The sequence below is a fragment of the Cyprinodon tularosa genome, unplaced genomic scaffold, assembly GCF_016077235.1.
Source record: "Cyprinodon tularosa strain WSP-4 unplaced genomic scaffold, ASM1607723v1 ctg197, whole genome shotgun sequence".
Classification (NCBI taxonomy): domain Eukaryota; kingdom Metazoa; phylum Chordata; class Actinopteri; order Cyprinodontiformes; family Cyprinodontidae; genus Cyprinodon; species Cyprinodon tularosa.
Window position 1 is genome coordinate 785197 of NW_024038720.1, and position 288358 is coordinate 1073554.

At 37.6% G+C, this 288358-nt stretch overlaps 9 protein-coding genes across 13 annotated transcripts in view; 5 read left to right on the forward strand and 4 right to left on the reverse strand.

Annotated features, from left to right (window-relative positions):
• Positions 1-2273, reverse strand: part of ext2 (exostosin glycosyltransferase 2) — a 19241-nt gene extending 16968 nt beyond the window's left edge. The window contains exons 1-5 of the mRNA XM_038283824.1: positions 2147-2273; positions 1451-1793; positions 1147-1370; positions 419-508; positions 30-146 (exon numbers count right to left, since the gene is read on the reverse strand). Coding sequence (XP_038139752.1) covers positions 30-146; positions 419-508; positions 1147-1370; positions 1451-1765 — 746 coding nt within the window. The 5' untranslated portion in view covers positions 1766-1793; positions 2147-2273. The remainder of the gene's footprint in view (positions 1-29; positions 147-418; positions 509-1146; positions 1371-1450; positions 1794-2146) is intronic.
• A 4060-nt stretch (positions 2274-6333) lies between these two features.
• On the reverse strand, positions 6334-50143 carry dagla (diacylglycerol lipase, alpha). Of its 3 annotated transcripts, none has more exons than XM_038283755.1 (21): positions 49380-50141; positions 26662-26763; positions 26314-26525; positions 26091-26192; positions 25852-25990; positions 25668-25755; positions 24747-24881; positions 24592-24669; positions 24277-24401; positions 23786-23933; positions 19428-19511; positions 18767-18844; positions 18182-18262; positions 17823-17965; positions 16006-16074; positions 15855-15927; positions 15148-15356; positions 14368-14494; positions 10556-10719; positions 10373-10390; positions 6334-9725 (listed from the first exon to the last, which is right to left on the reverse strand). In XM_038283755.1, exons 2-21 carry the CDS (start codon positions 26754-26756, stop codon positions 8642-8644), a joined length of 3252 nt encoding a protein of 1083 aa, XP_038139683.1. In that variant the 5' UTR covers positions 26757-26763; positions 49380-50141; the 3' UTR covers positions 6334-8641. The 3 variants fall into 3 exon arrangements, with proteins under 3 accessions (XP_038139683.1, XP_038139682.1, XP_038139684.1); XM_038283754.1 differs by having other exon boundaries at positions 8642-9725; positions 23786-23936; positions 49380-50143; XM_038283756.1 differs by lacking the exon at positions 10373-10390 and having other exon boundaries at positions 8642-9725; positions 23786-23936; positions 49380-50143.
• On the forward strand, positions 47125-54278 carry LOC119782748. The gene is made up of 4 exons (XM_038283863.1): positions 47125-47400; positions 50051-50188; positions 51284-51463; positions 52159-54278. Exons 1-4 carry the CDS (start codon positions 47125-47127, stop codon positions 52426-52428), a joined length of 864 nt encoding a protein of 287 aa, XP_038139791.1. The 3' UTR covers positions 52429-54278.
• An 803-nt stretch (positions 54279-55081) lies between these two features.
• Positions 55082-56982, forward strand: polr2l (RNA polymerase II, I and III subunit L). Its single transcript, XM_038283791.1, has 3 exons — positions 55082-55233; positions 56513-56617; positions 56778-56982. Exons 2-3 carry the CDS (start codon positions 56523-56525, stop codon positions 56884-56886), a joined length of 204 nt encoding a protein of 67 aa, XP_038139719.1. The 5' UTR covers positions 55082-55233; positions 56513-56522; the 3' UTR covers positions 56887-56982.
• Positions 56983-57170: 188 nt separating this feature from the next.
• On the reverse strand, positions 57171-64519 carry LOC119782704 (cleavage and polyadenylation specificity factor subunit 7-like). The gene is made up of 9 exons (XM_038283789.1): positions 64005-64519; positions 63284-63484; positions 62513-62616; positions 62240-62385; positions 61806-62151; positions 61534-61637; positions 60561-60705; positions 60209-60471; positions 57171-57472 (listed from the first exon to the last, which is right to left on the reverse strand). Exons 1-8 carry the CDS (start codon positions 64089-64091, stop codon positions 60213-60215), a joined length of 1392 nt encoding a protein of 463 aa, XP_038139717.1. The 5' UTR covers positions 64092-64519; the 3' UTR covers positions 57171-57472; positions 60209-60212.
• Positions 64520-64719: 200 nt separating this feature from the next.
• sdhaf2 (succinate dehydrogenase complex assembly factor 2) lies at positions 64720-69599 on the forward strand. Its single transcript, XM_038283790.1, has 4 exons — positions 64720-64878; positions 66075-66298; positions 66765-66874; positions 69046-69599. Exons 1-4 carry the CDS (start codon positions 64852-64854, stop codon positions 69174-69176), a joined length of 492 nt encoding a protein of 163 aa, XP_038139718.1. The 5' UTR covers positions 64720-64851; the 3' UTR covers positions 69177-69599.
• Positions 69600-80804: 11205 nt separating this feature from the next.
• Positions 80805-240536, reverse strand: syt7b (synaptotagmin VIIb). Of its 3 annotated transcripts, XM_038283871.1 has the most exons (13): positions 239979-240536; positions 165592-165695; positions 147628-147707; positions 144671-144805; positions 138772-138972; positions 131256-131603; positions 120020-120142; positions 97194-97329; positions 88997-89264; positions 88742-88911; positions 88307-88421; positions 87918-88117; positions 80805-83572 (listed from the first exon to the last, which is right to left on the reverse strand). In XM_038283871.1, exons 1-13 carry the CDS (start codon positions 240025-240027, stop codon positions 83468-83470), a joined length of 2034 nt encoding a protein of 677 aa, XP_038139799.1. In that variant the 5' UTR covers positions 240028-240536; the 3' UTR covers positions 80805-83467. The 3 variants fall into 3 exon arrangements, with proteins under 3 accessions (XP_038139799.1, XP_038139800.1, XP_038139801.1); XM_038283872.1 differs by lacking the exon at positions 120020-120142 and having other exon boundaries at positions 239979-240527; XM_038283873.1 differs by lacking the exon at positions 138772-138972 and having other exon boundaries at positions 239979-240525.
• An 11237-nt stretch (positions 240537-251773) lies between these two features.
• On the forward strand, positions 251774-252576 carry saa (serum amyloid A). The gene is made up of 2 exons (XM_038283753.1): positions 251774-251908; positions 252393-252576. Exons 1-2 carry the CDS (start codon positions 251781-251783, stop codon positions 252529-252531), a joined length of 267 nt encoding a protein of 88 aa, XP_038139681.1. The 5' UTR covers positions 251774-251780; the 3' UTR covers positions 252532-252576.
• A 27489-nt stretch (positions 252577-280065) lies between these two features.
• On the forward strand, positions 280066-283470 carry LOC119782687 (amyloid protein A-like). Its single transcript, XM_038283752.1, has 5 exons — positions 280066-280116; positions 281089-281678; positions 282459-282558; positions 282668-282806; positions 283299-283470. The coding sequence occupies exons 3-5, from the start codon at positions 282471-282473 to the stop codon at positions 283372-283374; spliced, it is 303 nt and encodes a 100-aa protein (XP_038139680.1). The 5' UTR covers positions 280066-280116; positions 281089-281678; positions 282459-282470; the 3' UTR covers positions 283375-283470.
• The last annotated feature ends 4888 nt before the right edge of the window (positions 283471-288358 follow it).

A 288358-nucleotide genomic window follows, 5' to 3' on the forward strand; every position in this document is an offset into this window, starting at 1 on the left:
TGTGAAATATGTGTTTGACATTGGCTCACCCAGGCTGTCGTTCAGGCAGCACAACATCTGTTGAAAGAGGACTATAGACTGGGATGCTGACATCATAACCTTGTCTGTATGTCCAAGTGGAGAAACCGCCTCCTGCCAAAAGGGCTCTAAAACAATAAATTGACACGAGCGTTAAAGAAAAATAGCTCAATGTGAAAAATTTTCTAAAGGGAAAAAATATTTTGAAATTAAAGTGGGACCTTATTTGAGGTTACTGACTTCACATGAAATGAAAAAGCCATTTTATGTTCAAGCAAATTCGAAAGTTATTTTTAACCTGAAGGGTAAATGCTAGCAGGTTTTAATGTAAACATTGACTAGAAATAAAACATTATATTAGGAGCATCCGTAAAGGTATTCGAAAAGGTACTTCAGCTACCTGTCTCTAGGCACATCCAGAGCAGTGTTGTAGTCTGGGGGACCTCCAGGTAACATGTTGAAAAGCAAATGGTTCATTCCTTTGTCCCATCTATCAAAAATAAAGAATACAATTAGTTAAGGAAGAAACAAGGTAGGTAAATCCAAATGTCAGTATAGATATGGTTGAAAACAAAAAAAAACACTGTCAAATATAGAATTAAAGTTTTGTGTCAGCAGCTATCAATGATTATATTCTCCTTTGGGATTTTCTTAATTACCTTCCCTAATCACATATTTAAAAAGATTATTCCTTATTGTATTTTTTTTAATAACATGCAGGAAATTGTTTTTCCTATTTCTTTAGCCACTGCATTTAATATATGCACAACCCTTCTTGTGCTTGAGCACACTGAAAACACCAATAAATCAGTCTCAGCTGGTAGCCCATTTAATTGCAATCATGTACAAAATTTTTTTTTGCTTTATCAGGCACCAATGTGGCAGTTGGGTCTACAACGTAGCTCGCTACCATCAGACTGTGAATGTGTGAACAACTGAACACTTATATTTTGATATAACATTGGTGAAACAAAAATCAATAAAAACACACTACAAAAACATGTCTATAGTTTCTTAAAAGCAGTTTTTGAAATAAAATGTTGACTTTCCAAATAAATTTTTTTAACCACAACACAATGCTGCTGCCGATCCTCTCAAAAACAACATTTTAACATCTATTTTATTTACCTGGGTAGCATTGCCAGGGCCTGGGCTGTATCTCTGACACGAAGCGAGTTCTGATTGAGCACATCAATAGATGGGACAAATAGACAGGCTCTGGTAACATCATCAGTGTAAAAGTCACTGTCTGAGATTGCACTTAGAAGGTCATTGTATTCTCGTGACAGTCCAGTACTGCTGATGGGGACTCCAAATTCATCCACAAACCTCTGAAGAGGATAAATATAGACCTACAAAAAATAAATAAATTCTATATCAAAACTAAAACAAAAAAATACTGAAACCAAATCATCTGGCGGTTTTTAGATACCTTGATTTTGTTCTTGGGATTGTAGCCACATCTATACACATCAAAACAGGTGTGCATTCGACAGCTTAGGTCCCCCCTCTCTGGTATGGGGCTGGATACAGGTAGTCGGATGAGAGGAGCGTCGTGTACGCTCCCTTTTTCGAGTGTCCATTCAGCTGAGGATTCAATGGAGTGTGGCCAAAACTGGAACATCCCAGTGGCGATTAGTCCCAGCAACACAAGGGAGAACAGGGCGATGTAGTAGATGCGATGTTTGGTTTTCATTCGAGGGATTAAAGCAGGGCCCCGGGAGCCATACTTCCCTGAGGCATACATGATTGATGCCCCTCAGTCAGACCAACCGCTGTAGAAAAGAAAGAAAAGCACCCCGTTCAGAAGCTTTATAAATCGAGAGTATGATTAACAACCTGCTGTGGTTGATGTGTTCTAACTAGATGCTAACACAGTATTAAACGTTTTAATAAACATGCAAATACTTTGAGTGCCCTTTAAAATATACAAAAAGATTTAATAACCAGCCAGAGATTGGCAAACGAATAAATTAATATCACAAACATATTTTGATAATGATGTTTAGCTCAAATCTTTATGCTAACAGCAGCTAGCGAAACATGGCTAGCGGCTAAAATAACAAATATGGAAAAAAATAAAGCAGAGAGACAACTGTCTCATATTTCTAAATGACTTAATACATACCGAGACGGTCAACTAAATCTCAAATTCAGTCCTCATCCATCTAGGCTGTGACAAAACTAGGGAAATAACAAATGTGCAAATGTAGCTTCGAGCTAGCGCGAACCATTCCAGGACTTCCGGGGAGTTCTTCTTTACCTGTGAAATATCCTATAGCTAAGCACAGCACCACCTACTGGTTGAACAGTAGAAGGTCAAACTAACCTCATTTTAATTCAATAAAATACAGGCGCATATTTAACAGTTTTGTATTTTTCTGTGTCTGTAGTCGTTCAAAAAAGTGATCCCCATCTTTACAGATTAATAAGGGTACTTTTCTGTTGGCAAGTAAAACTTTTTTTTGAAAAAGGTATAATAGAAACCAAATGGAAGAGATAACTATTAAACAGATGAAGTTTGGATTAAATTGTCTTTTTTTTTTTAGCTTAAAACAGCAGAGCCCTCTGCTACACTATTTAAATATGACAATTTAAATTTAAAATGTCCATAATGACAATGCTTCTAGGTTGAAGAGCAAACGCCTCGCAACAACCAGCCAGCGAACAAAGTTCAAATTTTACAATACGGGAAAGATACCCTAAAACTTGAACCCATTCTCATTTTAGTATTTTACCTAATAAAACAGCCCTGAAAATGTTTGTGCTTATCTTATTAATCTAAAGGTTTTTAAAAAAAATATTTTTTCCATCCTTACAGAATCCATGTTACAGAATGCTTAGATTGTTTTACGGTGCACGCCTTCATTAATGCATTTTAGTGGTGAGGGACAGCTCCGCTTTGACAGGGAGGATACATTTCACAGAGGCTTTTAATCAGTAATGTGGCAGATAAAAATATGATGGTTAAAAAAATAAAGATTAGGCTGTTAATGTCATTAGTGGCCAACACTGGGATACACAATCTATAGCTGGCTTTATCTAACTGAAAACATTGCATCCTAAGTTGATCTAAAGTGTTTTGCAGTACATTTCAGCTTGTACTTAAAAAGCTCAAACAACCCATTCTGTCATTTAAAATAACTCTGGATTCAGTAGCTTGAAAACCACATTGTTTACAGGTGCTGGTCATAAAATTAGAATATCATGAAAAAGTAGATTGATTTCAGTAATTCCATTTAAAAAGTGAAACTTGTATATTATATTCATACATTACATACAAACTCATATATTTCAGATGTTTATTTTGTTTAATTTTGATGATTACAAATGACAACAAATGAAAATCTCAAATTCATCATATCAGAAAATTAGAATATTGTGAAAAGGTTCAAAATTGATGGCCCCTGGTGCCACACTCTAATCAGCTAATTAACTCAAACCACCTGCAAAAGCCTTTAAATGGTCTTTCAGTCTAGTTCTATAGGCTACACAATCATGGGGAAGACTGCTGACTTGACAGTTGTCCAAAAGACGACCATCGACACCTTGCACAAGGAGGGCAAGACACAAAAGGTCATCGCTAAAGAGGCTGGCTGTTCACAGAGCTCAGTGTCCAAGCATATTAATAGAGAGGCGAAGGGAAGGAAAAGATGTGGTCGAAAAAAGTGTACAAGCAAGAGAGATAACCGCACCCTGGAGAGGATTGTGAAACAAAACCCATTCAAAAATGTGGGGGAGATTCACAAAGAGTGGACTGCAGCTGGAGTGAGTGCTTCAAGAACCACCACACACAGACGTATGAAAGACATGGGTTTCTGCTGTCGCATTCCTTGTGTCAAGCCACTCTTGAACCACAGACAGCGTCAGAAGCGTCTTGCCTGGGCTAAAGAGAAACAGGACTGGACTGCTGGTGAGTGGTCCAAAGTCATGTTCTCTGATGAAAGTAAATTTTGCATTTCCTTTGGAAATCAAGGTCCCAGAGTCTGGAGGAAAAGAAGAGAGGCACTTCATCCACGTTGCTTGAAGTCCAGTGTAAAGTTTCCACAGTCAGTGATGGTTTGGGGTGCCATGTCATCTGCTGGTGTTGGTCCATTGTGTTTTCTGAGGTCCAGGGTCAACGCAGCCACATACCAGGAAGTTTTAGAGCACTTCATGCTTCCTGCAGCTGACCAACTTTTTGGAGATGCAGATTTCATTTTCCAACAGGACTTGGCACCTGCACACAGTGCCAAAGCTACCAGTACCTGGTTGAAGGACCATGGTATCCCTGTTCTTAATTGGCCAGCAAACTCTCCTGACCTTAACCCCATAGAAAATCTATGGGGTATTGTGAAGAAGAAGATGCAATACACCAGACCCAACAATTCAGAAGAGCTAAAAGCCACTATTAGAGCAACCTGGGCTATCATAACACCTGAGCAGTGCCACAGACTGATCGACTCCATGCCACGCCGCATTGCTGCAGTAATACAGGCCAAAGGAGGCCCAACTAAATACTGAGTGCTGTACATGCTCATACTTTTCATGTTCATACTTTTCAGTTGGCCAACATTTCTATAAATCCTTTGTTTTTATTGGTCTTCAGTAATATTCTAATTTTCTGATATGATGAATTTGAGATTTTCATTTGTTGTCATTTGTAATCATCAAAATTAAACAAAATAAACATCTGAAATATATGAGTTTGTATGTAATGTATGAATATAATATACAAGTTTCACTTTTTAAATGGAATTACTGAAATCAATCTACTTTTTCATGATATTCTAATTTTATGACCAGCACCTGTATATCAACTAAAGCACACATTATCTAAGGACCAAACCATCTCCTCTCACCCAAGAAAACCCAGCTGTGCATCAAAACTCATCAGGGCTACATGTGCCACCTGATTTTATCACATTCTTATTTCAGGCATTTGTACCTCTCGAATAAAAGAAAAAAAAAATCTAGTCTAAACATCCCAACAGTCTTGGGGATGCAAGTTGCAGTTTTTTATTTTTAAAACAGCAAGTAACGCAGTGACCATTATTCATAAGGAACATGTACAAGTGCAGCAAAAAATAAAAAAAATCATCTAGAAGAGTTAATTTATTCCAGAAATCTAGCTAATAAGTTTCAAATGCAGACCCTTCTACACTCCGATTAATTTTTTTCATTTCCAAATTCAAAGATACATTGTTTTTTAAGAATATGAATAATAATACATTTGACTTGACTTGGTGAAAACTGCCAACTTGACAATTGTACTGCAAAACGTCAAGTGGTATAACCTTTAATTGCTCATAAGGCCGACAGAGTCTTCTATCCAAATATATTAGTAGAAAATTGAGTGGAGGGAAAAGGGAGCACATGCCACAAGGAGAGCCATGAGAAGAGTGCGGTTTGAATCTTCCTCAAGAATTTTAGGGAGATTTGGAAAATATGGACTTCCACTGCAGCCAGAGCTTTAGAACTCATCACACAGAGGCACATCTTGGATATGTACTAACACATTACAAATGTTTAGCTGCTCCTGGACCAGAGACATCAGATGCATCTGATCACAGCTACGTAAAACAAATACTTAAATGTCACCTGGTTGTTCAGAATCCTCTTTTAAAATATTTGTTTTGCATTTTAACTGGAAAACCATGACATTAACTCTGCAGGAGAGCAAGCTTCTTTTATTTAGAAAGCACTTAAAACACAGCAAGAACTGATCAAAGTGATCAGACTATTAAAAGCATAAAATTCATGTTAAAGTCTGGAGGAAATGTGGACGTACACAGAAATTATTCCTTATCTCACAGCCGGTGAGAATTTAAAGAGTCACGTCATCCACTGCTGTTCCCGTGTTTTGTTAAGTAAATAACTAAGAACATAGTGGGCATTGTGAAGCTGCCACAACAGCAGAAATTCTTAGAGCGCTTCATGCTTTTCTCTCCCTTTGTGAAGATTCCTAACATCCCAGCAGGTCTTTGCTAAAGTCTATGCAGTCAAAAGAACCAATACCTGGTTTGATGACCATGGTATCCCATTTTGGCCAGCAACTATGCCTTTAAGAATGTACATGTATTATTAACAGGAACATGACATATATCGAACCAAAAAATCCTGCATTAATACAATAATTCATTCCTAAGGAGTCCCATCGTTATATAATCCATATACAGTGCTGTACATGGAGGTTCTTTTCACTAAGTCATTATTTCTGTTTGACATTTATTTTTTATTTTTACATAACAATACCAAATATCTGATGACTCAGATTATTTGAAAAGCTGGAATTAATAAAAAAGCAACTGTAAAAAAAGTTATGACAGAAGCATGTTGTTTTCTCCAATAGTTTGTAGTTTATTTCATTACAGGCAGGGCAGTGGGGGAAAGGGGTTAAATACATTCTCAATGTGGGGCAGGAAAGGAAGGGATGCAAACCAGGTAAACATGGACAAGACATAGTTGAATCATTTCTTTTTTGATATAGATGAATTTGCAAATCTGCCAATACCTTAAATAAATAGCTTGATTTTTCTTCTACATGTCAGTACTGATCTTTTTAAGAAGTCTTATTGTTATATAGTTGTTCTCTACACGACTCTATGGGAATTCATCTTACAGATATCTGCACAAATAAGTACACGTAAAAGACAGTGCTGTACACATCACAATGGAGAAAAAAAATTGTACTTTCTATTGGTAGAGTTTAGTCTTTGATCAACTTCAGGCAAAGCTACTGCAAGTAGAAACAGTCCGACATTAATGTGCCTACCAGGACTGGTAATAGGGTCTAATTAATGTCTCATTTAAACCAGTTTGCTGTAACTATAGTAGATCTATTTCCCATTACAGAAGCTGTGCAAATGGTTAGTGAGGCCTTGAGAGTGGCATCAAATGTTGTTTTGCAGCAGGTCTAATCACTTTGAGGAATTGGTGAAGATTACTAAAAGACAAACAAAACAAATGTAAAAACATAAGCATGCCATGGCAGAATGTTACACATTACTCGTAGAAAAGGGGAAAGACGGCTCCTTATAGAGAACTTGCATCTGGGATGAGTTTCCCCCATACTGTCCTAAAAACATAGGAGAACGACGACACCAAAGCCATTCTTTTGCAGGACTAATAAAACCCATCAAATATAGTGTTAAAAGTGACAACATTTACTGTATTAAAAATTGCAAAACATGAGCAACTTGTCAAACTCAAAGTGCTATGGATGACTGAATGCCATTCGAGAAGTCAGTCCAACGTTAAATAGGATAAGCCGGATTAAAGGGAAGTAAAACAGTTGACCTTCAAACATGAAAGCACCGTCAGTAGGAATACAAAAACACCTCCTGATACACTTTGACTGCGGATTAACCACTAGTCTAAACTTGGGTTACGTAATAATGATCGAGATACGGTGACTATTTTCTTCCTTTCTGGACAAGTTCAGAGCATCTTTACTGCGACTTGATGACAAGACTTGTTATATACAAGCCATGCTACATTGAAATGAATTAGGCATGCAAACTTTCTGAACAAGATATTTTAAGACAATTAGCAAGTTTGATATTGGTTTAACCCCAGCGTGCTCAGGTTTTTGTTGTTTTTTTTTACATGACAGGTATGGCAGCATTTTAATGTCTGGATGACATTGTCTCTGTGGTGTAACAGTCTGGATGGGAACTGACAGAATAACTAGAAAGGAAATACTGAACTAAGCCTGTGCTTAAATAAGGTAATATACATATATATTTAAAAAATTACATCTCATAAATACATTTGGCAAGACAAGGTGTTGTTTTTTTCTTTTTTGGCAAAAGTGGTAAACTGAACAATGTGTGTAAAGAGTAACAAAAACGTCAATCTAGGTGGCTTAGTGACAGGTTCCCCTTTGAATAACTTAATAAAAAAATTGCCATGCAATATAAAGTGTAACCAAAAGACTTCAAAAACATCCATAGGCATCTGATATAACTTCGTCACAATCACTTAATGTTTAAGACACGGGTATTCTCACCAACATCACGCACTCTCTTTCTCCAAGTCAGTTCTTTGTAGACCTGAGGAACGTTTCTTATTGTTTTGTATTTTTTTTTAACTTCTTTTTATAAACAAATATCCCATCTTCACATTCTGGATTTCTAAAAAAATAAACAAAAAAAGAAAACAACCAAAACATGATGAAATAAAACTGAAGCTGGTCAAGTTCTCAGAACAGCTGAAGAAGCAGGAAGAGGTCCAGTACACCGACCAAGATGTTGTGCCTCTGCTAACCGTTCCGACAGCATCAGTTTCTGATTACCTGCTCAGTTAATGGTTCTCCCTTTGCTTTTGCTAAATCAGGGAACTAGACGAAATGTAAAAATGTCCCCATGTGGGTTAGACATTGTTCTGGATTGGCATTGTGAAGCTACAGTTGCGAAGCAGCACAGCACCCTGGCATACAGAGAGAGGCATCTTCTTTTTTTGTTGTCATTGCAATACTGTGAAAATGTTGAAAAGAGACACCTGAAGAATGAATGTAGTGTGTGCGTTGGTCCATTAGGTCTGCTCACTGGATCTCGGAGTGTCAGGATTCCATTCTGTGGATGTGTCGGGATATGTTTAAATCACCTGACCTCTCCGTTTGGAGCAAAGCCTCCAGAACACCCTAAACTACTGATGAGAGCGTGTTCTCTTCAGGACAGTGGCAGGGGCTGGATGTTCGTAGGGAGTTTATTACTGGCAGGACGCCCTCGCTTGGTGAAAGGTCATTGAGCTCCTCTGATGAGGAGAGAGGAAATGATGGGGACAATGATATGCCTGAAGAAGGATCGGCAGAGCCAGCAAAAGTGCGTGGAGGTTTGGGAACAAGGTTAGGCTCCATTGTCGCTCTGGCCAGCAGTTGCGCATCATCCAGCTGCTGTCCATCTCCGAGACACTCACTCTGTCCAAAGGAGCCCCTCCCAGACTCCGACTCCCCATCAGACAGGTCCAGGGGCGGCGAGCTGCTACCATCCAATCTAAAGAGAGAGTCTAAGTACTGGGCAAACTCTAGCACAGCCTGACTGGGGTTCCCATTAGTAAGCGGAGGTGGAGCAGTAAAAGCTGCCAGACTGGGTTCTTCACTCAATGGTTTCTCTGTCGTCTCAAACCCTAAATCCTCTCTTTTAAGATCCGTTAATCTAGAACCAATCTGTGGGCTTAGGGGAGCGTTTGGAGTGCTCCCTGGGCTGTAGACACCCGGCATCTGATCTGCATCATTAACCATTGCTGATGCTGCGTTAGGCTCGTGTTTGATAGGCAGATTTAAAAGAGCTGGGGAGTGGGGTCCGCTGTAGCGTGGCGTGGCAGGAGAAAGCTTCATGGGGTAATCTGGAGTGGATCTGCATTCATGTGGGGTAAAGAACGGCCCAACTTCACCGAGGTGCTCTGGTGAGGCCTGGCAGAGGCAATCTGCAGCCAACAGTTCAGTCCGGGAACTGAGAGATGGGTTCTCCTCTGGTATTGGGGCATCCAAAGGGAACGGTAAACTACCCAGCATTGGCGACCCTCTGAAGGCCGCTGAGGAGCGCCGGGAATCCAGGCTGTAGAGGGACTCTGCGTCTGAGAGGCTTTCCATGACGGCCAGTGGAGCTTTACGGTCCCTAAGCTCCACCGTTAGCCGCTCCCGTGCTCCACGCAGCACTACAGGAACTGGGGGAGGAGGGCACTCAGAGAAACCATCCAGAGATATCTCAGACTGGGCACACGAACTGGAGGATAGGAAAAAAGCGGGTTTGAGAGGAATGGCAAGGATAGGAAGGGAGTGGGGGACCCAGAACAAAGGACAGACAATAAAAGTGGATCAAAACAACTTTTGGTGGGTTAAAGAGGAGGAAAAACAGGTAGATGTTAGTAAAGACATTATCTAGACAGCTTAATCTACGTGCCCACGTCAACATAGGTTAATGCAAGAAAAAGATGCATGAGTAAAGGATCATGGGTGCAGGTCATTTTGCTCATGGTTCCTTGTTTCCCAACACCTTGAGTGTCCAATACATTTTTTTTTAAGATAAACTAAAAGAAAGGATGTTAAATGCCCTTTCTTCTTTTAATACCATGAGTAAAGGGCACCAGGACAAATGTTTGCATAATGAGAGGCACCCATGAAGGTTGTGCTAGAAGTGCATGTAGGCCCTGGATTAACATCAAATACAAAAAGGGTACATTAGAATTCAAATGCTTCTACTACTACTACTACTACTAGAACTTCACACTGACTTTGGAGGAGTGAACCAGAGGGGGTCAGTTGGAAATCAAGATCTGCCATACGTTACAATTGCTCTGTGGTTACAGCGTGCAGGCGTGCAAGAAAGGGGGATCATATTGTGCAAAATTAGTACCAGCATGCCATTCTTACCGTAACAAAGGTTTTTCTCTTTTTTTTTTTTTTTTAACAGACAAACAATTTGAGAAAACAATAAAGTAGCAGTTAGTTGCAGTACTAAGTCTGCCAGCACTACACAGTTAAATATGTCTATGGTTTAGTTTCACATGTTCTTTGAGGATCAGTCACATCCACAGCAGAGCCTGGCTTACTAACCGAACGCTGCTATTCCTGCGGTGGTGGGCCGCCATGGGCGTCGGCTCCTGAGAAGCCGCATCCTCAAAAATGGTCTCTGGGTTCAGGTCTACTTCGGTGGGGCTCACCATGATCTTGGCTGCTGACAAGAGAGCCGTTTTTCCTTTATTGTAGTTCTCCAGCACCTGTTAACAGCGCAGAGGCACGTACACAAACACACAGACACGACTTCAGAGACAAATGTTGACTCAGTTCAGACTGTACACTCAGGAAAGGGAATAATTGACCGGTTAATCGAGGAGGAAATATAATGGTTGATCACCTGAAATGAGAAGCAACTTTATTAAAACTGAACCATAAAAAAACTGACCCACAAACCCAATTACCTACTCTATTCATTAGTTTTTATTAAAAAAGGAACATCTCTCTCTCTCTGTCTCTTACAGAAATCCTAGAATAAATCATCACAAAATGGAAACAATGCTTTAGATAAGTCTTTGGATGACCATCAGGAAATAAGAGAAGCCTAAACAGTAAAATTACAACCATATTTTCACCTTTAAAAAACAGTGATGATATAATAGATGGAAGTGAAATCTGAAAGTGAATTTACAGCCTACTGAGGCTGACATTAACCATCCACAGCTACCATGATGCCTCAGAGAGAACGCCCATAGAGCCCTCTCTCTAGAAAATAAGTAGTAACAGAGCAAACGCCACAACTACAAATGTTTAGTGATCTTTAATGAGTTAATGAACACAGTAACAAAAACATAAATATGGTGGTAGAATGAAATAAAAATTACATGGAGTGGGACAGAGATAAAATACAATGAATAAAGGTTTAGTCATTTAAAATGTGTTAAGGACCTTTCCATGTAGATGATAAGGGAGAGTTATAATAACATATCTGGCAAAGTGTAAGCAGTAAAAAAAAAGACAGGAAATCTAGGACTAAAAACATTGTTTGCTTAACTTAACGAAAAATGAAACAATTGATGGCAGAAAATAAACGTGATCGCATTATAATCCTACAGCTAAATATATAGGTGGTTCATCTTGTGTAATGACATCAACATTGTAAAGACTTATTTCACCTTTCAGGATTTAAATATGCAAGCATCAATCCTCAGCTTTACCTGGTAATATTTCCTTTTTAAAGAAATGTGTAAACTTAGAAAAATTAGGGAAATGAGCAGAAGCTTTAACATCCTCCTTCCTCGGAATGAAACCCAACCAACCGATAATGAATGCGTATTTTTCAAGTCTATATGAGAGAATAGTGAGGCAGAAAGAAGACAGAAAAACACAGCTGAGGGTAGTGGGAAATAAAGAGCGCTTAATGAGTTAGAAATTACATTACCATGGAAACTCTGAATACATGAAAACTTGTGAGGTGGTGGAACAAATGTGACAAATTTTCCATCGAGGCACTTGACTGAATGTACAGGCGCAGAAAGAAAGGGCTGAAAAAAAGAAGTCAAGTTATAAATGGAAAAAAAGAAAAAATAATGGCTAGAGGAGAGAGGATAGAACCTGTTTAAAGAGTTTTTGGTTAAATTAGAAGCATTACGAACTACTCTTGCAATGTGTGACGTAATGCTGAAGTCATTGCTCAGTAAAACTCAACATATTTGTTACCCAAAACATTTGAGTAAAAACACTTTTTTATGTTTTTGCTAAAACACTCAAGTTAAATAAAGCGGTCTCGGTTTGATGCATTTAATTAGTGTTTTATGTGGAAAATAAAACTAAGCAAGGGGCCGAAAGCAGAAGGTTTTACCAGTGAGTCCTTTCTACATATTTACAATAAAAGTAGCCAAACTCATAGTTCTTTAGTTGATTTTTTTTAAAGTGGAAGAAATTAGAACGTCTCTCCTCCTGCTCCTGGACTGCTTTAAAAGATGTAAATATATGTATCCAAAGAGGCCTTAAAGGCCAACATCAAAACCGTCACAGAGCCGTTTGGCCTTTCTTCAACATAACGGACAAGCGAAAATTAAACTAAGTGCTTTAATAGTTAATTGCAGCAAGTTTAATACTGGATATTGTAAAGTTTAGACTAAGGAATCAATAAGCTGCCCCGACACTTGTAAACTGCAGACCTCGTCATTGTGCAAAGAGCCTTGTGATGGTACCATCTTGAGCGGAGAACTTTCAGTGTGAGAAGAGTTAGACTCAACACACAGGACTTCAGAGAGAGGGGTAGTTATCATATCTTCGTTGGAGTGATGAATGCATGGCACTGACATGGTTTTTGCTGGTACGCATGAATCATTTTGAGCTGGGAGCTCTCCAGTGTGAGGGGTAGGGGATATGTTAGAAGGCGAAGCGACAGACGGCAAGCACGGCTGGGAGGCAGAGGTGCAGCCTGACAAAGGAGAGGGTGGAGGAACAGGTTCTGCATCTGGAAAAGATGGAGAGGGGAAGGCAGTTGGAAGGCAGGAGATGGCTTCAGTTTCAGAGTGGGATTCAGTGCCAGGTGGGTGTTTGTGGGGAGTGGAAGAAGTATCAGACCGAGGAGGACTGGAGTTTAGCTCTCTTTTTGGGGTTATAACATTAGTGCTGTTGCAGGCGTCCTGAATGAATTCCAGTTCCTCCATTTCCAAATTTTCCTGCTGAGGAAGGGGACAAAATGGTTCCAGCACCTGTTGAAACACCAGATGTATCACACCACAAGCTGGGAACAGAAGGCAAATATACACAACCAAAACTGATCTTACCCAGTGAACCTAAACACACACACACACAGGTAGGAAGAAACACCAAACATTAAGTCTGCAGCCACAAAAAAAGCAAACCCACAGCTGATCCTTCCCATGCAGGCATACATATTAACAGCCTGTTATCAGAACAGATTTTCATTGTCCTAGACAAACCTGAGAAGACCACCAACCAACCAACCGTGACAGAACAGTTCCCATGCTTTGAGACAGGACTGACAACAAAAGACATAAACAGAGAGGTCAAGTTATAGGTTACGAATGGCTTACATGCACAAAGAAACCTTTAAAACTGCACTCGTTTTTAGTAAGAAAAATAATAAGCCTGAGACAATATTTGTAGCAGTCAATGGACTGTTTCTGTAAACCAGTTCAAATGTATGTCAGGTGAAACGTCATAATGGCAACATGGTTTTCATCCATCACTAGAAGATATTTTTCAAAGGAATCATTCCCTAGGTGTTTCATCCTATCGGTTATGGTGATAAAAAAAAAACGTAAAATCTAGTTACATCAGGACACTGCCAGATTTAAATGAGTTTCTGGTTTAATTGAATCTGAATCGAAACTAAGCCTGATTAATCTCAGTGTTGTTAAACGTCTTTAAACTTTTTAAGAGGTATTTTATAACCCTACAGAGATAAGTTTAGATTTTAAGTTATGTGAATTGATAAAATCTTACGCTGTTATGTAGATATATTTGTATAGTTATTGTGTGGATATCCTGGTAGGTTGTAAGGTGTAATAAAAACAGGGTAGGCAAAAATTAGCTTTGCTTTAGCCTCTTCCTTTTTTGGTAAAGTGTGGGTTTGTTTATTGTTTTTTTTTTTTTTTCTTTTATTGTTTCCTGTGTTTAATGTTGACAATTTACAAAAATTAAGTGATTGATTATTGAACTTTTTATTATAATAATAAAGTTATTCGCATTTTAATTTTTTTTAAGCTTAAAATATATATATAGTGTTTTGTTAGAAGCAACTGGTACATGCTCGCCATTGGCTTAATTACCCAGCAGTGGAAGTCAAGAGCAAGAGTGAAAGGACAACGCTCCGTTATTTGAAAAACACCCCCATAAAGCGAAACCTGTATAAGCAGGAGGATGAACCAGACCTTATTTAGGCCCTCCATAACCATGTGAGGCATGTGCTCATTCAGCATGGCTGGCGATATGATGACCTCGTCGAACCCCTTGTTGTCTCCCCAGAGAGCAGAGTAAGTCGGCTCTTCCTGTCCGCACCTAGAAAGGCAGAGAGCCAAGCGGTCAGACACCGGACCATGAACACACATTGATTTTCTGGGCAGTGTAAAACAGAACAATAAGATAACTGGTATAAAATGAGGAAACCTTTAAACAAATCCTCTTTAGACCTCATTAAAGATTGTATCATAAAACCCATAAAGTGAAATTTCTAGCAGTTAATGAGATATCATCGGAAATTATAAAGGTATGTAAGTATTTCTCCTCTGCTATGCTGACGTAAAGCAAAAGCTTTTTGAGCTTTAGTAGTAACTACTTTTCAGTAAAATTCAGTAAAACTCAGAAGAACAATAAGCCCTAAATGCTTCTATAGAGTTAGCAACTCAGTCAAAAACCCACCTCAGGTTCTCTTTGGTGACTTTCTCGATTAAAAAGAAATGTTTGGGTTTAGGCTTTAAAACATTATTTATGTGTTTTGAACATTGTTTGAAAGCTCAACGCTTCAGTCTGCAATAAATGTTATGAGACCTGGGAACTGTCTTCATGTTGCTGACAGCTGAAATATAAAAAGGAAGACCTCAAGCAGCAGGATGACGCAAAGCAGCAGACGTCTATCTACAAAATCATAACCTAGAACTGAGACGTTTTTAGCTGTAATTAATGTAATAAACTTTTTCAGTCTGTTTTCTGACCATGACTCTGGTGGATGGTTGTGCACCACGTGGATGATCCTGCCAGGAGGATAGAGAGGTGTGGAGGCCGACGGTGCGATGCTGAGGTCACTAGCGTGTAGCCACAGGCGGCTGCTGGGGGGCGCTGTGGACTGAGATGGAGGATCGTCGTCCTCCACTGGAAGCTCTGATTTCGGGATGCATTTGGTACCGCCCACAATGATCCTCCACTGTTAGAAAAATAAAACATTCCTCTCAAAGTTATCATCTGCCCTTTGAAAAGCAGTTAATTAAATAACGGTTTTCTAAAATACAAAAATAAAAAATACAAATGTAACTTAAAGGTATAGTGGAGGATGTTCTTTTTGCAGGTGGATCGTCAAAGTATATGGTCCTCCTAAATGTCAGTCATTCTGGTGATATGTTTATGTAAGTCCGTCCTACATGCTCGTCCCCATTTTCACTTACCGGTGGGGAGTCTGACATAGTGGAAAAATTGTAAATCTTCTTTTGGAAAGGAAAGTATGAGAGATTCAAACAGCAACTTTTAAACAGAGTATGCATGAGGAGAAATGGGCTTGTGCATGCTCTCACACACATTTTTTTAAGTGGAGATGGCAGATCTTTTTTTCAGAAATTCATCAAAATACTCCACTATACCTTTAAAGTAAACTTGGATAAAATGTTTTCACTAATGTTATCTTCTGTGGTACCAAAACCTACGTTACCTTTGGCTTGTTACTTTTCTGTAAGACCTCCAGAAGATGCCGTCTGAAACCCTCCAGCTGAGACAGGCCGAGCCTAAGACAGAACAGAGGTTATTCTGGTCAATCTGAAACTACGGTAACCAGGAAACATTTGATCCGGTGGAAGAGATACCTTGGCACGAGGTCTTTTCCTAATACCACAGATGTGACAAACTCTTTGGAGTACTCCATGGCATCCTCACTGGGTATACAAAAATACAACATGGAAAACTTGAAAAATGTAAACATATTTTATGAAGAGCCTGAGCAAAAAGGAAAACATCAGCCGTCTGCAAGCAGTTGGACTTCAACCAACAAATGGGCAAAGAGATCATCATTGTCTTTACAATGCAACTTTAGTGCTTTTAAAAAAGTAAACCACCTGAGAATCTGATGCCAGAAAAACACTGGAAAGTCATCACTGTAATATTTCTGATGTTCAACAGCATGTTTTGCTCCAAAAAAGTGACGATTTTGGCTCAACGGATACTTTTTCCCTTTTTTTGCCTTCCAATTATGTTTATTCATTTGGCTTTTGAGACCATTTCCAGACTGAAAGATGCCAGGAACATTGTTTTTCCATCTATTGTTGCCATTAATGAATATAACTTCCTATTTTGTTGTCGTTGTTGTTTTAAGCCTTCCTTATGTAATCAAATAGGTTCTATATACCCATTTTCTTGACTTCACAGGTAAAGAAGTAATCAAGCCCTAACGTGTCTGGTGAATTGAAATTCAGATGTGTGGTTTATGAAGTCGAGCAAGTTTACTTTTACTACAACAAAGGTTGGCAGCTTATTTCCCTATAAAAACCAAACCCCTATTAAAAATGACACCCTTACTCTAATATTAATCCAAGCTGGCCTAAAATATTTAAGTGTCTCAAAACAAAAGAAAAATAGAAGAATTCTGAAAAGGGACCAGTACTTTTCACAGCTTAATTTAAAGCAGGCATCACTGTGCAAATATTAGCTTCCTATGACAACTCGACATAACATTGATGGGCAGTTTTTGTAGGACACAAAACTAAATGATTACATTGGAAACTTCAATATGTAAGAAAGAAAGAGTGGAGTGAGGTTAATGCACTTCTCTACAATACGCCTTTTACAGATAAATGCATGGTAAGTATTTCCTATTCATAGCATGCAAAGACCAAAATCCATACTCCCCCACAGCCAAGCACACATAACATGTGTCCACTATCAGAAAGCTGCAGAGCTGATATGAGGCCCATCAGCTCTTTGTGTGAGCAGCTCTAAGGAGACACTTATGGATGAGACAGTAGACTGCATTCTAGGATGCCTCTAAGGGTCATATTGATCAGTGAGCATGTGTTGGTTATTGGTCACAATTCTCTGGTTGTGAGGGGGGTCACAATTCTCTCTGGTTGTTAGAATTGTGACCCCCCCCCCCCCCCCCCCCCCCCCCCCAAAGCTGTCAAATATCCTCGACAGCTTTAGAAGGAACTTAAAGAAATACGGATGATTAACGTCCTTAATGACCCAAAATATAAATATGTAGGATTAGAAAAGGCAAACATTATGTAACCTAAAGAGGCTTTACAGCAGCCCACCTCCTGCCCAAAAACAACACAGGCACAGTATTTTTTTTTTGGATTTACAAAAAAATTGTCATTGAAAGATCAAAAAATATTTACATGTGATTATTTAAATAAAAACACAAATACATTAAATAAATAAACAGATTTATTTTAACTTGTGCTTATATAATTGAGCCGATATTTTTGTGCATGAGATCAAACAAATATCTTCTGAAAAATTAGGTGTTTATTGCACAGTGGTGACCTGGGAGTAAACCTTCAAAATGACTGGTACCCTTTAAAACATGACAATTCAGCCTCATTTCGGCATTTCATAACTTCTTTCACAGCTCCAACAAAACTTGAACCTTTTTTTTTTTTTTATAAAATGAGATGCCATGTCTTACCTCAGAAGGCCACCAGGTGGAGAATAAGAGTAGCAGTGGAGTGTGGGGTACTGAGGTCTGAGCAGGAAGGAGAGGATAGCAGCAGTGCCTGCCCCAAGAGAGTGCCCGACTATCACCAGCCCATAATGCATGGTGCCCTTGCTCTGTGGGAGACAGTCATTACACTCACTACAGCACAACAAAGGGATGCTTCTTTAGCTGTCGGCAGAATGTGCTTTAAACACAAACATTTGGTTTATGGTAATTTCTGCACATTTAGTAAGGCTTTAAATGAGGTACAACAGCTAATGTCAGCACACATTCTGAACAGGATCCTTACTAAGCCAGACATATTGCACACTGTACACTGAGTCACGTACCAAGTCTCTTCCAAAAGCTTGTGACAAGATCATTTCCTGCTCCAATTTCTTCTTAATGTATTCTGCTGAGTAAACCATTCCCTGAAGAGAATTAGAAAGGGATTCAATAGAGAGAGGGCGGCAAAAAGAAAGAGAAAAATGAAAAGGAAGTCATTCATCTCTTCACAATATCCAAAGCAATTACCCTGCTGTTAACTTTTGAAAGGACTGTCTCCCCTCAGAAAGCTTAGAATATATATATATAAAAAAACTGCACTGCAAAAAAATATCTAGAAATATGTAAACATTTCTTAAGTTAACAGTATTTACCTTTAATTTGTGTCGGTAAAGAAGATGATTTGCCATTAGAATGAGTATTTCTACTCTTAGAATAAGATAATTAGATAATATGCACTTGAAATAAAACAATGCAATAGTTTTTTCTTATCTTAAATGTAAATTGTCTTGTTCCATTGGCAAAGTGTCTCACTTACCTCCTCAATTCAAGAAAAAATGCACTTATTTTGCTAAATTTAGTAGTATGTAGATTTTTTATTTTTTGCAATCTGAGAATTTGGCTTGCTTTTGAGATGTTCAGACTCTAACCTTGTGACCAAGCCAGGTCCCATGCTGCCCCTCCACCGGCAAACGTTCAGAGTCTCCTGTCAGATCAGTCAAGGCGTCCTGACGCATAGAGTATAAGACAGGCGAGACAATTACATTTAAATAATAATCCACAAAGGTGATTTTAAGAGAGGAACAAAAATTAAAAAGGAAAATCTTAATCTCTTAAATGAGTATAGGGTATGAAAAATAGTTCTATTCATCCTTCATAGCCAGTTTGTTTTATAACAACCCTTCAACACAGCAGATGGTAAATGAGATGAAAGAATTGTGTCAGCTGAAGTGATTTCATAAAGCTGAATTCATTTACCTTTATGTTGCTGAAAACTAATTAAATTGATCACACGCTTTCCTGTGAGCATTTTATCTTTTCTAAACATAAAAAGCCTTGTTTCTTATTCTGTTCTGGTTAAAAACTAAAAGAATTTCCAATAAGCATAAAAAAAAGGAGTTTATAGGATATTTCTCTCTAAGAGTGGACAGTCACGCTCTTGTTCTTTGCATGCTGGGTGTGGGAGTTTGAGTGCGCTGTACTGAATATGAGAATCTAACCTGCTCTTGGAGTTCGAAGGTGCCTCTACATTATAGCAAAAATCTATATTGTTATGATAAAGAACAAAACAGACAAGGAAAGTTAAACCACCTTTGGTGAAAGGGTCCCCCTGATACTGATGACGACTTTCTTTTTTGCATGATCCACCGCCACAAAGAACGGAGTTTCGTAAACCTGTTTAAAACAAGCACAACAGCCGATAAATTAACTGTATGTCATTAAAAAAAGAATATGATAAACCATAAAAAAATAAAATAAAAAGGAGACATCTTCCAGACACACTAAAGCTGTTAACATGACCAATCAGTGGCACATGACTGCAGTCATGTTCCTCCTTTTTACAAAGCCTGAGTGGGTGCAGAGGGAAGCATGACGATGCAGCCGAGCCAGTTAATACTGAAACAATTGCTCGACAGATTCTTATCCAACGACTATAAACTTAAATTTATTACAGTGGAATTTTTGGATTAATTCATGCCTTAAAATCTTAAAAGCACGGTGTAGATGAATATTCAGTGCCCTGGTTTAATAGTTAATAGTTTGCAGAACCACCTTTTGCTGCGGTTACAGCTGCAAGTCTTTTGGGATATGCTGTGCACCAGCTGTGTACATCTAGAGTGGAAACTTTAACCATTCTCTTCAAAGCAAATCATGATCAGATTAGAACTAAAAAGCATTTGTGAATATTATTTCAGCTGTGTTTAACTTCAACATTGAGTCACTAAAGAGCCACTATTTCAATTAGCCGTTTACTTTTTTGACAGATGAAGAACTCTTGTGGCAGTGTTCCTGAGCTGTTTGTCTTCCTATTAAAGATTTAAGACCCATTGCTGCCGTCTGCAAATGTTTGCTTGGTATGAGGGATTTCTGCAAAAGTTAAGAGGCCCTTGTTCAAGAGGAGTATTTGCTACAAGTTAGTGACTTGATTGCAGTTGCCCCGGGCTGACCTATTTTATTTCATCTTGCTAAAAATCTACAAGCCCCTAGTTTCACTCCAAGGTTTCATTGTTTTTAATGACCTTGAAAGCTTGCTTGGCCCGAGTCCATTGTTGCGGGACGTTCCTGTTACTTTTTTGTGGATAAGTACCAACTTCTACTCGTGTGCCTGAATCTCCATGTTAGCTGTAAACCTCTCCTCCTTCTGTGTGGTGGTAAACCCACTTTAAGCTCGTTACCATCTGAAGGGGAAGAAAGTCAGTGTCCTAATCTAGTTAAATATGATGTGACCAAAATTGAGTGCCTCTGCAATTTGAACATATTGTTTTGACAAGCTGCAGTTATACTGCAAATGCAATTTTTTATAGGCCTACAGTTGGCTGGAGGGGTTCACTAAATAGAGAAGAATGCATCTTAAATTGAGAATCTGATTTATTTACATCAGGGTTTATTTGGAAAACATGGTATTTAACTCCCACTTCACATTTATTTAACATTACCTGTATCCATTGATGAATGGATCAGAAGAATGGTAAAACAATTATTTTAAAGTTTTGTTTGAAAATATGTTACACATTCAACAGTTGCCTTACATTTGCAATGCAGTGTAACAGGGATCCAGCAAGTCATAAAGCCAGTCCAATCCAAACTCATTCCTGATTCCTTGTTTCAAAAAGTAAAAGATGTTCATTGTGAATTTACAGCAGATATTTCTACACAAAAACCACAAACATGAGGGAGGAAAGGCAAATGGCAAATAAATGGGTAAAAGGACAGAGAAGTCCATTTACTGCTGTCCACCCTTTTAGACTGCAGGACAGAACATTCAGATCAGATAGACAAACTTTTTCTTCCTTCAGTTTATTTTCTTATCCAAATACTTCAAATCAAACAAATTTGAAAACTTTTCGGAAATTGTAATCCCTAAATTAAAGAATTTGTTATATTTTCCATACCTTCATATTGTTACCTTAGTTCTGTTTTAACAGGGTATAAAGGTTGCTGTCAAATCCAAAATAAGAATTAGGAGTCTCCTTCTCTAAAGCGTTGGGTTTGTTAGTTTTCCAATAAAACTACATTGTATAACTGAACATCAGAAGGCAGCTCTAAGCTATTACCTTAAATACGACAACAAATATTTATTTGTTCCTGTTGCATTTCTATGTAATGACATGTAATATTTAGCATTTTAGAAAGCCAGATTTAAGGGGAAGATAAATAATCATTCAAAAGAAAAGGTTACCGCAGACACACATTTTTATGATGGGAGAGTTACAGCACAAGTTAAAATGTCAAAAGAAGATGTCATCAGAGCAGCTGTGCAACACTAAATTTCCTGAAAAATGTATAAAACATACAATCTTCTTTTAGAAAAAAAAAAAAAAAGATAAAGCAGCTCTTGCAGCTTTGCAACCTTTTGTGGTTTTAGGGGATTTTTTTTTAATGGTCACTCTACAACCTGATAGTGAAAAGACTGAGTGCAGAGGAAAGCAAGCCGACCACAAAAGACAGAGTTACCAATTTCAGTCAGTCAGGGGAGGAAGATCGCTTAATTAAACAAGAATTGCTGTCAGAAGCATAAAGAAATAAAAATAGAGTCACAGAGTGTTCTTTTTAAACTGTATATCATCTGCACTCACTAAAATTCAGCTCTGTGACTTTATCCGTTGCTGTCATAAAGGCACATCAGTTCCTCCTCGTTCTGTCCTCACACGTCTCCCACAGAAGAGAATAAAAGGTACAACACTGTGCTGAGAATGCAGTCTGAAAAGAGTTATAGTTCCAGCTGTCCAGCTACCCTGGAGCAACTCTGCTTTTCTCTGCCATCAAGGCCTTTTTCCATCCTGCCACAGTCTTAGGTCAGTGAATTTATAAATGGAAACCTAGGGCTGGTTAAACTCGCTGAGGAGCCCTCTGCTCTGCAAATTAGTAGCCCAAGCGCAGCTTTTTAGTAAAAATATCTCTGCTACACAATAAACCCGTTTTAATGTCTGTTATTGACTTTTTTTCAAATGTAAAAGAAAAGACGGAACGGCAAAGCTAAACCTCTAATATAATTACCACAGCATTTTATTACCAGGGCATCGGGTTTAGAGAGATAAAAAAAATATTTTAAAATGGCTGACCATTTTCTTAGGTAGATTTATTTTAATGTGTAGCAATTACACTCTTGCACAAATGGGCTGAGGTGTCCTTTTTCAGCCCATTCACTTAAATAAAGTGCAGATGAATAATAAAGTGTTTGATCACACCAACAGTTTAAAACAAAATTCATATGACTGTGGGGTTCTTCAAATGCTGAGGGTGTTTGCTTTCACAGCAGCTCCGGTTCACAGCTGATGTGATCAAGACACAAATTAAGAAAAAAAAATACAGAACAAACCAAGGATTTATGTTGCAGAGCCACTGTGCTACACAGCATTTGTTACAGACAATGTTTTAAACTGTTGCATGCTCGTAACTGTGTGCACAACTATTCATGCCTTTGATATTTTTCATATTCTATCACATTACAACTAGAAATTCTCTTGTATTTTACAGGGATTTTATTTGACAGACCAACATGTTCCACAGCTGTAGGACACATGTTTTTTAATTGATTGAAATAAGAATCTGAAAAGTATAGTGAGCATTTGTTTTTGCCCCTGAAAGTCAAAGATTTTGACATTGCAAAACATAATATTGGTAGTTGCTGGAAAAATAACGCAGTTACTGTAATGCGCTAGTCCCAACACTGGATTTATGAAGTACAACACTGTGTTTTTTTTTGTATTTTATAAACAAAACCCAATAATGTATATGTAGTGCATGAGGCTAAGCTGAGCATGCTGCTCTGTGCTGTGAGATGACTTTGTAATATCATCTTGACAAAGTCACTGATGCCCAGAGAGACAAAGGAAAGGCTAGTGATATTTGAGGATGGAGCTTTGAACAAAGGTTTAGGAGATACTGTTACTGATTCAGAAATGTCTTTGGTGTAAGTTTTTCTGCATCTTATCTACTTATTTTTAACAGCATCACACCAGAATTTCCACATTTGGAGAAAATAAAAGCACTTCTTCATTTATGCTGTCTCTCCCTGTACAGAGTGCAGCTCATGTCCCTCTCTTTTTAATAGCAGAATAACAACCGCACTTTTTCACCCAAGCTGCAGATCTCTGTAGTTCCTCCAGAGCTACTTTAAATGCCACACATTTTTCTGGGTTTTACTTAAGGGTATCAGAGTGAAAGGGTTGATTTATACATTTTTATCTTTTCCTTCTTCAGTTATATTCTACTTTGTGTCAACATGAATTCTTATTAAAATACAGTGAAGTCTGGTGTCCTAATATGACCTAAAGTTGCAGGGCACCATCTAAGACCTTAAAATGAAGGGTGAGACTGCAATTCACTTCTGCAAGGCATTTTAAGTAAAATGTTGGCCTGTTGTTGTGAAACCTCTGTACAGAATTCATGCTTCATTCTGACCTAAAAATAAATCTTAGAACATTTCTGATTGCTGAATTACTCACAGCATCATGGCAGGATGTGTAGACAATGTGAACCTGCTTGAGATCCTGATCGAGGAACTGTCTGCGTATGGCCAGGACGTTGCAACCGCAGCAGTTGTCCTCTTCCACCGTCACAGACTGAGACAACCGAGAGCCAGACACTGATGAGCTGCTGGGCAGAAAGAGCATGATACCATGGGGTGGAAAGAAAGAAAACAGATTGGTGTTAAGATTGTTCATCGGACTGCAGATTAAGTGGACATAACAGAAATGCAGTAACAGCATGTAAGATAACAGGGATATAATTAGCAGTGCAGGGAATCTGGGTGCGAGCATGTGATAAATTCAACACTGCTTGTGTCAGTGAGTGGGTCTAACTGGAGTGGTATTGTCTCAGTGGATTACCGCTTGGCAAGTGTTGACGCATGCGAAATTTGATCAGTGCTGAAGAGGCTCAAGAGACACAGAAACCAAATAGATATAAATGTGCGGGTGTGCGCTCGAGTGCTTACGGGCAGGAGCTGGCGAGGCGGCACAGCCCACAGCCAGGCTTCCTCATCAGGTACATGGGCCAACCATATGCAGCCAGGGCAAAGAGCATATAATAACACACCTCCTTGTACATGTTCATCTCAGCCTTGAAGGAGCAAACACAAAAACTTGCATCAGAGTGAGTGAAAGAGGAGGAGCAGAACATTTCTTACAGTTACTCAGATCCAGTGGGTTTTCAAAAGCCTCAAATATTATTTTTTTTTAATTCTGGGAACAGCAGAAAAGAAAGAAAAGCCAGCTCTGGTTCAGTCAGTCTACAAAACAAAAAAACTCACAGAGTTCTTGAGGTCCAGGTATCTGGTACTACGAGTAACTGGTATTCCTGATAAGAACGCTATAATGTCATTGTTTGCCTGTGAAAAAAAGACAAGAATTTATCTTAAATTGTGATTTTGATGTATTTCTATATTTTCTTTTTAAAGAGTCCTACCTGGCCCAGGACATTGGATCTTTTAGACCTCTGTGTTTGACGGAGAAGCACGAGTCCGGCAATAATATCACTCGGCACAATGTCCAGGTCTCTGAAGAACTCCGCAAAAAGACTGGCAACTTCCGAATATGCATCCTGGTCACAAAAACGTCAGACAACAGCATCCACAGATCAAAAACTTTAGTGGTAGGGCAATCTTAAAAAAAAAAAAAGTAAAAGTGCAATATCACAGTTGCAAAGCAGTGTTTGGTCTCTCTGTAGATGCTAACACTCCAGGACAGTGTTGGTGATGGCACAGAAAGGTGAGGAAAACGTAGCTTTTGACTCATTTGAACAATGTCTCATTTTATGTTTTCCTAATATTATGTAGCTCAGATCAGTGTGCAACATCTCAACTAACATGTGGAGTAGATCACCCATCATCAGCAGGGAGAGTGGAGGACAATAAGAAACTGATTTAACTTGCTTAACATCGTTAAAACCACATAATGCTTGAGAGGAGTACTTCCTCTCAAGCCTCGTTAATTAGAAATACTTATGAACCACTTAGCTTAGCGTCCTCTACAAGACTAATGCTAGATAACAGGCAGAAGAAAACATGAATAGTGACCGCTCAATGCAATTTTTTCATCTCAAGATCGAACCACTTGACCGAACCCTTTATACGCCATCATGTTTGTTAAATTCAAATGTCTATTTGAGTTGCATCCACTGAAGACACAATGATTCATGAATCATTTCAGGGTCAGAATTACGTTATTAATCCCTTGTGGGAAATTCTGTTCTTGCAGTGCAACCATTTACAGAACAGATTTCCATCTGATGAATTGTACAACATAAAATGATCAGTGTTTCGTTCTGTTCACTTACATTTTTAGTCACAACAAACAGAAAAGTGGGTTGAGCTTTGTTTAGACTCACCGATTGAGTATCTTGAGCTCTTGTGCAACACATGAAGAATTTCAGTCTTCTGCTCCAGCTGCTGGCCTGGCCCTCTTCTAGTCTGTGTCTAATAGCAAGAGAAGCCCCAATACCACAGATTAATTAAAGAGAAAGATAGATTACGGTAAAAGAAAGGATGCGTCATCAAAGAGGCAGTTTGTACCTAAGAGTGTATGTAGTTAGGTTCCGCTGTCGCCGACGGGTTGCTTTGAGCTTTACAAAAGTCCGTCCAGTAGGATCGAAGGTGCACATGAGGGTAATGCAAACGCTGAGGATCACCAGCCAGTTACATGAAACGATTCCTGGAAAGAGCGTTAAAAAGATCATTTTACTTCTAACATAAAAAGCTTAAGACTTTAATATTTTTTTCTCATCTCTTCTTTCAATCATTTATTCACCGACCCAAAGCCAGGTTTTTTGCAGTGACATCAGAGCACGGCTGGTAATACTGGACGAGCCAGGCAATTCCTACTACAGCATACACTAGTTCCACAAGAAGAATAGCTAAAAAAGAAAAGAGAAATTATGCTCCAAATGCATTTTCAATCCAACAATATACTGTTAAATCTTGTAGCTTTTACTAACTGGGATTAAAAATCTTCAGAGAGGAAGGGCGGTGTCTCACCTAGTCTGATGTAGATAACATACTGCACAGCTTCCCTGGGTTGCGTGTACAGAATGCTGCCCCTCATGCTCAACCACATGATGGCACTTTCACATATGAGGCAGCTGACAAGGATGCCCAAGTACCCTCTTCCATGATCCACCAGCGTGCTGGAGCACGACAGGTCTGAGCCGTACCCGAGGCCGAAGAGAACCACGGACAGTACCACCAACCTGTGGGAGAAAGATGGGAGAGAAATAAGTCTTTTTGCATAGATTTATTGTTAAAGCCAATAATCAGACACATTATGAAGAGGCTGCTGCTGTGAAAATGGTGGGAATCCATAGAGCTGCTGAAACAGTGACTCACCAGATACAGTGCAATAAAAAAAGAAAGAGGGCAGGCAGCACTAGGTCATCACTGCCGACTGACCAGCGCCGCCGAAACATCACCATCCCAGGCATCACTGCCCTGTGAGGGGAAAAAAAAAGTGTTTTAAAATTCACAGACAAAGGATTTTCCAAAATTTTCTCTAAGCCTGAAATGTCAACCAGCATCAGGAAGTGATACAAAGCCAAAATCTGTCATAAACCTTCAGCGTGTGCTGGAAGAGATGACGTTACATTCAATAGCCATATAGCAGAGGTCAAAAATATCAACAGGTTCGGTGTCCTTTTTTAAGGACACCGGAGGGTTAAAATGAAAGAAAACAAAAACAAAAGAGTTCACAAATGATACACTGCTTTGATTTAACCTCTTAAAAAATAAAAAGATTCCGGTCATTTCCTACAGGTTAAAAATTTTATTCACAGTGCAGAAAAAAAAAAAAAAACTACACGTATACTAATAGTTAAATATTGCCTACCTATTTATGGTTAGCTGAGCAATTGATAACTGGTGCCAGTAATTCCTAAGCTATAACTCAAGCCTTGACCTACAAACTAATAAAACAATCTTTACTTCTGAAACATCCAGCTGCACATTGCAACAACTTGAAATAGCAGAGATGTATTACTGCTTAGTAAGAATAAACTGCACAGGTATTCTGCTAAATATGAATTCAAGTATATTGCCTGGACAGATTTATTGAAATGATCTAGCATAACATCAAACTATGGTTTCAAGAAATGTCCTCACACTGGTATATATATATATATAAAAAAAGTATAAAGAAAAGTGGGCTCCACTTTTAATTAATAGAATAAAAGATCTAATGCTTTTCATTTTCTTTTCTTTCGGCCCTCACTCTTAATGCGCTGAATTCCATCTTCCCTCCTTCAGAAATCACCTCAACTGAAACATCTTTTATATAAAGTAGGGAAACACCAATTTAATATTATGGGCCATTATTGATGTCCAATATTAATCCTGAGGGGCATAACTATCAGAGTTGCACACATAACACATGGCCAACACCCTCCCCATCCAAAACACATATACAAGCTGTAACTAGACACAAGTAAAACTGGTTTTCAATATCAGCTATCGCTGGGCAATAAATCCGTATCCATATATAATATACTAGGACAGATACCTGATCAGTATCATTAGAAAATACATGAAATAGAATTTTCTATAATTTCACTGATCTGATCCAGGATTGCCTGGCATTTAGCCTCTCAACCTCTCCGGGCCAAAGCTAAGCAAAGGTTGGTATTATTAGAATTAATCACAATTCAAATTCTTTCTTTTCCCTTTGTCTTTATTTTGAAAGGATAAAATCAAAACATAATAAAAAAATAATAAATTATAAATACTGACTGAAATGAAAGGCATATATCATTTTTCAGCCATGCTGCACAGTCCAAATACGGGCCCAGTTTTATGTAAGGAATGATTATTGATTTGTTAGATTATTACCAGCATCAGTCCATACAGATGATAATGCAGATATAACATCCATCCCTACAAAGAAGTCATTTAAGTCAAAGCCGTAGGGATCATAAAGTTGTTTTGTTTTGTTTCTTTATTAAACAGATTAATTTCTCCATCAAATGTGTTTCTCCATCAAATGCTTTGGAAAAACTTACAGCTCAAAAGAGAAATTAATTACTTGGTTGGTTACTAAAATAAAATAATAAAAAAATAATATTAATCAGATATGGGGCTCTTTTTTATTTTTATTTAAATCAAGCAAGCATTTTAGTTTAAATAACACATTTTGGAAAACAGAGGTAGAGACCAGGTAGGGCTGGACAACGTGAGCAAAAATTGAGTTACAGTATATTCCTTAATTTTAGTTAATATCATATAAGTGGAACATTAACATAAACAAAATAAAAGCCCCAGAAAGACTGGCAAGAATGCCCGGAAGAGAATCCTGTACAAACAAATAAAATTATTTTGCAGAGTCTATAAAAATCCTCCAGTATAATATTTTAGAAATATTTATTGAAGAAAAACCAACAACATAAAACCCGACATAAAACTCAGAAAGTCAATCAATTACTAATGCTGTAACCATACATTTTAATGTATACTGAAATATTGTAAATTTATTAGAAAAGAAATCAGAGTTATCAAATACAATTATATAGTGGTATATATTAATATTGAATTGATGTGTAACACTGAGCGCAGCAGCTTACAGTGTTTCCATTCAAATGAAAGCTTTTACAGATCATCACACACCAGCAGTTTTCTCTCTAGTTCATTTTGCTCAGACATTGAGAAAAAAACAACAACATGCTCATTTATTCAACGTTTAAAAGAAAGAAAAGTGCATCTAAGTGGCTCTAATTATTATATGTTGTTATTTTAACAAAGTGCCAAAGTCATTAACAGGACTATTTTCTGAAATATGATTGATTTTTGTTTTTAATATCAGTCTATTTGAACAAAAATACTTTGTCAAAGCTATAACCCAGGTAACCATATGACATGTTTCAAGGAAAGAGAAGAAATATTTCAAAAATGTAAAAAATTCCCTACAGCTATTTCCTGTGTTTTAACTTTATTTGTAATCTAGTCTGGTCTGATCTTCATATCAATAGAAGTACTAGAGACAAACTTATTGTGAAAACTGTTGATATTTTCAACACTTTTCAACCAACTGTGATAATATCTAAAGCAGGAAATCAAAAATAGACAAAAACAAAAAGGAATTAGAAAATATCTGCTGTTATTTTGCTCATAGATATTATAACATATAATTAACGAAATTATAAGAAACACTTGACACCTTATCAGCTACTTTTCCCAAAACCCATGGGCTATGATGCTTTAAATATGAACCCAACTTAACAGTCCATGCGAAAAAAAAAAAGAAAGAAAAGGCATGGCAACAGTTCTGTGCATTGCTCCTGTCTAACATAAAAATGTCCTCTTTTTCTTAATTTTCTCTTATTTTAATTTATAAACTCTTCCATTTGCCTTCAAGTAAATGTTTTAAGGTTTCTAAAACAAGTGGAGATCAGGCTGTAATTATTTGGGATGGGATTGACAGAAAAATTGGACTCCTGTATTTTCTGCTGATGTTATAAATCCTTTTTTGATAAAACGTCTGGCCTGACAATGACCACATTCATTATGCTGCTAAAGCCTGCATTCAACGCCTTTATTTCGTTTGTAGTGTTATACAAATGATCATTCATACTATGGTGGCAGTGGCGATTATCTCATGAAACACCATACAAACCATACAATAGTGTCAACACAGGAAATTAAAAAGCAGTAGGCACGACCCATTACTTTAGTAATTAAAGTAAATACAAGAACAGTGTTTTCAATAAACTGGAGACCTTGTACACTGGTACAACAAAATATATGATTTGTAAGAAGCAAAAAAACAACAACAAAACACTTGTTTTGTTTCATTAGACAAAAAACAAAAACAAAGCATCTTAATGATTTATAAATGCAATGGGGCAAAAAGGTCTGCCACTGATTATGCAAGTTGCCCTAATTAGAAAGTCTACCCCATCAGAAAATCACACTGTAGGATTTTTAAAGAATGTATGTTTAAATTGTGGTGGAAAATAAGTATTTTATCAATAATCAAAGCTCTACTGAATTTCCTCCAAAATAACCTTCGATGGCAAGAACTCTGGTCAAGTCTTCACCAGGAGGCCGTATTTATCAAACTTCTTAGAATTAGAATTAGTCCTTAGAGTGGACTTATGAATTAAAAAAAGTTACGTTAAAAGCTGCACTTAAAACTTATTAATCAGGTGTCTCATTTACACTCTTAGCAAAGTGTGCAGCTCTCATAGTGGGTTACAACAGCACCTGGTGCAGCAAATGGAATTTTAGATTAATCAGTTGTACAACCTTATATTGCAATAACATCTGGTAGACCTATTGAAAACACCTAGATAAAAAAAAAAAAATTACATTGCTCTTATTTGAAGGTCTATTTAGACCTGTTGATGTACATAGCCAAAACTGTACTAAAAAAAATGTTTTGGGATTTACAAAGCAGGGGAACAAGCACGTTTCTTTTAGGAATTAAGGCTAATTTCTGATAATTAACTTTGGAATCAAAGCAATCAGAGAAGTTTCACCAGTCACATGCAGGATTAAAAAATGAAAAAAATAAAATAAAAAATGCGGATATGCTGTAAGCTCATGCATTAGTATCTACTGGCCACAAGCTATTTATTTAGTTATTTTCCATGGATTTGTAACACACAGTCACAACTTGATCATCTCAAGTTTTATTAATGCACGGCCACAGAATAATGTTGTGGCTGTGCTTAGTTTATGCATGGGCACCAGTTATTTTTATCCTGATGTTTTCAGATGTTATTTTTTGAGAAACTAATGGAAATGCAGTTTATTTTTCATTTCCGGTTAGAGTATTGTAGTAGCTTTTAATTCCAGCATAAAGCTCTGCTGCATGTGGTTATCAGTGAGACTACAGCCCTTGTGTATGAATGATATCTGCTCTGTCCAAACAATACGTCTGATCAGCCATGTGTTGTTAAAGCCAAAACGTCCTCCGCCCACAGAACGTCCGTGCATGTCTCTCTCACCTCAATACCATCACCTAGTGGCAACTTCTACCCACTTAAGACACCACTGGAGGCCTCTATTTAAAGTAGATAAAGTTGATAAATGGCTTTCATTCTTAAGTTTGAGAGTAGGAGCAAAACCCTAAATTCTTAGCACTAAATAAACACTAAGCAGTGTGATAAATACAGATTCATGTTTGCAAACACCAGCTAGTTATTAGGCCCATTCCTCCATACAAATCTCCTCTAGGGGGTTTATAGTGAAAATGCCTCATCTTTTTTCAGTAGAACTTGTACTGTCAGTGGCTGTCACTACATTTGATATATTTTACTTGTTGTGTGAAGCTTTATTTTCATCTTTTGAGGAAAACATTTTATTTATTTTTTTTCCAATTTTGACAAAAGATTCTAAAGCATTTTTTGAATGAACAAATAAACTAAATGGGACGTAATGGATTAGGTAATCTAATCCAAAAGATGAAAATTGGTTGATAAACATTACAACTGGGAGGAAATATTTCTAATATTTTTATAACTTGCTAATTATGGCTTACATCTAATTAAAATATATCAGATTCAAAATGAAAATGTAAATAACCAATGTGAATTTTGTAAGTACATACAATTTATATATAATCTTGGCATCCCTGCTATAGTAGGCAGGAGGTAGCTCCTGCTAGAGATTGGAATCAACATCTTTTTAAGCATTACAGCAAAGGGATAAAGTATAACTTGCTCTTGCAGTTCCTTGTAGATAGCTGTATGAGTGCCAATGTAAGCCACTTTAATTCTCTGCCACTTTTCTCTATACCCAGGAACATCAACTAATGATCCTATAAAGGCAAGGGATGCAACCATCCAGTTTTTCCCCATATCCAATCCAATATGTGGACTTAGCTTATCGGATGATTTCAGACACTGATCTGATTCAACTGTTGAATGGATGAACCATATGTCTTGCCATGAGAGTGAACACTTTAGCCTTGATATAAAAATTGTAAAAAAAAAAAATAAAAAAAAAAGGTAATAAATTAGCACAGATATAAATGTACTTTAAATTATGTATTAACACAAGGAGCTAAAAGAAAGAAACAACAGTTTCATGTAAATTGCATTGGGTTGGATCCCACATGTGCGATCTTGGTCAATATCGGAACTAATATCTGATACAAGTATCGGTTTGTTTCATCTCTAGTCAAGGTTATAGTTGTCCCTGATGCTTTTTTATTCCCACTATATTTTTCTTTATCTAATCAACTTTCATTTTATCACTTTGATTAAGCACTTCAGCCATCTTCTGTTCAGCAATTGCCTTTTGTAGCTTGCCCTTCCCTGGAGACTGTCAGTGACCGTCTAGAGGACAAATGGTCAGTTGAGCATTTTCTTAATGACTGAGTGGGCCAACATGACACTTCCCTCATAAAAATCCTTTTACTGTGCTTATCTAATATTTTAAATCTCTGATAGGGTATGTAATAAATCAAAACATTAGGCGTGTTCTTGGAATTACATCAAAGAAATGTTAAAAATAACTTTTAAAAAGTCTAATTTATATGAATCTGTATTTTTTGCTGGTCTCCAGTTTAACGTAGTCCATCTTTAAGTTCCCTCTAATAAAGCCACAGATATATCAGTGTAAAGCTGAACTAGTGTTTTATTATTTCAATAGATAACAAAGGCCTCCACAAACAAATGTGTTAAAGTTATAAACTGTACTGCCAATAGCATCAGATACTTCCACTGAAGCAGGCTGAGATAATACCCTATAAAAAAAACAGCTAGTAAATCATAAAAGGCAGGAAGAACAAAAATAGTTTTGTATTGAAAGAGACTTACTTTTCACATTTTCTTTGAGAAAGCTTGAATTTGACAATTTTCTAACACATTAATGATATAAATCTTAGCCAGGCATGTAACTGCTCTGATTCTTGTGATGCATTAAACTGGAAATGAGGCATTTCCTAGTCCCTCATATACCCTTGATATTAATGGTCACTGAAAAAATAAATATAAGGAACTTTCTCCACAAAATAGGATATTTGACCAGGTTGTTCTTTCTTTTTGGAATACCAGCTAGGAGCAAATTTTAAAATGCACACAGACAGTCATTTGCCACCTCAGCTTGGCAACATTGTAAACAGCTTTGTCAGAATCAAGTTCTAAATGTCCCTATACCTGACCATAATGTGAGCCTTATTAGTGGTTTCACTGCATGCTGTAAATAACTGATCGCTTTAATCAGACAATTAAAAGTGTGGAATCAAAAAGGAAGCTAAAACAATCCCTACCTCCTTTCAAAATTCACTGTCTTCACACAGCAACTTTTAATAACGAATGGGGCAAAGAAGAGAATAGAAAGAAGAAGGTCAGGAAGAAATGGAAAGAAAAGGGAACAACTAAAGTTCCCCAAAATGTAATATAGGCCGCGACAATCAGGTCAATGAAACAACGAGTCCTCTTTTAAAATCAAAACCATGAGAAATCCTCAGAGACGCATCTATTGGCACTCTACTATGGGTAGATTCTGGAAACATTATCTGTACTCCCAGCAGAGAATCTAACTGAAAAAAGCAACACAATAATTCATCAGGAAAGTTTTTTGTATTGTAGGCCTTCAATCTCATAACTTTGCTCAGATAACTAACCCTACAGAAAAACTCTAAAGACTTACACGCTGTACTTAAAGGAATATAAATGGGTATTTTGAAGTGTAACTTAATGATCAGAGCAAATATACTGCAGATATAGCTGCATATGTTCAATGAAAAAAGGAACAATTTAATGCCGGTTAAAAAAGTACAAAAGTAAGTAATGCCTGTCAAATCCTCCAAATGGGAAACTTGTTTCTTTCCTTTCATTTGACTGTCACAAATTAAAACTTGCCGAGTTTTTTTTATTTTAACCTCTTGGGTTTGGGTCTTTGCAGTTTCTTAGGGCATCGAGTGTTTTAGGATGTACCCTCCTAAAGAGAATGGAAATGCATTTCTAAATGTTGCCCAAAGTAAATGTTCTCTTACAGGAAAATGGGCAGGATGCATTTCCTCCTTGGAAAGGTGTCAACACAGACATTCAGTCCCGGACCAGCAAACTGCCCAAACTACTGCCTTTAGAGGTGGTCAAACGCGCTGCTCATTAGGTAATCAGGTACATTTAGTGTAATTAGCAATAAAGGGGGTTCTACTTTTACTATGGAATTTAGGATTTCAAGTTTGGCTTCAATTATTAAATAAATGTTAGGTATTTGGACTTGTGTTCGCAGGTAGTTAAAAACAAACCACTGGACTTTGTTTTCCAAGGTTGACGAAGTTTCGCTTCCCATTCATTTTCAATTCAAAATGTCTAAATTAGAGTTGAGTTCCAAGCTTTAGAGTTGCCCTATAAAGCCTTGTTTTGGCTTAGAAAACATGCTAATTGAATCCGAAGAACAGGTCCTCCCCTTAGTATTGGGGAGTTGCTGAGGTCTTTGTTAGCCTACACAATACTGGTCTGTGCCTCTGAAAAGGGGGAGTCGTTAGGGAAATTGTTGGCCTGGCTGACAAGGCGAGAGTTCTTGGACCCCTGGATGGCGACGAGGATTATGATAGCAGGAAGGAATCAACTATCGCTGCATTGTAGGTTTTTGACAGCTGAAAGCTGAGTCCACCCCCCCTGTTTAAGTTTAGTTTTCCTTTCCTAACATAAATGGTTTCCTTCAAACCCCTTTCAAACCACCTGTCTTATTTGTCCAACATGTGAACAATGTGTTCCTCAAAAGTAGAGTTATTTGTTGTGTCCTTTAAACCTGAAGTTAAATTAAAGCATTTGTTTTAACCTGTTTCAGATCATATTTATTCTATCCTGATACACAAAGCAATAGAACTTAAAGAGGGTACACTTTCTTTTTCGACAAACTAGCTCCAGTTTCAACTCATACCTGCAAGATTTAATTGTCCTTCATAACTAGAGCTAAAAAAGTTGATCAACCTATTGGTAATACTGGACAATCATAGAGCCACAAAACATACAATATTATTATTTTTTGAGTTTTTATGGCACTAGTGGCTCGTTTTATGGACAGTAGGCTGACAGGAAAGGGGGTATGAGAAGGGGAGAGACATGCTGGAAAGGACCACAGGTCGGATTCAAACCTGCATCGCCCGCGTCGAGGAGTAAGGTCCACATACATGGGTTATGTGTGCTAACCACTGAGCCACCAAAACACGCCCTATGATATTATCCGTAATTTCTGTCAGGATGAAATCCTTTTGGATTGGTTAAAAGAAGAAAGAAAAAACTGCCATGAATGGCCACGACAGATGTCTGTACAGACTTATGACAATTATTTTTGCCCATTTATTAAAATCCTCCAATATAAAAATTTAGAAATACATACTTTACAGCAGAAAACTAAAACACAACTTTTAATGTAAAGATCAATCTATTTTTCAATATGGTGATATGTATACACTCTTTATCATACAATTTTTTCTTGTATCAGATTTAAACTTGCAACCCAATAAAGCAACAAGATGATGCTCTTATTGTCAAATCGTCATTTCTGAACAATGGCGAAAACAAAATCTAGTCAATCGATCGTGCAATCAGCTCTCAGCAATCACTAATGAGTATTGGGCTCTTTGAGTCTAATTTCACAGGAGGCAACTGATGCCTCAGTGTACCATCCTCACTAATAGCTGTTGCCTCCTCGGGGGCCTTCCCATCCATCAACCAAGAGGATGTTAGGCCATTACTGGTGCTGTTTGTCCGCTACTGTCGACAACCACTTATTGTCCTCACAAAAGTCAAGTCAAATTCTAAGACATTACAATAGATATTAAAGTGCAGAGAAGTCCATCTATCTTTGCTTACAAAACTCTGCTAAACCCATCATACAAATTTAAATTAGTTATGGATGCCCAGATATAATTTTTTTTATTTCAAATATGCTACAGATTTTGCAGCTTTGAGTATCGACCCATACCAACCAGATCCAATGTCAGCACGAACCACACATACTTTTCTTATTTTGTAGTGTGGAATGTTAGAAGCGGCTTGATCTGGTAATAATACTCAGAGAACAAAAATCAACAAAAAAATAGGTATGAGAAAAACTGATCCGTTTATTATTGATTAATAGTTTACAAAAACTTCAAACTGAGATTTGAAACTTGAAACTCTGAGATTTTGGATGCATGCAGTTATTTTTCCAATTTATCTATTCAACCTGGATGTCTGCTGTCTTGCACATTTTAGACATGTCTCTGCTTCCTGAATTGAAGGCTGGAACTATCCCCTTAGTATCTGTCCTGAATATTTGGCCCAGGTTCAGGACATCAGACACCCAGGACCGGAAAAGAGGAACCGTGTCCAAGAATTTTTCAACATTTTTCCCACAACATCAATATTTTAATGTTAAAGAACAATAGTGATATAATGTAGAGGATAATTGTAAAGTCAAAGAAAAAAGGATAAATCATTTTCAGTATTTTTTCCAATTAAAAAGTGGGGTTAGCATTTGTATATAGCACACAAGACGAAATAATTTGTATTACCTTTTGCTGAAAAAATGTATGAAACTCTTTTCTACCATCAAGCTTTTGCGTTTGCACATCTAAATTCAGAGACGTCATTTTATTTTCATGATCAACTCTTAGGTTTCACATAACGTGCCACAGGTTCTCGGAAAGGTCCAGGTAACATGCAGACGGCAATTATTTTAACGTGCAGGATTTTTCCACACTATAGGGTGGACTGGATTATAAGGTACACTGTCAACAAATGGTTTGTTTTTGAAAAATGTTTTATCCACTTTCGTACCACTGCGCGAAAAACTTGAGTTTTAAGTACGCGTCGTAAGCGTCTCCCTGACAGGGGCCAGATTCGCCTCCTTATACACATATGGTAATATTATGATGAAGAACAGTATGCATTATTCCACCACACTCCTGATTAATGTGGCTGTAATCCTGCAGGAGGTGTGGATTTTTTACTTTCCCAAAGTCTTACCAACACATATTTACAGAGCACAATGTACCAAATAAATTCACTACCAGGTCAGTAAGAACAACCAGACTTAATCTTTGTATTAGGATTACAAGGCACACTGTCATTCTATAAAGGCATAGAGGAGGATTGTCATGAATTTTTGAAAAGACCTGCCCTCTCCACAAAAAAAAAAAAAAAAAAAAAAAAAAAAAAAAAAAAATGCACATGCTCAACCCTGTGCCTGCTCCCGTGAGGAATTGGATGGAGGGCTTTTAAGTGCGCATTTTAGTGCGAAAAATATGGTATACACTTTGACTTGAACTACATCATTTTAGCTGCGGCTTTGTGTTTAGGGTAAATCTTCTGCTGTCAGAGCTCTCCTTTGCCAGTCTGTGTTGTTTTGAGCAATTAAATGACTTATGAAGGCAGAAGGTAGCACTGGATTTTATCATCTGGCACACAAGTAAACAGGACTGACAACCAAGGCATGCCATGCTTGTAATATTTTCATGTGTTCCAGTAAAACAATGTATGCTTCTGCTTTGACTGTAGAAATAACTGACCACTTTATGTTGATGTATCATAAAATCCTATCAAAACATCTTAATCCTAATGAGACAAAACTTGGCAGAGTTCAAATTGTATGAATGTCTTTGCAGTGTACTGTACGGCTTTATCTTTAGACTGTGCTCTTTTGAAATGTTTCCCTCCCCAGCTATTCACATTCACTTAAACAGCACCTATTATTAAACATTTATTGCTTGTTTTATTTGCAGTCATACCCTGATCAATGTTATAGAAGTGTGGTGTTCATAGTTCACCAAATAAACTTTGACCAGTGGAATGGCTTTAGTGTCTACCAAAGACCTTATAATCTATTGGAGGTAAACCAGTAACAAACTCCTTATGCACCATACATTCTGTGGCCTCAGTACCACCAAACATTTCAGCAAAGATCTTGTATCCCTGTGCTCAAAAAGATATGTTTCACACCCTCTCTGCACACACAACTGAACATTTCCACCATGACTCTCTTTAGAGCTGTTCTGTGAAAATTAAAAACCATTTCATTATTGATGCTGTGGGAGAGAGGGGGAAGCCTCCCAGTATTAATGAGTTCAGGTTTTATTTTGTATTGAAGCCCTCCTTCTCAAGCAGTGGATAAACCCTGCTGTCATGCCTAAAACTGTAACACATCTATGTGCATAAAATCTAAATTTAAACGTTCACAATCTAAGCCTCTAAGCTGGCCATCATTAACTGGACAACTAAATGCTAAACTGCTGCTCTTGACTCTGCTATTAAATGCATTCTGTATGACACATCCAAACTAAAACCTCCATCTGCAACCATATGACGTGTGTGTGTGTTTTTTGGACAGACCGGGATATATTGCTGCATGTGAGCAATGCTGTTGGCCCCCCAGACTGTGTACTACTGTGTGCCAGGCCGATCCCCACGTGACTAGATAACAATACAGCGACAACAATGTCAGGGCTCCTGGCATTTCCTGATGCCTTTGTCTCTGATGGAGACAACAAGGTCAAAGGTATGCTACGTTGCATCTAGAATGTTTGAAAGATAGTAACATCTAAACAGAACAAAATGACCAAACTTCTATTTAAACATGGCCTATACATCTCTAAAATCTTGCATATTAACAGCAAAATGACAGTTGGCATTTGCTGCAAGGCAAAGGTTCGGACTCTCCTGGTTTCAATGCTCAGATACCTGCACTCAACAAGGTCAATAAATCAATAAACCACAGTGTAAAGGAAGCAAACAATAGATCTGGATCTAAACCCAGTCGCCGGGTTTAGATCCAGGTTTCTATTCCTTGTTTTGCACCAAGTATGTTGATCCGGTATGACTAGCAGCTGGTGTTTTAGTATCCCACTCCTCCATTTCACTCCCAGCGAGCATGCTGCAGCAACAGCAGGATCAAGAACAAGCTGTGGGGCACAGACTGCTGCTCGCAGCCTCATCACTTATACCACATTCTCTACCTGTGTTACCTGCTCATCTATCACTTCAATATGGACTATAAGTAAACACCCAAGCTGTCCATTAAATGTTTCCAAACACACAGATCTTAGAAACTGGTTTGAAAGCAAACATACAGCTGAGAAATACAAATACACTGAACCAATATGACTCTTTACCTAAAAGATGTTGAAGATCGGATAACACTTAAAACAGAGGATGTCTGTAATCCTCAAATGTCAACTCACACCTGCTGATTGAATCTGAATTATTCAGCTCTGAACTGCAATTTTCACAATAATCTATGCTAATCCTAAAAATGCTAGGGCTGAAACTTATGATTATTTTATAAAAATCTTTCAATAACTTTTTCAAATAACAATCAAATAGACAAAGGTTCCTTAAAGAAGAAATTTAATCAATTGTTTTTTTTTCCATTTGAGGAGTTCTGGATAGAGCATGTTGACAGACAAAAACATTTTTTCTTTTATCGTAAATGGAAGATTTTTATATATAATTTGTACAATCTTACTATAAGTGGGTAACTCTGTCAGCTTAAGGTATGTTTTAGAGTCTCTACACTCCAGTTAACGATTAATTGATTACTAAATGAGTTGATGATTAGTTCAATAATACGTAATAATTAATCACGATTATTCCCAATAATTATTTCAGCCCTAAAAAATGCTGACCAAATATATCCCCTTTAACTAGATATTTAGATATATTAATTAAATTAGTAAATACTTCAAACAGATAAGATATTTTGACATTGCAATTGCATAAAGACAAAATAAACAAAAAACAGAGAATGGTTAAGATGAAAACTGACTATTTTTGAAGTGGCCTTCTAGGAGCCCTGAATTAAATCCTATCAAGCATCGTTGGAAAGAGCTGAAACATGCCATCTGAAAAAGGCACCCTTAAAATCTGAAACAACTGGAGCAGTTTGCTGATGATGAATGGACTGGGTGCCTGCAGGCTGCATGGAAATGGTGTTAGCATGTTATGGTAATTAGTGGACACACCTTAACTGGACATGCCTCTTTGGTCACATTATATTTAGTCTACCATAATTTCTTTCCAGGTCTGTTTGATTGATTAAAAAACAACGTCTCACTTTAATTTTTTGACATTTTATATAATTTTTCTTCATTATTACTTTTGCATGATTCAAGTTATTTTTGTGACCATTGTGGGGTTTTCTTTTACTAAACAAAGGGTGCCAACAAGTTTGTCCACGTGTGAAAATAGGCCTGTATAGATATTTAAAAGCAAGCTTTAGATCAATTTATCATGCTATTTTTTAAGCTGTGGGGTCCCGTGTAATGAGTGTATATACTTATTTTCCTGCGGTTCAAGTATTGTGACTAGTCCCAGGTTTTTCTGAGGTTATATCAGCTATTTGGTCCTGTTCATTATTTCAGACTCTTCACTTGAGTCTATGAGAACACCTGCGAGGAGCACCACATATTGGTCGGTTCACACTGAAATATTTTCCTCTTCTGTATTGTAGTCCTAAAAGGTTATGCTCGACGGAAGATGCACCACTTTACAGGTGTGTGTGAAACCAATGACAAAGTATATTTGAGAACAAGGGGGTCTTAAGAGAACTATAAATACAATATTTTTGAGCTGTATAATATCATTAGTTAGAAATAGATAAGCCTAAATTAGGCAGAAATAGTTTCTGAATGCTGACAAATGTCATTCATATTTACTAATTCCCTGGGGGCCATTAAATTTAATTGCATAATTTAGGGGCAAATTTGTTTGAATAAGTTGATTTTTGGGCTGTTTCAAATATGAATCTCATGTCAACAGGCCCAAAGGGACATGTGCCTATATTTGTCTTCTTTGCACAACACAAAAACACCTACATGTGAGACAATTGTAGATGAGAAATAATTAGTTCTTTGGAAAAACTATGAGCAGCAAGTAGCTACTTGTAGTGGCAGTCTCACTGTGCATCTGTGTCACTTCAATTCAATGCATAATTCTAGAGCAAAGAAGCAGCGGTAATGCCAACAGAGGGGAGGGTGGACACAAGGCTCGACTTAGAAAAAATGCTTCACAACAACCACAGGGAGCCAAGCATCATCCAGGAGCCGTGGCTTCTCCTGACGTCCCTTCTGCTCAGGTTGTATTGTTGTGGATACAATGTACTGATGCTATAGATATTTTACATTATTAATTACACATGGAAGACAAGAAACATCTTACAATTCCTTGTTTTTGAAGTAAACAAACTTGCATTCTGAACCTGCTCATAAAAACTTCACTAGAGGCCTCGATTTATTGCTTTAACTTAAGGGCTGGTTATACTCCCACAGCAGTGTGTTGCAGTGAGTTTGTCACAGATATTTTTGATTTATGCTCAATATTGAAGCGTGGTCTGCGCTATGTTATTCCATGGCACAACGCAAGAGGTACAATCAGGAACTAGCTGTGGGTCTAGATACGGCCAAGGCAGTGAGGAAGTGGGGGCGAGTTTGTGCAACAACGGGGGAACATGAGGGGGGAAAAAGAGCGGGGATCCAGGTGGAAAAAGGGTACCAGCGTTCTCGCGCACCTCGCTCTTCTAGCTGGTCCATCTTCACGAGTCGTTTTCCACAATAGCAGTCATGCAAACAAAACAAGCCGGTAAGATCAGAGGCCTCCGGTCTGTTGCAAGGGCTGCGGTCACCTACAATTTTTGAGAGGTGCACCAGAGTGTCTGCAGAAAGGGTGGGGGTAAATTTCAGTTCACTGCGACACACACGCAGATGACCTGGTTTCTGAGTATAAATCAGCCTTGAATCTATAACAGCAAGACTTGCGTTGATTCATGGGAGCTAAAATTGGATTCAAAATGAGGACACATTTATAGTTTAGTTTAAAATGTCTTTGAACAACAATTCCTTAAATAACTAAGGATTAACACTACATAGATAACATGGCTGGGATGAGCTGATCATGCATTTCCTTGCCGATACAATTTTTCAGTTTTCCCTTTAACCCTGACCTGCTGATTTCAATATTTTATATTATGCCGTAACACTCAAAGTTCAGGCAGTTCTTAATCCAACAGAAAATGACAATATTACAAGGTAATCCCCATTCATGCATCAAAGCATGTCCCGTTATGCATCCTCGTTGATGCGGCAAAGCAAATCCTGTCAGTTGATGAAAGAGGAAACGAAACACCAGTTTCTCAGTATTTGACCCGATGATCACCAGCCACAGAAAATAACGCAATTCTAATCTCCTGCTGATAAACATTTCCACCTCAAAATATATTCCATGAAACGATGTTGTTACTCTGTTTTGCAACTATTTTGTCTTATAGTAATAAAGTACCGGTACGAGGCAACTCGAACATTTCCTCAAGACTGTAAAGACAGGCTGAAAATGGCCTGGCATGTTGTCGAGTGCTGGGCAGACAGGCCACTAAGACACTCTGCAGTGAAATGTTAAAGTTATGTTGGTTTGGCATGACTGTGTGAGCACAGAGCTGTCCCAAATCTCTATCTCCTCTGCTCGCTGCCATCCATCCATCTGCTCCAAGTCTGTCTGCTTTGTGCCTGGGTCAGAGTTTCCACTGCTCAGATCAAGATTCTCTCCGGCATTTGTCACAATGTTCGCTCTTCTGTTGCTGCCGTCTCTAATTATCCCATCCCTCCCCATTGTGTCACAGTACAGCAGCTTTCTGTCCATCCTAAAGAATCTCACCCTCTCCCATCTACATCTCACCCTCTTTCTTTCTTTCACATCTTCCTTCTTCCCATCCTCACGCTCGCTCCTACCCACACACTCATTCAGTATTCAATATTAGAGAGGACATTTGTGAGTATGAAAGTGAGCATGTGCATCAGCATCATTTTTGGTGCAGAGAAAACCTACACTTTCCCCCTCTAGCCTTCCCCCAACCCCCTCCTCTTCCTTATCAAGCTAATCCAGATTCGGGTTTTGGTTGCGTACTGCTCATCTTTTTTTAGATTGAAAGCCATGTGCCACTCACTCCTACTCTCCCTCTGCCTTTCTCCATCTTTTTCTCCCACTACCACCCACTCAATCCCTTTCACCTCTTCCCACTCCATTTTCTCTTCCTTCAGTCGATGTGATAGTATGCGCAGTGGAGATTGCATGGCATGCATGAATGTTGTGTTTGCGTGTGTCCGTGTGAGCGTCGGGATGGTAACATATGTGGTCTGCCATCCAGTCTGTGCCTCACTGCCCACAAACATGAAGGAAATTATTTGCGATTGTATAAAATACAGAGGAAAATAAATAAAAATGTAGCTTCTTTTTTCCCCCCATGCAACATTTTACAGCAGGCACAGGTTTTCAGCAGTGTGCTGAATTTTTCATAGTTAAGGTATATATCTTGATGCAGATGCCCGCAGATAGCTGCAACTTATGAATTGTGATAAAAAGATATACAGCAGTTTGAGAAAAAGATGCATTGTCAAAGCATTGTAAAAACTACACAAACAATGACTAGTTTGCTTTGTGCATGGCTTGGCATTCTCTTACTATGACAACCCTGAGCAAAAACACTAAGGTTTTACAATATTTGCTCTAGTGTTGTGTGATTTTGCAAAAAAAGAGAATTTTATTTAGATTAGCACTAACTAGACACACATACATGTTTGGTTCCAGGGTTTTATTGTTTACATGAACTTAAATGCTCTTGTCTAATGTCTATGATGCAACACTTTACTGTTGCATGGAAAAGTGCACACTTCTAGCTCAAATGCTTGGATCAGCTCACTAGTTGCTACTCCCTCTCTCCTAAAGAGCTGGAGTGAAAAAGTTAGCATCTTATTCTTGTAAATGCAGGATTAAAAAAACAGTTAACACTGAGGAATATTTATCTACCTCAAATGAAAAAAAAACAAACAAATATTTTCATAAATTATATAAATGTTTAATTTTCTTAATACACTTTGACGGAAATGTAAAGTAACTAAACACAACTTTTGTTATTCTCAAGTGTGTTATTTACTAAAATAACATGTTTATATTTTTTGTAAAGAGAACCATAATTATAACAAGTTGATATTGCATTATCTGGGTACATAGTCAGGGTTTTCACTGTGCTGGTGCTTAAATCTGCTCGTCCTGCCTAGATGGAGCCTCTCTATGCAGTCAGTGTGACATAAAAAAAATAAAAATCAGATCGGAGATTGAAAAGTATGTTTTTTTTTTAAGTGTAGGAAAACTGAAGTAGCCTTTTCTTAGTAAGCTGACTGCCAATTAGCAACTAAAGGCGAGTCTCCAAACAACCTTTAAAAACAACTTTGTCCCTCCAGCCCAGTGGTTCCCAAAGCAGAGGGGCAGTATAATTCCAGGGGGTGTGGTAGAAGTGCATTAAATACATGACCCATTTGGGAAGTATTTAAAGGATTTTATAGCAAAGTTTAATTTGATGATTTTTCTTTGTTCAAGTGTTGAGAGGTTGATTGACTTGGTTTTGTGTTTGTTTTCTTATGTTACCGAATTAGGACAGTTTTTTGTATATTTACTAACCTGAGGACCAACAGGCTGGTCATAATGTGGTAGATCCCTATTTTTAATGTTAGAGAGTCAGTTTAGAGGTATGGTGTAAATTAACTTTAGGTTAATAAGGTATATATAACACAGTTATTAAAAATGTCCAAGTCAATGGAGTTTTCGATCTCAAATCAAAGTTGGCAAAGATGTCCCCCCAAAAAAATGAATGCACAATGTGTTAGAAAACCTTCTTAGGTCCACAGTATTATTTATAAATGCATGATGGATGAGTACAGAGAGCAAAGTAGAAAGAAAATATGGAAACAGGAAAGAAACAAAACAATTCTGACCTTTTCCAAAACTAATGAAAACACAGATCTGAAAACCAGTCAGGAAAGCTGCTAGGAGGGAGACAAAGACAACTTCCAATCAAGTTCTGAGTGTGTCCTACATGTGAGGACAACCTCCTGTGCTCTCCTTAAGCTGTTTACAGCTTAAGGAATGTTTACTTTTATGTTTAATGTTTACCTTAAGCAGCGCAGGGCATCATGGTTACCAACGGCAAATTACTTGAAAACATATCCAACTTTATAAAAAAAAAAAGAAGAAGTAATTTTAATAAGATTGAGATTTTTCAGCAACTAATTTTAAATGCTTAATTATATAGAGATATTAACCTGTTGTAAATAATAATGTAATCAATTGCATTTTTAAATGAATGTTTAAGTAAAATAAAACAGCTCGTATCATTATTTATAATCAGTGTTCACTTTTGGCAGAATTTTGACTTCATATTAGCACAATCCCCTCATCATAAACAACCTAAGGCATAGGATATTCCCATCAAAGCCATTTAAGATATAGAAAAAATCCTGCTAGAAAACCTATAAAGCAATGACTGACGGGAAAACTGATCTTAGTACAAATATTGTAATTTACAATTTAATTTATTGAAATTTTAAATAACCGCTGTTTAAAGCACTGATTGCAGCACAGCCAATTACAGCTAATGCAATCAGCTGCGATGTAATAGTTCTATTTAGTTACCCAAAACCTGTCCTTTCTGACCTCGTCTAAAAAAAAAATATTATACCCACTTTACTGATACACACCTTATAGACATCTACTCTCAGTTAACGCATCTTTTGAGCAGGATCAATCTTAAGTTAGATGAGAAGACAAAAACTCAGGCTTGGGCTCCAGTTACAACAGATTAAATTAAGGAAAAGCAACAAGGCATCAGGGCTTTCAGGGTATTTAAAGAAAGCCCCAAGCAGATGCAGAAATTAAGTCATACTTTGAATTAATTTGATAAATAAAAGGTATTTAGGGCTGAAACAATTAAGCAGATTAATCGATCATTGGAATAATCATCAACTAATTTAGTAATCGATTAATCGTTAAATGAAGTATACAGACTTAAAAACATGCCTTTAGTTGACAGAGGGACCCAGTTAGAGCAGTAAATACATCAAAATCGTATTGTAAACGATATATATAAACATTTTCTTCTGCCAATATGTTTCATCCAAAACTCCTCGAGTGGAAACTTTTCAGTTTCACCTGGTTAAATTCTGCGAACAATCTTATATAAGGAACCTTTTGCTATCCAATTATTAAATGAAAAAATAACCAACAGATTAATCGTTAGTTGCAGCCATAGCTTTCTTATGATGCAACAGTGCAAGATGACTTTGACTAATGTTGCTTCCAGTGTAAACCACACAACAATGTAAAGTCTGACAGACATCAGCAAACCATATTTTAATAAGAATTGGATTTAAAAAGTGAAATCAATAATAAATCAAATATTTAGTCCGCAAACTGAAAGTTACAAGGAAATTGTTACTATAACAGTGCAAAATATGACCAGATGTGTTATCTGATGTGTTTAGCAGCACAGTTAGCTGCTGGGTTAAGGTGTTGTTGTGAAGTGTGCTTTTCGGTTAGAGATAAGTTGGACTTTTAGAGAAGTGCTTGTGTAACGAGGCTCTGAATGTATGCAGTGAAAGGTACACAGCCCAAACACCAGTGACCATTTAACGGTTTTCAGTGAGACGTTTATCGTTTCTGCACTACATGCCCTGAAATATTGGGATATAATGTTCAGTGAGTATTTTTCTTGAACCAGTCTGATGAAAAACTGTTACAGGTAGTACCTGTCTCCCTTTTGCAGACAGCTATATCATGCATGTTTCTGTCTATCTATTGAGACAGATGATAAAACATTTTAAAAAGTCTAGATTTTACATGCAATTTTGTTAATTCTGATTTGCTAGCCATTTTCAGGTTAGCAACTGGAAATCCAGATCATTGCATACAGTCAACATCTCTATTTGTCTAAGGAGGTTCCGCCTCATAAGAGACTAGATCAAGATGAAAATAACACTAAAGCAGGGAGGGTTGCAGGAAGAGACTGGAGGTCCAGCAGAACAACATCAGATATATGTGGTCAGGGATGAAGATCACAGGCTCCAAGCAGAGGGAGGGTCAGGCAGATGGGAATCTGGACAGAGCCAACGAAGTGCATACATTCTCCAATTGGTTTAGTTTAGGATCAAGCTTGGCATCCTTCTCTCCTGACCACAGTTTAAGCAACATCTCACCTTCTGTTGACCAAAAACTGTTGAAGGTCTATGTAGAGCAGCTCTGTTGGATTCGGTACTACATCTTCAACCATAGCTTGACCCAGGAGACAGTTCCAGTGATGTGGAAGACCTTCTGCCTTTTTCCAGTACCAAAGAAATCTCATTCAGCAGTACTCAATGACTCTGCACCTGTTGCCCTAACATTGTGAAGGTCCTAGAGAGGTATCTATCTATTCACCTCAGCAAACAAGCAGTAATCAGGACTCACTGTAGTTTGCTTATTGCAGTGGAGTTGAAGATACCATCATACACCTGCTTAAACAAACCCACTATTATTTAGACAGGGTAGACAGCACTGAGAGGATCAAGCTCTTTGATTCTTCCAGTGCATTAAACACAATTTAGCCCAACTTGCATTGTGAGAAACTTCAGAAGACTCCGATGGGGGCATCAACAGTAACCTAGATCAAATATTACCTGATAAACACACCAGTCTGTGAGACTGAAGGGTCAATTGTAAACAAACTATAACTGTCCAATTTTAACGCATTTTTATCTGTCCGCCCTCTTCAAATTTGTTGTCCCCCCAAAAATCTTTTAAGTCATATGACTGACTGACACAAAACTAAAGACAAATCATGATTCTGCACTGCACAGATGATGATGCAGATTTTGTATGCACTATTAATGTATTTAGTACTGTATAATAACTTTCTTGATGAAAAAAAAATTATTTCATGATTTATTTTCATTTCCACTAATAAAAAAATATTAAGTGCACAATGTGCCAAAGCTATAACACCCATGGTCTGGATAGAGCTGCTGACATCAGTTCTACCTGGGTAAGGTCACATCCCAGACTAAGAGTAATGAGTAACAATGACCAACATTTTTGCACCCAACCTTTCACTGATAACATGCAAATAGTGTGCTTAATTTGTATGCCAATGAGGGTGCAAAATTACACCAAAAGCATGTTTTCACAACCAAAATATTACCAGGACTCTTTATGCTGACTGTATATTGAGGTTGATGCAGATTCATGCAGACCCGAGTAAACATAATTAATTAAAAGATGGACAAATCCAGAATCTCTAGCAGGGGCAAATATCTGGGTTACTTTGGGATCAAAAAGGATAGCTCCAGTTTTTTTGTTTTTATTCAAAGAATTTTAACAGTTAAAAAAAAAAGCATTGCTTGCTTCCTAAAAGGCATATATATATTTTTTAAATTAAACAAAAAATAAAGCACCTACAAGATAATCATCATTAAACCAGCAAAGTTTATTTATTTTACTTTCATCTAGTTTAGCAAATTCAAACCTGCATCCCTGCAGAGATATATGGAAGAGGATTATGGCCAATGAAAAAATAAAAAAGTTAACTGATTTTTAAATTTTATTTCAGTTTAATATTGGGGAAAAATGGCAGAATTTAATCTCAAATTTCTGACTTTTTTTCTAAAATTTCTGACTTTTTCTCAAATTTCTGACTTTAATCTCAGACTTCTGACTTTAATATCAGATTTTTGACTTTTTTTCTCAGATTTCTGACTTTTTTTCTCAGATTTTTGACTTTTTTTTCTCAGAATTCTGACTTTAATCTCAGACTTCTGACTTTTTTTCTCAGATTTCTGACTTTAACCTCAGATTTCTGACTTTAATCTCAGATTTCTGGCTTTAATTTCAGATTTCTGACCTTTTTCCCAGAATTCGACCTTTTTCTCAGAATTCTGACTTTAATCTCAGATTTCTGACCTTTTTCCTATATTAAACTGAAATAAAATATTCTAAAATATTCTTTCAGTTTTTTCAGTAGGATCAGATAAAGGGGGAGCATTTCTGGACAGACTTAAAGAATGAATACTAAAAGATAACTTTTAAAATGGTAAAAGCAAAAGTTGTTTAGCCGATGTGTCAGCGTCTACTACAACTTGCAAAATCTAACAAAAAGCTGCAGCTCTGGGGAACACTGGCGAGCCCTCACAATGCAAATCCAACAAGTTGATTAGTGCGAAACGGTGTTTATTCTGATCCAATCAGCAAAGCATCCAGATGTGCACAGAAATGTGCCTCAAACAGCCATGGAGCGGATCACCAATCAAAGTCATCTTTGCTGCTGCTCACCTGTGTTTTGACGATGCCTAGCAGAGACCCACTGCATCGGTTCCGCTCCCTTTCCCATATCCCTCCGTCAGTCTCTTCCCGACACGGGATCACCGATCGGGCGGATTAATGTCGAAATGTCTCAGCGCTCGATGTAAGAAAACCATTCAGACGTCATTGCAACAACCGAGACATGAATGGACTCCTAACGCATTAAAGCTCCGGAGAGTCCTCTGCTATCTGCCGGCTGTCAGGTAAAGCCGACACATACCATCGAGCAGCCAGATTAATTAGTCGGTGGTGTCCAAAGCGCTAGAAGCTGACAGCTCTGTTCTCCACCTGATCTGCAACACGTCTTCCACTGCGGCTCCTTACATCGTTTTCCATTCCCTTTCGTCAGGACGCTGCGTGATGATTCCTCCTGATGGGAGATAGAAAATCCCTTTGCGATTTTATGACCAGGATGAGTTCTTCTCCGGGGTTTTACGGTGTAGTTTACTGGTTTAGTGTGCCATCAGCCGGACAACTCCCGAATCCTACCGCGGACTAAACGCGGGCACCCTTATTCCGATAATTAAGCCCATCCCAGGAGACGTTTCCCATCGAAATATGCGCCATAACTCGCTATTCCGCTTCCTGCGCAAACGCCGTGAATGGCTCCTTTTACGTTCTTCTAATGGCTTTGTACACAGTATGCTGTGGCCACTTTGGGAATCTTGCGGAGAAATGGCGCCACCAGTGGTTTGTGGATCCATGGAGCCGCCAGCTGGTTCACTGTGAGCTCACAGGTTGCCGCTCCCCTCTCTGACGTCATCAAAGAAGAGCCGCCGGTGATCCGACACGGCGTCAATTATTTGTTTGCTTTTTTGTCTCTGTCAGAGAAAAATGTCTTTCCTAGAGACAACTATTCAAAAAATGTTAAAAATTTTTAGCAGAAACAACAGCATAGTGGAACAACCCCTCAAAGTTATGCGCATGCGCACGATCTATCGCAGTGTTTTCTGGCGTTTTTTCTCGTTGCCATAGGGACGACATAGCGATGCAGGCATACTTGGAGGACATAAAACGAACAATTACGTTAAAATAAATGAAAAATAACCCTACATTAATCTCAGAAATGTTTTTTTTTATTACCTTTTGGGAAATGTATATTAGTTGTTGTTATGTGAAAATTGCTATAAACCCCAGGTCTAGGCAAAACATTTTCTTGCACCTGATGGGTTGCATCGGGCTTGGGTGAATAAATAACAAACAAACAAAAAATAAACAATTACACCAAAATGTCTGAACAGAATAGAGAGATTACTTATCAGTTCACCCATAAGAAAATAATAGCCAACAAATTACAACACAATCTTACAATTACATACAATTGTACAATTTACATACATATATATGTGTGTGTATGTGTATATGTATGGGGATATATACACACACAAACACACACACACACACACATATATATATATATATACATATATATATACATATATACATATATGTGTGTGTGTGTATATATATATTAATATTTATATATATGTGTGTATATATATTTATATATATGTACATATACATGTATGTGTATATTATACACATACATACATATATATATATATATATATATATATATATATATATATATATATATATATATATATATATATATATATATATGTATATATAGTTATGTGTGTGTGTGTGTGCGTGTGTATATATACATATATATATATATACATAATATTGTTAGTTATCATTAATGATAAGTGTACATTTACCCAGTATAGAAAATATACTGTTGCTGCTTTGATTATTTACAATTTTGACAGATATATAACTTTATTTAATTTTCTCCATATTTTAATTTGCTCCATATTGCCAGAAAGTTTTTGTGAGAAAATCCATGTACTCCCCCCCTTTTTTTCAAGCAAGCAGATGGTACATCCCAGTCTATCCTGCTCTCTTCTTGTTCCCCTCCCTCCTGCTCTCAGTGTCCTCCATCTCTCTGCTGTCGCTCATTTTCCTATACTAAGGACATCTTCACTTCCAAAGCTGTTCCTTCTCCTCCGTCCAATTATTCAGATAATTTCTACCCAACTGTTTGTAAGGTAAGCAGCAATCTTTTTTATCCTAAAACGAAACACAGCTGGATTCAAACATTTTTGTTAGGATGCTGCAGCTTGCATTTTTTGTCATTCAAACTGCTGTGATGCATTCTCTCTTAACCATATTTATATCTTTTTATATACCTCGTTTCATTTTTTATTTATTTCTTAAACTGCTGCAATCTCTCCTCCATCTTGGCATCCATTTATAGCACATATGACTCATGAGGTTTTGCAGTCAGACCGTGGACAAGGCAGACAAATATATGAAACGTTTTACGTTTGCATCTACCTGTTCCTTTTTCAGAATCAACAACAAAAAGGTTCAAAAAAGTGAAAAGAATTTTAGCAGTATTACTCCTGCATCCATTACTGAATTACATGGTTGATCCTTTTAACTAAAGAAAAAAGAAAAGAAAAAGCTTAACACAGGAAGCTGCTGTGATTGTGATTATTTCTACAGTGGGAGGTTATGTCACCGCAGCTGTGACCTTAATAAACATTTTCCTGTTCTTATGGGAAATAGGGTACTTCCATCAATGCCATTTTTTCCCCCCCAAGGTCATATTTCAGGCTTCACCACGTTATACTTTGCTTTCAGGGCCTTTCATTCTCAGTTCACAGCAGAGCACATATAATGGTAACAGGGGGCAATCTAGAAGGTTAATTTGTCTGTTTGCTGTTTCTCATCGGTATAGCAACACCTTCTAAAGACTATTTCTGACCAGACCACACCTGTGTTCCTGAATACATGGAGGCCAAAGCCAAGGCTGGGGCTTCAGCGCCCAAGGCCACATCCAAAGCAGAGAAGAAGGAGCCAGCACCACCGCGCAAGGCGGACCCGGCCCCTGCGGCCCCTGAGCCCGAGAATCAACCTCCATCCCAGGATGGGGCAGCAGATGCTGAGTCAGCAGCAGCAGCAGCAGCAGGTGACAAGGCCTCTGGTAGAGACTCTCTGGAACACCTGAAACCCTTTCTTATTGGTGGTGCCGTTATCGCTGCCGGAGCTATTTTGCTGGGAGCACTGCTGCTGGCAAGGAGAAATTAAAACCAATCTAAAATAAGAATATTGTTGACTGGTTCACAGACTTTTTTTGGTTTGATCAGCAATGGGGAGACACAGCAGTCTGTGCTTTTTTTTATCTTTTGTTGTCCTGTTCAGATTTTTCTTTTGGCCTGCTTTAATGTGTAATGCATCAACCTATGTAATGTTTGATCAAGGCTTTATATGGAACATAATTATAATAGATGTACGCATGAAGTTGCTACAATACTGCATATCAAATGTATTTAGAACATTAAAAAATGCACAGCATAGCATAACCTCCAGAATCATCTAAATGTAATTTAATCTAATACTTTTTGCAGCTTGTACAAAAAATGGGCATAGAGTTTCATTGTTTATTAATTCTTAGTTTATTTTGCTTAAAAGTCCTGAAAAAATGTATTCTCTGTATCAATTATGTCCCAGGACCCTGAGTTTTAAGTTTTTATTTCCTTATTGGAGTAAATGAGTTAGTGGAAGGAGGATAAAGCTTTTTAATGTGAGTGAGCTGCATATTTTGGCCAAGGAAACGCCTTAGTGTTTCAGAATAAAGAAGAATAGGCATGGGTCTGTGATCTAACGAAGAGTGACCTTTGATGAGCGATTATGGGTTTGGAAACAGAAGACTACTGCATAAAGACTTAAAACAAGCAAAATGCATTTAACAGCAGTATGTGGGAGGCAAAATAATACGAGATAAAGACATTATTCGGTTTTAATTAAAATCAAACCCATATATTTTGGCTAATTCACTTTTGGAATTCATGATCTTAATGGGCTGGGATTTTTTTTAATTCCAAGCTAGCAAACATTAGAACATACCAGCATGACACGGATGAAAAAAGGAAATACAAAGGGTTTTGGATCTTGTCAAATAATCTAAAAAAATCTATAACCTTTCACATGTGTCAACACAAACAGTTCTGATATTTACCTCTGTTTACATCGAACTTCTGACACTATATTACATAAGGGTTACAATGGGCCAAAAGGCTACTGTCAAAATATCAGAGTTGTTTTTATTTTTCCTCTGCTCTTCTCACGTTCTCGGATGCACAAACAACATTAATGATATAAAAACATTATATATTTACAGGAGCATGAAAGCAATGTGTATATTTGCTGTCATTCATTTAAAAGGGGGGAGGAAAAAAACGTACATTTTTTACTGCTTAAACTCATATGTACAGCTGTTCACAGAAATTTCTGCTTGCATCGTATAACTCATCTAGTTGACTCTGACCTGTAGGTAGAAGGTTAGTTCTTACACACACACTTTTAGTGTTTAGTTAAAACAAATATTAAACTGTTTAGACCAAAAAGTTATCTATACACATTCAACACTCGCCACAACTTCCCTACTACGATCAAAAAAATAGTGTGCCGAAAAAAAACCAAAAAAAACAAAAAACAAATGACACTTTACATTGTATAATACAGTGTATTTAAAAAAAAAACTAGAAAAGAATATTCCTATTTTCATAATTTCAAAAGCGTATAAATGCAATAATTCAGGTAGGAGTCCTCATTTAGCATATGTGCTGTAGCATATAAAATTACATAGATGATGTAATAATGTATGATGTTACTGATGGCTATAATAGTGATGATATTTATCAAGGTGACTGTGATGATGATAATGATGGATATGATCTATATATTTTTTATATTTTTAGACATATCTTCCTTATGCACACTCCCCTCTGCTTTTAACCATCGAAGTGTAAAAGAAAAGACTTCTAAAACCAACATTATTAAAGACAGTGAACCAGACAAAGTGGTCATTGCTTTTTTCTTCATCTTCTGTAAGGACTTCTAGTTCATGTTGGGTTGGATTGAGTTAAGAAAATAGATGAAGTATTTAAAATGTGGTAAAAATCAAAAGTTACACTGGGCTACAAAAAACACCTTTTGCTGGGCACCGCTTTGTTTGATCTCTTCTCAGCCATGGATGCAACTGGATGCGGATTAACATCTTGTGTTGTTAAGTTAGTAAGTGGGGGCATAAAAATATTGAAAGCATTGGCTTGAATTAATGCCAATGGTAATTTTGAGGTAGCCTCCAAAATCAACGCAGAATGGATTTTGATCACCATGGTATTTTTATACTTAAATAAGTGGAACAGAGTTGAGTTTTAATGTCTGTCATTTTCTAGTGTGAGACATTGGGAATATAGAGTGAGAGCGTGTGAAGACACTGAGATGGGTGAGTCTCACTCCCAATGGGTGAGAGTTGACAACCCTGAATTTCTGAAATGCTTACGCTTGTCTCATATAGGGTGGGATCAAACTTTGAAAGAATTTAAAAGTGGAGCACTTTGATAGCTGCATTACACGTGATTACAGCTAGTAATCACGTGTTATGAAGCTGAAACTCAATAAGAAAAGATCACTATTAAAAAAAAAAAGGATAAAATGAAAATGTAAAATATACACATAAGAATGTAATTAGCTAGTTTGGGTAAATACATTTATAGTTCGCACAAAAAAAATAAATAATTAAAAATTACATTGAAAACAGATTTACATTTCTCATTACTGTGGAAATCTCTCCGGTTTTCGTTACTGATGAACATTCCCTCTTTTATTTTGGAAGAATCTGAACCGGAAGTTGTTCGTCGACCGTCCATCCATCCATCCAGGTGGTAACGAGAGGAGAGCTAGCTTTCTCCGGGTGACATATTCCATTAGCGATTCCTGGTTATAATACGGGTCACTTTTGGTGACGGTGAGTTGCAAGTTTGTCCGTGTAAATTGGCCGTGGAAAGACTTGTTTTTCAAGTAATTGATACCATACGGCAATGTTACAAAAGATGTGCTCGTGGTGATGCTAACCTTAGCTCAATGGATGAAGCTTTACCAGTATAAATTATTTCATGAAACCTTCAAAACATTATTATTTTTTTTTTTTTGGAGGGCTGGTGGGGGGGATTCCAGGAGGAATTTAAAACCCTAGCTATGTAAATTTAACGTATTGTTACTGCAGGTGTAGCTGCTGTTAGCAAGATAAGTTAGCAACAAGCTGTGATGTCGCTTCACTTTTTTTTGAGTCGCAGGGATTCATTCGTCTCGGGGAAAAAGGCCTCATCAAACTAAGAAAAATGTTATGATCTATAGAGTTAAGTTAATGTGGTTTCAACGTTCTGTAATTCAATACCCTGCATTCTACCTTCAAAGTTTGGTGGATTTAATGATATTTAAAAACTCAATGTGGCATTGGATTCCTAAACAAGTCTTTAAATCCTTGGAAGGCCTAGTCTTTTTATTAAGATGTAACTACAAGTTAGAAAAGGTCCCTGTTAAATTATCTGGCTTCCATAAACAACCTTTATCCTGGACATTAGCTTATAAACGTAACCTTTCCCCTCATAACTGCTGTATTTGGAGTAACCAAAATATATGTTTCAAGCATAAATCCCTATTTCTTATGAACTGGGTGGATAATCTATTTGTAAAACAATTATTTAATCAGAATAGTCAACTGTTTAATTATGGTGAATTTCTTTATAAATATAACTTCTCTGTGACGCCTAAAGAATTTGCGTTTCCGGCAGGTTTGAAATGTCTTATTTCAACCTCAGGTAGCGTCCATGTCCAATATCCCCGATTTCCAGAGTTATTTATGGTAAATCAGATCCGTTCCTTAGCATTAAAACTGGAAATAAACACAGAGAAATCATCCAGAGGAATACTATTAGCAAACCTGCATCAATCTTCTTTTGGAATAATCTTTATTCAGATATTGATTGGGAACATACCTGGTTGTTGCCAAGAAGGTTTTTTTCTCTCAAAGTACAGAAGGTGTCCTTTAAAATTCTACACAGATGTTACCCTGTTAATTCTTACATGAATAAATATTTTCCAAATGTTTATCCTCACTGTTCCTTTTATCATGGTGAACAAGAAACATTAACCCACCTATTTTGTGAATGCTCTTTCAGCTAAATGTATTGATGTTGTCCACCGTTACGTACTCGTATGAATAGCGTGATGTTGATCCTCTGCAGGCAATCAACAATGATTATCCCGGTGAGGTGCTTCACTTGTGGGAAGATTGTGGGCAACAAATGGGAAGCTTACCTCGGCTTACTTCAAGCAGAATACACAGAAGGGTAAGATTTCGATGTATTTCTATCTGCAATACATCTTTGAATTATATTATTTTTGTTCGGCACAATTTGTTGGAATAAATACAATGTGATATGAGATGTTTGATTTACTCTCCATATTTATTAGGTGTCACTGATGTAATTTCCCCTCTTTCCTTTGTAGTGATGCCCTTGATGCCCTGGGCCTGAAGCGGTATTGTTGTCGAAGGATGCTCCTGTCTCACGTGGATCTCATTGAGAAGTTGCTAAATTATGCTCCTCTTGAGAAATAACCTAAAATGGCTTTATGGACTTTGGGCCGTCAAGATTAGGAGCAAAAACCCTGAATAGGACTTGGAATATTTTCTAAATAAAATTCTTTAAGCATATATATTTTTTGTGCCTATCTTAACTAGCCTTTGAACTCCAGTCTGATATTTACTCATCATTAAGCCATCAATTAAAAGATGTACATCATCTACAAAGTTATAAATCACAAATGTTTAAAATAGAGGATGATTAAACCCAATGGTGCTTTATGGTTAGTGTCTGATATACAGAAAAAAATGCACACAAGTAATTTAGGTACTTTAATTAAAGATTGTGACAAAAAGTCTTTGAAGGATTTTGTTTTTCAGTTTGTAGTTTATACAAAACAGGAAGGAAAACTTTTACAAGTTATTAACACATGTCCATTCATGCAAATGTCCCTATTGTACAAAACAATGTACAGGCCATTTTTAACTTTTACAACGAATGTATTAGAGGCACGAAAAAAAAACAAAAAAACATTTCACACTTTGAAGTTAAGATTCCTTATGATTATTATACAGCTTGGTGCAAAATTCGAAATGCCTTTCTGGTTCGGTCAACATCACCCTAAAAAAGAGATGGGATGGAGAAAACATTGAAAAGTCAGTGTTACATTTCTAATATGGAGTGGAAAAAAGTTAAGCTTAAAAATAGTTTCAGGCTGTATGCCAGCATTTCCTTAATTTATGCAAACCTCTACATACACCATCTTGATAAGGATTTTCAGTTTGTCTACATGAAAGGTACTATATATCATGCTTATGTTTGAAATATTGTCTTTGGCAATACAGAGTATGCATTTATGGATTATATGTTGGACTGGTAATAGCTAAAAAAAATAAAATTTCTGATTAGAGATTAGATTCAAACTGGTCAAACCTGATTGATGCTTTTTTCTCCCTTATGTTTTAATAAAAGAAAAATGCATTACTTTCAAAAATTAGCTTTTATGTCAGTCCTCCCCTCTGGGATGACTATTTAAAAGGCAACAAATTCAAGCTGTGAAACTTGCTAGTAAAGCAGTCTGGTTTCTCAAACAATGAAAATATAACACTAAATGTTTGCGACTAGTGGTCTCACAGAGAGATAGTTAATCAGTTATGAGTAGATATATCTTACAGGTGATGAACAGCTATAACAAATTTCCAGATTAAAAAAAAATGTATCCTCACAAACAAAAGATCAACCTACTAATTATTTGTTGTTCTCTCCCCCCCACCCCCCCAACTTGAAATAAAGATATTTTTCTTCTTTGTGATAATCCCTCTCCCTGTGTGGGGGCTGTATACTCGTCTCAGGGAGGGCTGAACATAGTGTATGGGTTTATCGGAATAGTGCAATCCGAGAGTACACAAGCTGTCACCATGATAATTGCTGTCTTAATAATGCTTGCAGTAAAGAAGGAGCTAGGAAAAGGAAGCAGAATGCCCCCCTCATTTAGCATAGGGACCTTCAAATGTTCCTACATGGTGCATTGAAGCTATATTTCTACCCACAGTCCTTTGAATAAAAAAAATGTGTAAGCATAGCCCACCCCACAGAGTTGAACAAAAATACATTATTTTCTTGAGTACTATATGCGACATGCAAATGTGCACACCATATGTTTTGGGTTTTTTTAGAAGTGTTCTTCAGCTATTTACATTTGCCTAGCTTGTTTTTAAAATCAGTTTTGACAATCATAATTCATCTGTATTTCTGTCGCATTATGACATTAAGTTGAAGCCTTTCTGGATATGGCACAGCAGTCCAGAGTTCCGTTCTTTCGCACAGTAGTGTTCTTACTGTTATTGTCATGGAAGGTAAAAGGAGACGCAGGATCAATAAACTGATGAATTCAGATGGAGCCAGAGAATATCCATTGCTGCCATTTAAGACAACATTAAAAAAGAGAAAAGGTTGCTGTCACTGTGCTGTCCGAAAAAGGCCACTTCCTATAAGCCGAGTAAAAATGATCTTGCCCTGCCTCAAAACTCCTTGGTCACAATCAGAGGACATGGATTTGCTGTTTACATGCCGCATTCAATATAGGTGCTTCCTTGAGGCGGTGTATAATAACAGCTCTACTTAGACCTGTCTTTGCTAATCAGTTTTTCAGGTTTGGGAAGGGTTGCTGCCCCCGAGAGAAAAATGTATGATTACTCAAAGATGCATTGAGCAAAATAAAAAGTTTTGTATGATTCTGCTCAAGGTATAGCATGATAGCCTTTACAAGCTCAAAGTTATTTTTGTATATGAAGCTTCAAAATTACCTGGCTGACTTGAATTTCACAGAGGGTAACCTGGCAAAAACATTTGTTGAGAATTACAAATACACTCAGTGTATTAGCCATAGAACTTTATTGTATACAGTCCATCTAGATTATTAATTCAATTCACTTCTGTTTATTTATATAGCTCCAATTAACAACACATGTCATCTCAAGGCACTTTACAGTTCACCAGATCATACAGTCAAATTGATTCAAAGTTTTCTAAGGAAAACTACCGGTAGTTGATTGCATCGACTCATTGACTCTTCAGCAATCCCTATACACTAAGTGTGATTGTCACAACACTGTCAAGGAACGCCATGGACAGCAGAAATATGTAAGAGGAGGAGAGTTTTGTGTCGGAGGTCGTGGATAAGTCTCCTCTGTCATACATTTTTTATTTAAAGGGAGAAAAAATGGGGACGAAGATGATCTGGAAGAGGACGCCAGGGAGGCAGAAGCTTCGTTTGGTGTAGAAGGCTTACAGCCGTACATGTGTGAGGCCTTGCCTCGCAATGCTGGCAGTTCTTTTAGCTCTACGCCTGCCGAACACACAGACGTCCATCCCCGTGAACTCTATTTCAACCGTTGGGTATATTACCTGCGAAATATGAATCAGATCCTATGACCGAAAAAATTTGATTGACAGATGACTGTTGATATATGTTATTGGCCGAATTTAAGTGTACAAGCTGACATAAATAACGGAAAAAACACAGATTTGAAGACAGGATTTTTTTTTTTTTTATAGAAATTTTCTAAATTTTGGGACAATATCGTCTGATAAAGAGTACATTTATATTCATGTTTTAACAAGAATGATTTCACATTTAAATATGATTTTCGACTTTAACAGCAGCTTTCCCTTTTAGTACAGGCCCTCGGCAAAGAGCAGAACTAAAGCTGAGGTATGTGTGCTATATGTTGTTTCAATTTGAAATATTATCCATCATATTATTTATTGCTCCATTAAGTACAGTCCAACCTACAGTACACAAGAAAAAAATCCAACCAATGTATCCAGTAGGTTGTTAAATTGTGAGAAACTTACCGACTTAGTGGTATCTGTCCCTGTGATTTCTGTGTCGCTCTCGGTCTCTCGAGCGCTCCCTGTCCCTCTCTTCACTGCTGGTACGCTCCCTGTATCTTCGAGATCCTCCAACACTTTTCCTGTCATATGCATCATCTCGTTCCCTGTACCTCTCCCTGGCACGCTCTCTGTCACGTTCTCTGTCACGCTCGTAGTCTCTCTCTCGCTCGTGGTCTCTGTCACGCCCCCTGTCGCGGTCTTTTTCTCTGGAATGTCGGCTTTGCCTGGAAAATGAAATAGAATGGTTGCTAAAGATTGGGAGGACAAAACAGATGTTATTGAATAGGGAAGAACAACAAATATAAATACAGACTTGGGGCTATAGTCCCCTTGGATTGAAAACAAACAGTCTTTAAGGGAGGTGACAAGAGCTTGACAGTATTCATCTTCATACACTCTGGACTCCTTGATGATGGAAATAGCAGTTATTAGCGTTTCCATGGCCATATGCACGTCTCCTGCAATGATATGAAGAGGGTTTATGATTAATAAAATAGCGTTAATTTGAATGATACTGTTTGGTTACTAGGATGTAACATAAGAATATATTTGAATCCGAGTCAGTCTTCATGACTGGACAGAATCAACAATTTCTGTTTTTTGTAAAGTGGCTTCAGATAATAGTCGTTGCGATAGCTACATAAATAAACAAACTTAAAACTATTTGGAATTGAAAGTGGAAAAATGTTCCCCTCAATATAGCACCACTAATTTAGATGATCCACCTGGAAATAAAAGTTTGTCCTCTATAGCTTTAACCTTAAAGGTATAGTGGAAGATGTTCATACATTTTTGAAGACCCGCACTCTCTGCTTTAAATATCAAAATGCACATGGACAACCCTTTTACCCCTTCTCAAGAGGTAACGCCTATTAAACGCAAGTGAGAGCCCGCACAAGCCCATTTCCCCTTGTGCACTCTCTGTTTAAAAGTTGTTTGCATCGCTCATACAAGCTTACTTTCCAAAACAAGATTTGCAACTTTTCCACTATGTCAGACTCATCACCAGTAAGGGAAAATGGGGACGAGCACATAGGCCCTACGTAAACATATCACCAGAATGATTGACAATTAGGAGGACCACTTATTTTGATGATCTACCTGGAAAAAGAACATCCTCCACTATAACTTTAAAATTCACATCCTTCCAAAAATGATTTCACTACCAAAAAAAGGAGTTTCAAACTGAAATAACATTTGCAGTTTGCTATGTACTCATACATTTTTTCAAATAAAGTTTCAAGTTATTTTTGCATTTCTTTCTAAATCGGATAATCTTTTCTTACCAGATGCAGCTCCTGAAACAGCCTTAGTTATTGCACTGCTGGCAATTGCTCTGTTTCTGTTCATCTGCTCCTCATAGTCTCCATTTTCACTGTAAGATGTTTGCCTGGAAAAACCAAAACAATGTTGCGAGTTTTAGACTGAACTTTATTCACAAAATTGAACTAAACGTTATACTATACTTTATGGTGTTCTTTACACTGTTGTATGATAATTTAGGCCTTGAATATTTTCTGTGACATTGGATATTAGCAGGTAAAGTGCGCTCACTCACTTTTTTTCGGTGTGTGACATGCTGTTCTGCCCGTCTTGCGGCAGGTTGAAGAAAGGCGGGTTTATGTGCAGCTCTGGAGGAGAATGACCAGGGATTTGCCCAGGATGGGGAGGGAAAACAGGAGGTGGGATTAGGGGAGGAACCATTGGTGCCATGTGTGGGAACAGTGGAGGTGGCTGCCCGAGAAAAGGAGTGGGAGGTGAGGGAAACATGTTTGCGAATGGGTGTGATGGGAAAAGTGGCGGAGGAAAAGGAAGAGCACTCATTTCTTGTGAAGGCGTTGTCGTTTGAGTCTTCTCAACAAAATCGGAATCCCTAGAACCCAGTCGAGCACGTAGGGGTATACCTGCGAAAAACAATATTCTGTCAAAATCAAGTCATACTGGCATTATGTATACATTATTTGGTGTTTCTTAAGCTCCTGCGTAACTTACGTTTATTTGCAATGCCTTCAAACACCGAAAGATTCTGCTGAGTTGCAAAGCGACATTGTATCTTTTCCCCATTAATGCAAAACTGTGGCATTTTTTCTAGCAATATTTTTAATGACTGTTCTGAAGCTACCACCACTTCTGCATAGCTGTAACACAGGAAACAGCAAGTTGGTCAATGCTGCATCAGAAAAATATATGTTCACATAAGCTTACATAAATACGTTTGTTATGTTTTCTCTATAATTTATAAAGTACATTTTTTTAAACATTCACCCTCTTGACTGGCCATTAGCTTTGTTTTCAGCAAATTTGATGTCTGCAATGTCTTTAACACCCAGTTTTTGGGCCAGGCTTTTGAGGTCGTGGTCGGATGTCCACTGCAAGGAGGAGGAGATGGGAGGACAGAACGGATAAAGTAATTTCTGACAATTTGTAGGGGAAATTTTACACTATTCTATAAAGAAAGGATAACTGACAATAAAATAATACAAGACAGAGTAAACCTTTAGCTGCATTTATGTACATTAACACAATTATTCCAAATATATATATATATTTTTTTTTATTTTCTCAATATTTTAATCAACACTTTGTAATGTCTTATCTACATATGTCTGCAGAGTTCAGAACACAGATCTATTTAAATATTTGTTAAGGAAGCTCACCCATATACACTTTGATTAGACTCACTAAATTGATTCGAGATCTTATCTATCATTAACCTTATTTCTAACCTAATGTTTTATTGTTTTTGGAGAAACTTTGAAACACTGGTCAAAATCTGTTGTTTTTCTTTTTAAACGCTCGATAGCAAAAAAACATCCAACTGGTGACTATAGGTTGCATACAGAAATTATCAGTATATATATATATATATATATATATATATATATATATATATATATATATATATATATATATATACATACATATATACATATACAGAAATAATAAGCTGCACTCTTTTAGCCTTTTAAAACAAAATAAAAGATGCTTTCTTTTCATCAGTTCTATCAGCTTGAATGCAGAGAGGATTCTACTTACCCAGGGAAAATTCCCAACATATATAGACAGGTTTCTCGCTCGTTTTCCTTCGTTTTGTGCTGTCTTATCATTTATATCATCTTCTTCTCCAAAAGCCTTTTTGGTGGAAACTGGTTTACTAGAAACTTTTTTGTCTTCGTCAACAGTCCCAGTTAAGACTGCATCAAAGAGTTCATTCGCTTCAGTAACTTTATCCAAATCCTACGGAGAGAAATGTAACAAATAAATCCCATGCAGTGTTGTCTTCTCTATCAGATACTGCACATAATCTGTACCACTAAAACTGCCATGCCAGCACCTACAAATATGGAAGAACAGCACTTCAAAGAAACTGAAGCTATATGTCAGATAACATATATAAAAAAAATATGTGCATGAGTTTAATAAGTGCCCTCGTTCTTTTGTAATTACTATGCTTTCATTAGCTTTCATAACCTTTAAGACCTTGGGCACCAATATCTGGATCAGATGTGCGCAACAGCTGCGGCCAGGTTCCATCTAACAGGGTTAATATAAAACTGGGTATGAAATATGAATTAAATATATAAGGTAATCAAATGAAAAACGTTTTTCTGTGCCAATGAACGCGAATCAGCTTATTAAAATTTTTATGAACGTATGGGGGAGTCAGATACTTGTCGAGGAAATGCGCTTAAAGTTTCCTGGTGTAAAGCATGCATCACAGCACTAATAGACTGATAAATGTTGTAGCCAGACTTACCTCATCGCTTGGATACAGGTCACTGTACAGATCGACGTTTTCACTTTTCGAAGTGCTCGGTCCTTTTGCAGGTTGTGCAGCAGCCATCCCGACAGTTGGCCTCCGATACAACCTACTATCCTAACCTTAGCCCCTTTGTAAACTGTAGCCGTTTTTTTTCTTTTTTTTTCTTCAAACTGGTTCCGTCCGCATCGTTACACAGGGTGGAACTAACGACTAATTTCACCAACAGCCCCCCTCCCCGTTTACTAAATAACTTATTGTGGCATTAACGTTGCTAGCTAACGGTAGCTAACACTCCGTTCAGGGTTTGTGACAACACAAGCCTAGCTATATTATACACACAAAAAAGAGAAAACTATCACCCAGTTTGAAGAGTCACAGATTAACCGTTCGTCTGCCAACGCAAACGTATTTGAATTTAAGCTATAGCATGCTCGCTTGGGCTGCTAATGCTAATTTTTTTAATCGATGAAAACAGGAGCCCGTACCGGAAAGCTACCGGTTGCAAACAAAATATATAATATGGTTCCTACTTCTTAAATTCTACCCTTGTTTACTTACGTTGAAACTATAAATTGGCATAAAGAAAGGAAACAGATCAAATATTTTGTGGAGTATTTACTCCACTATTTAATTTAGATAATACTAAGACGTGTTTTTTAGTTTGTTCCCTATCAACAACCACACATGTTCTGTTCGTGTATCTAGTCGGCCCATTCGTTAGGCGGGCACGCAGTGACGTGAACCCGCTTGCTTGTGTAATTTTTGTTGAACACTAGGCAGAAACATTTGCACAGCGGCGAAGGACGGTGTTTTATCTAGGTCGTCAAGAAAGAATCTTAAAATGTTGGCTTCACTTGTTGCAAAAAGAGTAAGTTATCCTTTTAATAACTGTTTACTTATGTGTTCGTCGAAATGTGACCTCTGATATCACAGACCCTTTGCTTTGCTAAGGTTACCCAATAGATTTGAGTCTAATTTTATGTAAAAGAAAAACTAACACCAAAACTTCTATATCAAAACACGAGTCCAGTTTCCCAATACCGCAACTTAAATCTTGTCGCTATTTTTAATTTTCATGGTACGTTCTTCTGTTAGGGGACTGTTGTACAACAGGACAGATGGTGATGTTACACAATTCTCACCTGCTTTTTGGGATTTAAATGTTCGCTCTCCCTTGATTCAAAACAAACCGTGACAGATAATAAGATATAGGTGTTGCTTTTGAAACGCCTTTGAACATTTGGGAGTTGTTGTGATCTATATTGTGAGTGTGTATAAAACAGAGTTCAGTTTAAGTCAAAGACTGTTCTTCTATGCGATTTGGCATTTATCCAACCACATCCTCTGCATACTTTTCTGTCTCACCAATTACATTTATGTACTTGTTAACTCTAACCATTAGTGATAGGTTTGCTTAAAAAAAACACACAAAAAAAACAACACCAAACAAAAAAAGATATTTTTAAAAGGAAACCTTTAAAAATTGATAAAGTAATACACCAATGGAAATTCCTTCTCCAGACAAAGCAGCTCAAGCTTAGGGATGTATATCTACAGAATTAGCTCAAAGTAACCAAGTCATTCTAACTTGATGTTTAATCAAAAACCAAAAATTAAGAAACAAAAAGCAGAGGTGGGTTCCACAGAAAAAAAAACAACACAGCCATTATTGTAGTGCTCTACATATAAACATATAAAGAATAAAATTAGTTCTTTAATATAAAATGGAGATGTATTTATCAGAGGTTTATTTCTAAGAAAAACGTAATTTAAACTTTTTTATGAATTTATTCTGTTATGGATTTACATAAAGCCAATGAAGAGAAGCTGAAAAAAAAAAAAAAAGTAGGATCTAGTTGGACCTCGCACTGCAGCACATGGGAATCGACCGAAGGGTTATTACTAAATAACAATGTCATTATTATAATTTCCTTGGACTTCAATTGTTTAAGTATATCATCTCCTCTTGTTTTGCAACATAAAACAGAAAGCTTTAAATCGACAACTTGTCCTATTTCGAGGGTGACGAGAAAAACGACTTAAATGGCTTTTGTTTCCTGTCAGGTGGTAACAGGGATGTGCCAATCAGTTTGGAGACCAGCCTTAACAGGGATGGTCACATCTCGAGGTTACAAAGGAGATGCTCCTGATGACAACAAAGCAGACCTGCTAGAGATCCCCCTACCCCCCTGGGTTGAGAAGACAGATGAGCCCATTGACATCAAGAGGCGACGGCTCCTCTATGAGAGTCGCAAGAGGGGGATGTTGGAGAACTGCATACTACTTAGGTTGTTATCTTTTTCTTGTATTCTCTGTTTGGCTCAATTTTACTTCTTTTAAAGTTGCTTGTCTACTGCAGTATCTAAACATTGATATTTTTCAAGCTAGCTGTATTCAGATTGGTCTGTCTAACAGGAAACCTTGTGTAAAACAATCTAAAATCAATTCTTTGGTGATAGATTTTAAAATCGGATATGGGAAACCAAAAAACAGCAAAATTTTTGTTGTTTTGTGCCTGTCTGTAATCAGTGCTTACCAGTTTTCAGAAATGATCTGCTATCAAAATAACTGTAGTCAAATAGAAGCCTTTGGTATTTGTTTAACAACCAAATTGAATCATTTGAACCAGATATTCAAAAGTATCAGAACAGATGTGTTTGTCAATTTATGATTTGGTGTTGCTGTAATTTTTGCTGTGACACTTTCTTTGTGAAGAAATTGCTGAGTTTATTGAGTTCCTTGTGCCTCTTGCAGCCTTTTTGCAAAGCGATACCTGAATACGATGACTGATAGCCAGTTGCAGCAGTATGACAGGCTGATCAATGAACCAAGCAATGACTGGGATATCTACTACTGGGCCACGGGTGAGAAAATTATTATTTTTTTTTTTTTGTGTGACTCATTTGTTTTTGTTTTTCCCCAGAGTAAACATTTCCAAATAAGTCTCAAAAAGTCATAGCTTTCCTCTACCACCTCTAAATGAAAATTAAAATGTTGTCAATACACCCTGTTCTGGTCTTAAAATCACTCTAAAACACGTCATCAGCTAAGGTTAGAAAGTCAACATCTGTGAGTACTGTTAGATAAAAACTAGCCTGCAAAACTGGAAACCATATTTAGGTATTATTATTGCAAGGTATAATTCTATATAAAATGTGTAAAGGAACATCACCGCTACCATTATTTCTGAGTAATACCATTTGCACAAACCACTACTACTATGAAAATAACAATTTAAGTGTAAAAGGCACTTACTCAAAATCATTGTTTGAAAATTGCACCCCAGGTGCAGACTGTGCAGAGGGGCTCCTTAGACAATCCAGCACATAACTGCAGGGTGTAAGATCCTAGCAGGGAAAGCTTACATGGAGCGCCATATTCAAGTGGCTAGAATAGTGTACAGGAACATCTGTGCAGAGTATGGGCTGGAAACCCAAAGGTCAAAGTGGGAAACACTTCCAAAGACGATAGAGAATGACCGAGCCAAGATCCTGTGGGACCTCCAGATACAGACAGACCAAATGGTAATGGCAAACAAACCGGACATTGTGGTGGACAAAAAGCAGAGGAAAGCCGTTGTGGTTGACATAGCAATACCAAGTGACTGCAACATCAGGAAAAAAAGAACATGAAAAACTAGAGAAATACCAGGGGCTCAGAGAAGAGCTGGAGAAAACCTGGAAGGTCATTGGGGCACTCGGGGCAGTGACCCCCAAACGTGAGGAGAGGTTGCAGCAGATTCCTGGAAATCCATCAGAAATCTCGGTCCAGAAGAGTGCCGTTCTAGGACCAGCAAAGATAATGAGCAGAATATTGCAACTTAAGCATTCTGTTAACTTTTCATATTCAGGCTTTCTGCTTAGAACACTTGGTGTTGTTTTTTTTTTTTTTTTTTATGAAACTATGGATCAGTCTTGGCCAGAATGCCTTTACTAAAGAGATGGAAAATTCAATAGGATTCTGTGGGTAGAATAAAGTTTACAAATAAGTTAAGTTTTCTATTGTACCTTTTATTTTTCAGTAGTTTTTCTTTTTTCTTTTTCCAAAGGCCAGCATCTGCTGTTAGCTGAATATTTTCTTGGTCTTCATTTGTCTTTGTAGAATCCGCAGATGAAAATTGACATGAAAACATCAACCTATAATGTGACTTATATAATTTAAGTATAAATATTTGTATTTTAAAATATTAATTTTAACATAAATTATTTCATGTGTGTGTTGTTTTTTGGTTAAAAGCTAGCTAATTCTTCACTTAGTGAAGTTACTTTGTGTCAGTAGAGTAGCTGGAAAATGTACTGTTATAAAAGTAACGATACTTCATTATAATTTTTTCCTATCCTAAAGGTTAATTGCGATACTTAAATCTCAATGAGGAAATGTCACTAGTAGAGGTTTAAATCACTGATGTTTTTCATGATACAATCTTATATCGATTTGTTAGGATAACCATATGATGTTTCCTGATAAGATCTGACCTTGTAAGATTTTAATGAATTCAATGAACAAATCTGTGACCCGTGTGATGGGATATCATTTGCCCATCTCATTCACATCTATATCAAAAGTTGAGCTTTTGAAGTAAAAAAAAATGTACATCGATATCCTTAGTCATAAAATCAATATGTCGATATAGATAGTTGTTATAGCCTTAGTAAGGGCCTGTGGTTGAGCAGTACAGCCAAACAACGAAACATATTGTGAGAATCCTCTCAACATTTTATTTTTTTAGGGAATCAGGTCTGGAGGCTTAAACACTGACCTTACTAAATAAAATAACTAAGTAGCTCGACAATAATCTCCTGGATGTTACCCGTTCCAGCTACCAAAATTTTGCTCACTGTTGTATTGTCTTTCTTAAATAGCTCACACAACCAGTCCTATTTCTGATGTAAAATAATCATGGTCATTTTAAAAGAGCTCTTTTTTTTAGTCCCTATTGTTCTTCTGCTATTTAAAATTAAAGTTATCTAAATTATGTTAACACAGTGTTATATGTTACTCAATTTGCCATTTCCTTTTTTTGTTGTTTTTACAGAAGCTCAGCCCACACCGGAAGTCTACCAAGGAGAAGTTATGGAAATGTTGAAGGAATTCACAAAAAACAAAAACCACGAACAGAGATTAGATGCACCCAGTTTGGAGTATCTGGAAAAAGGAACCCAGTGAGGTCCTTTACCATCTGGACACTTCATTCAGTCTTATTGAAGGTGCTCATATAAAACATTTATCTATTGAAAAACAACACGAATGATGCTAGGAATACATTGTCACTTTTCCCTCGCTTCCATGATATGATTTAAAAATAAATGGCATGTTCTCCACTCTTATTTGCTTTGGCTATTGTCAGTAGAAGAGGACGATGGAAAACAAACAAAAATCTGTTAATAAGAAAGAGAATTTTCCGGATCAATATAAGTACCATGATCTTAATAGTTGTGTTATAAATATATCAGCCATAACTGTATTTAACTTGCTTTTTTTATGAGATGCTTTTTGGGAAAATAAAATATGACATTTTCTTGTCTGACTTCCTGATGACTGTATTGTAAGGTTTTGAATAAACGTTGAGCTGCTCTTGTGGAATCATGATTTGCTTGGTGTACTGCATGAGTGGATCACATGATATGATGCTGTGACTGACAGAGCGCCTATTCTCTGAGTTGCATAATGAAGGTTGTAACACGTGTGCCATTTTCAGACACCAGATGGCACCATATTGCTTTCCTTTCTTGGTTAAAATCACCTGATTATAGCCACCTTACTGATCTTGTCTTAGGAACGATGATTTAAAATAATTAAAGAAATTATATTTTCATAGAAACATGATCTAAACTACTATTATAATTTTAATTGGACATTTTACATGCAATTGCTCAAAAAAACAACCTTATTTTACATAAGTACAGTCTGTTCCTTGACAGGAATCATAAATTGGTCATCCAACTGTGAAATATATTTATGGTCTATTTTATAAAATGCATGATAAGAACAAAGATTAAACTAAATCTTATAATTATTAAAATATAACAGGGTTTTCCTGTTTTTCATGTTGTACTACACGTTCAGCATTTGTGGACTGTGGTGAATGTTTTTTGTCTGCCTGTGTGTCATGTTGGCTCATTGGAACCTTGTACTGATTGCAGTAGGGAGATGCCCTCTGGCCATGAGATGTGCACAGAATTTCAAAGCAGATGACAAGCTGGTTTGTGGACGTCTACAGAATTATGATGTAGGCGTGCTCCTAAGTCACAGTGTCAGTAGCCAGCATCAGAAGAAGGTTTGTTTATATTTTATTGTCCATATCCTCGCAAAAAGACGTGCAATGATTAAGGATGACCTTCATTTTTTTTCTTTCTTTTTTTTTCTCAGCCTGTCCTAAAATAGACGTGAGATGATGTCAGAAGGGTTCCCCTCTGTGTTTTATATGCTCTTCAGCCATCTGTCTCTTTGTTAACCTTAGTCAGTGTTGGATATTACCCAGAACATCTCCCCTTAAAGTGTTTCCAGGCATATTGAACCACTTTTCCAAATTCTATATTCTTTCCACATTTATTAGAAGCCTTTTGCCCAAAAGGAGCTGGTAAAAGTGAATACAATAGATGTCATAGAAACTAAAATATTGAAGCTCTAAATTATACAGATAAGAAATTTGATTGAGAAAGCTTCCTGGAGAGGTGGCGAAACGTCTGCAAATCTTGGAAAGTCCAGTGGATTTTTTTTTTTTTACTTTTACGGACAAAATATACAGAAAGAGCTGTAGGATTTTTTAACGTGTTTTCTTCAGATGTATGAGAAAGAGTTGTAAGACAAAATTCTGTATAACTAAGATTTGAAAACCTTTCAAACCCTGACGGCATTTTGATCAGATAGAACCAAACATGAACTTAAGAGTCATAATCACAAATCACAAAAAACACTTAATTGTACTGTGCAAACACCACATTGACACATGCTGGTGGCAGTGGCGTGATGTGGGTTAAAAGCAGCGCTTTAAGATGGTCAGAATTACACCATTTTCTTTAACCCATCCTATATTGTAAGCCAATGCAGTGCTACATGTATTTTACTATAGACTTCCAGATGAATCATTTGACATTGGGGTTAGTAAATAGCAGACTGATTAGGTGAATCTGCAACAGCACACACTTTATTCACAATATATGATGGCTAACACAATATGGTAAAGCACACTTGGTATACAATCATGTGCCTGATGAGTGAGGAAAGTCATCCTGGCTATGATGTTTACCTGGCTCCAAAAGGACTCATACAAACTGTAGCAGAGTTTAATGATAACAGCAGAACTCTAAAGAGTCCTTCACTACACAGGGACATGGAGATCTGACTAAAAATTAGCGCATCCAAGCAGAATCTGATGATGCAAAAATATTTGTGACATATTTTTTGATAAAAGGTAAGATGAGAGAAAAACAACTTACTCTTTTTTGCACCAACAACGGTACATAAAGGCCCACTCTAACACAAGATAACTGTGTTACCTATCATGGAGGACAATGAACGAAGACAATAGATTTTAAGATGGATTCTAATCAAGAAACAAATAGGGTGCAAACAAAGTACAAATAAGCAAATTACAACAATGCTGAGTTTAATAAAGAACTATGACCCAATGTGTAAATGATGTTATAATAAAGCTGTCCTATTTTCACATGATAGTATATCAACTGGGACCCCATGTGATAAATAACCCACCCCAAAGTCTGCTTTTTCTTTTTATGAGGTGCACTCGAACAGGATAACCAGCCTGAGATTTTGCTGAAATTTATGGACAGCTCAGGGAGGGGATGTTAACATGTTGCATATATAATCTTACAGCACAGAGCATTACCTGATGTGATCCTCCATTGCCATCTGATATTGCTCTTTCTTTTCTGCCTTTACTTTTTGAAGGCTGAACATCGGATATTTTCTCACATTTTGCCATGCCTTTTTTTTTTAGTTCTTGTTAACAACAGTGAAACAAAGTGTCTCAGACTGTTTAAAGAAACAGTAAAAATAGCTGAAGCAGAAATCAGAATAACATTCAAACTACAGTTTGAATGTGTGGCAAGGTATAGAACAGATGGCCCTAAAAGGCAGGATTCAATCCCCAAACTCCTGGATGTAAGTCATGCGCCAAAGGGATAACCTTTGTAACCAAGGTGCATCATCAGGCCAAGGCATAGAGACAGACCCCAGACTGTCACATATGCAAGCTTGTTCTTGAATCACACTTTAAAAAAATATATAGCCATTAAAATAAGCTACACTAATGTGCATATACAAATTAAGTTATGTTTATCAATATTAATAAGAATTTTTTTTATAACGTTATCTTTCATGTCCACATCATCAGGCTTGAAGTTAACATAAGTAGCCTCGTGATGACAGTTTGAATTTGGCCCAATAGATCTGATTTAGAACTGGTTTTAGATTCTTGTTTTAATTAGATCTATAGATCAAAAGGTGAAGCTGTATAAAAAATGTTTCACATGCTTCTGTCATGTACCAGCAGTTTTTCCTCACTAAAATAACTGTTTTACTAATAGATAAAACAAAGGCATTTGTTCCAGGTAGATGAAGTTATGATTTTTCCAAAATATCAGTCAGCCTACACCCAAAATTTTGGGGTATATTTGGGAAAGTTGAAGAAGAGAGGCTACATTTTTCAGCGTCATAGATAGTCCATGCTTAGATTCACATCAACGCACAATGGGCCGGATCTATCAAAGGTTTGCGTGTATAAAAACGTGAGCTATTTCACTGCGCACGCTAAAAAATGTACAAACTGATCTATCAACAGCATGCTAAAAGGATTTGGTCTTTAAAACGTGCTAAATTTAGTACTTTTTCAGCAATGAATATGCAATATGGGGCGTTTACACGCAAAAGTGCGTCTAGGAGGAGAACATGTAAATATATTAATTTAGCACTCGCAAAGTGATTTATCAAACCTGAAAGCAATTTTGCTAACAGTATCTGACTCTATATTTAACACGTTTCAAAAGAAGGTGCAAATGGTCTGTATGCGCACACATGGGATAAAGAAAGGAAGGCTGCCATGTGGTTATTGTCGCAAGAAGGAGCCATCGAAATGAAGCAAGGAGACGCAGAGAACGCATTTTTTCACTCCGTGTGAATATTTTTGCAATGAAGGAGGAAACGATCATCAAAACATATCGTTTATCCAGCATTGCCATTTTGGAGCTGTTGGGGGAACTCCGAATGGATCTGGAGCCAGCCACAAGGAGGACCCACGCAATACCAGATATCACAAAACTCCTTGCAACATTGCACTTTTTTGCATCTGGGTCATTCCAGCGTACGGTTGCAGCGAGAGCTGGGATCTCCCAATCTCGTTTTTTCAGAAGTGCTGTCCGAAGTGCTGTCCGACGGGGTCGGGGTTCTCCCCCTGCGCCTGTGGAGCAACCTGCCAAATGCTGCGGGTATGAGCCATGTGGTATGTGCATACAGGCCAATACAAAACACCTGTTTTATAATTTTTTTTTTTTTTTTACTGCAGTGAAGTAGAAATTCAGCCACATACCACCTTAGGGAATAAAGGTTGCCAAAGTTTATATATATATATATATATATATATATATATATATATATATATATATATATATATATATATATATATATATATATATATATATATTTTTTTTTTTTTTTTTTGGAGGGGGTGGGGGTGACACTGTAAGATTAAAATTTCGTAATGCACTAGTTTGCACAAACTACAAACTACTTTGCCGCAAACCACAAAACGCGCAAAACTATCATTTAAATAGGGCGTCTCCAACTGTTTTGCACCTGCCACCAGTTACGCAATCGCTCTTGTTAAATCACCCGCAAACCATTGTTCAGCCCCTCGCGCAAAATTCCAGTTTGCGAGCGCAAATTACTGCACGCAAAATTGGATCTTGATAAATCTGGCCCAATGACTCTATGGTTCAGCCAATGTATGTTTTAGAAAGACTTGTCCATGAACAAGGCATGAGGACAAAATTGTTGGTCCATGTTCGTTTAAGGAAATAAAAACCCACAATGGTCACATAAATATCTTTAATCATTTGAGATCATTTTGGGTAGGTGCATCTGGACTCCGTTCACAGATGAGAACATAAAGCATATCAAGAAAATAACCCAGTCCGTTCTGTGAAACATAGAGGAGGCTCTGTTATGTTCTGTGGCTGCTATGCTTCATCTGGCTTGGGTGTCTTAAATCTCTGCAAGATGTGATTAAATCTCAAGACTATCAAGGGATTCTGGAGAGAAATGTGCTGCCCAGTATCGGAAAGCCTGGTCTCTGTCATATGTCATGAGTCTTTAACAGGAGAATGACCCAAAAGCAAGAGCTAAAAACAGCCAAGAATGGCTAAGAGGAAAACCCTGGACTATTCTATGGCCTTCTCTGAACCCTGACCTAAATCCTATTGGAGATCTTTGGAAGGAAATGAAACATGTCATCTGGAAAATGCACCCTTCAAACATGCGATGACTGCAGCAGTTTTCTAATGAGAAGTGGGCCAAAATACCTGCTGAGAGGAGCAACTGTCTTTCAACCTGTAACTGTCTCATTGTCAGTTACAGGTTATAGTTAAAAAGCAATGTCAGACTTTTATTTGTTCATCTCCATAACATTTTTCATCTATTATTACTTTAGTCAGATTAAAGTTATTTTTGGGGTTTTCTTTCATTGAACAAGAGGTAAGAACACATTTGTCTGTGTGTACATTTAAAATAAAGGCAAAAGAGCAGCGGAAAAGCTTTCTTAGAATTTTGAAAACTTTTTCCAGATACATTTGGCAAGCATAATCAAGTCAAGATGTGAGATATCTCATGAGCTTAAAGTGAGCCTTATGTTTTTAGGCTTTCTGCTGCGTTTATGTTTTCATCCTTTCCCTGTTATAGTTGCATTCATTTAGGTCTTACCATGATTGTTTATGCTTTTTTGTTCTGTTTTCTTAAAGGAAGACTGCTAATAATATTGCTGTTTTGGGTTATTGCCTTTATTTATTTTATTTGTCTTTTCCTCTTGGCCTGCAATTTATTTCTTTAATCAGCTTCCTTTAATAATTAGTCTTCTCTCTCATTTTCCCTGCCTTCATTTTGCCTCAGCTCCTTCACATTATCTATTATCAGCTCCTCTGACACATTTGTCATTCTCTTCCCTGCCTCAGTATATAAACACACTCTTACTCTTTATTCACTGGTGGATTCTTCACTTCCTCTGCCTTACTCTCCAAATTTCTCTTTTGTTGTATTAAATTAACCCTTATTTTTTTTATCTTTAAAAGGTAGTTTTTACCACAGGCATGATGTGCACTTGGATCTTTTAGTATCACAGCAACAACAGAATGCTAATAGAATTACTAGGTGCTGCAAGAAATCATATGTTTAAAGGGTGCATACTTTAGCTACCAAGGTTAAAAGAGAATAGAATAGAATAGAATAGAACAGAATATAATGGAATATAATGGAATAGAATAGAATATCACCTTATTGTATCTGTGTGGGGAAATACAACTGTATTAGAGGCAAATACATGTAAGAATAAGCAATACAAACCATGACTTAACATTAAACTCGGGATTAAATACATATGAAAACCTATAAAGTAATGAAAATATCATTTGCAGAATCTGGGAAATGTGCATTTCAAAATGTATATTAACAAACAAAACATTACAATCTTTTTTTTTTTTTATAGTTTATTGTTCTTTTGGATAGTTTACTTCTAGCATGTTTTAATTCCAGTGAGATTATGCAGGAAATAATGCATTTATTTATGGGAGAAAAAAACTGGGTTGTTTTTTTTATCACAAAAACATCACACACTTATGAGAGCTACTGTGCATAACATGGTCACACCTCAGCAACCTCTGTCTATGTTCTTAACGGCCTTTTTTTTGTTCACACTTTAAAATAATAGATTGGATAAAAACAAACACATCTGTACAAGATTAAAAAAGAAATGTATTAAAACATTTTACATGCTATGTAAAACAGGAGTGGGAAGTCTAATTTGTAAGTAGGTCATATTATTTTTTTTAGAAAACTTGATGGACAATAATTGAGCATCCTCCACAGTGGCTGTAAAAAGAAAGAGGAAAAGGATTCCACCTTAAGAGCCCACATGCAGGGTGGGTACAATTCCCTTCTTTCTTGCTCTGAGGCTTGTTTAGAGTGTTTATTCAAGTTTCCCACGCACACCCACTGCGCCTATCTGTAGCCCAGCGCTCCTGTCATCCTCTGCTTCTGCTTCCTGTGTCGTGACAGCTCGGTTTTATCCTCAGCGCTGCAGACACCCTCGAATTTCTGGCTCACGTGCTTTCACTTTCATCTAGCACCACCGGCAGCATGCATGTCCCATCATCTTAACAAGTTTGCTGCTGATTTGTTCAATAATGATCAGAGATGAAGATAGCTCTCCATTTTTAGAGAGGTGTCAGACCAAATGAGTTGGTAAATTAAACACTTCCTGGCGATACACCAAACACCATTTTTCTCCGAGATGCTATCACTCTTTGAAAGCTTATTGAAACCAAAGTGTAGGAGGCAGAGGAAGCTGTTTCCTTAATTAGATATGTGCAATAACTTCATACAACTAAAAAAACAGCCTCCAACAGAGCTTACACTGTGGGGGAAAAATACAGGGCAAACATTATGATAAAATCAGAACTCTAGGGTTTATATGCCATCTTTAGGATGTTGCGTTAAATTTTCTTTTAAAGGGGTCAAAGAATGATTATATAGGGTATTTGGTGCTGGTCCTTAAAGTCTCTGAATAGGGTGTGTAACATTGGTTGGGCTGAAAAGGGCATATTTGCTGTTCTATGCGCCCTAATGCAAGCATGGTTAAAAGCCCTAGAATGAAAAGACAGGGTTTCTTCCTTTTATGGTATGCCCATGAATATTTAGATGAGCTGTGTGCTGATTGGTTGGTTTATAACGAGCAAAGCTGCATCATAGCAACAAGCACTCAATCACTGAAACATAGGGTGACCAGACATCCTATTTTTCATTTTCTTAAAAAAATGTCCGGGGCAAATTTCAAATAATTTTTAATTATTTGGCAAACTGGTTGCATGAGGTTATTAAACTTCTACTATGTCTGATAATTGAAACAGAAACAAGTATAACCCTCAGACTACAGGTTCACCAGACTGCAGTGATTGAGACTAGTCTCTATTAGGAGTTAATGCAAGAACTTGTCTGAAAAATATCTGCAGTTCTTGACTTTTGAATGCAAATTAAACATTAATTAAACAAATGCCGGCAAAAGTAAGAAAATCTGTTGTCTTTCCTGCACATGGAATCATTCAGCATGTTAAAAGTAAAACAATGTATAACATGATCTTGGCACTGAGGACTGGCTTAATTGCTCATTTCATTTACCTAACTCTGCCCAGTTTCTCATCACTGTTCATCTGATTCACCTGCTCCTGCCTCTATTTAATTTGCTTGTATGCAGTTATTATTCTTGTTTTCTCTTGCCAGTGGTGAGAGTGTTTTTAGAGTTCCTTGATGTTTCTGATTACCTGATCCTTACCTGTTCTGCCTCTCAACCACTTAGCTTGCCTGAACTTTGGACTCATAGACCTCTCATCCTGCCTGTTCCTGCTCTGAGCTGTTTGCCTGACCTGGCTTCTGTCTCCTGCTTGTTCTCTGTTCTCAGAGGCTGCAGTGTCTAGGAGACTCTGCTCATCTTTTTGCAGCCCACCAGCTGGATCCTTCCTCATGCTCTGGGCACGGACTGAACTCTAAAACCAGGTTAGTGACTCGCGCTTTCATAATCATCCTCTGTCAGATTATCATGGTCACTAACCTGTGTTTCTCTCCTGCAGAGATTCCTGCCTTAGATGCATATGGGGAACCGCAGATCCTTGTTTTAAATAAACGCTTTTGAGTAATCCACTGTTTGTCTTGCCTTGAATACTGGGTCCTCTGTTCTTAGTCATGACAACATAAGCATTACTGCGCTCATGTAAATTAGAATAATAGCTTTTTTTTAAAGAGCCAAAATAGAATATTGAAAGATGAAATCTTTTTTTTGGTGGGGTTTTGTGAAATAGCTTTCAGTCAACAGTATGTGGGATGACTTGCAGTCAAAAGGCTTTCTAGAACTGAAGCTCATCCTCTATAGCCTCTCTTTATTTCTCCTGTCATGAGTTGTTGGTGATAACCAGGGAACAAGAACCATTATTTATGCAAACAAATTTTAATAAAAACATAGGTCTGCTGAAAGTAAGGTATTGAAAACTTAACTATTTCACAAATTCCAACTTCAATAATCAAAAACTATAGTTTAAAGAAAATGACTTGCCTTTTGTAGCATGTAAAAATGTCCTGCCTATGCCAAGGCAACAATAGAGTTTATAATTTAAATCTGCTTAAATTACTTTTGTTACCACAGTTAGCATGCTATTGATTTCTTTTTTTTAAGAATCAGGTTCCATTTTTATAAATCACTGTAATATCTTCTCTTCTCATATCAAACAACTCACCATCTCCAAAGCTGCATCTAATCTCACAGCAGAGCCTTTAGAATGAATCTTTATCGATAAAAGATTTTTAAAAATCTATAAATTGAGTAAAAACAGTGCTTTAGAAAGTTTATATCAATACCAGACCAGAAGAATATTTGTTTTATATACACATTTATATCATTATTTACACTGTACAGAATAATAAAAAAAAAAAGTTATGGCTGATATTCAACATTGTGCACCCCACGGATGTGTGATCACAAGAAAAAAAGAGTGAAAGAGGAGTTAGTGATCCTGAGGACAGAAAGATATCAACTACCCCAATAAATACGTTCTTTTCTTTTTTTAAATACAAGACACTTCACGATTATTCGTACATCAGATAAATCAAAGTGTTGCCAGTAAACCTCTCTTTATTTCCAGCGGTTCTTTAATAGAATGCCCTAGAATAGATGTATGAGCTTGTTCGGCAAACTTTGATAGTGTTGTTGACTATGTAATGTTTAGAAAGACACATTTCAGCTCGATCTCTAAAAAAAAACAAACAATAATATAACTAAAACCCTAATTAACTTACATTTAACCAAATATTTGTATACAAGATATACAAAGACACATGACCCTTTTTCCTCTCTGTCAGAAATGATTTAAATCTGTCTGATGATGATAAAATAGCATTATTGCTCTTTTCTAGACACCAGAAAATGGAGTTATACTTTTTAGAGAAGTTATTTATTACTGCAAAAATATTTCTTTGCCGTCAAACAATTTAGGAAGCTGAGATGTTAGTGTAAAGGCCATCTATGCTTCTGATTCTGAATCTTTAGGTTAAATGGAGTCACATCTGTGGATGTAATTTTCAGCAACAACTCAAATGCACTACTTCTAAGGTAACAGAATTATCCAAGATATTTATAATGGAATCACTAACCTTTGCTATTTGAATGAATCTTTCATATTCTTAGTATCTGCCATATTTTAAACATTAAAATTTTAAACAAGTGTAAACATTGTGGGAATGTTTAACCTTCACCATTCATTGAGGAGAAGGATTCAGAGCTTGTGAGACAAAAATCTTTTAGAGCATAGCCTTCAAATTACTTTGTGAAGATGTTGACTAAATCTGCTTACAGATAATCATCAATAGTAAAACACATCTTGCACAAACATGGAATCAAGGGTCACTTAGAGATGAAGAATCCATTTAAAAAACAAATAAAATAAAGCCGAATAATAAAACTTTAAAATCAAGAAGTTGAATGGCATAAATGGGACAATGACCCTAACCTTAATGAGGATGATAAATTATTTACACTGTGGAAGTCAAAGTGTTTCAGACTTGTGATCACAAAGCTCTGGCCAACGAAAAATTTGTGTGAGCATGTGATGTTCCAAATATTAAACCCAATTTATACTGTTTAAAGGTCAATTCTAACAAAACAAATACAAAACATGTACACCTCTGAATCTGATATAAAAGATCTGAAAAATAGTCATTATTCTAGTGTTTAGCTAAATATCCGAACTGACATAAAGGTTATGTGTCTTTTTATGCAGTGTATGTAAATATTTGGTTTCAATCATATCTTTACTAAAAAATTATATTGCATTAATTTAAATCGTTTCTTCATGAGCTCTGAAATGGAGTGCTCTTTAATCACTATTTAAATAAAAAGTCTCTTGTCTGAGAAAGAACGCCTTTAAGACACATGAATGAATCTATTGCTCCTTATTTCTAGGAGCTTCTCAACTTTCTCCCATGACCTGAGACTTAGCTATGAGCGCTGTGAATAGCTGACTTTTGTGATTATCCTATTTTTTACCCTTTTTACCTCAACACCCCTCTTCCACCTCTACATAGACTGAGTGGTAGGGCATATGGTGAAGAGCAAGGCGTGGCAGAGTTAACAAGGCACACGCAGCACGCTTTGTGCCAGGAAGCATGTGTGCACGGCAGGGGCGTTCTGGTGCAGCGTCAGTTGAGATGTTAAGGAGACGCCTTTTTGGCTGAGTGAGATGAGATCAGACAGAAAGGGCGGAGCTGACATTTATGATATAACACTGGAAGCTGCTTTGGTATAAACATAAACTCCGGTTAATGATAGTGAGATTGAGGAGGTTAAATCTCGAAATTTTAGGCTTATTTTTTTTTCTTTAGAGATATTTGCATCTCAAGACACACAGGACAGAAGAAAATAACCCTGCTATGAGGAGAGGTCTGCTCTAGCATAGTCCCCAACAAGTGCAGTAGGTCATATAAATACAGACAATCTTTAGGAAAACAAAACAAAAAACATTTTGCTTTGTACATTTAAATTTATACAGATTTAGAAAACAGTAAACAGTGTCAATCAATGTCAAAATGGTAAATTCAAACTTACTGTGGACACACAGAGTAGAAAGTCTGAACACTGACACTCACACAAAGTGAAGATTCATGTACACGCCTCCAGCACAAACCAACACAAACTGTGGAATGTAAAAGTTCTCCCCTCCCCTAAAATTTGATTATTCTAATTTGTTTTCACTCAAGTGATCAATACATCCCTCTATGGGGCTTGATGAAGGTCAAGCTCAGGCAGTAAAACAAGCACAGAGGAAGCCGACCAGTACTTTAATCAGACCCTAAGCCCAAACAAAATCAGCTATAACTGAGTCTGGGCAATGCACTGCTGTGCTTTAAGGCACAGCTCAGTCCATCAGTGCTTAACGAGCACAGTGTGGTTTTGATTTACTGGAATGTGTCATTGTTTCATCATTTAGTTTCTGTTTTATTGCCTGTCTGTATTTAATTAGAAAACAAGAAAAGGAAAATATAAAAAAAGATTTACTTAGATTTTTCCTTTTCAGTGAATCCCTGTAAGCTCATTACGTCAAAGTGGAAAAACCTAAGCTCAACATCAGCTATAAACAAGAAAGAAAGGACCTCCAGCCACCTTTCTGTATTATTATATTTAATAATGTGTCTACCTCACCTGCTGCTATTTGGGTGTGTTTCATGTAACACTTTCCATTAATAAATATCCAGTTTGTAATTTGTCTTTCTATCTCTTTCTTTGTCCTGGCAGTGATTTTGTATTTAAATGCAACTTACATTAATTAACATAGTTTATCATTATCATGCTTGGCCTTTTTTATTAAGACTTATCACTTAAAAAAATACTAAGTTAAAAAAATATTAGGATTATTGTCAAGATGACAAATTTGCTTCAACCATACACCTTTAAGGATCCACTATAATCTGACAGTTAATACATTTATACGTTCTGTACTCTCTACTAAGAAATTTCTAACATCATTATGATGTGATAATTGGGTGATTGAGGTCATTGCAATACATTTTTTCAACATATAGATTTGATAAAAATTCAAAACCTGCTAACAAAGTGTAAACAGCCATTAAATAATTCTTCTTTTGCTGCAGTGACAAAATCCATTGTATTATGTGCACACACACAAAAAACACAAGTTTATGTAAAATAATAGGTAAGTTCTTTTAAGAACTGATATGCAATAACTTCTCCTGATTATTTGAGTCACTGCTCAAAATAAACACCGGAAAATGTGCCGGAAATTAGAAATCAAGAAATAGCTACACAAAAATTGTTTAGCTCACATTTTCTCATATAAAAACTCAGAAGCAGTGTTTTAAAAAGTCTAAACCAACTAGAACAAAGTCTAAACCAAAGACCAAAGTTTATTCTGCATCCACTCTTGAGTGTAGGATGGTTAAGGGAAGCAAAAATCAAACCCCAATTTTTTTTTTCATCAAAAAATTATTTGGATAGTGAGCTGCAGCATTTTTTTCTGCTGTAAAAAAAACAGGAATTTATTTTAAGGCTTTTTGCACATCTCTATCAGAATGAAGCGTGACAAAAGTATAGTTATATACCAGGTGGAAATTACAAAGCTCTGCCTGAATTCATAATTTATCATGATAAGGATATTTATTTCTCTCCATTTGGCAGTGCAGGCCTAAAATACTCCCTCATACACACATACATACATAAATGTATCCACACTACCACACAAATGGGAGAGGCTTTTTGCTTATTTTCTTTCTGGAGGATTTCTTTAAAAAAATAAAATAAAATAAGGTACAATAATCACTTTACTCCTCTTTTTTTTCTAAATGGAAACATATCTTCCACACTTGCCTTTTCAGACCAGTGTTAAATGTTCATGTCCATGCCTCCTTTTTTTTGGGTTGAACATCATTTGGGATTACGGCACGTCACGCACATCACGCACAGACGACTAAAGGGTTCCAGCCATGGGAGAATTACAGTGGTGGCAGTGAGAAGGGGAAACGTTCAAAGAAAATTTAAACAACAGAGTCCACTTCCAGTCCATTTGAAATTCAGTCCGTCACTCCTTCATTTCCTGATTTTTTTTATTTTTTTTAGGCATTTTGAAGATATGCAGGATCAGAGATGGAAATAGAAGGAGCAGAGATATCAGATGTGAAGTGATACATGATTCCCACAGGTCACCCTTATGCTCAAACACAGTCCCTCTTGCTGCCACAGAGGATGATTTGACTATCAGTTTGATTCATTTTTGGTTGGTAGTTTGTATCCATGGGTAGCAAGAGCTACTGCTCTGATGTTAGGCTCTAGGAATGGCTGATATGATGGAAGAAAGACTGAAAGATATCTTGGGAAATAAATGGTACAGAAAGAGGGCACAAGGGAGCTAAGATATCAAAGACATTTTGAAGTTCATTCAGGCCGATGTAAAAGAGTCAGGTGGCAATCAGAACTTGACAAGGTGGTGCAATTTTAGGGCTGATTCACAAGGACTGAGGGCGAGGAATATCAAAGAGGCCTGAGAACAAAGAGGTGATACATGGTCGACAGCCCAACACTGCATTTAGGGAGAAGGGATGTGTGCTGAGACGCTCACGTTGACTTCCTGGTGGGGTGGGGTGGGGTAACACTTTAGACAGTTTGGCTCCTGGGCCCCTCAGGCTTTGAGAGAGTGCCACTGGGCCACGGTGGTACGAGGATGACTTATCATGTCTTTCCAGTGTTTAACCTCTGCTGGGCCACTCTTCCATGAAAGATAAATCTGGGAGACAAAAACATTTAATACCGGATGTATCATCACTCAATATCTGTGTTATTTATAATGAGCATTTTCCAAACCAGTTGGACATTTCATGAAAAGCTTTAAAAAGTATTCCCTAGAAAATTCATAACTGATCTTTGGATTAGATTTGAGGAAACACATTTTTCTCTAAAGCTCTAAATGCTGATTACTGAGCATGCATGGTAAAACAGGCAATGTACTATGATTGCTGTATGTAGGTGGATAATGTATATAGTTAAGGATGCTTAGAATGTACACCACCTGCAGTGACAGTGGATGTAATTGCTATAGCTCATCCAAGCTGCTCAGACAGAGTTTATTCTGTCACAGCCTGAAGGAGCAGAGGCTGACTATGATATATTTCCAGCATGTTACATAAATTCCTTACTTTTATAGGTAGACTTAAAAATACAAGTGGGTGCTTGGTTAAAACCAAATAGAGTTAAGGTTCTATTTTAGAATTGGCATAAAAAAAACAAACAACAAACAGACAGCATAAAGAATTAACAGTGTATATCCACAGACTGTATAAATAAATGTCTAAGTGGTGCACTTCAACAAAATTAAGTCATAACATATCCAGTATTGTAGTTGTAACCTAAAATATTTTATCTCTCACTCAATACTCAATCTTTTCATTCCACAGCAAACTGCAAGGTGTGATGGGAACATAAATCATTGTTCTTAAGGAACTTTTGCAATATTTGTTTTACTGAAACTTTTAATTTTATCGTTTTATATTTTTTTCCATTCATAGTAGTTGCAATGTGGTGGGGTGCTACAGTATGTTAAGCTGCGACATCCTCCTGGAGGGGCAGCATCCACTGAGCTTCTGCCATTGATGATTTCATGATAAAGTTGGCTCTGTTCTTCAGTTTTTAGTACTGTTTCTCCCCTAAAGATGGCTGCTGACTCAGCTTTTACTGTAACTAACTGTGTGTGCTCTTTTTTAGCCTCTAGACTTGGAAACTAACTCAAAGCCTAGAGAGCCAGTTTACCATCACCTTCTCTAATATAGAAATTCATGGTTCTATGTTCATTTTGTGCCTCTGTTCTGTGTTCTTAAACTTCCAGTCTGCCTCAGCAGAAGGCCACTAAAACTGAAAATGGTTCTGCTGGAGGTGTCCTTCTGTTAAAGTTTTTTTTCCCCTCACCACTATCTCTACACGCATGCTTAGTATGACTTAGTGCAAAATCAAAGGCAAAATGCAAGCAGATGTCCACTGTCGTAAATGCTCTTTCTGAAGTAGGGATACCAAAAGTCAATTGCACAATGCAATCATCTGGGTTTACCAAGATGAAAAACTTTTAACCAATCTGTCTGTATGATTTGACTGAATTAACTCTGTAAAGTGTGAATTAGTTCTGTGTAAATACACAAAATCCCATCGAATCCTCAATCAGGTTACAATGATTTTAACTTTTGAAAGAAAGAGAAACAAACAGTCATGAAGACATCTGTCTACAATTGTTGACTTATTGACACCTATCTGAGAAACAAAGAAACACACTAGAACTGAGTCATCAGCTGTACAAGACTTAGTAAATACCTTTATGAGGTTACATCACATCAAAAACAAGGCTAGATGAAATACATTTGGATTTAGAAGCTATTCAATGGTCACACATAAAAAGTCATAAGATAACCCAAATCACGTCAAAGTGGTTTTGCGTATGATTAAGCATGCTGCAGCTCTAGACTGTTGTAAGTTTAGACTTTTTTTTTTTTTTTTTTGCATTCAATAAACATATATTACATCAAGATGTATTTACTACAGAACCCATTCATAGGAATTCCTTAATCTCTCTTCTCGTCATTTTGTCCAACAGACTTAAAATTCTTTCAACCCCACTATGGCTACAGTGTCAGGAATCCAGTTTGTGTGGTTGTTTTTGTGTTTCTTTTTCTCCTTCACCACGTGGTGCTCTGTCCTCATTGGGCCTCCCTGCACACCTGCAGCTCGTTGGATCATTATCTGGAGGAGTATTTGAGCAGTGGACTGTCACTACCTCGAGGCCAGAGTGTTTGCCAGTTTTGGGTACTCTAGCCAAGCTGAGATTAGCAGAGTCTAACCAAGCTTTGTTTCTTTGAGTTTATTGTGTTTTTGTCTTTGTCCTTTGGCAGAAAGCCTTCCTGTATAACTGGATACCTGGACCTTCTCCCCCTGGAAGGAAAGCCTGAGTTCACACTTAGCAGGGGAAAACCTCAACATGATCCATTCAAGTTCCAATCGGATATCCTAGTGCAGTCCGCTCCATAACTCCTCGGGGTCCAACATTTGTCTACCTGTCCGCTCTCAAGGATTGACAAGAGCCCCCTCAAACGCAAGTCCCTCTCCTGCATAAATTTAACGAAAGCCAAAATTCCCACGGTCCCTGAACTGATCTCTGTGATCTTCCCTTCTGACTTCCAGTTCCGGTTCACCAGTTCACTGAGTTCCAGATCCAACTCCACTCCTGTTAACACCTACAATAAACTTGTTAAACTTTTGCCTTGTTCTCTGAGTGGTTTTCTCTGCATGTGGGTCAAATCCTTAAAACAATCATGACATACAGCTGTTTGCGGAATGGTTGCACCATAGTTTTCTTTTCAGGAATAAAACTTTAAAAGATGATGGGTTTACAGCATCCTAATCCTACAACCAGTGGCAGCTGGTCAATAGAGGGTGCTAGGACAACACCCCACCCACTCATTGACCCTGATTAAGACATAACATTTTTATTTTTTAATTATAATTTAATTTTAAATTAAATTTTAAAATATTTCAAAATATATTGATATATATTCATATATATCTTTTAGATCTGCAAGATAAATATTTAATCTTTAATGACTAGTAAAGCATAATTTTTCGTCGGATTGGTGACGTATTTCCGCCCTATGGAGAAAAAATCTTTGCCCATTGACTCTTGTTAAAAATTGTACATTTGCAGTAGCTCCTCTGCAATACAAAGGTATAGGAGAGCTCATGGCACAGCTCTGGTGTGCCCTGAGGTGACAGGAGGCGTATTTGCTCATCACCTCCCACCACAGCACAAACGTTTTGCTGGTGATTGACAGGTCGAATTGCGTGGGTTGGAGACGCATTGGAGAGAGAGAGAGAAATGGAGCAAGAAACTTCTTTTTCTAGGACCTGGTTTAGCAACAAAGCTTGGCTAACTGCATGTAGCGAGGCTAACACTTTATTCTGCTTTCCCTGCCTCCTTTTTCAAACATCAGGATCTGACCCAGCATGGATAAAGGACTCATTTAAAACACTTTTTAGAAAAGGCATAGAAGAATGAACAATCTGGAATTCACATTGAAAATAATATAATATAGTTTAGTCTTTTTAGATGTTTGTTAATTTGCATAATGCTCTTAAATAAAGACATTCTCAGAAAATAAATAGTTTTTATACATTAAACAATATAAAGCTGACTAATAGCTTCTCCATTATTAAACTGGTACATTATTTTTTTTAGGTTTGTGACACAATATTGGACCATGCAAAACACAGATTTGCCTTTATAAAGCCTAAGAAAGGGCAAGATTTGTTTACAAAAATTAAAACTGTCAGGGAAATTATGTTTTGTTTTTATAAAGTGTTTTTATAATGTTTATTGTTGTTGGTGTTATAACTTAGTATGTGTTTGATTGGTTTTTGGTATACATCTATTTTTAATTTATACCTCCCCATGGAGAAAACTCCACCAGCCGCCACTGCCTACAACCTATATAAAGTAATTTCGACCTCTAAACACAGGTTAACCTTTAATTAACATTAAAATATGTTTACTTATGAAGACTCTTCTTCATTTGATTTGGGCAATGGTGATGAATAAAAAAATCTGAATGAATTCAGATGTAATTAAAAAGATTTTGCAGGCAGCTGCAAAATTGTGCAAAAGATCTACATATGACAGCCTTCTGATCATTTGCAAGCTATCCTTAACTGCTAACTAAAGATATATATATATATATATATATATATATATATATATATATATATATATATATATATATATATATATATATATATATATATATATATATATATATATATATATATATATATATATATAAGCAGACACCAAAAAAGTGGAAAATAAAAAAAATCATGCTTTGTTTATTAATTGTATTACTATTAAAAATGGAGAAATTACAATAAAAAACCGAAACACACTTTAATCCTGACTGCTTCTGACTGGAGATGTGCTTGATCCAGTAGGGGTCAGTAGAGACTGGTTAATTCATTAGATGCTAATGGTCTGTCAGAGACAGAGAAACAGAGGAAGATAAGAAGAGGCAGGAAGCAGCGTGAAAGAGAGAGGAAGGAGATACCTTTCCAATGACATCATTGCGACTGAGTCTGTCCTTGTCCATGACGGTGATAATTATGGTGGTCTCCCTCAACACGTGGGCCGGCACGTCAAAGGGAAAAGACTCATTAAAAACAGGGTTCAGGCACCGTTTCATTACCACCGTCTTCTTCTTCTCCACGCGTTTGTCCTTGTGCATCAACCACACTTTAACATAGGGGTCTGAGAAATAGAAAACATTCTGGTTGGCACGATTTTTTTGACTACAATTGCTGCACAATGTTTCTGATGAATCAGGAATTAAAATTTACTTTCCGACAGGGAACAAAGAGCCAATTGTCCATTTGAGAGCAGTGACTCTGAAAAATATGCATGAATAAATGGGCATAAAAGACAAAGAAGCATTGATACCAGAAGTGCCTCCAATGTCCATGGCTTTGAGGTTGCGTGCTTTGATGATGCTCACAGTGATGGTGTTGGCTGTGGGATTATAGCACAGGGACACTAGTAGATCTCCTCGACTTCCCTGTTAAAGAAAAAAGAAATATTTATCACAGAGGAAAACAACACCATTAAGTTGTTTACTTTTTGTTTCCCTTTTTCTAATTATCTCCGCTCTCTGCCTGCTGAGCCTTCCTGTTCTTGTCTGTCTGTGAAATATCTGTCCACCTGTCAGCTTCTCCATATTTCCCTACCTCCCCTCCCCTGTCGTTATGCTGCCACATCTCCCCCCGGGAGCATCACAGCAGCCAGAAATGACATCACATGTTCTACCCCATTTTCTATCCCTTCAAATTCACCCCCCCCCCCCTTCCTTGTCTTCCCTCTGCCTCGCCCCTGACTTACACTGCCATCGCTACATGGTTTCAGCTCCTTCCAGAAAGTCTGCATGTTAGCCAGGTCCAGCTTGTTGAGGGGGATGGACACCTCCCCTATGGGATCGTTCCTGCTGAATCGGTCGTAATCAAGAACCTGCAGGTAGAGTGTCCTTTGAACCACCTTTTCATAGGGAAAACCTGAAAAGCAGATTGAAAATGAGTAAAAGTTATCAAGAAATGGGCATCATGTGTATACAATGGGATGCAAGTATTCTCTTAATACCTTCAAATAAAAATGTTTCATTCCAGTGGGGGTTTAGATTCTTCCTCTTGACTTTTGTCTCCAATTTGTGCTTCTTGTCTGGCAGAAGGTAGATTTTCACAAAAGGATCTGATGTGCCTGAAAAATCCTTAGCAGGCAAATCTTGTCCTTTGAGAATTTTGACAGTGAGAGTCGAGTCCTGAAAACTGTACCCAACGCTGAACTGGATGCGACCAAGTTTCTCAAGCACCGGACCCTCGTGTTCATCCTCTTCAGAACCTGGAGACAGCTGGATGCATAAATGTGACATCAGAAATCTCATATATGTAGCTTTGGCATCATAATGGTTACATTAAGCAAACCTAAAAGTGTTAGAAAGTGTTTAAAAGACATGCATTCACCAGTTCTGGTTTGTGTGGTTAAAACATCACTGCTAGTTAATGACTAAATTTTATACTTGTCATGAACAGAAACAGACCCCATGAAATAAAAAATGTCTGAACTATTTAAGTTTTAAATTCATTCAGATATTTCAGAGTTATTGTGTTTCCAATATGTAATAGTAAAGATGTTTAATAGCTTTTAAATTAAACAAAACCAGAGTTATGTTCCTGAATTGCCAGAAAAAGTCGTCACCAGGGCAGGGATATTAATCAATTAAATCAACTTTCTGTTTATGAAGATTTTATTTATAGAAAATCTGGAATTCCCCCCCCCCCACAAATGCACTTCTTGGGCTTCTATAGCTCATGGTGACATCAGTTCCTCACTGTTTTTTTCTCAGATGCTTACTTATAACTAATAAACTAGCTTACAGTGTGTCACCACTAGCTGCAAACATTTAGTTTGTTATATTTTCATTGTTTATTGTGAAACATAGTTAAACAAGCATTTTCCCAGTTTGAACTTCATTGTCCTTTTAAAGTGAGGTCTCGTCACAAAGGGAATGATTGAAATAAAAGGTTGCTTTTGAATGTAATGTGTTATTTGTCATTTATATCAGAGAAAAAAATGGATTTGGTAGGAAAATGTTGCAGATTAGATTTCAAAGTCGTGTCGTTCAGCTTTAGTGTATGGAGGCAGAAAGGGGTCATAATAATTGTAAACTTATAAATCTTAGTTGAAATTGAAAAAATAAAAGTTGAATCCCAAAAAAATAGGAGAATGAAAAAGCAAACATAAAAAGATAAGAATTGAATCTAGTGCTTCATTGGCTGACTTGCATAGGGACAAGTCATATGTATGGATATGTGTTTCATGTGACCATCGAAATGGTCATATGTTTCATGTGACAGCCTAAGCGAAGCATTTAAAAACATTAAAAAGACTAAGAAAATATTGCTGACTAATTTAAATCTGAAGCCATTGCTTGGCCAATAGAATGACTTCTCAATTATTGCTTCGAATGTTACCTTATAGGTTGACATTACATTGTTGGCATCAGTGCCACACAACATCTTCTATTGTCCCACACTGCTGGCTTTCTTTGTTAAAATTCACAAATGTGATATTGCTACCTCTCTGTGAACTGTGAGCAGGAGCTCTAATGGTGTGTTGTCTTCATGGGTGTGTGATGGAAATATTTTGTGAAAGAGGTTTCTGTTTAACCCTGCTCTGTGGAGGTGAGCTTGGACATCTCGGAGTAAAGACTTTGATACTTAATAGTGGAGATATAGGACTGCCACTTTTTACAGAATCCCATCTCTGTATCTCTCTCTCTCTGTACTGATGACATTTTGCCACTGAGAGAGATGCAGTTTCATCCCATCAAACCAAAAGCATTTTGGCATTGGAAAACTGGATGTCGCCAAATTTTTCATCTCTGACGCTCAAATGCATTTTCATTTAAAAAATGAGGCAACACTTATGGAACAATAGCCTAAGTTTAGAGTGGTATAGGATTTATCTACACAAAGTGTTATGACTGAAAAAAGCAACAACAACAAAAAAAATTGATTAGTTTTTATAACAGTCTGTAGATACCTATCACATAAAAAAAATGTTTGTTTGTTTTTAAACTTCGGGCAGTTTTTACCATTTGCTGACTTTTCTTTTATATGCCAATCATTTCAATATAGGTGCTCACTGCAAAATAAGTCCAAAAATAAATGAAACAGAATTAGTGATGGGGCAGAGAAGAATGGGTGACATTCATTCAGCTCCATGGACTAAACTTAAAACATTAAAAAGCAGTGCTGTCTTGGGATTAATGAGATTTAGGCACAATAACATAAATTGCCTTCTTATTAGAGTTACACTTAGCTCTTCATATTCTCTGTTTATTGAAAATGTACTGAACCCTCCCACAAAGAGGAACAGGTTATATCGCATTAACTTCAAAAAGCTGTAGGAGACACAAATTATAAACATGATTAAAATCCACATTCTAACTGTCTACAGAACAGGCTGTTGTATGGCTGTATCATCATTAGGATAATAGAAGGAACTATAAGGAAATGGGGAGTTGATAAGTGACAAACCACATACAAATCGTGCCATGGCTTATGAAAAAAGAAAACATATCTGTACTAAAAAATTCTATCCAGCAGGGATTACTGAGAAGGTTGGAAAATTGAATATCTAATTGTGAAAGTTTCCACTCATTTCCGAAGATTCTGCAATATCTCATTCTCCATGCCTAACGTGATCACTTGTCATTATACAGTCCCCCACCCAACAGCTGGGAGAAATTGTTTTTCCTCCATTTGAGCACTTTGTTTCCGGAGTTCCTCCTTTCTTTTATAGTCCTTATTTTATATCTTATTATTATCATCTCCTTTTGAAAAATCTGTCAGCAGTAGACATGTGTTAGTTGTTGGAAATACAGTTTTTCAGTAGCTTTGGTGAGTTTCTTACAAAACATTTAAAATTTGAACAAGTTAGTGCAGCCTCCACAACATTTGATTGTAGAGGTTATACGCCAACCAAGAAGAGGTGGAAGAGGTTTCCTTTTGACTCCAAAGAAAGAGGAAAGCATTTGTGCAATGGTAATTGCAAACAATGCTATGAGGCTGCGAGAAATACAAATCAGGAAAATGACAACATCTCTGAAAATATTTAAATTATTTATTTATTCAATATTCAGTGTTATTCAAAATCAATTTCAACAATAGACAGTCCTCACATGGAATGACATGTAAACGATACATTTGTAACGTGTACCATTTGAATGGAACAGTGAGTGAAGCAGCTGTGTCAACATCATGTGCAGGTAAAGCTTGTATGCATGCTTTACTCTGCTAAGTGTTATACTGTACAACTTCGATGTATTTCTACAGTAAGCACTGCACTTGCATTCCAGGGTCACACAGGTTACTGTAACTATATATACAGTGATTACTGTACAGTTTGTTGTGGTAGATGCTTTGTTAGACTGACTTAATTTTTTCACAATCTCTTGTCATGATCTGCTGTGATAGCTGACCTTGATTACTCATGACGTTCACCTGCTTAACCCTTTTCACCTCCTAATTTTCACTCATCTCATCCACCTGCCAGTTGTCCTCATATTGGGCTCAGTTCCAGCTATCATGGCCAGATCGTTAGATGTTTTCTGTTCAGTTTTGTTTGTTTCTAAGGTTCTTGTCCTGAATCCTGGCGGCCAGTGAAAAAAAGAGGGTTTTGTGTCTGTCCCTCTGGGTTTTTGGCTCTGTACGCGGGGAGGATCAGTTTTTATCCCAGTAAGCCTGGCTCCAAGGTGGAGACCAGTTTAAAGGTCCTGCATCAAGTTCTGGTTCCACGTCCTGTCTCTGCTACCCTCTGCCACTGAGCCTGCCTGTCTGCACCCGATCATGTCTGCTCCTGTGCGTGACCGGCTGGTCATGCTTCTGGACTCAGTCAGACTCTGCCTGGGAGCTGGTGGATTACCTTGGAAGCCTGGATCCTGACTTCTTCCTGTTCCTGCCTGATCTGGATCCTGTTCTGTCTGTTCCTGCCTGATAACCCTGTCCAGGCTCGGCTTCCTCCCAATCCTCAGGAGCTGCAGCACCGGGGACACTTAGGTGTAACGCGCCGCGTCAGCTATCAGCCCATCTGCTGGTTCACGCCCCTTCAAGGGGTTATGGACTGAAATGTTAAAGAAGGTAAGTGACTCACTGAGATCATCATCTTCTGTCAGATGATTGTGGTCACTTACCTGTGTTTCTCCCACCAGAGTGTCTGGTGAGAGTAACCAATCAAAGTATGATTGGAATAATGTAAGCTTCCACCACTCTGCAGTAGCCAGGCAGTGGTTTGAAGCACATGACAAGATGCCTAGGGAGTATCTGCCTTTCTACTCTCCATTCCTAAATCCAGGTGAGGGTCAGGTCCACATTCTCAAATGACCCCAAAGGCAGCCATAGATGCAACTTGGGATGACATCACATCAGAGCACTGCAGAGGGTGGGTCCAGAAGATACTCTTCTCTGTGCATTAACAGAGCTGATATTTGCTGTGATGTTGATGAAAACATGTTGCCAGACAGACGGGAGGGTCTATGTGTCTGATTTGCAGCACTGTCTGTTTTACTGTATTTTCATTTTTAAAACTACTGCAGTAAGGTTTACTGAGCCAAAGGGAATTTGTATTTGTTGTAAATGTTATGTTTCCCTATTGCACATGCTGTGAACAGTTGCACAGTTTATACAATATAAGTGAAATGCTCATTTAGTGTCTTGATTTGTATTTAATAATAGTTTTTATAGTGCCATGCATCATTTATAATGCTATCTTGACTTTACATGACATTGGGAAGCACTTACAGATTAATTTGTCACAACGAAAACATGTTTGACCTTTTTGCTTGATTGTTCAAGGATGCTGGTGTCATAACTTGTCATTTTGACAACAGTGACACATTCATTGGCATGAATATTTGCTTTTAAAAAGAGAGTGCCCATTTTAAAAACTGCTTTAAGACAAAGTGAAACTGAATTTTTCTTGTGGTATGGAGCAAAGGTAAAACCTTTATAATTTTGTTGAAGATTTTCATCACAATGCAGATCAGCTGGCAGTAAGATGTTTAGAGCTATTTTTTTCTTAGAAAAAAAAAAAGAATTTCTTTGACTCGCTCTGGTCAGGGCGACAACAGTTGGCAAGCATTGTGTCTATTAAGCAGCTACATTTTAACTAGCTTATATCAGCTTGCTTATCTTAAGACTTTATAAGAAAATGAAAACAAATTGTTGTTAAATATTAAATTTCAATCTCTCTACCAATCACAATATATATTAGTTCTGCAGAAATAATAATTGTTGCTTTGTTTATTAGAATTAAAGAAACTAAACTTATAAGTTTGTTTAAATTTTTTCATGTATTTTCAGGTATCATAGGTAAAGCATTACATACTTGATACTCTTAACATTAACACTTCTACAAATTGTGTATCTAGTAGTATTCATTGATATGCAGTAGCAGCCATTAAAAAAAATCTAGCCCTTTGATCTTTATTCTCTCTGTCTCCTCTATTCTAATAAAAGCCAACAAAATACACAGTTCAACTGTAAATACTATGATAGCTTCATTTCACAAACAATAAGATTGCTAAACTGTAATACACACATAAAGGAGATTTGTTTACTGTTGATTTGTTTGTTCTCTTTTTTTTTACTTTCTTTTTGCTCTAATGCCAGCTGAGAAAAATACAATATACATGTAGCTTAAATCTGAACACATTTGACAATAAAGTACTTGAAATGAAATATTTCATTTAAATTAGTTAAATAAACAGACAACTTGAATCTGTTTTTCCACAACAAAGAAAAAATATAAACAGAACAAATTTCTTTGAAAGGTTATGACAACAAACGATAATTGGTAAGCGTTCTGCACAATGTAATGCTCTTGGTCATTATCTTTTTGCTGTTTATCTTTTCAAAAATTTTGATTAAAAACTTAGGCTTAAAAAGCATATATAATGTTTTGAGAAGTAAAACTGTGGGATAAAAACATTATTATGCTAAACCTGATTCTGGGATAATCACACCAAAAATGAAACATTTGTCAGAGGTGATCCTGATAAATGGTCATTGCCCTACAGTTACATAGCACCTTTTCAAGCCAGGAGAAGCCAAAGGGCTTCAGACTACAGTCAGCAATTTATTCAATCACCTGTTCACCCGCACTTTCACACACTGATGGTGGAAAGCTACACTGTAGCCACAGCTACCCTGGGGCCCCCAGCTATCCAGACACACATCACCTGAAAAGCTTTACAGTTTTAGCTCTATATACACATTGATGCCCTATGACTTTTTAAACTCACTTTTCCCTGTGGAATAAAGCTTGTGCATATAGAGTATAGCCACCTACACTGAAACGATTTAACAATCGCTTAACCTACACTTTGCAGAGTAATAATTTACATGTAAATATTGCAATTGGCTCAATGAGAAAATGTAAATTGAAGAAGTTAATTTTTTCCTCTGGGATCGATTCCCTATTTGTATTTTTTAAATTGAACAATTGACAATTTAATTCTTTACTGAAATCAAATGCAAAAAAAAAAACAAAAAAAAAAACACTGAACTAACAGCAATTTTTGACTTTTTTCAGTGCATAGCTATAACAAATGGCTAAAAAGTGCAAGAAGATCTGGCTCTAAAGAAGACATCTATAGATTCCTTTGGCAAAGCTCCCAACCCCAGCATAATCATTAAGTACTGTCAGTGAGAATTTTGCAGAATCCTGATGAAACCCCTGTAATTACAAAGTATCCGCACCCATCTCTGCCATATTCTCAGAGCACCCACGTCCCTGCATGTTCCTTCACAGCTAATTACCAAACCTCTCTGAAGAAGGCACATGCTTGCCTCCCCCTCTTAGCTCTCGCTTCAGCAGAATGATTATTGCACATCCGAGTTAGCCTAGAAAACTCCAGGGTAGGAGAAAGTGGAAATGCTCCACAGGTGGGGGAGACAATTCCTGTACAACTTTCTTAAAATTAGTGGGCCCCCAACTCAACAAACAGACCATATTATATACAGAAATATAACTTTTGTTGCGCATGTGTTTGGTGCAGCTATAATTATATAAAACAAAGAAAACATTAGTGATCTACATATTTTTTTCTACCAATACATAAAAGAGCAAAGAATGGTTCTAAAGTGGTGCCTAAGATAGTATTGATGTTCTCCGGATAGTACTTCTATACAATGTGTACAGTCAGTTACAATAAAAATATTTAACAACAGCTTAAATAACAGATTAACAAAAGCTACCAAAATAAGTAGTCAGACCTTAAGCTTTATTCCACTCCACTAACATTTGACATACAACCGATAATTAGCTCAAAGAAGAAATATTTTTCAGCTTTTGAGTCATTTTTGCTGGACTTTCTTGTTTTATTTTGAGGAGGTTCTTCTGCAGTATTTGACACCCAACATTTCTGCCTTTTCCTCGGCTTTGGCCGCTTTACAGATTATTCAAACCCCTTACAGAACCCACAATCATATGCCTTCTAAAGTACAGAAAATGACCAAAGCAAAAGTTGAATGTCCGAAAAACGTTCGAACATGACCAACTCAATGATCACAAGAAAGCTAAGCTCATCATAAGAAAAAGAAAAACATAAATATTAATTTTGTATAATAACCTATTTAAAAGCAACTTAAGAAAACTATCCTATATTACAGAAAATAGATTACATATCTTTTAAAATCAGCATTTCAACAGCATTTTATCCCTACCAAGGTTTTCCACAGCAATAAATCATCTCTATCTCTACTTCTGACAATCTCTTTCTGTTTACATTTACACTCTTGTCTCTGATTTGTAAAAGAAAATCAGATATTGCTCTGACTTAGAATAATGTTGCTTCTGGAATCAGATCTATGAATTTAGAGATTGTAAGATTGTTGCCAACATAGCATAACTGTTGTAAAATGAGCTAGAAGGAATACCCAGTGGGACCCTGTTCAGCGTATATTTTCAATGTTGTCCTTGTGGGTTCGATAATGGTGGGCAAATTTGATTTATCGCCTTGTACAATAGGTGAACAGTAGAATTTTGTAATCGCTTGATGCATTTAAAAACATTCCCCCATTCACTAATGTTTGACCATTTTAATGTAGTTGGTTCATTCTACAGCAGCTAATAAAAGACATCGGATTATTCTGGGTTGAGGGATATTACATTGTAATTGTATGTCTAACATAAAAAAATTTGAAAAGGGTTTAGGGTATGAATGAATTAGCAAAGTGATGAATACTGTATAGACAGAGCTGATAGAGTGAGTTACCATGAGCATGTCACTTGTGACAGAGTTGGCCAACTCATTGACAGAAGAGTTGGCTTCGTGGTTCTGCCCCTGGCGACGTCCGGTTTCATCTGGGGTCTGCCCTCTGGGGCTGCTGCCTGGTTTGTTTCCTGGAGTTCTGGCAAAGCGCAAATAAAAATACACACATCCTGTTAATGATAGGGATATGTGTATCCTATAAAAATGGCAAAAGATAAACCGCATTGTTCTCTTCTGTATAATGAAAACTTTGTTTACACCTTTACATTTGTTCTCCATCCATTTATCCATCCATCCATCCATCCATCCATCCATCCATCCATCCATCCATCCATCCATCCATCCATCCATCCATCCATCCATCCAGCCAGCCAGCCAGCCAGCCAGCCAGCCAGCCAGCCAGCCAGCCAGCCAGCCAGCCAGCACTGTTGCCTTGCAACAAGAAGGTTCTGGGCTCAATTCATGGAGTTTGCATGGTCTCCCCGTGCATAGGTTAATTGGCTTCCCTAAATGGGAGTGTGTATGAATGGTTGTATGTCCCATTGTATCTACATGTTGCCCAGTGACAGATTGGCTGAAGGATGTACCCGTCTTTTTTTCATAGACTGCTGGAGATAGGCACCGGCTCTACTGTGACCCTGATGGAAAAAGCAGAGGCCCGTTGCACAAAGCAGGTTTACCTAATTCAGACGGAAATCCTCAACTCTGATTTGTCAGTTTCACAACAGCTGGTGTCAGTTAGTTTAAAGGTGCAGTAGGAGATCTTTTATGACGCATATTTTTACCATGTGGCTTAAAGATCTCCCCATGCCGTTTAGCAAGCAGTGAAATAGGGGTGGATGGGTTGTAGACTGAACCGGACTGGGCATTGGAACCGAGCCATGAGTTCCGGGGCTGGTCCGGGAACCCCAGTGGACAGGGACAGAGCGACCGAAGGCGTGGTTTTCGAGGAGTGGCCTGAAGGGAGAGGCATGGTTGTGTATGTTCAAAAAATAGCTTGCTGGCACCGTTTTTTCCAAGAGCTCCTACTGCACCTTAAATCAACTCTAAGTAGGTCTACTCAGAGGTAACATTAGAGGGGGAAAACTAGTTTACTGTTTGAATGGTAAGATATCAGTGTATTATATTCTGAGCCAATCTTACTGGGCAAAGTCACACCTGGCATCAGATGAAGATGAAGTATAAAAACTTTCAACAGGTAGGACCTCTGCAGCCCCATGGCCTTTCCTGTCAAGATGTCAAAGTCAATATTTCATAGTAAGAGCATAGGTGAAACTTAACTTCACTGACTATTGCTAAATTGTTATCTATGGACAACTTTTAAATCAGCCTGGGAGTACCATCAATTTTTGGAAAAGCCCCAGAAGCACTAAAAAAAATGAGTCCATGACATCCAGAGCTGCGTGTGGATAACGGTCAGATTCGGCTGTACTTCTTTGAAGACGTACCCACGCAAAAAGCACCAATGCAGGGGAGTTGCCAGAGACAGACGGGGGCTATGCTGGAGGTAAGGTAGGACAATGAAGAGTCCTTCTTGGCCGAAACCTTTTGCTAGCATTCCTTATTTCTACCTTTATTAACATTATTATCTCTGTATAAATGTATGTTGATCAAATTTTCTCGACTGGAAGACAGGGAGAAGGGGACCTGTCCTGTCCTGCCAGGACATACTTTGTTGGGATACACCATGGACTCATGTAAGGCTTGGAGGATGGTGTGTTTTACAATGTTATCAGTCGAGGATGTGGAAGACATATAAATATTTGGATTTATGATACTTAGATTTCTTCTGTTTGGATTTGGAGGACACCTAATGTATCTACAATTACAGAGGATGTCGGCAGCAATTTGGGCACTGATCAGGCTGTGGGCAGCGGTTGACACGCTCACAAAGGCTGTGAACGAGCAGGACCATGAGCTGAGCTGTATGGTGGGTGCGATTGAATGCAAGCTGGCTGCGGTGGCTGAACTCAAAGCTGAGATGGGATAATATATTGGATGTCCATGCTAGCTTCAAGGCAGAAAAGCCCAACAGATTCGGAATATTGGATTCACCATGTGGAGCCCAGTGACAAAAGACTAAAAAGGCTGATGGAAAATTCTGTGCAGCTTGCTCTCAAAACAAAAAGTGTATTTTGGATTTCGACCTCTCCCTTATGAAAACTCCCCTGGATGTTATGGTGGAAGGACCCAGAACTGCCAGATCACCCCCCAGATCTGGCATTAAGATCCGGTATCAGTCAAAGCATATTGACAAAAAGTATAACAATTAGTATTTAGCGTTCACCTCACCTCTTGCTACTATGGGAAATTTGCACAGGATAAACATTTAATCATGAATGCTTATTATATATTTAAGCCCATGTAGTCCTGTTGGATATTGGGCTGATACACTTAGAGCAGTGCTTGTATAAGACTTATACATTGTTGCGGCTACAGACAGATTTATTTTTTGTTTTTTTGTTCCAATATGGCTCTTTGAGCAGTTTGGGTTGCCGACCCCTAGTGTGAGGTTATTTTTGTTATCTGCTCCTGAGACTCTTGCTATGGAGAAATATGACCTGAGTCACTTAGAGCTGGCATAATCCGTCCCTCTTCCTTTCCTGCTGGTGCAGGCTTCTTTTTTTTGTGGGGAAGAAGGACGGTTCCCTCAGGCTATGTATAGATTACAGCGGTGGAAATGACATCACAATCAAGAATGGCTACCCCATCCCTCTGATCAACTCAGCTTTTGACCAGCGTATCCAGTGAGCCCACCACAGCTGACGAGTAGCCGCAAGCAGTCTTTTCAATAAAACGCCTTTTAAGTATCACTGTGTGTCTGGTCTGAACTCTGGAACCTACGTCCTGAGCCTTTTGACACTTAGATGGGAGCCCTTATTTACATGCAAAACAGGCTGAGAGATGAATTAAGGAAAACATAAGATACAGATAAAATCAAAGAAACAAACATAACCAGATTTCAGAGATGAGAAAAGGAAGAAATCTGACATACTGAATTGGCAAATGTAACAAAGAAACACTGAAGGAGCAAGAGACAGATGAGGATTTTATAGCAAAGAGACAAGCAGAAGTAGAGTGACAGAGAATGAGGAGAAGAAAGGGATGTGGCATGGAAGAGAAAGAATGGATTCGTCACTGTGCGTTGATTTCCTGTGATCTGCAGGTCAGAGCGCAAGCAACATAAGAACGACTCAATTTGAACCATGAGCTCTCCGATTCATTGCGCTGTCAAATATGGCTTTCCTCAGCAAGTCTCTATTAATATAGAAATCTGAAACAATACAAAATCTTTTCTTTAGCAGGCTAAAGTGATGCCTATTTTTGCCTCTAATATCAGTCCCTAACAAATCAGAGAACAGTGTGTGTCCAAAGATAACTGTGCAAACACACACAACTGTTTCCCTTAACCTGCCTACCTCTCACTCATTCACAAATATGTGTACATAATTGTGAGTTTGGTTGGTTTATGCAGCTTCAAATGATCACACTTTTTCAACACTAATCCCTATTAACATAGAACTGTATGAACCTATAGAAAATGACCATATAGACAATAGATTTCTTTCAGTACTAAAAGTACTACAACTTTCTTGATCTTTTTAACCAGTGATTTAAAGTATTTTTTTTTTTTACAAATTCCTTTATAAAGAATCTTTGGGTAAGAATGTTTATAAAAAGTCTAACGGGCGGAACACACCAAACACCATTTAGTATCCGATCTGGATAGAAAAACGAATTGAAACTTAGAGCTCTCTGGAAATGCATGGGCCTTGTTAGACCACACAGGATTGTCTGTAACAGCACTTGTGTAGCTCCAACCTAGCTAGACCCCTGATCTATTTTGGTTGGACATACACAGCAATTGTTGTGAGTCTGACAGGAAGAGAGACAGGGTGGTAAAGTAAAATACACAGTAAAATCCCCTATCACATGTAAAGCAGCCAGGTTCACCCACTTTGAAACATGCTGTGTGAACGGGGCAGACTCTGCCATAAAAAATAGATAAAACATTTCAACAAACAGTGTCCTTTTATCCATGATAGGAGCTCAGGATGACAAAAAACAGATAAAATAACACTTCAATACTTTTTGAACTTAAAAAAACATGAGAGACAATGCAAATTTAGCCTACCTCCTTCCTTATGTATATAAAAAAAATAAAGATCAGAAAACTAAAAACTACATAGAAAGCTCTCAGTCTCCTTTAACTGCCTTGCCCGGTCATTACCCCTTCCAGAGTCTTTGTTTTAGCTGTGTAATCTTTTCTTTTCTTAAAAATATTATAGTATCCATAATATTTTGAAATCCTTTTGACATGACCTGCTCTGATAGCTGGCCTTAATTGCTTATTTCACTCACCTGCCTTGTCTGCCCAGTTCCTAATCATCTCTGATCTCATCCACCTGTAGGTTCTGCTTTATATTCAGTCCAGCCCAGCTATCGCTGCAATATCATTGTTTGACTTCTGTTTATTCCCTGTTTTCCGGTCAGTCAGTTTTGTTAATTTTAGTCAGTTCCAAGGTTCTTGTCCCTGTTCCAGTTAGGAGTTTATTCTCAAGCCAGTGTCCTCAGGTGAGTTATTGTCCCTAACCAGTTGATGAGAGCCTTTCAGCATTGGCCTAGTGATTCTATTTTCCTGATTCAGTTCCCTCTTACCCACTGGCCCTGTATGTCCCTGGCTGATCTGCCCACCTGAACCTCAGTTGGACTCCTGCTGGATTCTTCCTATTTGTGGGTTTCTGACTGCTGGATGCTTGGCGCACGGGAATCTGAACCTGTCCTCCAAGGTGTGTTTTGGTCTGAGCTGGATGATCGACGCACAGGACTCTGAACCACCCTTCACGCTCTAATGGATTCCTGGAACCTGGATCTGTCTGTTCCTGAGTGGATCAGAACCCCTGACCGGACTGTGGACTCCTGGATTCCAGAACTACTCCGGTCTGATCTGAATCCCTGCCTTGGATCGCAGTTATGGTTGCTCACTGTGGTTGCTGCATCGGGGACGGTCTGGATGGCTCAGGGCTGCCTCTCATTGGCAGTGCATCGGCTTATCCTGCCTTTGCTTGAGAGGATGGACTGAACTGTTAAACCAGGTAAGTGACTCGCTCTAATAATCATCTTCTGCTCAGATGATCGCGGTCACTTTCCTGTGTTTCTCCCTAACCCAGAGTGTCAGTGATTGGGCGATGCCCTGCCTCCCTCTTGCAGCCGCCAGATCCACAGCATTGCGCTTCCTTTCGGTTATGTTGTTTTGTTTTAATAAACGTTTTGAACTTTCCTACTGGCTGTCTCACCTTGAATACTTGGTCCATCTGTCCCGTTTCATGACACCTTTATCTTTGCTGTTTTAAGAACGTGGTGTGCAGGTTGGTCATGAAGTGCAGTGTTGCTTTATAATTTGATTGACACTTCGCGCGGCTGTGTAGCTCTGCTTTCCTTACATTTAAAAAAGCCTGTTGATAAATATTTTTGAGTTTTTGAAATTTAACCCAGTCAAATGCACTGTTTCACTTTCTGGGACACAGAGAAAAATTCTGCATAGTCTTGCACAGATCAGGATCTGCTCACCTTATGCATAGTACGAGCCTCTATATGCACTGCAGCCAGTGTCAAAAGGAAAAGAACTGCATCTGAGCTTGTTCAGTCGAATGCAAGCAGTATGACTCTGCCTTAATAATTAGGTGCCTCCTGCCACTGTTTTAGCTTGTTTAAGCTAATTTTTCATATATGTGGAGAATTAATCAAAACCACATTAATGGATACATTATAAAATAGTACATCTTCAAAAAAATGTTATACATTGCATAGTTATCTCCAATATACAAAAAATTCAGAACAGAGGTATTAAATGGAAATGAGCAACAGAGGATATGATACCAGTGTAATACTTGCTGGAGCGGCTGCTAATTTAGTGAATGCAAAGCACAGAACTACTTCTAATAATCATAGTGTCAGCTAAAGAGCCAATTTCCCCCCAAAATTATACAACTCACTATGGCAAACACTGCAGATAAAGTAAATAAAGATATTACTGACTCCTTGATGAATACAATAGTTTTAAAACCATATAATTTCTCTACCAAACACTGATATTACAAAAAAGCAAAAACATTTAAAAGACTAGATGTTATTTTGTCATTGGTGATCTCTTTCCAAACTGTTTTTTTTTTCTCACACATTTAATATCTTGGTTCCTTAATCAGGGCTTTTATGCACAGAAGTTAAGATTAATATTATGGTGATGACTAACATTTAGACTTAGACAAACTTTATTGTCATTTAGTATACATAGAGTATAAACAAAACCAAATGTTGATGCACACAGCTTCCAAAGAGTGAATGAGCAGCTTACAGCAGTGAAATTATCATTTCAATTTTTAAGTGCAGCAGTGATCAGAAGAATATGGTGGAAATGAATGTTCTATTTAAAGGGATTTGAAAATTCTCTATGTAGTGCAAATATGTTTACAAGTGTGATGCAAAGTCCCGATTTGATTTACTGTATTTTTCTTTGAAAATAATTTTTAAAATCACATTACACAGTACTTGTTTTATAACAATTACAGGGCAATTCATGTGCTATTTTTAGTGCTCTTTAAAACAAATAAATAGTAGCTCTGCTAGATGACTGAGGCCCCTAGTTGCTTTGATTATACAGTAGATAATACATGCCTGTCAGATGAGCCTCAGCAGCCTGTACTGTAAATGATTCAGTGTAGGAGGGTCTAGCTTTGTGAAAGCCTTCCTAAAACCCCTTGAATCAATTACCAAGCTTATGAAAACACTGCTGTTTTACAAAAATTTGCATGTGCTAGACTTTGCTGTGGTCTCTGAATTTGCATGTAGGGATTTTAAAAGAAACATGAACACCTGCCAAAGAAACACAAGTTGACTACATATTTAACATTGCTGACCTCTGGGGAGACAATGGACCATGGGCGTAGGTTTGCATAGGGACCATAGGGACATGTCCCTACCAAAATTTTGGACGGACCTATTTGTCCCTACCAATAATTGGATGTGAACAACATGTTTAGAATTTACTATACAGCAGCCGCTTCTTTTCCTCTCGCAGCTTCTCTGCCTGGTAGCTGCAGCTGCCAGCTCTTTCCTGTCCCTTTCACATAGCAGCGCATCAACTGTGCTGCGCGGTTTAACTCTCTGATTATTCTGCCTTAAGTTCCGCCTTCTCTTTTTCTGATTGCGTGTTTTCTAGTCTGTATGTGCGCGCGCGCGGGTGCTTGGAGCGCGAAAAAAAGACGCTAAATTAAATAAATATTGGGCTACGAAACTAGTCCAAATTAAAAAACTTAATATTATCTACGCTAAAACAGGCGAAAGCTTCTCATTGGAGTTCTGTAAAGAAGCAGGAGAGAGTTTTTTGATTTGTGGAACTTGAGAAATGTAAGTTAACAATGTTATGATTTCTTTTATTTTATCTTTTAATTAGATAGCCAAAGGCTCCTTAAAGAAGATCTTTTATGAAATGAAACCAGGTGAAACAGAAACGTTTAAACGTTTCCTTTGGAGGAGTTCTGGATGGAGAATATTGACAGACAAAAAATATATATTTTTTACTTCTTAAATGCAAAATGTTTGCATATTTTTTGTACAATCTTGGTATAATTCCTGCTCTAAGTGGGTCGCTCTGTCGGCTGAAGGCACATTTTAGTGGCCCTATACTCCAGTTTACGATTAATCAATTACTAAATTAGTTCACGATTATTTAAATAATTTGTTAATATGATTGTTTCAGCCATAGATAAAATACATGAAATTAGCTACACAGAGTAACTACAGCCCAGATGTACAACTTCTAATATTAATACTTTAAATGCTCAGTGTCAGTTCCTCTTCTAGTTCCAGTGCACATGTAAATACAATACATATATTTGCTGTCCCTTGAATGTATTATTTTGCATGATCCAGAGAGAGCATATTAGATTAAAAAAAATAAGAGTGGGTTTTACCTCTGTTTACCTCTGCACAAATCTATATCTTCAGAAGAAAACACAGGATAAATCCACATATTATAGACTGTATTTGGTTAAACAGACACTGTCTTAGTCGCAGGTAAATTTAAATGCAATCCTTTTCAAAGTGGAAAAAGTCCTAATTCCACATTCATTAGAGCAAGTTATGCTTTAAATAATGATAAACTGCATCTAGTGCATGTAGTGCTTATAAGATTTGTATTAATGTAGCAAGAAATGCTGCTGTTCTCTTTAAACAAAATGAGCCCTGAAGCTCACATTAAGCATAAAAAAGAGCATGCATATTTTTGCAAAGGACCAATGAAACTGAAGAATAGTGTCCCTACCAAAGTTGAAATCAAACCTACGCCCTTGCAATGGACAGTAGGTAAATGGGCTCATTCATGCAAAAAACTGTATCCCCCTTTTTTTAGACATTATATTATACATTCCTGCTTACATACAAATGCAGAAAACCACTACCTATTTTTGGTACACTGATGGAGGCGCTATCTTGACACGAAAAACATGTGCTATTATGAGAAAAAAATTTAATCAGATCTTCAACTCAAAATATGTTCTGTAAAAAAGGTAAAGTTTTAAAATTTTGACTCAGTTCATGTTTGAAAACAGAGGATGGGTGTCTAAAGCTGTGAGCTGCCCCTTCTTGCCTGCCAGAGACGATCTCATCTAAAGCACAACACCAGTTACATAATTCATCCTTCAGAGGTTGTTGTAGCCATGGCTACGAAAGAGTGTGCTCCCACTTAAGGTTGTACTCCCGACCATCATACATTTTTCACCAGGTTTCAGTAGCGATGGTAACACTAGCCTCCAAAGTAGGCCAGCAAAATCCAAGAAAGTTCCCCTATGAGAGCAACGTAGAGAGAATAGCATGCATCCCTAAAGGCGAAGGGACCAAGCATACATAGAAGCTTCTGAAACACACTCTTTGACTTCCCCATGGCTGCACTCCTCCAACACAGTGTGAAAACATCTTTTCATGCACACCAAATTGTGTGTGTGCTCATGCTGCAAATGCCTGATTTGTAAATGTCAAAAAAAAGAAATGCAAGATAACCTCCAGTCATGACACTCAACAGGCTAAAACAGGAATGAGAACCCTCTGAGGTTCCTACTTTTGTTAAACCAATCTTGGTCATCCAACCAAATCAGATTTTTGCTGTTACTTAACACTTAGCTTCTCTAATGGCAGGGAAATGCAATTAAGCTACCAGCAAGTCTTTAAAACAAAACAAATCGGTGCACCCACACTGAGGCAAGCAATCTCCTGAGGGGTCGATGAGAATGAGCCCAGAGAAACAGTCACTTCAGTCTGACACAGGCTAAGCACAGAAACCCTGACTTCTAACCTTCTGGCCTCAATCTGAGTTGAAAGCCATATTCCTTGTAATTGGACAAAGCAGGTCATTACACCCCGAAGGACAATGCAGACACATCTTATCTTCTTCTATGTTCCTTGTCTATTGTCTGCTGGAGAGTCTGCTCAGTGTTGATTAAGTGAGACTGAATAAATGAAAGAAACACGCTTCATTCATCAAGCTCTCATGGACATACATCAAAGAAGTTATTACAGTACAAAAGTCAGGGTTGGAAATTATATAAAAAAGCAGCTGTTAGTGAGAAGTATAATCACAAGAACAAAGCAGACAAAGATAAATGCAAAGTTTAAGTATTTTAATGCATTTGGGAAGGTTTGCAATGACCCTCAAATATTTATTTCCCAATTTATGAATATATAGATATAGAAACAACAAAAGATAGAAAATAGGATTAACTAAATAGTGTCTGTTTTAGGCCAGTAAGGAATATTAAAGTTATGTCTGACTGCTAAATGCTGGGATAATTAAACTTCTAGATTACATATTTAATATTTGAAAACAGAAAGATTGCAACACTACTGAGCATTTTTGAACCCCAAATGTTGAAGAGGTTATAGCTTTGTGATCCTTATTTAGATTAAATTCAATTCTACATCATGAGGAAAAAGCCAATCAAGATACCGAGAAATGAACCGTGGACCTCTAGAAATCTGATTCTGCTTAGGTACAATGTCCTTCATGTTCATTTGTTTAAACACATATAAGCAAGTATAATAGAAATGTCCTGATATCACATAATTCAAAGCTAGAGGAATCAGTGAATTCATGACAAGAAAGAAACAAACAAAGGAAATAAAGACAGAAAGTAAGAAAGAAAGAAAGAAAGAGACAAAAAGAAAAAAGAGAGAAAAGTGTGAAGCTAATGCAAAAATGTGTTATGCCAGTTAAGTTTCAAGGTCTAAAAACATTAATTTGCAAGATGAAAAAAAAAAAAAAAAAAAAAAAACATTTTCCAGGCTCCAGCAGATGCTTTTCACTCGATACAGAAATATTTTGGAGCAATGGGTTGCTCAGTGGAACAGTGGGTGGCACTGATGCCTTGCAAGAAGGTTCCCGGCCCGGGGTCTTTCTGCATGGAATTTCCATGCGCAGGTTCTGTCTGGGTACTCTGTGTTCCTCCCAAAAACAGTCGAAAAACATGACTGTTAGGTTAATTGGCTTCTCTAAATTCTCCTTAGGTGTGAGTGTTTGAGTGAATGGTTGTTTGTCCTGTTTGTCTCTGTGCCCTGCGATGGACTGGAAACCTGTCCAGGGTGTACCCTGCCTCTCGCCCATAGACAGCTGGAGATAAACACCAGCACCCCTCGTGACCCCAGCAGGGATTAAAAATGATGGAAAATGGGTGGATGGAAATGCAGTGACATTTATGATTTCAATGAGCAACCAGACAGGGTGTTAGGTGGGATACCCTCTATTTCTTTTTGAAATAGGCAACAACAACAAAAATCCTATCCACAAAGGCAAAAATGTCCTATATTTGTGCATGTGTGTTCCCCGCAACCAATCAATTAACTCCCCTATTGCCTCTGTGTCCCTCTTTTGCAAACATTTTCTATATGAGGCTTCCCAGATCGATATGTGTAGTTCAATTTGAAACCTACCAGTATCAATGTGGCTTATGCCAGGTTACAAAATACACACTTTAGCAATGACAGGCAAAATCTTTGATCCCAGTCATAACGTTTAAGTATATGTGAGCCTGCATGGCTGTTGGTCCAGAATAAAGAATGGTTGGATTGTATTAGTAAAAGAACAAAACAACATATCAAATATAAAATCCCCCCCCCAGAAATGAGAAGCTTAGCTTTTCATAATAAATGATGAGATATTTCTCTCAAAATCAACAAAAGAAATCCAACATGAATAGTTGTATTTTGTTTGACTCTATAACAATGCAACAAAATTGTCCGAAAAACCATCAAGTGTCTTCTTTTAATGTTTAACAATGAGGTAGTCTGGTCAGGCCAACAGTCATCTACACTGACAGAGAAGCACTGATGTGACATTGTTCCCATCACAGCACCAACCACCCTCAGGAAAATAGGAATTAAATGAATAGTGATAGTGGAAAGAGAAATAGGAAAGAAACTGCCAAAGCAAACAAAGAGAATTATAAGGAGGGTGTTTATGCAATTAGATGAAAATGTGGGAAAGGGAGGACAGAGGTAGAGGAAAAGATGACAGAAAATGGAATGGATAGAAAGTGTATGGATGGGTGAAAGGAAGAGGGATGAACCTAACCAGCAGGACCAGGGCAGGAAGTTTGTTTCCCTAAACATTCTGTATCTGGGTCTTGCTGATCATACAGTAGCCCTAGGAGACCATAAAATGCAATATTGGTCCCATGTCTTTTGATGGATGAGGCCCAGGTTTCGATGTCAGCCCTGTCAGAGCTCCCCTTTAGCAGGTACAAATCACTGGGCCCCCACCCTCCTCAGAGCGGCAGCAAATACAACTAATGGAGCCATCCATGGGGATGAACTGCCCGGATGCTGCTAAAACAGACTTCCTCTGTGTTATTGTTAAGTGCTACTCAATTTTAGTAGATTTATTTTAAGAAAAATCACTAATACGACTTGAAGTTGTGTCTTTCCTTCTGTTAAAAAAACATGAAGAAATCATTAAAATACGATAATTTACATCAAAAACTGATCAATCAGCTTCAACCCCGCCTTCTCCATAATCAGACTTTAATTAACTCACCGACTAAGGCAGCTGCTAGAAGAATGAGTATGAGGACGACTTCCGACACTTTTCTTTTCTCTTTTCCTTCTAGTCATCATCTTCAGAAGACTTTATTGGAACTGATGGGAGCCAATCTGAAGAGTTAGTAGGGAGCTTTGACTCTCTGTGATTGCTGCGTCAGACTAACAATGGAACGAATGATGTGTATCAGGCCATATTAAAGTTTTAATACCAACATTTAAAGTAATGTGCAGCTGAAAAGTCTGGTCCAAATTTGTTTATTCTGATCTCATAATAAAAACACTTTCCTGTTGATCCACTGACTAACAGTGGGGGAAAAAAAAAACTCCCACACACTGTCAGCACACACTGTCAAATAACCATTTATAATTTTAGGACATTTTCGGCAAGCAAGCTGCAAACACGACATTGCCAGATTATTACACCCTGGAGATGTTTTCTTCTTTGCTAAATAATTCAAATAGATGTTTATGAGTGTGGGGGGGCGCGCTTATAAACATCAGACAGATCAACCAAATGTTTATGGCAATTTTTGGATTTCTTTTGTCTGAATCTCTGTGCTCAGACCCCTCAGGCAGCTGCTTATCTCCTAAAAGCAAACATATTCTTCGTGGTGGTAAACTTTAAAGCTTTTCTTTGCACCTTAAAAAAAACTCTCAGGGCAGTTAAGGTGAACATTATTGTACAGCTTTCAGGATGGTAATGCCATCCTTTTTTAAATAATTTTACATAGTAGCCAAAACGGTTTGGCCTTTTCGGGAAGCATCTTTCAAGCTATAGCTAATTTAAAACAAACAACAATAATGAAAATGTTTTTGGGCAGCTCTGGCCACCAGCAGGAACCCAAAAATAATTTAAGGTCAGATCACCATAGGATTAAAAAAACACCATAATGTAAGTAATTAAATAGCTTTTTTGTATATGACTACAGGGATACATGCCCGTTTATGTATTTTAAGGTTATTTTTTGCACAAAACTAAAGGGATAGACTAAAGGAATAAACTAAAGGGATAAACGGGTATTGACTATTGGTATGCTGGTCTGACTGGGTATGCTCATTTGACAGAACCCCGGCACCACTGTAGAGCACAAGGTAAGACAATCAGTTGATCGACTATACAAAAATTTACTTTTCTCAGTTCTGACCTAAAATATCCATGCCAGATGGTTTTCAGTCTTTTAACAAGTATTACCCAATAACAAATACCAAACTTTCCTAAGTACCCCCATAATGCCAGATCCTACTGCACTGCAAACAGATTTGGACTTTCCTCCTCTGTTTTGTAACAATATGTTAAGCAAGAAATAGAAACAACTTTCCAGCTTCCCTCGTTACTGGTACACGTGCCCCTGGGCAACAAACCGAACCCCAAACTGAGGGAATGTGTGTGCGTAAGCCAGTGTTATTAGGTGAATGTTGCTTTTGTGTAAAGTCTTCTAGCATGACTAGAAGAGCACTATTCTAATTTGGTCCATCTACCAATTATAGGTAGAAAAGTAAGGCAAGACAAACAATGTCCTGATCAAGGTATTAGTCAAATAAATCAAAGTTTTCTTGAAAAAGAATTCATGAAATGTGTAACACGATTCCTAGACAGTATGTCACTCATGTGAGTTCAATACTATGCAATGGATAGATAACAAAATTCTTTACAGCAGAGAGGCTTCAAATATGGAACGAGAGGAATGAGAAGAATTGAGGGGAGGTTAGGGTGATGCAATGAGGGAAAAGGAAGAACACAAAAAGAAAGGAAGCAAGGTAGATGACAGGATATAAAAGAGAGGAAAAATGCACAAGGAATGGCATAATGAAGGTATAGAGCGCAACAAAGGGGGGAAATAAATTCTAGAAGGACACAAGAAAAGGAATAAATACAAAGGCAAGAAAAAAGACAAGGAAGAAAATAAATCATGACAAGATGGATTTAGGAAAATAAATAATTGAAAAGAAAAATAAGACACAAGGATGAATAATAAGCAATAAAAGAGAAAAAGACATGTCTCACCTATTAATTCCAAATTCTAGACCTACCCAAATTAATTATCAATCAAAAATGTGGAGCAGTACGTGGTAAAAAAAAGATTGGTCAAACCATGAGAAAACACAGATATTTTGATAAATAAGTCTTATATGTACATACAGTGCACCTTAAATAACACTTTGTTCTAGGAAGAAAATTAATCATACTAAAAAGAAATACTATGAAATTGTTGCTATCATTTCATCCTCACTAATGAAAACTAACAATAATACTATGTGTAATGTATTTGAAAAGGTTATAATATATAGAAATACTTTTATTAAATATTTTTACTGAGAAATGTAGTTTATTTAGGTTTACTCTCAAATCCAACTCTGACTCATTAACTTTCAAAGGGTGTTTCTTAAAAATCAGTCTCTAAGTGTTTCCTATATCTTCATGCTACACCTCAAAAACAAGCCTCGCTCCCTAGAATGATTGTGTATACCGAAAAAAAATGTATGATTCTGTTCATTTTAGTTAGTAAGTAAAAAAAAATGTGTAAGCATTATAAATCTATAAACACCTTTATCCTCTAAGTATAGCAAAAATAATTTGGCTTTACTTTAATATCAATCAGTCACATGACCTAAAAGCTATTGAAAAAAACAACACATCTATTTTTAAGAAAAAAATGATTTAAACAATAGAAAATGTATAAAAATTGGACAAATAAAGAATGTGCTTCATGTGTATAGTCTAAAACAATGATTTATTTTGTAATAGTGACAAGACATCAAAGGGTTCAAATTTTGTTTTCAAATCATTTTATTTATATACAACAGGTCATCTGAAGACGCTTTACAATTCAACCAGATCATACAGTCAGATTGGTTCCAAGTTTTCTATCAAAGGAAAACCAGCTGATTGCATCGACTCATTGACTAGAAGACAACCCCTCACACCAAGTATGCTTGTAGCGACAGTGGAGAGGAATAACTCCCTTTTAACAGGAAACCTGTTGTTGGAGTGTTTAATACAGATATTTTTTGACCGTCCCCATGAAAGTGGGGATAGGCAGCCTAACAGAATCTCTGAGCCAACAGTTATTAAAACTGGTATGGCTCAGGGCTGCTGGCCTCCTCCATGAAACCTCCCTCTCTTCACCCCATTTTACTGTCACCGGTGGGGATGGCAGAGAGAGATGCGACCACCACATCACAAAACTGTCTCTGGGATTGCTCTGCTTGCAATGTTTCTCTGGCTATAAACTGCTACTTTGCTGCTGTTAATCAAAGCCGAAACCACCACAGCCTCAACCTCCCTGCATATTCCGCAGGCAATCCTTTAAGTGAAAGCATTTTCTGATTTTACATGTGGCCTGAGGTACGGCTCTAGAGCAGCATAAGTTGCACTTTAATGACTTGCATCTTTACAACTATTATGTTATATATGATCAAAATAATGTCAAAGCATTCAACTACATCAGCCTAATGGGTTGTGTAAATAGTCTCTAAAGAATTCTCTTTAGCATAGTTTTGCTTGGACACAACACATTATTATCTTACACCAAATGAAACCAAACAGAAATGTTTTTTACTGGAAAACATCCCATGTCTTGCATATCTTACAAACACATTTCAGGCGAGATGTCTGGAGCCAGTGATTTCTTTTGGGTTTATTCATGTTTATTTCCCTTTTAAATCTCTGTGTGGGGTGCATCTCTTAGCTCATTAAGATGCAGCTCCGGCGTGCAACGGCCGCGTTCTGAGGTGATAATAACAAAAACAACCTTGCAGCCACCAGCATTGTTATCCTCAGGTGGGTGATTATGTCCGGCCCACCGCAGGGCTTTGTCCAATTCACCACAGTGACACATATGGACTAATATACCATAAAAAATCCACCTCAGAGATCAGAGGACCCTTTAACAGAGCTAAAGAAACAATGGGATTTTCAACATATTCGATTTAGGCATCATTTATGTCAAAGTGTAACCATACACAGTCCAGATTTTTTATATATATTTTTTAAATGCCTTATTTAAAATAAATCCAGTTGCCAAACTGCATTTATTGTAAGTGTACCTTTTAAACAAGGAAGCTTCAAAGTCAGTCAGCGACACATCAGGAGAATCTAACAAAGAAAAATAGAAAACAACACCAGCCGAGGATGATAATAACTGACAAGACACAGTTGAGCAAGTCTGTGGCCAAACCTAAGGTATAAAGTAAATACTGGAAGCCAAAAAAGCTGAGTGTTGAAATGTATTAGCAAAGAAGGAAAGCTGAAATAACTCTTACTTTTAGGGAAAATAAAATTTTTTAAAACATTGCAAAAACCGTCTCATGTCAACACCCAAAATTGTAGTGAAGAACACACTTACAGATTCATTTTGATAAAAAGTAATCTTTAAAATTGATGGCTGCTTAGAAATTGCCAAAATTCAATATAGACATGAACAGGCTTTGAAATTAAATTTCTAATTGAAATGTTTTAGTATTAACCATAGGTTATTTTGATGGCAGTTTTTGAACCCCCTTTTGGCTTAAGATGCTATCTTTCCTCTCAGCTTAGCACTAAAACAAACTCCTGTAGAATATAACCAACTGACTTCACAAATTTTCTTTCGACCTCTGTATTTATTTTGACACTTGAAAAGATCCACAGGAAAAAAAAACAGTAAGATATTTTCAAACTAACCTAGGGAGTGAAGCTGAAAAAGAGGAATGTGAACACCAAGGACGTGGCCAAAATAATAGCTAGCAAAACAGCAAAAACCAATATAAAACCAAATTGAAAAATATAAAGCCGGCTACAGAGCTACAGGAAATTTAGGAGAATCACGTGTAGATATTAAATCAGCATGGTAATGTACAGGAAAAAAAACTTTACACTTAATACAGTAAACTAGATGCATTGTTAAGCAAAATCATTGATAAAGCTGGTCTGATTAAGGGTGGTAAAACGCTGTAGAAAATGCCTGCCTGTCATATTGATAACGTTAAAGCTAAATCAGGCATTTTGATCTACATTTTTGTTGGAACCCCTGGTAAATATGTGTAATCAGATATAAAATAAATCAGCTCTTGTTTCTGTTGCATAATAGGCCGAGAATATGGTTCAAAACTTGTCATTAAAGATATAGTGGATGTTAATTTCTGGGTGGATCATCAAAATACGTGGTCCTCCTAATCATTCTGCTTATATGTTTACGTAAGGCCATCCTACCCATTTCAACTTAATGGTGGTGAGTCTGACATAGTGGAAAAATTTCAAATTCTTTTGGAAAGTAAGCTTGCATGAGCGAAGCAAACAGCAACTTTTAAACAGAGCGTGCACGAGGAGAAATAGACTCGTCCATGCCATCACACGCATTTAATAGGCATTCCCTCTTGGGAGTGAGTACAGGGCTGTGCATGTGCATTCGTAAAAATCCTCCACTATACCATATTCCATAGAACATGTGTTAAAGTCATTTTCATCACAGCTATGGTCATACAGTCTGTTTGTCAAAACACACTCATAGTGTCCTTACAGCAATGTAAGCTTATTTTCAATTCAAGAAGGGGAAATATGCACTAATCTTGTTATGTCTAGTGTTTTTCTACTCCATATTTGCACCATATATTTGTCTTTGCACTGCTCTGAACTTGCATATCAATGCGTTTTGCACCATGTTTTTTTTTCTCACAATGTTTACATTTGATCACTGCTGCTGCACAGCTCATTTACTGTCTAAACAGTACGAAACAAAATCTTATTTTGTATTTTGTATAAACTGTGTATATAAAATCTAATTAATTATATATCAATAATTTGCTTTTCAGCTATATGGTTGAGAAAACAGTAAAGTTGGACTAATATGTTCATGTTAACAGTGGATGAAATGAGTCAGCCTGCTGTGAGAGGGATCACTCATACTAATGAACTTCCTAAACTTATTAGTGATTCTGTGGCTCATCTCAGCTCCACAGAGATTATAACCTCTTATAACACTGCACAGCCCACGCCTTGACTGTTTTGTTTCAGTCAACACAGTTTCCTTCAACATCATTTCCAGGCAGAGTAAGAACCAAGTGGCAGTTATTATAGTGAGATATCAGTTAAATGTTTTTTTTTATGACAGCTTATAATGACACAAGATGTTAGCTGCTTACAGTAAATAATTTTAGCTGAGGTTTATTATTTTATCATTTAAACTTTTTGTATTTGCTATCTGTTTCTTTGTATTTTTTTATTATTTGTGTTGCAAGCTATATTTGGCAACATTTTTGTCTCAAACCTCCAGTTTTTAGCCTATTTTCGTCTTACAGCATATTTATCCAGATGGCTGGAAGCAAATCATTTCCTTTTATTTTCTCTCTCTATAAAAGTTTCTGACAGCTACTTGCTTTGAGAAACATAATCTTGGTGGAATTATCCCGTTGCATCTTGGTCAGCCGTGCTAAACGCTTGTTACAAGAGCCAGGAGAAGACCAGCAGACTACAGCTTGCAAAGTGACTACAGAGGAAAATGGAGGAGAGGGGCAGACATTGATGATGATGATGATGATGATGATGATGATGATGATGATGATAAGCTGTTATTAGATATTAGAACAATGGACCACCTGGCCTCTAGATGGAGGCTAGGTGATTGGACCAAGGATAAGCTTATTACCTTTTTAAAACTTGAATATTTTAAGACAAGTTTTAAAAGCATAAACAAACTCGTCAATTTTGCATTAAAAATAACTGGGAAAAACATCCATCATATTGTTTTCTTCAAAGTCAAGCTTCCATTTGTTTTATCCACCACAAATTCACAGATGACCCAGTTAAAATAGCATGCTTCAATGCTCTGCTGAAAGGTTTAGATGAAACACTGTGTGGCTTTGATATCTAAGTGAAAAAAAAAAAAATACAACAAACCCATCAAGACAAAAAGAAAAACACAATACCAATGCAGGATTGTGTTGATGCTTATCCGGAACTGTGCCCTGCTGTCCTTTGCCCAGCATAGTCAAGCAGTGTGCTAAGCACTTCATCCCTCAAACATTGCTGTGATAAGAGAGAAGTCTGTTCAGTCCTTTGTTCACCAGCTGGGAGACTGTGTTAGTCTCAGAGTGCTGCTGTGAGATCACTGGTAGATGAGAGAACTTAGCATATTTTTAGACGCATGTTTCATGTGGTGAATCTTACTTCTAAATAACGAGGGGGCCCTTCTCCTGTGTATGCGACTCAAACATCAAAGGAGCAGCTAAGAGTTGCAGTCAAGCAGATTTTCAAAGGTCTGGGTGGAGACCAAAGCGGACATGAGAGAGAACCCCTCACTCCCTGGCCCCCCCACAAAAAGAAAAACATGAAATAAGAGATAGAATAATGTGCTGTTATGTAATGTAAAAATGGGAGAAAGCTTTACATTGAAAGAGAAAAACTGAAAAGCTTTGAGAATAAGGATAATCAACTTTATTGGTCACTGTAAATACACATTACAATGAAATTTGATCTCTCTATTTAATCAATTCCCCAGGAAGGAATGAGCAGCTTGGAGCGCCTAGGGTTTAAGCATCTTGCTGAGTGCCCTAGAATGGCACGGTTTGTACCAGCTTTTTGCAGCCTTCTCAGAGTCTAAGCACTTTGCTTAAAAGACTACACCACCACTCCCACATTTTTAGTGCAAAACAATGAAGAACTACCTTTAATTAGGGAGAGAAATCAGGTAAAAGCCAAGGTCATGTTGTTCACCTCTTTTAGGAATTAGGAAAGTATAAAGAGAAAGCAATGATTTTAATTTAAATCCTTTTTTTAGGGTTAAGCTTAGGGTTTTCCTGATGATAAACACTGATTTTAAAATCTAAACATATTTACATTTATCAGACTTTCACAAGTCTTCTAATAGTGATCTAACTTCATTTAACTAAACTTGCATAGTGACAGATGATGCTTTCGCTTGGTGTTAATGGGATCATACTCTGGATGCTGCATGGGAATCGAAAGCTAGATGTTAATCACTATAAATTAATGGATCAGATCATGATAAATTCCAGCATTTGTGCAATATCTGCAGCCTATTCATATTTTATTCTTTTACATTAATATCTACAGCAGTTGATGACATATTTAACTCCGATAGCTCCAACAGCTATTTGGTATCAGTATGTGAACATCACCAGACGTAATTAGTTAATTTAACATCTAGCTCAGTTGTTGCCTCACTAATGCTCAACTAGTTTGTAAAACCAAGTTTACAAAACGCAGATTTATTTAGGTCAATTTACTTTGATGATTTCACACATAAAATAATAAAAGAAAATTTATCTATCTTGTAGTATTTTTTTCTGGATCTCTAATCCCTTTTTACAGCCAAATTACTGTCAAAAATTATTTTCTGATATGGCTTAGATAACTTTTGTTGGCGTTCTGCATAAACAGAGTGTATATAAAATGAAATTTCATTTTGTACAGTTTCAGACAGTGGATGAGAAACAGCTTAGCAGCAAAATAAATATTTTAATTTCATAAAGGGCAGAAGTGGTCAAAAAACATAGTGCAGAAATCCATTGCAGCTGAAATACTCAAGTATAATAATCTAATCAACGAACAATGATGCATTTCAAATTAAGTAAGAGACCTTCTTGAATCAAAAACTGTAGCAAAAAATCTAAGATGCATTTATGTCATATCACTCTCTTTTTTTTGTAAAATGCAAATTTGATATTCAGCGATGGGTTACCAATCAAACAGTCTCTAAATAAATTGGATTTCATCTCTAAAATGTTTGCCGACGTTAAAGGTATCGTGCAGGAAGTTGTTTTCTAGGGTGGATCATCTAAATAAGTGGTCCTCCTAATTGTCAATCGTCCAATGTGCTTGTCCCCATTTTAAATGAATTTATCATTTTCAATGATAATTTCAAATAAATATGATTTTTATTTGTAGTTAGTGTTAAATTAATATATTCTGTGCTAAGAGGGTGGCAGGGGGAGTTATTTCTCGGCAGGCAGGTATTTCTCGTCATAACAACGGTGGTGAGTCTGACGTAGTGAAAAAAATTGTAAATCTGCTTTTTGGAAAATAAGTTTGTAAAACAGCAACTTTTAAACAGAACGTGCACAAGGAGAAATGTGCATGCCTTCGCATGTGTTTAATAGGCGTCCCTCTCAGAAGCGGGTACAGGGTTGGCATTTTTTTTTAAGTGAAGAGGGCGGGTCTTTTGAAAAATTCCCGAAAATCCTTGTCTATAGCTTTAAAAGAAATGCAAACCTGCTGAAAATGCAGAGCAATCTTCTCATACTGTACAGTGCAAAGCTTTTTTTTCTATGTGCTCTAATAAATATCCAGATCCCATTCTAATAACCAAATCAAGCACATTTATGGGTAGTAGATATGCACATTTGAATAATTAGCACAAACAAAATGATATATCAGACCTGATAACTTTTGGATCTAAATTAAGTATGTTTGAAAGTCAGGTGTTAAGTGGGACACAAACAGTTCTATTTTCATTGTGGTCACAAAGGAGGCATTGGCACAGAAAATGAAGAGAGATTTTGTTAGAGACAGACGTCTCCAACGTTTTTTCACCCTAATTGTTTTATTTTATAATATAGTGTATTCTATGGGCTTGGCAGAAATCATAGATATATCTAATCAAATTAGAATGGCGCTACCTTGTTTTGCTGTATAGTGTGTGAAGAGGTTGTTGTGAGAAGTTGAGGTTAATCCTGCTATTTAGAACCTAATCTAATATACATCTAACTGTCACTCTGATTCTGTCAGGAAGGGTTGGAGGATGGGATCAATGAAGAAAGTCTGCTAAGATTCTAAAATAAATATTTTGTACAACTTTTATATTAAATTATAAATCATATTTTCATCTCTTTTTTTTCCATTTAGTTTTTAGCGTTATGAAAAATAAAGTCCCTTAACAGATGGCCGCTCATACTGAACTTGGTTCTGTTGGAGGCTTCTTTCTGTTAAAAGGGAGTTTTTCTTTCCACTGTCACCACATGTATGCTTGGTTTGAGGGAATGCTTTTGAATCAATGAGTCGATGGAATAGACTAGCTTTCCTTAGATGGAAAACTTTAAACCAATCTGACTGTATGATCTGGTTGAATGATCTCTGTAAAGGGCCTTGAGATAACATATGTTGTAAATAAATAAACTGAATTGAACTAAATAAATAATATTTACTATAATCATTATTATTCTTAGATAATTATTAACATTATTACCTTCAAATTCATGGCGTAGAACTTCACTTTATTAAATCGGCTCTCAAAGTAGAACACGCAATCTGCTCAAGGACAGAACCAATCCGGTTTGTGCATCTTATCATTTGTGCAAGCAATCTTTGTAGATCATCCACAACATGCCTTCTTATTGCATGTACAAACTTATTTTACACAAACATTTAGCCCTTCCTTTTACAATACAAAAATCAACAATCAAACCAAGAAGAAGCTAATGGTTTTAACAGATGACATACTGTAAGATGCTTTAAGCACTGCATTGACAATCCTGAGACAACATGCCACTGTAGAATACACACCACATAAAAATTTGTTTCCAAAGGTTCAAGATTCCACCTCTATTGAGGATCTCTTTACTCCACAACATCCTAATGGATCCACTGAAGTCCAAACTCAAACACTAATGACTCAAAGCTCCCATTTCAACCAAATCTCAGCTGTTTTGTGTGTATTAATAGGGACTCAACACAGCATAAGCTTTAAAGATAATCTCATCTACCCTACATATTACGCACACATTCACGTGCCTCAGTCCGTAATTACCTTTTCTCTGGTGTAGTTTCATTTTCTTTGCTTGCCGGAGCTTCCTGAAGATCTGGGAGGTTGGCAAAGTCATCCTGTTCAGCCAGCCCGATTGCTAGAGACAGAACAACCATCTTCCCCTCACTGGACACACACATACAGAAACAAACAAGGCATCACAGGACCACACACAGGTGGAATATGTAGACAAATAGCGACACGCCCACATATTCCAGGCAGAAAAACACACAGACAGGCAGTGACAGGAAACACACCCAACACACATTCAGTTGGTGTACAAACAGAGAGTGGGAGAGAGGTGGTAGAGCGATGTAAGGACACCACTGTTTCCTCTTAACAAAAACTTCAACCAGACTTTACTTTGCAATTTAATCAAAAATCTGCATGCATTTATTAATAAATGTGAGGAAGATCATAATCATCATCTAGAAATCATGAGGTTTTACCATTTCATTACTTATTTATAGCAAATAAAAAGAGGCATTTTATGACTTAAGGAGATTGTGAGAGCATATATAACAGTTATTAATACAATATCAGCCTCTTTTGTGCCTATTCACAAATTTAAGTTATTGGGATTGTTTCCCCCCTTTCTAGTGTTTTCCAATTTCAATCAGTCAAGTGAAAAAAAAAAATCAAGCCGTTCCTTAATATTTTTCCTTTTACATCTCAGTAGGTATGTATATTCAAAGGTTAGACAGCCTATAAATCACCACACAAGTCTTGATCTCACGTCTTATAATGAGTCAAGCCGTGGAGCTTATGATCAGCATGCTGTAACAATAGAAAGAGCAGCTTGTTCTGGAAAGACTGATTGCTATTGTGCCGATTTATATGTCACATACTGAGTCTTTCTTTTTTTTTTCTTTTTATTCTTTAACACTGAAATTAGGGTATGTGTGTGTAACATACATTTTATTATTTTGAGTTTTACTCGAGATAGCAGGAGATGATGGAAGGCGTTCCTATCCTTAAAATACAACAGGAAGTATTACACTTAGTGACATCTACAAGGTATCTCTTGTTATAATATAATGTGTCATTGCAGAGTTTAAGCTAACTATATTTATTCATTTGGTAACATTTTGTAAAGGCAAAATATTTTTTTCTAACATAATAACTAATGGAGAATAAATCCCTAGGTGTTCACTATTCTCTAACAATATTTTCTTATTTTAAAAGGAAAATTTTGCAGCCCTTGTTCTATGGTCTTTGTTTGGCTGTAAATCCTGTATTGTGCTTAACCTTCTATGAAATTAGCTTCCTTAGAAATCAAGCTGTGATTTACCAGTGAAGCAGACCTATCAGTTAGGATTCCAGTACCAAAACAAGCCATCATCATTGTTTGTTACACCCCAATCCCTAGAAAAGTGCACCATAGAAAGTAGTTTCTAGCTAGAACGGCATTTTTATATTGTGATTTAGTGAAATCCACTACACAATTTCTAAATATTTCAGATACTCCAAGGCTAGATTTTATTTTGTGGAATTTAGCATCAAGAAAATCCATCGAAAACAAGCAGTAAACCTTTAACTTATTTTTTTTTAAATAGTAATGTACTTTCATAGGTGACAATTCATGAAAACAGACTCAGGCATGTGTCCATGCTTTTATAATTGCTTCAACCACATATTTTTTGAAATACCAAACAAACTATGTTAGTATAGAGCAATAGGGCTCCTACTTTACAGTAATTTTTCATTTGTAACAAAATAAACTTGATCTCTGAAAATATCCACAAGGTGTCTTGCAGTCAGTGCAAAACAACACAGATTTAAAGGAAATTGGGTCTTTATAGAAGCTTTAACATTATGTTAGACCGATTTTTCCCTCTGAGAAGTTACTGTACTGATAAGTCACAAAAGAGTGACACCCATTCAAAATTTCTCTAATGCAAACAAATGTCCCACCACTGCAAGGCATTGTCCAGTCAAAATGATTTATGAAGCAGTGACAAATGTTCAGTAATAGCACAAGAACATACAATGGAAATATCTCAAAACTATAAATGCTACAACTAGTAGCTACACCAGTCAAAAATGTGTTTTTTTCACTCAGGATGGGTGAAAGTGAATTGTCAATATAATTTCCTAATGATAATAATTTCCTTTAGGTAGAATTTCTGTGTTTTACTAGTTTATTTGTACAGATTGGCCTTAATGACTAAACAAATGTCTCCCTCTGGCATTTTACTTCCTATGAAATGTTTCTCAAGTCCAGTAAAGTGAGTATTAATCCCACAGTAAGGTGTAGTTTAATGTTTGGGGAATTCTAACAACAAATAAAAAATTATGTTTAATTATAGTTGATTATAATTATATAAAACCTTAAATCAAGCTAGTTGTACATGTTTACATTTTGAAAGCATACCTTCAATTATTTTAACTTAAAAGAAATTAAGATTTAAGTAACAGTTTTACTCAATTTAATTTCTTACCCGAATTAGAAAATTCTCAGAATCATCTATCATCTTTTTACACAGTTAAATAGATAAAATGAGGCAGAGGAAGAATTAAAGATAAAACAGCATTAAATCACATATCTAATATAATTGAAGCAGACCTAATAGAAAACTACAGCAAGAGAACAACAGCTACAGTCTTTCCAAACATGGCAGAAGCTTGCAGATATTTTCAACTAAAGATATTTGTCTCTTGTATTCTAAAGACAATTACTTTTTTTAAAGGAGGCTTTGCCTCAGATTGATCTTTAATGGTACATTTACACATTTGTTCTCTGTTCTTAATAATATTAATTAAATCAGAAATCATAGGGGGATAATCATTTAGAACTGAACACGTATGAACAAAAAAGTAAAAAAAAAACATGCAAAATAGTGCAAATTCTTGTCCTTTATTCAGGACTGGGTCACCGGGGCAGGAATCTCATCAGAGACTCCCAAACCTCCCTCTCCCTATACAACTTTTCCAGCTCTGCTGGGGGAGACCCAAGGGACTCCCAAGCCATCCAATAGACATGGTCCCTCCCACCAGTTTGTCATGGGCTGTTCCCTGGGCCTCCTCCTGGAGGGAAGTGACTTGGACACTTCCCAAGGTAGACGTCCAGGGGAAATGTCCAACCACGTAGGCTGACTGCTCTCAATAAGGAGATTGACTCTACTGTGAGCTTCTCTTGGATGTCCAAGGTCTTCACTCAATCTCTGAGGGAGTGACTGGCCATCCTGCAAGCAAATCTAATTTAAGCAGCCTGTATCCGGGATCTTGTTTTTACAGTCATGATGCAGCTACCATCATCTGGTCTAGGGTAGAAACATAGACCAAATTGGAAATCAAAAGCTCTACCGTTTTGCTCAGCTCTCTCTTGAACACGACGGACTGTTGCAGTATTGGCATTATAGCGGCAGCCACATAACTCTGTCCATCAATCTCCCACTCCATTGTCTCCTCACTTGTGAATAGGACCCCAAAATACTTGAACTCCTCCACTTGAGGCAGAAACTCTCCTCCAGCCTGAAGGGGACAGTCACTGTTTTCCAGTTGAGAACCATGGCCTTGGAGGTGCTGATTCTCATTCTGGTGGCTCCGTACTAGCTGCAAACCACCACATGGATACTGTAGGTCTCTGGAGGAAGGAGCTAGCATAACCATTTCATCCTAAAAAAGTTGAGAAGAAATCCACTAGTACCTACACCAGACTCATTCAAGGTCAACAACTTCCCATTCCAACTACAAACAGTATTAGTGAAGCACTGCTTACCCCTCTGGAGGCTCTGGATGGATTCCCAGAATCATTTATTTATTTATTTTTGTATGTACTGCTTTCCTTCTTTCTTTGCTTATCCATATTGTAAGTAATCTCGGATTGGTACTGCACTCCTAGATTACTGAAAAATCTGCTGTTTTAGTGCCCATGAATTTGGTATAAAAATTATAATCAACGAGACAAGAAACAACATTTCCAAAAAGTTAATTTAATCCTTCACTGATGAGGCAAACACCAAGCGAGACGTGAAAGTGTGCCTAAAGCTTAAAAGTATGAAGGGAAGTAAGGTAGATCAAAAGCTTCTAAAAATTAAACTCGGTTCATCCTCTTTTGATGTTTTCTGCAGTTTTTTCCACCAATTCACTTTCTCTTATCTCTGCAAACATCACATTTCTTTCTCTTCTATTTGCCATGCACCTTCTGTAGAGCACTCGTATCTTTAATTTAATTCTATTTGTAGCAAAGTATTGACAGCAAGAGGAACATATTTGCACTCAAGAGACAGTAGCCCACTGGGAATGCATGAATAGGATCCTCATGATGCTCATTGATGTGCTGACTCAATTTGAATAGATGGCAGTAAACGACACGTGTGACCTAACCGAAGGGCACCAAAATCATTACCCCGTACAGCAGGTCTTTCACACATGATACAAATGGGAGAAAACTGCTATTTTTAGTTGACCATACCATAAGTTGACAAATGCATAATGTTAACATTCACTATGGGGGTCAGAAACTAATGTATTTGCTCCACTCACATACATAGGGACAGAGAGTGCAAGCATTGAGACCTCAATATTATGTTGCAGCCTGGAGACAATGTTAATAAGAGGAGCAGCAGAAGCGGAGGAGGAAAGAGGTTTGGTTATTGATGCGTGGTAGAGTGTATGTTTATAGTCAAGAGGGGAGGCAGGTGACGGGGAGTGCATCATTCAAGTCAAGCAGCAGAGGAGATCTCACTGGGTTCTGTAACACAAACAATCAGGGGCCTCTATTCTCTGGTAGCTGTTCTGTCCTGGAAATTGTTGGCCCTAAAATCCCTTTCTGTTCATTGAAAAGCATTATTTTATCTTTAATAATTGTCTACCTATGATTTAAAAACGCATTTCCAACAGGCTAATATTGGTTCTTGTGTTGAAGAAAAAATAGGATTAGTCAATCACTTGTTATTTTGTTCAAACTTAATCTTAAACAGTTTTTTTCCCGTTTTATTTTACAAGAGGTTACTAATTGTGTTTTCTCTTTTACAATCAAATTCAATATGGTAACCAGTTTTACACTGTGAAGTGCTCATCTCTAATACTAAAGTCATAGGCTTTTCCATACATGTTCCCGGGCTGCACAGTCCTCTCGTGATAAGCACTGTTGCCTCCCTATGTTCTCCCTATGCGTGCATTGGTTTTCTTCAGCTACAGTAGCTTTCTCAAATGGCAAAAAAACCAAGGATGTTAGGTTGATGTCTATGTTGTTAAAGGTATTGTTAAATGCTTGTAGGCCTACCTGACCTTGGACAATGAATCAAATTCAGCTCTGGTGCTAACTCTGTCATATTTATGTTGAAGTATTTGCAAATACATTAATGATTATGCACTGTCCTAATTCAAATAAAATAAAATTAAAACAATAATTTACCACACTGAATATTTAAATGATTTGAGGATTCAGTCAGGAGGGATTTTGGCTATAGATGAAGGATGGGCATACAGATCCTTTCTAAGATTTAGTTAATAATTTGGCCACATTATTGTCTGCTGCTGATTTTTGTCTTGTGCTTTTTTTGGGGGTTAAAATTGCTTTCCTGTAACTTTTTTCTTTGTAACCTTTAGCATTTTAGCAATATAAAAGAGGTGAGCCTGTAAACATTTTCACTGCACCAGGGTAATCCATTTTCCACCAATTTTTCAGGGATTAATTAGCTTTCAAGACCTCCAGGGCTGTTTCCATTCTACAAAATATTTATCACAGTTTATTTTATATAGTACTAAAAACTGCACTTTAAATGAAACTAATCGTATATAGATTTATATCTTTTGCAAGAACACTGAAATAACCAAATAAATTGGTTAGAGCCAATATCTGTTCATAAAGGTCCAGCAGGCAGAATAAAATGTGACGTATCCTTTCACTCTAAAATAAAAAAAACTATATAAATACTTGCAATTGTAAATTTTTTCTGAAATAAAGCTTTCATCAATTTATACTTAGGCCAAAATACTGATGAGTATTATTATCATTATTATATATATATTTTTTTTGCCTTTCAACAGGTATGGTGGAAACTACTTATATAGTATACCTGGCACCATGTAGCAGAATAAGAAATCTCAAAGAGCAACAAATAGTTGTTCCTCATCCTTTTCAAAAACTCAACAACAGTCAAGATGTCACATCTATCTCCTTGAAAGGGATTATTCCCGGAAGGACATAATCATCAGGATGTCAACCCAGAACTATATCTAAAAGACTCGAGATCTCAGTAATGAGATTCCCAAGTTGAAACAGTCAAACATGTTTGTAGGCGAATGATCAGCTGGGGATGCTTTGCATTTTCAGGACCTGGAAGACTTGCCATAATTATGAAACAGTGAATTGTGCTCTATTGCAGGAAATCATTAAAAAAAATTTGACCCCCATTTAGGCAATTATTTCTTTACAAAGGTTCATGTTTATTTCGAAAGAATTTGTCAATAAAATCATAAAAATATGTCTTTTGTATGTACTCGGACTATATTTTTGTCCAATATCAAAATTTGTTCCGCTAAATCAAATAATGTTTCACAGAAACAACAAAAGCAGAAAAAAAAATCAGTGAGTGGGTTAAGCACTACAAATATGCAGAAGTTCTCCCAACAGAATACTCATCATCCTCAAAAATGTCTTGAGAGAAATTATCCTTTGTTCCCAGCCCCTGTCAATAGTAAACATTTGGATGATATTACAACATCACACTAGGAAATTCTCAAAGGTGTAATTTTTTTATAACTAGCATATGTTCTTTATTGTAACCTTTTTAAACACAAACATGCATAGAAACAACCTTTAAATGCTTAATTTCTGACTTTTACGCACCATGCACAATCAAGACAGTATAACAATACTCTAATCTAGATTAATCTCTTCTATGACGGAGGACCTGCCTGACAAGAACTTTTTTATCATCCCACTGACCTCACACAAATTGAAAAGCAAGTCCCAATGCAATGAGAACTTATAATATATGCCTTTTTCCTAAGACTTTCCAAAAATACCAAGGCTGTTGCCCCAAAAAAACTTGTCTGGAATTGTCCGGTTGCTCAACACCTCTTTGTCAACGATGAGCCAACCCATTATTTTAGTGTCACGAGTTGATAGCCAAAGTATTAGTCCAGGTGAGTACTGGGGAGCAGGGAAGCTTCTCTGATTAGCTGGATTTGTATCCACAGACCAGTTAAAGGCAGAAACTGTCAGTTTCAAGACCTATCTGCATGGCTGAATGTGGTATTTGACAGAAAATGTCTATCTTGTCAGATGGAAACAGGTGAGGTTTGTATCCTAGCGAGAATTCAAATCGAGATAGACCAGTAGCAAAGGATGGGTATAATGAATAGAGGCAGTGGAGGGAGGCCTCAAGCTTCTGGTTTATGCGTTCGGATTGACCATTTGTTTGGGAATGAAATCCTGAACTGTGAGCACTCTTGGCTAAGTGAAGAGCTGAGCTGTCTCAAGGGAGGGTGGGAGTCAACAAAGAGGGATGAGGTGGCAGGCTTTGGGGAAGCGGTTGATTATAGCGAGGATGGTGGAAAAATCCTTAGATGTTGGTAGTCCAGTAACAAAATCCGAGGCAATAATATCCCATGGAAGGTTATGGATAGGCATTGGTTGAAGAAGACCACTGGGAGGCTGGTGACTAGCTTTGTTGCAAACACTGTAGAGGGTAGAACATAGCTTCCTTGTATATTGTAGGACACCAGAAATTTTAATTAGTGAGTGCAAGAGTTTGGTGATTCCAGGATGGAAGGAGAATTTTCCAAGTAGACCCAATGAATGAGGCAGGACCTAATGGAACCAGGAACATAAACCTGGTTCGGAGGTCCAGTGCAAGGGTCCAGTACGGACCGCTGAGCTTCCAGGACCTGATCCTTTATTTCCTACGAAAAGGCCTGCACAATGAAGGGAGGATGAATGACACTTGAGATATTGGGTTCCGACTCAGTTGTGCACAGAAAGGGCATTGTGTTTGGTGTTTTTAGTTGAAGTTAAAACAGGAAAAGAACAGAGACCAACATTACTGTCTAGGTTTCAGATGTTTTAGTTCTTGGAGGAAGTCAGCTCCCTCCAACCATGGGCAGCACTCCTCAAAAGCCATTTTATGATTAAGAGTTCTCAGGTGCCCCCATTGTAGTTTTTTTCTGCTTTAGACAAATGCTGGGTTAAGAAGCATCAGGAGACCAAATACAAGTTTCTTTGGAGGAGGTAAGGCTAATGAGGGATAGAATAGTTTGACAGTATTTTTGAATGAATCTGTGGTAGAAGTTGGCGATTCCTATAAAACGTAGCTGCTTGCGAGTTGATGAAGTAGGTCAATTGAGAATAGCTCGAAACTTATCTGGATATGTCGTCACTGGCCCACTCTTGAGAATGTGTCATAAAAGGGTGATTGATTTGGCATGCAACACACCCTTCTCAGGTTTGACAAAGAGTTGGTTCTCTAGAAGACTTTAGAGAACTTGACTCACACAGATCTCATTGTTGGATAAGGTCCTGGAGAAAATCAGAATGTCATCAAGGTATACGAATACAAACTGATTTAAAAAATCTCTAAGGACGTCATTCATAAAGGACTGGAAAACTGCAGGTGCATATGGGCGATCAAAAGGCATTACCAGATATTCAAAATGACCTAATGGGGTCATTTTTATTGTATCTCTGGTTAGATGGTTTAAATCGTTTTATTTCTGAATTCTTAGGACCTTTGTCTCAAACTCAAGTCTTCTGCATCCTCCACCAGCATCTTTCATGTTTGAATCCACCTCACCATTAATTCTGACTAGTTTTCTTGCTGATGAAAAGAATGACCGCAACATAATAATGACAACACCATGTTTAACGGTTGTTAAATGTTGCTTGCTACGTCTGTGGTCAGAAAATGTAGCTATCTATTTACGTCTTTCATATATCGATTTATGCTATTTACTTACTGAAAAATGTTTTTATTCAGTCTGTTTCACCTGCAAGGCCACAAAATGTTTGAGTGAAAGGTGTTTGGGACAAGTAATACTTATTCCCATAAAAATGTGATCCTTTCTCAAGGTTTATTCATAACATGTCACTGTTTAACCAAAGAGCATGTAACTTCTTTTGACTCCAACTACTTTCCATAATTGTAAGTAAGGGAGACAAACTCTCTCTACATCCGAACAGGGCAGAACATCATACATGTGTGACATTGCGGATGTCTTGTTTTCAATTTGCCTGGCAAAGTAAATACGTAAATAAGTAAAGTACCAACAGAGTAAATCTATCAATCTCCGTTTATTTAACTGGACTGTATAGTTGAATACTTTGTTCACAGGACAATTACAACTAACATGGCATTTTGCATGTAGACCAATAAACACTATTTGGATCTCCTCTTAACACTGTCTATCACATTGTTTCCCCCTACTTTTGTTTTCTTGCTGCAAAATCCAGGATCTAGCAAGTACAAAACTAATAGTTCTCATGCCATTAGAATCTTTTACATGAGTTGCGGCTCCTCCAAATTTACGATGGCGTCTTGTTTACTTCTCTGAACAATTCTGTACTAGTTATGTCAGTAAGTTAGCTTTCTTTAAGGAGCAAGCCATATTTAAAGCTGATCATTTTTGCATGTTCTTTGTTTTTTGTCTGTTTTTTTTTTTACAATGCAGATATTTTGACTGATCTTCTCAGGGCGTATGCAGAATATCTACAAGTATATTGACTTTAAATTGCACACTGTTAGAGTCTATTTACTAATTAGACAACTTTGGAAGAATTTTAGTTTGCTCTGTAAACCTAACTAATCAATGGGAAGGAATAGTTAAAAGCCATAGTTCATATTGTATAATTTGCTAAAGGAAGAAAGAAAATATGTTTCCCCAAACCAGTGTATTTACTTAACTTTATTTAAATACGTATTTACTACAGATAAACAAATATTATGATATTAATACTGCAAGGCGCTTTAGCTCTTTAACAACCTAATATGTTAATATAGTTCCAAAACTGTAAAAGATTGTAAATAATCTAAATAACATCCCTCTAGCAATCCAAGCAAGTGATACATATATAGTGTGATGATGTTTTATGCCAGATGTCCTATGATCAGCATAAAAGCACACATGTCACTAAAAGGCACAAAAGTGCTTATTTCCATATTAAATCAACCCTTTCTTTTGCTCTGATATGTCAATTATTGTGTAATTTTAAACTAAGATGTGGCATACTCACATTCATAGTCATTATTCATCTCCTGGGTCTGAAATCATATGCAATTATATGATTACATGCTGTCAGTGTAAGTCCTACACTGAGTAGATATCGTTTTTTTCTCAGTTTTTGTAGTATTCATACAAATGTTAGGAAAATGTGAATCCAGAAAAGTCGAGGTTCTGTTTCTTACTGCCGAGTTATGAATGCATCATTAAAACGCTGGAAACATAACAAAAGTTTTTCAGTTATAGCATACAGTATAAGGAGCTTCAGTTATTTTTTACTGTACAGAGACTCTGTGTAGCGAGAGGACGAATTCCTGAACACACTCTTTCTACAGCATCACTAAGGTTGCCTATAGTATGTCTCACCTGATCTGTCCCAAAAAAAATAAAAAAAATTACTCCCATACATTAACTATGCACCAATTGGTATTAAGCAAGATGTGCAATGGAAAAATGACAATGCATAAATAATAGTTAGATGTATACTATCTTTAGTTGATCTTGTATTCTCCTTGTTAATGAGATATGCATGAGACAAATTTTTCGGGACATTTTTACATTCATTTTTTCACATTAGTTCTTTAAATCCTGAAGAAACAATTGGAAACAATAATTGCCAACAGGATACTTAAGTTTGTTCAAAAACCCATTTTAGTAGAAGTTAATTAAAAATAAAAAAACACATACAAAAACAGACAACCAGTAATTCACTACTGCTGATCTGATTCTCAGTTCAACAAGGTTAATAAATTAACAAAGGAAGCTTGTTTCACCAACATAAGTAGTACTAATATTTACAAAAGAACTCTAAAATATATATGGTGGAGCATCAACCAGACTTATGAAAATTACATTACTGAAGAGAAATTTATCAGAAGAATCAGAAGAGAAAAACAAATATTTTTTCCTCACATTTTTGTTTATTTTCTTTTTTACAAATTAATTGAATATTAGTTTAAAGATCATTGTATTTATTCTTTAGTTTGATATACTAAAGCAGGTAGGGAGTATAGTACATAAGCATATCATGTACTTTAAGATCTTCCACAGCAGAGAACTTCATGAGACTTACAGGAATGACTTGACGTCCAGACCTCTGTGGCGTATCTGCTCCATCATATGGTCCCAGCTTCCTGGATTTGACCGTGATCGTCCAGCCCCAGTACCTCTATGCCTGGAAGCTCCAGCCGGACTCCCCCGGACCCCCCGCGGGCCCCCACGGTGCCCCCCGCCGCCTGGACCTGTGTGCAGCTGGCCCAGACTCTGTGAGGTTACCGGTGGGTCGTTGGGACCTGGAGGGGGCCGGTGAGTGAGAGGCTGTTGAAGGCTCTGCTGGCGCACCAGAGGGCGGGGGCGAGCGACTGCCGAGGATGGGATGTGCTCCAGGGTGGAGGCGGATGAGAGGGAGGTGTCCCCAAAACTGTGTGGAAACACAGAAACGGGAAAGAAGCAGATGGACGCAACAGGGCAGAGCTTAGAATTAGACAGAAAATGAACAAAGAAGGTGCAACATGAAAGTGGGAGGATGTCAGTGGTTGTATCAGAAATGTCTTCATAAAAAAAAAAAAAAAAAGATAAAGGAGGTAAGAAAAGAAAAGAAAAACATTATGAACCTTGGATAGCCTTTGTGTCTTTTTATAACCTGTGTTAGTGTTAATGCAGGGGGAACATTTCATTTAACTTCCATCATAATTGTGTCAGAACCAAACCCTGCTTCACTGAATGTGAGTTCAGGCTAAGGTATTAGTATCCCTTAGCTGGAGCCTCCATCTGCAACACTAAACTCTTTCTGGACGTTATCGTTCTCTCTAATTAGCTTTGACCTACTTCTACCATCTTGCCTTGATGGCTTTTGCTTCCATCCATCTTTCTCTAAGGTCCCTTCTGCTCCTCCCACTCCCCCTTTTTACCTTTGCGCTCCAAAACTCAGCAGTTCCTCATCCCCCCTGTCAATTTATCTTTTTCCCACCCTCGGCCCTCACATCACTCCATCTCACCACCGCCTTCAATCACTGCTCTTTAATTCTGTTCTCTAATTATTGGTCTCCTTCTCTTACGCTCCCTTAATGGTGCTTCACTCCTTATCCTCCCTTCAATCACACCCTGCCTGATGACTGTAAAACCGTGCTAAACAGCTCTGTCTGGAGCTAAAGCTGTGAGGGAGGATTTACGGCCTGGACTTGAGCTGCGTTAGCAGAGCTTTTCTGTATTAACTTGGCCTTAACCCTGACGCAGGCTAGGAGGAAAAGCACCCAGAGGGATAAAGCAATGGTTTATGAAGGAAATACAAGACTCATATATGCATACACATGAGCCTGTATACATGTATGTATATTACAGTACATGAGAGACTTTCCTTAGCCTTTATTTGAAACTTTTGTGTTCTTTTAACGAATAGAATAACAGAACACATGCTGATGATTGAATAACAAATGTTTTTTGGTAGGTTTTCTACTGCACAGAGGTCTCGTAGACTTAGACAAAAAAGGCCATGCTTTTGATCTAGTAAAATATCATCCTTTTTTATGTCTGGATGCAAGAACAATTGGAAGAAATGTTAGTGTAAAAAATAGGACAAAAGAAGCGTATAATCTGAAGTGGAAGCAAAAGTAAGGCCTTTAAGCACATTGTCTCCAGTGCAAATATTTGCATGAATTCAACTCAAAAACCTGGAGGATATCTATGAAACACAATGTTTCAGGAAAGCTAAAATAACCTGCAAGGACCCTACTCATCCATGCCACATAGTTGAACTGCTGCAATCTGGGAGGAGATATAAAGCCGTCCACAAAGACATACAAACAGGATCGAACTGTAGTTCCTCCTCTAGCTGTTTTGGACAATGTACACTACACTTAAAACACAAATAATGAACAGACCTGAGCCTGCTTAAACACAATGATGTCTACATTGCACATATGTTTTATACTTATTTCATTTCTGCATAAATGATGTTACAATCTTTATTGCCCACACCTCTACAGCTATAAAACAGCTGCTGTTTTACTGTTACAGATTATTTTTTAATTATTAATTTCCAATCTCCTTTGAACAATTTTAATTGAGATATTTGTTATGTTATGCAGAGTTATTGCAGCTAAACTATTCTCTTGCTACTGAAACTGCTCTACATTGTTCTACTAATATAAATTTACTAGATTTGTGTTCAGTTATGGAGCTGCATAATCAAATTATGTTGTACAATATGCTTTGAATAATGCAATGGCAAAAGTATTATTTTCTCTTTTCTAAGAGAGGTCATGATAAAAAAAAAAAATTATCCCAGACACCCTTTTCAGAATATATTAAATAATCAATGTCACATCCGTAAAAAAATATTCAGGGGACACTGGCAGGCTTAGGCCAGGCTTGAAATATTTAAGGTGTGAGTTGTTTTATCATAAACAACACACAACAGTGGCATTGGATGCAGGAGTTTGCCCTGCAACCGAAGGGTCGTGGGGTTACACTTCATCTCTGTCTTTCAATGTCATTGTGTCCTTGGGCAAGACACTTCACTCGCATTGCCTTCTGATGGTGGTGCCAGTGTGCGGCAGCCTCATTTTTTTCAGTGAGTTCCAAGACAGGTGTTGCTACAATGTAGCTCGCTCCCATGTGTGTTTTCCAATTTTTTTTAGCATAAAAAGTATTAGAATTGGCCAATGGAATACGAGGATCTATGTTTGAATAAATAAAAAACAAAACAAATGAAAAAAAAACACCTCTATTTCCTTATTTCCATAACTTAATATCTACAGATCTTAATCCATTAGCAGATCATCTTATTCAATAGCTCACCTTAAGGGCAAATACACATATTTTAAGATATTTTTACTTTTTTTCAATGGTAGACTGACGATACTCAGCTATCTGTGACATAAATGATTAGTGAGTTACTTCATTTGGATGGCAATAAATTGTTGTCAGATATTAATGTTAAAAACTTTGGTGTTATTTTTTTGAGGACTTTTCATTTAGTCTGTAACTTGATGCTATCAGCTGGATTTCCTCAGGAAACTTTTAACCAATCCGCTTGTATGTTTTGATTGAATTGTCTCTTTGGGAGGACATGTATTGTGAATTGGGTTTACATGAATAAACTTAATTGGACTGAATTATATGTCCTTTTTGGACGGACCATGATTTAAACACGGCACTGGTTGAAATGTAGAAATGTTGAAGCTGAAATTAGTGCAGTTATTTTGGATGCATCAAACGAGCAGAGCTTCTGCTGAAACTTAAATTATTTAGAAAACCTCAAAAAAATAACCTTTCATTTAAAGATAGACCAATTTTACTGTCTGACAGTGACTGTTGAATACAATTTCTATAGGAATAAAAATCAAAGAAAATAATTTTGTAGTGCCAAGGTCAATGCTCTGTTTTCAAAAAGAGGTTAAACCCCATTCTGATGTTGGACCAAACTGTAACCCCCCCCCCCCCCCCCCCCCCTTAACAGCAGTTTAAGGGCACCAGAGCTAACTGACCTAAAGTTGGCCACTTGAGGTTTAGTCATTTATTTTTCTGTCCAACATTTCCCTGCTGTGGAAATTACTATTTCTAGGAGGTCTGTGGGTGCTCTCGTCTGCCCTTCTCTGGTGGACGCGGCCATCCCTATGTCTGCCATTCTTATGTCCCAGTGATCTGGGGTTCTTCTGGATATATGGGACCAAGATCGCCTCTTTATCTGTCATGGGGCCTGTAGGGCAAGTCTGGGGCCACTCACACCTGCTATTGAGCATATTTTCCTTCTGAAGAAGCTTTGTACATTTTTTATAGATAAGAATGCCCATGCACACATACCACAGGACTTTGGTTATATCTAAGGAATACCTGCTGCTATTGAAGATTTGTCTTGAAATTTTTTTGGTTGTTGTATTCTGTTTGCTGCTGTTATGTTCTCTATTTTCTGTTCCTCTCATCTCACATAAGGGTGGAAGTAGACTTTTAGTAGTTGCAATATATCTTCTGTGTTGAATATTTTTGATGTTTTGTTTTATTTTCTCTCTTTACATGTGCTCTTTTCTTTCTCTATCTCTCTCTCTCCACTTAGTTCTTATCCTCTCTTTCGTTCTCAACTCCCGTCCCATCTCCGTTTATGTTATATACAATTTTATTCCCCCAATCATTTTAAATTTTCAGTTTTACATACAACCACCAAGCAGAACCTTATGGCAATAGCCATCATGGTCTACCTGTTAAGGCAAATCGGTTAGGCTGTCATCTATATCTGGATCATCTATTTCTCAAGCTATATTACCAAAACAGGACACATGCACACAAAAAAGGAATTAACTGAACTTATTTGCTTGAGATTTTCTTTTACATGACAAAGAAATTTATCGTCCAGGCAGATTTTTTTCAAGCTTAAGATTGAAAAATATAAAGTTCTGTAGATTGAGACTTACATGATTTTGAATGCATGAATATAATTAAGTAGTCAATCCCTTTTTGCTGTTACCAATCAATCATATGAGGATTACAATACTCTACATACTGATGGTACCCATGCATGTAAATTTTAATAAGATATGATCTATTGTCCGTTGCTAAATGCAGTTTGTTTTTATTAGCAGCATTTTGCATACCAAAGCCTTCATGGACTTCCTGAAAGGCAACTGGAAAAAAAAAAGAGTTATTTTAATTGTACCTTTTAAAACATGCACCTATAAGTTAGGTTTTTTTTTCTTTTTTACAGCCTTGAGTGTCAGGGATTGCTGAAGAGTCAATGAGTCGATGCAATCAGCTGGTTTTCCTAAGATAGAAAAGTCTGAACCATCCCATACAATGTGAACAAATAACACCTCCTAATATGTATGAAAATAATGTCTGTGCATTTCTCATCCAGGAAATCTTTTTGTTGTTGTGTTGCAGTATTAGGTAAGGGGAAAAATGTTTGGAGAGTCTTGCTTTTTGTCACATTTTAGTGTTTTTTATTGTAATTATTTGCTCTACTACTAGACTACTTAATTAAAACCACAGGCTTTCCCTAAAAGCAGAATTGTTGACAAAGGTCTGGTTTCCAATAGGATAGATGCAGGGGACACACAGAGAGAACAAAGCTACATTTTACAGAAGATGAAAATATTAAATTCACATTGGGTAAAGTTGGGGACTATATGTTATTGTGAGAGGGGCTAGGTAGCCAATTTAGAGAAAGTTTTTTTTTTCAGTTAAAAACTTTCCAGAGTGGAATGATCTGTCACAAAGACAGGCTGGGTATGGTAACATAGCGTTGACAACAAATACAGAACTTCTATGCTTCTGCAGTATTTCTTTTATATACAACAATCTCATTTGAGTGAGAAATTTATATGTTGCTTCTTGTAAGATAAGGCCTTTGACTATTCATTTGAACAATACAGCTCTAAGTGAAAACCTGTGGTTTTTTCTTCAGTCCATGTAGTGGTAGAGCTAAATATTACAATAAATCAGTGTACAGTATAGATAAAATCTAAAAATAGAAATGAAAAAAATCATACTACATAAATTAAAAGATTTGTATGTTCCACCTAATTATTATTGTGCAACAAGCTACAGTTTGACACAACCACTGATAACCAATCAGTTTGACCAGAATGGGTGCCAACTGGTGAAGGGGTTAACCACTTCCTCTCCCTGTCTCCTGTCTAACTACTTTCTAAAATACTGTAATAAAAATAAAGGCCACTAGAGCCTCATAATAATAAAGGAATAAAAAATACATAAAAAATTATATATTCTTCAATGTTCGTCGGGGTTAAATAACTGTGAGAGATGCAAAAGCTGAAAATTATATAATTTTCATAATAAAAGCCATTGTATCAGCATTTGAGTGTGCAAAAGAGAACTATAGCTAGGCTACTAAGCTAGTTTTAGTGTAGTGGTATCATGGGTTCCACAGTCATGCTATAAAAACTTGGCATCATGAAAAGTCAAAACATCTTCTGGGACATTGGATCAGGCATCTGGGAGCCAGTCACTGGTTGGTTAAATTTTGTTAGCCAAGCAAGTGACACACATATGACATATTTGTTTTACATTTGAAAAATGGCTGGTGCTAAAAGACAGTCATTTCCTCAAAATGGCTTCCTGTATCTATTTTTCTGTTGAGAAGCTATATGTTTGTTGTCTTTTGAATTAATAAAAGCCCCATTTATTCAGATGCTCTAAGCAATAAGGACTCTTGATCTGCTGAATCCCATTTGTGACTTAGAGGGTTATTTTCACATTTCTCCTTGCTTGAAAGTCAATTAAGATGACTATAAACCTTGAATGATTTCGCAATTAAGGGAAATCTAGAAGGGTAGAAAAACAAGGAGACTGAAAAGAAAAACTGACAGTGAAGAGTGAAACTGTAGCGGGGAGACAGGGAGAGGATGAGAGGGATATGCCCTAAAATAGAAACCAATTCCAAGAGGAGTAATGGAAATACTGCAATACCAAATAAGGAGAAGTAGGAAGTGAACAAAACAGACAAGTGATGGGGAAAAGTTTTTCATAAAATCCAAGCTTAGATGCAAGCATGTATCTCTAGAAATTGTTAAAAAGGTACACGCAGTAAAATGAACACAATATTACATTAACATACTCTGCAAAGTTCACATCAGCATGTTGAGAGCCTTGTTTACATCTACGCAGAACTTTTAAATTAAGACATGCAATTCAGATTAATTCTGAAACAGCTTCTTGCCATTTCTGTCACAGAATGAGGAATGCATAAGTGGTAAATGATGTTCACAAAGGGTTCGTTTTTATTATGCATTTGTGTGTCTTGATTTTCAAACAGATGAGTTATGTAGCTCCAAATTATTTAATCATTATGTGTGGAGTGTCTTCAGTCCAGTCAAGGGGCAAATAACGATTCTGAAGTCAGCTTCTAATCAGTCTATTCAACCATCACAAGGAGTCAGTATTGTAATACGGAGTTGCATAATAAGTGAAAGGGGGGCTTAAATGAGTGTCTAAAGTGAACTCTACTGAATGTTTTTTTTCATTTGTACTTTATTTTGCTCTGTATTTAAAGAACATGATGTCTGTCTGCCTGTCTGTATGTATGTATATATATATATATATATATATATATATATATATATATATATATATATATATATATATATATATATAAGTCAATCTATCCATGCTGCAATAGTATAATGGTAAATGCATTCATAGTAAACTATCACGGTACAGAGATCAGTCACATGCCATCTCACTTTTGTTTGAGAAACATAATGAAGGATTCTTTGGCTCCTACTGAACAAACATTGAACTTGAAAGTGTTTTCTACTAGAAGTTTTTTTCACACCTTAAAAGCATCACAGAAGCCTTAAACAATAGCCCTTTGTGTGGAGTTTCTTAATTAAAAAAAATTTAGCTGGCTTGGGGTAAAACAGACATTTTGGTTATTTTTTCTGTAATCTTTTTTTCTAAGCAAAAGATCATGCTTACATTTCATGTAAACATAGCTTTACCTAAATCTTCGAGAGTGCATTCTAGTTCTATTCATGCTTCTTGTGAAAACTGCATTTTTGATATCCACACCATGCTCTTTTGTTGTGCCCACTGTAGCCCCTCATGCGTACCCCATGTTACCATGCGCAACTCACTTGCCAAACCGCAGGGCTCCGGCATTCATGTGGCTCTGGACCATCTGCCAGCGCCCGGCCTTGCTGCCCCCCGTCACCATGCTCCGAATGCTGTCGCTGCGACTTGGCCCTGCCCCTGTACTGGAGCAAGCGCCACCCCCGCTGTCACTGACCCCAGGTGAGGGTCCAGCTCCGCCCTGCCCACCCTTAACCACAGACCCACTGGGAAAAAACGATGTGGTACCACGGACAGACAGACACGGAAGGACGAGAAGAAAGGATCAAGAGAGGATAGACGAGGGACAGACCAACAAAAGGCCGAAGAGCAAAAAGATTTTCAGTTCAGTTATTCAAACTATTAAAAGCACATTTCATAAGACTCTAATGGTAGGTTGCAGTTCTGGTTAAAAAAAAGTAGGCAAATCTTCTTTCAGTTTCAATGTCTTATATAGGAGGACATAAAATTAATGGCATCTTACCAGATCTTAAAAGTGAGTAAAACCAAAGGCAGATGGTTTGATATTTTACTTTGAGGCTCTGTGGTAAACAAAAGGGTTCATAGTCCACAAAATGAAAGAAAGGCACAAAAGTTGTGTGGCTACAAAGTAAGAAAGAAAAGGTTTCGTTTTTTAGTTATCAGGATTAAAAATGGGCATAAAGTTTTTACACTAAAAAGAAAAGGGTGAGTTTTGTCTTAATAGCTTTTTAATCCTTAATAAAAAAAAAAACAGTTTTATGATCTGAAATATTTAAGGTATGCTTAGACAATAAATGTTTGAAACAAACAGTTTCATGGCATTGTAGTTGTTTTATCCTCTTGCTTGCTCAGGTTTTTATGTTCCAGGCGTGCTTCAAGCAACAGATGAAGGATTCTTTTTATTTAATTACAAAATAAACATTATGGCAAGACTAGGTTGACATTTACTTCTGCATATTTTTTGTAAAAAAAAAAAATAAAAAAATACAAAAAAACAATAGCAAAAATTATGTCTTATTTTTAAGTTACTTCATGTTAAGATGATTTCTTTATGTCCAAAGTGTGGAACCCAAAAACTGAAAGCAGGTGTACTTACTTTTATTCATCACAGTACTATGAAATAAAAGCAGGTATAATATTTTTGGAAGGTTTTGGAGAATTTTCCCACACAGACTTTTCTGTATGAACTAAATGTGACATGAGGGAAACCAATGATTGTGCAGCTCCACTGTTCTCATGGATTTGCTCATAAATAGAGAGAAATTGGCCAATTTCGCTCCACGCAAAGGTAAAGCAATGATCGACCTGCTGGCTGGTTGAAGTGGGCAGCACGGCTTCGTAATTATGCCGATGCATCATTCACAGGGTTTTAAGACTGCAGATGGAGGTGATGAGAACACAGTGCACTAATGTCTGTAATCTCACACACGTGCAGCGTTTTAATCTGTTTAACACCAAACACTCCCTGGAAGAAAAGAATAAATATTACTCAGCATGAAACAAATTCATACCCGATGACCTGGACACAGAGCTACAGAGACGAGTACAGACTGAACGGTGACAGGACCTTTGGAGTGAAAACAAACCAAACACCACGAGCAGCACAACATTAGGACATTATGTGTTGTTGAAAGATAAGATATTACTGGAGGGGTATATTTTATGGGGAAACTTAAAGCTACCCTAAAGATTACAACAATCATTACTTTTCTTCATCTTTTAAATTTTTTTATTCATGCTTGTTACTTGTTTTCCTTCCCCTAAAATGACTTCCAAAACCTACATTTTCATTTCTGCAAAAACAAAATAAATAATTTTGGTAGTAATTTAGCAGTTGCATGCTGAATCATTTCAGAAATGACAGTTTTACCAGCTAATAAATGCCAATCAAAACTGAGCACTTATGTTGCTGGCATAATGCAATACGACCAAAACAAAGGCTGCAAACCCCACTCCTCTGTAAGTTTACAATTTTTTTCAACGTCACCACACAGACGGAGTAATTGATCACCTGGAGCTTTGAAAGAGTCAAGTGCATTGTAATTAGAGAGGATAAGAATGAGCTGGTTCACCTGATGCCTCCGTGATCGTGTGAGATGCATCTAAATGATGGAGTGGAGGCTGATACGAAGCAGACATTTTAACCATCCAAAGACTTAATTGCTCTGTGGTTTACAAAGGAGGCACTGTTACTATTTTTGGAACAGAGCTCAGTCAGACTAGACTCAGGAGGGCTATCAGGAAGCCTCACAGCATTTAGAGTACTACGAGCTAAAGAGGGAGCAGTTACAACTAGCAGGAAACACAGAGCAAGGGTAGGAAGAGGTGAGACGGGAAAACATAAAGACCTCAAACATATACAAACAGAGAAATACAAAAAGAAAGTGTGAAAACCAACATTGAAAGAACAGCTTAAAGAACAGATGGCCATTTCGAGAAATATGCACATTTGTTTTCTGGAGGAGAGCCAGAATATAAGACTGATTACACAACTTTGGCCAGCTGTTTGGTAAACTTGGCATGAAGGCTGGCAATATACCAAGATAGCTGTTCAGTGGGATCTATCCACCAGAGCCTCCTAGAATTTCAAGTTGTCTTCAGCTTAGAAACGAAGCAGAAATAGTTGAAATCTGTATGAATGTTGGTTAGGCCTAAATATCAGAAATATAGAAGCTCTTAAAAGTGTGCATTCTGATTGATGATGTATTAAATAACTAAACACCACACTATGTGATACTTACCCATGTTTCTAGTGAAAAATAAAATCTTTATTACAAAAAGTCAGTCAGTCCCCTAGGTAACTATCATCTCATCTTCAAAGCTAATAGACCTGAAATAGCCTTAACTTCCCCAATCAGGATTTTATTGATTTCATTCAAAACCAAGCAAATAACAGAATGTAAACTATCTAAATAAAATGAGAAAGCATTTTACTTGTAAAGTGCATACAGTAGCTAACATGCAAAGTTTTAAACTATGATTTATCTATTTGTAATTTTATTCCTATGTAAAAGACTTTCTTGCAATATTTTAGGATGTTTGTGAAGGCAACCAAACTTCAAAGTCAGCTACTCTCCTGCACCTAAATTTCTCATTGCAACTTCATTTCTTATAGTTGGTAGATTGCTGTTTATTTTCCATTTATCCAGATGCATTGATAATGACAGCTTATTTTCTCTTTTTTAATTTCTTGAGTGTTTTAATAGACTTGCATAGATTTGTAAGTGCTCACATTTTGTTAAGTGCTAGACAGCTTATTTGTTTTGTAATAAACGGGACAATATAGAGACTCCAGAACGTGCCCCGCCTAGATGAAACATGGTGTTGCCTAATCAAGTGTCAGAATTAATATTGCTTAGTCAAACAAAAGATCATGTTTGACACAACTTGGGGCATAAAAAACTTTAATTATGATATTGTATTATATTTTTTCTTAGAACAAGGAGGTACTGCAGAGATGTTAAAATCGTAAGGCCTTAATTAATACTGTAGAGGTGGTGCAGAATGATTCAAATACTTCTTGAACCTAAGTATGTTATCACATCACATTTTAATTTTTGGTTTAATTATTTATACAAACTCTTATCTTTTCCCTCTATTAATTGTGTTTCTTACCCTCACCCAAACAAACAATGATGCAAAGGACTACCTAAATGTGAGATGGGTATCTCAGCTGCATCACCAGTTGCTGCCCATCAGGATTAGATGGATGATCTTTAGTTGAATTACATTTTGCCATTTTAAAGCAGAAATGTACTGTCTTGTTTTACATTTGATTAGATATGATATCATAAAGTTATTTGAAGATGAAGTTTTTTTTATCTTACAACTGTGTTTTTTTATTGGCTTGGATTTGTTCAGGTGGAGTTTGATATGCTCAATCTGTCTTTTGAATTGAACTTTGCAATGACATCAAAACATATATTTTCTTTAACTTTTCCTTATTTAATACTCAGTTGTTCAAGACACTACAGAGGCAGTTTTTTTCCTTTTTTTATTTCTTTTCCAACTGTTTTATCTGTGGATTGTGTCTTCGTGGCAGGTTGCAACAAAAGAGTCTAAAAAATTTAACTATTCGTCTTTGTTCAATTGCGTGCAAAGGGTTGACACAATACTAGTCTATCCCTTAAAGGAACAGAGTACAAAAACTTTGGAGGTTGATGTGTCCCCTCTATTCAGAAAGAGTAAAATGTCACTCTGCGGCTTCCGTAGCAGGTCTCACATGCTTGGTTGGGAGGATGGAACCAGTTTGCCCTTTGTAATTAATTTAGTGCACCACTAGATGAAGGTCACTCTTACACGCTGTCACTTTAAACTTAAAGGTATAGTGGAGGATTTTCACAAATTTTTGAAAAGACCCGTCCTCTTCCACCCGCTCCCGAGAGGTAACGCCTATTTAATGCATGCGAGAGCATGCAGGAGCCCATTTCTCCTTGTGCACGCTCCTTTTAAAAGTTGCTGCTTGCATCACTCATACAAGCTTACTTTACAAAAGATTTGCAATTTTTCCACTATGTCAGACACACCACCGTTAAGTGAAAATGGGGACGAACAAATAGGATGGCCTTAGGTAAATATATCAACAGAATGATTGACAATTAGGAGGACCACTTATTTTGACATCATCACTATACCTTTAATGTTTATGTACTGAATAAAAGATAAGCAAAAAAGAAGCCTAAGATAGATTAGTAACAATAAAAAAAAAGAGCGAATATTGATCAAGCACACTTTAAATTATTACAAGAAAGTCAGCCCCCTTCATGCAAAACATGAAGCTTAAAGATCAATGATGAAGTGTGGTGCTTACTTGACAGCAAAAAGCTTGCTTTTCTCAGGTCTTAGTGCTTAAATTCTGTAGTTTGCTTGATGTAGCTTTATATATAATAAATATATCTGTAGAGGAGGGACACTGTTTTTCTCATCTAACTTTCCTCCAGAAAAACCAATAAGCACACTTTGTTAAAAGTCAAGTTCTTTGTTCGAATGGACCCCAAACATTTTAAAAAGTCAACAACAGTCAACCCTCAGTGGATAATCTAATTGCTTACAATTATTTTAATTGGGCAGCTACAGTAATTCCAGATGTAATTAATGGCCTTGAATTCAAAATGAGAAAACTGTAAAACACAGAAATCTACACTGAGGGTTTTCTGTTTCCATTATATCTCTCCACAGGTTGCAGGTGAGAGTCAGAGAAGGTCTGGAGAGGCTTTGCAGGGCTGTAAGCAATGAGACTGTCAAGCATTTTAATTTTCAGAGCATGTATTCTGTACTTAAGCTAATAAGTTGATGTTACTGTGACAGTCTATCCTCTTTATATATGTATCTTAGAAATATGTTGACTTCAGACACCTTTTCCTCTGAATGGAAAAATTTATTCTGCTGCAGTAAAAGAAAATATTTTACATTTTTCCTCTGTTACTAATTTCAGCTTAATTGTAGAATTCTACCATTATATGCAAGATGCATGATTTATTTTTGCTTTTTGTTACAGAGTAATACCAATTTCAAATGCTTTAAAAAAACAACTGAAATCTGTTAGTGTTTGGGCATTCCTTAGTATCATACCAATATTAGGAGATGTTGCCGTACATTTCTATCAGGTGCTGCATGGCCAGCAGTGCATACTAAACAGCACTGCACGCCTGAATGTAGAAACATGAGGATTAACAGGGATGAGAGGAGAATTCTGTTAAAAGACAAATGGCCAGGAAGCAATAGAAAATGTTTTACCCTGATGTTGGATATTACAGTGACCTTTTAAATGCCCAGAATGATAAATTAATCAAAAATGAAATTAGATTTAGGGGGATTTTTATATTTTGCCAGTCACAAGCAGCAAAACTGTGGAATAAAATCACCCATTTATTTTTGTAGCCCCTGTTGCTGACAGCCCTGCACAGACTGAGGGGTCCCTTACCAGCCATGACCAGGACTCACTTGGGAGTGAGGCGTGGGTCTCCATAGGGAGCATAGGGAGACATATTTAGGAGGAACTCCTTGGGCGGGTAGGAGCTCCACCTCTGCTGTACGTTGCTGCTGTCATTGTTATTCCAAAAGTCTCTGTCTAGATCGCTGCAGCCAGAGAAAGACAGCAAAGGGTTAGACATCTGAGAGCAACAAACAGTGACAGGCAGCTATAAAGAAAAAAAAACACTTCAACACAAGAGTGAGGTGTCCTAAAAGAAAAGCCAGTATAGAGGGACATGATGTGAAAAACTGGAAAAACAAATAGTAATGAGAGTAAACCTTTACTTTAACATATGCCAAATATTAGGAGAGCATGTGACAAGCCGTTAAAATAAGATTATGATAAAAGATGAGGGCTGTTGTAATGATAATTTAAAACATGGGAAATTATTTTATAGAGGCAAGAACAAAACTATAACACAAAAATAAAACTAAAGCAAATCCACATTATAAGTGAAATTATTTTGTTATTCTATGCTATCTTAACTGGAGGTATATGTAAGTAAAACGTCTTAGGTATCTAAAACTTCTAAAGACAGTCTCCCTAATTCTCAGGTATCTAAACTTTAATATCAAACAAAACTAGAAAATATTCCCTAACATAAAAGTACATAAACAGTTCACAGTAGTATACAACAAATAAGAGGCAATCTGAAAAAAAAAAGACTCAAAAACCTGTTTTTCTAACTTATTCAAATACACAGCATCCTCAAATTCAAAAAGTTAACTGACTGCTCATTATGTTCCCATTTTATTAAGTCAAATATAATTTTTGTGGAATTTCAATCTGTCTATCTCACAACATCTCTATCTTATTGTTCATAATGTCTAAAAAAAGAAACTTTGAATAAAAGGTAAACACTTCATCTTTAGCTGAAACTTTATTTTAACACAGAAAGACATGTCAAAACTGGTACCTCCTTTCAGTTAGCATATTGAATATAAGTATAAATAAAAGGAATGTTTGGCCTGCAATAAATGGTTGGTTATTGTCTTTCTTTATTTTAATACATTTGTAATTTGTGAGCCAGAAAATGTGCACAGAAAGTAAGCAAATTTGCATTTGGACATTTATTTATTTGTTGTAACTATAGTTCTTGTCCTTGAAAAACTTAATAGGCCTTTTTTATCCCTTTAAATGGTACCACATTTGTAACTCAATTTGGGTTTAGTTTGCAGCTTGCACCTCTTAAAATACTGCACAGGAACAAGCCACAGCTAATCACAAAATTACTTTGTCGCTATTGACCCTTGTTTGCTATTACATTTATTGGATTGGATGACTGGGAAATTAAGAAACCCGACTTAATCAGACAAATTATTAACTTTTCAAACTGGAAGCTGATTAGTACATGGTAAAACAGCACATCAACAACCTGGTGGCTTTTCTTAATGCTGGTCACCAGCTTGGTTGAGCGCTGCTTTGGGATGGAATCCAGTTTTCAAAAAGGAATTTGTTGCAAGACAGCAGATTGCTTATTTTCATCGATGTGGTGTGAACAACACGCCCAAACTGACCCTACTACTGGATGTAGATGAGGAAAGTACGACGGAGTATTAGGGCCACACATGAAGAGAAAAAATATTTTTGCCATGACGAGATTAAACTCGACATGTCGACTTTAAAGTCGACACGTCGAGATTAAACTCAACATTTCGAGAATAAAGTTGAAATGTCATGTTGAGTTTAATCTCGACGTGTCGACTTTAAACTCGCCAAGTTGATATATCGTGGCGATCTTGACATTCCAAAGTTTGGAGAAAAGAGCAACCGCGCTCCACAGCTGCAGTCTGCGTTTTAAGAGTGAAGGTAGTCTTTGACGTGCTGCAACTGTATAATCATCACAGGAAGTGTAAACGTCCAATAATAATAATAACGTCGACATGTCGAGATTAAACTCAACATGACATTTCAACTTTATTCTGGAAATGTTGAGTTTAATGTCGAATTTAATCTCGTCATGGCAAAAATATTTTTTCTCTTCATGTGTGGCCCTAATACTCCGTCGTAGGAAAGGCCATTACTTTCTCTCCACTGCAAAATTCTGGAATATAGACATTTTGAACTATGTTGGAAAAAAACAAAGAGATGAGATAAGATGAGGAAATGCCATAAATAACAGTCTTATCTCAATATCTCTCTGAATTAAGACACTCTTTACTGATAACAAGCTTTATTTTTTTTTTTATTTTTTTTTTTTTACTATCGACGATACTGCTCCCACTAAAAGCTGCATTTATAGAGCATTTGGCAAATATTTCATTCTAAACTGTGCTGCTCAACCCACAAATGCATTTTCCTTCCAGATGCGGCACCATTTAAAAGGAAATTAATATGCCCTCAAGTGATATGAGCTGCAAAGCCAGGAACTATTGATACAACAAAAAAAGGTCAACCAAACTCAAATTTCCAAAGAAGGGCTCAAACTTGACTTGCTATAGATGTCAATCAATTAGAATATAAATAAAGGTCCATGGGCATTGTAAAACTAGGAGGAAAAGTTTATTCCATGTTATCAATACAATACTTCAACTAAAATTTGGCTAAGGGAAGGTTTTTCCTAACCATGTGCTGACATCTGCAACATGTATACAGTATAGCTTCCTTGACACATCTTGCCTTAAAATATTCCTAAAGTTGATCCAATTTGAAAAAGTATTCTTTTTCATATTTGTTTAACTGTTCTTACTGTGTTGGTATGAATTGTTTTGTTCATACCGCAATTATAAAAAACCAACAAGTATTTTTACCTAAACATTATAATTTTATGGCGACTATTCACAACCATGCAAGTGAAAATCACATAACATACACACTATAACTATACATGAGCTCTGCATTCAGGAATTGGCTGTGGAAACCTGAATCTATCACCATAAGGATTATCTCCATGCTTCCGCATTCACTGTCTCTCTCTGACACCTACTTGATGGCTTTATTTTCCCCTCGACCTCTCACAGAATCTGGAGAGCTGGCAGCCTCCATCCCCGGTTTATTCCTCTTCCCCTTAAAAGACATTAGACAGAGACACAGAGACAGAGAGGGACAGTAGGGAGACGGACCTTAGAGACGCGTCGTGAATGATTTATACAACTGCATTTTTTTTTATCCTGCAAGTGAAATGTTCATTATGTAAGCTTTAGGACAGCATCAGGTTCCATCAGGTGTAGAGAAAAATGATAAATGAGAGAAGTGTAGTAGATCTGGTTAGATGCCAGGATGGCAGCACACTTCAGAGGATCAAGGTGATAAGGGACCACTTTAGTACAATGAGATGCAAAAACACTCTGAGCTGAATGAAACATGCACAAACATATCTTTAAAGAAATTAACAAAACACTAGCCAACTAATGCATCTATAAATCATAAGAGAAAACCAATTTGTAAACACTATACATGTATACAAATACCTTCATAAAGCCCTTTAGAGGTGACATAGGTCTGAAAACTGAACTTATACACATAAATCAAGGCTACTTTTCCTTACTGATTAGTTTTGAAAGTGGATGAAAGGATTGGGATGTTTAGGATTAGATTAACAAGCCATAATTATGATGAATCGACCACAACAACTCTGGGGCTTCACTTGGGCTGAAACATTTAATCTTTATATGGTTTTAGATCTTAAATCAACCAGATGGTCTGTTTCAGAGGTGGAAAGACTAGAGACTTACTTGTAATTTACAAAAGCAAGTTAACTAAATTAAACAAGTTAACTGAGCTGCATTATGTAGTTTCTTTTAAATTAAATGCAATTAAAAAGCACTCTTCACTTGAAATCCTTTTTTTTTATAAATATGAATAAGAGTAAGCAATATTATAAATGTGAGACACAGAAGAATCATACTGGATGCCCTTCTTTGGCACTGTCCTATTGCAGTTTGTAAAATCAGTTTATTAAAGGTATGAGTGAAATTCTTACTTTTACTCTCACTTCTAAACCCTTAAATGAAGTTAAGATTTTAAGAAGCTAAAAAAGAAAGTATAAAATGGGGTTATAAAGCATTTGGAACCATGATAAGAAACTCAAGAACTTTTAGGGTTTAGGGACTTTTTTTGGTTTGTTATTTTACTACCTTATAGGACTTCAAAGTTCTTGTGAAGCAATACATCACTTACAGAACAGCAATTTAAACTGCATTTTAAACAGTAAGTAACAGTGTTTTTTGTTCCACTCTAAAGTCTCAAACTCAATGCTATTTCTAATATTTTGAATTGAAAAAGCTTCCTGGATGGGAAGCGAAACGTCTTCAAACTTGGAAACAAAGTCCAGTGGATTGTTTTTTTTTTTTTTTTTTACTTTTTTGGAATGACTATGACCTGGATGACGGAGAATCTTCACCAGCAGTTTAAACAGTAGTTACTGTTCAGTAGTTACAGGTCTCTGACTTGGATATTTTATTACTCCATGTTCATTGAAATTTTGAGGGATATAATGCAACATTTTTACTCACTGATCGACTTAGAGCTTCCGTATTTACATAGCAGTTTCTTACTGCAATCTCACAATATGAGAATATAAAGGCATACAGTATTAAACAAACAGGCAGCACGAAAGAGCAGTCAGGGAAAGGTGATGTTTTTTTTCTGACAAATGCATTGTTAAATGGAAGAAAGTAGCCTTGTGGAACTGAACCTCATGAGGGACTTCTGTTGCATCTGCTGCTGTAATTAAACTTCTTTCTCATCAATTTAAAGATTACATTACAGATGCGGCATCTGACATAATTTTACATCTATATACAGTAATTACTACGTATAGCTAAGTATTTGGATTTGAAGATTTGTCTGTTATATAATGCACCTACATTATAACAGACAGTTAGTATGTAGTAGAAAATAATTTGTAAGTGACACATAAATAAGGGATATGGCACCTGAGGGTTGGAGCTTATGGAAACATAATTTGTCTTTCTTTTAAAACATAAAAATAAATCAAGAATCTAATTTGATCTGTTTCAACTGGGAGTCGATATAAAATAGCAGTTTTACACAAATAATGTATGTATGTATGTATGTATGTATGTATGTATGTATGTATGTATGTATGTATGTATGTATGTATGTATGTATGTATGTATGTATGTATGTATCTATGTATGTATGTATGTATGTATGTATGTATGTATGTATGTATGTATGTATGTATGTATGTATGTGCTATTTGAAAACCCACAAAACTGGCGTACATTAAAGCCAACCCAAACTTTAAAAAAAATGTTTCAACATGTATACAGGAGTCGTTACAAGTTGTACTTCTGCAACTACCAGAGTCCACAGAGAGGAACATAGAAAGGAAAGTTCATAGCATATCACTGAAACCAGTGGGAGAAGGTCTTTCAAACAGAGAGATCAGCCAGTCAGAGCTGAATATTTTATCAACATGTTTCAACTTTGCTGTAACCCCAGAACTCATCAGTGGCACTGAATCAGCCATCAGGTGGGAGTTATTTAAGATAAATAACTTTATTTACAATCCCTTTAAACACTTGCTACCTAAAAATTATATTTTCAGCTTTTTGAAGTACTCTGTATAACATTACCTTCAGGGTATCTTTTCACAGTGGATTTTCAGCAGTATGCAGGGAAGTATAGGATGAACTCTTAAATCAGAGACAACTTGTAAAAAGCAACCTTCTACCGCCATCTCGACCTTTTCTTACTCTCCAGAAGCCTGATAGCTTTTATTCAATATTTTGTTTAGGTAACATAATATATAATGGATAAAAAATTTAAAAAGCTAAAAACAAATTTTCACCCAACGACACAAACTGAGATGCCATTATATTATGTAAGCTTTAAAGCAGTGGTCTCCAACCCTCGTCCTCAAGATCTACTGTCCTACTGATTTTAGATGCATCCCTGCTTCAACACAGCTGAATCAAATGATTGATTACCTTTTCAAGCCATTCATTTGATTCAGCTGTGTTGAAGCAGGGATGCATCTAAAATCTGTAGGAGAGTAGATCTTGAGGACCAGGGTTGGAGACCACTGCTTTAAAGGTTGAATGACCATTGTGTAATTTCATTTATGAGTGATCAGAGTAGATGACATGTAACTCATTAGGGGTGTAAATAATAATCGTTTTGTATCGATGCATCGATCCAAAAGCCGACGATCCGATGCATCGACACGTCCGCAAGATAATCGATTCATGTTTTTTTTTTTTCTCCTGTCTATTTTTATCCATTTGCTCCTGGACGTAACTCTCCCTCCGGTGCTGCGGTGGCGCTAAACCTATTTTGCCCTCCTACTTCGCTTCGTGGTTATACTCTTACAGCAGTGTGATGCAGTAAGCTTGACACAGACATTTTTAAATTATGCTCAATATTGAAGCGTGGTCTGTGCTACACACTGTGGGTCTAGATACGGCCGAGGCGGCGAGGAAGTGGGGGCAAGTTTAGTCTGACGACGGAGGGACATGAGGGCCAAAAAGAGCGGAGATCCAGGTGGAAAAAGGGTCCCAGCGTTCTCGCGCACCTCGCTCTTCTAGCGGGTCAAACTTCACAAGTTGTTTTCCTCAATTTCGGTCATAAAAACAAAACAAGCCGGCCTCCTGTCTGCGGCACTGTTTGCGGTCAGCTACAATTTGGGAGAGGTGCAGCGGAGCGTCTGTGGAGGGGGCGGGGACGTCGACACTCTGGAGCCGAGGTATTGCATTGCACTGATTTTCTGCAGTATTTTTTAATGCAACTTTTCTACTTCGGTTATTTGCTGTTGTTTCTAAAAAAAAAAATGCATAACGATATTACAGCTTTCATTGATTTATTTCAAACTTGAAACTTTGTTTAGCCTGTAAGGTGTAAAAAAAAAAAAAAAAAAAAAAAAAAAAATTTTATCAATTAATTGAATCGAATCATGGTGTATTCTTGAGTATCGAAAATAATAAAATCGTTGGGTCAGGAAATCGATACTGAATCGAATCGCCATGATGGATGTGATTTACACCCCTACAACTCATACTGACCAGGACAACTTAAACAACCACTGATGCACATAGCATTATCTACGACTTATTGCTTTAGAAGAGGAAAAATTTATTGTGACCGAATAATATGTTAGAACGGTGATCAGAGATAAGAATGTTTTCTCAGCTGACCAATACATGATACATTACAACAGACAGTAACCTAAATTCATAATTAAAAAAGAAATGTAAGAAATAGACCAGTCCATGCATCATCTTACCGTTAAACATATGGACCTTCAGTAAAACTAGAAACTGATTTGAAAATATAATTTTATCTCAGGTGTTTTGTTATGGTGTCTGATATAATTTCCTCTTTTTGTGCTGGTTCTGTTTTGTCGTAGTGTTTAAGGTTTAACTAATTCTTGAAGGTATATATGTCATACTTGAATATCAATTGTGTATTACGTTTTATCTGGTTTTGTTCACAAAAATTTTAAAGTGGAAGTATTTTTCCTTCTTCATGTCGAGGCTAAATAGGATGGTAGTGGGCTATGTTTCTTTATTTGAAGAAAACCTTTGTTACACTAAGTCATGGTCTTCCAAACTGTAATAAAAGGAAGACACAAACTATGGCATGGCTACAAGAAGCTTTAAACTTAATAACTTCTCTGTAAATCTATAACATAGCAGTAAGTAATCATTAAAATGTTACAAATGTTGTATATTCTCCAGTGCTTGTTTTGTCTCATTTAACTTATTTTAATTCATTCTCATGAACTTTGATATTATAAGTTTATGTGATTAATTGTTGATTTTTTTTTTTTTTACTCAGAAATTAGATTAATCCAAGATTGGGGATATACCTACCCTGGATGACTCAATCTGAAGCATTTAAATTAGTGATTGGCCAATAAAGATTTTATTAAGGCCCATTCTATTTTGACCTCATTCTATTATATGCGCTGCTGAATTTTTTAAGCAGTTTTTTTTTTTTTTCACAAAACAGACTTAAATTTAAGCCAACCAGAACTTTGCTCATATTTTTTTCTAAAAATGTTTCAACACTTTACAGGAGCCTTTACAAGTTTTACCTCTGCAACTACCAGAGTCTACAGAGAGGAACATAGAAAGGAAGGTTCATAGCAAGTGACTCAAACCAGTGGGAGAAGGTCTTTCAAACAGAGAGATCATCTAGTCAGGACTGAATATTTTAACAATATGCTTCACCTTTGCCATAACCCCTAAGCAGCATCTGGTACCAGAACTCATCAATGGCATTGAATCAGCTATAAGAAAAAATCAACACGGCAAAGGGCTTATGATCAAGGTTACAGCAGCAATGTCTAGTGTAGCATCATACCAAAAGAAAGCTGGGCAATCACCTCTCTCAATAGAGACCATATTATCACTGTTTTGCCAGCAGACAAAGATGTATAGTGGTACTCATTACAACGGATTACCATGACCAAATAATGCTACTACTAATTATTGATTGTTACAGTTATGTGGCCCTAAAAATGAGCAAAACCAACAACCATTAAACAAATAGCCAACCATCTCCAACAAATGGATAGAGAGCCATCAATCACTATCTCTAAGATAAAATATCCAGGAGCAGGCAATACCATGCACAGAGGAACTTCCAAAAATAAAACAAAGAAAATGTGTACATGGATAATTGACAGCATTCAATATGTCACACACAACATTGCAAAACAACTTAAAACAATTCTGACTCTTAAAAAAAAAATGAAAAAGACCTATTTTCAAAGTCCAACAATTGAGACTGGCACCAGGTGAGACCAACTCTCTCTATACCTACTAACAGCAGAGGTAGTTAACATTTTCAGGACAAAACTGGAGCATGATGAATGTCTAAAAACAGGCCTAACAAAAAACCAGACCTAATATGTGATTGGTTGGATCTTCTCAATTACACATTTAAAGCACAGAGCCAAACTTTTACAGACAGATGCATTAGTGTGCCATGGGCAAACAAATCCGAAATCTGTATTTTTTTTATTTTCATCAAAATGGAGCAGTGTACGAAGATGCATAGCATGTAAGCCCAATAAGGAGATTGCAGAAAGGCGTGCAGGATGCAGCAGGCAGCCACACAGAGATTCCCTGTTTAGAAAAGACCTTACATTAACACAAAAAGTCATACATACACACTGGGATCATGACATGCTTTGCATCTTTGCATACTGCTCCATTTGGATTTAAGAAATGACAGTTCAAAAACCTGGGTCATACTGACTGAATTCATGCTTAAATGGAGCTGGTAATGGTTGGGCATTCAGCTTGCTCTGTTAATCAAAATATGCAGCAATACTCCACAGTAGGAGATAAAGCACCTATAAAAGAAGTGATGATGCAATATAAGCAGCAAGAGTTTTTGTTGTGCAAAAATAAGTAAACAGTAGGCTCAAATTAACCTAATATGTTAATTCAGGTATAGAAGCTTTGCCATATTTCAGCCACATCATTTTTCATGCATTCCTCTTTGTTGTAGGTTCTGTCGGGGGATTACTAAGTGGATTCTGGAAAATCCATTCCCTGAGTTTACTTTTCCCAAGGACCAAGTAAGTCTCTGATCACACATTCTCACACCCATTTCATTCATCCCCTCAACCTGTTCCTGTACACTACCATCTCTGTGGCAGAGCCCTTGAAAGGCTGAACTGAAAGGGTTTTAAGGACTGTGAAAAGGATCCTACTGTCTTAAAATACATAATATTTCAGGGGAAAAATTTTGTTCACTTTACCACTAGCATTTCTCTGGGAACCTGTGTTCATGTTCCGACATTAAGCTTTCAGAACTTGGTACAAATTGTGTTATTAAATCAAGACACTCCAAATTGAGAGGTGAAAATGGTGGGAGTAATTTAAGCCAAATAACTTTATTCACAATCCGTTTAAACACTGTTCCTGCTAAAAATTACATTTTCAGCTTTTTGAAGTACTCTGTATAACATTACCTGCAGGGTATCATTTCACAGTGGATTCTTCACAGTATGCAGGGAAATATAGGATTAACTTTTAAATCAGAAACGGCTTGTAAAAACCAACCTTCTACCGCCATCTCATCCTTTTCTTACTTTGCAGAAGTCTGATAGCTTTGACCTGTTTTTATTCAATGTTTTGTTTAGGTAACATAATATATAATGGATGAGAAAATTAAAAAGCTAAAAACATTTTTTCAGCTAACGACACAAACTGAGATGCCATTATATTATGTAAGCTTTTAAGGTTGAATGACCATTGTGTAATTTCATTTATGTGATCAGAGTGGATGACATGTAACTCATACTGACCGGGACAACTTAATCAACCACTGATGTACACAGCATTATCTACGACTTATTGCTTTAGGAGGAAATATTTATTGTGACCGAATAATATGTTAGAAAAGTGATCAGAGATAAGAATATTTTCTCTGCTGACCAATACATGATACATTAGAACAGATAGTAACCTAAATTCATAATAAAAAAAAAGAAATGGAAGAAATAGACCAGTCCATGCATCATCTTACTGTTAAACATATCGACCTTCAATAAAACATTAGCAGCTGATTTAAAAAATAATTTTATCTCAGGTGTTTTGTTATGGTTTCTGATATAATTTCCCCCCCTTTTTTTGCCACTTCTGTTTCATCGTAGTGTTATGGTTCAACTCATTTCTGAAGGTAGATATCTTAAACTTGAATATCAGTTGTGTATTACGTTTTATCTGGTTTTGTTCTCAAAAAGTGGAAGTGTTTTTCCTTCTTCATGTCGAGGCTAAAGGCTACAAGAAGCTTTAAACTTAATAACTTCTCTATAAATCTATAAAATAGCAGGAAGTAATTGAAAAAAAATTGTCAAATAATGTATATTCCTTAGTTCTTGTTTCATCTCATTAAAGTTATTTAAATTAATTCTCATTAACTTTCATATTTTATGTTTATTTGTTTAATTGTTTGATTTATTTTACTCAGTAATTACTTTTTTATTCTGGCTTGGGGATATACCTACCCTGTACAGTATGTCTCAATCTGAAGCATTTAGTGATCGGCCACTACAATGCTGATAATTATTTTGACCTCATTCTATGCACTCCATTAAATGTGCTGCTGAAAAAAGAAAAAAATTAAAAAATAATTTTTGAAGCTGATTTCTTTTACAGCAAATTTAGCTTATTCTCCCTTCATTTACAAGATTAAAATGACACAATGATAACAAATGTTACACAGGTCTCAATAAAAGCAAGAAAGAAACATGTTTTAACAAATCAGAAAAAATGAACAATGCATTTCAAATGGAGAAGGCAGGAATGTCTGCACTTTACCTGATCTCAAGCGATAGCTGCTGAATGTTGTCATGAATTGGAATTTTATTTCGGTTCTGCGATATTGTTAACTTTAAATTGCTGTTAGTTGTTATATTTTCTTTTGTAAGATGTACACTTTCAGCCTCTGCATCCAATTTGTTTTGTTTTGTCCTTATGTACCTGGCAGTTTCATCCCATCCTCACAGGTCTGCTTCTGGGTACAAATGTCAAGATTTAAGTTTTTCCCTTATTCATTAAACTTCTCACCTCACCTTGCTGCCTCCTGTCTGTTTTTATTATTACCGCATTGTTTTATGCAAAATATATTACATTTTTAAATTCCTATTTAATCAGAATTCGCCTTGGACATTTAGAAGCATAGTATCCACAGCAGGTGTGGATGCAGTGTATTTTACTATAACACTGAAGGGGCACGTTACAGACTTGATTCAGGCGCTGCACTTGTCAGAGAATATTTATAACAGCCATTGCTTTTATATGGTTTGCTCCTGGTGCAAATGATGTTGAGATTCAGTGACCTGGTTGTGTTGGTTTATTTATGGTGTCATATTCTGCAGTCCTTTCCTGCATTAAAGGCCTCCGGTCTTTTTTTCTGATTAACATCACTGATTATTGATTAAATGATAACAAAAATGTGAATAAAATATTACATTTTTAAGGTGTTTAAATCATGAATAACTATAAATTAGATTTGGTCTTAAATTTAATAGCTTTTTTGGTACATGTCTCGGGGTATAAACATTTTATATTTAAGCCTCCTGGCAGGTCACTTTATAGCTGATCTTAACAGCACAGCAAATAAGGACTTTATGCAGTTTTAAAAGTCCAAGTCAAGCAGTAGCTTCTAACTGAAGACTAAGAATAGTGCTACCCATCAATACCTTGTACAGCTACTAAGTAAGTAAAAATTAATTTTTATAGCACATTTCAACAATAAGGTGATTCAAAGTGATTTACATCATAAAAACATCAGAACCGATGTGCAGTAAAATCATTAAAAACATCCTTCAAGTGCACAGCAAATCATCAAAAAAATCAGAATCTTCACAAAGAATCATGAAAATCATCCACCAGAAACACACAATAATCATAGAGGGATGGTCCATGTGTAATAAGATATTTTGTTTAGAAGTAGCTTTCATTGCGTCGAAAGGAGGTCAGTGTGACGTCAGAACCTACTCAGCCTGAGTGAAACTGTGTGCCATGAATTATATATGAAAGTGAATGGTCTCTCAAGAGCAGCCGTCACAACATTTTCAATGGAATATGAGTTTGCAGCTTTTTTAAAAGCAAAACTACCAGGAGAGAAAACACCAAGAGGTAATGTCATAGGTTTTGTTAAAAAAAACAACAACAAAAAAAAAAACAGAAAATTCTATATATAAAAAAGACTTCTTATAAGTTTATTCTTGCAAAGAAGTGGCATCAAAAATATCAGATGCATATTTAATGACTATGTGATAAACCTGACATAAAACATATGACTAGAAAGCTCAAAGAAAATGACCAAAATATAATTTTTTAAAGGTTAAAATAAATAACCCATCCCATTTGTTTTGTTTATGTATCAGTTTCTTCTGTCACTGATGTAAAACACAAACCAAACATTTAAAAATGAATTTCAACAAAAGGATTTTTAGATTTTGATTTAATTAGCAGTTGGGTTTTCAATAAATGTTTGCTGCTTAAGGTTTTTCTTTTACGTTTTGTAAAACTAACAGTCAGTACTCAATATTTTTGAATTGAAATGTGAGCTAAGCATTTATGCTCATAAAATAATGTCAAGCTGGCTGAAGGTGCAGTATATTAACACATCTTTCAAAGTCCTGTGGACAGGTACCCTGTTTTTATATTCATCTGATCCATCGCTAATGCATACACAATAAACTCTATTATTTATCATGCCACATCTTATATGCTGAGCACAGTGGCACAAACACTGTCAACAGACAATGGAGCTGGGGGGCTAACCTGATATGTACCTTGTACATCCAGATGCTACACTGTAAACACATGCAGAACAATATCAGATTCAGGAAATGAGAGTTGTATTTCTAGCAGTCAAGAATATAATATCAACTTGAGCTCATCTATCATTAAACGGAAAGATAAAATCTTCAGGTGTGAGAGAGAGGGTGGAGAAGGTTCAATGCTGAGAGTGTGTAGGAGGATGTGAGAAACAGAGGGGATGATCTGGAGGATGGGGAGAAACAGGAGCAACTGAGTGAGACGATAGAACGACGAGGCATGTGAAAAACAGAAAGAGACAAGACAGAGGGAGTTTAAAAAAAAGACTGCAGAATAATGAAGCTGTGTGGAGGATGATGAGGATGAAGCATGAGATGAATTGGACAGACTGTGATTTGCTCTTCAGCTTTTTTAAGTCTTGCTGTCACGATGTTTGTTGCACATTTTTATATTAGATACCTTTTTTCCTGCTTGTCTTTGAGCCTTTGTGGCTGTTTCTACATCTGTAGCTCATCTCCTCCTCTTTCCTTCCTTTCTTTCCCTGTAAAACATCCTATGGCAAGTGGCCAGACTGCCTTGCAGCTACAGCCAAAATTACTCATAGCTTTAGCAGATTTAGGCAGAAAGAAATCCTACAATTCTAAGAAAACACCTTTTTTTGATAGGAAGTAAGACATTATCTTTTGATATGATGCAGAGTCATTGCATGAATCCACAGAAAATCAAACAGTGAGGTTTTTGGTTAGAGGTCGTCCAAACTCCAAGACTTTAAAGCCTTTGCCAAAGTACAAATTAATCAAAATACATCAAATGCAAAACAGGAAAAAGGGCTAGCAGGCAATTATAAACAGGGTCTGATTCCTTTGAATATTGAAAAGTCTATCTATAGATGAGATGACATTATTTTTATAAAAAGAAATAACAAAGATACATATTGTTTTCAGGATTTATTCTTCTGTAATAACACATTTTGAATAAATCCTAAATATTTAAGTTCTTAAATCCAGAACTATCATATATGTAATGTAAAATTTGCTTATGTCGCACCTTTTATACATTGACTGAAAAAGTTCTTTAGGGTGAAAAAAAACATACAAGCTTTAGAAAAATAATTGGATGCACAATAACCTCAATAAAAAAATAATGCTTCCGTAACAATAATATTTATTTAGAGTATTTAATATAAATTTCTGGACTTAAATAACTGATGTTATTCAAACGGGAATTATATTATTATATTATATTCAATCTGGGAATTATTAAAATGTGACATATAAAAAAAATAATAACTATCTCAACACAAACTTGAAATCTATGTAAAAAGTGTTTTTTGGGGAAGAAAACCAGCTTATTATAAGACCTCCTCCTATTTTTCTCCCCTGGTTAAATTGGATCAGCTGGAGGGTCCCTGATAATCAACCTGCCTGCGTGTGCACTGCGCCACAGGTGAGGAGATAATGTGCTGCTGACGACTGATCTGTGCATGTTTCTGTGGGAGTTGAAGGGATAATTGGTTTTACGAGCTCATAGTGCTGAAAAAACCCACCTAGGCAGGGTGAAGTTGGAGAAACTTCTTATTCTACAGTTTTTTTCCAATTATCTTTTCACTTTGTGCATAAAAATATTAAAACAAATCATTGAAAATTCAGACAAAATAGAAACAGATGAAGAAAATTCTAATGGTTACAATTTTTACGACAAGGGTTAATATTAAAAGGATTGTTTGTAAAAAATAAAAATAAAAAATTGCTTATGACCTTTTCTGCATGCAATCTTTGCTATAAACCGATATATGTAGTGCAGTCAAATCACTGAATCACATGAGAATAGCAACTGAATGTTTTCACCTTTATTCATTTTTCTTCATGGCAGTGTATGTTTGCAAAACAGTGCTGTATCCCACCAGAGTATGACATAAGAGAGCGAGTAATCCTTCCAAGATGAACATAGAGATTAAATGACAGAGACAAATACAAAACAGACTGTAGTAGCAAGAAAACACGCCGAGACAAGAACAAAGACAGAGACACTGATAAGTAGAAAATGCATACAGAAAACAAATGAATTTGTCAGGTATGAGCAATAGCAACTGCCCTGTCTTTTAAAGAGATGTTTTTCATCAGAACAAACTGGTTTGCTCTCTCAGCTTTTGTATGTTTTATGAACAGCTGTGCAGCAGTCATCACTCATACAAGCAGAGAAAGTAGAGCAGAACTACAGGGAGGACTGAATTTAGGAAATGACAACAGATATCAAAACTTATAGGATAAATTACAGCTCCTTCAGTGGCTAGTAGCTGAGATATACACTATATTGCCAAAAGTATTTGCTCACCCATCCAAATTATTGGAATCAGGTGTTCCAATCACTCCCATGGCCACAGGTGTATAAATTCAAGCACCTACACTGCAAAAACAATCCAGAAATAAGTAAAAAATGGCTTAAATTAAGTATATTTAGCCTTAATTTGAGCAGGTAAATAAGATGATTTGCCAATGGAATGAGTATTTTCACTCTTAAAATAAGATAGTTAGATAATATTTACTTGAAATAAGACGATAAAATAGTTTTTTCTTATTTTAAAAGGAAATTGTCTTGTTCCATTGGCAAAGTGTCTTACTTACCTCCTCAAATCAAGGAAAAACACACTTATTTTAAGAAAAAATAACTTATTGAGATTTATATTTTTTGCAGTGTAGGCATGCAGACTGTTTTTACAAACATTTGTGAAAGAATGGGTCGCTCTCAGGAGCTCAGTGAATTCCAGCGTGGAACTGTGATAGGATGCCACCTGTGCAACAAATCCAGTCGTGAAATTTCCTCGTCCTAAATATTCCACAGTCAACTGTCAGCTGTATTATAAGAAAATGGAAGTGTTTGGGAACGACAGCAACTCAGCCACGAAGTGGTAGGCCACGTAAACTGACGGAGCGGGGTCAGCGGATGCTGACGCGCATAGTGCGAAGAGGTCGCCAACTTTCTGCAGAGTCAATCACTACAGACCTCCAAACTTCATGTGGCCTTCAGATTAGCTCAAGAACAGTGCGCAGAGAGCTTCATGGAATGGGTTTCCATGGTCGAGCAGCTGCATCCAAGCCATACATCACCAAGTGCAATGCAAAGCGTCGGATGCGGTGGTGTAAAGCACGCCGCCACTGGACTCTAGAGCAGTGGAGACGCGTTCTCTGGAGTGACGAATCGCGCTTCTCCATCTGGCAATCTGATGGACGGGTCTGGGTTTGGCGGTTGCCAGGAGAACGGTACTTGTCTGACTGCATTGTGCCAAGTGTAAAGTTTGGTGGAGGGGGGATTATGGTGTGGGGTTGTTTTTCAGGAGCTGGGCTTGGCCCCTTAGTTCCAGTGAAAGGAACTCTGAATGCTTCAGCATACCAAGACATTTTGGACAATTCCATGCTCCCAACTTTGTGGGAACAGTTTGGAGCTGGCCCCTTCCTCTTCCAACATGACTGTGCACCAGTGCACAAAGCAAGGTCCATAAAGACATGGATGACAGAGTCTGGTGTGGATGAACTTGACTGGCCTGCACAGAGTCCTGACCTCAACCCGATAGAACACCTTTGGGATGAATTAGAGCGGAGACTGAGAGCCAGGCCTTCTCGTCCAACATCAGTGTGCGACCTCACAAATGCGCTTCTGGAAGAATGGTCAAAAATTCCCATAAACACACTCCTAAACCTTGTGGACAGCCTTCCCAGAAGAGTTGAAGCTGTTCTAGCTGCAAAGGGTGGACCGACGTCATATTGAACCCTATGGATTAGGAACGGGATGTCACTTAAGCTCATATGTGAGTCAAGGCAGGTGAGCAAATACTTTTGGCAATATAGTGTATCTCCGCTAACATACATTTATGAATCACTAGCATAGTGACAGGGACCTGAGGCAAACAACCATTATGCACAAGCTCTGAGCATAAGGAAGCATGTTTACGACAGACATGGTGTTTTCTGTCATGGGAAACATACAGTCTCATTGTTCCTATGAAAAGCAAAATACAAATAAACAACAGAGTGTACATTCATTTCAAGGTCACTGTGCAGTCAACAGAAGCCGACTTCCTACACAGCTATAACTCATCCTTGCAGCAAATTGTTCATAATCCCTTTGGAAACATAACAGTGGAATATAAGATGGTCAGTGATGAATGATATTTTCATGCTGCGGCACAAAATAGTTTATTCCCCCCTTCTGGCAGTGGAGGTAATTACACAGACTTTTATGAGCATGTGAAGTGAATCTGAAGTATCAAGATGTTTTCTTGGTATTTTCTTTATTCATAGATTCACAATATTCCCGAATCATAACATTTAAAGAAATGTGCATTGTTTTCACAATAAATTCAACTTGGAAAAAGTTGAAATTATTTATGAAAAAATATTTTCCCCATATTTTTTTTAATTTATTTAGCATATTTAATATGTTTATCCTCTCTTCATTTGTAACAATTAAGAGCGAGTTTGTAGAATTTTGTGTGTTCTTTATGTTATGTCAGTATTGTACCTGCATTAAACACTATTGAAGAGGTTTCAGTTTGAAGATTCAAGAGAAATTCTCATGGGAGGGTGAAACTAACATTTTTGCTGGAGGAAACTGTTTAAAAAAAAAGCAACAGAATCACAAATCACATTCTAAAATGACATAAACTTACAGATGATTCAAAAAGGGCTGTATCCTGCCTCAAATGCCAGACTAAACCCAGAGGGTTCCCTTAAAGAAACATTTGTATCTAAAAGAGACCAACTTAAGCAAGATTAACTTATTTGCATGTTTTTATAATTCCATTTGGGTCTTCGAGAAACAGTCCAACTGCTAAAGCAATCATCCAGGCATTTCAAGGCAATAAATAATTGTTTTGTTGGTGTCCAGAACGATCTGTTTTACAAACTTCTGTAACATTGTGTCACAATCAATGGCCGCTGCCCTTCACCTAGCAATCCCAGCGGAGCTTTGCCCACTTCATTGTTTGAAGAAGAGCATGTCTGGTTGGCTGGTTTTACTGATGTATTCACTATAAAATGGCTCTTGGTACAGATAAGGTTTTGTTGTTTGTCATTAGATTTCGACTGAGGAAAGCTACATTCCTAAAGCAAATCTGTTACAATGGAGATGTGAGTGGCTTTTATAAATTATGTATTTTTTTTTAGATTTTTAAGTAACAGATGTGGGCCAAACAGAAATGTGCATCGAAGGGGAAGTCTCTATGCTTTTTTGCAAGATTTAATGGTAATTACTGATTGAAAATGCCTCGCCTTTTGAACTCGGTTGAAATAAGGAAAACTTACAAATGCTAATTGTTAGGAATACATTTTATTTTCTGACTTTTTTGTGTCCAATTTTCAATACTGTGTTTGTTTTATCCATCCATTCCTTTTCTTTCGCTTAATCCAGGGCCGGGTCACGGAGGCAGCAGTCTAAGCAAAGATGCCCAGACTTCCCAATCTGCGCACACTTCTTCCAGCTGCTCTGGGGGGACCCTGAGGTGACACCAGGCCAGCATGTCCTGGGCCTTCCACAAGTCCTCCTCCCAATGAGACATGCCTGGAACACCTCCCAAAGGAGGTGACCAAGAGGCATCCGAAACAGATGCCCGAGCAACCTCAGCTGGCTCCTTTCGACGTGGAGGAGCAACGACTCTACTCTGAGCTCCCCCCGGGTAACTGAGCTCCTCACCCGATCTCGAAGGGTGTGCCCTGCCACTCTGCAAAGGAAACTCATTTTGGCCACTTGTATTCGCAATCTTTTCCTTTCGGTCATTACCCAGATGTCATGGCCTTAGGTGAGGGTGGGAACGTAGATTGATCGGTTAATCGAGAGCTTTGCCCCCCGACTCAGCTCCCTCTTTACCACGACAGTCCTATACAGCGACCGCATCACTGCCGATGCTGCATCGATCCGTCTATCAATCTCATGCTCCATCCCTCACTTGTGAACAAGACCCCGAGATACTTAAACTCCTCCAATTGAGACAAGGACTCTCCACCGACCTGAAGAGGGGAGTCTACCTTTCTCCGGTGGAGAACTATGGCCTCAGATTTGGAGTTGCTTATCCTTATACCAGCCACCCTACACTCCGCTGCAAACTGCCCCAGTGCACTTTGGAGGTGATGAGGCCAACAGGACAACATCATCTGCAAACAGCAGAGCTGATATCCTGAGGTTCCCAAACCGGACGCCCTCCTGTTCCTTGCTGCGCCTAGAAATTCTGTCCATAAATGCAATGAACAGAACTGGTGACAAAGGGCAGCCCTGGTGGAGACCAACATGCATCAGGAACATGTCTGACTTACTGCCGGCAATGTGAACCAAGCTCTTAGTGTGGTCATACAGAGAGTAGAGAGCACTTAACAGAGGACCCAATACTCCCAGAGCACCCCCCACCGGGCACCACAAGGGACACGGTCGAAAGCCTTCTCCAGGTCCACAAAACAAATATGGACTGGTTGTGGCGAACTTCCATGAACCGTTGATCACCTAATGAAGGGTATAGAGTTGGTCCAGTGTGCCACGACCGGGACGAAAACTGCATCGTTCGTCCTGGATCCAAGATTCGACTATCGGTCGGACCATCCTCTCCAGCACCCTGGAGTAGATCTTATAGGGGAGTCTGAGGAGTGTGATCCCTCTGTGATTGAAGCACACCCTCCAGTCCCCCTTTTTAAAGAGAGGGACCACCACCCCGGTCTGCCAATCCAGGGGTATTGTCCCCTACCGCCACGTGATATTGCAGAGATGTGTTAGCCAAGAAAGTCCCACAACATTCAGAGACTTAAGGTACTCAGGATGATTCTCATCCACTCCCGGGGCCCTGCCACCGAGAAGCTTTCTAACCACCATGGTTACTTCAGCCTGGCTGATGGGCGACTCCTCCTCTGAGACCTCAGCCTCTGCCTCCTCCTCGGAAGTCGTGGCAATGGGATTGAAGAGATCCTTGAAGTACTCCTTCCACCACCCAACAACATCCCCAGTCAAGGTCAGCAGCTCCCCATCCCGCTGTAAACAGTGTTGGTGAAGAACCACTTCCCCCTCCTAAGGTGGCGGATGGTTTGCCAGAACACTCTCGAGGCCTCTCCGAACTCCTCCCAGACCCGAGTTTTTGCCTCTGTGACCGCAGATCCTTACATGCTAATCATGATGTAATAGATATTGGACAACACAGCAAAATGTGTTTCCTTATAGAGTATAAATGCTGAAGATGGCATGATGGGCAGCTAATGTTCTACACTGATTGTATTGTGTGTCAAACATAATCAGCCCTTAAGGTTTGAACAAGTTTTCAATCATAGTTGTTCGTAATCATTTGATTTGATTTCTGTTTGACTTTAAAGCATTATTACCTTCTAGCCACTAGAGGCACTAGACCTGTAAATTCCAGGTTTAGCACCCTGAAAGAAATTATTTCGAAGCAGATGTCATCAATTAATTTGATGGAATACATATTAATCTAATAAGCTATTTATTGACATTCATTAGTTGGTTATTTGTTTATATCTCTAGTTGTGACACAGTGGCTCTCCTATATCCACCTTGATATGTATGAACTTGTTGTTAAAGAACAATCCATACAAACTTGTATTTCTCTTTTTAAAAGGGGAAAGATAATGGAAAATAAATATGATTACTCTTAAATGCATATTGAAATTTTAAATACTGTAACTTACCAGTTTACGTTGACACCAGGTGCAGATGCCACATAAAGCTACAAGCCAAACGGCACATACTACGACTGCAACAGAGAGCAGGAGTACACTGAGTGACACTGAGCCTGAAAAGAAGAGACAAAGACCAAATAGAAAGAAAGAGACACATAGAGAGCATGTTAGTGCATTCAATAGAACACTGCAGCTTTTAAAGTGCTTATATACAATATGAACATTTTGAAGTGAAATTCATATTAAAGGTATATACAATACTATCTATGGCTCCTTCCTTTTCCATTTATCGTTGTCATCTGGCATCTTTCATCAGTAAGACACAAAAGTAAATGCAGTGCAGGAGAAAAGACATAAAGCCAATGAAACAGCTTCTTGCTCATGTTCCCTGCATGTTTTCAACAGGGGATGCGCACGTCAGGATGAAAAAATATCACGAGGCCAGAAGCCATGCAATTACCAACCTCCGTTCTCTCTCCTCTATCTCTAAATTCCTTTACAAACTTTGTTCCTGTCTTGACAGATGATTTATTCTCCAGAGGGCTCTATTTTCAATTTCTATTTCTTTCAATTACTGCCTCCCAAGCATGACATTCATTCAGTTATTTCCTAAGTAATTCAGAATGCAAAGGCAGAAAAGCAAAACAACAGTGGCAATAAGCATATCACCATCATATTCTTTTCTCCCGAGCACAGTCTATAATTATTTTGAGACACTCTCATCTCGCAAAAGCAGTATTTCTCTAGCACCTTTCAAACTAAGCCTCTTTGGTTTTTGAGTTGGGATTTATCGATTTAGTTATGCTTTGGCCTTGTCTTCTATTTCTGCTTTTTCTGGTAGTGTATTGGATACTTCTTGGAAATATTCTGCTGTTCTGTATTTTGGTGGACTTTTTTATTGTGTCTGGTTAAAATTCTGCTGGTGTTTTTTTTATTTTTTTAATCCACATTTGATCCTACTTTGAGTTTAGCTTCATCTAAGTTTTTGGTCAATATTTTCACTTAGCAGTAGCAAATAAGGAGACTTCACTTTAAGACTTTGACTTGAGTTGCGCTTAAGTTACAAAAAGAAAAATAAACTCCTGACTCATTTTAGACTTAGCCTTAAAGAATAGAGAATTGACTTAGCCCTTAGTTACTCAATGCTTGACCTTAAAGGTATAGTGGAGGATGTTCTATTTCCGGGTGGATCATCAAAATAACTGGTCCTCCTAATTGTCTATTTTTCTAGTGTTATGTTTACATAAGGCCGTCCTTGTGTGTTCATCCCCATTTTCACTTACCGGTCGTGAGTCTGACATAGTGGAAAAATTGCAAAACTTGTTTTGGAAATTAAGCTTGTATAAGTGATGCAAACAAAAACTTTTAAACAGAGCATGGACGAGGAGAAATGGGCTCCTGCATGCTCTCACGTGCGTTTAATAGATGTTCCCTCTCGGTAGCACCTATTATACGTATGTGTACAGGGTTTGGAATGTGCATTTTTTTTTTTTTTTTATTCATGAAAATCCTCCACTATACCTTTTAGGAAACAAATTTGTTAATATCACTCTCCCTTAGTTTATACATAGGTAATGCCTTGCAGTTTGTTTTTATCATAAATTCATTCTTTACGGTAGGTAGCTGCTTTCTTGAGACCTGAGCTTTTTTAACCAATTCATAAAACATATATTTTTGCCTGATTTTTACAGTTGACAGTTTTTAAATGTAATCAAATCTATTTTAATTCTTGTTCACTGGACACATTTTGAGACATAAAAACGCTGACCCGTTGCCTCTTTTTTCATAATTAATTTGACCATATTTTTTATTTTAACACATTACTGTTAAGGGCGATATATTAAGGCAAATCTGTCTTCATTCTCCAAACTGGGCAATAATTCTAGAGAGGGGTGGCTGTAAGCTGTGTTACTAATTAGGAAGCTGAAGAAGGAGCACAACTAGTAGTAATAATTATGTCTTTACACACTTTGACCATATGTGCCAGTAACTGTAGATAGTGCTTTGTAAAAGCTTTAAATATTTGTTGGGAATGCTGAAATTAACTCCTTCAAATTGCTAGCCTGCATGTTTAAACACAAATTTTAACAAATTATCTTTGGTAACTAGCTCCAAATCTAAATTTGATATTCGGTGACTTTATTTCCATCTCCCTAAGATGTAGGTTGTTGTAGAAATGTGTTTAAATTGAAGTGATAGATCCCAACATCCATGAATTATCTGATAAAGAACAAACTGTATGAATCAATGAGGAAAGATGAAAGAGAAACATTTGCTTTGCTTTTGTTTTATTGCAGGAGATTTAAGATTCTGCTTGTTTGTTTTCTCTCTTTGAGCACAAACCAGTGTTTATCCTGAGACCCAGGCGGTTACAAAGCTCCTTATTTCTTACTTGCTGAACTAAAGATGAAATTGTACATATAATGTTAATTGCCACTGGTCAAGAAAATATATGGCACAGGATATGAAATAAGGAAAGGATTTAAAACAAGAACAATACAGAGAAATCTGAATCTGATTAGAGATTTCTTTACACACAACTTTCCTGGCTGTTACCTCTGAAAGACACGCTCCCATGTCCACCTATATAGAGTGAAAGATAAAATCCATATTGCTGCGTGTCCCGGGCTTTGGCCTTGACAGTTTGTTCACCAGCCATACCAACTTCATTTGCATAATCAGATCTAACCTCTGTGAGAGGAATTTAAATAAGTGAAGTTCTCACAAAAGCAGATATAAATGTAAATATCCGAATCCATTATGGAGATGACACATCCAAATACCAGATACAGAGGGAGTTTGAAGTTTATGGTCTTAGACTTGCCTAAATGTATTTTAGCACAGGGTTTAAATCATCCTGCTCTGTTGCTGCTCTGGTGGTAAAATGCACCCTGCTCTAAACATGCTGTCAGTCTTCTGTTTTGTGTTGTTTTTTCCTGACTTTTTGTTGCCTGTAGTGAGGTACATGTATAGAATGGAGACAGCATACTCATTGTAAAAGTTTTCAACATTTGTGATTCCTTCATGTACTTTTTAGTGTTTGTTTGTTTGTCTTATATTCAAGAATGCTGTTGAAGGCTTTGTAAGACAAGGTTCTTTGCAAACAATAATAATAAAAAAAACATTTACTTACCCTAACTTGAGGCCTATTTCACAAAGACTAAATTTAGAATTCCAGAATAAAAGTTAAAGACAGGCTTAACCAGGCTTGGTTTGTTCATCCTGGCTAAATCATAGATTTGTTGTTTTGGCAAACAAAAGATGATCAACTAAATGACTAAAGAGGCTCAAATATACATTTCCTTACCTGAAAGCATCACAATTTAAAATGTTACTTATAATTTTTACTAATGGAGAACTAACTCAAAAATTATAAGTGGAAGCTAGTGTTGTAAAGTGAAGACTTTAAAGGCGATAGATTTTAAGGCTTTGCCTTGAACGCAGGAACTAAATCATAGTTGCATTGTGAATTTCTTCCCTTTTGTGTTACACATTCTGTCAACATTTATACAGAACTTATATAACATGGGCCTATGGGGACCTGGCAGCAGGTCAACACCAAACATATTAATGGGTTACAGACTTGTAGCATCCAGAAAAATGTAGACTAATAAATTAGGTGTCTGTAGAAATATTTTAACCCCTACTAATTTTGGGTGTTAAAAAAGGCTAACATTTATGGCACAGTGGTTCGCCCACAATTCCGAATTTATAGCAGCAGAAAAGCCGGTCCTTGATTAAAAAAAGGAGGCCTTATGAAGGGAGGAAGAGATTTGGACGTCATGGACTGAGCAAGGCAAGTTTGTCTCCATGTTGGTGAAGATGCAGTCAGCATCACAGATCATTTTAAATAATTAGATGTGATTAGGTAATGTAATTCATATAAATTTGCGTATTTTACAGTAGGGCTAACTAGAACTCACTCTTACCTGAACGTCAGAGTTTTTTATTAAACAAAATCACTTGCAAGTGTTCCAGGACGAACACATAAATTGTGTGCAGTCCAGCACACCAATAACATTAGCAAATCCTGCATAAAATAAAAAAATGGAAAGTGGTCCACCTGAATCAAACATTCTTTTGGGATTGAGTATGTTGACTAATTAATATATGTAAAACTGTAGAATCCATAATTAAATGTAGTTAATTCTTCTGCTGCAAGGAATATTTATGAAGATGTGCACACATCTGATTTTTATGCCAAATACACACTTCTGCTGGTACAGAAATTAGTGACTCTGCTAAGATTTTCAGCATCTCATACTGTATTGCATACAGGAACATGCCTCTAGCATAAAATCTTAGCCCAAGACAGATAATCTGTTAAATGTTTTCTGTGCAGTGCTGCATTGGGACCCATGCAGTCTGCACATGTAGTGAATAACATCCCTGGAAAAGTGGTAACAGTCAGTGCAGCTAATTGGGGGAAAAAATTCAAATATGGACACAATAATTTAAAAGAAGATACAGGTTTGGACATAATTTACTAAATTGTAATATACATATTAATGTTTTTCTAAATGTAGGCAATAATAAATACAAAAACATACAAGTAAGAAAAATGGAATCAATGACAAAACTCATTAGTTTCTGATTATTTTGAGTGCTCACTAAACAGATAAGGCACGTTGATTATCTTAGCCTGGCTGTTAGCCTGCTAGGGAGCAGGTTAGCTGCAAAGAATACATTACCATCTTGGTGGCTTAATTAAGCCAAGATAACACGGGGGAAAAAACCAACTTAATCCTTATCTTGTTTTGTGAAATAAGCCTTTGATCTTTTCTGTCTCAGCTTTAGCCTGTATACTTTTTTTGTTTGCTGGTTTTGTTCCATTCATTATCTCACTAGTCAATTTACCTCCTGTACTGCAGCTCTCTATTAACATTCCCAATCCTACCCGTCTGGTTCTTTTAACCTCTTCCCTCTTTCACTTTGCATTTGCATATTACATTTTTCAGTTTATAAAGTTGTCCCGTTTTGGTATGAACTGTTTGGTTTGCTCTGTTGACTTGGCTTTCTAGATATTTTCTCTGTCAGATCATCTGCCCTGTTTTGGTTTCCTGCCCAGTTTTGGACTTTGTCTCTTGGCTGGTCCCCTTTGCACTGTTGGTCTGTGATTTCAGTGAGTCAGACTGTTGCCAACCCAAACCATCCCATGCATCAATGCTTTTCAGTGTCACTGTTTTCTTTTTTACCTGGAAAGTTTCCAGTTAACAGGAACTAATAAACCTTTTCCATTTACCTCATTCTGAGCTGCATTTTTAGTCTTCAAACGGTTTGTGATGCAAATTTGAATGAGAGCACATGTATATGAACAATTTTAGTTTTTTTTAATTGTGATTTTTAAATTGTCCCCTTCTTTTGTTTTAAAGTTTTAACTCAATTTGTGTTCCTACTACCCTTCTTGACATGACTGCGTTCTCTTTTTCTTTTAATTATCCTTGGACCTTGGATATGTGCTATCAAGCTTTCCATTTGTATAGCCCTTTCGGAAGTTTTGCTCCTCCATCTGTATATTTTCAGCCGTGTCCCTTTAACTGTAGAAACTAAATCCTAGTTAAGCTCTCTCAGATGTGCAAGGAGAACTAAGTTGTGGTGCTTGTATTACACTTGCATTAATGCCTTGCAGAAATCTATGAGATCCCTATTTCTATCACTTAGGAACCTTATCTACAACAGAATATGCTTAGACTACAGCTGCACACTATGAGAGAAACATGCCATATTTGATAATATTTCTGAATTTGGAGATATCAAAAAAACAGGCAACAGATACATATAACTCGTTAATGTCTTCCTGCTCTGGATTCACAGTAAATACACCCCAGATAATGTCAAGTACATCCAATTGCCGTAATATATTTAAAATATAGAATCTATTTTTTTTTTAAATACAGTTTTATTGAAGCAGTTTTCTCTAGATAGCATCAAATATTTGTGGAATTAAACACCGTAGCTGTTTTCTCTATAGCTTAAACACCTAACAACCTCTTTAAATACTAAAACGTTTTACGCTTCCTTAAAAGAACATGTGTAACCCACTAAATCATATTCATAGTAAGCCTGAACCTGTCTGCTATTTTTTGTAATTAGTAAACAGGTTAGTACCCTGACTGCACTAAATCAAACATTTAGTGCAATCTGGGTCGTCCTCGGTGATTTCTGTGCTGTGAATGTACAACATATTGCAATGAAAATCTGCATAAAAGCAAATCTTGAACACAAGCTTTCACTCATTTTAGCAGTGAAATACAATATTGCATTGACATATAGGCAATAAAAAAGGATTAAGAAAAGAGTCTGGTCTTCTTAATGGGCTTTTCACATATAGGTGCATCTCTGTATTTAAATTCCCCTTTTCTCAGTCTTATGTAATATCCACATTTTCCAAGAAACAGAATTTGGGTTTCAAAATGTCCGATGATTAGCTTTCTGGTAGTTTCTTTTTTTAGATCTGTCATTATTTATTTTAATAAAAACTTAAGTAAAAAAAGATTTAATGCAAAGAACAAGGAAAATAACAAAATCCCAACCCAATGATAAGAAGTTTGGGCCTCCAAATGTGGCTCATCATTAATAATTTATGATAAAATACCTTTTCAAAGATCTATATTTGGATATAAAGCTGAGGTGTATATTCAACTAGAAAAATCTTACAAGCCTACCTATCTTCTCCTTGTGTGCCATTAGTTTAGCTTAATCAGTGCAGCTCTACTCATGACACTTTCAAAGCCAATGATGCTCTTGCTTTTGAGCTCAAATAAAACCCTCGACCCTTTCACTATCTTCCTTCCACTGGCCTCTTAAAGGCTCCCCTCATTCCCCAGCTGCCATTCCAACAGGGTGGAGGTACTCTAACTTAGATCTACCTGCTCATGCAGATCTACTGCATTAGAAAATTATGCATATTTCTTAATGTCAATAAAACTTTCTAATCGCTAATTTTTCAACACAAGAGTCTCTCCAAGTTAAAATGCTGTGAAAATTGAACTGACCAAAGGCAATGTTCTACAATGGAAAAACTAATTCACCACAGTTAGAACCAGAACCTTCAAAAATTTTGTACAACAAAAGTTCCTATTTATAAGCAGACTCTAAAGCAGTTACAGTGATCTCGTTATAATGAATTTCAAACTAGGTTTTACCCAAAATATATTTATCGAATCTTCAACTGGTGCTGAAAACATGTTATAAAACATATCCAATATCATAATAAATTGACAATACTCTACTCTAGGCTAGAAATAACGCATTAGATATACTAGAGGCACGTCTTGAAGACATAACCTCCCAAACACCAGATGTTATTTAGATGTTAGTTCTTAAGTGAAATCTGGTCATAGTCTTGATTTAGTAAATGGTAAATGGCATGTACTTATATAGCACCTTTATTCCAGTTAGGAGACTTGACCAAAGCGCTTTACACTACATTAATTCACCCATTCACACACACACTCACACACTGATGGTGGCAATCTACACTGCAGCCACAGCTGCCACTGTCTAGAAGTAGTTGTTGAAAATTGGGCTGTGTTTGGAAAAATACAGCTTTTCAAATTTCACTTTTCAACCAAATGTAGACATTGTTTGGACGTAAATCATGTCGTGACCAATTTTTGCTTGGTAGGAAAAACCTGTATAAATCTAAACCTTCTGCTTTTGAATACAGACAAATCAGAAGTTAGTGTCTTTGGAACAAAGTGTTTGAAAAAGCAGCTGATTAGTCATCCACTTCATTTGGATGGGATTAAATGGATCTCAGATGATAAAGTAGATAACATAACTTTTAATAAGGACTTGTGATTTAAATCCCATATCGAAGAGGTTTCTACAATTTTCTTCTTTTATCTCTAAAATATTGCAAAACTTAGAAGTATCCTGTCCAGGGCTGATGCTGAGAAACTAGTTCATGCATTTTTAACTTCAAGGCTGGACTATTGTAATTCTTTGCAATTTACTACTTAAGTTCTACAAGAGTTTTCACGGATATAAAAAGAAATTGTATTTTCTTTATTTTAAATAACCTTCATTGGCTTCCTATGCAAAATAGAAAGGCAAGGAAATTAAACTGCCACAAATAACCAAGTTCAATCTTATATCAGTGTCTGATCAGTCCTTAGGTTCCTAACAGAGCACTTTGCTCTCAATCTGCAGGTTAGCTAGTGGTTCCTACTGTAGAATATCTCTCAGTAGAGGCAGATCTTTTAGTTATCAGGCTCCTCTCCCGTGGAACCAACAACCTGTTTAATATGTTCTACTGGAGGTTGCTTCCTGCTAAAAGGAAGTTTTTCCTCTCTGCTGTCGCTGCACGCATGCTATGTGTGAGGGATTGCTGTAGAGTCAATGACAAAAAGATCTACTGCTGCCTCATGCTCATCCAGGAGGAGTGTGTCCTTTGAAGTCAATGATTCCCTTCATTCAGCTAAATTAGCACCAATAAACTGAATTGAATCTGCATTGAAAGGAAACGTAAAAAAAAAAAAAAAAAGATAAAAATTTTATTATGTTGGAGATGGACACATGTTAACTATGGGGTAACATGGGTCATAACTGTTGTTATGGTTACATGTAAACTTTAAACTTTAATTCTGTAAATCACCTTTTTGTATTCTGAGACATTAAAGCTTCAACTTTGAACATCAATCTGGTTTCTTACTAAGACAAAACTCAGATATATGTTTTCAGTGGTTTTAATTTTTTTTATTAGAGTTGTAAATATTAACCATTTGCAGGACTGAAGCTCTGATATTCAAAGAAACTCGACAGTCCATGCTGTACAGATGTTATGTCAGGTCACAGTAGGTTAAATAAATGTGAATTATTTCCTGTTGAAAGACCGACTGTGCTGTTTAGTTTCCCACTGTTAACCTCCTGTGGCTCCCAGTGTCAACAGAGACTCTTTAACAACAGCTCAAGCATTCTTGCTTTCCTTTTTTTCCCCTCAATATTATTAATATTACAGTGACTGTGAATGCAATCTAAGATCATTAATAACATAGATGAATTGTAATGCACAGTTAGGTTTATGTTTTATTATAGGCAGAAGTGTGTTGCTCCTGGAATACGTAAATTGCTTCTCTTGTCTTCCATCTTACTACTGAAAGAATATTCTTCACAGTTATTTTCAGTCATGATAATGATTAGAGTTGCTTACATAACAAAGGGATTTGATAACCCTGCTGTTATCCATATATCCAGAAGTTCATTACAAGCCTGTTACTGCTCACCCTTTTTTTTTTGGTTTTCTTTTTTTGTAGAGATAGATGATCCAGAAAATTATTATAATAAGTATTTCTAAAAATTGATGACAAAATGTTGATAGATTTATCAGGTTGAGGATCAAGCTGGATACCCCCTACTCAGGTAACAGTTCAGGAACAATTCTGCATAATGGTAAGGTTGTCAGTTAATACACAGAATGAGGAAATTAACAATGGTTTAACTATCAGTCATTGGCAATGGAAGAGAATTGAGCTATCTGAATTAGCAGGAGCATAGCTGTATACACAGATAAGAAGCTGACACACAATCAACGGGAAATTACTTTAGTGCAAAAAGATACACAACTCTAATTGATGAAGCTGTGCCAACAAACAAGAACATCGTCCGCATTGGAGAAACTCAATATTGATTCAGTAACAGGGGCTATCGCTTAAAATCCAAAGAATCCACAGAGTGTTGAAAGTGATTGTGGGGCCAGTCATGACTGGTGCACTTGGAAGCAACTTGATGAACACAAAGACTTGGCAGGGAACATTAGATCTACAGTACCAGATATGGCTGGAGGTGCATAGCTGTTGGTCATCTTGTAACAGCTCTCATATTGTGGAAGTGCTGTGCCTCGAAGTTGCAAAAAATAGCCAAGACGTGATTTTAAGTTCCACATAGAACACCACATGGCTAGTGAGAGTAGTGAAATGACAATAAAGAAATTATGCTTTCCAAATTTAAGATGACTGATAGTTTTCATTCAAGGTTTGTTTGACAGCGAATTTGTCAGAGCTCCCACATGACTTACTGTAGGTTCCTTAACTTGTACCTGCCCATATACGTTTGTGTTAAAGTAAGATTAGCCACTGCCCAAAGATTCACAATTTTAACCTTAAAATGTCACAAACAGAAGGATCATGGGGGTGGAGATTTGATTAAGACAAAAAGGAAAAGAACAGCTGGGGGAATGATCTAAGCAGAGAACTGGGGATAAATGAAGAATATAAAGTAAATGCGGCAAAAGCTGAGGACTAGCAACAACAAAAGGGACTTTTGCACAGAACAGGGTGTGAAAACGAACTGCGGAACTCTATACAAAGGAATGCATTTAAACTTCTCTTGAAAAAGTCCAGATAAACCAATGAAAGTAAATTATAAGCATCTACTGGTATCAGCTCATTCTAAGAAAGTAGTTAATTTGTTGACTGAATGAGTCTGTATACATTCACATACATTGATATGACTTCTCTTAAAAGATTAGGTGCCTTATTGTATATTTTAGTTCTATTATTTACTGACTGGTCTTTAATGTAATATGGACCTAAAGCCAGCAGTAAAATCTTTCTCTGCTGTTGACCATGACAGGACCCCAACTGAGACTGCCTTACAGTGTCCATTTCAGTTCGTGAGGTTTTACATTTTTTCTTTTTCGTTTTTAAAAATTTATAAAGCAAATATTGATCTGTTTGGATATCCAGTGTTAGAAGCAGTTAGAGCAGCCTCACACTCAAACAATGCCCCAGACTCTCTGTCCTAATTCAGTCTTTCCCTTCTTCTCTGGAGGGTACCAGTATCTCTCTGTCAAATATGCCCATTTTCTTCTTTCTGCATTTTCCTTCCTCCAACTGCTGTGCTTATCAGTTTGTGTTTTATTTACACAGCCCTAGGTGCTGGCTCCTGGCACGACACGGAGAATAAGCACCATTAGTCACTGGGGACCTCCTGAGGAGCATCTCTTGTCGTAGGTCAGCACAACACGGAGAGGGCCAACATAGAGGGAGGCGACCCCTGACTGGCACAACAGACACTCTGCCAGAAGAGTGTCGACTACTGGGAGAAAGCTGGGCAGCCAATTATACAGAAAAAACCCAAAGAGCAAAGCATGCATCAGCTTAAATATTGTGACAGAGACAAAGAGCAGGATTACATTAACCACAGTTGTGCTTTGGACAGGTTGTAGCTTAGCATTAATGTTAAAGGAAAACTGTGGCGGAGATTTGTTGCATTCAGACAGCCTTTGAAATCTCAATGGTGCCCAAGCTAATACTTTTATTTCAAAAATAAAAATGTTAAACACGTGACTGCTTATTCTCTGAGGGGATATCTAAATGAGTGCAATAGTTGGAACGCATAGTGATCTCAGACACATGTTCAAGTGTAAACTGAATTTTAAAAAATGTGTGATTTATCGTATCCTTGTGGTTCCCCAAAATGTAAAACATAGCCCACCACAGGATATCTGCTTAGTAATCACATGTAGCATTTTGTTTGGTTTATTTGCCTCATTATGGATAAAAAGAGGCTCTCACTATGTCAGCAGGAAACCCTCAAAACATAGAAAATGTAATTCTTTGAATGGACTCAAAGACAAAAATAAAAATTAAAAAGCAAAACAAAACAGCTTTGGTCATAAAAGGGAAATCACTTGGTGTTTGTCTGGGAAAGTGAAGTTACTTTTAATGACCATTAATAGCTAAAGCAAGTTTCTAGTGGAGACAATCCCCGGCTTCAATGTTGATTTGTTTTATCTGATAAAGTATGGTAATAACCTCTAAAACTAAACTGAAATAGAACTTTCAAAGCTTGAAAAATGTGTATTGATACAGTGGTTAATTATCTTAATTTTCATAATCAACACTATTTGTTGTCATAAACTGAAGAACTTTGGTTCTGCTTGTTGTTTCTCCTGAGTCTGATTCACAGTCTTTGTTCTTTTTTAGGTTGACTATTTTTAGGTTAATTTGGCCAAGCTCAGTCATTGCTTTAGTGTTCCCAGATCGCTGTGTTTCCATTATCTTCTTAATTTGAAATTTCTCCTCTCTCTGCCACCTGTCAATCAGGTTCATTTGATTTATATGCCAGTTATTGCGCTTCTCAAATCTTTATACCCTATTTTTATTGCAGTCTTTGCCACATGGCACTGTCAATACCAAGTGCCTTATCAGTTCACCACACAGCTTGAGTTCCTACTTTGTCTTCTATATTTGTAAGTCTTTTTTCAGTTCATTATAATCCTTACTACAATTGGTTCTTTCAATTCCACAAATGTTGACTATTTGTAAATATGAAAGATATCTGGAAGTCAGCCCAGGTTGTCAATGAGAAGTTTCAGCATTGAAATAAGGAAGCAATTTTTTTGCAGAATATGTGCTTTACCCATTAAATTGAACATTGATAAAAATGTTGCGATTAAGGTTACAATCTACTGTAATTAAATTTAAAATGTCATATTTTGGAATGACAATTCATATAAATATTGTATTTTTTTAGATAAATATTTATACTTAATGGCTTATATATATATATATATTTTTTTTTTTTTATAATAAACTACTCAAAAGAACGAATAGACATGATAGAATACATTTTTTTCCAGATTTGCTTTCATCCTTTCTTAATCTTCCATTTGCCTAACAAGATCTGCTTTGTTATTTTCATCTATTTTTCATTTTGGGCTCTGCACCTATTATAACTCATATTTCTATAACACATATATTTTATCCAGTAAGTTAAAACAATTAATATGACTAATAATCTGTACACTGCAGCTAAACCAGTTTAAAAACCACCAAAATATTAAAGAATATGGTGGAAAATGTTTGCACATGTATAGACTACTACTTTGTTTAGTCACCTTTGTGATTCAGTTGGGGCCATTTAATTCTTTGGAGTTTGCACGTGATGCACGTTATACTGATTCTATTTAACCATGAATGAAATTATGATGTCTTATTAGGATTTTCCTGACACTGACTTTTTAATAACATTTAGTTAAAGCCAAGGGCAGCACTGGAAATAGTTTGTTGTAACTTTTGCAGCTGTTGCATAACAGAAAGACGGCCCTGGGCTTGAGCCCTAAAGTTGGCCCTTTCTACATTGACTTTGCATTTATTCCCATGCATTCATACAGTTAATGACACAAAGGTGTAGATGTCTGAATAATTCTAAATGCAAAATGTACAAACTCGTCCTCTGATTTTGTGACATGTCCATGTTGTTCATCCCCTTTTGCATAATTAACACTGGAGAGGCTGTATAGCAGCACCACAGCCTTGCAAGAATAACTGAACGTAAACCATCTATATATATATATATATATATATATATATATATATATATATATATATATGAACTGACTGTTACTAGATTCATTGTGGGGAGGAGAAAAATGTTTTGTGTTTAAGGAACACTGAATCAAAGCCACTAACCTCTCAGATGCCTGAGGTGGTGCTAGAAAGGGCTAAGCCTAATTCAGTGTGTTGAGATGCTAAAGTTTTTTTTTTATCAAGGAAGAAGAATGAAACTAGATTATTGAAACTTCAAAAGTTTTATATTTTTTCCAAAATCAGATGTATTTAAGTTGAATGAAATTAGACAGGTTTTGTGTCATATTAAAGTGGCAAAAAAAAAAAGCATTCATAATTCTCTTAGTAGCCTGACCTTTTATCAGTGCCATGTAGACATTTTAAATCCACTACAGAATGAACAACTGAGCTATGTTTTGCTAATTTTCCCAGTCAGTAAAAATCCCAGCTTAATATCTTTGAGTCAGTTTTTTTTATCCGCTACAAAGTCATGAGACTGTAACTTTCAAAACATACACCTATACATATCTAAAATAATGTGTTGTAGTGTCGGAAAATTATGCTGGCTTCGGAATTTACATTTACATGAACCAACGACATAAATAAAAAAGAAAAGTAAAAAAAAATTAGGCCATTTGAATTTCATGAGGTAAAATGTTCACATTCACATTGTTTTGTCATTGCAACCTCTTTTTATCCACATTTTGTTTAGTAAACCATACCCTCACAGACATCTGACTTCCTTGCATTCATGCCAATCTATCGTTCTGATGTGTCTCTGCCACTCAATCAACGGAAGCGTCAAAACCATTTGTCTGTTTTTCCTTTCTGACGTAAGCAGACCTCATGGGTGGATAGATGTGACAATTGCAACTTTCTGGTTGAAGCTGTATTTTCAAAGTTCAAAACACAATAAAGATCCAACTCAAAGAGATTAGATACATAGGGATGGAAAACTTTAAAAGTAACCCTTTGTGGGTTTTCCTCTTGGAACTAAAAATACACTGCGTCGTGTCTGCAGAAGTGAAGTGTGGCAGAGGGTTGCAATACCACAGACCCATGTCTGACACATAACCTAAAAAGCTTAACTGGTAGGTGTATTTATTCAGTCAATCTATCTTGTGGAGGCAGACTATACAGTCAGAGTGTTTCTCTGCCGTTGCTCTGATATGTTGTCCATAGTAAGGAGGATTTAGAAGTTTGCTTTGCGCAATAAGACATGGGTGCATGGGTGAAAAGACATAACTGAAGAGTCATTATGACTCACCCAGAGGTGCTGAAGAGAAGAATAGAATTACAGGTCCCAGAGCGAGGTCAAAACTCTTAAAATGGTATGGCATTATAGAGAAAGCAAGAGGTTGTTGGAGAAAAAAAATGCATAATTAGTAACTATACAATTAAAATCTGTAGGAGTACTAACCCCTAAACACATCAAATGATATGCAAAATTTTGTGCGTTAATAATGTTTACATATATTTTTCCCAAATGTACTTTATAACTATTTATCATAACTATTTATCAGGTTATAACTCTTGGTAAACCATTTTACATTGATTGTAAAATCATAATTTATACCTAATGTAATCAGGCCCAAAACACAGTTAAGCACTGCAAGTACCAATGAAATTGTTCTTTTTAATTGCCTACCAGCAAATGAATTGGCTTTTTGGCAGCCTTATACAATCAAAAGTATTGCCACCTCCACAAAAAAATGGACAACGTAATGAAATACTTTAAAGCAATTTAAAAAGGGTCAAACGTCTCTACAGTGCCCCTTAAATGAGATATACCAAACCTTAACTCATAGATATTTGATAGATAGCGATAAACTATCCTATTCAAGAAAAGAAAGTCTCCTAATGGTATGCCAAAATACCAACAGAAAGTTGGCCATTTAGACTTAGTGTGATTTTGTGTGTCAAACTTTACCAAATTCTTCCTAAGGATTCAGAAATATTGGCTTCAAATTAGGTCAGTGTGTGGGTAAAGCATTGGGTATTAAAAGTTATTGAAATTAGTTTTTAGGACTGCTGAAGGAATATGGAAAGGGCTTGCTTGTCATTTTTTTTAACCAAAGATTTTAAAATACAGCAACTTTATAATAAAAAGCCTGCATTACACCAAAGCGGATACAATTGATCACTATTGAGTGCCTAAAGATCCTATGCAGCCAAATGCTGATACTCCCTAAGCCCAACTCCCTAAAAACAGAAATTCTGTTGAAAATGTTCTATAGATTTCTAGAACTCTGCAAATTATTTAAATACAGGTGATAAATAATATGTTATGCACAAAAAACGTTTTCACTAGGGGTCATGTGGTGGCTTGGCATAGTTCGATATCACTCAATGACCTTACTATCCATCCATCCATCCATTTTCTTACACGCTTGTCCCGAGTGGGGTTACGAGGGGTGCTGGTGCCTATCTCCAGCAGTCAATGGGCGAGAGGCGGGGTACACCCTGGACAGGTCGCCAGTCCATCGCAGGGCATCAATGACCTTACTATTGACTCCAAATTCCACAGATCATCAGCTCAGCAACAAATTCAATGTGACTGAGGCTAGTCCAACCCCAGAATGGAAACGTGGCCATAGGTTGTTGGGCTTGGACTGAATCCCCAGTAACTTCATTAGACATACTGTATGTAACATCTTAAAAACCAACACAAAAAAAAATCCTTGTGAAGCAATGCTCCAAACAAAATAGCAAGCCAATTTGGTCAAACCGCTATTTCGTCTTTATTTTACTCAACATTTTTACCCAACATATATTCAAGTTCATTTGCTAACAACACTGTAGCAATGGCACATAGAAAAGGAATTCACATGTTTTACAGGTGCAGGTCCTCTTCTATGACTTGCTTGAGGCATGGAAGAGTCTGTGCGCACCTCATACAGTTGCTGCACAAACCAATTTTTTTTTTTTCTGAATTGTTTCCTTTTTCCACTGGATGTGATTCTGGTAACTGTTTTTGTTAGACAAAACTTATCAAACATGATTACTAAAATTATAACATTAATCTTCTTTGAGTGCAGATAGCTATACAAAAGAGAAAGCCCATGCACAGGAAAAACTTGGACTTTTGATTCCCACTATTACAAGCAGGAAAAGAAGGCAACTAAATAATCTAAGGATTATTCTTGCTCATAAGACAAAGACTTCCTGATAGTTGACACTGGGTTAGAAACACACAGCGTGTCACATGTCTATCAAAAATACCAGCTCGAAATGTCTGATCAGCAAGCAGTGATCACTCCGACACGCAATCTTTTTTTTTTTCGGTGTGCATGATTTCCTCTGAATGGATGCCCTCATATGACATCATAATGTCATTTTTAATTTAGATTGGAAACCACATGCACACAGGGCGTGAAATTGGCACTCGCCAACACAACATACAAATAACTGTTTGAATTTATGTAATTTTTTATTCTAAATGCGAGTCACATCAGGTCAGATGCAGTTGTCATTATGTAGGCCTAATCATAAGTGAGACTGTTAGTTAATAACCCAACAGCACTTTCCTTTTTAATCTATACAAGTTCAAGAACTATTCTAAAGCATCTCCAGAGTCATTCACCTTTACTTTAGGCACACACAAAAAAAAAAAAAAAAAAAAAGAAACTGATGCAGGCCGGCGGCGAAAAAAGTTAGCCTCACGCCTTGCAAGCACCTACAGCATGCTTCTGCATTTAATGGACCAATTATAGCAGTGCATCCCTGCTCTGGTGTTAAGCAATGCAGTAAATAATTCCAGGTTTTGAGGCAGTATCCAGAGGAAGGCAGCCTAAATCATCAAAAAAACGCCTCCTAAATTGCATGGAGTGAAGCATATTCAGTACAAAATGACAACCAAATTTATCTGATTGTATTTGCAAAAAAAATATCCTATATGTTGTTTTTTATGTTGTTGTTTTATTGCCTACCTTTTTTTAAATGAAAATGTAATAAATTAACACTAGAACCATATCAACAATTTGCATTTATAAAACAAAAAGGATTCCACTTTATTGTAAAAAGCTTGGGATTAAATGTTGACCCACAGCATCGCAATTGCAAGATGAACATCTTTCAACAGTTGCCTCTCCATTCTTAAATGTTATGTCATTACAGAATGGGTCTAGTAGCTAATGTCATCTGATCGTAGTAGTCAAATTACAGGATAAACAATAGGAAAGCTTAGAAATGTACAGAAAAACATTAGAAATGGTTATCAGAATATTTGGTTAAATATTTTTGTGTTGCTATTCATGACGTTTGGTTGAAGCTTCAATAATAACTAAGTAACAACTTCTAGAATCTCATCATTTAAATTTGTTATCATGACCGGAAGCTAATGACATACAAAATAAATTCTAGAGAAAATGGAGACATTAGCAACAAGAATACTCAGACCTAAGACCAGTTTTGAATCATTCAGTCAATCGGTGCCGCTATACAACCAAATATTAAGACAGTTAGACAGGCTCTCTTTTTTTAACCCATACATACATCCATACATCCATCCATCCCCACAAGTCCATGCATGGTTGTAGGGGAGGTGGGATCTGGTGTCATTAGTAATTGGACAAAAGTTGGGGCACACCCTGGACAGTTTGCCAGCAGATAAAAAAGGTGGTACACAAGAAAAAAATATTGCACGCAAACACCAACACGTAATGGCAATATATATCGATAGATCATTTAACGGACATTCATGTCTTTGGGCTGTTGGAGGAAAAGAGTATCCCGTGAGAATCCACACATGCACAGGGAAAACATGCAAACTCCATGCAGAATGACTATGAAGAGTATGAATCTAGGATTTTAAGATTTAAAGGAGAATTCCGGTTTTTTACACTTTAAGCCCATTTTCTGTAGTGTGCAGGATGAAATCGAATGATCGACACCAAAAGTTTGACAATTGCTCCTGTCTCTGCTTTTTGGCTCATTTAGAATCCACCCCTGGCTGCTTCATAATGGCTGCCATAGTGCATGTCCGATAATGTCCTTAAAACAACCTTAAACGTTCTTTTTTTAAAATATGCTACTCACCGTGTCGTCAGCGCTGTTCAATGACGTTCCAAAAAAAGTTTCGTGAAGAAAAAACGTTCCTGTAGTGTTTTATTTAGCATTTTGTAAATCCCATTGAGTTCTGTTGGAATAGTCAATATTCCCCTGCCACCGGAAACGGAAATGGGGCCTGTTTACACAGTTGTAGTCTTTTCGCTTCACTCTGTGTACTCCGACGTCGAGAATCAAGAATCCACCTTTCGTATTCCATTTTCAGAGTTTTTTAAAGTGTTTAACAGAGACGTTAGCACCTCGACGTCGGGGTAATGTAGGGGTAAAATGGGCTGCATTTATAATAAAATTAACTTTTCAGAAAATTATGGCCACAATAGTTGATCAGAAAATGTGCCTTGATCCCATTAAATATCCCTAAAAGCATATACATTTTTGAACTATATATCAATGCCAAAATGAATGACAAAAATAATTTTATGTTTTTTAATTTTCCACAGGGTTTACAGGGTGTGTAGAGCTATCTTCACTCCTAATGAATAAAAACTCAAAATTCTCAACACATCATTTCACAAAATAATGGGCAAAACATTGCAAAGTAAATGTTGCAAAGGAAGTTAATGAATCTCTGCTGTTTCTCCAAGTTGGCAGGATGTGCTGCAGTTGCTGTTGGTTAGTAGAATTCCCCAATGTGTTACTGCATGTAGAAATCACTACCCTTAGTGCTTTGAGCTTAACTTTCCTTTCGGGGTTAATAAATAATTTTTGAATTGAAATAGAATTTATTTAATAGTTGAAGACTTTTAAGCTGCCATGTTGTGACCTTATTGTTCAGGCTGAGTTTAAGCTCATCATGATTAATGAGGAAAATCAGGACCCTGTGTCTAAACCAAAAAAAACCTTTGGTATACCTTTAGTTGGAACAAAAGCTATGGGGCATTTCTGGCCTCATCTTAAAAGATTTCAAATAACGGATGCTAAATTGCATGTGTTTTTCTTTTCTTTTTTCATGTACAATCAACGCATTGGTCGCGGTTGATTTGCAAAAACTGCAGCTCAAATTTTAAGACTTGCTAAATGGTTTGGTTGTGCTGCATCAAAATGAACAGATTTCCTGTGCTAAAAGCAGTTTGAGTGGCCGTAAAAGGAAGATGAGGTTCTAAGTCATATAGAGCATTTCTACATGGAGATTTTCCCAGAGACAGATTTCCCTTTAACTGGAGCAATGGAATAAATGATATCTGCAACTTTAGAATGGAGATAGTGTAGTGAAAGCAAAAGGCTAAGCCTGGGTAAAGTTATTATTAATTGTACCACCCATGATAACACCCTCACATATAACATCTCTTTTGGCGAATTAGGTCAGTGGGAGAATGGTTTTAAAGTAAACAGAAAAAAGATCAGATTGGGCAACATAGATAATACTATTAAAGTTTAACTTTATCAAACTTTCTGTAGCTTTGGCAATAATAAGGTAAAAAAGCTGGTATAAGTAAGGTAAAAAGCAAAAAAGTAAGATAAAAATAAGACTAATATAAGCAAACGGGGGAGCAAAGGAGACGTGCTTCTGAGCAAGCAGAAAGGCAGAGGAACACGGGTGAGGTTTCCTTAATGAAGTGCAGAAATCAGGTTATGATTTCAAAATGTTTGCAAAATGTTTCAGCAGATAAAGAAACGCTGCCAATTAATGAAAACATTTTGTAATTATTCAAGCAATATTCAGGATTAAAAAGAAAAATATTACATATTTTCTCCACTATGCAGATTTTGCAGCATTGTTAGTTCTTCGCTGAGGCCCTGTTCGAGAAATAATTTTTCAAGGTCCACATTTCAAGACAAATCATCCTTTTAAAATGAATCATGTTTTGAGAGAATAATTTCAGTGCTGCAGTGATTTTTCAAACTTGCACAAAATTTTCTTGTGCCTCTTGCAGCTTGTCAAAATTAGAAATTTTATAGGCTCTATCTAAGCAGTTGATTTGAGCATTTCTGATGGGAAAAAAACTGGAAACATACGGGTTATAGTAAGGTGTGCTCTATAGTCCTGAAATAGAATCTCACAGTAAAACTGAGGGAATTACAGATAATAAAAAAAAACAATCTTAAAGTTAAAGCACGATAATGTGACAACAAATACCTTAATAACTCAATGTGGAATCACAAGCGAGAGAGAACACTCAATCAGAAGACTTTTACATGTCTGTCTATGACCATAATTTTTGTTTCATCTCACCCTGTGGTAACATATGATTGAAAAAATGCTTCCTGAGAGGCTCTTCTGCTTCAGTTAACACCGAGGGTGCAGTGGAAAGGACTTTGTCAACATCTGTTTTTTTGGGGGGTTTCTTTGCAACAACGCTGATTTAAAAATAAACCAATCACATTGTTTGTTTAAGGAGCACTTATTTGTGCAAAAAACTTTTTGTGTATGTAATAAGTGGGCATGTTTAAGTTAATCTCCAAAGATTGCTCAAATATTAAGACCTGAAAAACTGTTTAGTTACACCCTATTTAATTAGGTTGATTGCGTGTGCTTCTGGTAGATTGAGAGTAGCTGACACTGAGGGTGCAATGGAAAAGACCCTGTAAACATTTGGGAAGTTCTAATCTATAAAGCTATAGTAGAACTACTGATAATACGTACTTATACAGTTACAACAGTATTAATCATGACTGTACTAAATGTTTTTAATAATTTACTTAAGATATGTACCATAAATTGCTGCAAAAGAAAATAAGTTATTATATATTTAATTTCTAGAAGATAAAAGGCATGGGACAGTTGTCTTCGTCTTTTCGTTGACAAGGTAAGAACAAAATACATTTTTCTACTGTCTCTAAGATTTAAATTAAATATGACTAAAATAACAAGAAATGTATTTATATATGTTAAAAAACCAAAACTTACAGTAAAACTGGGAAGTAATATACAGTATACATTCATAAATATATTCATGTAGAAGTGTGTGTTTACATACCAAATTTAATTAAACTGAACTTCCCCAAGGTTTACTAAGCACAATGCACAGCTTCATTAACCCCATTAAAATGCTACACTAAAAGGTCGAAGATTATTATTTTTTTCTTGTGCTTTCTCTAATAGTTTATAATTTCCTCAATATGGTGTAAATGCCTTTCATTAAATATCTGTGGTCTTGTGCCAGGATTCAAATTCTAATTTTCTCAGTGTAACTTCATTACAGATAAGATCAGGCTTCCATCTGAGCTTTTCTGCTTTTTGTCCACATTTTAAGGTGGTGTCTTTCATCCATATTGCTGCTATTGTTTGAAGTCATGACCACATTAATTCAAAAGCTTGGGAAAAGAAAATTTCCCTGTTAATGTACTGTACATTAAGGACCAGTAATTACGCCCATACATCAATATGCTTAGTTAACTAAATTATGTTTTGTAAATGTTTTATAATGTTAGCAATCTGCACCACCCTTTCCTCAACAACTTATTTAATGAACCATCTTCCACAGACCAAAAAATTAGCAATTCAACCAAACAACAGTTTTCCAGTGCAAACAATTTTTAACTCTAACTCCAGAATTTAAATTAAAACATTAAAGCCTAAAAATAAACACATTTTCAAAACAGCAGCGTAAAAACAGGCATAAATTGAATCCTGCAACAGTGTATAATTTTTTTCTAAACTATTTAATAGCATTTTGTATGCCTTGTTTACCATGTTTCTGCTTCTAAGCAGTTTGTTCTTTGTATGAGTTTCCCATTGATGGTATCGTGTATATATTTTTAATAGCTCAATGATTCAAGGCACAAGAGCAGAAAGACCAGGAATGCTGGCAGGCTAGTCAGAAAAATGTTACCCATGCAGAATGAGAAATGGCATCCTGCTGAAATAACCTTTGACATCCTGTCCTGTTTCCTTGACAGCAGAACGTATCCCAAGGAGTCTAATATTTGAGTCTAAATCGTTGCTACATTAATACATGCAACTAATCTATCCAAGGGGCTTTGATGCATCTCCAAGATACCGCCTCTGGGGAATCTCCCTCGATACGATAATTATTCTAATTTTCACTCGACTGAACCTAATGACAATTCATCAACAAGTGTCAGAGTCTTCTGAAGACAAAACCTTTTGAATTGTTCCAAAATGTTGTAACTATTCTAAACATTTTTTGTTGCTTACATACTTACTTTCACTATATATATATATATTTGCAGGTACATCCACACAGACAGCAATGTTGGGCCAAAAAGTACAAAGCTTAAGCTCTCATATTTGAAAATATGCGTAGGGGACTTTTGACATTACAAATACATAATCTGTTAAATGTACAGGTTGCTTTAAATTTCTCTTACGTAACTACGTGTGTGTATGAGGATGGATGTTTGTCTTGTGTGTTTTTTTTGTACTGGCCTATGACAGATGGCCTGCCTGTCCAGAGTGAATACCTATTGCTGAAAACAGCTAGAGGTAGGTACTAGTCTTGGCTCCAGCTGGGAACTAACAAGTATAACAAAGGGTTAGGATCTAAATGAAAGTTCTTTGAACAACCAAAAACACTAATTTTAACAATTCAGCTAGTTTAAGTGTAGAAAGAATATTATTGATTTCTTAATTTTATGTAATGGTAGTAGTAGACTATAAGTTACAGCCACCAACTCCAGTGGCCACCGCTTCAGGTTGAACGACTAATGGCCACACTTGCATTTTCCAGGGTTTCTTCTAAAACCAGATTTCCTTCCATGATTCGATGATATTTGACTCAGTCCATCTCACCCTGCAAGCAGAAATAAGGTGGCATCAGGGGATCACTGAGGCACAACCAAGCTTTACTGTAGGCATGGTGTTATTTCCAGCTTTCTTCTTTCTCCTCCAAACATATTGCTGACCTATATGCCAGGAAATGTCCAGTTTAAGTCATCGCTATACAGCACAAATTCCCTTAACCCCCTTTTCATATAGCCATAAGTTAATATGAACTGACCTTTTTTTTTTAGTTAAGATTTAGTTTTTCACTTTGACAAAAGGGACCTGCTTACAACTTTAACTGTCTTAGATCTAAGTAAGGGCCAGAAATAATCTATAAAAAAAAGCTTCAAATAAACACAAACTTGTTAAGTCCGTGTCAGCCTACTATAGTTTTTTCCAGTGGTAGCATAACAACTGATCAATAGAACATGAACTCTTCCATGCCCAGTAGCATTGCCATTTTAAACCCAGCACTCTGTCTGTAAACCTTGTCACATAAACAAAACTAAAAGGTTAAAAAAAATGGACGCAGACGAGCTCATGCCAATGGAAAACTATATTCTTAAGAGGGTTTTAACACATTATACAGATGAAAATTTGACACTTTTCAGATGGGAATCTTCTGAGTTCCCATTCACCACAAATTTACCCTGAATGTATATAAATAAATATGTTTTTTATTTTTATTTTGTATCTAAAACCATCTCCCTACTTTCCATAGTTTGTAGGAACCCAGTTTGAGCAAGGCTGACTTAAAGCTACATAACCTTATTATGCAGGACGAGGGGTATCTCTTATATATTTTCTTTGCCTGTTCATGCTGATTGGAGGAATGTGAGCTGTAAAAGGATTAATGTCAGACGCAGGCAAGCTGCCTTGAAGGATCAAGAATTGGAGACACATATGCATGCATAAACTAGGAGATGAGTGATGCTTCTTTTTTGTGACTGACACTCATATTTAGAAGTTAAAATGAGCCTGTTGAACTACCAGTACTAAATTTCTACGTTTCAACTCTGAATTTCCATTTTTTTAGTAAACCATACTCTGACAAAATCTAAAAAAGTCTTATTTTCACTTTACCAAAAACCACACAGTCTAGATAATATGGCAATATGACAACATTTATGACAATATTTTGGATAAAGCTGCACAAGAGGAACCATGCTGAATGTTTGTTTTCTCTAGGTTTTTTAAGTGAGGGGAGGCAGATATGTCTTTCTACATAGGTAACTTTTTCTAAGAGCTTATAACACAGTATGTAGAAAATAAATACATTATTTTATTTCTTTTGAGCGGAATTAACCCAAATACTACATTTTGGGCCTAATTTGTACTGCAGTTTAAACGTTAGTTTTTCTTCTGCTTTAGCTCTCTCTACTGTTTCTTAAAACAAAAGAGAGAACCAAAACAACATTTTGAGTTTTATTACTCATGTTGACAAAAAAAAAAACAACGACCAAAAAACAAACAAAACAAAGCAAAAACGACTAAAATCATAGCAAAGCAGGATTTCCCATGCAGATTTTAACACTAAACTCCTTTCCATTAGTTAAACTAAACTACATGAAAAAATATGCAAAAATATTAATGTAAAAGCAGCAAATAGATGATAAATAATTCTAAGTTCATCCTTCGAAAAGGGAATCCTGCAGAGAATCCTGAAGAGAGGGAGCAATATCAGAGGCAAATGGTGGATAACACCTTGTTTTATTGGTTTTCTCATTTTAATTAATTTACTTTGAGTCCTTTTGGAGCCAGGTAAACATCATAGCATAGCCGCAGCCATTTATGTCCTCTGTTCTTCCTCACTCATTTGAAACACCTTCGGCGACATAAATATATAGCAAATGTTTGGCTCCATAGCAAAAGGTTTCTTTGGACCCATTTTCTATCAACAAATAGACTACCAGATATACATTGTGGAGAGGTTGGAGGGACAGGGGACAAGGGAGGAGGCATATGGTAAAATTCAGAGGTGATGGTATTTTGCAAAAGTCTACTTAAAACACTGAACCAAACAATGGGAACAATGTTTTTTCAAGGGGGTTTAGTCTTAGAAAATATTTAAATTGAGAATCCAGTTGAAGAAATTTAAAGAACACGTGTATTTCTTATATCTAAAGACTCCACATCAAATATAGATTTGGAGAAAAGCAAAAGCTGATGGCGAATGATGTGCATAATAATGAAAGGCGCTGGCTTGATGCAGAACTCTACTTGTTCCCATGCCTTTTTTTTTTTTTTTTTTACTGATACTAAACAGACATAACAAAAAATGTCATAACTTTTAAAGAGGTCATAGAAGGCAAAACATTGAGTTTAAATTGTCATAGATGAATAGCGATAGTTCAGAGGGTTAAATGGACATGCAGAGAAGTTCAAACCTCATGTACACCTCCTTTCTATGCAAATCTCACAATTCCAAACTTCCACCATAAAAAGGTGAATCTAAACGAAGCCCCAAGTTGACGTAAACTCTGGGATGGTGCCTTATTTGGTTCTGGCCTGTGCTTTTTTCAAGCCCCGAAATTTACATACAGCTTTAGTGTCGACTGCTGGGCCGCTGACCAGGTCAGACCTCAACATAGAGCCATGAGCCGCCTGTCGTCAGCAGGAGGAGGGGGACAGGGGACAGGTAAGGCAGGTCGGGGGAAGCTGCCAGTTTCCAGGCTGCCTTCACCTCGTCGGGTTCGGTCGCTCCGTCCCCTGTTGGCTCCCTGCCCCCGTCCACTGGGGTTCCCAGACCAGTCCCAGAGCTGATGGCTCGGTTTGAGTGCCCGGTGTGTTTCGACTACATGCTGTACTGTAGTCGACCAAAATCCCAGACGATTTTGAAATTCCACAGGACATTTTTTTGAGGTATGAAAAGTAGGACATCTCCAGGAAAAAGAGGACATCTGGTCACCCTACAATATCAACAATTTCGATGTGTCAGTGAGTGAGTGCTTGTTGCTATGATAAGTCTTTGCTCAGCAGCTTCCCTCATTGTAAACCAACCAATCAGTGCACAGTTCATCTAAATATTCATGAGCATACCATAAAAGGAAGAAACCTGTCGTTTCATTCTAGGGCTTTTAACCAGGTTTGCATTAGGGCTCATAAAACAGCAAATATGCAATTTTTAGCCCAACCAATGTTACACACTCTAATCAGAGACCAGCACCAAATACCCTATATAATCATTCTATGACCCCTTTAACCTTTGTTTGGTTGTCATCATCCCTCCTCTCTTTACCATGCAAATTTTTGACTCAAAATTTTAAAGATTACCGTTTGCAAAGCTTATACAATAATTTTGAGTTATTAACAGACCATATTCTAAATTACATTCCGTCCATCAGATTTTTTTCCACTTAATGTTGTAAGACTTAATAAGTAATTAACTTTTCAACTGTAACCTAGACATATGTTTCAGGCCTTAGCAAAAAATACATTCATCCCTGCTCTGTGAGGCATTAGCTTAATGCTAAAGTAATGTGCCCGAGAAGGGAATTGTAGCCGTTGTTTCCCATGATGAGCAACAACTGACCAATACATCGACACATGCCAAACCCCCATTTTTTTCTATGACCTCAGCGCACAATCTGAGACCTATAAATAACACATGGAACAGATGTTTCATTGGTTTAGCCCCAGTGATTACCAACAGGTAATACAAGCCAATGTTGAAGTCTAGATCATCACTTAAGGGACGCTGTGTGGATTGCTTTATGACTTCATTACTGGCACTTAGACCTGAGAACAGTATAACTCTGCCCCACAACACGATGATGGACTGCACAGCTGAGTGGCTTTGACAGAGAGGTCCATATGGACGTGCCTCCCTTTGCCCCTCTGAGTGACTGTCTCTCAAGGGGGACCTGACTGGGTGGCTCTGTCACTGCTCCTCTTATCTCTACCTGTGTGGCTTTAAATCCACTCAGTGACCTCTCCAGCTTGCCTCAGAAAGACATAAATATATCTTCAACGTCACTCATGCATTAAGATGGGGAGAGATAAAAGATAAGGACAGATCCACACAGAGCTGGTTGTAAGATACAAGGATGAGATGAGTTCCACAGCAGACAGCAGTTATCAGGAGAAATGCTTATGATGATGTATATACGGATGCACTGGTAGCTGTTAGACTCATCAGAGCCTCAGGACCTGCCAGAACATCACTCAGTCTGTCCCATCTGTCTGACAAAAGAAAGGCTTGCCCTTGTAAAAGCTTTGCTGTCATCTTGCTCTCTGGTTTGTACCATTAACAAGCACCCAGGACACCCTCTCTGACCATCACATCAGGAGCTCTTTAAAATACGGCTCTGATAAGAGATGGCAGAGCCTCGAGGTCAAAACCACGGTGAAAGGACCGTGCAATGACATGATGAAAACACTGGCTGACAATGCCAACTTAAAGGTATAGTGGAGGATTTCCGCGATTTCTTTAAAAGACTCGCCCTCTCCACTTTGAGAAAAAATGCACATGCACAACACTGTACCCGCTCCCGAGAGGGAACGCCAATTAAACACGTGTGAGAGCATGCACACGCCCTTTTCTCCTCATGCACACTGTTTAAAAGTCGCTGTTTGCATCGCTCATACAAGCTTACTTTATAAAAGATTTGCAATTTTCCTCTCCACTGTCACTACGTGAATGCTTGGTGTGAGGGACTGCTAAACAGTCAATGGTTCGACGCAATCAGCTGGTTTTCCTTAGATAAAAAACTTTGAATCCTGGCCCCGAATTAAACTTCCAATGGCTTCCAAAACAAAGGAGCTTAAAGGAATAGTACACCCAAAACATGATTAGCCTTCATTTTCTACTCACCCCCATGCTGAACAACACTCTGGAGTACTTTTTTGATATCTCAAATGCATCTGGAGAATTGGGAGGCTTCTTGCTGTCTGCTGACATTCAAATAATGGAGGTCTATGGTGCCCGAGACAGAAAGGTCCACAAAAAAACGTGTCAATATTCCTCCATACTGCTCGTCCAATGTATTCCAAGTGTCCTGAGTTGGTAGCGTCCATAATTTACTCGAAACAAAGTCATTTAGAATGTTTTTAGAGCATAAACAGTAGTGTATAGGATTTCCTAAAAGCGCGCGCCTGCGAGTTCACGAGTCTACGGAAACTGCGGCAGACCAAGCCAGATGAAAGTGCGCATTCAGCGTCTGCTCTTGATAATGCAAGCGTAGAAGAAGAAATTTGCTGTTTACCTGTGCAAAGAAAGAAACAACGAAAGAAAAATGTCTGAGGACTTCAGTGTTGAGGAAGAGCATGAGTTATTTGCCGAGCTGAATGCGCACTTTCATCTGGTTTGTTCTGCCGCGGTTTCCGTAGGCTCATGAACTCGCAGGCGCGCGCTTTTAGGAAATCCTATACACTACTGTTTATGCTCTAAAAACATTCTAAATGACTTTGTTTCAAGTAAATTATGGATGCTACCCACTCAGGACACTTGGAATACATTGGACGAGCAGTATGGAGGAATATTGACACGTTTTTTGTGGACTTTTATGGACCTTTCTGCCTCGGGCACCATAGACCTCCATTATTTGAATTTCAGCAGACAGTAAGAAGCCTCCCAGATATCCAGATGCATTTGAGATATCAAAAAAGTACTCCAGAGTGTTGTTTAGCATGGGGGTGAGTAGAAAATGAAGGCTAATCATGTTTTGGGTGTACTATTCCTTTAATACCTAGGCCCCTCAAACTGTTATAAAACAACCGATTTTACAATTTTTCCAATATTTTTATTTCAAAGAAAGTGTCATTCATAAAAAAACACAATGCAAATTATTCTTTACTAATAAGAAACTAATTATAATTGTTTTAATAATATGATAAAAAAATGATTTTAGATAACTTCTGCCAGTTGTTAATATTGTACAGTACACCAGCATTTCTACATACTTTGCTTTAAGCAAGACTAACTTATTTGTGTGCTTCCTGTTATTTTCTTCTTGAAATGCATTCTTTTTGTGACTACAACAGGAATATACTAACTGCCTCTCACAATGATAAAACCAATGAGATGGGACAAACAACGGATTCCTTAGCAGAAGTAGAGCAAACGTGACATTGTAGGAGGCTGCTGAGAAATACAACATCCATCCTCTGCTGCTGCATGCACACCCTCAGATAAGTATTTCATCTGAAGCTGGCAATCTGCTGGAAATAGCACATTTTTGCATGCATGAACCATTTTGGCTGTTAATAAGGGTCCCATTTTTGGGAGGAGGCTTTGCAGAAAGAAAAACAATAAAAAGATTGCAATACAAGAAAATATAAAAATGTGCAACCTTGATAGGCGATCTGTGTTTCAAGAACATCTGAAAATTGAATAGAGACATTTTTAAGTAAATAACCTTTAGATTTTTTATTTATTTATTTTTTTAAATTCTTACTTACCGTAAATCCTCTAATATAGGCCCGGGCCTTTATTTCACTCAAGTGCATCGCGGTCCAGGCCTTTATTGGAAAGAGGCCAGAATTAGAGACAGGCCTCTATTGCTATTTGAGCAAAACAGACTACCAGTGGAATGAATAAAAATTAGATTTTGTGTCTATTTGAACCTATAAAACACTAGGTTCATTTATTGAAAAAGTACAGTTACCATGTTCGCTTGGTTTGAAGTAAAAAAGAAAAAAAAATCCTCCAATTCTGTTTAATCCTCCTCCTCCTCATCACTCGCGCTCCTCCTCATGTTCTGCTGCGTGTCTGTTCTCTTCTTCGCGCAGACGGGCAGCAGTCAGGGCCTGTCGTCCAGCAGCGCAGGGCTGTGGTACTTGTATGTTACTACCACAAGTATAATGTTGAGGTATGCCCAGAAAAAACATTTATAGCCCCGGCCTGTATTAGAGACCGGCCATTATTTACCTCCTCTGACAGCGAGACCGGCCAATGTTAGAGTCCCGGCCGCTAATGGAATACAGGCCAATATTAGAGAATTTACGGTATATATTTAGAAAGGTTCTAGCCAAGGCAATCCTTTCCATTTTTTTCTCAAGGTACAGTTAAGTTGAATAAATTTAGATAGGGCTGCAACAACGAATCGATAAAATCGATAAAAATCGTCTTTCAAAAGCGTTGGCAACGAATTTCATCATCGATTAGTTGTGTCGCGCGATTAATGCGTCATCCGCCGCCGCCGTCATCACTGCCACTTGACTGAAACGGGGGAAGAAAAAAAAGATACGGCAGAGCGAGTCAGCGCTGCAGGTGTGCAGTGTTTTCCAAATCAGCGACTTTGTCGCTATATTTAGCGACTTTTCAGACCCCTCCAGCGACTATTTAAAAAAAAAAGCAACTAGCGACAAATCTGGCGACTTTTTACGGTGTCATTGGCGGCTTTTGGAGACTCTTACGTGAATGCATGTATCGTTCCTACTCTTGTCCTGCAGCAGCAGCCCCATCCCAACCCCGTTCTCCCGAATCTCTCTCAGCGCTGCGATCAGAGCCGCAGGATGTACTTGGAGAAGCATCCCGCTGCAGCCTGTTTCAGCGTCCAGACTGCAAATGAAGCGCGCATGTGCCGGGATTGACGGCGCAAATTGATCACAATAATTAAAATAGCCTTTATAAATAAATTAACTTGCAAATTATGTAGGCAAGGCTTTTGAAGTTTAAATCTTCTGGCAAAGATAAAGTAAAGAAGATCCTGCAATTTATGGAAGTAAAGCATAAAATCCAGCAAGATCACTTATATGTCAATTAATAATATGCCACATTCCCATGTAAATATCTGTCTTTGGAGGATGTGCTTTTTAGCACCCCTAGTTCTCTCATTTTTATTCCAAATACACTTTATAATTTGAACCACAGGGCTTTTTTTATCTCTATGGTTAAGTATTTTCTCAAGTAGCAACTTTAACTGCTATACTTTCCTGTCTTAAAAGGCAGAACTCTTCTAGTCTAAAAAAAACTCATTTGTTGAAATGGGGGGACCTATTGTTTGAGCCCCTTAGGAGCTTTTAAAAACAAAAACGGCTGTCTTTTTTGCACTTTATGAAACAAAGTACCCTATATTTTGTGGATGTACAGCTACATTTCTCATGTAAGTTTGCGTAGTTTTAACACAAACATTTATTTTTCATATTGCACCAGTACAGTTAATGAGCAACCTGTACTTGTGTGCTTGTTTGTTCTGTCTAAAATGTTTATTTTGGAATAAAGAGGTTAGTATAAAAAAATTTTTTTGTCCGATTCATCGATTAATCGAAAAAATAATCGGCCGATTCATCGATTTTTAAAATAATCGTTAGTTGCAGCCCTAAATTTAGAATTAAACCAGTGTATTGCTCATACCTCAAATTTGTACCTGTCATACATAAAACTGCTGTCCTTCAGCAGTACCACTGGTGATTGTTGATTGCCAGGAGGAGCGAGGAACTGGGTTCGGGCTTCTGAAACATTACTATAACATTGGAAAGATTTATAACCTTTTTATTCAAGCCAACAGTAAAAATAATATTTTCTATGACTAGTATAACATGGAAAGCTAGAAATCCCTCAAATATTGTAACTTCTATGCTGTAGTAAGACACAATTGCAATGTTTTTCTGGCTTATAATTTGAAGAAACTAGAAATAAAGAATGAACCCAGCCCAATTTAAAACTCATCAAATCTACTTTCACAATTCTCTTTATAAATGCAGGTTAAAATTAACATTAGTCAAGCTGATGTATTTATGTCATTAAGATGGAGCTCTCTACTACTTAAATTTTTCGGACATAAGCAACCCTCTAGCAGGTGTGTGGGCAAAAGTATTTGCTGATGTTGGGGAAGATTGTGCAGATTATTGAAAGAAATGCAACAGTTACAAAAATGAGAAAGTGCAACTAACCAGTTACACAAAATAAATAACACGTTTGACATTGAAAGACAACATTAGCTAATGATCCTCTTATTTTAAGTGTTAAATGATGGGGGCTGCTTTGGGATGGAGGAAGATAGCATGACCCATATACCACCTGTTGCAGGTTAGAGTCGTGGGCCTTCTGACCTTTGATGAGTCTCTCTCTCTTCTAATCCAATTTTCTGTCTCCATACTTTGGAAAATATTCAAAATAAAGTCCACTACTGCCTTAAAAAAATGTAAGTTTTAAACCAAGACAGGTTAATAATAAGATACAAAATGCTGCCAGATGGGAGGAGTGTATGTTTTAGATTTAATTTTTAGTTTAGAAATAGAATAGAATAGAATAGAATAGAATAGAATAGAATAGAATAGAATAGTGGAGTCAGAATTTGGGACAAAAATGAAAACAGGCATCCGCTTTACCTTGTATTACTAGTTTACTTCATTGATGATGGTATAACACACATTGAGCATCATGTTAAAGCCACAGCCTACAAGAGCATTGTTGCTTACCAAATCCATCCCTTTATGATCACTTTGACTATTTCCAGTACAATAATGTAACATATAAAAAAGCTTAAATCACCATAAAATGGTTTTCGCCTTTGCTGTACTCTAATGGCACCTATGTTAACCTGATCTCAAACCAAAGGCGAATCTGAGATGTGCTGGAATGGGAAATTGACATCAAGAATCTGCAAGCCACAGATCTGCAGTAACTGTGCAATGATAATGTATGATGAATGTATGTATTCAATTCCAAAGGGACACCTTTCCAACAACTTCTTCACCACAAATAGGGGGGCTCTTCAGGCTAAAGGGGGTTCAATCTGGCATTAGAAACAACTCTCAAGACATGTATCAATTGAATGGTAGGTTCCTTTCAAATCAACTGATGTTTACAATTGAACTGTAGAGTGAGTACATTTCTATGTTGGACCAAATCATAGAAAGCAGTTTTCACTTCAACTCAGCAAAAGTAATAGTGCACTTTACCAAAATATTGACTTTTCACTTTGTAAATGTAAAGGGGAAATCATCTATACCCATAGATTTGTGAGTTAAACAAATTGTCAAAATGAGAGAGCGAGAAAGAGAGAGGGAGAGGGGGGAGAACGAAGAGAGAGAAAGAGAGAGAGAGAGAGAGAGAGAGAGAGAGAGAGAGAGAGAGAGAGAGAGAGGGAGAGCAAAGAGAGAGATTATTAAAGTACATTCACCTATTGGCATTTAATATTGGTTTTGCATTTTCATTGCAATCCCCTGCCAAGTGTTTCCTCTTAGTTAAAAGCTACTTGGAGGTCTGCCAGCAAGAATTTAAGAGACCATGTTGTTGGCCAAGACAGATAAACCCAGTGGAGGACAAGAGCATTTAGCCATAAGAGCCCCAGTCTGTTTCAATTTCTAATCATGTCTCCATCTTAAGTGTGAAATGTTGACGCAATGTAAGCCCTATTAAAAATACAAAACATGGAAATAATGACACAGAGTAAATGTTCATGATGCACTAGTTTAAGCTTATGCAAGCTAAATGCTACAAACAACACTTCAAATGCTGCACACATAGTAAACATAGCTTGATGACAACAAATAGTACAAACCTCAGCAGTCACAGTACTAACAACATTGATGTATACTAATACCTTTTTTGATATGACAAGAAATTTCAAAACCTGTTAAAAAAAGTGGGTATGTCTTGATTTGATATTGATATCATAAATCGGTTCAATATCGGCTGAAAACCATATATCCAAATGAACAGGCTTGCATCTAAAACCATGTAAGCAGGCTGAAAGATGGGATTTTATGATGCAAAGCACCCATAATGCAGAAACGCCTTTTTGCTAGCATAACAACAAGCTGATGACCACAACAGAGCAATGTTGCAATGAAATTTAAGAACGTACTAGAGAGCACACCTTATGTCCTCAGATTTTTTTGGCAAAATGAGCAGAAATGGTTTACTGGAGAGTTTATCCGACAGCTTGCATTTTTGGAGCACTTAAAAATTACAAAAACAGAGTGCGTTGCTTGGAGTTTTTGTGTCACATTAATAGTTATCTGATTGTTTCTAACCTGATGACGCTGACCCTGTTAGTCCTGCCTTTGAAATTGAGCTGTACCAGTGCTTTACTGCACTAATATGCACTGTATAGTGCAGTTATCAGTCTGGCTGGCCTGGCTACCACTGTGCACCATCATTTAGTCCTTATTTGCCTTTGCATCCTTCACATAGAGCCCACAACAGCAGCTAAGTACAAAACCTGTTATGCACAGTTTTCCTCTAAATTATGTATTTATATTGTATTTAAATGTAGACTATTCTAACGTTGAAGCTTAACTCAACCCATTTGTCAATATTAAATGGTCAACTATTCTCACACCTATTGTTATTGACTATGGTTCTCTGTTTAAGTGACATAACAAGTTAAAGCCTAACTTTCTACACTATGAAATAATTAATATAAATATGTATTATCTGTGGTGACATTGTATAAGGTCAATATCGGAATCCAACATGCTCAAAGGTAATATAGATATCATATCAGAAATAAAAAATTTGTATCATGACACCCCCTAAATAAAAGATTTTTGCACACCATCTCTCTATAAACTAAAGATCACCCTCACAGTGATGAACAATCTTCCTAATGCAAGACAATAATCTTTGTAAGAATTTTCTTAAACAGATCTGTTTTTTTATAATATGCACAATATTGATTTGGATATTTTTTCCTTTTAGCTGCAAACTGTTGCAGCAGGGCATGTTGGTATCCAGGGGACACTGGTTTGATTTGTTGTAATTTAATTGAAAGAAACTGCAGTCAGTGAGCTCTATGTCAGATCAAGCTACTATATGGAAATACCATCACAAATAGGAAATAGACGTTTCAGAGAGGAGGTTCAGCAATGTGTCGACGTGTGAAATTTTTTTTATGGTAAGACATGCATTCAGTTTACTTCATCGCACCATTTTGGCTTTGTTTTTACAAAAATGTTTATGTTGTATGCGTTGTATGAGAGAGATGGAGAGTGCGATAAAGGAATCATAGACCCATTGTAAAGCTGGAGATGTACACTAAACGTGTGTGTGTGTATTAAAAGGAGATATTGCAGAATGTTGTGACATGTTGGCTGATTTCAAACTCATATTAAGTATTTTTATCATATTTTGTATCTCTTGCCTCCACCAGTAGCTTCCATTGACTGCCTTGCTTTTGGTAGACATGTTTTTGACACCATTGCCGAATGTAATAATTTCTATAATAATTTTTACTGCTGAAAATTGCAACTAACAGGCTACACAATATTTGCAGCTCTTACTTTTTATTCCCCACTGCTTGACTTGGCTTCTATGTCATTGCTGTAAATGAACACCACCTGAATAATGCTGGAAGTCGTAGCCTTATATGGAATTATTAGCAAGGCAATTATGCAGCTTTGCAATTTTCACCGCTCACTTACGCAAAGGTGGAATCAACTGCATCACATTAACGAGGATCATTATGAAGTTATCTGAAGTTAAGAATGTTTATGGTTCACAAGAACCGTAGGCGGTTCACAAGAACCTGTATCATTTGAATATGCTAGCCTGGTGGCTCACTGAATGCACTTTTTTTTTTTTTTTTGATGAAATGTCAACAAATTCAATCAGTGTCCCTTGGATACCAACATGCCAGCTGCATCCACTGACCACTGATTTCCCGCTGGTCCTGTCTCCGCTCCAGAACACCCTCTCACCTTCCCTCTTTGTCCACTTCAGACAACAGAGGGAAGCGTTTCAATACATGCAAACCTTTTGGTGATCAGGCTGTTAGTCTGTTAAATAAAGTCTCAACACCCCAGCAGTAAAAAAGCCACACTCCCTACAGAATAGATGCTCAGAGCTGACATACAACAAAAAACGATACTAAAGATCATGAAGAATATTGTATGAAACTGTGACTTCTCAGTGAATCTTAACTTATATATATATATATATATATATATATATAAAGAAATTTTTTCTAAGAATTGTACATAGTGAGATAATGTATCAATATGAAAAAAGCTGACCCTATGTGAAGAAGAATTTTGTCATAAAAAATAAGAGATGCAAGGAAATAGTTAAAAAGATTGTATCTAAAAGTATTAATTACATTTTTACAAAGGGGGCATGTGTAATGCAAACATGCTGGTCACAGCCTTAAAACAGGATAGAGTCATGTGAAAGCTGCTGTATTTTTGTGTTGTGATGTCTGAAGGGCTATTGCAAGGCCATATTTTTCTTTGGAATCCCTGTGAATAACTGTTGACTTGAAGTTGTTGGTTTCTTGCCACAGAATTAGAAGAGTATGGGTGTAGTCAAGCAAAAGCAATTTCACCTTATCCTCTCTGCAGGATTATATAAGGTGTGTTGTAATGGAAGTGACTCTTCATGTCTGCTCTCACCTTCAACCAATTTATATGTAGGCACTCAGCTTAGATACTAAAGACCTTCATTACATTTTCTCCCCGTATATTTACAAATGCTGTGCCATCCTTTTTAAAATAAACCTTAAAATATGTAGCAAGGATCAGATTGAGATATATCATAGCTTTACTGCCAAGCTAACATATTTTTAGAATTCAGTAGGCGTCTCCAGAACTGGAGGATGTTCTGCAATTGTTAGCATTATTGGAAACTTGACAATGCACCAGTTAAGATACACTAGCGTCATATTTGTAAACCTCTATTCTTTTTCTTGCTTTTTCCTTTTTGTCCAGACTCTCAGTGTTCCTCACTCTTAAAATATTTCTTGAACTCCTTTACTGAACGAGCCAACAATGCTCAGTTAGTGCTTGAGCAGTGAAAAATGAAGAAACCACTTTTTCCAATTTTATCTAATGAAGCAACATAGCCAAAAGAAATTTCTAAATATTACAAAAATATATAAATTGAAATATCAATTATAAAATACACAATGTTTTGCAAAAATAATTAATTAAGCTATTGAAAGTAGCTGCATGTGGATGTATAGTCCAGAAACAGTCCATAGGTTCTACAGGGTCCCAATATTGAAAATGATGTGTCTTTTAATTGAAGATTTAGTCTTTAATCTTTGTCCCTGAGTTGCGAGGTGGATTTAACATAAAGCATGTTCTAAGCAGAAGATAACACAAGATGCTTTCCTGCTGTCTCAGACTAATCTAATAATTCACCCTAACACTTTAATCAGTGATTTTCTCATGCAAACCCCTGCAAATTCAACTATTAGACTATTCATCACTCTTTCATCAGTAGGGTAAGTGTAAGCTACAGTAAGCTTTTCACAGTCTTCTTTTTTATCTGAGGGACATATACAGTTTATTTCATTGTTCTTCAATATATATATACACTATACAAGGGCAGAAAATTATTATTCGTCCAATTAATTAGGAGAAAACAAATGAATAATTTACCTGCCTGCTCTCTATTAGCAACACAAAACTAGATAGCTTGCCCACCTCTTCATTGGTAATTGAGATGCACCTATCTGATACTTGCATTGGATATCAGCTCTGATATAGAAAAATTGACTAATTAGCTGGATATCAATGATATTGATATCTGATATTGGGGATCCATTCCAGTTCACTATACATGGAACACTGAGAGCTCCGGCTTTCAGTGTCGTTGTGTCCTTGGGCAAGGGACTGGTGGCGCTGAAGGCGGAGGAGAGGCTACAGGAGGACAGCAGTAATTTGGAGAAGACCACCATGGAAACACCATTAGGTCTATTTAAGGGCTGAAAAAATTAATTGGGTTAATCTTTATTAATCATGAGTAATCAATTAGTGAATTTCTAATTTAGTAATCGATTAATCGTTTGTTAGGATCCTCAGGCTTGCCCTCCAGAGGGCGCCGAGGATCCTCTTCTGCTCCGTTTTTCCCTTAGGGTTGAATTACTGTGGGGATCTGGAGACTACCCTCTGTCTCCAGCAGAGTGCGCCGTGGGTCTTCTGGAGCTGGAACCTTCCTGCACACCTGTTGCTAATCCTCTCATCAGAAGACCTCTCCTATTTAAGCTGACTTCAGATCTTGCCTCAACGCCGCAGTGTTGATCTTAGTTGGTTAGCGTCCTGAGCCTCTGTGACAGATGAATCTTGGTTATCTCTAGAGTGAGATCAGATTCTAACTCTTCCTTGTTTCTGCCTCACAAGAATCCTATCTCCTTGTGAAGCTCTGGATGAGCTTAACCTCCTGTCTCCTCGTGAAGCTCTGGATGAGCTTAACCTCCTGTCTCCTCGTGAAGCTCTGGAAGAGCAGTCTCTCTGGCAACATGTCTCTGGCCTGCAGCTCTGGGAGAGCTGCATCACAGGAAACCAGTCTCAAGCCAGAAGCTCTAGGAGAGTCTAACCAGCTAATCTGCCCTGGTGAGCCAACCCGAAGATTCCTACGTGGATGAAGCCTGAAGACTTCTGTTAGGAGTTTCCCTAGAGGTTCCCACGTGGATTTTCCCCTGTTGTCCCCTGCTAAGAGCTGGAAGCTCAGCCTGAGAAATCCTTTGTGTTTTCCCCTGATGTTCTCTGCTGTGAGCTGGAAGCTCAAACCCAGGACTGCCAGGCTAAGCCTGAAGCTAAATGCTTAGCTTCACATGAACTCAGCTACCAGCCATCTCCCGTTCCCCACACAGACCCCAGTGAACCAGTCCCCTGCCTGAACTGTTCCTGTTAGTATCCATGTGCTTGTGTCATTAAATAACTCTTTGGACTTTTACCAGTGTCTCCGTGAGTGATCTGCATCTTGGGCTTAACACTTAGAAAACCCATCATGACATCGTTAACTGAGTATAGTGACTTTAAAACATGCCTTTAGCTGACAGAGCAACCCACCTTGAGCAGCATTATGCCAAAATTTAATATAAAAAATATAAAAAAAAATTATTATACCAAAATTTTATTAAAATTTAAGATAAATAAATAATGTTTTCGTCTGTCAATATGCTCTATGCAGAACCCCTCCAGTGGAAAAGTTTTCAGATTATTAATTGATTAATCGATTTATCTACAGATTAATTGATTTGCAAAATAAACCTTGCAACCAAGACTTTTTGGTCCTTTCTCTGTTGGAGAAAATATGTCTAAAACCTGACATGTCGAGTGTCTATGGTAACCTGAAGAAAAAACGGCAGTTCCAAATGATTTGTGCAAATAGCCACTATAATGGAATCTGTTGATTGCTTTACATAAAACTTTCCAGTGATAGACATGTTGATGCTCAAGCAAGATTCCCATTTCCTCACTCTACTCCCTGACCTAATTTTTTCCAGCCTTGTAATTATAAAATGTTGTATGTGTCATAGTGATCACCATTCTTAACCGGGGAAGCGTGCTCCTTGGGGAGGTGTGATTGTTCACTCTTCTGTTTAATTATGTTCAGAAATTAAGTTGATGTATTAAACTCATTTAATTTCTGCTGCTTATATGAGGAGTTTTACTAATAAAATTTAAAAAAAAATGTCTTTTGGGCCTAAACCATTCAGTATTGTGCCTTGATAAAAGCGAGTACTGTTTTAAAAATCTTGTACTACTAAAGGGCAAGGTAATACAATATCTCATTTTGAATACCTTATGAATTTTAATTTGTAAAATCAGCTGCACAACCATTAAAATAATTAGTCGTTATTAGAGGTAGAGTGTTTTAATAGGAGTAGGGCATGAATCTTTTGTCATTACTAATTTAATGTACTCTCTAATATGTCATTTCTAATTCATAAGAGAAGTTCAACCCTTCTTACTGAACTCTTCTTTTAACAGCCAGAGGGCATGAAAGCAGTAACCTAATACACCTTACCATTAAGCACATGGAGCTGCCGGATTTCTGTGTCCTTCTCTTTTCTTTATGTCTGCAGATGTCAGTAAGCATTTAATTACAAGATTAGCCACAACTAAATGTAATGTATGATAGCTAACAGCGAAGGTGAGTTTTGAAGTAGATTTATAGTATTAAAAATACCTCATAACCTCGAATATCAGAATAGTGAGGCAAAATTGACTGTTGCATTTATAAACATTTAAGTGGGAATGTTTTGGCACTGGGTACAGTATGGATGAAACACCAATAAGATGGTCCATGTAAGCCTCCCTAAATGGTAAATAACAAAATAAGAAATACACTGGTGGTATTTTTAAATCCTTAGTAGGAAAATGTTTTTAACAATTAAGACATGTTTTTTTTTTACCAGCTGCAAACTTTTTCTGTTAAATCAAATATCAATAAAGACACAATTAATATTACTGCAATAATGATCTTTTGATAATTATTAATGACTTAATTCTTAGTCATTTTATTGAAAAGTACCTCTAAACCTTTCCATAGATTTTGTTTGACGATCCTCTCAAGACTGAGGGTATCCACATTGCTAGTGAACCTTTCCTTACCACATCTACCATCCACTAAACTTTCTAAGCAGTACCCTGCAGACAAATAAAGGACACACACATATATACAACCAGTTTAATTAGTAATAACCTTTTGTTGTTTTGCCTCCTTGTGAAGGGTGTCAGTGACTCTCTTACTGGCTGAGTCAGCAGTCTTACTCATGGTGTAGCCTACTAACCATGATTGGAAAAAAACATTTGGAGGCTCAAGAAACTTTTGTAGTTGTTTTCAGTTAATAAGCTATTTATGCTTCCAATATTCAAAGTAGGGATGTCATATTAGCCGATATTAGCCAAAAAATTTAAATCCAATTATATTGGCTGGCATCTAAAATCTACGACATTTCATGCTGCATTAAAAACTCTCTGCTTCTGTTTAAAGTTTTGGTGACTCAGTGGTTAATTACCTCTGCCATGGAGCTTATACTTTTAGGAAAGTTTTTCTATCTGTCTGTGTACAAGATAATTTGAAAAGTCATGAACGGATTTAATTAAATTTCTTTACCAAAGGTGCACTTAAGTCAAAGAACAATCAAAACAATTTTGGTGATGGTCTGGATCGAAATCTGGATTCAGGAATTTTTTGAAAGCTTCTGTGAATACAGATATTAACTAAAGGTGGAAATCACAAGTGCCGAGGTAAATGAGCTACTGTGGGCTGCGCTCTGAGAGTGCTTTTCTAGTATGACATGGGTCAATTGTTCTCATACCTTTTGTTGTTAACTATGGCTCTATGTTTAAGTAATATTACTTGATCAATTTAAAGGGACGGAGTGTAACAAATTTGACATTTTATTAGCAAAAATCAAGTATTGCTTTCATAAATACACGTTTTGCAAATGTAACAATAAGATCACATCCATAATAAAAGCATTCTCATAGCTTAGAATTCGTAGTTTATATATACATAGAGGCCCATTTTTTATCAGACTGACTGAAATGAGACAATCTTGTCAGCCTTACATGTTCTACCTTTACCTGAAAACAAGTCTGTGCCAGAAGAGTTTAAAACAAGCAAAAACAACCATAGATAATTCTACCTTTCACTTTCTGTTGCAGTAAGGGACAATTTATGAGGCAATAGGGCCTCAAAACGGATGCTGTGTTATCTGATACCGATGTTTCTTCAGCTTGCAGTTCACCTTTAATCTCTTAGAATTTTTTCTTAGCTCTTATGTGGTCTTTCATATTATCCGTCTCTTTGATTTATCATCTATTTTTCTCCTGTGGCCATGTCCAGGGATGTTTGCTACCATACCATGAAACTTAAATTTCTAAATATTATGTTCGACTGTATTCACAGGTATATCAACCTGCTTGGAGATGGTTTTATCGCCTTATCTTAAACATGCTTGTCTAAAATCTTCTTACTTATGTCCAAAGGCAACTCTTTCCTCTCCGTTGTCTGGTCCATGTCGAGAGTGGTGCACACAATGTCCCTAAACAGCACAGTGGCTAATAGAGGGTGACATAGGACTGAATTTTTACTCCCACTCCCACAGAAAAAAAAAATCCAACCCTGTCCCAATCCAGGGCCATAGTAGAAATAAAATAAAATCCTGTCCCATACCACTCATGGGTAATTTATGCCCATTTCCATCCCACTCTGGGTAAAAATGAGTTCCAGTAGGGCTGGGCGATATAGAAAAAAAGCTTATCGATAAAAAAATAAAATGCATATTGATCGATATCGATAATTATTGAAAAGATTTGAAACCATATTTTATGTGCAGCTCTGCCTTGACTTTTTATAATATTGCTAAATGATTTCATTTTAATAAAACACACAAACACAGACTTCGAATTAAATCTTTATTTAACCAACTTTTTTAACCATAACATAATTGTTTTAAAGAAAAATGACTTAAGAGACCTGAGTTATGTTAATAAATACTGACAAAGAATAAACTAAAGTGACCAGAAAAGTGACCAAAATAAATATAACAAATAACACCGCCGCCCCCGTTTCCTGCTTTAACCTGAGTTATTACTTTGAAGTTTCTGGCCCCTCAGCATTTTTATCTCAATTGTTAGAACTACGTGGGAAACTGCCCAGAACTGAAAATATTTTCCGAAGATTCCTCGGAGGAGAACCACGTCGGGGCCTACACAGCTTGTACTCCTGCGGCTGTGAGCGGCTGAGATGATAAAAAAAGTTGGTTTCGTTATCAGACTGGTTTTCACTGGTTCCCGACACATTTTCCAGATGACTGTGGTTTGTTTTTGGTCCGACTTGCCATGACCGAAATACTGCCAAACTGCCGAACTACAAAAACCTTTCTTTGAAACAATTTCCTCCGCCTCCCCTTGCTGCACAGCTTCATGTGCTCTGTGTTGTGGTTTGAGAGGGCGGCGCTTGGTGACGGCGTGCCTGGGTCCGCGATTGTGATTGGTTGGGAGGAAGCAGTGACTAGCATAAACCTACATGCTAGGCTACAATGAGAAGGAAGGAAAACTGCGTTTCTTTTTTATCGAACTTTTATCGACCCTCTTTTTTTCTATTGCGCCACACGTCTATCGATCGATATATATCGTTATTGAATTATCGGCCAGCCCTAAGTTCCAGTCCTGAAAAAAATTAATTCTCAAGTGGCTACCTGTAGCCCTATATATAGGGCCTAGTGACTGATTCCAATATTTTAGACACCTGTGATGCGAATAAGTGGACACTGTTTGACCTATCACTTCCCATTGGTCACATTTTTTCAGTGTTTTCTAGGGGCCCCATCATTTTTGTCAGGGTTTTTTTCATAGTTTTTTTAAAAAAGCATTCTATTGTAACACAATTTTTGACTGCCATTTTTTTAATTTTTGCAATTTAATAGATGAATGACTCTGTGACCATTGTGGTTTTTCTTTCATTAGATGAGGAGTACCAACAATTTTGTGTATGAATCCCTGAGGTCCAGGGCCATAGCTTAGCAACAACAAAACTGATGACATTACATGCAGTGTCAACTAGTGTTACACTGATACCGATACCAATATCGGACGGGGCCCCGATCCAGCACTAAAATAGTGGCATCGGTATCGGCAAGTACCAACAAATAAGGCACCGATACCATTTTGAGGGTCAAAAGTTTACTCAACTGTTCACCCATTCCAGGTAGGCAATAAAAAGTTCTACTGGATCCACTTTGTATTAGTCTTTTCCCTGCTTTACAAAGGTAGGCAGCAGCTTGACAAAGCCATGATGGCAATTATTTTACATCCAAGTAGTATGCGGTTCTTCATATATAAACATAGGGCTGGGTGATAATTCAATAACGATATATATCGATCGATAGACGTGTGGCGCAATAGAAAAAAAGAGAGTCGATAAAAGTTCGATAAAAAAGAAATGCTGTTTTCCTTCCTTCTCATTGTAGCCTAGCATGTAGGTTTATGCTAGTCGCTACTTCCTCCCAACCAATCGCAATCACGGACCCAGGCACGCCGTCACTAAGCGACACCCTCTCAAACCACAACACAGAGCACATGAAGATGTCGCAGCAAGGAGAGGCGGAGGAAATTGTTCCAAAGAAGGGTTTTTGTAGTTCGCCAGTTTGGAAGTATTTCGTTTATGGCAAGTCGGACCAAAAACAAACCACAGTCATCTGTAAAATTTGTAGGGAACCAGTGAAAACGAAGTCTGATAACATAACCAACTTTTTTTTTTATCATCTCAGCCGCTCACACCCGCAGGAGTACGAGCTGTGTAGGCCCCGGCGCGGCTCTCCTCCGAGGAATCTTCGGGAATTTCGGGAAAATATATATATATTTTCAGTTCTGGGCAGTTTCCCACGTAGTTCTAACAATTGAGAGAAAAATGCTGAGGGGCCAGCAACTTCAAAGTAATAACTAAGGTTAAAGCAGGAAACTAAGCTGAACCAGGTTCAGCTTAGAAGAATGGGGGCGGCGGGGGGATTTATTTATTTGTTATATTCATTTTGGTCACTTTTCTGGTCACTTTAGTTTATTCTTTGTCAGTATTTAATAACATAACCCAGGTCTCTTAAGTTATTTTTCTTCAAAACAATTCTGTTATGGTTAAAAAAGTTGGTTAAATAAAGATTTAATTCAAGGTCTGTGTTTGTGTTCTTTATTAAAATTAAATCATTTAGCAATATTATAAAAAGTCCAGGCAGAGCTGCACATAAAATATGGTTTCATATCTTTTCAATAATTATCAATATCGATCAATATGCATTTTTCTTTTATCGATAAGCTTTTTTTCTATATCGCCCAGCCCTATATAAACACACATCAATTTCCAACAGATGGTATCGGTATCGGTCAATACTGCACAGCCAGGTATCATGTATTGGTATTGGGGCCAAAAAATGGCATCAGCGCAACACTAGTGTTAACAATAGAAAAATGTGGAATTTAAACAGTTACCAAAACTATACTTGTACATTTTCTGAGCAAATAATATGGATAAAAACCAACTACAAGCAGTTCAATATCTGGACTGGAGAAAAGAAATTACAGTAAATTGACTTGGATCATATGCTGTTTACCAACACTGCCAATCCACATCCCTCAAATTTTCCAACAATCTTAAAATCTCAACTCAACTTTATCTATAGAGCTCACAAAAAACACACCTGCCACAAAGTGTTGTACATACTAAGGAAAAAAATGGTATAAAAACTACAAAACAAAACTGAATAAAACAAGTAAAATTCAATTAAATCCAACAGCTAAATCAAGACACAAAAACTGTCTTATACTAGATTGAAAGCCAATAGGTTTTAAGATGTGTTTTAAAAATGAACAGTGAGCAAAATTGACCTATGAGGAAGTGGAGCTCATTCCACAATTCTCGAAGCAAAAAAAAAAAAAAAGCACTGTCCACTATGAGTTTCGTCTGTACCTTGATACCTCCAGAAGCAGCATGTCAGCTGACCTGAGGCACCAAGCAGGAGCGTAAGGATGGAAAAGCTCAGGCAGCTAAGGAGGGAAAATATGTTTGCTCTTATGGTCAGAAAGCCTGGCATGAAGATACTGAAATCATGGATATGATCCTGTAGCCACATGCTTCTGGGTTAAAAAACAAAAAACAAACCTTCCAGTAGTTGCTATGATTGCTAATAATAACCAAGTACCAGCAAAATCCTTCCAGCTGCAACGTATCTATCACCAAAGGCAAAAGACATTGGGAAAAAAACCCTCATAAAAATGCAAACAAAGGAACTAATAAAGAAATATCTTAAAAAAGAATATCAGTGCAGCCACCTTCAGCAGTTAAAGTCTAGAATACCGTATTTTCACGACCATAAGGCGCACCGTACTAAAAGGCGCAGTCTCAGTTATGTGTCCCATTTCTGTATTTAACACACACATAAGGCGCACCGGACTATAGGGCGCGTTTTTTATATACAGGTACATGTCCTCTACTACCTTTAAATACCTCTACTGCGTATTTAAAAATACAGCGGGGGCAAAACTGAGTATGACTGTGCTTTATTCATGTATTTATTAAAAAGTATTAATCAAACCTGGCAGCTGGCCGTGAGACAGACACATCGCAGATGACACAGCGCTGTGATCACTCCTAAATTAACTTAAAATCCTGAAACCTGCCGACGGAATATGTTCGCTTTTATGGGTGCCTGCAGTTTAAATTATTTAGATGAAAAACACCTGCCATCCACCGCGTGAACCCGGAGGCTGCCCAGCCTAGAGGCTGCTGATGAAAGGATTTCTCCTGTCGGCGCACCGCTGGTATGTGGGGGTCTGAGCGCCTCCGACAGAAATAGATAATCTGGATGAACTGACTGCAATTAAGTTTTCAGTTGGACTTTCTCACTTAAAAACATATTAAAACTACTTTATTCCCACTGATCACAGCAAATATAGCTGCAAGATTTAGATTATTTAGATGAAAAAACACCTGCCAGCCACCACGGTGAAGAGGAGGAGACCCGCCCAGAGGCTGCTGTTGAATTAAGTTTTCAGGTAGAAAAATAGAGCGGGAGCAAAACTGAGTATGATTGTGCTTTATTCATGTATTTATTACAAAGTATTAATCAAACCCATCAAAGTCATCATCCTCTGTTTCTGAATAAAACAGCTGCGCTAAATCAGACATGCCAATTTCCCCTTCTTCGCTGTCAGAGTCACTTTCCGTGCAGCGCAGCTCCTCAGAAATAATGCCTGCTTTTGCAAAAGCTTGAACAAGCGAGCCAGCAGACACGTTAGTCCATCTACAATCCATCTGCAAACGACGGCGTAACTTGCCCGGCGCTGCCTTCCACTTATCCTGAAACTGTGGTCTCCGTCGGCCATCCATCGCTCCCACGCCGCTCGCAGCCTTACTTTGAACGGCCGCTTCACACCGATGTCGAGCGGTTGAAGCTCCTTTGTCAGACCCCCCGGGATAACGGCGAGCACAGTATCCATTTGATTCACCTTTTTTTTCACATCGGCTGTGAGATGGGCACGCAGCGATGGTGATGCGTGGAAAAAACCACCTGGTCTCCTCACATAGGCTACACCTCCCTCAGCTACGCTTTCATCATCTCCTCATCCATCCTGCCTTTTCCATTTGCGTTAATATCATATGTCATCAGAGCGCTGTGTCTGTCTCGCTGTCAGCTCCCAGATCAGCTTCTCTGATTGGTTGATGCGGCGCGTCCAGCAGCAAAACTTCCAATTTTTCCATCTCGAGCAGCAGCAGCGCGTTGGCAGATGCTTAAACGCTCCTGCTGCTCAAAACGCGCTGCAGGACCTTTTGCTGCACCTATACGCGCGTCAACCATTTACTTTGCATGTAAACTCGCTGCTTCTGCTGCACCTGCTGGGTCCGGTTCACACCGATGTCGAGCGGTTGAACAGCGAGCACAGCGTTAATTTGTTTCCCCATGTTTTTCACATCAGCTGTGAGATGGGCACGCATGGAGTTACATATTAACAGCGATGGTGATGAGTGGAAAAAAAAAAACACCTGGTCTCCTTACATTCAGCCACTCTTTCATCATCTCCTCAATGAGGTGGTCTCAAAAGTCGCAGTTACAACACACATAAGGCGCATCGCACCATAGGGCGCACCGCACATTTTGAGGGGAAAAAAAGACGTTTAAGTGCGCCTTATAGTCGTGAAAATACGGTATATAATGAATTTATACAGCCTATGAGTGTCCCTTTCTTAAATATATGAAAAAATATAATAGGTTTTTTCATGATATTCTCATTTTTTTGGAGCTGTACTTAAAATAATCCATTACAGACTAAGTGATTTCCTACACTTATAAATGAAAATCAGCTGCTTTTCCTTAAAAACATATGAATCAATCTGACTGTATGATCTGGTAGAATTGTCTCTTTAAAGTGCCTTAAGATGACAGAGTGGTGCTATATACATTAATTTGAAAAATATTTATAATTAATACCTACCCCATAACAGATAATTTTCGTTTATCCAAATAATACCTGCTTCCATCACAATGAATACATCTGTCCTGTTTACCAAATTTATTTTTATAGAGTGTGCATGCCTGTGGATGTGTAGCATCACTGAGGCATGCAAGGTGACTCAACAAAGAGCCGCAAGAGATTTTGAGAAATAAAAAGAGGGTGAGTAAAATTAAATTACAGGATGAACATTATCTAGAACTAGTTATACATTCAAACATGAGAAAGTAACAATATTGGAAAAAAAGAAACAAATCTCTTGCTAGAAATAGACAGCATAGATCTAGGTAGATTATGCTGATAGATTTTTTTACCTTGTCTATAAAGATCCAGACTAATAACACTAAAAATATGTATTTTATTTATAGCCAACAGTGCTAGTAGAGTAGGTGAATAGTAATCCAACCCAAGGTGCTCTACTATGCAGGTTGTACCAGCACATATGTATAGGATGTAGTTTATTTAAATAAAATAACACTAATCCTATTTACATTTTAAGTAACCCAAAGTAGCATAACAGGGAGCTATTTTCTCACATCACATTTTTTTTTTTTTTTTTTACTTTCTTCTTCAAATAGTTCAACTGATTTATAGGTTTCTGACCAAAATCCAGATAATTGCTTCACTGTAATTATGAAAACATAATCCATGAATATTTTTAGCAGTGCAAACAACATTGATTGAAAAAAAGGTCTGTTTTTATAAATATTCAGAGCTTGGGCAAAATAAATAATTAATTACTTGGGAGAATACAACATTATTAGTTTTAATAATGCAGAACTTTGATATATAACACTAAATATTTTCAGTTATTTTAGGATTCAAAATTACACAGACTCTAAACCTATTTAGAGTAAGCATGTATTGTAAATCTTTAACTATTAAAATAAAGGGAATACATGCTTTTAATATAAAATAAACTAATTAAAAAAAAAGGTATTTCCTGGATTTGCCTAAGTAAATAGGTAAAAGCCTTCACAAGATAACTACTCCATAAATGATCATGCTTGAGTTTAAAGGTTCTATTACCTTAACTGATCAAGTTAGCAGCCTCTCATTTTTAAAACAAACACTAGACATATTCAGCTATCAAGGTAAAGATTTTTACCTATTTCTAAAGGTTCAAATTATTGGCATGTATAGGGAGATGTTTGTAGGATAAAGATTGAGTTAAGAACTCTAAAAAACATACATTGTGAACATTGGAATAATAATTAGCAATCGTACATTACACTGAAGAGATGTATTTAGGAGTAATAGACTGAATGATTGTGATATTAATTCTCATCAAATAAAGAATTAAGAAATTAACTGAACCGCCCTATGATATTAAATTATACGAAGTTTGGTAATTTCCCTGGATATTTTTATTTATTTTTTTTAGATCATGTCTCTCACAGTGGACATGCACCTATGATGACCCCTCCATGATTTCTAAGTGGAAGAACTTGCAAAATAGCAGGGTGTTCAAATAGTTATTTTTCCTCACTGTAGGTTTTATAAGCATATTTCTAAGATGCATGCATGACCTAAGAAAACAATATGAGTCTCATGGTTTTGGTTCTATGTTATTTTTACCTTTGAGTTTTTATTGGTTTTATTTACATTTTGTTTTTCTAGTTATTTCTTTTTGTATTTGAGTTCTTATGTTTTTCTTTTTTGCCCTCTGTTACCCTCTTGTCTCGGTCTCCTAGCTTCCTTTGTTCCCACCTGCTCCCAACCTGCTGATTAGTCTGGTCTTTGGCTACGTTCACACTTCAAGCTTTGATGCTCAATTACGATTTTTTTTGTGAAATGCGATTTATTTGCATTGCCGTTCACATTTCCAAATATATGCGACTTGTATGTGATCTATTGTGTGAACTGCATTCATACAACGCAAGTGTCCCGCATGCGCAGTAGAGGATGTAATGACGTCACAAGCAAGGGTGCTCTGTGTTAACAGAAATAAACATGGATGGTAGTGCTGGAGCGCATCTAGTGATATTTCCCAACCATAAAAACACAATCTTTTCAAGATGGTTAAACATAAATACTGCTGTCCGCATCATCGTCTGCCATGGTTGTTTTTTTTAACACTTTTTGATAGCGAGACCCAGAATAGTGACCTTTGTCGGGTACTAATGGCGTTCAGTTCGGATGAATGCAACTTGGCTGTTCAGACACAGGTCGCATTTGAAAAGATCAGATTCGTATCGGATTCAGGACCACATAGCCAAGTAGCTATTCATAGCAACTTTTACATCAAAATGATTTCATTTTCAAAATTACTACATAAACAGAATGTCTAAAGTGGTTAAATAAGTGTTGTATACATTTTGACGGGTCCTATAAATATTTACTTCTAATTAATATGGCAACTTTAATGCCAAAGGATTCTGAATCAAAAGGAATAATAAGATTAGGTCACAGAACTCATGGGTTACCAGATCCTTGTAGCACCACAATAGAGCTTAGACAGCTTCTTCTCGGCGTTACATTTCTCAGATTTAAACTAAAAACAAGTCTAGTTTGAGTCTTGCAGCTGGCCTAAAGAAACAAAGGTGCTCAGGAGCCACCCTTTAAATGCAAATTCTTACCAATGTTAGCAATCTGGCAGCTAGCTGAGTGACAGTATAGAAAAAAAGTGAATGAATGCTTATAATCAACTATCTGATTGTAAGGTGTTAAACCTGCAGCTATCACCCTTTAAATAATCACTTTTTTTAAGTAAAAACACTTAATTCACAGTAATCATAATGTATGTAGTAAAGTCAGATATTCCTTTGTGCAATTTTGCACTGCGTCTATTAAGTTTCTACATTTATCAACTGCCAGGAAGGGACAATGGGGGAACAGCCTATGCTATATCCAAAACATGTTCAGGTATTCTAATATCACGTCCTGTTTTGCTGATATGTAGGCTTGTCATGTACATAAATGAAAATTTAACAAACTTATCATTTCAGGCAACACTACATGTTTTACCTTGCTAAAAACAAAAGCTACTTTAACTGAACATGAAAGCAAAGTTCCCCAAAGCCTCTTGTGAATGATGTAAGATGTAGCAACTTGTGCAATAATATAGAGGACAGCAGTAACATAACTTCTAATTAATAAAAACTCTATAGCCTAGGTCATATTGAAAACCAAGCTAATAAGAAAATATTCATCATGGTTTTATTTTTCCTGCCTTTCTTCCCTTCTTAATTCAGATAAAAGCTCTTTTTTGCTCCTTTGTATGCATACATACACAGACATTTGCCTACCCATGCTTAAAAGTAAAACTGTTTAATTTTTGTCTCAGTGAGTGTCTCTATAGGAATGTTTGTATAGGGTCTGCAGACTTTAGAGTTTGCAAACAACACCAGCATGGACATTGGCTCCAAATGTTTTGGGTTTATTTTTTAGCTCCGAAAAAGTATTTGTTTCCTATTTTTGGTTTGGTTATCCTTCTTTAGGTTTGGTTATCCTGCCCTAGACACATCAAATCAATAAAGAAAATTGACCTTCTTATTTAAATTCAAATGACTGATTGGATCTGTCAGAAGTTTTAATCTGTGTAAAAAAGGAAACTACGATTCCGACTAAAATACACAAACTATATAGCAAAAGCATAAACATAATTCCATATTGTTCACTGAAATCATATTTACATACTTTTTAAATCATCTTCAAAGTGCCTGCTTTTAGCTTTCCATGATTCTCAGTGGACATCATCCCTCCACACTCCTCCCATCTATTCCCTTTCTATTCTTGGCCACTTTCCATCAATACAATTTAAACGGTTAAACACGTTATGGCTTCAGACTGACAGAGGGAAAGACAAAAACAGAATAGGAACACCAGAGAAGGAGAAAAAGGAAGCGGGTGTGGGAAATTATCAGCTTGACATTGACACAAAGGGCTCATGCAAACAGACATATGCAGCGACAAACAGCCTCATTTGCAAAAGCATGAAGACTGCTCCATTATGCTAACCTTTACACAAGCACACACATTCATATCTCAATACCTCATTCCCCTGAGGAGAGTACACTGAATAGATTTCTGATAACAAGAATATTGCAATTGAAGTCATCAGTGAAACTGTGCATGGCGTTCAGTTGTAAGGGGGAAGGGAATCTGCAAGGAAACCTCAACATGTTCAACTGGAGCTTATTCACTGCCTGTAGAACAACCCGTCTAGATTTCTCTTTAAAGCTGAGCCACATCTGTGCCATTATTGTCCCGGAGGGACAACACTGTGGTGCATCTTTAGCTGCTGCCCAATCACCCTGAGAAGAACACGGCAGCAGCATGGTGGCCAGGTGGAGGCTACAGAGCGGACTACATTCAAGGCAAGCCTCCCTCTGTGGCAACATACTTCTCTCTTCTTATCGAAAGTGAAGGATAAAAAAAAGACACATTTGTCTCACAGCCAATGTCAGATGAAGGATGAATTGGTGAAATGGTTCACTAAACTAAAAGCTTCTATGTCAACTTTACATTTGTTTTCATATTTCAAGGTATAGACAAAGAGGATCAGTAAGAAAGGAAAGAAACAAAAAACTTGAACAGTAACTGTATCTGTGTTATAAAGTTTTCATGTAAATACTTTTTTTTTCTAGATGAACTCCTTTGCAACATTTTTTTGTTAGCTTTTTGCATATTTGTAGTTGTAGTGCCTATTTGTACCTTTCAAAATCTACAATTTAAGCTATATTGTCAAAGTATACACAACAAACTTATTCTAATATCATGATGTTGCCGTTTTCTGCTGCATAGAGGACACTAATTGGTTTTAACATCATTATTTTTCCAGTCAATATTCTATTTATAATATACTAGAAGATGTTGTTCTTAAATACAGCATCTAAAACGCTGCCTGTTTGGAGAAAATTCAACCTCTGACAATCAATACAATGTCTTTATGTTAACCTCATAGAAACGACCATAATGTTTTTTTTACAAAAAAATAAATAAATAAAATACAGTATTACTGTTGTTACAACCAACAAACACTATTTGAGCCAAGCTGCACAAAGTGAGACTTTTTGTCACCTTCTTTTGTACTATACAGTAGCATTGAAATAGAAACTGTATTAATTTGTAAAAAGGAAAGACATTTAAAGAAGTTACACATGCCTAAGTTATGTGTTCTCTTTCATTAGCAGAATTAACCTGCATTATATTTGCACCCTTCAGGTTTAAAAAAAAAATATTGCAGCGCAACTTAATAATGAAAATTAACCTTAAAACAAGATGGCATAGTGATGTCAACAAACTAATGATGACTCTACTCTGCCACAACTACACAAAAAAGATTTCTGAGGAATTGTATGACCTGATATTTACACCTGATTAAACAGACTGACATTTTTTTGAATAATTTAAGATGAATGTAAACAGATCGTTTGATGAATTGGGTCTTCAGTAGCTCGGAAGAGTGAAGAAACACAATGTCACATCCTAAGAGAATCTAAGCCAATTATTTAATTTACGATTAAAATTAATAGCAGCAACAAAAGTTTAGATACCATCTGCATGTAATTGTGTTTATACTTCAAATTAATCTAGCATTAAATGTATAGTTTTGGGCGAATAATCCAATACTCATAAGTCTTAAAGTCATGGTGACAGGAAGAACACCAAAAGTGTTTTAGATGCTACAAAGCATGAATAATAATGGCCAGAGGAAGATTAGCACAAATCTGCAAGATAACCTTTTATAGACTGCAAAAGACAAATGGTGGGAGTTCACCTATCAACATAGGTGACCTTAAACAAAACACCAGATAGAGCAGGGAATATTAGCCCGAACCCGACGGGACCCGAGAGGTCCTGCCGGGTTCGGGCGGGTTCGGGCTGTACTTTTTATTATTTCATTCGGGCCGGGCCGGGCTCGGGCTTTAAACCGTTATATGCGCGGCAAATAAATGATCATGTGATAACGTTCGATCTATACGCGATGAATGCAAATGAATGCAAAATGGATGTTACAGAAGTGAAACGGAGATTAGCCCTTAATGCGCACAATTGAAAAATGTCGGGCTGCAACCGGGTCGGGCTCTACGAAGCTGTCAATCATAACGGGCCGGGTCGGACACGGGCCTGGTTCTTTCGGACTCGGGTCGGTTTCGGGCTGACTTTCAAGGCCTGTTTCATGCTCTAACACCAGATGTGTAAAGAAAGAGTTTAGATCAATGAGTATCTAACTATCTATCCTTGCTAGATCAGTATTCCAGATCTAAAACAATCACTTAATCTGTGGGAATACTTGAAACTGCAGATATCTTTCTGTAGTCTGATAGAGCCGATGGAAAAGTCTCAAGTGTAAATAATTATTTTGCAAATCTTCAAACTTCTCTTTGATTGATTTAGTTCAAAAAAGCTGGATTTGACAAACAATGCACAACTGAAACATAGAAAGTTTATATTTTTCAATAGCTTATATTAGCTTTGCTTCTGCAGCCCTGTCCAATGAGAGAGAAGATAGAATAAAGAAGCCTAGGTCTTTGTTTCTTCTTGTATTTTCTCTCTTGTAAAGGACTGAGAATGAAAAAGTGGGATTTTTTTGTCAAAGTGTTTTTACTCACATTTGTGTAGTGTATGTTCTCAAAGTTCTCTCTGCACGCTCTAACCCGGAAACAGTGAAAGGCCCTCAGGACTCTGAAAACCCCACATGCAACCTGGACCCCAGCTGACACCAGCTACCCCAGGCAGACACTTAGTTTAGGATCTTTCATGTGTATCAGGCAAATCTCAAATCTAATTAAGAGTAAATTAAACATCTCTATTATATCAAATAGTACCCAACAGCCTTGCTGGGTAACCCTGTTGGAAATATATATTTCCCTACTACCTAGGTTCATAATTCATTGGTTGATCATAAATTATTATTTAAAAGTGAAACACTGACACATTAGTATTGGGCTGTGGGTAAAGTGTTGCACTGGAAGATCGTGAGATTTTGTACAGCGACGGAGAATTAAAAAAGAAAGGAAATAGGATAAAGTAGGAGAGAGGAAATGAAAACTTAGGGGTGTGTCATGACAGACATTGAGCTTTTCAAATCATTGATATTCACTCCTAAAGACCTTGACAAGTTCTACAGTGTGTTTATGTGTGTCTCTGTATGTAGATGCTGACGCTTTTTCTCTTTCAGTGTCGTATTGGAAGGAAGATCCTGTCTGTGCATTGCTCTGTCTCACCATCTGTTCCTTCATAGACTGCTCTTACTGTACCTCCTCTAATAATATCCTGTTCTGTTTCATATGTGGAGTTGGGGTGCATGCATCTTATATTGGGATTATTTTAATAATTTTTTTCTCCTTCCTTTCTTTCATCCCTCATCCCTCCATCCTGCTATTTTTGTGTCCTGCTCAGTTACTCAGGAAAAGTCAAGTTACATGTTTACAACTGATGCAGTAGTGCTCCTTCACTCAAGCATCCATTCTGGGCATTAGAACAAACCACAAATAGCTCTCCACCTTACTCATCCTTAGTGCCTTTCACAGTCACAATGGCCTCTGTGGGTTGAAACAGGAACCCTGAACAATATTGACACCACCCTTGTAGGCTACAACAATCAGCTGATCACTACTTTAACACTTGTTTCCACACAGGTCTAGATTTACTCACAGATCAACTCAAATCTTTAAGCCCGGATAAAGGAAGTCCTCCTGTTCAATTATCCGTTAGATAAGAAGGGAGCTTGTGATTCTCTAAAACAAAATAGTGGTGTATCCTGTCCAAGTTTAGCTACAGGACAACACAATAAAGCCAACAAGCTTGAGAGCTCATTAACTGTCTGTTGTTTAGAGCTTCTAAATTTTGACTATGCAAGTGAAAAGCTTACTTTTCGGCTTTGTCATTACATGCTGATATTTCACATAACACAAAGTACCAAATGTGGGAAAAAAATATTTATTTCTACTAACAAACCTTTTTCATACCGACTCACTAGTCCACAGTATCAGTATACCGTCACCATAATTTTTGACAGAAATGTGAAAGGACTTGCTTAGTTAAATATGAAGCTAGAGTATTGCGATATTAACAAACTTACATACAGGTGCTGGTCATAAAATTAGAATATCATGAAAAAGTAGATTGATTTCAGTAATTCCATTTAAAAAGTGAAACTTGTATATTATATTCATACATTACATACAAACTCATATATTTCAGATGTTTATTTTGTTTAATGTTGATGATTACAAATGACAACAAATGAAAATCTCAAATTCATCATATCAGAAAATTAGAATATTGTGAAAAGGTTCAAAATTGATGGCCCCTGGTGCCACACTCTAATCAGCTAATTAACTCAAACCACCTGCAAAAGCCTTTAAATGGTCTTTCAGTCTAGTTCTATAGGCTACACAATCATGGGGAAGACTGCTGACTTGACAGTTGTCCGAAAGACGACCATCGACACCTTGCACAAGGAGGGCAAGACACAAAAGGTCATCGCTAAAGAGGCTGGCTGTTCACAGAGCTCAGTGTCCAAGCACATTAATAGAGAGGCGAAGGGAAGGAAAAGATGTGGTCGAAAAAAGTGTACAAGCAAGAGAGATAACCGCACCCTGGAGAGGATTGTGAAACAAAACCCCTTCAAAAATGTGGGGGAGATTCACAAAGAGTGGACTGCAGCTGGAGTGAGTGCTTCAAGAACCACCACACACAGACGTATGAAAGACATGGGTTTCTGCTGTCGCATTCCTTGTGTCAAGCCACTCTTGAACCACAGACAGCGTCAGAAGCGTCTTGCCTGGGCTAAAGAGAAACAGGACTGGACTGCTGGTGAGTGGTCCAAAGTCATGTTCTCTGATGAAAGTAAATTTTGCATTTCCTTTGGAAATCAAGGTCCCAGAGTCTGGAGGAAAAGAAGAGAGGCACTTCATCCACGTTGCTTGAAGTCCAGTGTAAAGTTTCCACAGTCAGTGATGGTTTGGGGTGCCATGTCATCTGCTGGTGTTGGTCCATTGTGTTTTCTGAGGTCCAGGGTCAACGCAGCCACATACCAGGAAGTTTTAGAGCACTTCATGCTTCCTGCAGCTGACCAACTTTTTGGAGATGCAGATTTCATTTTCCAACAGGACTTGGCACCTGCACACAGTGCCAAAGCTACCAGTACCTGGTTGAAGGACCATGGTATCCCTGTTCTTAATTGGCCAGCAAACTCTCCTGACCTTAACCCCATAGAAAATCTATGGGGTATTGTGAAGAAGAAGATGCAATACACCAGACCCAACAATTCAGAAGAGCTAAAAGCCACTATTAGAGCAACCTGGGCTATCATAACACCTGAGCAGTGCCACAGACTGATCGACTCCATGCCACGCCGCATTGCTGCAGTAATACAGGCCAAAGGAGGCCCAACTAAATACTGAGTGCTGTACATGCTCATACTTTTCATGTTCATACTTTTCAGTTGGCCAACATTTCTATAAATCCTTTGTTTTTATTAGTCTTCAGTAATATTCTAATTTTCTGATATGATGAATTTGAGATTTTCATTTGTTGTCATTTGTAATCATCAAAATTAAACAAAATAAACATCTGAAATATATGAGTTTGTATGTAATGTATGAATATAATATACAAGTTTCACTTTTTAAATGGAATTACTGAAATCAATCTATTTTTTCATGATATTCTAATTTTATGACCAGCACCTGTATGTGATTCCCACATACAGGTACACAGGACAAGATTCATACACATGCACACAAAATCCATAAATGCATATAAGGGGTTGTAGTTATTAAACTCTGTAGAGTGCTTTTTTACTTTTAAATTCTGTACATTTGGGGATTTTACTTCTACTCTCAAACTTAAGAATAAAATCAATTTATCAACTTTCTAAAGTCTATGAATCAGTCCTACTGCTCCAGATATTTAAGAGTCCTAGGTGTCTTAAGTACGTAGGAGTTGCCACTGGAGGAAGGTATTGAGGCAAGAGAGATGTACACGGACATTCAGGGAACTGAAGTAACCCTGCCCAGCTCATCAAACACTGATGCTTGGTCTGCATCTTAATATATGATGTGAGGGGTACTCCCTGCACATCCCATAAGCCACTTTCACACTGAAAACCTGGGTTCTTCTGGCTCAACCCGCTATCGGCTTTTGGCTCTTTTCCCATTTGACCTAAAAGCCAACTCTGACCCCCTGGCAGGACTGTTGCACATGCTTTTTACATGGGTATTTATATAGATGGATATTTATATAGATAGTTATTGCACAGGGTGTTAAGTATAGAAAAATAGATCATTGCACAGGGTATCAAATAGCAATTGCGCATTATAAATTGCACAAGTTATTGCAGTTGTACTGCTGCATTGTAGTGTCTGGTTGCAGCAGGAATGAATGACATGCGGTAGTGCTCCTTTTTACAAACAGGGTGTAAAAGTCTTCTACTAAAGGAGCTGCTCAGCTCCACGTTGCAGAGGGTGGGAGGTGTTGACCATGATGGGTGGAACTCCTGATGACAAGCTGCATGGCCACTGTCCCCCACCACTGCGTGTCCAATGACGGCATCACCGAGGGTAAGCGTTGCTGATGTCAACAGTGTGACGGAAATCAGGGAAATAAATAATGGAGAGTAACATGTACTGGAGCCAGAGCGTAGTCAGGATTCTTTATTGTTCCGCTCTTTTATCTATCCGAATCCCTCTCACTTGCACTGCGCCAAGTTTATCGAATGTAAACAGTTGTTTCACCTTGTTAGATCAGAAGCGTCTGGTCTAACCCAGGTAGACACGTGAGCAGTTCCAACGGTCACTAAAGAGTGATGGTTCCTGGGTTTAAACTAGACAGGAGGGTTGGAACTCTTCAGACTAGTCTTGTCTTGATACTGGTCTCAACCTGTTTTTTTAAGGTCTTGGGCTCGGACTTGGTTTCGAATCGTTATTACATACATATATACATATATCTATATACATACATATATCTATATACATACATATATATATATGTGTATGTATATACATTTTCTGTCACCGCAGGGTACACCCTGGACAAGTTGCCAGTCTGTTGCCAGTGCAGCACAGAGATAAACAGGACCACCAACCATGCACCTACACTCACATCTAAGGAGCATTTAGAGAAGCCAATCAACCTAACAGTCATGTTTATGGACGGTGGGAGAAAGCCAGAGTACCCAGAGAGAACCCACACATGCAAAAGGAGAACACACAAACTCCATGCAGAAAGATTCTGGGCTGGGAATAAACCCGCAACCTTTTTGCTACCCACTTAAACAGAGTTAACTGATGAATCAAACTCTTACCAAATCGGGAGAGTAGGAACGTGCAACCATTTTCCTATCCACAAACCTAAAAATCGTGCTCTTTTTCCTCGTTTTTCAAAAAGAAAAAAGGGTACTCCAGCTTAAGCCAGCACAGCCATTTTGACTTTCTTTCCACCTCTAGTTGACACGCTGACGTCATACATGTCACTGCATTTCATTGGTCCGAAACGTTTCTGTATCGAGGTAAACCAGCCCCTAAACACTTCCCCTGATGACTAACCATCTCTTTGCACGTTCCCTCGGAGGGTCCCCCACATTAAGGGCCGTCCCTAACCACGAAGTGATTAGGGCGAGCTGACACCTCACAGCTTAAGTAGTCTACATCAGTGGAGGCTTCCTGGGATTTGCCAGCAGGTAAAACAGTGACCTAATGATGGAGGTAACACATTAATTCAAATGTAAGTTCTTCTGCTTTGCTGCATCTTCATTAAACACTCACAGAAAATCATAATCAAGGAAAAAGAAAAAAAAATCATAATTAATTCCAAAAGAGAAGGGCCTCTTTAAAATATTTAATTTCACTGTATACAGCTATTTAAAGAAAGGAGCAAATGTTTGATTGCATGTCAACCTGCGCCACAGAGCTTTAGCCACTCACGTGGTGTCACTGTGTTGCCGTAGAAACCATCCCATTGTCGCCGATACCCCCCACCTCACCTTCGATCAAAGTGCCTTCCACAGCTGCGAGTGTGACTTCATTGGGAGTGACACTTGATAGTTAGGGTTAGTGTCTAGGGGGCGGTTTGGGATTTGTTTTCTGAAGTTTGTGAACTGACAAATCTCGTGACAATTGATCTTGCTTGCAAGGTAATCAAAACATTGTTTTTCTGGGTTATTTCTTTTCTCTGAAAACTATAATTTTTTTCCAGAGAAAAAAATACATTGGATAAAATAATATTTTTAGCCAGCAGTTGTTATCAGTTTTAAAAAGCATGACTGAGTCACGGTGTTTACTTTCATCGAGATGATGACAACTTCCTAAAGTGCTTTTTTTCATTCAAAACCACTGACAATAAGTCACACACTTCAACTTGTAACAGCATCATAAAACTGTCTGAGTTGAACAGGGCTAAAAATACTCAACACTGTTTTAAACAACAAATCTCTTTCCCTTTAAATTTTTTCTTTATCTTACTGCCTCACCCTTTCTTCTTTTAGGTGAATCCATGATTGTTAATCATCTTGGTATTTGCCAGAGATGTGATAGAATTGAGACAAATTTTGTTCACTGCTCTATTAAATTATTTTTCTTAAGAGTTTTTCTAAAATCTTTTGAAATATGTTTAATGAAGAAATCACCATAAAATGTACAGTGATTTGGAAATGTTTTTTTACCATTTGCACTTTTTTCCCCAACTAAAACATCAATGGTTTCCTTAAGATGTTATGTTACAAGCATAAATCATGACATAATTAAGTGGATCCCAAAATGTTCTTGCTGTAGTCAGCAACTCCCTGCATCTCTTTATCCCCTCCGGAGTCACATCGGAGCCCTTGTCCACATCTATAAAAGAGTTCTTCTTGTCTAGACTGTCTTGGTTTTTTTACAGTTTGCCCCACTTTTTTTTATTTTAAGATGTTCCCTAAAGCATTGACATAACAGCTCAGATTAAATTACACCAGTGTAAACAAAAGAGGTAAAAGTAATTTGTTATACAGTATTCTATTTTGGGATAACATATTTAAGGGATTAAAAATATAATGCATATCTTACATTTAGGATTTAAAAAATGGAAAAAAATGTATCTTCTTTCTACTTGACTGTTTTGCAAAACTTTGCGTTGCTGTATGGAATAAAACCCAGATAAAATCATGTACTCTTTAATGTGAGATTCATCCCATTTGTATGCCTTCACACCACAATCTCCTGCTGAGTCACGTTCTCATGAATGCAGCACTTATCTTATTGCAAACAAAACAGTGTCATTAGGTGTAATTCAATTGATAATTATGTTTCAGTACAATTACAAGATCATTTTAACATCATATTGGATACAAACATTTGTCCTATTAGCTCCATTAGGGTCAACAGTAAGAGCGCAATCCAGGGTACTAAAGGAACTCCGGACTGCTGTGTTGAATCCAGACAGCCTTCGAACACACAGACATCATTATGGGAAGGGCACGAACATGAATGATGCTTGTAACATAGGGAAGGTCCCTATGCAAACTGAATTGGCAATAGGACACATCCTACAACATCTAGCTCCCCTAGCATCTACATTATAAAATATGATTATATAACAATAATTATATTATAAATTATCAATATCATCATCCCATTATAAAATATATATATGTGCTTTCAGTAACAGTCAAAAGCTAAATCATACTTGCTGTCTGTGTTATTTTCAGAGTACATTCTATGCTAAGAAAAACAACAGGGGAGCCTATTGGATTCAGTGGGGGAGCTGGTTCCCTGGGAGTGCAGTAGGCCCCCCAATCCTTTTCTCCCCATCCCTGGACTCCTCCCTCTGCCTGCTCCATCACAGTGCCACACATGTAGGACTTTGGGTAAGGGGGTAGTTACTGGTGGGTCCTACCTCCTGATGATGTCCCCCACCCCAATTTTATTTTGCATTTTAGACACTTTCATTCAACATTTTCACAACACACATCTATGTAGGGCATTGACTGGGGAGGTGGGGGGTAAGGAAACCTGGGGGGGGGGGGGGGGGGGGGGGGTTATTGTGTGGGCCTCACCTTGGATGGCTCCACTTGTGAAAGCAAAATCTGTTGGGCCCCTTTTTTTGGCATTAAGACAATTATTTTTATTGCCATATTGCCAGATAGGACACTGTGGGGAAAAAATATACATTGAAAAATATTACCTGAATTCTTTACCTGTCTATCCTTCAAAGAATTTCAAATACATATGGTGAAGAATTTAACACAATGCTTTCCAGGGTAAGAAAGTTTCTGCATGGATACCTTTTCAATCCAGACCTAAGCTCTTTTTATTGTACACATTTTGCAGGGTTTGAAATTGCAAAGCACGAAACCAGTGCTTACAGCTCACATTTTAAACAGGTGGATGTTAATGAAGAGATGCCAAAAGTCTGGTTAATCAGTATTCTGTATTGTTTTTAAGAATCTAATAAGGGAAAGAATAAATGTGTTTTCTAGCTACATGCCACCCCCAGCTCATAACATATTTAGTAAGATCAATTTGTCTAGATAGGGATTAAAAATATCTTGGACAATCAGAAACAGGTTGAACAATCAGCCCAAATAAATATGTGTGGGATATTGTTGGCTTAATTAATTACACCCATGCAACAATTACATACAAAGTCTTCCCCAAAAGTGTGCATGAATAAATGAATGAGCTTCTCATTCCAGAACACTAGTTGTGTCACAAAGGGGGTGGAGGTTTGACAGGACCCAAATGCAGGCTGAAGGAGTTTTCTTGAAGTTTTATTAACCCACAGTTCAACAGAAGCAAAAATCTAAACCTTAAATCCACAAAAATCCAAAAATACTGAAGGCCAGGAATACTAAAAAAAATGGGGCAAAGAAATAATGAAAAACCAGCAAAGAGTGACTCAACAGGAGGAGAATAAATGGGAGAGACAAACAAAGGCCAGGCTAATTTGCAGATTGGGAGCAGGTGTGAACAGAGGAAAGACGGGAGCTGGGGAAAAGGAGACTGACACAAGAGGGCAAACAGAAAATATCCAAGAACTCAAATACAATCAAAAATATCTAGAAAACAAGAATCTAAAATAACACCAATGAAAACAGATAAAACTAGAACAAACCAAATCCATGACAAGTTGGTCATCAATTTTTTTTTAATTTACTATGAACTATTTTTCATATATATATATATATATATATATATATATATATATATATATATATATATATATATATATATATATATATATATATATATGGAGAGCTCTGCTCTTTTCTAGTAATTTACTTTTCTAGTAAAGATTATTAGTTTGTGAGCTTAAGCTTATTCACAGTGGGAGCAACAGGACAATGAACCAAGTACTGTACACTAGCAAATCCACCACAGAATGGTTAAAGAAACCTCTCAGATTTGTAAATATGCAAATAAACATCCACCTGTTTATTTGGAGCTACATAGATGGATATTTCAACAGTAAAAAAAAAATAAAATAATGAAAGAAAAAAAAATTCTACAAATAGCAGAGGAAAAACATTCCCCAAAAACCAATATTTGTCAAATGTGTTTTTTAATCAAACTAAAGCCATGCTTTAAGATTGCAGTATGGTTATAATCAGTGTTGGGAAAGTTCTCTTTCTACGTGAACTAGTTCAAAGTTCAGTTCACACATTTTAAAATGAACTAGTACAGTTCATAGTTCACAATTCCAAAAAACGAACTAGTTCATAGTTCTTTTTTTTTTTTTTTCATATATTGCTCAATTACACCATAGCCTACTGTAGAACCACAGACAGCAATTATTTTATCAGTTGTAACACTGAAACTGTGCGTCAGATTTCATCTTCATATCCAGTTTTGAATCCTTATCCAACCAGGGTTTACATTAGCATTGAGGGGACAGCATTTCCCCATTGTTGCTTTAATGCTTTGTTGCTGTCCATTCACTTCACACTAGTAGCAGCTGCAGCTTTCACCCCTACAGTATATTCTCAAAAACATCAGGAAAAATGTGCTGCTTGAATGGTCTTTTTTATGAGTAATTATTGAAAGAAAAATAGGAAAGTAGTCTTTAAGGTGCAAATGTTTTTTTTTTTTTTTTTTTATAATTTCTTCCATTTGAAATTCCATTTCAATACATACTAAAAAGGAATACTGGAATCCTGGAAAATTATACCAGGCAGGTTTAACAAACAAGTTACATGGATAGTAAAACCCTCAAGAACAGGGGTCTTCTATGTTTTCCAGACCAAGGACCCCCAAACTGATGGCGAGATGGAGTGGGGACCCCCTAACTATATATATTGTATGAAATTGTGTCCTATAGTCACTCTATTACAGATGGAGTAATGTAAAGAAATTAATTTCTCCCTGGGATTATTAAAGTTTTTCTGATTCTGATTCCTGGTTGTTGTGAAGGAAACGGTGCCCAGCTTGAAAGAGCTCTTGTGTGTCGCTGAATGTGAGCATTGATGACTGAAAGACATCTTCTGCCTCCATTTATCTGTTTACTACAGTGTGTTGATTTCATGTTAATGAGTATTTAGACATTTCAATTAGTGGGAAAAAAATGCAGGGGGGGAATATAAAAATATCAACTAACCATGCAGACCCTCATGCAGTACCTCCGTAGACCCCCTAGGGGTCGCGGATCCCCTGTTGAAGACCTCCACTCAAGAAGATTTTACTACCACAAACTGAGGGACCAGGCTGAGGTAGGAATTTAAGGTTACTGAAGTGCGGATTTTTTTTACTGAAAGCCGGCGGGCAAACTTGTTGCCATCATCCTCACCGACCACCTGGTCATAAACCTGTTTTAAGTCGCCTCCACGCTGCTGTAGCTTCCACGCTGCATTTTGTTTTGATGACGCACGCGGCTGTAGGCTACGACACTGGTAGCTGCTGTTGCCAGATTGGGTGTTTTTCCCGCTACATATTAAGGCCTGTTAACGGTGTGATTTAGCTTGGGTTTCGCCTGGAGGGCTTTATAGAAATCAGGCAACCTATTGAACGGAGTTGAACTGAGAGAGCGTGCCGTTCACAGACACCAGAATGAACGAGTTCACAATAACGTTCATCAGGCAATAATGCAGTACGTTCAGTTCACGTTCGCCCAGAATATGAACGAGTTCATGAACTTTCGTTCAATGAACGCGTTCAGGCACAACACTGGTTATAATGTCTTACCAGAGTTATTGCTCATTTTGTGTTTTTTTCCACTTTCAGTGTCTACAGTACAGGAGCCAAATCATGATAAGGAAAGGAGTCAAGAACCTTACACAGAGAGCAATCTGGAATGCAGATCAGATCTCACTGACCTTCCACATCTTCTTTCGAGCGCAAAACATTGGAGTTTAAAGGAAGATGATTATAGGTGTTTTCTTATCAGAAATTCACAGTGGAAGTAGTCACCTGTTTCCAGAAACTGCAGTCTCTACTCAAGTGAACATCCATTACCTCAGTCACCTGATTCCAGAGAAAATTATGCCTTCAAAACAACAAAATTATAAAAATGATAGCACAATTTTACAAACTGGGACTTGGATGTCTTTATTGGCTGATAATATTTTACACAGATTTATGTTGTTTTTCTTATTGACCACACAAGGTAATAATAGGGGTTACCATAAGCAAGGTATAAATACAGTGCTGCAAAAAGCCAGCAATTCTGAAAACAAATACATTGTAGGGAGAAACACATATTTATCTTTTTTTTTTTTTTTTTTTTACTTTAAATAAGCTTCATATTCTGGATCTGTATTTTTTTTACCTAGTCCTTCTCCTCTTTACCATCACTGTGCACACTCTCAGGAGACCAGTGTTACTTCAATGAGTTCACTTATTAAAAAATCCAATGTACATGTCTTTCTGTCTTCTGCTCTTTCCGTCTTCCTCTTATGAGGAACCCAATACTACGAGGCATAACATAGACATTGTCAAGTCTATGCTACCTCTCCCGCTCTGAGCCGCTGTCTCCAATTATCTATTTCTGTCTTCTCCACCAGCCCGCCGTCCCAACCATAGCTGCCAGTAACATATACTGCCCACACTGTTGCTGCAGCAGTACACCTCTTTAGACCACCTGTACCAGAAAATCCTCACTATCAATTGTAAGAACTATAAACTAAAATCTACAGAATAAAATAATCAATTGACAGGAACAAGAGAAGTAAAGCAAACAAAGTGAATAGAATGATATTGTAAGCCACAAATAAACACTTCTAAGAACGGTTATGCTAAAGCAATGGAACACAAACTGACCAGTATCTTTTTCTGACCTGTACAGGAAAAAAGCCTTTTTGCCCTGGAAGTTGCCACAGTACACTTTAGTTATATATAATCTGGTTATATACTAGTCTAGTTATTTACAGATGTGTATTTGATCCTGTTTATTCCAAGCGTGAACTGTGGGCAGACACAGGGGCCATTTCAAGCAACCAAACTATTGCCTAAAGAAGTATTTTACTGCATTGGTGTTGAAAACTTAAAGTCGGTATATCAAAGACATTAAGTCACCAGTAATGATAACAGTGATCAGTAGATTTTAAGGCACAATCAGGGTGGAAGAGTTTTTTTGTTTGTTTTGTTTTTGTACTCTGGATGTGATGCTTTGAACAGGTTAGATATTTAATGTCACATTTTATTATATTATGTTCCTTTCCTCATATTGTGCTCCTTAAGCAACATAATAAAGAGGAATAATAAACTTAATAAGTAACCTCCAAAGGGATTTTTTTAAAGGGACTGATACCATGTTGTTGATCAGCTGACAGCCCAATAAATTGTGTTACCACGTTTATCTGTATGTACATTTGACTCCTGATATAATAGCTTAGGTTAGATTTTAATAGCCATATTCCTATATGTTCAACATGAGATCATTTAAACACGCCTACTTCTATCAAACTGAAGGCTTTTCAAGAATAATAGCACCTTAAAAAAGTTGATCCAGCATGATTATATTGTATGTCTGTCTGGTTGTTCTAAAAAACAAGAGAACTTGTCCCATAAAGCAAATTCTAAAAGAAAAAAAAGCATATAGCATAAAGTAAATTCTAAAAGTAAAAGCACAGGTTTGATAGAACATTTTCATTTTTTGTCCTGCAAAAATCAACATTCACAGTAAAACATTGCTTCATTCTCATCATATTGGGGCACACTTTTCATATGAAACAGTTTTTTAAATAAAAAGTCTGTTTTAGATATGCTAAGATGGATAAAATCAACTAACACTTTGTCATCATCCAGTCAGAATGTAGATACTGTGATGAAACTAATATCTGTGGGTGCAAACTTTTAACAATCACACTCGAGATAATTGGCTTGTCAAAAAAAAGCAATATCTTGGTGTATTTTCAGTAAGCTGCCCACAGAGCTGACCTGGTTTCATTGACTCTCTGATTGGGACTCATCACTGCAAAGGTCTCATGGACACGAGCAGAGTAGTTTCTCCTAGTGTCATTTGGGAGACCTGAAAAAGAGCCGTTTGGCAGACTTCATGGCGTCTAAATGACAGTCTGAGGTTTAAAGGCCTGGGTTTCCAAAATAAACTGTGAACACAGCTAGTTAGAACAGCATCCGTCTTTATAATTAGTTTAGTGGCAAAACCAAGTTGTTGTTTTTTTTATGTGTAGGTAGCAAAAGAGCTGTAAAATATTTTTGTGATTGCATAACACAGCTCATGAATTCTAATTAACCAGCAAAGCTGGATGAAACAGTGACATAAAGTATGGGCTGATTTAAAGGGGAACACCGTTTTTTTTTTCACATTGGGTCCTTGATTTTACGTTGATACATTATGTTCTACTCACCCATATGAGTTTTGTGTCATTTGGAGCTGTTCTGAAGATATTCCGTTAGGTTATATCCAAGTAACATCTTCCTATGGGCAACGACTTGAAGGCACAAATTAAACTGTTCATAATTTATCATTTATGGTACGGCAGCATTCATAACATGTAGGCGAATCACTGTCCCCCAGATATCAATTCCATTGGGACCAAGTAGCACTGGACAGCGAAAAAATGCAAGAGGAGGGAGTTTTGTGTCGGAGGTTGTGGCTTAGTCTCCTCCATCATAAATGTTTTATTTAGAGGAGGAAAATGGGGACCAAGATGTTTTGGAAGAGGACACCAGGGCGGCAGAAGCTTGGTTTGGTGTAGAAGGCTTACAGCCGTACATGTTTGACCCCTTGCCTTGCAACGCTGCCAGTTCTGTTAGCTCTACACCTGCCAAAGACACAGACGTCTATTCCCATGAACACTGGGACGTAACTCAATAGTAAAGTAAATTATTCTTATTTTTTATTTCAACCGTTGCATATATTAGATTCGGCATATGAATCAAGATGCTATGACCGAACAACTTTGATTGACAGATGACCTTTGATATATGATTGGCCGAATTAAGGTGTACAAGCTGACGTATAACTAACTGGCCTGCATAAAATAACAAACGAAAAAAAAACACAGATTTTAAGACAGGATTTTTTTAATATAGAAATTTTATACATTTTGGGACACTATAGTCTGATAAAGAGAATGATTTGACATTTAAAAATTATTTCCCTACGACTTTAAAAAGATTGACAGACTACGTGTAGGAAAACTGTTTGTTTTGGAAGATGTAGGAATGTTTTTCAACATTTCCCTTTTTATTGTTGAGGAAGTTTTGTGAAACTGCAAGCATCACAATCAAGCAAGATGGAATCCATGATGCCACACTTAAGAAGCGGCAGAATGATTGGAGAAGCGTCTAAACATGTGGAACCTGTTCTCTACTAACAGAATTTAATGATGTCCATGGTGTAACAATTAGTAAAACTATTGCCGTAGCAAGAGGTTGGTAAAGGGTTTGGAGATTTTATTTTCTTGAAAAGGCCAAAGGAACATGCAGAACTCTTTCATTACGAAGCTTTTTGTCTGATCATTTATTTCAAACTTCCACATAAAAAAAAAAAATGGTGTGACGTCTTCATGCTAAAGATACATTTATTTATCAAGTCTTTCTCGCCAGACAGAAGACAACCTCTTTCCAGCTCTATGATACATCGAGCATTTTCTTTGGCTCTATCAGTTTGACTTCTAAAGTGGCTCTATATTTTGATGGGATCTTCTATCATACTCATCTTTGACTATAAATATGTGCATAGATGATTAAAACAGAAGAGTATTTCTCCTTTCTAGTCCTTGCCCCCTGCTTCTCTCGAGACTGTGAAAGTGAATGCCTTGTGTCCCAACACAGTGGCTCATGGTTTAGCAGGGAATAAAAATACCTTTGTTTCCAATTTTGGTAATTACTGCTCTGTCTCTCTTTCCTCTTGCCCAGTTTGTCTCAAACCACTAATAAGATCCCAGTCCATTAGATTTTAAATTAATTACACAATTCAAGCTGAATTTGTATGCCGCTAATATTAGACAGTTATCTCTGACAGCTAATTTGCCAGCTTCATAATTAGTGTCTTTGGCACCATGCTATAAGGTTTTGTGATACCTGACACTCTTTTTATCCAGCACCAACAAGTTAAATGTTGCACAAAAAATAGTATGCACCTGTGTTAATGGCATGTGAAGGCAAAACTACAGCCCAAAACTTTAATTTCTATCCTCTTTTTTATCATATGGATGGGTTAATTTGACTTACAGTTTAGATGAAATACTTTAGAAGGAAGACAATATATTATTAGCCAGTTAGTTTATAAATCCGGTGTGTACAATTATGGTTAACCAACAATTTTGTAAACATTTACATAAAAGATGATTCAATCTTAAGCATCAGGCTAGGTTCACAAGAATGTATTTCTCTTTTATTTCTGGCTTTTGCTCTTGTTTTTACATAAAGGTATAGTAAATCGAATATTTGTTTCTTGACAACGATAAATGCAGAGATTAATATAAATTGATTGACAAAAAGCTATTTGAAAAAAAATCATAGTAAGAGGGGGAAAATGTAGTTTCAAAGGCAAAGGCCTCCCTTTCTGATGGACAAATCACAGCTTAGCTACCTTTAAACTAAACTAAATGTAAGTTTTAATATTCAAGCTATTTGTTCATGCAAGCTCTCAGACAGCTGTGTATGATAGATGGAGAAGATTCCCAACTGTTCTGAACTTCTTTTTTCTTTAGAAATTCATGCAAACAGCCATGATTCAGCCAAGAGAACTGCCATCAATCCCATCTTCTAAAGGTGCATTCATACAGCTGATCCAGGGATCAGTTCAGGGAAGAGTTGAATCAAGAGAGTTCACATCGGTTTGCTTTCACACAGACATTTTGAGACCAGGCCAAGCAATGTCACCCATTTCTAATGGCTTCTTTCAAGGGCTATTTTTTTCCAGTCTTGAGAGACCAAGATAGAAAAAAAAGCACAAAGAAGAAAGACCATCTGCCTGACTTTCTGTTGCCATTGTTCTTTGGTGTTGAAAAGCAGAAGTGGATCTGCATGTTTTCACTACTTGCCCCATCCTATGCTTTAATTTGAGCTCTTAAAATAATTAATTTTTCCTCAACTCAAATTGGCTCATCTTACATCACATCTTTTTTTTTTTTTTGGTTTGGGCATACTGGGACGGTTACACTTTCTGACTATAAGCAAACCGCTCAGGGGTCAGAATAAACATCTGCCACAGTATGGATTCAGGGTTGAAAGTTAAAAGCATTCCAAAGGATTGATGTGGAATCACTGCAAGGTAAAGGTGTTTGAAAGCAAGTGTTTGCAACAGGTTTAGAAAAAAATAGCAACTGCTACTGCATTCCTCCCTAGTTAAATAACATCCAGAGTAGCGCTGATAAAAAAAATATATAATCATGTGTTTCTTTTATATTTAGCCACAATCACTTTTAACCCTTGCTAATTATCAAAATCGGTCCAGTATAACCTAAAAAAAAGGACTGTACATTAGCTTTATGTCAGTTCGCAAAAAACACACAAACATGATGTCAAAGCTGTTTTTACAATTATTACCGCCTGGATGGGCTAATTCTTAAATACTGACCTTTTTCAGAATGTAATTCAAGCTGAGTTATTCTATCTTGATAAAAGATACTTGAAACATTGTCAAAACAAAAAGATGTTTCTATGTGGTTCAATAATTTTTCTCAAGAGACAAATACTTGGCAATACTTGTTTACAATGTAAAGTTTGTTCCTTAATAAAAAACAAAAGTGGAACTTTTTTGTATCAAAAGCTTGAAATTTGTCATTCTTCACCCAGGATAGGTTAATAATTGCATTGGGACATTAAAATTTTGAATTTGACATTGTTAGGGTTTGTGAAAGTTGTAGGGAAGCGGCTGTTCCAACCGTTGCATTTGCAAATTCAGTGGTGCACGACTTTACACGTTAATGTGACTGGTCGTAGGATTGGTGGAAGGTTTGCAAGCAAGTCTGATTGTGGACGGTTTGTCGGAAGCGCCTTGCTAACCAGTTAGCAACTTAGTCCTAGTAGGTGCAACCTGACATATAACTAACTGGCCTGCATAAGATAATGGAAAAAAACACAGATTTTAAGACAGGATTTTTTTTAGCAACAGAAATTTTCTAAATTTTGGGAAAATATCGTCTGATAAATAGTAAATTTATATACATGTTTAGGCCAGAATGATTTGACATTTAAATATGACTTCCCTACGACTTTAAGCTTCTAAATTTCTCTTGATTTAAGTGACTATGTCAGTAACGAACTTTCCAAACGTCTGGCATATTCTAAGCTAATGAAAATATTTAATTCTAATATTTTCGATCTTTGATGACATGTTTGTCTCTTTCTCTGTATTACCCTACAGATTTACACAGTACAGTCCTATGGAAATGCTTACAGTAGACACAAGGGGGAAGCAACTATGCACAAGCCTCAGGTCCCCTCACTCAATGATTACCGGCCTGAAGCACTGACTCCCATCATGATGAAGTGCTTTGAAAGGCTAGTTAAAGAACACATCATCTGCAGTCTGCCGCCAACAATCCACTGAGGACCCCATCTCCTCTGCTCTTCATCTGATCCTGGCACACCTGGAGGAGAAGAACACCAACATGCAGATGCAGCTTTCAACACCCTCATCCCATAGCATCTGATAGGCAAACTGGAACAGTTGGGCTACAATACACCCCTCTGCAATTGGCTGCTAGACTTCCTCAAAGACAGACCTCAGATAGTCCGGGTTGGACAGAACACCTCTGATATCATCACCCTGAGTACAGGCTCCACTCAGGGCATCCTGAGCCCCCTGCTGTTTACCTTGATGAGTCACGACTGCGTCCCCAGGTTCAACACCAACCACACCGTGAGGTTCACAGACGAAACCGCCATGGTGGGCTTCATCAGAGTCGACAACAACCAGGACTACAGAGCACCACATTCTTTGGGGTGCACATCACAGACACCCTCATCTGGACTGTAAACACCACCTCACTGGTCAAAAGGGCACAAAAGCGCATGTACTTCCTGTTGAGGATGAGGAGAGCCCACCTGCCCCCACACATCCTCACCACCTTCAACAGAAGCACCATAGAGAGCGTTCTGACGAGCTGTCTCACTGTGTGGTGTGGAGACTGCAGCACCTCAGACTGAAAGAAGGTTAGGAAAGTAGTGAAAACAGCAAAGAGAATCATTGGGGCTCCCTCCATTAAAGACATTTCATCACAGTGCTGCGTGTCCCGAGCCCGTAACATCATAAATGACCCCTCACACCCCCACCATGGACTGTTCTCCCTGCTGCCCTCGAGGAAGAGACTTCGAAGCATCTGATGCAGGTCCAGCAGATTCGGGAACAGTTTCTTCCCCACTGCTATTAGACTGTTGAATGTTGTATTAAAATTGGATTAAAAATGGGATTTAAAAAAAAAAATGCTGAATGTTGGAAACTCTAAATCATATATCAGTCTTATGTTTACATTTTATCACTGCTGCTTACATTTTATCACTACTGCACTTTAAAAATGGAAATGTCTTGAGAGCTGTACTGTACTAAATTTCTGTTTGTATACATTCTGTGTGCACAAAATGACAAGAAAGCAAAACCTTGACAACAGTGACTTTAATCTTAGATATAGATCAAATATACTTTGTTGGTTGAGGAGCTTTCTCAAAATCAATTTCTAAACAAATGATCCCTTCCGAAAAACAGTAGAGTGCTCACTGACAGAGATAACTGAAAGTGAAACTTAAAGCTGGAGGCTGGGGTCTTACTTACTAATGACCATGAGTTATTGATTGGATTCATTCTGACACTGGACAACCAATAAGCAGAAAGAATCCCCAAATTAAAGAAAATCCTGTTTTGATTTAGATTTTAAATTATAAAAAAGGCTTCCCCATTGAACATTATGAACATTTTTTAAATCGGCATTCTTTTTAAGGATAAGTAATAAAGTAGATTCCTGCAGGGGAATGTTTAACCTTCTTTTTGACTTGCATGACCCTTGTGCACTTCTCTCTTGCTTTGAGATATACAGTACTGTATAAACAAACATGCTGTCTCCTACAGGCTGACGGATGCAACATATACACAAACACAAAGTCACATTTCTTTACATCAAAATATTATTTTGAACGTTACATGCACATCCTGCAAACATTCATGCTCTAAAAGCTAACAACACTTCCACTTTTTTCCAAAAAGCACAAAATCGGATTTTGAAGACTTTGCTTTAGATTGGGTTTAAACTGAGATAAAGGTTTAAAAGAAAAATAAAACAGAAGTTCTTAACTATGTGAGCAAACTTGTCACCCTAAAGCATAAGAAAAAATGACCACACACACTTAATTTGTTATGTTATCATGAAATCCTTTCTCCTCACGGATGGTGACTCATCTTTTGTCCCTAGTGAACCCGTATCTGGCAATGAGGTCGTAAAACATTTCATATGATGCAATGTGCCACTTAACAAAGCACCACTTACCACATGGGGAGCACCTCACTAAAAACAGCCTACTTACAGCTGAATAAAGTAAACAGAAATAAGCCACCCATAGCTTGATATGGTAAATATGTGTTATGGTCTAATCTGTTTGTATTTATAATGAAAATCCCCTTAACTGGATGATCTGCCTCAACTTATTATGCATGTGTTTTCACAAGACATTTGTGGGATGTCAGTATTTCAGAACATTAGTATACACTGGATGTCAGTCATTAAAACTGGGTGTGGTGGACCTAAAATAATAAAAGCTTGTTTTCATATAAGTATATATAATGATATATATGCTGCATCAGGTCCCCAGACATCTAGAAGTCAAATCTCATACCGCATCAGGTGTTTTTCAGTGACCTGTACCTCAGTTCAAAGCTTTCAAAGGAAATGGCACTGGGTGACTCCTGGAGATGCATCAAAAGCTATATTATTCATTAGGTAGGAGTGGGGGCTTGTGTCATAACCCACCGTCTGCTCTCTAAGTCTCCCCTCCCATTACACATCTCAGTCAGATGTAATAATAACACCTCATTGCAAAGGCTTCCCAACACTGTGACCTTGTGCTTACGTTCTCAACTCACCTCCCTGGAACAGACCCGGACAAAGCGTATCCAAAAAGAGCACAACAAGTGCCCAAGTGGCTGCCTCATACTATCCTGCCACCTTCAGTGGATACAAGCCTCCTACTCTGTGCTTCTCAGCGCGTTTTGGTGAAACACACGCTTAAACAATCACAGAGCATCAACGCAATTACCATCAGCTTGCTGTGACACAAAAGGTGTACGGAAAAAAAAACATGCGTGCACCTGACATCAACATGGCCAACTCAAGGGCGTCTGGAAACCACCGCGAAAGCTTTGCGTCTGGAAACGATTTCAAATGATCCATCAATTTCATGATGAGATCTTTTGCTCACCTTTATTGCTGTCTTCTTCTCTGTTGAGATGCATGACTCGTTTTACCATCTACTCATTTAGACTATCAACTAACTAAGCTATGCGCTTTCCTAAAAGAGTTGTCGAGATGAACTCTTATCCCATGTATTTCTGCTGTCTTTGCCCGCCGGATGCCTTCTTCTGTTGGCACACGGAGACGCGCCTGCACTTGTGCGCTGTGCGTCCTCCTCTCTGTTCTCCTTCAGTTGGAGTAGGTACAGTCTAGGTGAGGTTTGGAGTCTGCGTTCTGGCTCTGTCCACTTTCTCTCTGAGTATGTTTATCGCCTGAGCCCGCATTTGCTCAAATGACTAGTCGGAGTAGAGGGGTTTAAAGGAGGAGACGGCAGGCAGACGGGCGGGGTGACGTTAGGTGTCGGTAGGGGGTCGTCTTCTCGGAGGCGAGGCGAGGAATCGGCACGTTCTTGGTGATTCTTACCGTTTTTATCTGAGGTCTTCATGGTGCAAGCAGACTTCTCTGGGAGCTCCTCAAAAATGAGCCTGACCTCATTTTTAACGGAATAAATTTGGGGTTTCCAGCGCGCGCACGTGTGTGCGTGGTTTGTTTTTATGAAGATGATTGTTACTCAGTTAAGTAGCTGTAGGGAAACGAAATATTTTAGTAATGTGACAGTCCCTGCTGAAAATATTAGGAAAAGCCTAAAGCTGAAGCAAATGACAGGGACTCCTGTTTTCAGTCATCTACACCCTCTATGCTGTTTCTATTTCTGAGAGGATGCCTTTACGCACAAGCTGCCCAAGTTGTGCTTTAGGTTCAATCTGTTGCTCACGTGTTGAGCCCGTATTGGTTTCACTGGAGTCATTTTACGAGCGTCTGTGCGCTTTTATTGTTATTATTATTATTATGGCATTGTAGCCAATAGGCCCAAACAGCCGCTATGGAGCATTTACTAACAGTTCACGTTCGCCTGGAGCCACGCGTTGAACGTGGCTCTCTGGCGATCTCTAGTGTTGCTCATAAATCAACTGCGCTCATCTTGGTTGTCAAGAAGCTTGGCCATCCAAAGAAGAAGATAATGAATTTTGAAAAAGGAGAAGTTATGCATTAAAGGAAATCGAATATTTGTATTATTTTTATTATTCATTATAGCAATAGGCCTTCAATGCAAAGATCCAAAATAATGCTATTTTAGATTTTTAAACAACATCAGTAGTAAAATGGATCCAGTAGTAAAAAAAAAAGGAAAAAACAAATCTACATGTTATAAAACCTTTTTAAAGAATTAATTAATAGGTCACTTGGGTTGATTTCAGAACATCTGCAAGATGTGCGTGGAAAATTCAGTTATTTCCAGTTATTTCAAAAGCCTTATAAGTTAAGATTGAACATGATCATTTTATTTTCTTTTTTTTAAAACAACTTTCATGTGGCATTACTTTTTTAAAGAAAGAGGAAATTCTATGTTGTTTTTTTATAATGGCATTTGATAAAAATTTCAAACACTGTTGACAAAGTTTTATAATCTTAGAGAGAAGAGACCTGTAACATTAACTATGAATCTTCAACTTATACTTTAGATATGATCAGCTATACAGCAGATAAAACCTTAGTTGATATAATATCTGCACGTTGCTCAAATAGAATTAAATGAATGTTTGTAACTAATGTGCATTGATGTTATTTTCATGAGACGATAGAGGAGCTGAATGCATGGAGAATTTTAACATTTAATGGTAAATATTTATACATTACATAGAGGATAGTAGTATTGCACCAATGTAATTTGTTGGCCCCGATACCTGGCTTTGCAGTATCGGCCGATACCATACTGATACCATCTGTTTGGAAAAAGGAAAAGGAAAAAGACTAATACAAAGTGAATCCAGTAGAACTTTATATTGCCTACCTGGAATGAGTGACAATAGCTGAATAAACTTTTGGCTCTCAAAATGGTATTGGTGCCTTATTTGTTGGTACTTGCCTATACCGATACCACCATTTTAGTGCTGTTTTGGGGCCCCACCCAATACTGGTATCAGTATCGGTGCAAAACTAGTGGATAGAGAGGGTTGACAGTGCCTAGAATAATACAAACTGATGTGGTGCACCTTGAATTATCACATTTATTTTAGTTTCCTGGAACTTTCATTTCTTAATGCTTTTAATATATATAAACATTTAATCATCGATGCATAAGGCAAGCAAGAACATACAGAATACAGACAATAGCAATAAAATCTTTAAGGCTCTTGGTTCAGTACTTCAAGCAAGACAAATATGAAGACATATAGGTCATAAAGACATAAAGTCTGGGTTTTAACTAAAATTTTGAGCTGTGAATGTGGAGTTTTGCAATGAATAATATTAAGTAGTCTGTATCACAAGGTCTTTCTTTTTGGGGGTCTTCAAACAGAAAGAGCAACATAATGGGCTATAGTTTGGTTTACTCCTCTGGTCTGTTACTATTATTTCCCTCATTAAGTTGTTAGTTTTCTACTTAAGAATGGGTCAGAGTTGCTAATTGCTATGTTAGGATTCAGTATGTTGTTAAAAAAAGACGAGATTTACATTTGTACTCCTGTTTACTTGGTTTAGTTGGGTAGGGAAGTGAAGAGGCGGAACCTTTGTTTTGAGGCGTTTGTAGCTTCACGTTTGTTTACGGCGGACATTCTGTTTTCTCGTATGCACTTGCGCTTATAGAAAATACCAAAATTACAAATTTCCCTCCCAAAGTATTGATATAGCACTAAACTACAAAATATAAACGGTTAAAAATGATTTTTTTCTTTTCTGGTATAAATACATGCGTTTTTTTTTTTTTCTCGTTTTTTTTTTGAAGAGAAAGTACTCGCAGAAGTCTCAAAAACAAAACGATTCAACCACCAGGGGGCAGTACAGATACAAAAAGAGATACAAAAAGATTAAGCGTGTAATGCAAGACACATTGCCATAGTAATAAAAGATTAAAAGGCTGGTGATCAAAACTGTTTCCGATTCTTTTAAAACTGACAAGGAGCTGTGATACGTTGTATTTCAAAATTTAGATCCTATTTACCCACAAATGATGAGAAGGTCAACAATCCACCAGTCTCCAATATATCACTGTTAAATATTAAGTTTTTATCCAACCAATCCTTAATGAATATTGTCTCAGGATAATATTATTCTGCTGTAGAATCGTAGAATTATGAGATGTCAAATTCTGATTAACTATTAGCTTTCAAAACTGCAGTATTTAAGAAATATAGATAATCAGCGGTGCTGTTGTTATTTTAAAACCACAACTACATACAAATTCAACTTAATTTTTAAAAAATATGTAACTTAATGAAAGCACATTCAGATGTGTTATAAACTTTTTCAACAATTTGTTTTTAATTCCCCAACATTACAGCTTTTAAGTAACCGTGGTCTTCCAATATTATGTGTTTTGTTTTTCCATAGAGACGATACTCCATTTGTAACACTTATTGAGCAAATTCAGTTATGTTGATGCGATGGAATAGGGACAATTTCACATATCTTAATATTTAACGTTAGATCTAAAAATTTTGAATGTAAAGAAATAGTGTCAAGGGTGTTATATAGCATTTAATATTTTTTTTTTTTAACAATAGCTCTGTTGTGAGCAAATTGACTTATTTTAAACTGTCAATAAAAAATGTTAACTCCTTGTAACATAGGCTTATTAATACTAGAAATTGTTTAAAGACATTTAGCTAAAACAAAAAAATTGGTGAAGTCAGACAATATTTAACTTTCTTTTGGGATTAATAAAGTATTTTTGAATTGAACTGAATCCCTGGCAAACATGCCAGACCTAAAATCTACTACAATGAAAAAAACAATCATAAGATTTACTTAAAAAATATATTGTATTTGCATGCAAATGATTTAAGTAAAATTTAATGTTGCAATATTTAGTAACACTCACTTGCCAGTACCAAGTGAATTTTACTTGCCATAAAACATAACAGTTGTGAGGTATTATGTTACATTTATTTAATTACATCCATGTTGCAAGTTAGATTTATTTAAACAAATTAAGTAAAGTGTACTTTTTTTCATAGGCACAAACAGCACTTTACTCAAAATTTTAAGTAAATCTTATATCTCTGTAGTATTTGCTGTTGTGAAGTAATTAAGTAGATATTAATTTTTTTCCTGTTCTTGACATATTGATTTACTTTGTTGCATTATGTTACATTATTCACTAATATTAGGTAATCATTGCCAGTTTTCTTATGATAAATGTTACCAAATAAATTTAAGTAATCTATACATTTAATATACATTAAATAGCTTATTTTTAATTTTAAACAGTTTAACAAAGAAGTAAATACCCTATTGTAATAAATTGCCCAATCTTTCATGGGCCAACCAGAAATTTGACATTCCAACTTCCATCCATCCATTTTCTGTCACACATAATCCCTGCTGGGGGCGCGAGGGGTGCTGGTGCCTCTCTCCAGCTGTTAATGGGCGAGAGGCGGGGTGCAACCTGGACAGGTCGGCAGTCTATCGCAGGGCAACACAGAGACACACAGAACAAACTACCATTCACACACACCTAAGGACAATCTAGAGATGCTAATTAACCTAACAGTCATGTTTTTGGACTGGGAGGAAGTACCAGGAGAGAACCCATGCAGGCACAGGGAGAACATGCATACTCCATGCAGAAACACCCTGGGCCAAGAATCGAACCTTCTTGCTGCAAGGCAGCAATGCTACCAGAGATGACAAAAGTACTCACTTTCCGTACTTGAGTAAAAGTACAGATACTTGTGTTAAAAAATACTCTGGTAAAAGTGGAAGTACTGATTAAACTTCTTTACTCAAGTAAAAGTAACAAAGTACAGGCTTGTAAATTTACTTAAAGTATAAAAGTAAAAGTAGAAACCACTTTTTTCATGCCGTTGCCTACATTTTAAATGGATGTCTGCCAATAGGACTAGATCTCCATTGTGTTCATTTTCAATCATCTCGTCGTCCATACTACTATGCTAAAGCCACCGCCACCAAGCTGCAATGATTTGCCGCGATGAATACCGCCGAATCTGTCGATTCATCTTGTATTGGTGCGTCAAATGCAACGTAGATTCCCATCCAATTAGATTGAATTTTGAATTTGGTAACTCCATTGAAATGATTCAAAACTAAAGTAACGAGCCAATTTTTAAAAATGTAAGGAGTAGAAAGTACAGATATTTGTGTAAAAATGTAAGGAGTAGAAGTAAAAAGTCGCAATAAAAATAAGTAGTAAAGTAAAGTAAAAATATCAGAAAAATCTACTTGAGTACAGTAACGAAGTATTTGTACTTCGTTACTTCCCATCTCTGAATGCTACCCACTGCTACGCACACAGGGAGAACACAGCACAGGGAGAACATGCATACTCCATGAAGAAACACCCCGGGCCAGGAATCGGACCTTTTGCTGCAAGGCAGCAGGGCTACCCACTGACCCACTGGGCAGCCCTCTAACTAGCTTCTTGCTTTTCAAATATGCAATAAAAAATGTACAACCCTCTGAAACTGAGAGTTTCGTTACAGAAATATACTCATATGTAAGGTCAAGAATATTTAACTTACACAAACATGCTCAAAACAACTTCTGGGTGAGGGTCACAACACAAAGGGCCGGATTTATCAAGATCCAATTTTGCGTGCAGTAATTTGCGCTCGCAAATTGGAATTTTGCGCAAGGGGCTGAACCATGGTTTGCGGGTGATTTAACAAGAGCGATTGCGATGATGGTTTTGCGCGTTTTGTGGTTTGCGGCATGGCGAGTTTGGACAGCAGAAAGCGCAAAAGGAAATTCGACCCCATGGAAATGGAGGTGTTGGTATATGAAGCCAACAAACATTTAAGTGAGCTACAGCAAAGAAGTGTGACTGTCACACAGAGGAACGCTACATGTGAACAAATCTGTAATAAAGTAAACGCTGTTGGTGAAACCTTGCGAACAGTGGATGAAGTAAAAAGAAGATACCAGGATATTAGAAGGCGAACCAAAGAAAAACTGGCATATAACAAAACATCTGCGAACAAAACAGGAGGAGGCACAGTAGATGAGACGCCTCTGACCAGCATTGAGGAACAAGTACAGCTGATGCTCTGTGAGGAGCAAATCACTTGAATTGCAGCTTCAATATGGCAATGCTGGATAAACGATATGTTTTGATGATCGTTTCCTCGTTCATTCCAAAAATATTCACACGGAGTGAAAAAATGCGTTCTCTGCGTCTCCTTGCTTCATTTCAATGTCTCCTTCTTGCGACAATAACCGCTGCCATGTGTGCGCAATTACGCATACAGACCATTTGCACCTTCTTTTGAAACATGTTAAATATAGAGTCAGATACCGTTAGCAAAATTGCTTTCAAGTTTAATAAATCACTTTGCGAGTGCTAAATTAATATATTTACATGTTCTCCTCCCACAAGACGCACTTTTGCGTGTAAACGCCCCGTATTGCATATTCATAGCAGAAAAAGTACTAAATGGATAAGAGGCGCTATTTAGCACGTTTTAAAGACCAAATCCTTTTAGCACGCTGTTGATAGATCAGTTTGTACATTTTTTAGCGTGCGCAGTGAAATAGCTCCCGTTTTTATACACGCAAACCTTTGATAGATCCGGCCCAAACAGCCACTTAATCTTTGAGCAGTGGTGTAAAGAGCCTCTATTTTAATGAAAGAAAGCATGTACAAATAGCATTGATAGTAAAAGTGCATTATGTTGTACTGCATTAGAATTTGTACTGAAAAAAAGATAAGGTTGGTATGATTTGTAAGCAACAAATACACAGTATTTCATATACACCACAGAATCAGTCCTTCTGTGAGCTACAGTGCGCATGCGCTGTGTATGCATTTCAAAGTGTTACATTTCAGAGTAAAGTTTATGTAGTATTTCTGTGTATTTTTGTAGTATTATTCATGTGTTACATTAAAAAAAGTTAAAATTGTACTTCAGAAACTCAAGTTTTTACTGAAGCTTAAAAATACAGACTGTAAATCATGACAAATTCTCTAATAGAGTTTACTGCACCAAAAAGTCACTTATTTCAGTGTAGTTGAAATATATATATATATATATATATATATATATATATATATATATATATATATATATATATATATATATATATATATATATATATATATATACAGGTGCTGGTCATAAAATTAGAATATCATGAAAAAGTAGATTGATTTCAGTAATTCCATTTAAAAAGTGAAACTTGTATATTATATTCATACATTACATACAAACTCATATATTTCAGATGTTTATTTTGTTTAATTTTGATGATTACAAATGACAACAAATGAAAATCTCAAATTCATCATATCAGAAAATTAGAATATTACTGAAGACCAATAAAAACAAAGGATTTATAGAAATGTTGGCCAACTGAAAAGTATGAACATGAAAAGTATGAGCATGTACAGCACTCAGTATTTAGTTGGACCTCCTTTGGCCTGTATTACTGCAGCAATGCGACGTGGCATGGAGTCGATCAGTCTGTGGCACTGCTCAGGTGTTATGATAGCCCAGGTTGCTCTAATAGTGGCTTTTAGCTCTTCTGAATTGTTGGGTCTGGTGTATTGCATCTTCTTCTTCACAATACCCCATAGATTTTCTATGGGGTTAAGGTCAGGAGAGTTTGCTGGCCAATTAAGAACAGGGATACCATGGTCCTTCAACCAGGTACTGGTAGCTTTGGCACTGTGTGCAGGTGCCAAGTCCTGTTGGAAAATGAAATCTGCATCTCCAAAAAGTTGGTCAGCTGCAGGAAGCATGAAGTGCTCTAAAACTTCCTGGTATGTGGCTGCGTTGACCCTGGACCTCAGAAAACACAATGGACCAACACCAGCAGATGACATGGCACCCCAAACCATCACTGACTGTGGAAACTTTACACTGGACTTCAAGCAACGTGGATGAAGTGCCTCTCTTCTTTTCCTCCAGACTCTGGGACCTTGATTTCCAAAGGAAATGCAAAATTTACTTTCATCAGAGAACATGACTTTGGACCACTCACCAGCAGTCCAGTCCTGTTTCTCTTTAGCCCAGGCAAGACGCTTCTGACGCTGTCTGTGGTTCAAGAGTGGCTTGACACAAGGAATGCGACAGCAGAAACCCATGTCTTTCATACGTCTGTGTGTGGTGGTTCTTGAAGCACTCACTCCAGCTGCAGTCCACTCTTTGTGAATCTCCCCCACATTTTTGAAGGGGTTTTGTTTCACAATCCTCTCCAGGGTGCGGTTATCTCTCTTGCTTGTACACTTTTTTCGACCACATCTTTTCCTTCCCTTCGCCTCTCTATTAATGTGCTTGGACACTGAGCTCTGTGAACAGCCAGCCTCTTTAGCGATGACCTTTTGTGTCTTGCCCTCCTTGTGCAAGGTGTCGATGGTCGTCTTTTGGACAACTGTCAAGTCAGCAGTCTTCCCCATGATTGTGTAGCCTATAGAACTAGACTGAAAGACCATTTAAAGGCTTTTGCAGGTGGTTTGAGTTAATTAGCTGATTAGAGTGTGGCACCAGGGGCCATCAATTTTGAACCTTTTCACAATATTCTAATTTTCTGATATGATGAATTTGAGATTTTCATTTGTTGTCATTTGTAATCATCAAAATTAAACAAAATAAACATCTGAAATATATGAGTTTGTATGTAATGTATGAATATAATATACAAGTTTCACTTTTTAAATGGAATTACTGAAATCAATCTACTTTTTCATGATATTCTAATTTTATGACCAGCAACTGTATAAGAATGAATAAATATATTAATTAATAAATAAATATATATATATATATATATATGAATAAATATATATATGTAAATTTATATGTAAATATATATATATGCCAACCAATCACGAGCGACTTTACTTGTTTAAAAAGAAGTGGTTCCGTCCAATACTCAGTAAGAAAATTAAAGCCTGGCGTGGCCACGTGTGGTTTTGCTGCCAATCACGAGCGATTTCACTTGTTTGAGAATAGTGGTTTCAGCCAATACTGAGTAGGTTATTCAAGCCAGACCTGGCCAGCCGCGCGGGTTTGCTGCATTCATATGCTAATTAGGGCCATTAGTACAGCTGATCGCTCTCCACATACGTCATGGTACGTTTCCGACAATTTTTGGCACGACAAACGCGGACAAGCACGGGTTGCAAATTGTCGGAAACTGACGAAAATCAGGGAGATCTGCGGGAGTTTACGGGGACGAAAATCTCACTTTTCATGCAGTGGGGGGTGTGAGGGGTAATTTATGATGTTACGGGCTCTGGACACACACTGCTGGGATGAAATGTCTTTAATGGGGGAAGAGGAGCCCCGAAGATCCTCTCTGCTGTTCTCACCACTAGTCTCACACTCTTCCAGTCTGAGGTGCTGCAACCTCCAAACCACACAGTGAGCCAGCTGGTCAGAACGCTCTCTATGGTGCTTCTGTAGAAGGTGGTGAGGATGGGTGGGGGCAGATGGGCTCTCCTCATCCTCTGCAAGAAGTACAAGCGCTTCTGTGCCGTGTTGACCAGTGAGGTGTTGTTTACAGTCCAGGTGAGGGTGTCTGTGATGTGCACCCCCAGGAATTTGGTGCTGCTGACCATTTCTACAGCTGAGCTGTTGATGAGCAGTGGAGCGTGGTTAGGCCGGTTGATCCTGAAGTTAACGATGATCTCCTCCGTCTTCTCCATGTTCAGGATCAGGCTGTTATCTCTGAACCAGCCCACCAGCTACTCCAGCTTCTTTCTGTATGCATGGTCAGTGTTGTTTTTGTCAACAATAAGGATGACGCTTTCATTCAATTTCATTGAGGCTCCTTTTTTCCATGATGATAACAAAAACTGAAGAGCTAAACATGGATCAATGACACAAGTTGAGACTAAATAAAAATTTGTGGATTGTCGGTCAGACATCCAAATGCATCATTGGGCTGTAATCAGCTAAGCGGTATCAGCTATGCTGCTGCGTCATGTTTGATCCTGCCGCCCACCTGCCATGCAGTTTTGCACATGCTGTAGGAGCAAAGATGGATAATAGCAGTAGCGGCAGGGTCTAACAAAATAACCCGGAATGGTCCTGTACTGCACGCTTAACTTTGACAAACTCTGCTCTGATCTTCCATCTGTGCTTGTGCAGAAATGCATCTTTGCGCATGCGGAGCTCTGAGTCTGCGCTTTATGCTCCACTCTGATGGTTTACTCTCATTAGTATGGCTCTTCCTGCTCTCGCTACTTAATAAACTATATGGGGCTGATCATCCTCTGTCAAGTGTAAAAAAATCCCGTGACTATCAATATTTTATTTTGTCCAGCTCACAAGAGGTGATACTAAATATTCTTTAATTTATACCAAAATGAATCCCTAAATTATATCAAAATAAAATATTTCATTGTATTTTTTTCTTCTGGATAAAGAGCAAGGTTTATTCAATTTAGGTCTGGATGAACCCAGATAGGTTCTCTCTGTATTTCTTTTATTTAAAAAAAAAAATGTAAATTCAAATCTACTTTGACCCTTCAGCAGCAGTAACAAAGGGGTAAATTGAAGAAATAAAACCATAATTGCCAAAGTAGAAAGAAGAATGTTTTTGTTATTTGCTTTTTTGGAGTAATGACGATTTTATTGGTCTGTGTGTAATGCATAATTCATAGTAGATCAGGAAGTGTTTGCTGTATGATGGAAACCCTGTATGTCTAAAACTATTCCTTTATGGTACATTTTGTTAGGATGTCTGTCTCCTATATTAACCAATATGATGTGTTGAACTACATCTGCTATTTTACACGTTTTGTGAGACACTTTTTAAAAAGTAGAGCATTATTTAATAAAAAGATTTTCTGCCCAACAGCAAAGATGAACTGCACGGCTGCATTCTATACCCAGCAATTGTAATATCTAGGCAAAAGCTGTCAGTCTGGTAAAGTATCTGGTTGTTATTCCAAATTGAAAAGGTTAACTTTTTTTGCAACATAAAGCTGACTAAAACTAGACTAAAATCTTTTTTCAGTTTTAGTCGACTAAAACCGGCTAAAACTATCAGATATCGTAATGACTAAAATGCGACTAAGACTGATAATAGTTTTCGTCTTGAAGACTAGGACTAACACTAAATTTAAGATGGCTGTCAAAAACAACACTGGTCCTGGTCATTGTCATCTCTGATGAGGCCCACCATCGTGGTGTTACCTGCAGACTTCATGATGTGATTGGTGCTGAACCTGGGGACACAATTGTGTGTATTTAGATTGAAAAATATCTATGTTTTGTTTCCCTGTGCTGTTGTGTTGGAGTTTTACCAAGTTGCTTAACTATAAAATGCCCCAGCTAAATAATTACCCAACTTTATCTCATCTCCAGCTACAGTCAACAAAATCTGGATTCAGCTTGTTTGTAGAATCCCAACGCCCATTTTCTTCAGTTATACTATAAAAGAGGAGTTGTCATCCCAGGTAAAATAGTGTGCTTGAAGTGTTGTTGAAACATCTGCACAGAGTGAAGTAAGTACATTTAATATAGAAAATCCTAAGAAAATCCATACATATAGTGTAATTTGAACTTTGTGATTTTTGTTTTAGGCCTTTGCAAAAATGAAGCTGCTTTTAGCAGGAATTGTTCTCACTTTCCTCACTATATGTGATGCTCAGTGGTACAAGTTTCCTGTTGGAGCTTATCAAGATAAGACATATGACCTACTATATAAGCAGAACCTTTTTAAGTACATTCATGGTTGTCACTGAAAGGGTCATTATATAATATGAACATTCTGTGCTTTTTTTACCTAATCAGGAGCTAAGGAAATGTACAGAGCCTACAGCGACATGAGAGAGGCCAACTGGAAAAATTCTGACAAATACTTTCATGCCAGAGGAAACTATGATGCTGCGCGGATAGGACCAGGAGGGAAATTCGCTGCTTGGATTATCAGGTAATAAACAGAGTATAACCTTAAAATGATTGGAAATAAATTTTATAAGGTCAAACACTAAAAAGCAGATAGATCTTTTGTGTAGGTCATTAGGGTTTATACTGTTTTATAAAAATGTACTTTCTTCTGGATATTTTTGACGCATTAATGTAGAGACATGGTTAAGTGTATACAAATTCACTGATATTTATTGGGCTGGTAAGATTTCTAAACAAAGGAATTCCCATTCTTAACGGCAAAGCAAAACTTATAAATCGATTGCACAAGTAAACTGTTGTGTGATTGTGTGGTTTCACCTTTTGACAAAAGCAAGACTTAAAGTATTTTAGGGTGTTTAATGAAGGACCCTAGAATTTTTGAACAATATAACAAAAAACAGATGGTGTGAAAATGCCTTTTGTTTCCACAGAAATTAGGATTTCTCAAGTTAAATAAAACAAATTCTAAATAGATTTTTTTTAAATGTGTATTTCTCTCTTTTCAGCGATGCCAGAGAGCTCTATCCGGCAGTAACTGGTAGTGGTGCTGCGGACTCAGCAGCTGATCAAGAAGCAAATCGTTGGGGTCGGAACGGAGGAGATCCCAACCGTTACAGACCCCCAGGCCTACCTTCTAAATACTGAGAATATAATACGTGGTCTAATAAAACTCATGATAAACATGTATTTCTCCACTCATTTGTGATGCCTGTTTAAGAATGAAATTTAATTCCTTTGTTATTTCAGTTAAATAAAACCCCATATGAGGACTTAAATACAGTAAAATGAGTTTTAGGATCTTGAATATTAGATGTATATGAAATAATCTCTCTAATAAAGTAATCTATGAACTAATAAAAGTAAAGAATATATGATATAGGCTAGAGACATAAGGATAACATAAACCCGAAACCTAATGACTAATAGATTGCACTGAGTCTTCATATAGGAACCTGAAGGTGATAAAAACTATACAAATTTCAGAGTAAACTTAAGGCCTATTTAACAAAAGTTGAATTCAGAAATCCAGGGGAAGATAGAGCCTGTCTTGACTTAGTGTGATCAGTGCATCCTTGTAATGATATCAGAAGCCCAAAATACACATTTTCTAACCACTTCTCTAAACCAAAAACATCATAATTTAATGATCAACATTCAACTTAAAAATTAACAGTGGAAGGTATTGTAAGACTCATTTATTTTTTATTCCTTTGCCCCAGCAATCTGTCCCTAAGAAGTGTTGTTGAAGACTTTGGCTGGAGAACAGGAGACTGAGAAATGAATCCTGAGTCACTGTCATCTATGTAATTGTGGGGAAAGCTTCAAGTATTGGCTCGTAATTGTAAGGGAAGATACATGTTTGGAGCTTCTTTTATGGCCTGTCATTATAGACAACACCAGTAGTCTACTAAAGGTCTTTCTGTCAACATTATAACAAAAAACATCTTCAAAAACATTATCAAAATTAACAATGTCCCAATGTTCATAATTATATAGGCTACCATAATGCTGATAAAAATAATCAAAATACTTGACTATATTTGAATATGTATAAATTGGTTTTTAAAGTAAGCTGAAAAAATAAACCAAGAAAAGTATAAGAAAAAATAATCACCAGAATAACTGATTGGTTTCTGATGGGTGTGACACTGTCTGAACAGATAAGTCACCAGTAAGCATGGCTAGCAACACTGCATAAATCATATGTTTTTGTTAAACTGTGTCCAGGCTCAATTAATCCAAGATGGTCAGAAAATTCTCTTTACACCCTTATCCAGGTTTTGTGAAACAGACCTGTGGGCTCATACTAAGACCTGCAACTCCAGTTTTCTTGAATTAACTAAGTTGCTTTTTGCATAGCATTGAATAATCTTCCCTTTTTAGGTACATTTTTTTTATTTTATTTTGTTATTGATTTAAAATCTAAACACCAAACATTCTTTCTTAGCTGATTTCATCACAGGAAATTACAGAGGGGGGCAACGGAGAAAATACATAGGAACCCAAAAACAACTAGAATAGCACACAATGGAAATGAAACCAATGAGAACTCGAAAAGAAAACTTAAACAGAACCAAAACTATGACAGTAAGTCTGTATGTAGAGGTTTACAACGTCATGTCCCAAAGCAATTCTATTGTATGACAATAGTAGTGCAAATTAGTTTTTTTCTGAATAACCCTTAATTACAGGATACTCACCTGTCTGACAAAATGTCTAAATAATCAAGCAGTAGTTCTCCAGACTTTTAGCTGAACCCTTTGGCCAACCTTAGCCATTGTGAGGCCATGTTTTACCCCATGATCATCAAGTGTTGCTTTGATTTTATTAGGAATCTGTTTATGGGGTTGGCTTCTTCTTCCACTTCTCTGCTGGTCTTGTGCATTTCCTCCAAACATCCTCACCTCTCTTCCACATGAATGACCTTCCATGCATTTCAGTTAGACACAGTATGCACCTCTAACGCTGATCTTGTTTCCTGGTTTGTTCATGTAAAGTGGGGTTCATGTGTTTCAGCTGTGAGGGACTGTGCAAAAGAGTATGCTCTTGCGCTTTATAGAAAAAGACCAAAATTACAAATGTCCCTCCCCAAAGTATAGCTTTAGCACTAAACCACAAAATGTAAACGGTTAAAAGAAAATCTGGTATTTATAGATGTGTTTTGATACGTTTTTCTTAAACGTACCATACACAGTCTCGCAGAAGTCTCACAAACAAAAGGATTCAACCACTAGGGGGCAGTACAGATAAAAAAAAGAGAAAAAAATCCAGTAAGCGTGCAATGCAAGACACATTGCCATAGTAATAAGTAAAAGATTTGAAGGTTGGTGATCAAAACTGTTTCCGATTCTTTTAAAACTGACAAGGAGCTGTGATACGTTGTATTTCAAAATTTTGATCTTATTTACCCACAAATGATGAGAAGGTCAACAATCCACCAATCTCCAATAAATCACTATTAAATATAATGTTTTTGTCTAACCAATCCATCCATCCATTTTTTAAGACACGCTTAAAGTGGGGTCACGAGGAGTGCTGGTGCCTATCTCCAGCTGTCAATGGGCGAGAAGCGTGGTAAACCCTGGACAGGTCGCCAGTCTACCCCAGAGCAACACAGAGACAAAGAGGACAAACAACCATTCACGCACACCTAAGGACAATCTAGAGAAGCCAATTAACCTAACAGTCATGTTTTTGGACTGGGAGGAAGTACCAGGAGAGAACCCATGCAAGCACAGGGAGAACATGCATACTCCATGAAGAAACAACCCGGGCCAGGAATCGGACCTTTTGCTGCAAGGCAGCAGGGCTACCCACTGACCCACTGGGCAGCCCTGTAACTAGCATCTTGCTTTTCAAATATGCAATAAAAAATTTACAACCCTCTGAAACTGAGAGTTTCGTTACAGAAATATACTCATATGTAAGGTCAGAATATTTAACTTACACAAACATGCTCAAAGCAACTTCTGGGCGAGGGTCAGAACACAAACAGCCACTTAATCTTTGAGCAGTGGTGTAAAGAGCCTCTATTTTAATGAAAAAAAGCATGTACAAATATAGCATTAATAGTAAAAGTACATTATGTTGTACCGCATTAGTATTTGCACTGAAAAAAAGATAAGGTTGGTATGATTTGTAAGCAACAAATACACAGTATTTCATATAGGCTACACCACAGAATCAGTCCTGCTGTGAGCTACAGTGCCCATGCGCTGTGTATGCGTTTCAAAACGTAAAGTTTATGTAGTATTTCTGTGTATTATTGTAGTATTATTCATGTATTACATTAAAAAGTTTTAATTTTACTTCAGAAACTCTAGTTTTTACTAAAACTTAAAAATACAGACTAGAAATTATGACAAATATCATATAACAAACAGTTATATGATATTTTTCATTGCCAATTTGTTTAATGGTATTATCAGGAAAATCTGTACATCAAAATGATCAGTCCAGCAAAATGTGAGTTACCATGTCTAACAAAAATAATATCACCCCACTATAACTTTCAAAATTGTTCATCTTCCTCAGTAGAGCGAGTATCTTACAATAAAAAAAAGCTTTACTCTTTGCAATATTCTAAAGGCCTCTACTGTTTTTTGAGATTAAAAGAGAACGCCAGTTTTTTTACATTAAGTCCTTGATTTTAGGTTATCACATCATGTTCTACTCACCCATATGAGTTTTGTGTGATTTGGAGCTGTTCTGAAGACATTCCGTTAGGTTATATCCAACTAACGTCTTCCTTTGGGCAACGAGTTGAAGGCACAAACTAAACTGTTCATAATTTATTCTTTATGGTACGCCAGCATTCATAACATCACTGTCCCCCTGTTGGGATCTGGAGCTGTACCACCTTCCTCCAGCAGAGTGCGCCGTGGGTCTCCTGGAACTGGAGTCTTCCAGCACACCTGAGACGCATCTACTCATCAAGAGACCTGCCCTTTATAACCAGCTGCCAGACCTTGCTTCGACGCCGCAGTGTTGACCTAGTTTGGTTAGCGACCTGAGCCTAGAACCTGAAGAATCTTAGCTGTCTCTTGAGAGAGATCTGATTCTAACTCTCCCTTGTTTTTGCCTCACAGGAAACCTGTCTCTAGCCTGAAGCTCTGGATGAGCTTAACCTGCCGAGATTGCCCTCGTGAGCCAAACCTGAAGATTCCTATGTGGATTCCCCTGCTGCTCTTAACTAAGAGCTGGAAACTCTGATCAAGGTCTGCCATTAAAGTCAGAAGCAAGATGCTGCAGCTGCTCTTGGACTCTGCTGAACAAACAGTCTCTGGACCCAACGGTTCCCTCTCTTTCAAAGAGAAGCCCAGACTCTATCAAGGTATACTCTTGAATTATCAAAGACTCATAACTCATCAGCCTGCTTCCTAATCAAACTATCATCTCTGCAGACTTCAGTGAACCAGCCCGGACCAGTTCCTGATCCAGTTCATGATCTTGTGTTTTTTGTGCATACTCAATAAACTCTGTTAAACTTTTACCCAGCCTCCGTTGTGTTCTGCATGTGGGCTAAGAACCTAAAACCCATCATGACACCCCCAGACATCCGCGGTTTTATTTTTTAGGCCCGAGCAGCGAAGGCTGCAAGAGCCTATTGTATTTCGAAAGTTTCTTTTTATTATTCTTTTCTCACTTCGAACGCATTTTACGGGGACTTCGCATATTCAAAAACTCAGGAAAACGTGGCAGTAAATTGTCCCCCGCGTGAAATAGCCGGACTGTAATGGAATCCAAAATGGCCGCCCCCAAATTACACCACACCGCCACCTAACGTGAGTTGGGGGAAACTGTAAGTCACAGAGATTTGAACTTTGGCACCCAGGTAGATCTCATCAAATCATGAAAAAAAGTCTCTTGGAGGTATGCCCTAAAACCCACAGGAAGTCGGCCATTTTGCCTCAAAGTGTGATTTTTGGCCATTTTTCATTTTCGCTCATGTCGAACTTTAACGAACTCCTCCTAGGGATTATCAGCTATCGGCTTCAAACTCGGTCATTATGCAGTTGAGGCTTTGGAGATTAAAAGTTATCAAAGGTTTTCGTTTTTGAGCATGTTTAAGGGGTCCCCAGGGGCCCCGAAGTTAGGGTACTTTTGAAGAATTTCAAAGTGGAATAACTTTTACAAAAAAAGTTCAAATCAAACCAAGTTTGGCAGTAAGGAGCTCCTTTGGGTGCTTGGCCATAATGGATGGTCAAATGATGACATCATCTAAGCCCCACCCCCTAAGGGAAGAAAGTCACTTTTTTCACTTGGGAGGGTCCCTTTCAGTCATTTTAAACACCAGCACCTTCAAACTTTGTCAGATGATAGAAAACATGTTGGTCTAACTTCGTTTAAAGCACAGAGAGTCTGAGTTAAATGGTGTTGCCGTGGCGCCATGGCGAAGTGAGGCGTTTCGCCATGAAAATACGATTGGCTCTCATTTCCTCATTAATAATCAGATCTGCACCAAAATCACAAGAGATGATCCTAGTCCAACTCCAAACAGGAATCCAGAACAATATTTTGTGGGCGGGGCTTAATTTTCCTACAGTGCCCCCTAGAAATAACAAACTTCAGACAACCAGCCCCAAGCCGTTTTTAGTCCCAGAATATTGAAACTTTGAACACATTTGCATCTCATCAGGCCCTAACTAAAAGGCTCTTGGAGCTATGGTCTAAACCCCACCGGAAGTCGGCCATTTTGAATTACATTTTACCCTGTTGTGAAATCACGGACCTCTGTTCAAAAAATTTTATAAAATCAGCCTTTTATCCAAATGAGCTAAAACTTTCAAAATACGTTCTTTACAAAGCCTGCTGTGAGCTGGTTACAATAGCAAAGCGCTTCTTTAAAGTCCGTCACTCTGATTTTTCAAAAGTTTGCGTTCTCGCCTAATAGTTGGTCAAGTGGACAGATAATGCCAGGAAATAATTCAGCCCCTAGCCATGCTCGTTCCTAGGATAATGAAACTTGGCACACATCTGTATGAGCTCTCCACCTACAAAAAGTTTCATTGGAGCCATGGTCTAAACCTCTCATGAAGTCGGCCATTTTGAATCAAACGGCACCCTTATGAAAATAGAATCACTATGTTAAAATATTTCTAAAAAATCAGTCGTTTTGCCAAAAGAGCTAGGACTTTTGGAATATATTCCTCTATTCGCTACTTGTTTGATGGTAAACACAGCATAGCTCTTTTTAAAAGTCCGTCACTCTGATTTCTCAAAAGTTTGTGTTAAGAGGAAATTGTTGTATCTCAAAAAGTTTTATAGCAATCCTAGCCAAATTTTGAACAGTTATTTATCCTTTGATTATGGTTTGGCGTGAATCCATGCATGTGTGAGTATCTTATGGGGTTTTCAACTGCTGCAGTAGCCTATATGGCATTCAAGTTTAAAGATTTTTCTTTCTTTAAATTATTTAATAAATCATCTAAAAAAAATCTAGGACATGCAAGATGTGTTCCTTGACATTTGTGATTTTTTTCGGGATTTTATTGCAAACTATGGATTTTTAATGATTTTTTTTGTTTTGAGTAGAGTCGGCCATTTTGAATTACATTTTACCCTGTTGTGAAATCACGGACCTCTTTTCAAAAAATTGTATAAAATCAGCCTTTTATCCAAATGAGCTAAAACTTTCAAAATACGTTCTTTACAAAGCCTGTTGTAAGCTGGTTGCAATAGCAAAGCGCTTCTTTAAAGTCTGTCACTCTGATTTTTCAAAAGTTTGTGTTAACAGGAAATTGTTGTATCTCAAAACGTTTTATAGCAATCCTAGCCAAATTTGGAACAGTTATTTATCCTTTGATTATAGAAAAGACTGCCAAGTTTGGCGTTTTTTTGTTTTGAGTAGGGTGTATTACCGCTAACCGTGGAGTTTGGCAGTGCTGTTTCTCCATCTTTTGAACATATACTTTTGACCCACCACCTGAGATGGCCGCAGCATCTATCTCACAGATGAGATTCATCCCAGATATTATATTTTATCCCTAGTTTAACCCTTCCTGACCAAAGCTGTGGTTTTCTCCGGCTGGTCCAGAGGTGAAGCGTGGCTGAAGAGCAGGAGCATAGGCTGGGAAGGAGCATGGAGGTGGAGGTCGCTTGGTTCCCGCGGTCGCAACATACCAGGCGGTGCGAGCTGCGAGGGCCGCCCAATGCCACTTGTGGCTTTAATTATATTTATATCTTTTAAAAACAAAGCAGAGTGTCTACATTTGATAACTGCTGCACTTTAAGAAATGGAAATGTCTTGAGAGCTGTCTATACAAAAGGACAATAAAGTTTGTCTAAGTCTCTAAGTCTTGGTGTCTTTGTGAAGGGGAGTGGCATGTTGAGAAGGTTGATAGAGAGGAGCTGATAGTAAAGGGTGAGAGAAGGAAGACATTTTATAATGGAAGCAATAAAATGGTAGCTCCGGTGACTGTCTGGCCATCAGATCCAATGTGGTTACTCCCAAATATATAGGTGGAATGGTCAGTAAAGTAGGTTGATACAAGGAAAGGTAAAAGACAGGCTGAGGACATGGTGAGAGAAATTACATTTCAACTGGTCATTTAAAGATTTTTAATGATGGATCTTTTGACCCAGTGGGTCAGATCTGCATTTGGTGGTTTAAACCCAGTGCTGTTTCTGAGGCAGGGCAGATGGCTTACTGATGGAACAGGTGTTTTTATATCTAAGATGTTAGTGATTCTATGGCCTTTTAAAGTGGGTATGTGATGTAAAGCCAGGGAATTGTGGTCATCTGTTCTTGTCACGCTTCAGGCATGGCTTGACACTGACAGAACACTCTGGCCAAACCGAAGACCCCGCAGAAACAATCTAGAGAGCAACAAACTTCAATACAGAAGCATGAACTCTTCAAGAACTGGGTAACCAACAAGCTGAAACAAATAGATGCTTAGCAGATGTAACAGATTTTTTTCTGTACCCATTTTCACAAGACCTCCGATCCAGTCAGTGAAATTTCACAGCCTCCAGCTCCCCAAGCTCTAGTCCTGACCACGTTTTCCTACTGCCAGCTGCCCAATCCACCCAGGTTTGATGAAGATCCTAAGAAATGCAGGGGGGTTTTAATGCAATGCACCATTCAGTTTAATAATTATCCCAGTAAACTTGCCCAAGACTCCTCTAAGATCTTCTACATTACAGTGTATTTGTCTGATTGCGCTTTGGATTGGGCAGAGGTTAAATTCTCTTCGTTCATTGAATACAGATTAAACAAGGACAAAGATCTGTAGGAGACTTTTCTATTGATTTCCACATTCAAGTTGCTGCTTCAGGATGGAACAGTGCTGCACTTAAATGTGCTTTTTCAAATGCACCTCTCGAGATGCTGAGAGTTCCACAACTCACCTCTTCTGAGCTCCAACCTCATCAAGGCCTTCAGTTGACAGTCTGCTCCGCTGCTCTTCTGTGCTACCATAAACTTACCTGTCCCTCCAATGACTTGTCCACCTTCAACCAGCAAAGGCCTCTACAACTGGAATCTTTTACCACCCTCCAATTCAGGCAGCTAGTTCAAGTAAGCACAGAGCATCAGTCTTCTGCATTTTTTCCCCACCAACTGTGAACTCAACTAATCTCTCTCTCCTTATGTGCAGTCGCACTTGGATTCCTGGCCGCAGGTCCCACCAAGCTGAGATAACCCGGTTTCTGCTTTTGCTTAAGTGAAAAAATAAACTTTCAAACTTTTACTATCTCTCTGTGAGTGTTATGTGGGCAAGAAATATTACACACATCATGACAGACATCATGACTGAGCAGTTGGGTTTGGTTGGGTTTTGACCAGAGCACAATAGTTGGGACCAACCAAGTAATCAAGGTCAGACAAGCAGATGTTTTAAGCCAGGGAATCCAAGGTTGGGGAACAGCTTCTGGCAGGCAGAACAACTGGACAAAAAGAGAAAGAAAAACAAGCAGGTTCGATTTTACCAGAATGTTTAGAATAAGAACATGGTCTGAATGTCTTACCACTGGGATAAGACAGAAATCTGACGCTATGCAGTTGGTGGATCCATCCTTAAATGGCTGCAGCTGCTGATGACTCCCAGGTGTTTGGGTGACAGCAGAGGAGCAGTTGTGACAGTTCTGACTGAGCCTCCAGGGCTCGATGTTATCGCCCAATCTCCCGGGGCAACTAGTTTTTATTGTTGGGAGAGTACAAATTTCACTGCATTTGCCTGCGAGCAAGTGCAATGATCACAAAAAAAACTAAAAATTGAAAAAAATTACTTTAAAGGCACACTATGCAAAATTTTTCAGTTAATTGATGTGTTCCATAACGTTTTGGATGATTAAATGAGTCATTTCAGGTTGAACAAAGGTATTCTCGGCCGCCCTGGTGGTCTGTGGGGGAAATACCGCACTTGCCATTGCAGGAGCACCGACCCGCACCCACAGGCTCAGAAGTCTCGCGAGAGTCGGTCTTGCTTTACGGCGAGAACTGCTACACCCCCCAGTTAAAAGCATGCTCGTTGCTAGCACAGTGGCGATCTCTGTGCAGTGCTGCTTTCACACCGACGCAGCAAAAGCAGCAAAATCGCGTCTGCTGCTTCATTTGTACTGCTTGTACCAGTTAGTTCTGACGCGCAGCTGAAGCAGCTTTGCTGCTCTGGCTGTGCGGTGCAAAAGTGTGTCTGACGCGCGTTGGGCGGAGCTTCACTATCCTTTCTCTGCCTTGCAGCTATATTTGCTGTGATCAGTGGGAATAAAGTAGTTTTAATATGTTTTTTTAAGTGAGAAAATACACCTGAAAACGTAATCAGTGCAGTCAGTTCATTCAGATTATCATCCTGCCTTACAATATTTTTTCTGTCGGAGCCGCTCAGACCCCCACATACCAGCGGTGCGCCGACAGTAGGAATCCCTTCATCAGCAGCCTCTGGCCGGGTCGCCTCCTCGCGGTTCACGGCGGCAGCTGGTAGGTGTTTTTCATCTAAATAATCCAAGCTGCAGGCAGCAGGATAATAAAAGCGAACATATTCTGCCGGCAGATTTCTGCATTTTAAGTTAATTTAGGCGTCAATAAACTGTTTAAGAGGAGTGATCATAGCGCCCTGATCATCAGCGCTGTGTCTCTCTCCCTGCCAGCTCCCAGATCATCTTCTCTGATTGGTTGACGCGGCGCGTCGAGCAGCAAAAATTAAATTTTTCCATCTCGAGCAGCAGCGCGTTTGCGGCGCGTCATGCGCGTCAGATGCTTAGTCATTCGTTGCGTTCTCCTGTCTGCTAAGCTCAAAACAACCGCGCCTGGCTTGACGGAGAAACCAGGAGAACAGCTGTGCATATTTACGACAGTGCACTTTTACTTTCGCCCTCTGGGGGGAGCCTCAATGGAAAATCAACATAGTGTACCTTTAAAATCACCGACATTTGATGAAAATGACCAAGAAGCATTTCCTGCGCAATTTTTGTTGTTTCGTACACAGCCAGGTGATTTTCCACCAGATGGCATGATACCAAAACGATAAACAAGCTAGAAAGCGCTATCATATGTGTTGGAATCTGGAGGTCTGTCTACTTTATCCACCAGAGGGCGTACTAGGTCTCCTGGAGCTGGAGCTGATTGCACCACCTGTTGCTCGTTTGCTCATCAGGAGACCAGTATATAAGGAGGCAGAGGACATCACCCCAGCGCCAGAGTGTTTGCCAGTTGTGGTTGAACCTGAAACCTGAAACCTGGAAGAGTTTCTCTGTTGGAAATCTGTCAGTCTGATCTCTGAAGAACCCTGGAGGATCAAACCTGTCAACGACCTGCCTGCCCGCTCTCTAAAGAATCTGAAAGGGAAACTCAAATCTGTTGTCTGCAAACTCTCAAACCAAGCTCTGCCTCCGCCAAGCCCTCAGCCTGCCGACAGCCTCTGGACCCTCCTGGTTCCCCCTCTCGGCCGCTCTGCTCAAACTCCTGATCAGGTATAGACCTGCACTCTCTCACCCTGCAAATTACCTGGACTTCAGCTAACCACTCTGTCCCCCTCTGCAGTGAACCCAGTCGTGACCAGTCCTGGATCTGATAATCCCTTGGATGAGTTCTTTATTCAACTGTGTTGTTCAATAAATCTTTGAACTTTTTCTTCTGTTTCCATGTGTTCTGCATGTGGGTTAGGAACCTTAAACCAACATGACAATATGGCAGTCTTCTGTAAAGTGATGCAGGTCGTACATTAAAAAATGTTCATAAATTTTTTTTCTCTTAGACATTGGAGAGGTGCATTTAAATGTTATAGAGCTAAACATGTTAAATTGGAGACCTGTTATGTTATAATTATTGTCTTGTTGCTGCATTTATTTTGTTTGGGAAAACTAATCCTGAGTCAGTTAAAAGTCAGGGAATTCTGTAAATTATGTAAGACTGTAGAAACCCTGTATAAAATAACTATGTATAATGATTCTCTAGAAAAGTCACATTATATTGATAGTATTATCTTGTATAAAGATACCGTGACTCTAAAATAAAAGTTATCCATTTGTGACATTGACTTCTGTCTTTTGATTTATCTCAAGCTTTTAACCTGTCAGGTTTTTTTTAAAGATTTTTAACATTACAGTTTATATTTTTCCAAGCACACAACAGTTTAAAGCAAAGTTTAGTTTGAAAAAATGTACAGGAAGGATTGAAAAGCATGTTAACACAGTAATGTAGGCTTGAGTTCATTATCTGATGCATGCATATACACACCAGGAACCTGTAAACTTAAAAAAAAAATGAATTACAAAAAAACATTAAAAAAAACAAACATGTTTCATTGATATATATATACAAAAATGAATATTAGGAACTATATTTATCAAACATTATACTGGGCAAGTAAAAATTGTTTCTGGGCAAATGAAATGTGAAAGTCACTTGCCCGAAGGGCATGGCTGTTCGGTTTCCTGCATTTGGGTCTGAACTTTGTAACATCTTGACACTAAACAAGTCTACTTTGTTGAATGATGAACTCTATAAAAAATTTGTTGGGGAAAAAAGAAAGAAAAAGGAAAGTTAAAGGCGGCTTTTCTTCTTGTCGTTGTATTTGTCTATCTCTCAGATTTTAAAAAGAAGACATCAGTGTTTCACCAGTCCTGCTGCTTGAGACTATCATTTTTAAAGAAATAGAAAAAGAAGTAGAGCATAAACAGCAAAACTGGTCACTAATAAAAAGAAATGATTATATAACAAGTCCTGCATTAGAGCAAACATTATTCTGTTCATGTAACTTGAAGTCTCTTACTAAGTGTTTCCCCATGTCAGGATGCAGGTTTAACTGTGATGGAACTGGTGCTACATTTTTTTTACATGGCTCCAACTTTAAGTATTCACCTCTGCAACAGTTACAACATAATGTTAGCTTAGCATGAACAGAGCTGCCAATTTAAACAACCCTTATTAAAAAAAAAGAAGAAGGAAAAAAAACAGGACAACATGACCATGTGTTTTTCTTGTCCTGAAATGACCACAGATCCTTTGAGGCTACTCAAACCTCACAGGACTTTACAGAATTATTAAGTGCTGGGAAATGTATTTGAACCGCATAAAATTTTTAAGTTACTTTTCTGTTACGAAATTGTTCACTACCATTTAATACAAAATCCAACTGTCAAACAATAATTAAAGACAGAATTCACCTCTATAAACCAAGTTGTCAAAAAAAATGTAACTATAAAGTAATCCCTCCTCTTTTTAAAGCAGATGACCTGTATTACCTGATTACCTGCATTTCAGTATTTCATGTATAAAAATCTTACTCAGTTAGGGCTTTGCTGTAACAAAAAATAAAATATTAAACTACAAGTCTACAATAAATACTTTGATCCTGTTAAGGTCATTTGCTATTTTATCAAAGACCTGTCCACTATTTAAACCAAGAATAGTTTTAAGGTAAATTTGAAATTTTCTGCAGATTTCCAAATAAAGGGTAAGGAATAATTTCTGTGATCAGTGTTTTATAAGTACAAATAAAAAATAATTAAATAAACCTTTTCCAAGAGGAAAATCTGAAATTAGTCTCCTTCCAAGTTTCAGGAAAGAGCCCAACAATATAATTCTCAGAATTCCTCAACTTTTGAGTCTCCTCATGATCCCAAGCAGAGAAATCAGAGAGCTCTCCCTATGAGGTCAGTTCTCATCACAGCTTCATTATCCTTTTTTGGAAAGCATTTAACACATTATCATTCAAAGCCTTAAAAATGTATTAAAAATGATAATTTAATTCCAACTATGAAACAAGGAGTCTTTACATTATTACCCAAAACCAGGAAAAGACACATTGATAATCTGAGGCCAATAACTTTATTGAATGCAGATTAAAAATTATTCACCCTTATTTTTTCCAATCAATTTGGGACAGATAGTGTTTGTTCAGGATTAATTAAGGACTGGTTTATACACAACAATATTAAGTTAGTTCTCGACTTCATTTATTGAAGAAAAAATAATTGTTTTATTTTTAGATTTCCACAAAGCTTTTGACACTATAGAGCACCTCTGTATATTTAAATATAGTATTTAAATATACAGCACTGCCATAGTATTTTGGTTATTTTTGTTGTTGTTGTTTTTTAACAGATTACCCGTAATTGACAATAGGCTTGTCTGGATTCTTTTTTTCCAAGAGGTTGGGGACTAATTCATAGATGCAGTCATCCTGATTCAGCAGTAATATATTTCTAATATGACTCAACATATTTGAACATTGCATCCTCCAAAGCACAGCCTGCCTCACCTCAGTTAAGAAAGAGCCTGTCATAGTCTTGTCGCTGATGGCTGGCTTATTACATTCACCTATCTAAACTGCCTGTTTGTTCATTACTGTTCCTCTGATCCACCTGTTTTCTGTTGCTATTTATGCTTCCTGTTTTCCTGCCATTGGCCCCAGATTATACGAGGTGTGTGTGAGAGTAACTCTAGCTATCACATTCTGATTTTCTGATCCTGACTTGTTTCTGCTTTTGGGACCTCAGAGTTTTGCTTTGCCGCGGTTTTGCTCTGCTAGTCCGATCTGTTCTGGATTGGTTCCTGGATTCTGCCGGTTTCCTGAACCTGGACCTGTCTTCCTACCTCGGCTTTGACTCTCCTCTGGTACCTCTTTGGCTCTCTGTTCTTCCAGTCTGGAAACCAGGTTCTGCTACGACTCTGGCTTTGGATTTCCCCCCACGGGACTTCTGCTGCCTGCTCATTAGTCTGCTCAGCTCATCACTCTGAACTCTGGGGGAGACTCCCGTGACAAGCAGTGGAGAAACCTCCTGTCTGGGTTCTACCCCTTCCTCCAGGCTCGGACTGAAGTCAGAACCAGGTTAGTGACTAATGCTCTTAGTCGAGGCATGTTTGACTTTCAAAGTCACTAACCTGAGTTTCTATTTCTACATTGGATCCAGTTTTCCATCCCCCTGCTGTAGAGCACTCATGCAGAGTATTTAATAAATGCTTGATCTGATATTCTCGGTGCTGTCTGCTTATATTCTGGGTCTAACATTCTGAGTGCCTGACAGACTGGATGACAGTAGCATCAATAGGACGGCTGCAAAGTTAAAACTACTGCTTATTAAAAACAACATGTAACCCTCTACAGCTGCTCTGACTTTGTTATCAAATCTGTGCTTGTTCCTTTCTTCAGACTTTTTAGCATTCTCTGCAGTGAGTGCGTAGCTTTCTTGGAGTCGCTGACGTAGATTCTGAACATAGCTGGAATGTGTTTTATGTTTTTCAAATGGGGAATTGAGGCCTAGTATGAGGTCAACAGGGAGAGTTGGCTGTCTGCCAAACATCAGCTCTTACGGGGAGTACCCAGTTGTATCATTCCTTGTACAGTTGTACGAGTGTACTGTCATGATGGGTTATGGAATCTAGCCCATATGCAGAACAACTCGGAGGCAGAGAAAAAGTTCAAAGGTTTATTTACAAAGATGTATATTTATGAGGACAGGACCAAGGCGGGGAGACTGGTCAGGAATTGGTTCACTGCTGATCTGGAGAGGAGCAGAGCTGCAGAGAGGGGGGAACCTTGTGGGTCCAGAGGCAGTTGACAGGCCGAGGGCTGAGGGCTAGCAGGGCTGAGTGCAGGCAGGAGGAGAACTGAGAACTTTGGCTGAGGCAGTCTGAGTACTGGCGGGCAGGTTCCTGGTTGGGAACACAGTGCAGGCAGGAGGAGAGCTAAGAGCTAGGCAGAGCTTACTGTGTGCTTGACGGCAGATCACTGACAGAGTCTCTCTCCAAGTTATCCTCTGAGGGCGGGCAGGCAGATACTGACTGAAGAGGCCCTCCAGAGTTCAACTGAGAACGGGCAGGCAGATTTCCAGCAGAGTAAACTCTGCAGAGTTTCAGGTTAACGGGTAGGATCAACTGTTACTGGCAAACACTCTGGCGCTGGAGTGAAGCCCTCCGCCTCCTTAAGTAGGCCCAAGGCTGATGAGGAGATGAGAGACAGGTGTTGCAGGTGAGCACAAGCCCTCAGGAAGGGATCCTTGGCACCCTCTGGTGGGCAGGCCTCTGGATCCCAACAGAGAGCAAAAGCCCTCAAGAAGGGATCCTCGGCGCCCTCTGGTGGGCAAGCCTCCGGATCCCAACATGTACGAGTGGTTTGACATATTCTCTCCATTGTTGTTTGTCCTTTTCCTCCAGGGTTCCTACCATACTTAATAGGGTTCTGTTAAAGTGCTCCATGGGATTCCCCTGGGGATGGTATGGAGTAGTGTGTGCTTTGTTTGTCCCAATCAGTGTACACAGTTCTTTGATTGTATGTGACTCAAAATCCCATCCTTGATCACTGTGTAGCCGACTGGGAAAGCCATAATGAACTAAGAAATTCTTCCAGAGAGCCTTAGCAACAGTCCTGGCCTTTTGATCTTTTGTGTTCACAGCTACTGCAAACTTGAAGTGGTCAGTAATGACCAATATGTCTCTGGTGTCACGATTGTCAGGCTCAAGGGACAAGAAGTCCATGCAAACAAGCTCTAAAGGATAGGTTGTCTTAATGTTTACCATAGGCGCTGCATGCTGTGGCTGAGCTTTTCTCCTGAAACAATGCTCACATGTCTGACATTTCCTTTCGATAGTCTCTTTCATTGTCGGCCAATAACATCTAGCACAAGCAAGTCTTAACCCATTTAGGCCTAAAACGCCTGGAAAAAACACCTTAAAAACCTATGGCCGATTTTAAAAAATACCCCTAAAACCTGAAGTTTTTCTGTAAATTCAGCAACTGTGTCAACGCCTAGTAAACTATTGATATCTCAGCTTCTGTAGCAGATAGAACTCAAAATATATTTTATCTTTGAAATTCTTCCAAAAAAAAGTGAAAAGCAGTGATCAAAAAGAAAAAAGAAAAAAATTCAACCTTTTATTTTTTCCATATGTGATCATGTCTTCATTGAGAATGTGCAATATAAAACGTTTTTAAAATAAAGAACAAACATGACATAAATAACTATCTGATGATTACTTATTAACAGTAGTATTATGCATAATAATGCATATGTCTGTGTTATAAATTGCAATACAACTTACCTCCAGATGGCCACAAATCTGTCCCGGGACATATTTTGGGGGAACTGCGTCCTGAAGAGAGGTTTACTCTGTCGCCAATAATCTCTTCGTACTGGCAACACAAGAAGTCCCATGCCCATACACAGCCCAATAAATGTCTTCATCTCCGTCACAGTCATGGGTGACCACTTTGCCATCTTTGCTCTTGTTGGAGTTTGGTTTGTTTGGTCACTGTACCTATTCGTCTCGGTAACAAGATGCATCCAAAGTTCTTCATTAAAAATATGCTCAAATGCCTGCAGCGGTGTGGCGTCTGCAGGCAAATCAACTTTCACTCCAGGTGTGCGGTTGAAAACACTCCGTGCATTGCGGTGGTAGTTCGATTGGTTCAGCGCGTTCAAAGTCATCATTTTCATCTATACCGTCATCAAAGCCGACACACTCCTCAAAATCACTGCCTTCCGACAACTCTTCTCTGTCAAACTCCTCCATGTTTGCTTGAAAAAAACTTCTTTCTTCTTGCTTGACTTATATGCTCTCCCGGGGTCAATGGTAGAATTACGCAACAGCGCCCCCGGCTTGAATGGTAGAAATGCGGTAATGCTTTCCCGGCCTAAATGGGTTAACATATGTTCTGGCCCCAAATGGTCGACTTCGTCATGAAAACCTTTCATAGCTCTGTCTCTGTATTTCATTGGTAAGACCAGCTGGTATGTATGGCTGCCCCTATCAAAATACTTCCTGTAGAGAACACCATCTATAAGTTCAAGTTTCTCCCACTCTCGGAGGAGCAACTTGACTACAGGCTGTTCAGCTCGTAACGTTTTGAGGTTTGGTTTTTGACCACTTTCTACAAGGGTAATGACTTTCCCAATTGATGCATCATCTCTCGGTTCCTCATGCCAATTTTGCCTCGTCATGCCAGGTAAGGTGGCTTGTCCATGGCTAGAGAATAGGTAAGGTACTGCAGACGCATCAGCAGCGAGAGATTGAACAAGGACAGGTAAGTGCAACATTACTGAATTATGTTGGCATACTGCAGACACTGCTTCAGATGGAATATTCCCCTCTAGAATGCATTTAGTCATTGTGCTAATCCTTTCTTGTTCTTGCAGGTAGTCATAGTCCTCTTGAGGAGCTGCCTGAAGTCTCCTTGACAACCCATCTGCATCACCATTTGCATGGCCAGCTCGATATTTGATGTTAAACCAAAAGGTTGATAAAGCTGCAAGCCAACCGTGTACAGCTGCATCGAGCTTAGCACTTGTGAGGACATAAGTAAGCAGGTTATTATCGGTTAAGATGGTAAAGTCTGCACCGTAGAGATAATCACAAAATTTTTCACAAACTGCCCACTTAAATGCTAAAAATTCCAGTTTGTGAGCTGGATAGTTCTTCTCACTCTTTGACAAACCTCTGCTAGCATAGGCTATAACCCTAAGCTTCCCATCTTGCTCTTGGTAAAGAGCTGCACCCAGTCCTTCACAATAAGCATCAGTGTGTAGCACATATGGGAGTTTGGGGTTCGCAAAAGCGAGTACAGGAGCTGATGTTAGCCTGTCAATTAGTGTTTTGAAAACTGATGTGCACTCAAGTGTCCACTCTTTGCCAAAGGGTGTCCTGGGGCTCAAACCAGTGATGCTAAGCTTTACTGCTTTGTAAACTTTGCCTTTCTTTTTAGGTGGATAGTACCTAGCAGTGAGAGCATTGAGAGGCTTGGCAATCTTCGTGTAGCCCTCAACAAATCGCCTGTAATAGCCAGCAAATCCGAGGAAACATTTTAATTCCTCTCTGTTTTTAGGGCAAGGCCAATCTTTCAGAGCAGCAAGTTTATCTGGGTCAGTGTGGACTCCTTGGGCATCCATGACATGGCTGAGGTATTTTACAGAGGGCTTAAAAAACTGGCATTTCTCAGGGGACAACTTAAGGCCATAACTCTTGAGATGATGCAGTACTTTCATAAGCCTTGATTCATGCTCCTCAAGAGTTTCAGAGAAGACAATAAGGTCATCCAAGAAAACCAGATCCTCGCTCAGATGTAGGTCACCAACGCACTTTTCCATAAGACGTTGGAAAGTGCTAGGTGCGTTGGTGACACCCTGTGGCATGCGGTTGAATTTGTAAATGCCTAAGGGACATGTGAATGCAGTTTTGGGTTTATCTGTCTCTGCCATTTCCACCTGGTAGTAACCAGATTTAAGATCCCTGAGAACCACTTTGCTCCACTTAGGGTGGAAAATGTCTCCTCGATGTTAGGAAGGGCATATGCATCTTTAATAGTGCCGCTATTAAGCTTCCTATACTCAATGCATAGCCTTATCTTCCCGGTTTTCTCTTTTACAATGGCCACTGGGGATGCATATGGACTGTCAGACTCTTATTATGCCAGCATCCAGAAGCTCTCGTAGATGCTGCCTGACTGCCTCTCTATCACTTGGGTGTATTGGCCTTGATCGCTCTTTGAATGGCGTTTCATCCAGCAGGCGTATGTGGTGTTTTACTGCTGTAGTATGGCCAAAAGAGAGTTTATCAACTGCAAATACCTCTGGGATGGAGTTGAGCTTATCCTCAATATGCTGCTTCCACTCTGGTGGAATTGGAGAATCATCCAGATTGAATGAATGCTTGCTTTGTGATGTCTCTGAACCAGCTTGAACAGTTGAGTTCAGGAGTAGTACACTCTGGACAGCAGAGATTTCACCAATTACACACTTTGGACGTAGGGTAACGGCACAATTTGTGGTGTTACTAAGAACAATAGGTATCTTTTTAGAAGCTCTATTGTTGATGCTAATCAGCGCACACTGGACAAAAAGCCCACCTGGCAAGGATGAAGGCTCAGATGGTTCAAGAATGAAAAAGCTATTGGGATTGGCTTTTCTCACTTGTGACATTTCCAAAAAGGTAGATTCTATGTCTGGAAGGAATGTTAATAGGCTTTTCTCCATGCAGTTTTACTGGACAACTTTGAGTTTCACTTTCATGGATTCGAGGTACATGTTGTAGCAGCAATGCAAAACTGTCTGACCTTTTGAGGAATGTAGACTCATCATGGCTGATTCCACATGAGTAAAGCTCTAGCAGGGCATTGGTGCCAACTAATACAGGAATCTTGCTATTGAACAAGCAGTCGGGGACAATAAGAGCTAAAACCTGCATTTGCTCTTCTGCACCAGTAACATCCTGAGTGAAGGTCAGAAGGACTTCCACATATCCAAGGTAAGGCACGGCCTGGCCCCCAGCTCCCTCAGCTTCAAGGATATTATGTATATGCTGAATGGGTATGTCTGACAGGTATTTGGAGTGGAAAGTCTCTGAAATTGTTGTTACATTTCCAGTAGATATGGTAGAAGTGAAGCGAGGACCAACAAGTTCAGGAGGTAATGTACAGCTAAGATTACTGTCATTTTCAGAAGAGCAATCATTATGAATCATGGCTATGGGACTTTTCTGGTCATTTTCTACAGCTCCTGGGTGTCCCACGGCAGGAGCCTTTAAAAGTTTAAAGATGGGTTGTTGGTTGCCTGGTGGGCCCAGAATTTGTCTCGTCTCTCTTTGAGCTCTGCATTCTTTTTACGGACAAGGCCTGGGTTAGGATCAAAAGTAAACTTGGCTGCAATTTGTCCGTCTCCACCACATTTAAAGCAAAACCATGGTCTAGGTGGGGTTTGAGTCATTGGGTGTCTTTGAGAAGCATAAGCCACTAGACTCTCGCTTTTGGTGTGTGTTTCACTTTGGGCAGGACGGTGTTGCACTTGCTCGTATTTTTGTTCCCCTTTACCCAGTTGCATTAGCTTTGCAACCTGTTTCCGAAGCTCAGCTGCTTGATTTTCAAGCTTCATACTTGTTTCGTGTTTCTCTGCTGTTGCAGGAGGAGTTTTGTGTTCAAATAGTGGCATGCTAAAAACAGAATGAGCATGTGCTGCAGCCTTAGTGCTTCCAAGGTGCTTTTTCATACGATCAATTTTGGCGGATCTCCTGTCCTCCTCAGTTCTCAAAAGCAAAAGTAATTCAGGGAATGATGGGGGGTTGGCTTTCTGATGCTCAAGCTGAAGACTAATTATTAGACTCTGGTCCCAGCACCCATTAACAATTTTCCGGTGTAAATTTTTGTCAGATTCAGAGGCTGGAACTTCCCCTCTATCTATAGCTTTAGTGAGGAGGGTTTGGAGGCGGTTCAAGTAGGCAGAGGGCTTTTCACCTGAGTTTTGGTTAGAGCCAAGGAAGGTTGCAAATAGCTCCTCACCATCTTCAACTACCCCAAATGCTGACTCAAAATGAAGGAGGTAGGCCTGGGGAGTTGCTATTGTGTCAGGGGCTTGACAATATCAGCAGCTGGGCTGAGGAGGCTCTCCAATATTCTTCTTACTTTTTATGAGTCAGAAAGGGACACATCACTAAAAAGCAGATCTACTTGGGTTCGCCAGTTATCATAATCGACCTCGCCATTCGGCTTTGGCAGTCTACCAGAGAAAGTGCGAATCCTGCTTTGGCTATAGTTAGATGGTATTGGGTTACTACGAATGAAGTGTTCAACTATAACCTTTTGGACATGTGGTGGGTTGAATGTACCTTGGTCAAGAGCAGTAGTTGGTGGGATACTGTGGGCGACTGGATCTGAGGGACTTGGCTCAGTTGTGATAGGCTGGTCTCCACCGGCTGCCCCATTATCACTAGTGAGGGCTCCAACCTGTCAGGCAGAAGGCTGGAGCTGAGTATCGGGACTCTGAGGAGGGGCAACTTCTGACTGGAGATATTGTAGTTCACTATGTAGAACATTCAAGAAACTTGCTTTACCTTTTCCAGCTAGCAAAGTCAGTTCAGCAAGGCATTTCTGAGCCATTTCTCTTCCAAGTTCTTCTTGGCATATTTTGCGTATTGTTCTAACATACCACTTCACCTCTGAGTCGTTAGGGCTAGGCCTGTCACCTAGTTGGGCTGGATCAAGATTATAAATAGTTTTGGCTGATGAGTACTCAATAATAGTACGACCTTGTGGCTGCCCCGGGTCATCAGGAATCCTAACTAATTTCTTTATTTTTCCCTTATCTTTAAAGTAATCTGTTATCTGATCGTCACAGTGAGTTTCATCTATGCCGGTGACATAAAGACAGCTAGGTCCATGAACATCATATTGATTACAAAGATCCATTTGCAGGGAATGTATAACTAGTCAAGCAAGGGTTGATTCGAACAACTCAATTTGGAAGTCAACAAAAAACAAAATTCAAAGTTTGTGTGTTCTTTAATTTGGGGTGGAGTCTATATTGATGGTTTATCCAATTTTCTCCTGGCTGGCTCGCCACTTATGTAACCCTCTACAGTAGTTGCACTGCTTATAAAACACTAAGAGTCAAGAGATAGGGTTATTTAAATCTAGATTTGAAGAAGAGGTTGGTTAAAACCAAATCCCATGGCAATTATAGCTTCCACCCCAATAAAACACCACACAAGTTAAATTTAAATTCTTATTAGAATATTGACTATGAACAATATAAATCACAAAAAGGACAGAGGAATAAAAAAACGACAATGTACCTCTAAGATCTCAAGGAAAAATTAAATAAACTTGGTCCAATGTCCAAAATAAAAACTACCCTTGAGTGCACTCAAAATTAAAGTTGTCCTACCACCCCTTAATACTCAGTGTCCAAACCAAGGATTCTCATAGGAGCCTCTGTGGTGCTGCTAAGTAGAGGAGGTGGACCAAGGAGCCAGGCACCCAGGCGACCAAGAGCGCTGATGAGATGAAGAAATGACCTCCAGGGATCCAAATCCAAAAGTAACCTTAAAAAAAAAACAGTCGAGACAACTCGATTGAGATTCTAATTCAATTTCCAACGGAGTTCAACAACATTCACCAGCCTGGTGTATCTCTTGTTTTCTGCTGTGTTATAAGTGCCTGTTTCGTGTTTGACCAGGAAGTCAGGGAAGAAAAAAAAAAAATTTTTCCAATACAGATGTTTCCATAGGTTGCCACCCAATGGTGAAAATCGGAGTTGCACTTGATTTCCCAATGTCAGCAGGAAATGCATTACCTTGAGGTAATTAAGGGGCTAAATTAACAGGGTTACAAACACAAACACCTATCTCATATTTAACTTTTGGGGAAAATATTTTGTGGCCTGGTATGTCCTCTTATATACGGGGTAAGATTAACAGAACAGAACATCATACCAGATGGCAGTCAGAAGTCTGGGGATGCTTTTTTGCCTTAGGCCTTAAGTGATTCACTAAAAATGGTACATAAATGTTTCCATTCTCAAGAAAATCCCAGAGGAGAATACCTGACCATCAGTTTGTGACCTTATGTGACCTTATGATTAAAAACAGCAGCAATGATGAGTGAAAGCATACCATCCATTCAGTATCTGAAGAACTAAAAAGGCAACATAAAGGATTAGAAACAGCCTTTACAAATTCTGAAAATAGATCTCATTGAGATCCTGTGGCATGACCTTGTTTTAATTAGTGTCAAAAAGCAAAACAGAGAAAATCTCTAGGGAGGCAAATCCCCTACTAGAGCACTGTCCAAAGGGGATTTGAACAGGTTGAAGAGCAGGTGAAATGATTGACGGAGGAACAAGAGCTGTGAAGGCTACAGAAAACTCAGGTACTAATGGAAACTACATAAAGGGACTGGGTTAGCATCAAAAGCACAGCAGCAGGAAAATGAACACAAAAGCACATTTGGATGAGCAATCAAAGGCTACAAGGGGAAACGTGTAAACCAGTAAAATTTGATTCAATTCAGTTTATTTATATAGCGCCAATTCACAACACATGTCATCTCAAGGCACTTTACAGTTCACCAGATCATACAGTCAATTGATTCCAAGTTTTCTATCTAAGGAAAACCAGCTGACTGCATCGACTCATTGACTCAAATGCAATCCCTCACGCTTAGCATGATTGTAGTGACAGTGGAGAGGAAAACTTTTTAACAGGAAGCAACCTCCAGCAGAACCAGGCTCAGTGTGAGCGGCCATCTGCCGAGGCCGACTGGGGTTCAAGGAGACAGAAGCAGAGATACAAAAAGCAGCTGTTAAAGGCGACCCCAACCAGAAAACACAAAGCCAGGCAGATGAGCTCCGAGCCAGGTCCCATGTCAGAGGAGGAAGAGAGCACATCCAGCCAGTCACAGTCAGGGAAACAGGACTACAGTGGAAAACAGGCCGATCTCCAACATCTATAAACAAAGGTGTGGATGGAAGCAGCACAGCTGATATTTCTTTCCAGGATGTTGTCACAGCCAAACAGGAACAGACGGGGCAAAGCTACTATGAGAAAAAGCAGAGAAAGCATAACGAGAGAGATTAAACTAACAGATTCTGCAGAGTGGGAGAATAGAGAATAGAATAAAGCAGAATGGTGAAATGGGAGTCCCTATGTCCTTCAGAAGTCCATGCCTATATCAGCATAACTATAGTGATAGCTCAGTACAAATCAGTACTTTAAACAGGAACAATAAATCTCCCTCAAGGGACAGCTCCAGATGGCTGGGAGGATTAAAATTGGTCTGCAGGGAGGCTATTAGGTGAAAAGAGCTTTTCAGTATTCCATGTAGCAAAATCTTATTCAGTTTGTGCTCTGCTGTAACAAGAAAAATATTGAACTAAAAGTCTACAGTAAATACTTTGACCCTGTTTGGGTAATTTGCAATTTTATCAAAGACCTGTCCACTATTCAAACAAAGATAAGTTTTAAGGTCAATTTGAACTTTCCTGCAGATTTCTAAATAAAATGTAAGCAATGGTTTCTGTGATCAAGCTTTTATAAGTACAGTGTAAAAAAAAAAATCCTGTTCCGAGGGGAAAGGAAAATCTGAAATGACATCTCCAAAATGTTTCATGTACTTCTTAACAACCCTGAGATATGTGTGACACCAAAGTGATAAAAGGTTTATTTCTCCTATTTCTGTTTTTTTCTCTGGAGCAATAAGATGTGCTAAATTTCAATTTAGTCTCCTCCCAAGTTTCTGAAAAGATTCCAACAAGCTCTAAGATAATTCTTAGAGTTTAAAAAAATAGAAAATGAAAATAATAATTTAGTGCCTACTATGAAACAAGGAGTCATAACAAAAATGGGAAAAGACACATTGATAATGATAAACGCCAATAACTAGACTTAAATGTCTCCAAATGTGAGTAAATATCAACACACATTTATCAATAAAGCCACTTATATGGGATTCCAGTGAAAAAAAGAAATAAAATATTTAAGCTTGACCTTGAAAAAGGATTATAAGACAAAACAAGATCTGAATATTTTGGCTGTCATAAAGAAGAGTGAATGCATTCTTACTTACTGGCTTCAAATAGATACTTAGAGACTTAGACAACTTACAATTAGTTTTTTGTTTTATTCTTTTACAGCTTTCAGAAAGAAAATAAACATTTCCATTCGATAAAGTGCAGCAGTGGTCAAATGTAAACAGTGTGGGACAAAAAACATGGTGCAAATATCGTCATTTGAGTTCAGAGCTTGATGACAAATGACAAATTTATATAGTGCATATATTCACTATTTGGGTTTGGTGTTATCAGTGTGTTGCAGAGTCTGTGAATGGATTTAGCGTTTATTTTTCAATGTTTCAGCAATCTTATGGCAGTGGGGAAAAAGCATTTGCAAAATCTGCTGGACCTGTATCGGATGCTTCGGAGCCTCTTCCCAGAGGGCTGCAGGGAGAACAGTCCATGTTGGGGTTGTGATGGGTGATTTATCATGTTACGGGCTCCGGGACAATGTCTTTTATGAGGGAAGAGGAGCCCCGATGATCCCCTCTGCTGTTCTCACCACTATTCTCACACTCTTCCTGTCTAAGGTGCTGCAACCTCCAAAGTCATACAGCTGGTCAGAACTTTCTCTATGGTGCTTCTGTAAAAGGTTGTGAGGATGGATAGGGGCACGTGGGCTCTCCTCATCCTCCGCAGAAGGGGCATGCACTTCTGTGCCCCTTTGACCAGTGAGGAGGTGATAACATTCCAGGTGAGGGTGTCTGTGATGTGCACCCCCATGAATTTGGTGCTGCTGACCATCTCTACAGCTGAGTTGTTGATGACCAGTGGAGCATGGTTAGGCCGGTTCTTCCTGAAGTCCAAGATGATCTCCTTCGTCTTTTCCACGTTCAGGATCATGCTGTTATCTTTGCACCAGTCCACCAGCTGCTCCACCTCTTCTCTGTAGTCCAGGTCGTTGTCGTCTCTGATGAGGCCCACCATCGTGGTGTCGTCTGCAAACTTCACGATGTGATTGGTGGTGAACCTGGGGAAACAGTCGTGTGTCATCAGGGTGAACAGCAGGGGGCTAAAGACGCAGCACTGAGGGGAGGCTCTGCTTAGACTGATGACATCAGAGGTGTTCTGTCCAACCTGGACTGACTGAGATCTGTTGGTGAAGAATTCTAGCAGCCAATTGCGGAGGGGTGTATTGAAGTCCAGCTGTTCAAGTTTGCCCATCAGATGCTATGGGATGAGGGTGTTGAAAGCTGAACTGAAGTCCAGGAACAGCATCCGCACATAGGTGTTCTTCTCCTCCAGGTGGCTCAGGTGGAGAGAAGCAGAGATGGCGTCCTCAGTGGAGCGGTTGAGTCGGTAGGCAAACTGGAACGGGTCAAATGTTGGCGGCAGACTGGAGACAATGTGTTCTTTAACCAGCCTTTCGAAGGACTTCATCATGGTTGGAGTCTGTGCGACAGGAAGGTAATCAGTGAGTGTGTTAAACTGAGGCTTCTTTGGGACTGGAATGATGGTGGCAGACTTGAAGCATGCTGGCACTATGGATTGGTCCAGCGAGGCTATGTTATCAGGCCCTGGGGCCTTCCTTGGATTGACTCTCCTCAGAGTTTTGAACACATCAGCTGTGTCAAGGTAGAGTGCCTCCTCTCCCTGATGTGGAACAGCTTTCACTGCTGGAGTGCTGTTTAGTGCCTCAAACCTTCCAAAGAAATTCTTCAGCTCATTTAGGGAGTCAGCATCAGTTTTACCCACTGGAGGAGAGGGTGTGTTGTCTGGGATTGCCTGTATGCCTTGCTACATACTCCTGGTTTTGCAGGCATCGTGAAGGAGATCCCGGATCTTCCGGCTGTGGTTCTGCTTCGCTGATCTGCACAGTTCAAGTTGGCACTCACTGTCCTCAGTGCCTCTCTATCACAAGACTTGAAAGTTTTGTGCTTTTAGCGATTCCTGAAGCTTCCCATTCCTCCAGGGCCGTTGGTTGGCCTGGTTGTGGATGTTCTTTGTGGTGCTGATGTCCTCAATGCAATTGTTCATGTAGGCTGACACAGTCATGGCTTACTCATCCATATTTATTTTTTTTGTCATAGGTTCCTGCAGCTTTGAACATGTTCAAGTCAGAGCATTCAAAACAGTCCTGGAGTTTCTTCATGGCCCCCTCAATCCACACTGACCTCCTTCACTGTTGGTTTTGCGCTGATTAGGTGGGGGCTGTTTGCAGGAATTAGCATGACAGATAGGTGGTCTGATGACTAGAGGTGGGGGCGGGGAGCTGCTCTGAATGTATCTTTAATGTTAGAGCACAGTCTTCAAGTTAGCCTAGTTAAAATCCCCAGCAATGATAAAAACACCCTGTGTGTGCGCAGATTGAAGCTCATTGATAGCCTGGTAGAGAGTCTTCATGGCCTCTTTTGTATTAGTGCTGGGAGTGGCATAAACTGTATTGATGGTAACCACGTTAAACTCTCTGGGCAAATAGAATGGTCTACATGTAACAGTCAGAAACTTGATATCTGGAGAGTAGAAGCTGGCGGCCGATCTACCATTTTTACACCAGTTTTTGTTTATGTACACACAGAGCCCCCCTCCTTTAGTCTTAACACTGAGTTTGCTGTTTCCATCGGCCCGGTATAATGTTAGCCCATCCAGGCTAAAAGCATTGTCTGGTATGGATTAATAAAGCCATGACTCAGTTAGAATGATGGCGCAGCAGTTACTGATCTACTTTTTTGAAGAGAGTTCGAGTTGGAGGTTATCCATTTTGTTATCCAGTGAGCTGATGGTGGATTGCTGGATTGATGGAATCCATGGTCTGTGGGGATTCCTCCTTTGCAACACTGTTAGCCCACCTCTGCAGCCCCTCTTTCGTGGTCTTGCAAGTTGTTTCCTCTGGCTCCCCTCCTGGCACGGCCTGATCCTTTTTCGCGCTGCTTTGTTTAAATATGTCTGAAGCATTCCACAGCTTTTTTAACAGTCAATAGTAGCTGTATTTAAGAGTCCAGAAAAGTAATTTTGTGACCGAAGCTCTTGCAGGTGTGGTAATGTGGCCTTTTTAAGTCATTCCATGTTTTCTAATTTTGGATTTTCTTTATTTTGAACTTGTTTGCTTGTTTTCAATTTTGTGTGTTGCATGTTTTTTTGGGGGGATTTTGTTTGGAGGCCACATTGCCACTCACACCTGGACACGCCCACAGCAACGGCACAGGTGTTCCCCATCAACCAAGCAGCGTGCCGACTGGGACGCTGATTAAAAAGGCAGCTGTTTGGTTGGAGGGACAGACCGGACATGGGAAGGTTTGGTTAGAGGGACACACCGGACATGGGAAGGCCGATCATGGAGGTAGCCGGACGGAGCGGGTGAGAGAGAAGCAGCGGGAGAGGTTTGGGGACTGACGGCCGGAGGCCCGCTGGAGCGAGGTGCAGAGACGCACGCCGGAGCGAGGTGCAGAGACGCACGCCGGAGCGAGGTGCAGAGACGCACGCCGGAGCGAGGTGCAGAGATGCACGCCGGAGCGAGGTGCAGAGGCCCGTCATGGAGCGAGGCGCAGAGGCGCGCTGGCGAGAGGCGCGTGTTGGAGGTGACCGAGACGCACGCCGGAGCGAGGTGCAGAGACGCACGCCGGAGCGAGGTGCAGAGACGCACGCCGGAGCGAGGTGCAGAGACGCGCTGGCGAGAGGCGCGTGTTGGAGGTGACCTCGCAGGCCAGCTATGCTGGAGAGGCCCACACGCGCAGCGTGCCGGAACGAGGATCCAGCGCTGGGGTGGACGGTGCCCTCCATTGTACCCGCCAAGTGCGCATCTTTTAACAGACTGGGCCATTGACTCTGCCGCTCTTCACCATCTGTATTTTTATCTTTTAATCTTTTTCCTTTTAACTTGTCTTTTAATTTATTTTTTCTTATTGGATTTTAATCGAAACTTTTTAAAGCTCTGCTCACAATCGCCGCAGTCTGTTTGGTTTTATGTTTTTTTTAAGATGATCGCACCTCTCGGGTGCCACACAGGCACTGATGGTCTTAGATGCAGGATCGATGCCTAATTTGTAGTGTTTTGGCATATTTTGTGGAATTTTCTAGAGCTGTATGAAGCTGCTGCCTACAGGCGCAGCCATGTTGGATCCAAAACGAGATCTCCAAATGGCCCAGTTTTGCACCAGTGATTTCAGATGCAGGAGTTTGCCCTGCTACCGGAGGTTTGTTTGTCTTTCTTTAGATGTATTGATGATTTTATTTTTTACATTGCAGATGCTTATTTTTCACAAGAGAATGACCCTTTCACTTTTTTTGCTCATAAGTGACCTAAATCCTTACTATATAGTTTCTTCTCTTCTAAATAAAGAAAAAAATATATATATCAAGGTTTTGTTTCCATGTGCTGTTGTATTGGAGTTTTACCAAGTTGCTTAACTATAAAATGCCCCAGCTAAATAATTACCCAACTTTATCTCATCTCCAGCTGCAGTCAACAAAATCTGGATTCAGCTTGTTTGTAGAATCCCACCGCCCATTTTTTCAGTTATACTATAAAAGAGGAGTTGTCATCCCAGGTAAAATTATGTGCTTGAAGTGTTGTTGAAACATCTGCACAGAGTGAAGTAAGTACATTTAATATAGAAAAGCCCAAGAAAAACCATACATATTGTCATGATGGGTACTCTAAGAGTGACCCAATTATGCAGAACACCACTAGACGGACACAGGAATAAAAGTTCAACAAGTTTATTTGGTCACAAGCACACTGATTATACTGGTTCTGGTTCGGGCCTGGATACTGGTTCACCGGAGTCTGCGTGAGAGACAGTTCAGTTAGCGTTGCACGTTGGAGCTTGCTTTCTTGATTGTTACTGATTGTACCTTGAGGGTTCTTGTGGTTAGCTTTGGGAGGGTCACTGTTGGATCTGGAGAGGAGTTGATCAGCAGAGTCCGTTTGCTGCTTCAGCGTCTCACTTCTAGTTTTGAGCAGACCTTGGCTTTGGGTTTTCCAGCTCTTGGTCCAGAGCTGCATGGAAGTTCACTGAGGTTCTTCAGGTTTGGCTCTGAGGGTCGGCTCGGCAGGTTCGCTCTTCCTGAGCTCCACAGAGGAGAAACTGGTTTCCTGGAAGACAGAGACAACGGTTAGAATCCAGGCTGGATTCAAAGTCACAAAGATTCACTGAGAGTCTAGGCTTAGGCGCTGACCAACTGGATCAACACTGCAGCATTGAGGCAAGGTCTGAAGACAGCTTATATAGTGGATCCTCTGATGATCTGATGGGCTGCAGCTGTGCAGGAGGCTCACTCAGAAGGATCCACGGCGGACTCTGCTGGAGAAAGGTGGAACTTTTCCAGCTCCCGACACATATAGTGTAATTTGAACTTTGTGATTTTTGTTTTAGGCCTTTGCAAAAATGAAGCTGCTTTTAGCAGGAATTGTTCTCACTTTCCTCACTATATGTGACGCTCAGTGGTACAAGTTTCCTATTGAAGCTGCTCAAGGTAAGATGTATGACCTACTATATAAGCAGAACCTTTTTAAGTACATTCATGGTTGTCACTGAAAGGGTCATTATATAATATGAACATTCTTTGTTTTTTTTCTAATCAGGAGCTCGTGATATGGCCAGAGCCTACAGCGACATGAGAGAGGCCAACTTCGAAGGTTCTGACAAATACTTTCATGCCAGAGGAACCTATGATGCTGCGCAGAGAGGAGCAGGGGGGAGGTGGGCTGCTGAGGTTATCAGGTAATAAATGCAGTATAATCTTAAAATGATTGGAAATAAGTTTTTCAAGATCAAACACTGATAAGCAGATAGATCTTTTGTGTAGGTCATTAGGATTTGTACTGTTTTGTAAAAATGTACTTTCTTCTGGATATGTGACGCATTAATGTAGAGACATAGTTAAGTGTATGCAAATTCACTGATATTTATTGGGCTGGTAAGATTTCTAAATAAAGGAATTCACATTCTTTACGGCAAAGCAAAATTTATAAATTGATTGCACAAGTAAACTGTTTTTAAGATTTTAAAATAATTGCAACATTTCACCTTTTGACAAAAGCAAGACTTAAAGTATTTTAGGGTGTTTAATGAAGGACCCTAGAACTTTTAAAGAATATGACAAAAAAAAGATGGTGTGAAAATGCCTTTTGTTGCCACAGGAATTAGGATTTCCCAAGTTAAATAGAGCAAATTCTAAATAGATTTTTTTTATGTGTATTTCTCTCTTTTCAGCAATGCCAGAGAGTGGATACAGGAAAGTTTTGGTACCAGTACAAAAAAAACGGATATAGGAGATCTTCATGTATAAAACAGAGGAGATCCCAACCATTACAGACCTGCAGGCCTTCCTGATAAATACTGAGAATATAACACGCAGTCTAATAAAACTCAGGATAAAACTGTATTTCTGCACTCATTTGTGATGCATGATTAAGAATAAAAGTTATTTCCTTTGTTATTTCAGTTAAATCAAAACCCCATATGAGGACTTCCATACATTAAAATGAGTTTTAGGATCTTGAATATAGATGTATAAAAGTATATGTATATAACTTAAGGCCTATTTAACAAAACTTGAATTCAGAAATCCTGGGCAAGAGATAGAGCCTGTCTTGACTTAATGTGATCAGTGCATCCTTGCAATGATATCAGAAGCCTAAGATACACATTTTCTAACCCCTTCAAAAACATCATAATTGAATGATTAACTTTCAACTTAAAAACTAACAGTGGAAGGTATTATAAGATTCATGGATCATACTTTTTTTTTTTTATTGTTTATTCCTTTGCAACATGCATGCTGTCCCTCTGAGGTGTAGTTGTTGAAGACTGGCAGGAGAACAGGAGACTGAGAAAATAATCGTGAGTCACTGTCATCTAGGTAATTGTGGGGAAAGCTTCAAGTATTGGCTCTTAATTGTAAGGGAAGATACATGTTTGGAGCTTCTTTTATGGCCTGACATTATAGACAACACCAGTAGTCTACTAAAGGTCTTTCTGTCAACATTATAACAAAAAAACATCTTAAAAAACACTATCAAATTAACAATGTCCGAATAAAAGACTATAAGGTTCATTATTATATAGGCTACCATAACGCTGATAAAATAATAAAAATAATTGGCTATACAGTGGGGCAAAAAAGTATTTAGTCAGCCACCAATAGTGCAAGTTCTCCCACTTAAAAAGATGAGAGAGGCCGGTAATTTTCATCATAGATATACCTCAACTATGTGAGACAAAATGAGGAAAAAAAAATCCAGAAAATCACATTGTCTGATTTTTAAAGAATTTATTTGCAAAATATGGTGGAAAATAAGTATTTGGTCAGTTACAAACAAGCAAGATTTCTAGCTCTCACAGACCTGTAACTTCTTCTGTAAGAGGCTCCTCTGTCCTCCACTCGTTACCTTCATTAATGGCACCTGTTTGAACCCGTTATCAGTATAACAACCTCAAACAGTCACACTCTAAACTCCACCATGGCCAAAACTAGAGAGCTGTCAAAGGACACCCGAAACAAAATTATAGACCTGCACCAGGCTGGGAAGTCTGAATCTGCAATAGGTAAACAGCTTGGTGTGAAGAAATCAAATGTGGGATCAATTATTAGAAAATGGAAAACATACAAGACCACTGATAATCTTCCTCGATCTGGGGCTCCACGCAAGATCTCACCCCGTGGGGTCAAAATGATCACAAGAACGGTGAGTAAAAATCCCAGAACCACACGGGGAGACCTAGTGAATGACCTGCAGAGAGCTGGGACCAAAGTAACAAAGGCTACCATCAGTAACACACTACGCCGCCAGGGACTCAAATCCTGCAGTGCCAGACGTGTCCCCCTGCTTAAGCCAGTACATGTCAAGGCCCGTCTCAAGTTTGCTAGAGAGCATTTGGATGATCCAGACGATGACTGGGAGAATATCATATGGTCAGATGAAACCAAAATAGAACTTTTTGGTAAAAACTCTACTCGTCGTGTTTGGAGGAGAGAGAATGCTGAGTTGCATCCAAAGAACACAATACCTACAGTGAAGCATGGGGGTGGAAACATCATGCTTTGGGGCTGTTTTTCTGCTAAGGGACCAGGACGACTGATCCATGTGAAGGAAAGAATGAATGGGGCCATGTATCGTCAAATTTTGAGTGAAAACCTCCTTCCATCAGCAAGGGCATTGAAGATGAAACGTGGCTGGGTCTTTCAGCATGACAATGATCCCAAACACACCGCCCGGGTAATGAAGGAGTGGCTTAGCAAGAAGCATTTCAAGGTCCTGGAGTGGCCTAGCCAGTCTCCAGATCTCAACCCCATAGAAAATCTTTGGAGGGAGTTGAAAGTCTGTGGTGCCCAGCGACAGCCCCAGAACATCACTGCTCTAGAGGAGATCTGCATGGAGGAATGTGCCAAAATACCAGCAACAGTGTGTGAAAACCTTGTGAAGACTTACAGAAAACGTTTGATCTCTGTCATTGTCAACAAAGGGTATATAACAAAGTATTGAGATGAACTTTTGTTATTGACCAAATACTTATTTTCCACCATATTTTGCAAATAAATTCTTTAAAAATCAGACAGTGTGATTTTCTGGATTTTTTTTCTCATTTTGTCTCTCATAGTTGAGGTATATCTATGATGAAAATTACTGGCCTCTCTCATATTTTTAAGTGGGAGAACTTGCACTACTGGTGGCTGACTAAATACTTTTTTGCCCCACTGTATATGAATATGTATTAAGGGTTTTTAACGTAACCTAAAAAAATTATCCAAGAAAAGGATAAGAAAAAATAATTAGTAGAATAACTGATTGGTTGATGTTCAGAAAATTCTGGCTTAGATCCTTATCCAGGATTTGTGAAACAGACCTGTGGGCTCCAATTGAGACCTGTCAACTCAAGCTTTGTTGAATTTGTGAGTAAGTTGCTTTTTGCAGGGCATTGAATAATCCTCCCTTTTCAGGTACATTTCTTTTAGATTTTTTTTTATTGATTTAAAATCTAAACACCAAACATTCTTTCTTAACTGATTTCATCACAGGAGAGCACCGTTTTTACACTGGTATAGAACAAATATTTTCCTAATTTCCTAATTTGAAACCCTTGCCACAGGATATATACTGAGCAGAAATAACTAATTCAATCAACCCATATTTAAAGATCATATTTAGGTGAATTTTAGACATGGCAAAAAGCATCAGATTTTTAACTTGGTTTGTAAATATATTCTGGTATCTCATCTGCCACCTCTGTGATAACCCTTAATCTAATAAGTTTGTGAAATTAGTTAACACTGTAACCAACATTAACAACAACCAAACAGATCTGCTGTAATTGTCATATTAATTATTTTCTTTATAAACAGCTTACCAAGAGATCCAATTATCATGTGTTTCATTTATAAACAGTTTGCTATGTAAATGAACACCGTTGTTCAAGATAAATAAAACAAAAGATTTGAGATATGGATCTATTTCAAGAGCACGGCATTAGCGAATACTATATAATTTAACTAATATGAATATGTTTTTGTCCAAATCTTTTGTTTTTTTTTAAATCAGTTATATTGTATATTTCTATATTTAAATACATGTATTTTCATAAAAGAAGCAGAATTTGGTGTTCTGACAAGGTAATGAACTGAAACCTATTTAGAAAAATCAGAATTATTTATGGATAACGCTTTTAGAAACAAAGCTATGAACCTTTTTATGTTTCAAACAATATAACACAGCTCTAAGTACAAACAGTAATAGGGGGTTAATAACAAAAGTGAAACTAGACAACTATTGTAACAGAATATAAAGAATACGACTAGTGATCTCTTGCATAAAACTCTGAGGATGACGACTTTCTGTAGTCTGAACAGTCTGCAAAAAACTAAGAATTCAGGTTTTTATTTGTATATTCATAAGCTTTTGCTTTTTATTTAGTCCATCATTAACCTCAGAGTTGTTTGAGGCAGGGTTATTTTCGTTTTATTAAAATTGATTAAGCTAAAGGTTAGATTAAGCAAAAGTGCTGCTCAAGGTCAACACTTTTGTTAAAAGGAATAAGTTTACTGAATGCCTCCATACTATACTTTCCATAGGTTTCCAGTGAATAACACATGGTGCTGTCTCACATCAAGGATCTTCTGATATGGCAAAGGCAATGTGGCAAAAAGGGGGAAACACTTTATGCCATCAGCTGGAAAAAACCTTTTTGTCATCAAAAAATATGTTGCTGTGCTAAGAGAAGCATGAAGTAAATTGAGTGCAGAGAAAATCAGGTAATACTGCTGGAATTGTGGAAATTTCTGTATGCAGAAATTAAACAACAAAGGCTCTGGATGAAGGTTACCATTTGTTTTGCTGACGTTATTTAGATTAATCTAATAACTTTGTAAAGTGTAATCTAATCTTTTCTGTGTAATAAAAATATCAGGTTGTTATACCATTCTCAATATCTAACAGAATTCAATCTAAATAACCTGAGCCAACGGTTTAGAGAAACGATATTTCCCCTTAACTGTTGGGGAAAAAAATACAAACGTGGAAAAGTGATTTTTTATGTTTAGATCTTCTAAAACGTTAAGAAATGATAAATCATTGGTAGATCATTGGTAAATAGCTCTCACTTACTCCCTCCTTCTGCCTTTTTAATCATGCTTCAGACACTCTACTTAATGCAGATACTAAACGTTTGTTTTAATTCTCTTATTTCTGGCCAAGAAATGTATATTACTGAGATGGTCAGCACCTCAGGCCCCCACAGTTGATATTTGGATATCACAGATTTCAGCTATTATCACAGTTGAAAAACTGACCCATGACCTACATCAAAAGTCTGAGAAATTCCGGAGGATTTGGAACCCACTGCAATCTTTCTTACAGAGAATGTCATTTTTTTGTTGTTGTTGTTATTTTTTTTTTGTTTTTCTTATTTTTATTTTTTTTATCATTTTCCCTTCTCTCTTTTACATTCAGTATATTATTCATGTGGCTGTCCAACAACTTTAACTATGGTGAACCATGACTGGGAATGTTTGTTTGTGTGTGTAGGCACTATGTGTTTTATATATATATATATATATATATATATATATATATATATATATATATATATATATATATATATATATATATATATATATATATATATATATATGTAGACACTGCAATGCTCCTTGTTGTTTTGGAGTGGGTTGTTTTTTAATTTTTGTTTATGTTTACATAAAGTTGTGAAAATCAATAAAAAAAAAGAAAAAAAAAGAAATGATAAATAAACAGTTGGCTGTGTTGGCTGTGTGAAAA

What these genes read in the sequence shown, in the direction of transcription:
- dagla (XM_038283754.1), bottom strand. Translation starts at nt 26,756, where the DNA reads ATGCCTGGGATGGTGATGTTTCGGCGGCGCTGGTCAGTCGGCAGTGAT. An exon ending in CTAACTACATACACTCTTAG is followed by an intron (nt 25,756 to 25,851) that starts GTACAAACTGCC and finishes TCTTGCTATTAG; the next exon opens with ACACAGACTAGAAGAGGGCC. An exon ending in ACCTGGACCTCAAGAACTCT is followed by an intron (nt 24,402 to 24,591) that starts GTGAGTTTTTTT and finishes TGCTCCTTCAAG; the next exon opens with GCTGAGATGAACATGTACAA.
- LOC119782748 (XM_038283863.1), top strand. Translation starts at nt 47,125, where the DNA reads ATGAAGATCACAGGCTCCAAGCAGAGGGAGGGTCAGGCAGATGGGAAT. An exon ending in AGACCTTCTGCCTTTTTCCA is followed by an intron (nt 47,401 to 50,050) that starts GTACCAAAGAAA and finishes CTTTGTACACAG; the next exon opens with TATGCTGTGGCCACTTTGGG. An exon ending in TCATCAAAGAAGAGCCGCCG is followed by an intron (nt 50,189 to 51,283) that starts GTGATCCGACAC and finishes CTTTTTTTCAAG; the next exon opens with CAAGCAGATGGTACATCCCA.
- polr2l (XM_038283791.1), top strand. Translation starts at nt 56,523, where the DNA reads ATGATTATCCCGGTGAGGTGCTTCACTTGTGGGAAGATTGTGGGCAAC. An exon ending in CAAGCAGAATACACAGAAGG is followed by an intron (nt 56,618 to 56,777) that starts GTAAGATTTCGA and finishes TTTCCTTTGTAG; the next exon opens with TGATGCCCTTGATGCCCTGG.
- LOC119782704 (XM_038283789.1), bottom strand. Translation starts at nt 64,091, where the DNA reads ATGGCTGCTGCACAACCTGCAAAAGGACCGAGCACTTCGAAAAGTGAA. An exon ending in GCTAATGGCCAGTCAAGAGG is followed by an intron (nt 62,386 to 62,512) that starts GTGAATGTTTAA and finishes CCTGTGTTACAG; the next exon opens with CTATGCAGAAGTGGTGGTAG. An exon ending in CAAGGGGACTATAGCCCCAA is followed by an intron (nt 60,472 to 60,560) that starts GTCTGTATTTAT and finishes TTCATTTTCCAG; the next exon opens with GCAAAGCCGACATTCCAGAG.
- sdhaf2 (XM_038283790.1), top strand. Translation starts at nt 64,852, where the DNA reads ATGTTGGCTTCACTTGTTGCAAAAAGA. An exon ending in GAGAACTGCATACTACTTAG is followed by an intron (nt 66,299 to 66,764) that starts GTTGTTATCTTT and finishes TGCCTCTTGCAG; the next exon opens with CCTTTTTGCAAAGCGATACC. An exon ending in TATCTACTACTGGGCCACGG is followed by an intron (nt 66,875 to 69,045) that starts GTGAGAAAATTA and finishes TTGTTTTTACAG; the next exon opens with AAGCTCAGCCCACACCGGAA.
- syt7b (XM_038283871.1), bottom strand. Translation starts at nt 240,027, where the DNA reads ATGGTAAAACGAGTCATGCATCTCAACAGAGAAGAAGACAGCAATAAA. An exon ending in GAAACTACACCAGAGAAAAG is followed by an intron (nt 97,330 to 120,019) that starts GTAATTACGGAC and finishes GCGCTTTGCCAG; the next exon opens with AACTCCAGGAAACAAACCAG. An exon ending in AACCATGTAGCGATGGCAGT is followed by an intron (nt 88,422 to 88,741) that starts GTAAGTCAGGGG and finishes TTTCTTTAACAG; the next exon opens with GGAAGTCGAGGAGATCTACT.
- saa (XM_038283753.1), top strand. Translation starts at nt 251,781, where the DNA reads ATGTACAGAGCCTACAGCGACATGAGAGAGGCCAACTGGAAAAATTCT. An exon ending in TTCGCTGCTTGGATTATCAG is followed by an intron (nt 251,909 to 252,392) that starts GTAATAAACAGA and finishes CTCTCTTTTCAG; the next exon opens with CGATGCCAGAGAGCTCTATC.
- LOC119782687 (XM_038283752.1), top strand. Translation starts at nt 282,471, where the DNA reads ATGAAGCTGCTTTTAGCAGGAATTGTTCTCACTTTCCTCACTATATGT. An exon ending in TCCTATTGAAGCTGCTCAAG is followed by an intron (nt 282,559 to 282,667) that starts GTAAGATGTATG and finishes TTTTCTAATCAG; the next exon opens with GAGCTCGTGATATGGCCAGA. An exon ending in TGGGCTGCTGAGGTTATCAG is followed by an intron (nt 282,807 to 283,298) that starts GTAATAAATGCA and finishes CTCTCTTTTCAG; the next exon opens with CAATGCCAGAGAGTGGATAC.